The sequence below is a fragment of the Macaca nemestrina genome, chromosome 17 (assembly GCF_043159975.1).
Source record: "Macaca nemestrina isolate mMacNem1 chromosome 17, mMacNem.hap1, whole genome shotgun sequence".
Taxonomy (NCBI): domain Eukaryota; kingdom Metazoa; phylum Chordata; class Mammalia; order Primates; family Cercopithecidae; genus Macaca; species Macaca nemestrina.
In genome coordinates, this window is record NC_092141.1 from 24,505,140 (window position 1) to 24,793,497 (window position 288,358).

Sequence of the window (288,358 nt, forward strand, 5' to 3'; positions counted from 1 at the left end):
ACTGGCTTGAATGCGAACACTGACAACACTAAACGCTGGTGAAGAGATGGAGCGACAGGAACTCTCATCTATTGTTGCTGGGAAGGCAAAATGGTACAGCCACTGTGGAAGGCAGTTTTGCAAGTTCCTGCCAGACTGAACATACACTTACCATATGATCTGGCAAAAAAAATTTTAAAAATATATTTTATATACTTAAAATATATATATTTACATAAATATATATTATATATATTTAAAATAATTTATTTTTATTTTTTGTAGAGACAGTCTCCCCACGTTGCCCAGCCTGCAGAATCTATTAATTTTAAAAGCATTTTAAACTCTTGAACAAGAAATTATTTGAAGAGTAAAAGATAAAATGATAGAGAGTATTGATTGGTAAATTCCCAACATTGTATATTACATAATTTGGATTAATTTTAAATTCCAAAAAGTGAAACTTTAAACATTTTTAAAATTTCCTAATCTCAAGTCAATCCATGTTCAACACATTCAAGAGCCGATTTCAGAGGAGAAATAAGTGGTCAACAATTTATTAGGTTTTGACTTTGTTTGTGAATGGCGATTTTTTAGGCTTTGTTCCTTTCTTCTTAGGGTATTGACTAATATTTTATTAAGCCAGAGAGACAGTAAATTAGAATTATCTGTCCATTTTATCTGTTATAAAGATTTCCTCCAAATTCATTTATCTAATTTTTTTGGTTTATTTAGTCGGGTGCGGTGGCTCACACCTGTAATCTCAACACTTTGGGAGGCTGAGGTGGGGGATCACCTGAGGTCAGGCTTGGAGACCAGCCTGGCCAACATGGCAAAACCCCTTACCTACTAAATGTACAAAAATTTGTTGGGTGGCCGGGCGCGGTGGCTCACTCCTGTAATCCTAGTACTTTGGAAGGCCGACGTGGGCGGATCACCTCAGGTGGGTAATTGGAGACCAGCCTGACCAACATGGAGAAACCCCATCTCTACTAAAAACACAAAATTAGTCAGACGTGGTGGCACATGCCTGCATTGCCAGCTACTTGGGAGGCTGAGTTAAGAGAATCATTTCAACCGGGGAGGTGGAGATTGCGGTTAGCCAAGGTCTCGCCATTGCAGTCCAACCTGGGCAACAACAGCGAAACTTCATCTCAAAACATAACATCAACAACACACAGCCACAACAACAAAACAAAATTAGCCAGGCATGGTGGTGCACCTGTAGTCTCAGCTACTCGAGAGGCTGAGGCAGGATAATCGCTTGAGTCCAGGAGGCGGGGGTTGCAGTGAGCTGAGATTGTGCCACTGCACTCCAGTCTAGGATGAAAAAAAGTTTTTGTTTTTTTTTTTTAAACTCATTTTTTTAAACCATTTAGATATATAGGATGCTTATAGATAACTACCAAGATAAACAAATAATTACCATATCAAGGTTCTAAATTTTAAAAAATCTTTCTTCCCTTTGTTACTTTTAAGTAGCCTATTCCAGGCCGGGGGACGGTGGCTCAGGCCTGCATTCCTAGCACTTTGGGAGGCCCAGGAGGGCAGATGACGAGGCCAAGAGATGGAGACTATCCTGGCCAACATAGTGAAACCACGTCTCTACTAAAAATTAAAAAATTACCTGGGCGTGGTGGCGGGCGCCAGTATAGTCCCAGCTACTCTGGAGGCTGAGGCAAGAGAATGGCTTGAACCAGAAAGTCCCAGGTTGCAATGAGCCGAGATCGCGCCACTGCACTCCAGCCTGTTGACAGGGGGAGACTCCTTCTCAAAAAAAAAAAAAAAAAGAAAGAAAAAAAGAAAATAAGAAGCCTATTCCAGGCCGGGCACGCTGGTTAACGCCTGTATTCTCAACACTTTGGGAAGCCAAGGTGGGCGGATCACCTGAGGTCAACAGTTCGAGAGCAGCCTGGCCAACATGGTTAAACCCCATCTCTACTAAAAATACAAAAATTAGCCCTGCGTGGTGGCGGGCGCCTGTAATCCCAGCTACTCGGAAGGCTGAAGCACGAGAACCACTTGAACCCGGGAGGCGGGGGTTGCAGTGAGCCGAGATCGCGCCATTACATTCCAGCCTGGGGAACAGAGTGAGACACCGTCTCACACACACACACACAAAAGCCTATTCCAAAAGAAAAATAATGAAAATATTTATTTCTTCAGACGTTTCCCGGGTCGGATTCCACCCAGATTCACCTCCTGCTGGCCCTGAGAATGCACTGACTCCACCCTTGGCCTCAGGTCACGGGTGGAGCCTTTGGCCGATGCGCATGCGTACTCCGAGGTCAGGCGGCCGTTCCGGAAGCCTCGGCGGTGGGCTGCGGCGGTGGGCTGCGGTGGTGGGCTGCGTGCGCGGTCCTCGTGGTCACCCGCCTATTTCTTGTAGGCTTTTAGGACTCTGGACTTCACTTCTCAGAGGTGCCTGCGGTCCTGACTGTTCCGTCTTGGACTACATATTCCACCGGCGACGGAGAAATCTTGGACCTCTGGCTCCATCTCCCGGACGTCTGGCTCTGTCTTCCTGACCTCTGCGCTGCCCCTGACCTGGTCCCACCTGAGGAAGAAGGTGGCGCGGGTCTCTGCGGGAGCTTCTGCAGCCCCAGCCCGCAACCTGTGTGGGACCCTGCGTGGCGGTAAGAGTGGAGCTGCAGGAGACACTCAGAGAGTGGAGGCCTTGGGCGCAGGCTGAGCTTTTCTCCCGCCTCCTCAGGGCCCGGGGGTGTTAGAGCTGCGGAGGAGGGGGCTCATCTCTAGGGAGACAGGTGGGGAACGTCTCCTTTGTGACGTGGGGACTGAGAAGGGTGTGTGAGTTTCTTGTGTGACTGGGACATAGAGTGAGTGTCCTTTGCAAAGCCTGCTTTGCTGTAGCTCTGTGGTGTCAGTGACCCGTGGGTCCAGGGTCTCAGTTTCCCTGTCTCCTCTGAGCCTAGTATGACTGCCACAGAGAAATGATGGAAGCGGGAAATCAGATACTGAACCTTAGATGAAGGTTCCCAGTGAGAAGAAACATAGGATGGGAAGCTTAGAGCAGGAATTGCCCTAAAAACGATGTGATAGACTCTGTTAAAGAAAAAAGTATTCAGTCATACTTGTTAAAGCATGCAAAGGAAGACCTGATTCAGGATCATCGTAATAGGTATTGAAAGCACAGCAGTGAGATTTTGCAATGGGTACAAGAGATTGGGTTCAACTCCAAATTCAGCATGAAGGAGTGGGAACTTATAGTCAAGGAGCAGGTTAGGGATCACTGAAGGACGAAATACTGAGAGGAAATGTCTGGGATAAGTATGATTCTGGATAAATGCACCTGTTGGGATTCTTTTTGGAGAGAACTGGGTGATAAGACATCATCACCTGGGGGGATGGTGGGGGATGAAGATATGGGGGCAGAGGGTGCCTGCTAAACTGGCTTAGAAGGGGTCTTTGCTATTTTTGGATTTTACAGTGAAGTGGACAGATGGCCCCAGGAGAAGGTATAAGAGCCTGAGTAAAGTTTGGTCAGGCAGAGTTTGTGTAGGACTCCTTCCTAGAAGGCTTGTACACTCTGCCCCCATCTCCCAATTCTTGGAGTTTCATTTATGTGTTTTAAAAAACCGGCCTTCTACAATTCTGACCCCAAGAACCTGCAGTGAAGGATGATTGGAGATTCCATCCACCATACTTCCTTCTGGTTATGTGTATGAAATTATGCACCTGTAGCCTTGGAGGGGGAAACAAACACTATTTTAAGGTGTTTTTGATCATTCCGTTTTGGACTTCTTTAGATCAAAAGCAACAGGAATATGAAGTCAGTTATGATGTGTCCTTGCAAATGAAGGAAGTGAGCCAGAGTGTAAGTGTTTCTGAAATAGGAGTTCTTAGTCATTGGGTCCATTGACTGTTTTTATGGGCATACAGGGCACAACAATCCCCCTGAAGCTCTATATACATGTTTGTTCATTTGCATTTTTCCAAGGTTCTATCGTCCAAATAATTTAGACTTGAGCTTTAGATCTGGAATCAGAGGGTTATACCTTTGAATGGTTTTGCAGAAAACTAATGATCAAGATTATGAGAAAGGTTAAGAAAATCATACAACATCTGTGGGATTGGACATTATATTGATAATAAAATTTATGTTTATAAATAATTTGTGAATAGCTGTATATCATGTATCAGAAAAACAAAACATAATAAGAATTTGTCATTCACAGAAAAATGCCTATGATCTCACCTTCAACAGGATTCATAGTTGTAGGTTGCAGTTCTCAAAAACTATCTATGCAGCCCATGTTTTAAAAATGGAATTTCACAAAACCTTTTGCAAGGATTGTATCTAATATGACCATTTAACTTGGTTTTCAGAAAAGAATAGAAGGGGTGAGGCCACATTTATTGAACTTCTAATATATATGCAAAATCATGTGGTCTCTTTTCTGTATCTTTTCTCATTAAATGTGCAAAGGCCATTTCCCTGTTAATTAAGGGAAAAATCTTTATAGTGAAATGTTTCTAATTATGTAAAAGTGGCGTAGCTAAAGTTGATTCAAGAAAACACAATGTTACATGATTCTGTCACATTGATTTCTTTTTAATTCTAGGCCTAGTATTTAGGTTTCTTTTAATGACAAAAATGTACCCTAGTCCCATAATGATAGTTTTAAAAGTTTAATACTTTGAAATGTATTGATATTCTATTTGTAATGATGGAATTAAGGCAGGCTCATTGCAAAAATGTCATTACCTAAGGAAGTTACGAGGAAGACAGAATAACCCCAAATCCCCCCTGCCCACAGAAAATCACTTAAAAAATGTTGGTGTATGTGTTTCTGATTTTCATGTATCTGTGTAGTTCTGTCATTGCAGAAGAGAATTAATAGAGACACAAAGACTGCAACTGTTAGTTTGAAAATGGAATCTACCTTAATTGTTACTGTTAAACCAAAATTATGGTATGATATTGCTTTGGACTGAGCTTCTGCACTAGGCTTCAACAGACTAGACCAAACCAAAATGAAGTCACTCATACTAAATGCCACATTATCACACTGCAATTTTAAGTGGGCAGATAAATCTCAAAACAAACCTGTTTTTCCTGAAAACAGGAGATTCCAGTCTAAATAACTTGATGTTCAACAATCCTTATTTTTATTTTTATTTAAAAAAATTTTCTTAAGTGTTCCTCTCACCTCAGCCTCCCATGCAGCTGGGACTACAGACAAGTGTCACCAGGCCTCAGTTCTTTTTTCTCTAGTTCTGTTATTTGTTCGTATCTTATACAAAACCCACTGTATTGCAGAACGGCTCTCATTCTGTTTTATACAATGGAGGCTGCCTCATTTGTGAGTCCCAAATAAAAGCTCATGAGATCTATAAGTCAATTTATTGTAACTTTGTCTTTTGACATGGGTTTCCATATATCTGTGCATCTTAGGAGGAGAGGGAAATACCAGGGACCACCTGAGGTGAAAAACAGTCACATATTTACACCTTTTAGATATTGAAAACGTCATCTGACACTCAAGAGGGCACAAATTAGGAAGTAAGATATCCTCCCAGAGTTAATATTTTATGCTGGGCTCATGTCTGTAAAATCCCAGCACTTTGGGAGGCTGAGGTGAGTGGATAGCTTGAGCCCAGGAGTTTGAGATCAGCCTGGGAAACATGACAAAACCCCATCTCTATAAAAAATACAAAAATTAGCTGGGCGTGGGAGTGCTTGCCTATAGTCCCAGCAACTTGGGGAGCTGAGGTGGGCGGATCGCTTGAGCCCAGGGGGAGGCACAGGCTGCAGTAAACTGTATTTGCGCCACTGCACTCCAACTTCGGCCACAAAGTGAGACCCTGTCTCAAAAAAAAAAAAAAAAAAAAAAAGAATGAATAATTTAGAGATGCAAGATTACTTCAGAGAAAAAGAGCAGTAATGTATGATTTCCAGGTGTCTTGCAAGTATGAATAATATTTCCAAAGACAGCTTAAATACTGTAAAACATAGGTATTGTAATATTTACAAGTATTTACATAAATGCTCATTTCTGCAGAAAAATAAGGTTCACTATCATTAATTTAGCACTGTGTTGGATCCTGTTCATTGAACATGTGTATGAGGCTGTAGGGTGTTTGCCTTGTTTTCTGTAACATCCAGGGAGTAAGGAAAGGGGCATTTTCTCTTTACCTATCTGAAAATCTTTTTTGCTGTTGTTTTTAAAGCTAAAGTTTTTTTTTTTTTGGAAGATCAATATTTTCTCATAGGTGAGCCTTGAAATTTGTAAAATTGGAATTATAAGAAAGAGAAACCTACAAAGCACAAACTGTAAGAAAAACAGGAAACAACAGAATTAATTTCCTTTTATCATAGTAGATTAATGGACGGGTGGACATTCTTATCTTCAGTGATGAGACATTATTATGCTAGCTATCATGTACTTGTTTCTATGGATTATCTCGATTAATCTTCAGAACTGATGTGTAGTGAGATGGGGAAACAGAGGCACCAAGCTGTTAACATCTCACAATGCAGAGCTCAGTATCACTTCCTTAAAGGCCGACAAGACAGCCTGTTTCCTTAATTTTACCAGGATACCACTTCATTTATGCATAGATTTTTAAACCTTTTTTTTTTTTTTTTTAAAGAGACAAGGTCTTGCTCCGTTGCCTAGGCTGGAGCACAGTGGTGTGAACACTGCTTACTGCAGCCTCAACCCCCTGGGTTCAAGCAATCCTCCTGCCTCAGCCTTCCAAAGTGTTGGGATTAAAAACCTGAACCACCACACCTGGCCTAAGCCTGTCTTCTTTACTGAGTAATTCATCCTTGATAGTATTTTTCATCGATTATATATTTTAACATCAATCTTATTTGTAATGGCATAAGGTTGGGTGCGGTACCTCACACCTGTATTCCCAGCACTTTAGGAGGCCGAGGCAGGTGGATCACCTGAGGTCCAGAGTTCGAGATCAGCCTGACCAACATGGAGAAACCCCATCTCTACTAAAAATACAAAATTGGCCGGGTGTGGTGGCACATGTCTGTAATCCCAGCTACTCAGGAGACTGAGGCAGAGAATTGCTTGAACCTGGGAGATGGAGCTTGCAGTGAGCCGAGATTGTGTCACTGCACCCCACCATGGGGGTAAGAGCGAGACTCGTCTAAAAATAAAAAATAAAAAATGCCTAGAAGCAAGTTTAGTTTTGTGGGGCTGGGCATGGTGTCTCATGCCTGTAATCCTAGCACTCTGGGAGGCCTGTGTGGAAGGATCCCTTGAGCCCAGGAATTCAAGACTAACCTGTGTAACATAGTGAGACCCCATCTCTCAGAAAAAAAGAAAGAATCAGACTTCTATTAAGTGCTTCTGCTATGCCATACCTGCAAATTGTAGTATTGAGGGTGGGACGATCACCGAAAAGAAGAGTTGCTTCCTTTAAAATATTCATAATCTATCAAGGAAGGTCACATCTAAATAGGAGTGAGTTTAAGGCAGTGTGTGATAGAGCCTACTTCAAGAGATTTAGGTGACCTACCTGCTGATGTCACATAACACAGACAGTCTGACTATGGCGATAGTCAGGCTGTGGACAAATTTTACTGAGTCTATGGGATCTGCATGGTGATAAACAGGTTTTATCATCTATCTTTTATACCTTGTAGTTGTCACTCTAATGATATTGGATGGAAAACAAAATTAATTGCAGAGGGAAATTCAGCCGCTGTCTGGAGGAAATCCTGACCAACCTGTCAGGTTTAGAAACAAAATAAACCCTTCTGTCAAGATCTGAAATAAAACTGTACTGAGACCATCATCAATTCATAGAGGAGATGACTCAGGGCCAATTCCCTATACTGTTGGAGACACAGGTCCAGCACCCCTGAGAACAAGTGATAAAATGAGTTGAGGTTTTGGGATCCAAAGGATCCCACAGAATATAAGCCATGTAGTAAAATGAGTTTAAATTTAGAGTAAAAAAGAGGTTTTTTGAAATCCTCACCTTAAATTTTGAAAGAAACACCTGAAGTAACTTCAAACAAACATACATATTTCAAGTTGCTATGTCCATGGTTACAAAATTATGAAGGAAATGTTAATAAGGAAAAACCAACATCCAATTTAAAATCTAGGAAATGCTGATTATTAACCTCTGATTATGGAGAAGTTGCTAAGCAGAGGCTTATTTTACTTCTCCTTTAGCTTTACTTAGTTGTTTCATTTGTTTCATGTATTGACTGAAAACTGAATATACAGCAATTTATTTACTTATTTAAATTTTTTGAAATTTAGAGATGGGATGTCACTATGTTGCTCAGGATGGTCTCAAAATCCTTGATTCAAGCAATCCTCCTACTTTGGGCTCTCAAAGTGCTGGGATTACAGGTAGGAGCCACTGTGCCTGGCTGACAGTGATAGATGTATAATAAGCAAAATTAAAACCAAACAAAAACTGTAAACACTGTTACAACACGGTCATATAATTTCCAGGCTTTTTCTGTCTCCTGTTTGATGATTATCTGTTTGTCATTCTTCTCTCTGTATGAATGTATGTATAGTTATATATCTTACAAAAATAAATGTATCGGTCAGTCTGATTTTTTCCATTGACATTAGTTTAGAATATTGTCCATGTCCTTAAATACTTTTATGAACTTCACATTTAATGACTCCTTTGCATTCTAGGACACTGATAGTCTATTCTATATTTACCTAGGAATTTGCATGAGGAAATTCAGCAGCCATCTGGAAGATATCTTGACCAACCTGTCAGGTTTAGAAACAAAATAAACCCTTCTGTCAAGATCCAAAATAAAACTGTATTGGAAAAAAATAGGAATCTTTGCTAGGGTCACAATTCTGAGCACTTGCCATCCAACTCCTCTATCTTGACCAATTTTGCCCAGTCTCAAGACTAAAGAGAGATTCTGGTGTGGATCATGTGCTCTGTCTTTGGCCTTGAAGATGGGAAGGGAAGTAGGTGCATCTGCTCAGTGCAGGACAGAGCTCCCTCATCTTAGGTCCACATCTGCCTCACCAGAATAGTGCATTGGCCAGAACATTTCCTACTGAATTCTCTGGGTCTGGCTTCAGTGATGATATGTTTCTGTTCTGTGACTCTGTATAGGTGAGAAATCTGGGAATTTGGGGAAGAAATTAGCTATTCCAGAACTCTAAACTTCCCAAATTGTATGTGATGGAGGCGGTTTGGAACCTAGAATGGCAGCATAGGACAATACTGTTACCCCGAGTCCTTTGGGGGACACTGAAGTCCTGTGGGGAGCACTAAAGATCTCAAGATCTTCTCCTCTTTCAGGTCTGGGTTCTCCCAAATCTGCTTCTCTGGTAGAGAAACCCTGAGCACTGATTGACTCTTGCTTGTCTAAAACAATGGCCTGTGTAAGTCAATACTTCTTTCCATGTTGATGTGTATATGTTATTTTTTGGGCCGTGTAAGTCTTGTCATCATCTTCCCTAAAGATATTTACCATGAGAAAGTGCTCAGTTAACCAGTTCCTCAGTTCTTGCTCTTCCTGTCAAATGTATGCCATATCACCTGGCATCCTCCCTCTGTGGGCCGCTGTAAATTCACCAGCACTCCTGTCATTATTGACCAAATTACTCAATGTCCTCTAGGTGCCCATTTTTCTATTTTGGGCAGTGATATGTAGGAAAGCAGTCAAGTTCTTTGATGTACAGATATACACATTTCAGGTCAGTTTTGTCATTTGTTGAGGCCAAGGCAGTGGTTCCATTTGACCATTCATGAGAAGTCTTTGAAATTTTCCAGATACCTGAGTTTTTCAGCTAGGTAAAGTGGAAAATGGCATTGAAGGATCTAAATCTTCGTGTAGGGTAAAATCACATGCTTTGTGTGAATTAGTCTGTTGGATTGAAACTTATAAACACAGAGGTCATGGATTTGGATAGAAAACCCTGAAAAATAAATACCATAAAATAATGATGTTACGTGCCCAAGAATCCTTTTGTCAAAAGAAAAAAATGCTTATGGTAAGATTTGACATAATGAAGTACGCGATGCTTAAAGACATTATTAATTTTATGAATAGTTTTCTAAAATTGAGACTGTATACTATATTTTAGATAAAACGTCTAATGATTAAATTTTTATATTCCTTCTAAGTGAAAATATTCTCAATTAGCACACATTCATTGAGAATTTATGAGGCAGATACCTCTTGGTTATTATATATGTAATAAGGATTTAACAGAACTTTATTAATTTTGTCATTTTCAAAAGGGTCAGATATTTAAGAAGTGTCCCAAAGCAGGCAGAAAGTTTTTTCTGTGTTGTAATCTTCTTCAAAAATATGTAGACATTTTGCTGAATTCCCCTCCCCTGATAGCATAGATTTCTAGTCTATGCACTGGTTATATTGCCCTTCTGCTGCAATGCACTCTTTCATTTTCTAAGTCTTTTCTTTAATTTCCCCAGTAATATGTAGTAGGTTTGCTGTTTCAGGAATTCCTAACGTTCAGGGATGTGGCCCTAGACTCCTCCCATCAGGAGTGGGAATACCTTGACCTGTTTCAGAAGACCTTGTACCAGGAGGTGATGGTGAAGAACTATGGTAACTTGGTCTCACTGGATGTGTTTATCATCTGTAGGATGTGTGCTTTTTCCATTGTGATTTTCAGGGCTGCCTTTCAAGAAACTAGCCTGCCTGCCTGCCTGCCTGCCTGCCTGCCTTCCTGCCTTCCTCCCTCCCTCCCTCCCTCCCTCCCTCCCTCCCTCCCTCCCTCCCTCCCTCCCTCCCTCCCTCCTTCCTTCCTTCCTTCCTTCCTTCCTTCCTTCCTTCCTTCCTTCTTCGCTCTCTCTCTCTTCTTTCTTTCTTTTGTTTAGAGATAGGGGTCTCATTATGTTGCCTGGGTTGGTCTCAAAATTCCTGGGCTCAAGCAGTCCACCCACCTCAGCCTCCCAGAGTGCTGAGATTACAGGCGTGAGCCACTAGGCCTGGCTTAAATTTGTTTTCCTTGTGTTTATTGAAGTGATTTGAGCTTATTGAGTCAGGAATGGCAGCACCATTAAACACTTTCATTGGTCATAAAGTTCCTTTCTCAGTGAGGAGGCTTATGATATGGAGAAGAAATGGGTATTTCAGTGTGAGACAGCCAGTGAACTGTGTGTTACCTTCAGTACCTACTCACCATGTTATTTTTCTTCTATTTCCCTCCCAGTTGAGGGACACATACTGTCCTTCCAGGATGCCATCATTTTACATGGATTTCGGATTAAAATCCACATATTGCAATCCACAATTGCACATAGATTCATATATATGGCCCAATTCTCTAAAATACATTTGTTTGTATATATGGCAAATACTTGAATACTCTCTGCCTGGGGCCATGCTTGACATAATCAGTGTGGTAATACTGAGTAATGTTTCTGTCGTTATGAGATTTGAGTATGTTAAGGAAGACATAAAATTCACATGAAAACAAACAGATAAATCACATCAGGCATGAAATACAAAGGTCAGTAAACAAGAATAGGCACCTTCACACATGTAGGGTGTTCAGGGATTCTTTTCTCTGTAGATAACATTTGTCCAGAGACGTAGAGGCCTTAGGTCATTGGACTGTTTGAGGAAGGGCATTCCAACAAGAGTGACTAACACGTGCACGGGCCCTAAATGGGGAATAGGGTTTGTGTGTTTGAGGAGCAGCAGTTAGAGCAGAGCAGAGTTAGTGAGGGGTGATTTATAGGCTAAGAAGTCAATATGTTAGGAAGAATCAAGTCCTATATGATTTTTTTGTTTCATTGTTAAGAGTTAGGATTGTCTGTGAAATGTAATTAGTTGCCATTAACTGATGATGTAGAACTTTTATTAATTTTTAAAAGATATAAACCTTTTAATTAAAGTTTAGACATATGCAAAATCCAGATTAAACCAATAAAATGGATCAGTTATTGACTTTTGTGTCCTTTTGGCATATTTCTTTCCTTTTGTTTTTAAAAATACTCCTGAAGACTCATGGGTTGAATTCTTCTTCCTTTTGAGTTTGCTATTCTGAAATTAATGTTTTCATTTTCATTGTAGTCTTCGAGTCTAACACTTCAGTTTTTAGTTTTTGTAATTCTGCATTCTGTTCTATCACATCTCAAAGTATTATTTTGTAGCATATTTTTAAGTAGTGTGGTATACTTTTTTTCTGTATTGAGGCATTTGTTTTGTATTTAAATTGTCTATGTCTGTCATTCACTATTTTCTTTTTTCTTATACTCTCTTGGATGGGTTTGAACTTGCGTCTCTTTTTTGGACATTTATATCTCAGATTAGTTTTTCTCAATCTTGGGCAAGGTGTTGTAGTTCTGGGTATTATTTCTAAGTTTGTGATTTTAGTGTGCCCTATTATCTTGTTTTGTTGTATTTGAATTATCACGGTTGAGAGGTGAATGGACGTATAGAGCACACAGTTTTGTGTAGTGTTGTAATTGAATTGGTATTAATCCAGTTTAAAATTGTTACAAATTATGACGTTACTTAATTCCCAGGGAATTCAGTAAGAAAATAACTGAAAAAATATATATTGCGTAAAAAACCAACAAGGGAATTAAGCTATCCTGGAAAATATCTATTTAATAATAGCAAATTATGCAGTAATAGAAGAATAGAGAAATAAAGGAGATGTAAGACATATAGAAAATAGCAGAATGTCAGCCATACTGTACTATATGATTGCATGTATAGAGGTGGCTAGAGCAGTCAGATTCATAGACAGAAAGTACAATGGTGATTGCAAGTGGCTGGGTGTACAGGAGATGGGGAGACACTATTCAATGGGCACAAGGTTTCTTTAATCAAGATAAATAAGCTCTTGAGACCTGCTGTACCACATTTTACCAATAGTCAACAAATTAAGTGTTGTATACTTAAAAATGTAAGTGGCTAGATACCATCTTAAGTGTCCCTACTATAATTTAAAAAAACGAACTCACCAGAAAAATTTTGAATAAGTAGAAATATTAAAAGCTGTTGTTCATCCCAGGGATTACCTCATGTCTCTCAGTTTTCCCCTTGAATTTTCTGTAAATCACAATGTGTCTGAACTTCAAAAACTGTTCCTGTAAAATGTTCCATGAAATAAAAAAATAAAAGGGATTTTTTTTTTCATCCTCAAAAACAGTAACAGTGGCAGGGCATGGTGGCTCAGGCCTGTAATCCCAGCACTTTGGAAGGCTGAGCCTGGCAGATCACCTGAGGTCAGGAGTTTGAGACCAGCCTGGCGAACACGGTAAAACCCCGTCTCTACTAAAAATACAAAAAATTTAGCCAGGCATGGTGGCACATGCCTATAATCCCAGCTACTTGGGAGGCTGAGGTAGGAGAATCACTTGAACCTGGGAGGCGGAGGTTGCAGTGAGCTGAGATCATGCCATTGTACTCCAGCCTGGGCGAGAAGAATGGAACTCCATCTCAAAAAAAAAAAAAAAAAAAAGAAAAGAAAAAACAGTAATAGAGAGATATTTGGGAATTTTTTTAATAGGTGGAAAGTAAACAACACAAGTCTAAACATTCAAAGGGACAGAGAAGACATGAAAAGGAAAATTAGAGAATACTTTGTATAGGATAAACAAACAAAACATACTAAAATTTATGGCATATAGCTAAAACAGTGCTAAGACAGAATTTATAGCCACAAATGCCCACACTGAGAAAGAGTAAAGATCTCAAATCAGTAACCTAACTTTCTAAAACCCAACTTTCTTAAAAACAAGGAAAGAGCAAATTAAACCTAAAATAACTAGAACTAAGGAAATGGTAAACATTAGAACAGAGATAAATGACATAGAATATAAAAGGAGAGTATAAAAATGAAACAAGCCAAAATACAGAAAATTGATAAACTTTTAGATATACTAACCAAAATAAAAAGAAGATCCAAATTAGTAAAATCATGAATGAAAGAGGAACATATCTAATGAACTTATAGAAATAAAAAGAATTATAAAGAAAAGTTAAGAATAACTGAATGCTGACTAGTTAGAAAACTTAAATGAATGTTGAACTTCAAACAGAAATACAAACTACCAAATTTTACTTAAGAAGAAATAGAAAATCTGAAAAAGAAAAAAATCTTGGCCAGGTGCAGTGGCTCACGCCTGTAATCCCTGCACTTCGAGAGGCTGAGACAGGTGGATTACAAGGTCAGGAGTTTGAGACCAGCCTGACCAACATGATGAAACCCTGTGTCTACTAAAAATACAAAAATTAGCCAGGCATGATGGTGCGCGCCTGTAGTCCCAGCTAGTCAGGAGGCTGAGGAAGAGAATCACTTGAACCTGGGAGGTGGAGGTTTCAGTGAGCTGAAATTGCACCACTGCACTCTAGCCTGGGCAACAGAGCAATTCTCCATCCTGCAACACCTCCCCCCATAAAAATAAAAGAAAGAAAGAAAGAAAAAAAAATCTCTTCCTTTCTCTTTCTCTCTCTCTCTGTCTCCCCGCACTTACTCACCTCTCCTCTCTTTACTCATAAAGAGATAAAATCAATAACCCAAAAACTTCCTATAAAAATAGGTGGAGGCCAGGTGCAGTGGCTCTTGCCTGTAATCCCAGTGCTTTAGGAGACCAAGGCAGGAGGATTGCCTGAGATCAGGAGTTCAAGACCAGCCTGGGCAACATAGCAAGACCCTTCTCTACAAAAAATTTTTAGAAAATTTGCCAGGCATGGTATTGTGCAGTGAACTATGATCACATCACTGCTCTCTAGCCTGGGTGACAGGGAGAAACTGTTTCAAATAAAACAAAACAAAACAAAAAGGTTGGGCTTAGGTGGTTTCCATGGTTGAGTCTACCAAACATTTGTCTAAGAATTGACACCAGTGGTTCACAAAGTTTTCCAAAAGTAACCGACGAGGGAACATTTCTGAAGGTACTCTTCAAGAGCAGTATTTCAATGATAGCAAAATGAGACAAACTCAAAAACATATAGACGAATGTTTCTTGTGCACATAGGTGTGGAAACAACTAGAAAACCAAATGCAGCAACATATAAAAGGGAGTATACGTTGTAACCAAGTGGGATTTATCTCAAGAGTGCAAGGTTAGCTCAATAAAGGAAAATCAATTAAGGGAGCATATTCTGTTCCTATAATAAAGGACGACTACTTCATGATCATTCTAATAGATGCAGAACAGACATTTCCTGGAAATGCAACAGGATGAAAACAATAAAATAGGAATAGAAAGCAGTTTTCTTAACCTGCTACAAACCTTAAGCCCATCTACAAAAGCCCAGAATTAACATAGTTAATGGGAAAAGGCTTAAAGCTTTTCTCCAAAGATGAGAAACAAGATGTCCACTCTTTACATCTCTATTCAGCTTTGTAGTGGAGGTTGTTCCCCGGCAATTAAGCAAGAAAATGAAATAAAAGGCAGGAAGATTGGAAAGGAAGAACAAACAGTACCTCTGTTAGGCAATGATAGGATCTTGACTATAGAAAATACCCAGGGCCAAGCGTAGTGGTTCATGCTTTTAATCTTAGTAATTTGGGAAGCTGAAGTAGGATGACTTGAGCCTAGGAATTCAAGACCAGCCTGGGCAACATAGTGAGGCCCACTCTCTACCAAAAAAGAAAAAAAAGTAGCTGGGAGTGTTGGCATGAGTTTGTGGTCTCAGCTACTAATGAGGAGGTGAGAGGATGACTTGAGCCTGTGTAGTCAGGGCTGCAGTGAGCTGTGATTGCGCCACTGTGCTCCAGCCTGGGCAATGGCTTGAGACACTATCTCAGAAAAAAAAAAAAAGACTGGGCATTGTGGCTTATGCCTGTAATCCCAGCACTTTGAGAGGCTGAGGTGGGTGGATCACTTGAGGCCAGGAGTTGGAGACCGGCCTGAGCAACATGGCAAAACCTTGTCTCTACCAAAAACACAAAACTTAGCTGGGTATAGTGGCATGCACCTGTGGTCGCAGCTACCCAAGAGGCTGAGCACTTGGACCCAGGAGGTGGAAGTTGCAGTGAGCTGAGATTGCACCACTGCCAAGGAACACACACACACACACACAGTATTAGGGCTAGTAAATTTGTTTACCAATATAGAAGAATTAATGATTGTAAAAAAATTGTATTTATGTATGTATGCAATTATTCCAAAATCAAAGTTAAGAAAATCTGTTTATAATAGTATCAATAAAAATATATAGGAATGAGGCTGGGCACAGTGGATCACTCCTGTAATCCCTGCTCCCAGCACTTTGGGAGGCCAGTGTGGGCAGATCACCTGAGGTCGGGAGTTCGATACCACGCTGGCCAACATGGTGAAACCTTGTCTCTACTAAAAATTCAAAAATTGGGCTGGATGTGGTGGTGCATGCCTCCCAGCTACTCGGGAGGATGAGGCTGGAGAATTGCTTGAACCCAGAAGTCAGAGGTTGCAGTGAGCCAAGATTGTACCATTGCACTCCAGCCTGCATGACACAGTGAGACTCCATCTCAAAATATATATATATATACACACATATATATATGCACACACACATATATATATGAATGAATTTAACAAAAGTGTAACATTTGTACAGAGAAAACTGGAAAATATCATGAATGAAATTATATTTCATTTAAATAAATTGAAAGTGATCCCAGATTTATGGATCAGAACACTTAATATTGTCAAGGTAGTTGTATCTTTGGAATTGATGTAGAGTCATTGTGACCCTATCAGTTTCAGCTGGCTTTATGGCAGAAATTGACAGGTGGATCCTAAAATATATACAGATATGCAATGGAGTCAGAATTGCCAAAATAAGTAAACAAAAAAGAAAAAAAAAATTAGAAAGTTTGCTGGCTAATATCTCCTAGTTTTCCTAGACAGAGTTATTAGTCACGGGGTGTAAAGTTTTGGTTATACAAGATGATAAACTCCTAGAAATCTACTGTACAACAGAGTACCTATTGTTGTAATACCATAGTTAAAAGTTTCATAAGAGGGTGGAACTTATGTGCTGTCAAAATACACACACACAAAGATAGCAGGAGGACGCTTTTGCAGGTGATACATATGTTCATTGCCTGGACTGTGTTGATAGTTTTAGGGGTGTATCCAAAGTCATCAACTTGTATACATCCTATATATATGGGTTTTTGTATGTCAGTCATAGTACAAGAAAGTGGTTTATTTTTATTTTTATTTTTTTTTGAGATGGAGTCTCGCTCTGTCGCCCAGGCTGGAGTGCAGTGGCCGGATCTCAGCTCACTGCAAGCTCCGCCTCACGGGTTTGCGCCATTCTCCTGCCTCAGCCTCCCGAGTAGCTGGGACTACAGGCGCCCGCCACCTCGCCCGGCTAGTTTTTTGTATTTTTTTTTAGTAGAGACGGGGTTTCACCGCATTAGCCAGGATGGTCTCGATCTCCTGACCTCGTGATCCGCCCGTCTCGGCCTCCCAAAGTGCTGGGATTACAGGCTTGAGCCACCGCGCCCGGCGAGAAAGTGGTTTAAAAAAACGCTAGAAAATAGGATGGTTCATGTTTTCCAATTTCAAAACTTGCTAGGAAGCTGCAGTTATCAAGATTGTGATACTGACATAAGGATGGACCCACACTTATTCATGAAGTAGAATCAAGAGTCCAACATGTATGGTTTATTGTTTATTGACAAGGGAACCAACTCAGGTCAATGGAGGAAAGAATAGTCATTTCAAAAAATGATCCTGGAAGAAAAGGTTATCTCCATGCAAAAGAATGAAGTTAGGCCGGGCGCGGTGGCTCAAGCCTGTAATTCCAGCACTTTGGGAGGCCGAGACGGGCGGATCACGAGGTCAGGAGATCGAGACCATCCTGGCTAACCCGGTGAAACCCCGTCTCTACTAAAAAAAATACAAAAAACTAGCCGGGCGAGATGGTGGGCGCCTGTAGTCCCAGCTACTCGGGAGGCTGAGGCAGGAGAATGGCGTAAACCCGGAAGGCGGAGCTTGCAGTGAGCTGAGATCCGGCCACTGCACTCCAGCCCGGGCGACAGAGCGAGACTCCGTCTCAAAAAAAAAAAAAAAAAAAAAAATGAAGTTAGTCTTTTTCCTTACACCATATGTAAACATTGACTCAAAATGAGTTAAAGACCTAATTGTAAGAAGTAAAGATAAATAACTTTTACAAGGAAATAGAGGAATACATCTTCTCAAATGGTTTCACAGCACAAGCAGAGGTAAGGACAGACTATATGTTGGACCTCATCAAAATTAAAAACTGCATCAAAAGAAGCAAGGTTAACCATGCACAGAATGGGAGAAATTATGCACAAATCGCACATCTATGGGTCTATTATTCAGAATACATAATGAACTCTTACAACTCAGTGAAGACAATTCAGTGAAAAATTGACAAAGGATTTGAATAGACATTACTCCAAAGAAGATAGGCAATAGGCCAAAAGCACATGAAAACATGCTCAACATTTGTCATTAGGAAAATGCAATTCAAAACCAGGATTAGATACTACTTCCTACCCACCCAGATGGCTACAATAACAGAAGTAGAACAAAACGTTCTGAGTACTGGGAGTAATTGGAATACTCACATACTTCTAATGGGAATGTAAAATAGGCAAGTAAGAAAACCAGCCTGTCAGTTAAACATAGAGTTACAATGGGACCTGGCGGTACACGCTCCCTTCCTTACACTGCCTTCAGGTCTTTTCCAAAATGTGGCTCTTTTGCAGTGAGCCATTCCCCCTCATACTAGCCTTCCATAGGCTCCTTTCCAGCTGCATTTTCTCCTTTAGTCCTTTCTGTCCTCCGACATGCCATGTGGTTCACTTGTTGGTTTTGCCTTGTTGTTTTTGTATTTTTTGAGATGGAATCTTGTTCCGTCACCCAGGCTGGAGTGCAGTGGCATGATCTTGGTTCACTGCAACCTCTGCCCCACTGGGTTCAAGCAGTTCTCCTGATTCAGCCTCCCGAGTAGCTGGGATTACAGGCATATGCTGCCACATCCAGCTAATTTTTGTATTTTTAGTAGAGACAGAGTTTCAGCATGTTGGCCAGGCTGGTCTCAAACTCCTGACCTCAGGTGATCCACTTGAGGCCTCCCAAAGTGCTGGAATTATAGGCATGAATTTTTTTTTTTTTTTTTTTTGAGACGTAGTCTTGCTCTGTTGCCCAGGCTGGAGTGGAGTGGCATGATCTTGGCTGACTGCAACCTCCATCTCCTGGGCTGAAGCAATCCTCCTGCCTGAGACTCCCAAGTAGCTGGGACTACAGGCACACATGACCATACCCAGCTAATTTTTTGTGTTTTTGGTAGAGACAGGGTTTCACCCTATTTCCCAGGCTGATCTCAAACTCCTGACCTCAAGTGATCCACCTGCCTCGGCCTCCGAGAGTTCTGGGATTACAGATGTGAGCCACTGTGCCTGGCCCCTTTTGTAGATTTTTATAAATATGGAATTGTATAGTATGTACTCTGTTGTTTTTCTGCCAGTAGTCAGTGTAATGATTTTGAGATGCGTGTGTATTGTTGCAAGTATCAGTAGTTCATTTTGTTTTCACTAAGAAGTGTTCTGTTGTATGGGTATAGCACCATTCTTGTATCCATTTAACTACTGATGGCGTTCTGGGTTGTTTCTTTCTAGTTTAGGGCTATAATGAATGTAGCTGGTATGAAAATTTGCTTACATATTTTTAGGTGGACATAGATTTTGTGTTCCTAGGAGTGGAACTGAGAAGTAATAAGGGTGTGGTTAACTTTTTTGTAAACTTCCAGGGGTTTTCCAGAGTAGTTATTCCCTTTTACATTTCCACTACCAATATGCAAATTCACCTCCTCCCCCATATCTTCTCCAATACTTGTTATCGTCAGTCCTTTTAGTTTTAGTTATTATAATTCATAGCTGGTAGTAGCTTACTGTGAGATTTTCATTTGTTTGTTTGTTTGTTTTTGAGATGGAGTCTCGCTCTGTCACCAGGCTGGAGTGCAGCAGCATGATCTTGGCTCACTGCAACCTCCGCCTCTTGGGTTCAAGCAATTCTCATGCCTCGGCCTCCCAAATAGCTGGGATTATAGGCACGGGCCACCACACCCAGCTGATTTTTGTATTTTTAGTAGAGATGGGGTTTCACCATGTTGGCCAGGATGGTCTTGATATCCTGACATTGTGATCTGCCCATCTCAGGATCCCAAAGTGCTGGGATTGCAGGTGTGAGCCACTGCGCCTGGCTGCTTATTGTGGTTTTAATTTTCCTTTCCATAGTGACTAATGATCCCAAGCACTCACTGCAGTTACATGCACTTCCTGGGCATCTGCATGTTTTGGAGTATTTGTTAAAATCACATTAATATCATATATTTGAAATGTAAAAGTTCATTATTTTGGACACAAGTTCTTTTTTTTTTTTTTGGAGACAGAGTCTCACTCTGTCACCCAGGCTAGAGTACAGTGGAGGGATCTAAGCTCATTGCAACCTCCACCTCTGGGGTTCAAGAAATTTTCATGCCTCAGCCTCCCAAGCAGCTGGGACTACAGAGTCCCAGAGTGTAGCTTATTTATTCACTTGACTAACAATGTTTCACAAGGAGCAAACATTTTTAACTTGATACATTCCAGTTTATAAATTCCATTTTATGATTTGTAGGTTTTGTGTAAATTATAAGAAATCTGCCTATCCCAAAGTGGCAAAGATTTTTGCCTATGTTATCATGACATTGTGTAATTTTTGTTTTTCTGTTTAGTTCTATGTCCATTTTGAGTTAATTTTTAAGATGTGGGGTGAGTAGGTGTCAGGACTCATTTCTTCCTCTGTGGATATCCAGTTATTCTAGTACCATTTAAAACAGGTTTTTGGCCAGCACAGGGACTCCCGTCTGTAATCCTAGTAGAGTTTGTGACCATCCTGGGTGACATAGTGAGACCCTGTCTCTACATAAAACAAACAAACAAACCTCAAAATAAAACCAACTTCTTTTCCCTACTGGATTTGTTCAGCACATTTATCAAAAGCCATATTGATGTGTAAACTTGTGTCTATTTCTCGTCTCTGTTCTGGTTCAATGATCTAGTTATCTAACCTCATATCATCACCTGGAATCTTTTAGAAAAGCAGATTCTCTGCCTCCTCTTCAGACTTACTAATTGAGAGACTCTAGGGGCAGGGTGCAGCAGTTTGTGTTTGACAAGAACTCTAGGTGATTCTTATGGCACGTTAAAGCTCATCAGTGACTGCCTGTGCCAATACCACATTATCTAGCTAATGGCTAACTCCTAGGTTCTAAACCCAAGTTGTGTATGTCCTCTACAACTCTGTTCTTTTTATGTTTTGAGAGAGGGTCTCACTGTGTTTCATAGGCTGGAGTACAGTGGCATGATCACAGCTCACTGCAGCCTTGACCTGCTAAGCTTAAGTGATCCTTCCACCTCACCCATCTGAGTAGCTGGGACTACCGGCATGTACCACCCTGCCCTACTAGTTTTAAAATTTTTTTTGTAGAGGTGGGGGGTCTCATTATTTTATTCAGGCTGGTCTTGAACTGCTGAGCTCAGGTGATCCTCCTGCCTTGGCCTCCCAATTAGACTCTTCTTGTCTAGAAGGCTTTGGATATTCTTAAGTTTATGTTTCAAAGCCTGCTCTGACTATGCTTGGACAAATTTGGGAATAATTGAAATATAACAATGTTCAATCTTCAGATTCATAAATACGTTTTATCTTTTTTTTTTTTCTTTTTGAGACAGGGTCTGGTTCTATCACCCAGGCTGGAGTACAGCGGTGAGAGCTTTTCTCACTGCAGCTTCTGCCTCCCAGGCTCAAACCATCCTCCCACTTCAGCCTCCTGAATAGCTGGGAGTACAGGCGCTTGCCAGTACACCTGGCTAATTTTTTGTATCTTTAGTAGATAGGGGGTTTGGCCATGTTGCCCAGGCTAGTCTTGAACTCCTGGGTTCAACCCTCCATCCTCAGTCTTCCAGAGTGTTTGGATTATGGGTGTGAAACACTGTGCCCTGACTGTTTTATCTGTCTTCATATTTATGTAGGTCTTCTTTCAGTTATGTGCCTCAGTTGGCCATATACTGGTCTTGCACATCTGTTGTAAGATTTATTCCTAAATATTTTATGTTTTGAGGCTATTATATATGGAATTGCTTTTGTTTAAACTGTATTTTAAAATGTTTGTTGCTGATATAGGAAAATAGAATTTGTGTGTGTGTGTGTGTGTGTGTGTGTGTGTTTTGAGACAGAGTGTTACTCTTGTTGCCCAAGCTGGAGTGCAATGGCTTGATCTCGGCTCACCGCAACCTCCGCCTCCCAAGTTCAAGCGATTCTTTTGCCTCAGCCTCCCGAGTAGCTGGAAATACAGGCATACACACCACCAAGCCCAGCTAATGTTATATTTTTAGCAGAGATGGAGTTTCTCCATGTTGGTAAGGCTGGTCTCAGACTCCCGACCTCAGGTGATCTGCCCATGTTGGCCTCCCAAAGTGCTGGGATTACAGGCATGAGCCACCGTGCCTGACCAATTGTTCCTTATGTCTTAGCCTTCATCTTGTGACCTTGGTGGATTCACTCATTAGTTCTTGTGGCTGTATTGTATATGGCTTAGAATTACTGTGTAAAGAAGCCAGCCATGGTGGCTCACTCCTATAATCCCAGCACTTTCAGAGGCTGAGAAGGGAGAATCACTTGAGACCAGGAGTTCAAAACAAGCCTAGGCAACATAGTGAGACCCTTTCTCTACAAAAATAAAATTAGCCAGGCATGGTGGCACACACCTATAGTCGCAGCTACTTGGGAGGCTGAGGTGGGAGGGTTGCTTGAGCCCAGGAGTTTGAGGCTATCTTTTTAAAAGCAAGAACCTGTCTGTAAAAAAAAAAAAAAAAAAACACTTTGTAAAAAACAAGTAGAACCTTAGAAACTTTGCAAATAGAGATACTTTCAATGCTTCTTTTCTAATCTTTTTGTCAGTAGAACATTGAATAGACATAGGAAAAGCTAGTTTATTCCTGATTAATAATTCAATATAATACTTTAGGTTTTTAAAAAAATCTTATTTTTATTCCTCCACAAATGACTTTCCCTTCTCTTCCCTTCTTTACAAAGATTTGTAATTTCTTTTTTTTTTTTGAAACTGAGTCTTGCTCTTGTCACCCACACTGGAGTGCAATGGCGCTATCTCAGCTCACTGCAAACACCGCCTCCTGGGTTCAAGAAATTCTCCTGCCTCAGCCTCCCGAGTAGCTAGGATTACAAGTGTGTGCCACCACTCCTGGCTAATTTTTTATTTTTAGTAGAGATAGCGTTTCACTATGTTGGCCAGGCTAATCACAAACTCCTGACCTCAGCCTCCCAAAGTGCTGGGATTACAGGCGTGAGCCATCATACCCGGCCATGATTTGGTATTTCTGACTTATGTCATTTTCCTTCCCTCTGAAGACCTTCTTTTAACATTTCTTGAAATGTAGGTCTATTGGTGGTAAATTCAGTAAGTTTTTGTCTCTGAAAGTCTTTGTTTTTCCCTTCCTTTTGAAGGATAATTTCGCTGGATACAAAATTCTAGCTGTGTGGGGTTTTTGTTTTGTTTTTTGTTTTAACAACTTAAACATTTTACTCTTTGTTTGCATGATTGCTGAAGAGAAATATTGTACATTGTCATTATTCTCCTTGTTCCTTTTTAGGTGAGGTGGTTTCCTGCTCTGGCTTCTTTCAAGAATCTCTCTTTGTCTTTTGTTTTCTGCAGTTTGAATATAATATGCCTAGGGGTAGGTTTTTTTCATACTTATCTTCATTAGTGTTCTCTGAGCTTCTGGGACTTGTGGTTTGGGTCTGCCATTTATTTAGAAAATTTTTAAGTGATTAATTTTCAAATAGTTCTGTTGGTCATTTCTGTCTTCCTCTTCTGGTATTCTCTTTACATACATATTACACCTTGTAATAGTCTCAGAGTTCTTGGATATTTGGTTTCACTTTTTTCCCCTCTCTTTTCATTTCAAGTTGTGAAGTTTCTGTTGACTCAGCTTCAGGGTTACCGAGTCTTTCCTTGATTTTCCTAGTCTACCAGTGAGACCACTAAAGGCATTCTTTATGTCTAATACAGCATCTTTGATTTCTAGCATTTCTTTTTGATTCTTTCTTAGAATTTCCATATCTATGCTCATATCACCCATCTGGTGTTGCCAATTTTGTGGCAAGTTGTCCACTTTTTACATTAAACCCTTAGCACAGTCATCACAGTTATTTTAAATTCACAGCTTGATAATTCCAAAACCTCTGCCTTATCTGGGTCTGGTTTCAATGCTTGCTTTGTTTTTTTGGAAGATGTTTTGTTTTATTTTCAGCATGCCTTGTAATTTTTGTTAGAAAAAGCTGGACATGATGTATCCCATAATAGGAACTGAGGTGAATACACCTTCAGTGTAAAGTTTGAGGTTCGTCTGCCTAGGAGTTAGGCTGTGTTCATTGTGTGCTGTCGGTGTTGCAGCTTCAATTCTTCTAGACTTTATTCATGTCTTCTCTTTTGTGTTGGGGTTTCCTTAACAGTTCTTTCTTAAATGGAGACTATCTTTCAGCTCTGTCAGTGGGAATCCAATTTTTATACTGTAGCTCTGTTGAGATAGAGGTAAAGTATTGCAGAGGGGAAGTTCTCTGTAATCTTATGATTAACACCCTTCCCCTGACCCTACCATGCACCAGAGGGCTTAGGTTGTGACCTTCACAGGAATTTCCTAATTTCTTGACCTTTTTTTTTCTCTCCCATACTCTTTTTTTTTTTTCTGAGACGGAATCTCACTCTGTTGCCCAGACTGGAGTGCAGTGGCATGATCTCGACTTACTGCAATCTCCTTCTCCCAGGTTCAAGCGATTCTCCTGCCTCAGCCTCCCAAGTAGCTGGGACTACAGGTGCGTGCCACCACGCCTGGCTAATTTTTGTATTTTTAGTAGAGATGGGGATTCACCATCTTGGCCAGGCTGGCCATGATGCTCAGCTAATTTTTGTATTTTCAGTAGACACGGAATTTCACTATGTTGGCCAGGCTGATCTCAAATTCCAGGCCTCAAGTGACTGCCTGCCTTGACTTCCCAAAGTGTTGGGTACAGGCATGAGCCATGGCACCCAGCCAGTTTTATGCATTTTTAATGAAACAACTCCCCCAATTCAATTAAGATACCAATTGTATTTGTATCCTACCCTACTAGTCACTCAAGTGAATATCATCATCCAATAATGAAATACCTGTAAAACAACCAAAAGCTGGAGGGCGGGGGGTTAAAGGGAGGAGATACATAATTTTTACTATTTGCTTTTTTTTTTTTTTTTTTTTTTTTTGAGATGGTCATGCTCTGTCACCCAGGCTGCAGTGCAATGGTGCATTCATGACACTGCAGCTTTGACCTCCCTGGGCTCAGATGATCCTCCCTCCCCAGATTCTGAAGTGGATGGGATTACACACGCACATCACCATGCCTGGCTAATTTTTGTATTTCTTTGTAGAGACCGGGCTCTGCCATGTTGCCCAGGCTGGTTTCAAACTCCTGGGCTGAAGCGATCCACCCGTTCCAGGCTTGCGAGGCACTGGGGTTACAGGTGTGAGCCACCAGGCCTGGCCTGTTTTATTGTTTAGTACTTGAACATTCAAGGCTTTCAGTTGACAGCAGCAGTCCCAGCCTCTGCATAATTAAGCCAAAAAGGTAGGTAGCTCACAGAATGATTGGGAGGGATAGAAATCCAGGCTCACAGTTAGGCTTCTAGGAACTATGCCCAAAATTATGCCATGGGACAGGTATAGTGAGTAAGTCACCTTCCTGTCCTGCTGGCACAAGAACTATGGGAATTGCCACTGTTGACACACGCATGTGCTATCTGCACCTGATATATGTACATGAGCAACTACTCTTGCCTGTGAAAGCTGGAACCTCCATCTCCACCCTTGCTCACAAAACGAATTCCATTTGAAACCTTAAGTTGATCAATTTTGAAGTATCTTGATATGAGTTTCATTGGTGAAACTTAGACACAAGACTTAGTCACATGCCCTACTTCAAAAGAGCCCAAGGAACTGAAGAAATTTCCTAGATCTGGCAAAAGTGTTCAAAATGGACAGGGAGTATGGCTCATGCCTGTGATGCCAACATTTTGAGAGGATGAGGTGGGAGGATCGCTTGAGCCCAGGAGTCTGAGGCTGCAGTGAGCTGTGACAACACCACTGCACTCAAGCCTGGACAACAGAGTGAGCCCCTGTCTCAAAAAAATTTTGAAAATCTTCAAAAGGTACTGAGTGGCCAGAAAAATGAACAAATGCCTCCTATCTTCTGTCTTTTGACATCTCATCCATAACATACACCTTTCTTCCACAATCAAATTTAACATCTTTGCCTACAACAAAATGTTGCTGCCCCATATACTGCCACTAACATAAATACAGAGATCATCCAACTGTTATAACTTTCTGTCACCATTTTCTTTTCTTTTTTTCTGTTTTTTTTTTTTTTTTTTTTTTTGAGATGGAGTCTTACTGTGTCGTTCAGGCTGGAGTGCAGTGGCATGATCAGACTCATTGCAACCTCCGCCTCCCGGGTTCAGGCAATTCTCCTGCCTCAGCCTCCTGAGTAGCTGGGATTACAGGTGCATGCCACCACTCCTGGCTAATTATTTGTATTTTTGGTAGAGATGGGGTTTCACCGTGTTGAACAGGATGGCCTTGATCTCCTGACTTCGTGATCCGCCCACCTCAGCCTCCCAAAGTGCTGGGATTACAGGCATGAGCAAGCACACCCAGGGAACTGTGGCCATTTTCAAAGCCATGATTTATGGGAATAGCAGTCCTTTCTCTTTGTGTAAGTAAACAGAGGCCACCAAAATAAGAAGAAAGAAAGGCTTATGCATACAGAACCTGCTACATAGTAAGGGTTCTGTTTAAGCTCCATTTGTTTAAGTTGTCTATAGATTCTGGATATTAGGCCTTTGTTGGATACATCGTTTGTATCTTCTCCCATTCTATAGGTTGTCTGTTTGCTCTGTTGATAGTTTGTCTTGTTGTGTTTTAGCTTTTATTTTACTATTTATTTATTTATTTAGAGATGGAGTCTCGCTCTGTCACCCAGACTGGAGTGCAGTGGTGTGATCTGGGCTCACTGCAACCTCTGCCTCTTGGGTTCAAGTGATTCTCCTGCCTCAGCCTCCTGAGTAGCTGGGATTACAGGTGTGAGCCACCACGCCCAGCTAAGTTTTGTATTTTTATTAGAGATGGAGTTTCACCATGTTGGTCAGGCCAGTCTTGAATTCCTGACCTTGTGATCCGCCCGCCTCAGCCACCCAGCTTTTAGTTTAATTAGGTACCACTTGTCTGTTTTTGTTTTTGCTGCAATTGGTTTTTTGGAAACTTAGCCAAAAATTCCTTGCCAAGGCTGATGTTGAGAAGAGTATTTCCTAGGTTGTCTTCCAGGATTTTTATAGTTTGAGGTCTTATATTTAAATCTTTAATCCATGTTGAGTTAATTTTTGTATATGGTGAAAGACTCAATCTTCTGCATATGGCTAGCCAGTTATCCCGGAATCATTTATTGAATAGGGAGTCCTTTCCCCATTGCTCATTTTTGTTGGCTTTGTTGATGACCAGGTGGTTGTAGGTGTGTGACTTTATTTCTGTGTTCTCTAACCTGTTCCATTAGTCTGTGTGTCTGTTTTTGTAACACTACTATGCTATTTTGGTTACTGTAGCCTAGTAGTATAGTTTGAAGTTGCATATATGATGCCCATCAGCAGTGGACTGGATAAAGAAAATGTGGTACATATATACCATGGAATATTACATAGCCGTAGAAAAAAAACCATGTCCTTTCCAGCACCGTAGATGCAGCTGGAGGCCATTATCCTAAACGAATTAATGCAGCATCAGGAAACCAAATACCCCAGGTTCTCACTTATAAGTGGGAGCTAAACATTGAGTACACACGGACACCGAGATGGGAACAGTAGACACTGGGGCCTGCTTGAGTGGGGAGGGTGGCATGAGGCTATGGGTCAGAAAACTATTGGGTACTGCGGTCACCACCTGGGTGATGATCTCATTTGTACACCAAACCCCAGTGACATGCAATTTACCCATGTAACAATCCTGCAGATATATCCCTTAAACCTAAAAATAGAAAAATAAATAAATAAATAAATAAATAAATAAATAAATAAATAAATAAATGAGGTATATGTCTAATTGTTGAACATTTTGAAAGGTAACCAAAAGAGACATTGAAAATAGAGTGGCCGGGTATAGTGACTCATGGCTGTAATCCCAGCACTTTGGGAGGCTGAGGCGGGTGAATCATGAAATCAGGAGTTTGAGACCAGCCTGGCCAAGATGGCGAAATCCTGTTTCTACAAAAAATTAACAAAAATTAGCTGGGCGTGGTGGCACACATCTGTAATCTCAGCTACTTATGAGGCTGAGGCAGGAGAATCACTTGAACCTGGGAGGCGGAGGTTGTAGTGAATTGAGATGGCACCAGTGCACTCTAGCCTGGGTGACAGAGCAATACTCTGTCTCAAACAAAAGAAAAAAAGAAAATAGCGAGAGCACCATGTAAGGAAATTGGTCCAGGCACTGGGGTAAGGGGTGAGTGTCAGCCAAGTCATCAGCTATCGGAACAGGAAGCCATCTTCTGTTCTACAAGAAGAGCATGAATCAATTGACCTAAAGAAATGGCCAATCAGACTGATAGAAGCTAGCTCGGATGCTTTTTAATTCACATGACTTCAGTAATCTTTGGTAAGATTAACCTGATAAATTTAATCTTAAAATTCTCTTCAATAGTTTAAAATCTTCAAGCCAATGTGAAAGAAAAATTGCAGTTTTTTACACTGGGAATTCCTAAGAAATAGTCATATTTGGTGGGGAAATATCCCAGACATCATAAAGGCCAGTCCCTCAGGGCTTGCATGTGAAGCATATTAACTGTTTCATCTGGGGTGCTCCATTTGATATTTTGTAGGGAGAGTTGGGTAGTCCCCTTCTCAGAGTGAATAGACCTTACAGTGGTATTTATCCGGTCCACTAGATTGGTTGCAGGCATAACCTCCTGTGCACTTGGATCACATGTACTCATCAGTGATTGTTTAATAGTGACCTGCGGGTCCTGCATCAACCCAAACAAGTGCTCTTATTCTGCAGCATTTACAATTAAGGATTTTGTTCTTAAAGTAGTTATGTTTACAGTTCATTATAGTAAAGCTCAAGAATCTGATACTAACCTACAATATGGAACAATTTCTTTACATTATACCCTATGGTTTAATAGTTACTTGGTTTTGTCTTTACCCCACATTGAGGATCTTCTTGGTCACCACAGGTCTCAGGTGTACCCTGGTGTTTAATTTTTTTTCTTTTATCCATTTAGTTTTATATGTGTATATACATGTATCTATATTACATATAAATAATATATATTATTTTAAAGTGACTTTTAGTTTTATAACTAGGAAAAAGTGACATTTTCTTTAGCAGAATCCACATTTGTGTTTTATAAGCTTCACCAAAAACACATTTTACACTCCTGCTGTTTTAACTTTCAATAACCGAAATTCCCAGGGTAAAAAACTGAGATTTTCATTTAACATTAGCTTTAAGATTTTAAACCATTGAAGAAAATTTTAAGATTAAATTTGCCAGATTAATCTTACCAAAGGTTACTGAAGTCATGTGAATCAAAAAGCATCTGAGCTAGCTTCTATCAGTCTGATTGGCCCTTTCTTTAGGTTGATGGATTCATGCTCTTTCATGCAGTTTAATAGTGAAATATCACTTCGCAGTGACACATATAAACAAGTACATAAGACCCAAAAGATATTTCATTTTCCTGTTTTCAAAAATTATCTCATTTACTTTAGACTATTAATTAAAAAGCTACAGCAAATGCTAAAGAGGAGAGTTACCATCCAAGGCCTTCTTAAAAGAGGGAAGATGAAGCAGCTGGGTACAGCTTCTGAGATAACAATTTGAATAATGTCAAAAAGAAATAGATTATAGAATTTAAAAATTAAAAACTACTTGTATTGAGTAACAATATTTTTAAAGAAATTATGTTTTATCCAATTATTTAGTTTTGTATGAGTGTATTTTTATATCAATGTTCAATTTCTAGAAGAACTTTATTATATTTTATTTATTTATTTATTTATTTATTTATTTATTTTTATTTTTGAGATGGAGTCTCGCTCTGTCACCCAGGCTGGAGTGCAGTGGCACCATCTCCGCTCACTGCAAGCTCCACCTCCTGGGTTCACACCATTCTTCTGCCTCAGGCTCCCAATTAGCTGGGACTACAGGTGCCCGCCACCACGCCCAGCTAATTTTTTTGTATTTTTAGTAGAGACGGGGTTTCACTGTGTTAGCTAGGATGGTCTCAATCTCCTGACCTCATGATCTGCCCACATCGGCCTCCCAAAGTGCTGGGATTACAGGCATGAGCCATGCACCTGGCCTATTTTTTCTTAATTATAGTCAATTAATCACATATTTTAAAAAATTCTTTTTTTTTTTTTTCTGTTTTTTACTAACCTTGATATGATTTAAGCCATTCAGAAAATGCTAGGATTTTCTGGCTTCAAAAAGAAATATTTATCTTTCTTGAACAACCCAGTTATTTTATTTTAGGAAAAAAATTTATCATACAAGACTCTCATATAAATTTACCTTTGTTTAAGCTTTCTTACAAAAAAAATCCTTATTTTTTTAACTTTTTTTTTTTAACATTGCTCTCATTTCCTGGTTCCTTTTTAACCTTGATTTATACAAAACATTTAAAGAAGTTTTGAATTAGACCAAAATTTGTTACTAAGAACACATTAGTAACAAGAATGTTACTTTACATTAGTAAAACAAGAATGATTTACTAATACATGTACATTTAAATTAGAAAATACCTAGAAATTTCAGACATTTAATAAAATATTTAACATAAGTTTAGATCTTAAATTATGACAAATTTGTTTCTAAATATTTATTCCATTTCATTTACCTAGTGTATTAGTGCATTTTCACACTGCTGATAAAGACATACCCGAGACTGGGCAATTTACAAAAGAAAGAGGGTTATTAAACTTACAGTTCCACATGGCTTGGGAGGCTTCACAATCATGATAGAAGGCAAGAGCAGCAAGTCACGTGTTACATTGATGGCAACAGGCAAAAAGGGCTTGTGTAGGAAAATTGCCCCTTATAATAATCATCAGATCTCATGAGACTTACTCTCACGAGAACAGCAGGGGAAAGCCTTGCCTACATGATTCAGTTACATCCCAATTGTTCCCTCCCACAACACATGGAGATTCAAGATGAGATTTGGGTGGGGACACAACCAAACCATATCACATTGTTATTTTGATAGTTTACCTAGATTATTCATAAAAACTGTGGTAGTCACCATTTAAAGTTATTTTTCTCTCAACCATTTTTATAGCCTGTGAATTTCAGGTAATTACTTAAGTAAGAACCTTAAGATTAAATATAGGCCAGTTGTGGTGGCTCAATCCTGTAATCCCAGCACTTTGGGAGGCTGAGGCAGGTCAGTCACTTGAGGCCTGAAGTTTGAGACCAGCCTGGCCAACATGGTGAAACCCTGTCTCTACTAAACATACAAAAATTAGCCAGCTGTGGTGGCACACACCTGTAATCTCAGCTACTTGGGAGGCTGAAGAATGAGAATCACTTGAACCTGGGAGGCGGGGGTTGCAGTTAGTTGAGTTCATGCCACTGCACTCCAGCCTGGGCAACAGAGTGAGACTTGGTCTCAAAACAAACAAAAAAAAAAAAAGGAAAAAAGAAAAAGATTAAATATATGTTTACAAAATATTCAAGATTTGACTGTTTTCAGCAATAATGATATTAATGTCTTATGTATTTTAAAATTACACAAGCAAAGATCATTCTGATTTTGGCTAGGTTTACAGTTTTATAACCCTTATGCCAAATTTTGACATCTTATATAGTATTTCACAGGGATAAATATGAAATGGCTTAATCAATAAATACAAACAAAAATGTATGCTGCCAATTCTTGACATTTCTAATATTGATTTACCGATAATTTTAAAGCTAGTTTATTTATTAAAGGTTTTGCTTAAGTCTTGTGAACTTGAAAAGCATTTGGGCTTCTTATTACACTTATGTGTACTCTTTAAGTTCAAGCCAAATTTGGTACTTTGTGGCCAGAAATACAAAAAAAAAAAGTGCACATACACATAAACACACACATACACACTCATATAAAGATTAGTAGCCTATAGTTTTTACTTCAGAACTCTAGCAATGAGATATTAATACAAACTCACTGGTTAGCAAAAACAATAACAGAAAAAGTTGGATGAAAACAGTAGATTTTTATCTCAGTAGTTTCCTTTGATAGTAAACTCTAGTTTACTTTAGGTTATTAGTATTCTAAAGTAAAGTCTTAAAGCAGACTATTAATAGCCTAAAAGCAGATGTAAAGCAGACAGAAAAAAAGCAGAGGAGTAGAGAACTTAATAGTTGCAGGTTGACCTTTGAGCTCTGAATTGTCCTTGATGTAGTTTGCTTGTCAGTTTAAAACATGCATAAGATCACACCTGATGAGTAACAATCTGGAGTTTTAGAAAACCTGATGTGCCCTTCCATTTACACAACCACTTGTAAGTAGAGGCCCCATAAATCCTAACAGGGTGCCCAAGAGAGGTTGTTCTCCTTGTCTTTCTTTATTCTTAGATAATTTGTATTCCACATATTTTTCTTAAAAGGAGGAACTGGGCTGTGGCCTAGGATTTAGTAGAGTGGATCAAAATGTACTGATTGTGGATGGGACTCCACAGTGTGTCACCACTGAGTGATTTCTGCCCTCTTACATGCCTCAGCTTCTCTCTCTGAAGGTCTGTCACCTGCAAAAGAGCTCACAGTGTGGAGTGACCAGCTCCTGTATGTGTTTCCTGGATGAAACTTTTAAAATCAAATTGTCGAGAGTTCCCTTAGAGCCATGGCAGCATTGCAGGGCATCAACACCCTAGACACACCCAGTCAGCCCTCCATCACCCAAAGATACCATTCAGCGGAGAGAATCAATATGCCTTTTCTCTTCGGACCTGAGGAAACTCAGTCTCCCATTTATCTATACAATTAACAGTCCAGTTTCTCACCCAAATGGACAGACAAGCCAATTAGATTAATTTGAAGAGAAAAGGCAATGAAGAAGACTCTTTAGAATGCACCTCTGAACTAGAATTAGGATCCTAAACAAACAACTTCCAAGGGAAAAAAAAAAAAAAATATATATATATATATATATATATATATATATATATATATATATATATATATGTTCCTCCTTTTAAGAAAAACTGTGGAAAACAAATTAAGAAGAAAGAAAGACAAGGAGAACAACCTCTCTTGGGCACCCTGTTAGGATTTATGGGGCCTCACTTAGAAGTGGTTGTGTAAATGGAAGGGCACGCCAGGTTTTCTGATACTCCAGATTGTTACACATCAGGTATGATCTTATGCACATTTTAAACTGACAAGCAAATTACATCAAGGACAATTCAGAGCTCAAAGGTCAACCTGCAACTAATAAGTTCTCTAGTTCTCTGCTTTTTTTCTGCCTGCTTTAAGTCTGCTTTTAGACTATTAATAGTACACACACAGACACACACACATACACACACACAGCTAAGACCACTTCCTGTATACAGTCCTAAGTCACCCCTCACTTTTTAACTCTCATCTGCCATTACACTTGCTAAGGTCAAATCCTCTCACAATACAAGGTAATCTCTAGTACCCCCCAAAATAAAATGGTAAGATAATGGGATACCTGAAAACAGAGATTTAGATGTAAGAAGAATCTGCCCATGGCTCTTGAAACTCCACAAAGAAAACAGAGCATTTCAAAACGGGATGAGTGGCATCTTGAGGGGTTCAAGTCATTAGAAGCCTGCTATAGATATTTTTCTTGGTACCAAAGATTGCAAAGGAGAAGGAGGAATAGGGGAAAGAAAAGTAAGACAAGACGCAAACACAGAAACCAAGTGCAGGGTTTTTTCTTTCTTTCTTTTTGCAGCTGTGAGGAATTTTAGACAATTCAGAGGCCAGTAGAGTTGTTCGAATCAGCTGGGAGAAAGACTGGAATAATAACAACGAAAGCCCACAATGTGATCACGGAATGCTCTAATGGAAAGAGAAAATTAAGACCAGCTGGTTGTCAGTTGCACCCTTTAGTCATTAAGGAGAATTTACAAAACAAATGAAACCCAACTCAGGTATTTACCTAGGATTGAGGCCCTGGCTGAAGACTGCTCCCTGCCATTTTAGAAGCAAGAAGAAACTCAAACTCACCTTTTCTATCGGAGGTGAGCTGAAACTCCAGAAAGGAGTTACCTGCCTTTTATCAGTATGGAAGCAGGACAACTTGCCTTCACTGTCGGAAGCAAGCAAAACTCCATAAAAGAAGTTGTACAGGAAAATAAACTTGAGATGTCAACCAAATCTGGGGATATTAGGGATTCTCTTGAGGGAGGGGACCCCCAGGTCTCCGCAAATTGTCTCACTGGTTTGAGCCATAAGGATAGATAGATCGAGTTGGTATCAAGCACTGACAGGAGATTTGTCAAACATCAGGGGCACCTCCACTCAGAATCCCTGTGGTTACTAATTGTGAACCCAAAATATCAGAGACAGGGCTCAGTCAATTTAAAAAGTTTATTTTGCCAAGGTTAAAGCCACACCTGTCACACAGCCTCAGGGGAGTCCTGATGATATGTGCCCGAGGTGGTCGGGGCACAGCTTGTTTTTATGCATTTTTGGGAGACATCCTGCATCAGTCAATACATGTAAGATTTACATTGGTTTGATCTGAGTGGGCAAGACAACTGAAGTGAGGGCTTCCAGGTCATAGGGAGATTGAAACATCTTCTTTTTAATTAATTTATTTATTTTTGATATGGGGTCTCACTGTGTCACCCAGGCTGGAGTGCAGTGGTGTGGTCTTGGCTCACTGCAACCTCTGCCCACTGAGCTCAAGTGATCCTACCTCTTCAGTGTCCCAAGTAGCTAGGACCACAGATGCCTGCCACCATGTCTGCCCGGCTAAGTTTTTTTGTATTTTTTTTTTCGGTGGAGGCTGGGTTTCACCACATTGCCCAGACTGGTCTGGAACTCCTGAGCTCAAGGGATCCACCCTCCTTGGTATCCTAAAGTGCTGGCATTACAGGCGTGAGCAACCACACTTGCCAGATTTAAACATATTATGATTGGTAGTTGGTTAGAAGAGTTATCAGCAGTAGAAAGGAGTGGCTGAGTCAAGATGAAGGGTTGTGGAGACGAAGGTTTTATTGTGCAGAAGAAGCCTCCAGGTAGCAGGCTTCAGAGGAAATAGACTGTAAATGTTTCTTATCAGACTTAATGTTTGTGTTAATGTTAATGCTGGAGGTATATAATGAGGCATGTCTAATCCCCTCCCACAATACCAGAACTAGATTTTCTGATTAACTCTGAAATGTTCTTGGCTGAGAGGAGGAGTTCATTCAGATCGTTGGGGGGGGGGGGTCTTATAATTTCATATTTGGTTTACATTTGCCAAGTTTTTCACCAAAACTAAAAGTTGCTAAGAGTTAGCATTATTCCATGTAATTGAGACTACTTAAGAAACAGGTTTACATCCAAGGTGTTTTGGCAAAAGATAATATGGCAAATTTGGTGGGGGCAGGTTTGTTTAGAGGGTTACAGGATTGTTTTAAGCCAAAGGTTTGAGCAAGTTGTGCAAGGTTTGTAAAACATTTAATATTATAAAAGAAATTCTGTGTGTGTGCATATTGGCTAATGTTAAAAAAGTATTCAGATTTTTCATAAATTGAACATTAAAATAAAAGCACAGCATGGTTTTCTTGGAGTGTTGATCTGCTCTTTAACAGAAAATTGTAAAGAGTTATAGGAAAGTTTAATGAGACTCTTACCTCATGGTCAAACATTAAAATTGGGTAGATTTGTCTGTAAAGCTATATTAAGAATTGAGTTTGACATGAATAGTATCCTGATGCAAAGGTGAAATGTGGCTCTCTCTCTAGAACAAGATTTTCATGTGATATTAAGTAATGAGGAAAAGTTTCTGTTTGCCTTTTGAATAAGCTATAAGAAAAATAAGGAAAAGAAAAGAAACAGATTGTTTAGAAAGCTAAGTTTTCCCTCTATTAATGAGTATAGGTTTTTGCCTCTAAAATGTTTTGAGTTATCATTTTGGCTAAATGGATGACTTATGGTAACCTAGAATTCTATTTTATAATATAAAATGATTTAAACCTTTGATATTTGACAAACTTTCCATAATCATATTATAAATTGTCTCTTTTTCTTACCTGATTCAACTTTTAGATATTAGTTCTCCTAAAGTCCAAAAATGACATATTTAATTTATATAATATATAAATCATACAGGAAGCATTGTCAAATATGAAATGGTGTTAGAATTTTTGTGCTATATTTGTAAAAATATGTTATTACTATAAATTCCAAAGTTATGGGAAACTTAATGTAATATTTCTTAGTGTACATTATACATAATTATAATTGTTCTGTAAAATTCTTGTATGGAACCGAAGTAATAAAAATTTCTATTTAATTTTGGCTTATTAATAGTGGCTATCCTAAAACTTTTTGCTGTCCACAATTGTTGTGACTTAGTAATTATGCTTTTAGTTGACTCCTAACTCTCCCCATGGAACTCTGGCTGCCAGAGATTTTAGGGAACAAAAGGGACATTGGAGTGGCTGGCTGCACTCCTGGTTGTGGGTAGTGGTCTAGTTGTGGGGACTGGGGTGGTTTTCACGTTGCAGGAGGCTCTTGGGTCTTCTGGCAGGAGTCTTTGAATGTGGTTTGGACTCCAGCACAGGCCCTCTGGTTCTCTTAGGCGAGCAATGATTTTCCTTATCTTCCGTGGGTGGTCCACGGTGACCCTCACCAGCACTCCTGGACATGCTCTTCAGGCTTGCAGTCACCCCAGACGGCCTCTGAGACACTCTCTCATCTTCATTTGCTCTTGTGGGTTACCATTTCCACTTCAAAGACCCGGTACCAGATTGCCCTTGTTTTTGTCGCGGTCCCTGCCATTCCCAAAAAAGTTGTGCTGAGAAGCACGAGCGTCTGGGAGGCCCAGGATAAAGGGGAGGCAATGAGCTCAAGGGCCCGGCTATCTGTCAGTGACACCCGCCTAAGGGGTATCAGGGATGATTCCATCACCCAGAGACCCCTCATCAACTCACCAGACTGTATTCCCATCCCCGTGGGACCCAATTCCTGCGCACAGCCTCTTTCGGCGAGGGAATCCGAAGAGCGGTTTCCAGCGCCCACCTCACATTCTTGAAACTCCTCCCCCTTTAGCAGGACCCGGCCACGGAGATGGCTGGAAGAGGCCCTATGGTCAAGACTTTTAGGGTCCCGCAGTGGTTGTCGCAGGCAGCCTTTTCCCCGAGACCAGGCTGGCTCGGCCTGTCCCATTTTCCGCTGCTTAGGCAGGCTGACAGCCCTGACAGTTCAGCTCGCGAGGCTGCCTCGCGAATGCGCATGCGCCAGTCTCTGGGCCCCATGTGCGTGTAGTGAGGGAAGGCTCGCGTCACAGTGACTGCCACTGCTGCCTGGCGACAAGTATCCGTGGCTTGGCGGAGGAGACGTTTGTGCACGTGCGTCCGCGTTGGACTCTCTCTTGTCGTCTTTGAAGGATCCACGTGATAGTCCCACAATCCTAGCAGATGGCAGTGGCGAGTCAGCCTGAAGAAATCTCAAGCAGAGCTTCAGAAATAACAGCGCGAAATCCCTGAGGATCCTAAAGGACCTGCAGGAGGCATCGGACCTGCCTAGACCATGTGGGGGTGAGTCTTCTTGAGGGTTTCCCCCTGTCATTTCTAGGTACAGCCCACCTGTTTTCTGGGGCTGCTGTCCCTGGTAGGGCTTCGTGGCAAAGCAGTACCGCGCAGTCTCAGAAGCTGCTGGGCTGTGTGTTGCTATGGGAATGTTGCAAGTGATGTATGTTTCCGTGCGTATGTGGCCGTGTGTGTGTGTATGTGTGTGTGTGTGTCTGTGTGTGTGTCTGTGTGTAAGTGATGTCTCCTGAAAGCAATGTGGGTCTCATACTGCATCGCTTTCGTTTTCGACTCGCCCCACCTTCTGGATCGCCTGTCTCTGTGGCTCTGCTTGGGCTGCGTCGTGTCGTGTCCTTTGTTTTTCTGTGGTTCCTGAATCCGCCCTAATTGGGGGACTGCTTAAAAACGCTGAGACCAACTTCCCCGGTTATTATTATTATTTTTTAACAGTTATAGGATTGTTTTCTATTTAATCAATTTCTTATCTTTGTAACTTTCTTCTTACTTTGAGGTTTTCAAATTAACTTCTTGAGATAACTGCAGATAAGTGAGTTTCAGGCTTTCTTCTTTTCTTTATCACGCATTTGTAGTGTAAGTCCACTTCAAAAACGTCTGACTTCATATTACACACATTGGTATATTTTTATTGTCATTAAATTTAAAATATTTTTATTTCCAGTGTGCCTCTTTTCTTCGACATATATTTTATTTAAAAAAGTTTTCTTAATTCCCAAACTTGAAATATTTTTATTCTGGTTATCTATTTGTTTTAATTTTTAACTTAATTCTACATGATCAGAACACATTATCTTTATAAATTCAATCCTTGGAAGTGTTTGAAACTTGATAGATGACCCTACATTTTGTAAATGTTTTACAAACATTTACAAAACATTTACAAAACATTACAAAACATTACATTTTGTAAATGTTTTATGTTAATGATCCTGTCTTGCGATGTGCTTGTTTTTATATAAGGGCAAGCTGCAGGCCTGGACTTCTCTAGCTGTTTGCCACCCACTGTCCAACACAGGAGGGCAGGCAAGTGTCCAGTCCCATTTCCTGGCCAGCCCTCACTGCCAAAATACCAGAGGGAGCAGAGGCCTTAAATCGTAGGTCACAGATCAATTTTTTTTACATCATCTTAACTAATCCATTCAATCTTGGTTCCCAGGCCTCTATCAGAAACAGAAGCTGCCACTCCCTGGCACGCACACCACCTGGTGCTGCTCAGAGGCTGTGAGCAGTGCCCCTGACCAATGAAACCAGGTCTCTGGAACAGAGGCCAGGGGCCTGCACCCTTGTCACCCGCTCCTGACTCTGTGGGTGGGGGAACACCAGGCAGTGTCTTTTCTACTCAGAATGCCACTTTAATTTCCAAGGATGAGGGACCTGCAGCCAGGGGACCCGGGGTCCTGAGGCTGCAGCCTCACCCAGGAACTGAACCTTTCCCTGTTCCTCTGATTTCTCCCTGCTACTGGCCAAGGAAACAGATTACTTAAGTCATGCCATGGGGACCTAAGACAAGTGAGAATTCCCCTCACCAGGGCAGGGCCAGGGTTTGTGGGCCTTCATTGTGTACAATTTGAGGGCCCCCTTTAAGACAAAGAGTAGAAAACAGCTTAACTTTGAAAATATTACAAAAACATAGGGCGATGGGGCACCAGGTGCTTGGCGGACTCCACAAGACTATTTTAGGATGGTGGTCGTGGTTTTCACTTGTTTAACTTTATTTCACTTTGGTTGTTTGGGGGCCTTTTTGTTGTATGTGCAGGAAAATTCTTAATGAATTCAATTTTTAAAAAATTATAACACTGCAGGGAGGGGGATTTCTCTGTGGTTAGAGTCTTAGGATGGGGTGAGTGAGGGGCTCTGTCACTATTCCTTGGTCATGCTGGCCCCTCAGCAGCAGGACAGCCCGTGGTGAGCCTGACGCAGTGGGATGACTGGGTGAGGCCTGGAGCTGTGGCTTGCTGCCCACCATGCTGAGGTACAAGTGCTCAGGTTTGGATTCAGTCCACCCTCTCTGATTTGCAAAATAGACCTTTCCTGGGAAAATGAGCTCCAGCCCGCCAGCCACACAATGTGAATTCTGTGTCCCCTATCCTTCTAGTTGTCCCTTTCATGGTGACTATATGGTGGCCTGTCTGGGGCCATCCAGCCTCATCTATGAGGACTCTGGGGAGGGAGGAAAAGGGGGCCCACCCCATCCCAACCTGCAGTGAGGCTGGAGAGTGTGTGTCTGAAGATCTGAAAGTGTGACAGGGCAGGGCTGGGGATCAGGGGGCTGGGGCTGGTGACACAGTGGGGGTGAGTACCTAGGTGCTTCTTTCTGGGATACAGAAGGAGCCCTAGTGTGTGTGATGTGATGGACAGGGCTGAAATCTGCCCCCTCCATGCCCCATCAATGTGGTTTCTCCTCCTGGGTAATGTAGGAGCACTCAGCACACTAGGTACTCCCCTCCCTCTGGACAAAGACTCCCTAATGTGAGACCAGCTGCCCTTCATGGGGCTCCTTGGGGGTGAGTGGGTGGCTCCTACTAGGAAGCTTTGACCATGTGCGCCATGCCAGCGGGAGCACAGCACACAAGCAGCAGTCCTGCAAGAGCAGGATATGTGAGGAGCTGACTCAACAAGGCTCCTGGGGCCTCCCCACAGCCCAGGCCAGCCCTGACCCACTGCCTATAGGAGCTGAGAGCCCGTGACTAGAAGGCCATGGACGACCAATCCTATCTGTATGTTTACAGAAATGCATGAGCACATTTTACTAATAAAATACTTGCCAAATCTTAAGCAAAAAATTAAAAAGCCTTTTATGTGGCCATTACATTTTCGGTCGGGCCAGATTATGATTTCAGGCATCTTCTGGTGATGGCTTTTACTCATATTCCTTCTGACAGAAGCCACAGCAAGGAGCACTGGGCAGAGCTCCATAGCCAGTCTGTGCCAGGAGGGGTCCCACAGGAAATCCCAAATGCCACATGGACTGACACATGTGTGCAAACACGAACACACATACTGATGCATGCCCACACTAACACACACACAGAACCATGTGCACACACTAACATACACACAGTACCACATGCACACACTAACACACAGAACCGTGTGCACACACTAATATACACTGATGCATGCCCACACTAACACACACATAGAACTGTGTGCACTCACTAACATACACTGACATGCATGCCAATACTAAAACACACACAGACCTGCACACATAGTAATACACACAGATGCGCTCAGCCTGTGTTCAGCTGTCAGTCCCCCAGCTCTCTGAGCCCCTCAGCTGTTCTTGTTGCTGGGGACAGGGTATGCAGTCCTGGGTACTCTGACCTGGCCCTGCTCCCTAGGATGCCATCCAGGGCAGGCAGCCAGCCTGGGGCAGGACAGAGGGAAGCCTGTCCAGGAACAACCTGCATCCTGGGGTCTCTTCCAAGGGGTAGTGGAGGACAGGGCATCTGAGGGGGACTCCCTAGAAAGACCACCTGGGGGCCTCCTCTTCTGGTTGTGATGGAAATTCCCCTGGAGGCTGTCATACTAGTGAGCAAGGAGGTGGGCCTCAGGCACTGAAGCGGAGCCCCACAGCCCCACAGCACCCCTCAGCAGAGGGCCCCAGCAGCCAGATATCCTCTGAAGTCAGTAGGGAGGAGGGACCGTATCTCCTGAAAGACAGGAATGAAGAGGGAACTGGACAAGCTTGGTGGTGAATTTTTGGTGCCCCTGTGCTGGTAACAAATCCCATGCAGCTCACCTCTCTGTACAGGGGTCATTGGCAACCAAAGGGTACATATGCTTGACAAAGAACAGTGTCCTGATGTGTGGATTTATTCATAAAAAGGTGCATTGATTTTGTTAAGTAACAAGCAGTTATTTCTTTATTTAATGAGTCACTTTTATCTTTTAAAGTAAGATTGCAGGAACTCCAGACAGTGTGGGGAAGCCCAAGGTGCCTGTGTAATGGGTGGTCTCTGCCCAGAAGCCCAGCCGAGCCCAGCATCAGCCATGAGATGCTGCATAGCACCATGGGGGGTAGAAGGGCTAAAGAGGGTGTGGCAACCACCACAAGCCCTCAGGAAATACTGTTATTCTTGGAGCTTCCTGTAGACACTGTGCAGGGTATCACACACTTGCATGCACACATGATGTGTATTTTATTCTCAAGCCCTCCCCACATGATTAGATTTTTCCCTGAGGTTGGAATTGTGCCACCAAATTGAAATAAGTGGTTCCCATCACTGATGTCCTCAGGGTTGTGGAGGTGGACATCCTGGACAAAGTGAGGCCCTCGAAGACCACATCAAGGTCAGCGAGCTCCTGCTGGTGACAGACATTCACTGGTGATAGAGCTGCATACTGTTGGGGCTCCTCCTGCCAGGGCCTGGGTCACTCCCTCCTGCTGGCCCCTGGAGGCCAGTGGTCCCGAGAATGTGCCCAACAGGTCAACACACTCTGCTCCATGACCAACCCAGCACTTGTGAATGATCCAATTCTGAACTCCAGGTTCAATGGTCCCTCAGAGCCAGGGAGGCCAGGCTGGGCCAAGCCAGGAGGGCCAGTGCCCTTGCATGTTTTAATTGGCCACAGCCAGCATGAGTGCCTACATCTATGGGCTGTGATATGATTTGGCTCTATGTCCCCACCCAAATCTCATATTGAATTGTAATCCCCAGAACTCCATGTGTCAAGGGCAGGACCTGGTGGGATGTGATCAGATAATGGGTGTACTTTCCCCCATGCTGTTTTCATGATAGTGAGTGAGTTTTCTTGAGATCTGATGGTTTTATAAGTGTTTCACAGTTCCTCCTACACACACTCACTCTCTCCCACCTGCTGCCATGTAAGACACGCCTGCTTCCCCTTCTGCCATGAGTGTAAGTCTCCCGAGGCCTCCCCAGCCATGTAGAACTGTGACTCAATTAAAACTATTTTCCTTATCAATTTCCCAGTCTCCAGTAGTTCTTTACAGCACTGTGAAAATGGACTAATACAGATTATTTCAAAGATAATAAGGCAAGGGCTTTCAAGGATGGTGTCCTGCCAAGTTAGAGACAGGACCAAGCACATCAGAAGCCATGACAGCCTGTGTCCAGGATGGCTCTGGACTGGGTTATGGTGGGACTAAGGGGAGAAATATATTAGATTTGTCTCCAATTAAAATTTGTGGTCAGCTTGGGGATAGAAGCTCATAATGAAGGAATGTGGTGCAGGGGATGGGAATGTCAACACTTGGAGGGGCCACTGGTTACAGAGGTTCCGTTGGCCGGGAACATGGTCTCAAGTGCACCTAATCCAAGATGTGGAGGTGAGAGACACTTTGGGGTCAACAAGGCCAAGCTTCTGTTATGAGTGGGAAACTGAGGCCAGCTGGGAAGTTACCTATCCAAAGTCATTCAGCAGCCCTAGGACTAGCGCTTAGCCTCTGACCCTGTGTTTCACCTACATTAACATACGTGGGTATGTGATTCCAACAAAAGCACCCAGACAGAAGCATGCCCACGAGTAAGTCTCTGCCAAACACAGCTGCTCAGGAAGGGAGATGCATCACAGGGGGATGGCTAGGTGGCTGGGAAGTGGGGACCAGCCTGGGCTGCTGCTGCAGGAACAGGAACCTCCAGGTGGGCATTCTGTATGGGCCCAGCTGCTGGCAGTGACATGTGAGGACAGAGCCAAGCTGCCCCCCTCCAGAGCCTCTCTCTTTTGGGTTCTTGGTAATACCCAAATGCCTATTAAGAGACTACTTTAAAGGAGACCCATTTAAAATCATCATCATCATCTTCATCATCATTATTATGAATCAATTCCATTTAATCTCAAATAACTCTATTTCTGTCTATGAATCTCCTTTTATAGATGAGAAAACTGAGGCAAAAGCAGTTGAAATGATTTTCCAAAGGTCCTACACAGAGTGACTGGCAGAACTGGAATCCAACCCAGGAGCCCACACTCTCCCCAAATGCACTGCTCAGCCTCCTCTGAGAGATGGAAAATGGGATAAAATTGGAAGATGGATGCAGGAGTCCTGCAGCTGACCAAAAAGGGAGAGCAAAAAAAACTGAGAAAGAGTACAGACATACTCAGCCCAAGTAATGAGGATTAACCCACACCAGGACATAGCACCATAATGTGTCATAACACTGAGGAAAAGAGATGCATTCAGAAGCTTCCAGTGAGGAAAACAAAGCAGACCATATACACAGGACCAGGAATAAAAATGGCTTTACATGTAACAGCAACCAGAATATTGATGACAATGAACCAACACCTTCAAAATCCTGAGGATTAAGAATTTCCAATCTAGGCACCAGTGTTCAAACACACCATCAGTAGTGTTTGTTGCACACAGACAATTTCAAAGATAAAAATGTTTCAAAATTTAACTCCCATGAACCATTTCTCAGAAAGCTACAAGAGGATGTGCTCTAGGAAATAAAGGACATGGACAAAAGGAAAAACCAGGACAAGAAATGCAAACCCAAGCAAGGCCCAAGAATCCCCTGGTTGATGGCAAAAGCAAGTCCCAAGACAGCCGCTGACTGCCCTGTGGCCTACAGGTAGGTTGACAGTCCTGATTCCTGCCTGTTTCTCAGTGGAATGATTAATAGCTGTCCGTCTCACTCCCCAACGTGTTCTGGTTAGCATAAGAACTAGAGAGCAACCAGAACACAGTGAAGAAAACACAAAAATGCATCCAAGAGAAATAAGCCAATGAAAGAAACAGAACCCAGTAGCCCATTTTCAGAGAAATTTTGTCTCTTTACAATAGGTAGAACTTAATGAGTGGCAGCTGCCTAGAAATTGTTGCAAATAAAATAATAAAACATTTGTTAATGCAGGCAAAAAAAGGTTACTTAAGAGAAAATGAAACCACAGTTCTGCACGTGGCTGGGGTGTGAACATTATTTACGCATTCCATAACAGTAGAAACCCTGTTGTGAAGTAACTAGACTGCCAAGTGTGTGTGTTAAGAGGGTTACAACTCTATTTTCCAACAGCACAAATGCAATAGAAAAGCTTTAAACGTAAGGCACTACATATGTTTACATAAGATATAATTATGTACTTTTAAAATCTGAAGTTAAATACAGATAAAAATCTGCAACAACTGAAAATGGCTGATTGTGAGGCAGAAATCAGTGAGTTGGTGAGAAGTGAGAGGTTGCCTGTTGTCCTGTGTCTATAGCAAGCTTGCAGTTCAAATGTTGCTTCCAGAAATGCTGCAAGGAAGGGTCCTTGGAAAGGACATGAACCCAAGAATCTGTCAGAGAGGTGAGGGATGATTACAGACAAGTGCTGGAACGTGCCATCTAGCGGCTAGGACTGGGAAGAGGCAGAAAAGTTTGCAACCTTGAGAACTTGAAGATATTGGGGGAGAGAGACCAATGGTGGAGGTGGGGAGCAGGGGAGGGCCTCTCGGGGCTGATCAGCATGGGGAGCTACCTTGTGTTAGATGGCGTCATCTGAGTCAAGCTGAACAAGGTCACAGGAACAATCAGGTTGGGGGTGGTGATGAGTGCACTGGAACTGGAGGGTTTCAGTTGCCAGAGCCTTCCAAGCAGCTACATGCAGCTGGTTAAGTCCCGAGCCCAGGGAAGAAACCAGTGGACCCAGCCTGTAGGGTGCAGTGTTGGTTCAATGCCTGGAGTCAACCCTGTGATCTGGTCTTAGGGGTGTTTGAGAGGTAAGCAGGGCCTGACGGAGTGAGAGCTGGGGGCCTGGGAGGTGCCACACTTATACCATAACGGAGTTCTCAGGGACCTTAGGTTTCCAGAGCCAGGCAACCCAGGTTCAAATCCTAACTGGTCAATTTCCTGGCTGTGTGACCTTGGGCAAGTTGCTTAACCTCCCTGTGCCTACCTCCAGCATGGGGCTGCTATTTGATGAGGTAACATACATGGAGCAGAAAGAACTGTGCCCAGTTCAGATGCAGGACAAGTCAAAGGCATGGTTGCCCCCTCATCATCCTGCCTTACATGAGAACCTGAGACTTTGAGGCAGGATTCTATGGGTGAGCAATTGTGTCCTGGGGGACTTCTGAGCCCTGTGACATGGGCACACCATGATGTGGGGACTTGGCTGAGAATGACTGGTCAAGGGTTGCCAGTGGTTGTGGGCCTGGGCCTGGGAGGCAGCCATGTGCACAGGCCAGGTGGATCCCCAGTTAGTGGACTGATGGTCCTCATCCCCAGACACTGAGCATGGCTCCCCATGAGGGGTGGACATGGGCTGGGGGCACAACTTCCCCACTGGAAAGAAACTCTTAGCAGAGCCAAGACCAGGTAGGCAAAAGTCCTGAGACACCAAGCAGCTCTTCCTGCACCCATCAGCAGTGAACAACAGTAGAGGGCCCCTCCCTAAGCTTCTTTCACCCACAGGAAAGTCCAGCAACAACTGCTGGGCTACACCCAGCTCTAATGTGGGCTTTGCTGTGAGGTTCTCCCTCTCTTCTTTTGATACTTTTAGGCCACATTTTATATTTTAATGTTTGTTTTTAATGGATATCTTCATGGCCCACTGTAGCTCATAAGACAGTGAAAAATAATATAATCAATGTGGTATTACTTGCTCTAAAAATTATTTTCTGTGCACTTCTAAATTTCATAAAAATTATTTTTATAATCCCTGACCAGTTCATATAAAGAATACTTCATGAAGCAAAAATATTACAAGAAACAAAACAATTATGATTCTAGCATGAGTGGCAGGCAAATAAAGACAGAATTTGCATGGGGAGATTCTGAATCATGAGCCATAATATTTTACAAAAATAAGTTCAATACAAATCAGAGAATACAGATTTGTTTTCAGAATCTGTGAAGTTGCTAGTTGTACTAGTCCACTTTTACATTGCTATAAAATACTACCTGAGATTGAGTAATTTATAAAGAAAAGAGGTTTAATTGACTCATAGTTCCGCAGGCTGTACAGAACACATGGCTGGGGAGGCCTCAGGAAACTTACAATCATGGCAGATGGCAAACGGGAAGGAGGCACAACTTACATGGCCAGAGGAGGAAAAAGAGAAAGACAAGGTGAGAGTGCCACACTCTTTTTAAAAAGATCTCATGAGAACTCACTCACTATCATGAGAACAGCAAGGTGAATGTAGGTCCCCATGATTCAATCACCTCCCTCCAGGTCTCTCCTCCAACACTTGGGATTACAATTCGACATGAGGTTTCGGTGGGGACACATGGCCAAATCACACTATTAGTTTTCTAGTAAATTACCAACCCTACAAAAATTGTTTTCTTTCAATATTCTTTTCTTTTCAAAATAGGTACACACACACGCACACGAACCCAATTACTTGCCTCATAATTCCCTCACATCTAAAGATTATCTTTAGAGTAAGGGCTTTGTACATTTAACTCTATGTAAATCAAAACTAAAAATCTGTATATGTTATATGTAGGGAAAGAGGACACATGTTCAAATAAAAATACAGGACAAAATTTTGTTAATAGTCATTCAGGACTCAAAAATATATAGATTTTATTTGAACTCCTACAAGTTTTCATTGTGATCATAATAATCATGTAATCCTTAAAAATTTAGTTGTACATTTTAAAAATAAGAAGTATAATTAGATTATTTGTAACACAAAGGGTACATGCTTGAGATAATAGCTATCTCCTTTACTCTAATGAGATCACTACACATGTAATGACTGTATCAAAATATTCCATATATGCTCATAAACATATACATCTACATACTCACAAAAATTAAACATAACTTTAAATAACTTTAAATAAAAATAAAATACAATCTATGGGAGCAAAGTTCTTTAAGTTATGTGTAAAGTCACTGGGAACAGGGATTACTGGATATGTCATTTCACTATGTTACCAAATAATATATTGTTACCATATTTTATATCCTTGAGTAAGAGGACAATTTAATGTTGGTGGCAAGATAACACTTCATTACATGCATTATAGTCTTAATACATTAAACACAATTTGAATTTAAAACAAATTAGGCTCACACATAATCTCAAAAAAAAGTGTTACAACACTAACTTCATTTTATTACATAAAACTGCAATTGGTAAAACTGTTTACTACAAACATTTAAAATGTTTCCTTTTCATTAAAATGCAGATGAATATTACTCTAAACATCCACCTCATGCATCTCTTACCAGGCTTAACTCAACCAAAAATAACTTCTCCATTTATATTTTCATCAGAGATCTTGCATTTCACTGTCCTCACTCATCCATGGAATAATTTATGAATGATGCCCATCTAATACAAAAAAAAAAACCCTTATAGCTCTGATGCAGCAACAGTTGTTGACTCAGTGCTATTACATGAACAACAGGTATCAAGGAAAAGCATGAAGGTATTTAAAATTTGAATTGGATCAACATTTGCTTTTCAAAAAGTCTAAAATTCAATGGAGAATTCTACAGTTCGATGGAAAAAGGTACACTTTGAATGTAAATACACCTCTTCAACATTAATCTCCTTTTAAAATTACATAAAAACAATTTATGTAATAATTTTAGCTTTGTTTTCTTTTCTATATTCAACACTGATTCTGTCAAATGCCTAAATGCAGACATTTTGTCTGTCTGATTTCATCTAAGCTGTGGTTTTTAAACAAATGTGTTTCCACTAACGAACACTTTCTACCTCTGTTTCAGATTTTAGAAACACTTATTTTTAAACCAAATTTTAATTTTTGTGTCCAAAATAAGTTTTAAGGGCATCTGTTCTTTCATATGAAATAGGTTAGGCTGCCTATTTCTTACTCAGCTCACAGAATGGTTCTGCTTATGAAATTCTGCATGCTGCCTTTTAGTGAGTGAAGAGTTTGGGGTTGAACTTGTAAAGTCATCTTTCCCTCAAAGAAATGAAATAAAGCAAAGCAAAGTCAGTGAAAGACAGTCTATATAGTTTCAGGAGTAAATCTATATGTGGCTTTGTCCAGCACTTAGATGGATATAAATGCATCAACTTGTTTTTAAAAAATGCACAATTTGCTTCCCCAAAACGTTGTTATTTGCCTTTTCAAGTTATTGACAAACATACATTTGATATGCTCTTATATGTTATAGTTATGTAACATATGAACTCAAGACTTTTTATTCTTTGTAATTAAATTCTGTTTTAAAACATCACAAAACAGGAAACAGCATTCAAATTAGATTTACTATATAAAGATACGGTTCAAATAGGACTACTGAGTTCGTTGAACACTAAAACTATGAAACAATTACTTTTTATATTAAAAAGACCATGGATATAACTTATGAAAATTCAAATGCAGGATAGTAATTTTTCTTTACTTTTTTAACCTAGCTGAATTTATGAAAGACTATTGCAGGTGTTTAACAAGAAAGAAAAGCTGTTTTATCTAATACTGTAAGTAGTTGTCATATTCTGGAAAATTTAATAGTTTTAGAGTTAATATATCTCCACTCCTTGGTTAGGCAATAAAATAGCCTTTCACCATTGTGGAATGATGCCCTGGCTTAAAGTTTTCAAGTCTAAAGTTTAGCTCCACATCATGCTGCTTTTGAGAATTCTATGTGGAATTTGGTATTACAGAAACTGATTAGTTTGTCAGTTTCAGATAGATTTAGCACAGTACTCTGGATAGACTGAGATGTTCTTTCACAACAGATGATCTGTAATACTGTAAGATGCTGATCTTTAGAATTGTTTAATCAGTTTTATTTTTGTACAGTATTAGTGACCTAAGTTATTTTGCTGTCCCATTTTTATAAATCAAATGAAGTTATAAAAGAGGATTCTGACAGTAGGTATTTTGTACATATGTATATATGTTGTCCCAACAAAAATAATAAATGACAAAGAAAAAAATGTTCTTCCACATTCAATATATTTATAGTGTTTCTCTTGAATACAAATTTTCTGATGTTTAATAAAGTTTTCGAAGCGTCTTCGGGGTTTTCCTCTGGCATAAAATATGTGTACAAAAATATCTGTGATCAAAGTGAGGTGATTACACCGTCTTTACAGTTTTAATATTTATCTTCAGAATCAACACTTTTGTTCACTTTAAAGGCTTATGTTTTCTAAAAAGTCTTAATTACATGTATAATGCTTTAATTAAGTATGAAGTATGTAAAGTTGAGTAGAATTTATACAGAAATGTTTTGCCACATTCTTTGTGGTTTTACAATATTTCTGAACTATAATTGCTTTCATATAGTATAAGCTGTGAGCACCGACTAAATATAATACCCCTTTCTTTGTATTGGTAGGGGCACTCTCCAGTATCAAAGCACCTATGTACAGTGTACAGTAATATGTGACAAACATTTAAAGGCTTTGTAACATTCTTCACATTTTTAGGGTTTCTCTCCATTATGATTTATATTTAGAAGCGTTTGAGTTCTGGATAAAACTCTGTCACATTTTTCAGGTTTCTAGACTTTCTCTCAAGTATGAAGTATCTTATGATTAGAAAGGCTTGAACAAGATGTAAAGGCTTTGCCACATTCTTCACATTTGTAAGATATCCTTCCAGTATGAATTCTCTTATGCTTTAGAAGGCTGGAGGCCCAGTTAAAGATTTTGTCACATTCTTTACATTTGTAGGGTCTCTCTCCAGTATGAATTCTCTTATGATCAGTAACAGATGAGTGACACTTAAAGGCTTTCCCACATTCTTCACATTTGTAGGGTTTCTCTACAGTATGAATTTTCTTATGTTCATTGAGGTTTGAAGAGTATTTAAAGGCTTTGCCACATTCGTCACAAGTACAGGGTTTCTCTTCAGTGTGACTCCTCTTATGTCTAGTAAGGCATGACAACCACTTAAAGGCTTTGCCACACTCTTCACATTTGTGGGGTTTCTCTCCAGTATGAACTTTCTTATGTCCATTAAGGACTGAGGCCTGTTTAAAGGCTTTGCCACACCCTTTACAAATGTAAAGTTTCTCTCCAGTATGAATTCTCTTATGTCTAGTAAGGATTGAGAACCGTTTAAAGGCTTTGCCACAATCCTCACATTTGTAGGGTTTCTCTCCAGTATGAATTATCTTATGTTTTGTCAGGTCTGAGGTGGACTTAAATGCTTTGCTACATTCATCACATTTGTAGGGTTTCCCTCCACAATGAATTCTCTTATGTTTACTAAGGGTTGAGCGATACTTAAAGGCTTTCCCACATTCTCCACATTTGTAGGCTTTCTCTCCAGTATGAGTTTTCTTATGTGCATTAAGGTTTGAGGAGTATTTAAAGGCTTTGCCACATTCATCACAATTATAGGGTTTCTCTCCAGTATGAGTCCTCATATGTCTAGTAAGGCATGAGACCCACATAAAGGCTTTGCCACATTCTTCACATTTGTAGGGTTTCTCTCCAGTATGAATTTTCTTATGTCCACTAAGGTATGAGGCCTCTTTAAAGGCTTTGCCACATTCTTTACAAATGTAAGGTTTCTCTCCAGTATGAATTCTCTTATGGCTACTAAAAGTTGAGAACCATTTAAAGGCTTTGCCACAATCCTCACATTTGTAGGGCTTCTCTCCAGTATGAATTCTCTTATGTTTTGTCAGGACTGAGATGCACTTAAAGGCTTTGTCACACTCGTCACATTTGTAGGATGTCTCTCCAGTATGAATTCTCTTGTGTATAATAAGGTTTGCAGACTGTAAAAAGCCTTTGCCACATTCATCACATTTGTGGGGTTTCTCTCCAGTATGAATTCTCTCATGTTTAACAAGGTTTGAGGGCCAGTTAAAGGCTTTGCCATATTCTTCACATTTGTAGGGACTCTCTCTAGTGTGGATTCTCTGATGTTGAGTTAGGAGTGAGAACATGTGAAAAAATCTGCCACATGCTTTACATCTGAAAGGTTTCTCTCCAGTATGTCTTATCTTATGTCTATTTAAATCTGACAATTTACTAAAGACTTTCACACATTTATTACATTGAAATATTTTACTATGTGTAGTTGACAAAGATTGGTTAAGTCTGTTATAACATCCTTTCTGCACCTTACTTACACTTCTACAGCCTTTCCTACATTGTAAATTCCCATGTCCACATATTCTGTATCTTCTCAGTAGTGCTTCTCGCAATGAATATTTTGGGCCTTTCTCTGGCCAAAGCTCTTCGGTGTATTGAGAATACATAGCTGCAAAACATAAAAATAATAAATTACCCCAAAACTAGACTTTGATAAATATACTATATAACTCTAACATATAAAATTGTATCAAGTACGTTAGCAAGATGGCAAAACAAAATACCATAGGCCCTAATAGCTTCATAGACATATATATGTAACAACAACATACTGACTAAAATGCCTATTTGGGAACTCTATAAATGAGTTAAGTGTTTCCAGGCCCCCAGCTGAGGACAATGCAAAAAGCCACATAAAAGGGGAAGGAGTTTGTTACATTTACCCAAGGCACCCTTTCCTCCTTTGCAATACAGCATGGTGCCTTTAGGAGTAAACTGCCAACTCTTGGCCACTTCCTCAAAAGAGAAAGATGATTTTCACAAACGTATGCTTACTTCTGGCTTAGATGTTTCAAAAGATGGGTTTTGGTCTCCTGTGAAACAGGCTACTGAAAAGAATGGTGGGATAAACCTGAAAGACAGCTTGGGTATGCTGTGATCAGTGGTAAATGATTGTTACAGCAACAGAGAGACTGCACTACTACAGACGGTTCAAATGTGTAGGAAATGATTACAGCCTTTTAAGAAGAAACATGGAATTTAACTGAAAAATAATCACACCATTCCAGACATATCCTAACCACAGATTTGAGAGGCTCTCAGAATGTCTAGCACAGACAATAGGTTTCAGACTGTCAGGATGAAACCACATTATAAAGATTGTGACATGTAGCTTTTTTTTTATTGTTAAAAAAAAATCAACCAAAGAATACAATGTGTACAAAATATCAGGATAACGTGGTCCAATAAAAAAATTAAAAATTACAGAAAGCAACCATAAAACATGGAGATGTATAAAATAATTTTAAAAATTCAAAATAAACTGAATAATGCTCAAAAATCAGGGAAATGAGATTATCAACAAAAGTTAAAATAGCAAAGAAACAAATTGTGGAGGTGAAAATTACAAGAAGAAATAATGACTGGGAAATTCTCAAATTTAAGAAAAAGGGATGTAAAAAATCAAGCTCAACAAACTCCAACTAGAGTACACACAAAGAAATTCATAACAAGACACATATACAAGAGAAGATTTTAAAAGTCAGACAAGCTGAGACTATTGAGAGCAAGTGAAAAGTGATGTGTCATTTGTAAGTGTGCTCCTATGACCATTGAATTTATCCATGAAAACCCTGCAGACCAGAAGGGAATTGTGACATATGGTCAAACTGCTGACAAAAAAGCTTTCAAGCAATGCTAACATAACTTTCAAAACTTTTCTACCAAATGAAAAATATAATAACCTTCCTATAAAACCAAATGCTGCAAAGTATATCAGCACTATACTTGCCTCATAAGAACTAATGAAAGGAATCACTTTCATTTAAAAAAATGATGCTAGAAAACAACACATAATTACATAAAAACATATAATTATCTAGAAAATATGTGCACGTACACAAAAATAAAATTCTGTAGCATTAGCATAATGATGTTGTAAACCGTTTTAATTATTCTCTAAAATTTTAAAGATAAAAGCATAAAAATAATCATAAATATCTGTCAGTGTGTATTTAACATAAGATAAAATTGATATCTGTAACATAAAGTTGAGGACAAATATAATAAGGAAAAATTTTTGCACACAACTCAAGTTATGTTTTTACCAGATTAAAATATTCTGTTGTATCTTTGAGTTTTATATAATCACCAAGGGGTCCACAGAGAAAATGCCTATATAAATACACAAAAGAAAATAATAAAGCAGTGAAAGCATATCAACATGAATATCAAAAAGACAAAAAGGAAAACAGAAAGAGAGAAGAAAAAGCTAAAGAAACCAAAACAATAAAATGGCAATAGTAAGTACTTCCTTTTCATAAATCTGTTGAAATAGTAATTAAATAAAGTTCCAAATCAAAAGGCATACACCAAATGAAAAGGTTTATGAAAATTATTTAGAGGCCTGGCATGATGGCTCACACCTATAAACCCAGCACTTTGGGAAGCTGAGGCAGGCGGATCACGAGGTCAAGAGATTGATCCCATCCTGGCCAACATGGTGAAACCCCATCTCTATGAAAAATACAAAAATTAGCTGCGTGTGGTGGTGCGTGTCCTAGTCCCAGCTATTAGGGAGGCTGAGGCAGAAAAATTGCTTGAATCCGGAAGGCAGAACTTGCAGTGAGCCAACATCGTGCCACTGTACTCCAGCTTGGTGACAGAGTGAGACTCCATCTCAAAATAATAATAATAATAATAATAATAATAATAATAATAATAATAATAATTCAGAAGCCAAAACCAATTTTGTTTGTCTACAAGAGTCACTTTATATCTAATGGTGAAAAGTGACTAAAACTGGCAGGATGGAAGTAGTTATCCTCTGTAAATATTGACCAAATGAGATCAGGAGAGGTCAAGATTATATTACATGAAATATACCTTAAGTCAAAAATTATCATATTTTATAAAATATACTTTAGGTTAAAAGTCACAAGAGACAAAAAAGGACATTAAACAATAAGAAAGGGGTTCATTCACTGGGAACCTATGACAAATGTATGTATACATGTATTCATGTACAGGGGGTTGGGTGTGTGTCTGTCTCACATAGTTACATATAAAGCAAATATTAACAGAATTGAAGCAATAGATAGGTAAAAGAATATTTCAATATCTCACTTTCAGTAATGAATAATAAAATATGAATAAAAATTGATAGGAGGGCAGAGGACTCCAGAGCAGATGAAGAAAAGTATGCCTTACAGAGTATAGAAATCATACCTCAATGACATCAGGTTACATGCCCTTCTCAACAGCTCATAAAAATTATCTTGAACAGAGCACTTGTTAGGCCACAAAAGAAGTCAAAAGTTTTTTTTTAATTGAAATTTTACAGATGTATAACCAAAATGGACTGAAAGTGTAAGTCAATAACTGGAAGAAAAGTGAAAAATTCACAAATACACGGAAACACTCGCTTAAGCATTCTCTTCTTCAAAAGTTGGTATAATTAATATTGTGAAAATGCCCACACTGCCCAATGTGATCTACAGGTTCAATGCAATTCCTTCTAAAATTCTAATTTCATTTTTGCAGAAATAGAGACAGCAACCAAAAAGTCATATAGAATTTCAAGGCACAGTGAAGTGACCAACCATCTTTAAAAGCAGGAACTGTGTTGGTGGTATCACAGTTCTTGATTTCAAAAGACATTATAAAGCTATAGTAATTAAAACAGTTTAGTATGGGCATAAAGGTGAATGAATAACTAGACCAATAAAATATAATACAGCACAAATATAAACTGTCACACATACAGTCACATGAAGTGTTATTTATTAATGAATGCCAATAGATGAGAGCAACCCAAAGTTCCCTCAGCAAATGAATGGATAAATATAATATAGAATATAAAAATAATGGGATATTACTCAGTTTTCAAAAAGTAGAAAATATTCTAACAGCTATAACAAAGATACATCTTGACAGCATTATGCAAAAGGAAATAAGACCACCACAAATAGACAGAGACTGTATTAATCCATTTATATGAGGTATCTAAAGGACTTAAACACAGAGAAAGCAGTAGTATTTGTAGAGGACCAGGCAGTGGGGGAAATTGGTAGCACTTTAATGTGTATTGTGATTTAGTTTTGCAAGACGAAAACATTCTAGAGATATGTTGCATAACAATATGAATATACTTGGCATGATTAACTGAATGCTTAAAAATATTTCAGATTGTAAATTTCAAGTTATGTGTTTTTGATAATTAAAAATAAATAATAATACCTAAAGGAGATACAGAGCTATGATGCTTTTTAAAAATTATCTTCAAATCACAGGTGTTTCTCCCACACAAAAATAATGTAAGTTGACCAATAGATATTGAAATTAAGATAATTTCTATGATTACTCATCTGAGCAGCATAAAACAACCACTGAAAACCAAACAACAGAATATAAAAGTCATAGACACTACAGGGGGAATATTTACACAAGCAAATAAACACAGAGATAATTATATTGGGAACAGACATATGGCTGACTCATATTTGACTTTTGCCCCACACTGTCTTAAAAGTGTAGAGCTGAATATTGCCTTACAAAATGACAATATAAAATGGCCGGACACAATGGCTCATGCCTATAATCCCAGCACTTTGGGAGGCCTAGATGGGAGGATCCCCTGAGGTCAGAAGTTCAAGACCAGCCTGGCCAAAGTGGTGAAACGCCATCTCTACTAAAAATATAAAAATTGGCCAGGTGTCGTGACTCATGCCTGTAATCCTAGCACTTTGGGAGGCCAAGGCAGGCTGATCATCTGAAGTCATGTGTTCGAGACCAACCTGACCAACCCTGTCTCTACAAAAAATACAAAATTAGCCAGGTGTGGTGGCAGGTGCCTGTAATCCCAGCTACACAGGAGGCTGAGGCAGGAGAACCACTTAAATCCGGGAGGCGGAGGTTGTGGTGAGCTGAGATCACACCATTGCATGCTAGACGGGGCAACAAGAGTGAAACTCCTTCTCAAAAAGAAAAAAAAAAAATTAGCCGGGCACAGTGGTGCACACCTGAAATACCAGCTCCTTGGGAAAATGAGGCAGAAGAATCACTTGAACCCAGGAGGCAGATTTTGCAGTGAGCTGAGATCACATCAAAGCACTGCAGCCTGGGTGACAGAGAGAGACTCCATCTCAAAAAAAATTATAAAATAAAAACTAAAAGAATTACCTGATGTCAAGAAGCATACTGTAAAACACAAAACACAGAAATACAAAATTTCAAAACAAAATTAAAACATGAAATTTTAAACTTATCAGATACCAGCAAGTAGAAAAATACATTCATGAAAAAACTCCTAGAAGGGTAACATAGGAAAAAAAAAAATACAAAGGTTATTTGAAGAAGAAAGGGGCCAAGAGTTTCTCGTATTTGAATGTGATGAAAATAAAAACACTATCAACCAAGAATACTTGATCTAGAAAGTTACTTCAAAAATAAGGGAAAAATAAAGACTTTCCAAAATAAACAAAATGTAGGTGTTCATCACTGCTAGTACACTCCCACAAGAAATGCAAAACTGTGCCACAACTAGCAGCTCATGCCTATAATCCCAGAAATTTGGAAGGACAATATAGGAGGATTGCTTGAGGCCAGGAGTTCGTGACCAGTCTGGGCAACATAATGAGACCTTGCCTTTAAAAAATGCTAGAAAGAATCCACTATGTTGAAAATCAAAGTAATGCCACACAATATCATAAATCCATATTCAAAATATAAAGCTCTTCATTAAATGTAAATATATAAACAGATATAGAATTGTTTACTATCGTAATGATGGTGCATAAAACTAAAATTCTGCTATAGAGTTTGAAAAAATATATAAATTTGTATAAATCTGTTACTAGATATACAATAAAAAATAACTTGTGAATTTAATAACAAACTAAAGGATGTAAAGAGCTACAGTTTTCATATTTGATTGAAGCTGTTATGAGATCAAAATACATTGTTATAACATTAAGATGTTTTATGTAATCTCCATTATTCAAGGTGCTCGCAAAGAAAATATTCATAGAAAGTATGCAAAATAAAATGAGAAAATAATCAAAACATGTCACTAAAAAACAACAGAACAAAAATGAAGGCAGTCAAACAGGAGATGAGGGAAAACCTATCTACAAGAAAAAGAGAAAACAGTAAGAACCAAAATAGTAGTAGTACATTCTTTAAGAAATTGTTTCAATAAAAACAGTGTAAACTACTTAAAGAAATACAATGGCTAAACAAACAATATTATAAAATACACAATCTACAAGAGACTCACTTTAAACAGTCAAACAGGCTGGAAGCAGAATTTTAAAAATCCATGCAAATAGTAACCATGAATGGATCATGTGGTCATAATTATATTAGAGAAAACACACTTTAAGTCAAAAACCAGAATGAGAGGCAAAGACTGATATTATATAATGGTAAAATAAGTCTACTTACTAGGAATTTGTAACTGTTATAACTATCTATATGTATATGTAACTATAAAATCAGGCTCCCAAATATATGAAGCAAATATTGACAGATATGAAGAAATGTACAACAACATAGTAACTGCAGACACCAAGATCCCATTTTCAGTAATGAATAGAAAAACCAGAATAGAAAGTATAAAACTAAACACACTCTACAACATACTCTTGCTCAAGGGTCAAATAATTTAATTTTGTTAACATGTCAGTATAACCCACAGTGGTGAACAAATTCAAAATAATCTCTATCAAAATCCCAATGTTACATTGTTTTGTAGAAATTTATTTTAAAATTTATTTTAAAATTTGATCAGAAAATATAACTAAAGGAGAGAAATGCTGATCAGGTAGAAGATAAACAAAAGCATTCTCTTTTCAGTACATTTCTTCCATATTCCATTTCTTTGTCTGATAGGAAAGCCTATTTCTTTACCTCTCAAAATACCCTGTCTTTGTGTGTGAAAAGCCTATGTTTCAAGTAATGTCACCAAGGAGATAGTTTTATCAGGGAATAAAATAAACACCTTTTAGTGGTACTTCCCAAAACTTGACTTCTAATCTTGTATTGTCCACCCTGTATTCTTTATGACATAAATGTGTCTTCATTTTCTCTACTTTTCTGACTCTTCCTATAAGTGATTCTGAACATCAAAGGTATTTTTTAAGTTCCTTCTTAAATTCTTTGAAATTTTAAAATCCATTCATTATTTTCTTACGTTTGAGTATTTCAATGATTGTTTTGCTAACATAAATTACTATGTTTCTTAAGTTTTATTTGCCCTTGTTAAACATAATTTAAATCTATAAAAACAAAAAGGAAAAGTAATAGTCCTCACCAGTTCGTACTGCCTCACTCTTGGCCTAATTTTGTCATTTATATTAGCCACGTCTGAAAAGATTTGTGTTTGCAACACTTTATAGATTTAAGTCCCAGGTCTGCCACTTGTTTTCTGTGATGATAGTGCCCATCACATATGGTTGCCTTATACATTAAAGTGATAAAACATGGCAAGAACAGAGTAGGCATTTACTACAATAGACTACTCTACTGTGTGAGGTTACTCCAATCATAGACAATAGTTTTAATTGAAGAGTCTCAACTTGTAAGGTAAATAAATAAATGAGAAATAAAAAAAAAGAAGATAAACAAAAGAAAACCTGGATAACATTACAGATTCTATTAGTCCATTTTACATTACTATGAATGAATACCTGAGATGGAGTAATTTATAAAGAGGTTTATTTGACTCATGGTTCTGCAGTCTACAAAAGAAGCATGGTGACAGCATCTGCTTTTGGTGAGGGTCTCAGTAACCTTAGAATCATGACAGAAGGCAAAGGAGGACCAAACATTTCACATGGTGAAAGAGGGAGCATGTGCAAGGCAGATGTGCCGAATGCCCTTAAACAACTAGCTCTCGTGGGAACTAAAAGAGTGAGAACTCACTCATCACCAAGGGGATGGTGCCAGTTCATTCATGAGGGATTCTCTCCCATGACCCGAACACCTCACACCAGACCCCACCTCTAACACTGGGGATCACATTTCAACCAAGATATGGAGAGGACAAACATCCCAACCTTACCATAGACCAATTAGACGTAACAGACATGTACGGAACTCTCCAGTCAAAAACAACAGAATACACCATATTCTTCATTCTGGTAAGACACATAACAAGTCTTATTAAACTTAGGAAGACCAAAATCATACAATGTATGTCTTCTGACCAAAATGGAATGAAACTACAAGAATGAAGCTACAAGAAGAAAAGCAATGTGCTACTGAAACAAAGACAGATAAATGATGCTGAAAACTGAATATCTACACTGAAAAACTTAAGTTGGATTCTTTCCTTGTACCATATACAAAAGAAGTTTTTAACAAAATAGCTAAACTTCAAAATATATAAATAATATAACTCTTAGAAGAAAAAACAGGGGTAAGATATGACATTGGTCTTGGTACTGATTTCTTGGATATGACATCAAATTCATGAGCAACACAGAACAGAAAAATTGAATTACATTATACTTCAAAATTTCTGCACATCGAAGGAAACATTTGGTGGAGTAACAATGTCACTTAAGAAATGGGTGAAAATATTTGCAAACCACATGTGATGGGAGTTAATATGTAGCATAAATAATTCTTAAAAATCAACAAAAGTTGAATAACTTGATTTAAAAATAGACAAAAGACTGAACTGACATTTCTCCAAAAATACATAAAAATGGCAAAAAGCATTTGAAAGGACGCTTAAAATTACTAATTTGTAGATAAATGCAACAAAATCACCTCACAACCATTAGACTGGCCATTACAACTTTAAAAAGAAATATCAAGTTTGTTGAGGATGTGAAGAAATTAAAACCCATGTGAAAAAATGTAGCTAAAAAATATTATGAATACTCCTCAAAATATTAAAAAGGAAAGCATCCTATAATCCAGCAATCCCACTTCTGAATCTACATCCAAAATATTCAACACCTGACCTGGAAAACATTTGAATATCCATGTTTGTTGTATCATTATTCACAAAAACCAAAAGGCAGAAACAATCTTTATGTCCCTGGACAAACACATTTTTAAAAGTGCTGTATACACACAAGGGAATATTACTAAAGGATATCTTGTCACATTTCAAAATAAAGTTTGAAAATATTCTGTCAACTGAAATAAGCCAGTAACAGAGTCATTATACTATCTGATTTCACTTATATGAGATATCTTTAGTAGTCAAACTCAGAAACAGAAAGTGGAAGGGTGTTTGTCCAGGGCTGGAGAGAGGGTAAAATGGGCAGTTGTTACTTAACATGTATTGAGTTTTAGTTTTGAAAGATGTAAAAGTTCTAGAGGCCTTTTTCATAACAATATAGTTATCATGACTGAAATTTACACTTTTTAAAGACTGGGTCTCAATCTGTTGCCTGGGTTAGAGTGCAGTGATGTGACCACAGCTTACTGCCATCTCCAACTCTCAGGCTCAAGTGATCCTCCCACCTCAGCCTCCCAGGTATCTGAAATTAGAAGCACATGCCACCATACCCAGCTAAGTTTTCTAATTTGTTGTAGATATCGGGTCTCCATATGTTGCTCAGGCTGGTCTCACACTCGTGGGTTCAAGCAATGCTCCTTCCTCAGCCTCCCAAAGTGCTAGGATTACAGGCATGAGCCACCATACCTGGCCATAAAGTGTACACTTAAAAACAATTAAAATGGTAAATTTTATGTTTTGTATTTTCATGACAATTAAACTTTTTTCAAAGGATAACTAAAAAGTCATACAGAAATAAAACTTTCCAAAAATTACCTTCAAATCACAAAAGTGTTTCTCTTGTACAAAAAAAAATATTCATTAAACACATGGTGAAAATAAGTGAAAAATAATTTAAATGACTACCAGTCACCTGGACAGGATAAGTCAACCAAGAAAACAAATATAGTAGATAAGCCATAACAAAACTAGAGTCATATTTATAGGTAAAATCACATACATATAACTTAACTATGATAGACATATGGCTGATTCATCTTTTAATTAAACCCCATACTGACATAAAACGTACATTCGAAGTTGCACATTGTCTAAAATTGTAACACATAAATGAAACAAAAAAACAGTAAACTGATGTCAAAATTCTATACAAAAAATGAAATTTCAAAATTTAGTAAGATAAATATTTACCCATAAAATGTGAAATGCAACATTGATGTACCATTTAAAAAGTATTTGTCCAAATAACTAAAATTATCAACCATGTGCACTCATGGAAAGCAGGTATTTTAAATCATTGATATGGAGTGTATGGCAGTAAAATTTCATAGAAACTGCACTATACCATAAATAAAAGTTTCTAATAAAAATATTTTAATGAGTAAGCATTTAAAAGACATGAAAGGTAATTTTTAGTATGTTTTAATATATTGATGCTATTCTTACACAAAATAATACTGTTGTAATTTAACCTTTAGAAGCATATAATAGTGTTACATTTCTAAATAGAAAAAACTATATATGTTTTGTAAAATAAAGTGAGAGTCACTGATATATAAAATAAGTATTTGGAAATAAATCATATTATCATTTAGATGTAGACTGAAGAAAGTGGGTGGAAATCCTATGATTCCTTTTTGCCTGCAGTAAAAATTTTACAAGTGACTGGTAAATACGAGGTGCCTACTGATTATCTGATATGCTTCAGACATCACATGTAAATTCTGGCATATTGTTCTGAATGTCTGAATATAAAATTACAACTCTGAAATAGAAAATAGAAACAAAGCATACAAGAAACTTACATCAGTACATTGTTAGAATAGATGGTGCCTGGCTTCTGTATGATCCCATAGCCACAAAAAAAGTGTAGGTTATCCCTGATAAAAGTGTCTTTATGAGAGAGTGAGCATGGCTCACACCTGTAATCACAACTAAATGATACAGGAAGGTTGCTTCAGGCCAGAAGTTCCACATCAGCCTGGAAATATAGCAAGGTCCCATGTCAAAAAGCGTACCTTTAAGAAACATTTGGGATCCAGGGGGGAAGTTGTGAAACCCTGCTAAAGCTCGAGCTTGAGAAGCATCCATTGTAGAAGGCAGGCCCTCATTCAGGTGGCAAACTAGACGACTCCTGGTTTTGGCTACACAGCAAGAAATGGTCTACCCAACTCGATCCCACTGAGAATACTGAACAGACTCTATAACCATTTGAAACTCAGGCACAGTCTGGGAATCGTCCTGTCTGTCCAGAGACCTTGGAAGAGACACCCAAGGCCTGCAGACCTTGGCCTTTACTGTGGTCCCTGAAACAGTTCAGTGACTCAGTTCTAGCTTCCTTTGTCACAGCTCATGGCCAGTCCTGTCCATTTAGCAAGCCACACAGTGACCTGGGAAAACCCGCCCAGGTGCTCACTGGGAGCCACACACTCATCCACACCCTGATAATAAGACCCACCATATATAGACTTAACTATAGACATCTGTCCTTGTTTCTGCCCTATGGACCCAAGTTCTGAAGGAAATCCAGTCTGCCCAGGAATAAGACAGGGATCACAATCACCCAAGACCCTGGTAACAAGACAACCGAAGGCAGACCCAGCAGCCTTGTGACCCAGCTACAACCCCTATTCACTACAAACCCTGAGGGCATCCCATCCCCTGGGGGAACCAACAAGAGAAGATCTTTACCTCTTGGAACCAGATTATAAAAACTTGAAAAGGTGTTTACTTCTTCAGATTCACAGGCACCAATGCAAGGCCACATTGTACCCATCATCAATGCTTTTATTTTAACATAGCACTGAAAGTATGTGACAAAATTTGTCAAGGAAAATTATTTGAAAAGTTATTCAAGTTGAAGACAAGAAAAAATGTTGCTGTTTGTACGTGACATGATGCTATATACAGAAAACTATAAACAGTAAGCCAAAATCTGTCTAAGCTAATAAATGCACTCCATATATTAGTAAAATATAAAATTAACATACAAATATCAGTTATGGTTTCATGCACGAACATCAAACTACCTGATTTAAAAAAGCAGAAAACAATCTCATTTAAAATAACATTAAAGTGATAAATTTCTAAGGAACAAATCTAACCAAGGAGGTAAAAGATCTTTATTTTTTTTTTTTTTTTTTTTTTTTTTTTTGAGACGGAGTCTCGCTCTGTCGCCCAGGCTGGAGTGCAGTGGCCGGATCTCAGCTCACTGCAAGCTCCGTCTCCCGGGTTCACGCCATTCTCCTGCCTCAGCCTCCCGAGTAGCTGGGACTACAGGCGTCCGCCACATCGCCCGGCTAGTTTTTTGTATTTTTTTAGTAGAGACGGGGTTTCACCGTGTTAGGCAGGATGGTCTCGATCTCCTGACCTCGTGATCCACCCGTCTCGGCCTCCCAAAGTGCTGGGATTACAGGCTTGAGCCACCGTGCCCGGCCGTAAAAGATCTTTATACTGAAAGATATAGGTATTGATGAAAGAAACTGAAGAAGATACAAGAAATGTAAATTTATCCCACATTTATAGATTGGAAGAATAAATATTATTAAAGTACCATATTATCCAAAGTCATCTATAGATTCAGTGAAGTCCCTATCACAATTCCAGTGGCTTTTTGCACAGTAATACAAAATGCAATCCTAAAATGTATATGAAAGTACAATAGATCTGAATAGCCAGAGTAATCTTGAGGAAAAAATACAAAGCAAAGAGACATCATACTTTATGATTTCAAACTATATTTAAAGACTACACTAAGAAAAATGGGATGATAAGCATGGAAAAAAATGGACACAAAAACCAACAGAACAGAATAGAGAGCCCGGAAATAAACCCATGCATATAAGGTCAACCCTAAACAAGTGCACCAAAAACACACAGTGAAAAATGTATAGTGTCTTCAGTACTCAGATCTGGGGAAACTGGATACCCACAAGCAAAACATTAAAATTAGATTCTTTTTCTTACACCATATGAAAAATTACCTTGATTGAAGACTTAAATACAAGACATGAATCCTGAAAACTCCTAAAAAATAGGAAGAAATCTTGATAGTCCTAGCAATATATTCTTTTTGCCTCAACACCAAAAGTACAGCAGCAAAAGGAGATATAAACAAGCTGAATTGCATCAAACTATAAAGCTTTTGCACAGAAAATAGAATAAAATAAATTTATGAAATGGGAGAAAATACTTGCAAACTATACATGTAAGAGAATAATATATGAAAAATAAGGAACTAAGCAAATCCAAAGCCAAAACAATAATAAAAATAACCCAATTGAAAAATAGGCAAAAGACTGAATTCATATTTTAAAATGAAGACACAAATGGCCAACAAATATATGAAAAGTTACAAAACATCACCAATCATCAGGCAACTGCAAATCAAAACCATGATGAGCTATCACCTCACATCTGTTAGGATGGAATAGAGTTGTATAGATATATCCATCTCTATATGAGCTATATACATATACACACATACACACACATCTTTACATATATATGTAAATAAATGTAACGATTATTGATAAGAACGTGAAAAAAAATTCTATACACTCCTGGAGAGTTTTAAATTGGTAGAGTCAATATAAAAACCAATATGAATGTTATCTGAAAAACAGAAGTGTCAGGCAATCTAGCAATCCCACTTTTGGGTATATAATCAAAGGAAACAAAGCAAATATTTCCAAGAAACATTTGCACTCCCAAGTTCACTGTATTATTCACAATTTCAAATATATAAAAAACCCTACATGTTTGTGAATGCCAAATGGATAAAGTAATTATGGACCAAATAGACAACAGAATATTATTCAGCCATAAAACATAATGGAATCTTGCCATTTCAACAACATGGATGAACCTGAAAGACATTGTACTACATGAAATAAGAAATGCACATTAAGAGAAATACTGCTTGTTTTCACTTATACAAGAAATATGAAAAGGCTGAACTTATAAACTCAGAGTCCATGTTAGTTGCCAGGGACTGGAGGTGAGGAAAATGAAGGATACAAACTTTCAGTTATAAGATGAATAAGTTTTAAGGATATAATACATAGCTTCATGACTACTGTTAACAATGTTTTGTATGCTTAAAATTTGCTAAGGCAGTAAACAGGTGTTCTCACTACAAAAAAAGGTACTAAGAGTAGACATGTCTGTTAATGTGATCGTACTAATTATTTCACAGGGTATACACATAGCAAGTCATTACATTATACACAAAAAATATGTAGTTATACAAAAGTAATTTGTAAAAAATCCGCAATATATATGCACATACATATATACACAGGCACATGAATGACACAGTCCAGGTAAGCTTCATATTAAACAAGATAAAATTATAAAATAATAGTTATTAAAAATAAGGTCACAAATGGGACTTTAATATGTGCTCAGCAACGTTGTAAGCTCCCTAATGGCATAGTATATTTGAGCAATGTACAGAGTAGATAAATTAAACTATCTTACAGTTAAGGAATTAGGGCATGTAGACCTTAAATGACCAACTCAGTTCATACTAAAAAAAGTGAAGTAAAATCATATTAGATTTTTTTTTTAGTTTGGGCATATGCTTAGTATTCTGATGAAATTACCGAGTATGAATTTCTGTAGAAACACATTTGAAACCTCATAGGTGAAGAAAATTTTAAAGCAGAAAACTCATAACACCTGTCCCTGGTGTTCCTGGAATTTCTGAAACAAATCCCAATATCACCACTACTCTCACAAATTTCAGCCATGATTCAAAAGGGGAACTTAAAAATGGCTTGCCATGGTTTCTAAAAATATATATTTGTGTGTCCCTAAAGGCAACAGAAAAGCAGTCAGATCATGCAGTCCCTCATATGCCATGAAAAGGACTTTGCCTCTCAATGTAAACATGAAGGAGGATCACTAAAGGGAAAGTAGAATCCATAGAGCATTTAAGGGCATGAGACAGAAGATGCCCCTGTATGAGAGAAAGAGAAAGAAACCCAGGCTTCTCACAAACTATTTCCATTGAAAGGCAGGCCTCCCAAATCACATTTTAAGGTCTGGCTTCCTCATTGACCTTGGACCTCTCATCTGTCATCTGCTGTGCCATCTGCTTCATTCACTCTCACTTACCTGGGTGTTTTGCTACTGTCTCATGTCTCTTCACATTCCAAGGCTCTTTCCTTTCTTCCAGACAGGTGATCAGCTCTGGCTTAGAGACAGCAATACCTGTTTTATTTTAAAAAGTAATTGTTGCTGTGATTTTCCAATTATCAACCTAGTACTATCTTTAGTAGGGAAAAGAAGACATAATAGAAGTCTAGAAAATCCCCAAATACTGTTTCATGACAGAACCTCCAGAATATTTAGGACACATTTTAAATTTCTGGGTCTTTAGCTCCACTACCCAGTATTACTGAATCAAAAATTAGTGGGGGCAATAGGATTTTCAGGTGTGGGCAACAATATTTTAAGCCACCAAACTTCTGGAATTACCACTTATCTATAATTAAAAACACAGATCAGCTCAGGAAAGGGGAAAATTCAGGTAAAAATAGAACATCTTCAAGAATTTCTTTTCTACAACAACGAATCTCCAAGATGGTCTTGAAAGAAGGAATCTAAAATACATTCATGGAAAGCAGAAACTACAAAAAACATTCTACAAAGGATGGAAATGAAACCCTTGTGGTATATTAGGAAAAATTTATTGAAATTATCCTCACCCAGGGAGACCAGGTTTCTGTAGTTCTCTAACATCACATTCCTATACAAATCCTGCTGAGCAGTGTCCAGACATTGCCACTCCTCCACAGAGAATTCTATGGCCACATCCCTGAATGTCAACAGTCTCTGAAAAAAACAAACACAAAAAAATGTACACAAACACATATTTATCAAGTGGCCATAGGCATAATTCTTAATTTGACTCAAGATGAAAAGAGTGAAGAGGACTGATTGCGACTTGTATGATTGCCTAGAGTCACCTAATAAAATACTTTTCAACACAGAAATATTATCTCCTGGAGGAAAGAGGATGGAATAAGATCTCTAACACCAGTGTATCAGCGTATGCTTTTCTGTATAATAAAATATAACATTAAGAGCATGAACACAGACATACATTTTTGAGGACTATATTTACATCGTACAGAGTAAGTTGTATGTATTTTTCAGATGAAAAAGTCATGGCTAAATAGAGGGTACTGCTCAAATTTTAATATGCACAACAATAAACTGAAGATCTGATTATGCAGATTTTGTTTCAGGAGATCTGGGATAAAGCCTGAGTTTCTGAATTTCTAACAAGCTCACCAGTGATGCTAACGTTTCTGGCCTACAAAGAATGTTGTGTTAAACACCCAGTCAGTGGCAGAGCCTGGGCTTATCCCAGTTTTTCTGACAGGTAAACAATGAGATCCTTCATTTTTCAAAGAAAGATACTTGTAAAGAGAATCAAAGAAGACACAGGAGCTTCCAAATTAAATGTGATGGTTTATGCACATCAGCTGGTAAGTGCCCCAAGGTACTAAATAATAAAGGGAAAGGCAATTAATTCTATAGCAGAAAAATCTGTCAGAGATCTCTTTCTCCAAGTGAATGAAATTAACACCAACTATAACAGGACAAGTTTTTATTGTGTGCTGAGGCAGAGGACACATCACCACTGCTGTGATACTGACCCCCCCAAAAGGTAAGCTATAATCTCAATCTAATCATCAAAAGACGTCGAGTATATGAAAAGTCCAAGCAACAGATAGCTCCCGTGTTCTGTAATCTCTAATAGTGTATTTAAATAGTCTTTACTCAGCATCCTAGAGAGCAAGTATCTCCAACTTATTTTTCTGAGAACTTTCTGAATTAATCTGGGCAATAAATGCCATTCTGTTCAAATGTGTATTTTCTTAATCCTCTTCTGCACAGAGCTGATGAGAAACACAGATGGAACCTAAACAGTACATGTTCTCCTTCTTCACTAATATACAAGGACTCCAGCACTTCCCCAATAGGAATCTTGATTATCCACACCTTCTCATGTTCAACAGCCATAAAGGGAACATTTTAAATATTACAGGTCATAAATTCATGGTGAGAATTCTGCATGGCTTGTAAGAAGGCGAGATAAAGAGAATGTGGAGAAGGCTCTGGTATATAGCAAAGAAAATTTCCAGAAGCCCCTGACTATTAGAAGAAAAGAGAAAAAAAATAGATGAAACAAATTCATTAAGGAGGAACAGCACAAATAGAGGAGTAAAGGTTTGCTAGTTCTAAACACATGGAATTCCAGGAAGCAGAGTGGACGCAGCTCAATCTAAGACACATTCACCAGAGAACAAGCCATTTCTTCTTCTTCTTCCTCTGGGATTCCTTCACAGGTTTCTTCGGAAAACTCACACCTGAATCTTGAGACTATGACTTTAAAAGCATCAGCACAATCCACTCACCTGCTGTCACCACAACAGGCAGAAGGACCTAGATGTTCAGAAAAAGCCCACCCCTTCTGTCTTTTATAACACATGAGATTTGAGAACAATGAGGTCCTCCTCAAATATCAAAATGTCAGTTTCTCTTTTCTTGCCCTCAGGTGTCTTCACCTAGCACAGATGCCAGAAATTTCTGCTGCAGCAATGGGAATATGTGCTGCACTGACTTGACCCTACCAAACCCAAGGAGAGCAGGCCCTGTGACCTCTTTCTGGAGCAAAAGTTGAAATCAACTCTCATGATGTATCTTGAAACCCTTGTGCTTGACCCTGGCCTCACCTCACAATTACATGAGGCATTTAATTAAAACAACATGGATGCTTCCACCCAGACCAAAAGACAGCCTCTGAGGGAGGGCACAAGGCAAGAGGTTTCTTCAAACTGGCCGTGTGATCCTAATTAGAAGCTCGGGCTGAGAACCACTTTGCCAAGCATTGTCTTTCCAGCTTCACTGTGCATATAAATCATTTGGTAATCTTAGCCCCACCATATGTGATGTGATTCTGCAGGTTTTGAAAGGGTCTATGAACGGTCCCCTGTCAATGCTGATGTTGTTCCCCCTGGACCTATTAGCAACACTCAGCTGAAGAAAGTGTAGGCACAGCACAGAGACCTTTATACCCAGCACTGTTGTCACAAGTACATATGATCCAAATGAAGACAACAAATCTCCATCGTGAAAGATCACATTCTTTGATGGCATTTTAAGGTTCACAGATGGAGGCAAAAACAGCAATGTCTGAGCCAGTCTGATTTGGAAAATAACACGTACAGATTCACTAATGCAATGTTTATTAAGCAGATGATATGTGCTCAGAAGTATGTTAAGGAGCACTGTTCTGGGAATCTCACATTATGTGACTTAATCCTCATAATAGCTTGGGAGTTAGGTACTAAGTGTTCAATAATTCCCAGGATTTAGATGAAGGAACCAGCATTTTAATTTCTTCTTCTGTTTCTTCATCATTGATTTTGAAAGAAAATATATAGAATGAAAGATAAATATAGACCATAGGAATATAGAAAGGAAGGGTAAAGTGTAGTTCAGAGAGATTTCTCATTGTTATGTTTGTGTTTACTTTCTTGTGACTTGTGGAGCAATTACTGGATCTGCAGAAATAGAACATAGGTTGCTGGTAGGATGTCTCTACAAGCCCTGGCTTCAATGAAAAAGAAAGAAATTAAGGCTCCAAAATATACAGTAAATTGATTCCATTTATCTACTTTTGAGTTTCAGGAAACTTTGAGCACAAGTTCTGGAGAGGCAGCAGGAGCCACCACCCAAAAGGAGAGATTCCAGAACTAGATGAGGCCCAGAAGAGGGTGAATCTGGACAGGGCTGGGGCAAGGAGAGGGTCCTATGTAGAATTATGTTCTCAAAGCTCCTGGGGTATTTCCAGTTCTCTTTCCTAAGCCTAAGGGTTTGTGTAATTTTAATCTATTTTAGCTACCTCTTTGTCTATTTTATAACATATAATACCAAGAAATTTAACCAAAGCCCTTAGGGTTCTCTAGGACAATTTTATTAAAAGCTAAATATGTGTTCTTAGCAAGGTAAAAACACTAGAAATAGCAACAACAACCATCACAACTCTTCTGTGTATGAATAGCCCTTCAGGTGGTGACATCAGAAGTCACAACAGCATAAGGGATGTGGTGCCAATGAAGCCCAAGTCCCCTGCACACCTCCCTTCATTGTACTGACCACATGGTGCTGAATTCTACCATTTATCTGGTTGCTCCAGACTGAAAGTTCCTAGATGGTAGGGACCATAACTGCTTCACCTATTTTTCTCATGGCATATGAGGTGGAGGCAATTGGTTTATCAGTTTGAGTCTCCAGACCTCCTCCTTGTTTTTCACCCAAATACCAAGAAACTGGAGAAACTCTCCTCCGGATACCAACCAAGGAGCTTCCTTCCATGAGGAGAGAAACAAACACTGGGTGCCTCATTTATCTTACTCTGGGATGGAACCAGAATTAGACACTCTTGTCAGCCTGGTCCGAGTCTGCACAGAACATCCTCAAATGTCTCACAGACACACAGGTCATTGTGAGACGGTTCCTAGTGACCCTGGGATTACGGCCACATGGTGATTCAGACAAGAGAGACTTAACCTGACTCTAAATAGAAAATCGAATTGTCCTGGTGGAGCTCCAGAACTTGGATCCAGATGTGGTATCACCCATCCTAATTAGCTAGTTCTTAGGAAAGAGGAAGGACAAGAATACTGTACTCTAGTATCACATTTTACAGGTAGATGTAGTTGTGGTCATAGCTCTAATTATTATATGGCATTGACCTCTTACTGCTAAGATGTGATGGAAAAAAAGAGTCAAACTCTGGAAAACATTTGAATAGATTTACTCTGAGCAAAATTAGAGTGACCATGGCCCACGACACAGCCCTCAGGAGACCTGGAGAACATGTGCCCAAGGTTGTCTTGGTGAAGCTTGGTTTTGCATATTTTGGAGAGACATGAGACATTAATCAAATACATATAAGATATACATTGGGCCAGCCCATAAGCACAGGAGAACTCAAAACTGGAGCTTTCATGTTACAGGTAGATTTAACAGTTTTCTGATTGGCAATTGGTTGAAAGAGTTATTATCAATATAAAGGAATGTCTGGGTTGTGATAAGGGGTTGTGCAGACCACAGATTTATAATGCAGATGAAGCCTCCAGGTCACAGGCTTCAAAACTAATAGAGTATAAATGTTTCTTATCAGACTAAAGGTCTGTGTTGATGTTAACTTTGGTTGGCTTTTCCCAAATTCCAAAGGGAAGGGGTCATAACGAAGCATGTCTAACCCCCAATTCCTGTCATAGCCTGAGCTAATCTTTCACGTTCACTTTGGAATGCCCTGGCCAAGAGGAAGGGTCCATTCAGATGGTTGGGAAGGCCTCAGAATTTTAATTTTGGTTTAACGATGCTTGTTTATACTGACAGATTCTGCCATCAGATTCTATATACATGAGAAGCCCCTCGCTTATCTGCAGCAAGTCACTGGACAAGATCTGGAAAGCTCAAAGGGACACATTCTGAAAGGGGGACTTTAAGATGTCAATGTTGACCTCACTATGAAGAAAATGTCTCCTGTGGGTTTTCTGTACATTCTCAATCTTTAGTCTAGCCCTGTTTTGTAAATCCCAGATGGTGGCCAGTTCTTACGTGCAGGTTCTAGGTGGGATCCACCTGTCTCTGCATTCTTGGGTGTTACAGCAAGCAGAGTAAAACCAAAGGAGAGATCCACTCAAAGAGACTGCACCCTCTAAATAGTATGTTGACTGAAAAGGAAAAAAGCAGCCAGGCGCGGTGGCTCACACCTATAATCCTAGCACTTTGGGAGGCAGAGGCAGGCAGATCATGAGGTCAGGAGATCGAGACCATCCTGACTAACACGGTGAAACCCCATCTCTACTAAAAATACAAAAAATTAACCAGGCATGGTGGCACACGCCTGTAGTCCCAGCTACTCAGGAGGCTGAGGCAAGAGAATCACTTGAACCTGGGAGGCAGAGGTTGCAGTGAGCCAAGATCGTGCCACTGCACTCCAGCCTGGGCATCAGAGCAAAACTCCACCTCAAAAAGAAAAAAAAGGAGAGAGAGAGAGAGAGAGAGAGAGAGAGAGAGAGAGAGAGAAAGGAAGGAAGGAAGGAAGAAAGGAGGAAAGGAAAAAAGGAGGAAAGAAGAAAAGGAGGAAAGGAAGAAAGGAAGAAAGAAAAGAAGAAAAAACTGAGGCAACATTCATAGAAGTAGAGTTTTGGGTCAAGCTTGAGGATTGCAACCTGGGAGCATAGATTCAAGCTGCCCTCAATACACACTTCAATTAGCAGCAGTTACAAGTGGATTTGTAAAGGCAAAAGTAAAGGACAAGTAGTGGGCTGATACAGAGTTGTTTGTGAGGAATTCTTACTGATTTACAGAAATAACATTACTGATTGGCTACATATTGTTAAGCTATCGGGTGTGGGGTGTAGTGTCCAGTGTGGGATTATTAGGTTAATGTACAGCTAGGTATGGCAATAGCAACCAGTTTCAAGAGATGAATGCATAGCTCAAGGCAGTACGACATGATTGTGGCCTCATCTTAGCATCTCTCTGGGCCTAAAATTTGAATTCCTCAAATAAAAGTTTTTCTCTTTTCTCAAATCTCAAGGTCTGGAATCAGAATTCAGAGCATAGTTTTAGGTCTTGGGTAGAAAAGCAGCAGGTGTTATTTGCACATGTGTGGACATTTGGACAAGAAGAGGAAGGAGAAAGTTGAGATTTTTCTCATATCTACTCAATGCACATGGGTTATCCTGACTGTTTCTGGGCCCTGTGGTCTCTGGATCCGTTTCAGGTCTGATGATACTGGGGTCACTGAAAGAGGTGGAATGGTTGATCACTGCCCTGTGGAGTTTGTAGAAATATGGTCTAAAAACTCTCTAGAAGTGACTTTAGAGGACTATAGATCCCAAATAGGCAGAGACACCATTCTGCCTGCATACTGTGGGGGCAGCATGCACTTTGTAGCACAGTTGTGGATTGGCTGGAAGCCTGACAGGGAAAGGCCCCTCCAGTGAGAAGTATGGTGGGAACTTTATATGTTTATATCATGTCTGGCTATTCTGGACAGTGTTTGGAGAATATAATTAAAAGCAAAATTGGGGAAACCCCAGAAAAGCTCCACAATAATAGAACAGAAAAAAAGCTATTGTATCACACAGTTAAACCGGAATGTGACTGGCTTATTGACAGGCAATCTGCTTAGGAGAGTGCAAAAATAGAAACAAGGTCACCATCATTAGTCCACAAGTGGAGGACCTGACAGCACCATTTGTCATACATAGTTCACCCTAAATTTACCTGGTAATGGGGGGTGGGTATCTGTGTATGCTAGTTGGCCATATTCAAAAAATAATAAACTTCATCATTATGACAGGAAGTAGTTTTGCAACTTGGAGCCTGATGCCTGCAGAAGGTAGCCTCCCACTCTGCTACAGGTACTATTGAACAGTTTGCTATCTTCTTGGCTATTTACACATCAAAGCAATGGGTCCCTACTCTGTGAGCGCTGGCCTGCAGTACTCCTGCTTGCCCGCTCCTGGCAGCCTGTGTCGTCTCTTGACCTCTATTATCTGCCGCTGAGGCACAGCCCACAGCCCACAGCAGGCAGCCCATATCCCATGTGAACCCCAACTGTCACAGCTGCACCCCAGTGCTACATCATAGAGTGGGGTCCCTGAGCTGCAGGAGAAGAGGCTGAAGGGCTCCTGGGCAGAATTGTATTTTCTCAATAATGGAAACAGGAGAGTTTCAGCCTCGGTTTCTGTTTATATGGCTGACAAAGGAAAAAACTGCTGGATTCCCAGCATGAGTCTGGATAGAGCAGCTCCAAGGGTTGTCACTGTGACAGCCCACCTCTCAAAGGCACCAAGAGACACTAAGAGGTCTTCTGAAACAGATACCCAAAGGATTGGAGAGAAAAACAGCTCTCAGTCTGAGGAAGATTGTATTGAGAAAAGAAAGAAGTTGAAAGCATCTTAAAGAAAAACTTAGGTTAGGTATGAGATTAGTCACGTTGGCCAGAAAATATTCCCTGAAGCAGTTCCCCTTTAAACACTCCAAGTGCACAGCTGCTCTCAGCATGAGAAACTAGTGTTATGAACAAAGGGAAATTATTCTCAGCAGAATGTCTTAAAGTTTTTCTTCCATCTATGCTGATCTCTCATCTGCTGGCCATTGGATTGGGCATCTACATTGAAACACATCTGACAACCCCCACCAGCACTTTCTGATGAAGAACTGGAAGCCGACTTTGTTCATCTAGATGAGTAGATCTGAGCTTGCAACAATGCCAGCTGACGAGCTGTTATGATCCGTGGGTGGCTGCATCACCTGTGTCTATTTGTTCTGTAATAGCTGCATTCCTACTTTAGTAAAATAGAAGAATAGACTCCAAAATCTTGCTGACATATAATTATACCTATGGGATCAATTAAGCAGTATGTCAGACTAATATCTACTGTAACAATGAGGTAGTGAATTTTCTTTAGACAATAGATATAAATAACTATAAATATTTAACAGACTAGTCTTAATCTATGCTGTATTTTCTAAAATTATCTGTAACCTTAAGTTAAAATGCTTTATATTTCAAAACAATAAGCAATAATGATATTAAAATTACTATAATTTTAATATCAGGGGTTTGTCCAAAATAAATATTGTGACCTTATATTCACACTATTGTATGAAATACTATTTAATTTACATGGGTGCAGTTGTCTACTAAAGACTACACAAAACTGTGCAAACTGATCTTATGTAATAAACAGAAACAAAGGTATAGCTATGCATTCCACTGTTCGATTCATACACTAAACTCTTCTTGCTTTTGCAATGTAAGTACTACAGTCTACAAATACTAAGTCATCACCTTAGATGATCAGTTTTCTGTCAAAGGAAAGATACTCAGTGGCTTTTACTCTTCATCACTCTGTATTGCTGAATTTAATCCTATTCTTTGTGCTCAAGTTTTGTGTGCTTTTAAAATGAGTTTATCCTAAACAAATCCATGTCTACTTTAAAAGATAGAAAATAGAAAAATAAAAATAAAATGAGCTTTGCCAAATCAGAAATAGAACAAAGCCATGGTTCTCAGGTCCTAAAGAAAATCCTGAGTCAAAAAAGAATGACAAAAGGTTGATTTAGCTGTTAAAATAATTTTCATATATTTTAAAAAGCAGAAAAAATACATATAAATGCTTTAAGAAAAGGAAAAAGAACAAAATCTCTTCCCTTACTTTCAAAGATTAATCCTCTTATTTCTGACTCGCATTTTCACCTTCAGTGGCCAGGTCTAGGGACATGGCTCCTGGATATCTGAAATTTGGTAGGCACTGGATTCAGGTATATAAGGGGTGGTCCTGGGTACACAGTATACGCATGAAAGATGGTTTGTGAGAGGGGAAGCAGAAGAGAGAAAGATGCTATCAGAAATCCACAGGTTGGGGAGAGTGCAAGGTAGGTGGAAAGACTGGTTTGTGCTATACACACTGGCCCAGGTGGGACTATATTCTGATTTACTCCTGTGTCCATGTGGTGGATGAGATTATAATTGGGTTGTCCAGAACTCCAGTTTGGCAGAGCTAATCAGTTGCTGCTACAAATTTGGTGTCAGGGTGGAGATGTACCGGGAGTCCTCTAAGTACTTTTGTGGGTTTCTGGCAAGAAACTTAAGGAGCAAAAGTGCCATAGTACAATTCCTGAGGACGGGGCCTAGGCCTGGGAGAAGTGTGGCCACAGGAATGCGTAGTGGGTATGTTCCCTAGTGGGTGGGAATCATGCGACTGCAGCTGTGAGAGGAGAGGGCTTGTTATCAGCACTCCTTTCCTCTAAGTTCTCAGTCCCCTCTCTCCCTGGTAAGAGACCCACAAACACAGGATAATGTGCAGTGTGAAAGGCTGTGTGCAGGAGAGCAGAGATGACCTTCCCCGGACACCTGGAGTCTCAAACCCAGGCCCCTGTGATGCTCCTCTAACACCAAATCTATGGAGTTTGCTGAACACTAAGCAATTCCCCAACACCAGCTGGGTGCCAAAATTTCAATTCTGACAATATCTAGAGTCAGCACAGGCCCCACAAGTTCAGGGCTCAGTTCCACACCATCGCCCTTACTGTAGATGCCAGTCACAAGCCCCGGGGCCCTGTCTATACATCTGAGCTACTGCCTCTAAACTGACAACTCCCATAATCCCCTTTCAAGTTCAGTAATTTGACAGAACTTCTCACAGAACTCAGAAAAACACTGCCCTTAATATTTACCAGTTTATGTTAACAGATTCGACTCGGGAAGAGATAAATGGAAGAGATGTATAGGACAAAGAAAAGTGGTGGGGAAAGACTCGACTCCTAGGTAATCCTGGTTAATAACTATGATTAATGACATTCCCATCCTTTGTGTCCTCCAGGAACAGCTTAATAAAAAGAAACACAACACTCTTCCAGTTATGACTTAGATGATGCTCCCTTTTTGCCTATCATATAGCCACACACACGCACTCTGAAAATTTCCATCTTTCTCTCATGAAGAATAGGCTGAACAATTTTGTCTTCAGTGGTCAAAACAAAATACTTCTTCTTCTTTTTTTTTTTTTTTTTTGAGATGGAGTCTCACTCTGTCATCCAGCCTGAGTACAGTGGCACAATGTCAGCTCACTGCAACCTCCATCTCCAGGTTTCAAGCAATTCTCCTGCCTCAGCCTCCTGAATAGCTGGGATTAGAGGCATGTGCCACTCCACCTGGCTAATTTTTGTACTTTTAGTAGAGACGGGGTTTCACCATGTTGGCCATGCTGGTCTCAAACTCCTGACCTCAGGTGATCCATCCCTCAGACTCCGAAAGTGTTGGGATTATAGGCGTAACCATTGCACCTGGCCCAAAACAAAATACTTCTTATATAAACATTGCTTAAGTTCCTCTCCCTCTCCCAGGTCCCTGAACTTTGTCCTGTCCTTAGTCTGAGTCAACATACAACCTCGGTGTATGTACCTCCTAAGAACACCCTGACTTTAGGGTGAAACATTCTCTGATCTGGAATCTGTTTTGTCATCCTCCGTTCTGACCTCCTCCAATCTTCATTCTAATCTTGTCTGTTCCTCCCTATGAAAGAAAGCCCTTGTCTGCCTAACTTTTGGGATCTTCAAAGATCTTATACTTGGCACTTCCCCCTGTTGCAATACTCCTTTGAAACTAACTTCTTCCCTAAATCCGACTTTGTTTTGTTTGGCAAACTCTAGAAACAGCCCTAGGAAAACAACAATTCCATCCTCAGAACGACCCTTTCAATCCCCTTCCACTCTAAACCCAACTGCATCTGCCTGTGGATACCTAGTTTTCCAGAGCTCTGTAGCTTCTCTCAGTTTAAAACCTTCTTCCATGGTTGGAGTGACCAGACTGGGACACCTGCAGGGGCGACTCCCCAGGAGGAATTAACTGGGCCTCCAGTGAACTCCTTTTGCAGACTCAATATTGGCCTTAGCTTGGGATCACTGGGCTCAGGCTTCAACTTCCCAGTTAGGGTTATTCACTTAGTTTTAAATGACAAAACACCAGTCTTTGAAAAATTCAGCAATATTTCTCAAACACAGTGTTTATATGTAAGGGAAGGACATTTTAATGTGCTTACATTTCATACCTCAACAAGAAAAGCAGAAGCACTTATCCCTTTCAGACAATAAACACACAATTTTTCCACAACAACTCATTTAGTAAACAATTTGTTACACAAGAACACTTTTAGGGGGTGTCAAGTCCATCTCATAAAATTCAGCATTAAACTCAGAAATCAAGATAACAGACACGGGACAGAGCTATCTACTGTCACAAATTCACCCTGCAAAAAGAGGAACTGATGTTTTCATGAATCTATGCAATTCACCAATTAACCTACCACATTTTCTTATGGAAAGGTATTCAAGTCATACAGTCTTAGTGGAAGACATTTTCACTATTCTTTTCCTTGATACCGTTCCCACAGCTAAGCCCTGGGAATCTATTTGAAATCACCCCCTAAACAAGAACAGACTGAGAAACTTCCTACACTCTCTCTGGAAAAGAAAAAAGGTAAATGCAATATTTTTAACAATTGGAATTCCTGACTAGATATCTAATTTTTTCTCAAATCCACCTCTTTCATGCCCTTTGTAAATGTTGTCTTATCTTTCTAGTTCTACCGATAAAACAAATTTACAGTTTAAAAATTGAAGTTTAAATAAGTGAGCAAATTCTTTCAAGGTGGCAACACCAGGTAGTGGCAGTGTTGAGTGCAACACAGACATGTGTGACTCATATGAGGTCAAGCCATCCAGTAACAGAGATCCTCCCATCCTGCTCACTAAAGTGCTCAGTGACCACCCTCCCAGGACACGCGGCACTGTGCACCAGTGGGTGAATGACTCAGGTGCATTTTACTTTGCAGGTTCTTGCACCATCTCTTTCGGATGGGTTTTCCTTGTCCTTTGAGATACTTTTTTTTTTTCCTTTCAGAAATCTGAGAGAATCCAGAGGGCAGGAATCATTTTTCTCTTTTCTCCTCAAAATCAGCATCTGATTGGCTGACCAACAAAATATGTCTCAAGAAACGGAAGCTGGGTAAAGTGAAGACAAACTAAATGTCCCAAGGGGTTAGCTTTTTAGAGGCACCATATATATGCCAGGAGACTCCTCTCAGTTCCAGGGCCTCCACTTGCTCCCTGGAGAGACTGCACTCCATACCTCTCAGGTTGTTCTCTGTGAGGAAATAACCCCGGGGCTGATACGCACTACGCACTCCGGCAGACACAGCCATGATGAGTATCTTAGGCCATCTCCAGATAGTACTGAAGCCCAGAATCAGGAAAAGACAGGAGGTGGCTAAGGACACATCAACTTGTAAAGTTTCTAAAGAGAAACCTCAACCCAAAGACATTCTGAGAAGAAGTCTGTGCTTATGGAAAATAAAAGGAAGAGAGGCACAGAGATTTTTTCAGAGCAGTATCAGGGAATTGTTCTCTGCTTTCCTATGAAAAGTTTACAGAGAACAAATATCTTATAAAGTGCCATCCAATGCTTTGTGAAAAAATAATTACAATATTGTGTCTGAGATGTACAATAAAGGACAAATAGTTGATAATCTTATGAATTATGGAGGGAAAATTAGCATTTGGGCATGTCAGAAGGAACTGGAAATTTAGGTGTTTTTGGTTTTTTTTTTTCCTTTTTTTTTTTCTTTTTTTGAGACACAGTCTCACACTGTCGCCCTGGCTGGGTGCAGTGGCGTGATCTCAGGTCACTGCAACCTCCGCCTTCCAGGTTCAAGCGATTTTCCTGCCTCAGCCTCCCGAGTAGCTGGGATTACATGTGCCCGCCACCACACCCGGCTGTTTTTTTTTGTATTTGTAGTAGAGACGGGGGTTTCACTATGTTGGCCACGCTGGTATCCAATGCCTGACCTCGTGATCCACCCGCCTCAGCTTCCCAAAAGTGCTGGAAATACAGGTATGAGCCACTGCACCCGACCGGAAATTTAGTATTTTACTGCAATCCAGAGTTAGACTGGGGGAACAGGGGGTTGGACTTGATACCCTGCTTGAGACACATTTGGAAAATGCAAGGGAAAACCATTCCCCTGAGGAGCGTTATAATAATTAAACAGCAGGCAATTAGACTGAGATAGCTCTAGTGCCCTGTGTTCCTATGTTAAAAAAATAATCTAACTCTTCTTGTAAATTACTTCCTCAGAGGGAAACAAAATTCAGGCTTAACCCACCAAAAACTGCCAATTAACATCTGATCACATAACTAGAAAATTTCCACCTCGATTGTATAGATAAGACAACTACATAACTGTCCCCAATCATTTACTGAATTGGGTTTCCATCCTCATGCACCTTATTTAAAAGCTACTCCTTCAAGCCCCTCCTGTGGACCAGAAACCATGGCTTGGTGCTGGACAATTCTTGAACTGCTCTTTGCTCCAATAAATTATTTAACATTTTTGCAGTGATGCCCTTTAAGGTTTAACAGGAGAAAGAAGGGACAGGCGACCCCGGACGATAGCTCCCCTCGCACAAGCCCCACACCCCCAATTGGAGCTCTCCCAAGGACCCTCCTGCCCACCCTCACCATCCAGGCGACCGAGTGCTGCGGACAGGGCGAGGTCACCGTGCAAGGTTGGGACAGGATGCGGGTCCCAAGGTGGGCCCAGCCGCCATCTTGAGGCCTGAGGGAACCCAGGTCCTGCCACAGGCTGTTCCAGCCACTTCCAGACATCCCGCCGCTTCTCAGGATACCAGGCCCCGCACACTCACCATTTCTAGGCTTTCAGGAGGCCCTGGCGTCTTAAGCATGGATCTCTCAACACCTGCAGGTCACAGGGCCACCTAGGCTGGGCCTGAAGGAGCAGAGACACAGCAGTAAAGAACGGAACCTGGAGATTGCGGCACAGCGAGAGGCGAAGGCCCCAGCATGTGCCTGAAGCCGCTAGGTCCTCTCCCCCTGCGCGCCTGATTGGACAGCTCCCAACCCGGCGACAGTGATTGGATAAGGTCTTAGGCCATGCCCCTTTGGCCCCTGAGTGACAGAAGATGTGACCAGACACTGGGCTGAATAACGCAAGAGCGACAAAGATGGAGTCCATGTAGGGAGGGAGCCCAGGCAGGGCTGTGTCTGTCCCTTAAGGAATCGATTCCGCCTGCAGAGCATTGGTGATCACGGATACCTGGGGTCCCTCTGCCCCAGAGAGATGTCCACTTTCCCAGGAGCAAATGCAGCCCCTGGACCCTTCCAAATGGAGGGAAGAGGCAAACAAGAACTTTTAAAAAGTGGAAGAGTAGATAATTTAAGGAAGGACTCCTCATTCATGAGGCCACAAGAAGGCAGGGAGCAGGGCTATAGGGTGTGGGGATGGGGCAGAAAAGAAGTGGTCAGTAGAGTAGGCTGAGTTCTTTAGAACTCAGAGGTAGGGACCAAGACAGAGAGGAGAGGCCAGGATAGAGCAAGTGAATTTAGCTCAGATGGCGAGGGGCAGAGCACAGAGGAGTCGTTGCCCAGAGAATCCCATGAAACCTGCAGTGGATGATCCTTGCAGCAGATGGTCCCTGCATGGTACCGGGCAGATGCATAACAACCCTAGTACGACCCCAGCCATGCCCTGCCCCTCAGCATCTGAGCTAAATCTACTTTCTGTACATGACGTGGGGCAAGCTCATGGCCTACAGAAACCAGAGAGCCTGGGATACTCTTATTAAGCCATTTTCCAGCAGAGCAGCAAACACCACCAGAGCTTCAGCCCAACCTGATCAGACCTGTCCTGACATGCCAGCCCAGTTTCCTCCCACCTTGACCTGGCAGATTCCCTCTTGGTGCCCTGGATGACAGACTAGGACGCAGGGTTTCCTGACACCTTGTTCAGGACGGGAGCCCAGAACTTTCAGATCCCTTCACAGAAGATTGTTTTAGGAAGGATTCTGAACTTGGCAATCTCATCTGGGGAGCCAGGCAGTGCCAAGGCTCTGGACAGGTTGGACAAGGAGTGAAACCTGGGCTCTTGACTCCTTGCCCAAATTATGACGTGACAGTGCACCAATCAGCACTCTGTAAAAACGCACCAATCATACCTGTATCTGGTACAATGCTGGCACCTTCTCAGTGTCTCCTGCACTGTTCCAAGCATGCTGCCCCACAGGCAACTGTGCCAGCAGTCACTGTGAGCTCAGGAAGGGTCTAAGGTTGCTGCATCTTCACTCTGCAGCACACAGTAGGCACTTGTCCAGTGTATGTTGAGCACACTGATGAAAGGCATTGACTTGTCAATCACCCCTACTAGACCAAGGGCTCCCAAGGGCAAGGCCCTTATCAGTCCCTCTGATGGCCCCACAGGACTTGGCAAGCAATAGCTGTTCAGCCCCTAGATGCTGAGCTGATTCACCTATGGGACAGTAGTACAGTGGGGCTAGGAGACCTGGGTGAAACCCTGACTCTGCCAGTTACATGCTGTGTGACCTCGGGCAAGAACCTGTACCACACTGGGCCTCATTATCTGCAGGAGACTGAAAAACACCCCTGTCATGTAGAGAATCAGTGTGAAAATGATAACTGCGTGTTCTCATCAAGTTGGAGGAGAGGGAAGGGGTTGGGCTGGGAGAGGGGGCAGAAGCAAAAACAAAGACAGTTTTTAATGTTTGCATTTGAAGCACTAGGTCCAGGGTGAGGAGGAGGCCAGAAGTCCTAAACTATGCAGTCATCATTCTGCCCCTCCACCAAAGATGTGACTGACATCCAGGAGAGAGAAGTGCCACACCATCCTACAGGAGAGATCTTACTCTGGATAACTGCAGCTTCAAAGGAATTTCAGACCTTCAGTCATGCTTTTGTAAAATGACTCAGGCTCCACTGGATGACCCAGGGCCTTGTCCCTACAGGTTCCTATGGGCAGCAGATGCCTAGGCACAAGAATGGCTGGCAGGCAGAACCCTGGTTCTGGCCTCAGCTCCACCCTTAGCTGTCTGTGTGTTCTCTTCTGAACCTCAATCTTCTCATTTTTTGTATGAAGGTGGATGTACCTTTGGGGCATAGCCAGGCGTAAAGGGAATTCTCTACAGAAAGCCAGTAGTCACTATACATCGTACCTGAAAAGTGCTCAATGCATGTTTGGTGTCTCCTGATTTTTAGAAATGAGCACACTAAGGACAGTCCCCAGCATATATGTGGGTGCCCAGTCCTGTCAGGAAGTGCCATGTCCAGAGATGGTGGCTCACCTGGCCCAGCAGGTCACTCCTCATCATCACCAGGAAACCTGGAAGGGAGTCACGAAAGACATGCAGGGAAGCAGTCCCGGCGTGCAGCTCGGTCCTGCAGGTGGTGGGCATACACTCCACCCTCGGGTGGTGGGTCTGCTCCTTCAACACCGCCACACAGGCTCCAAGCAAGGAGGAACATGATGACATAAATAAAACCCAACAAACTCTACGCATACTTTTTCTCACCTTTATTTACAAATAAGAATTATAACAAAAGACACACAACACAATATAGTAGACTATGAAGAGAAGCTGCCAAATGCATACCAAAACAAACAAGCAAACAAACAAAAAACTACATGTAGGTGAACTATTAGCGTCAACATAGTTTATCCAGCACTTCCAAATCTGGCAGTCAGGCAAAACTTGAGCTGTGGGATTTACTAAACAACAGGCTCTCCTCTGCACCTGTACCTTGCTCCCAGTTGGCCCATCCCAGGCCTGGTCGCCCTTGGAGGCCTTGCCCAAAAAACACCCCTCCACCTCCCCTAATCAGATTAAGTCACTTCCTTCCCATTCTAGGCCCTCCATGGTCCCCCTCCAAAGGCAATGCAGAGCGGAAAGTTCACAGGCTTTGGAGCCAAAAAAATGTAGACTCGAATCCCAGCTTCAATATTTGCTGGCTGTGTAGTCATGAGTAAGTTACTGAACTCCTCCAAACCTCGAATATCTCCTCTGTATTGTAGGGACCATAATACCATGGAACAGGTATGCTGGGAAGGCTGAGAGAAGTGGTTGTGTAAAACTCCCACCTGGATGCTCTGAAATGCAGGCAGAGGGTGTGATTGAGTGAGCAATGGCAACACTTCTCAAACAGGAAGAGGAGTCAAGCCCACTTTGACTTGACCTTCTAAGGGACACAAATGTCTTAGTCCTTTTGCATTGCAATTAAAGAATACCCGAGGCTGGGAAATTTATGAAGAAAAGAGCTTTATTCAGCTCATGATTCTGCAGACCACACAGGAAGCATGGTGCCAATATCTGCTTCTAGCAAGGGCCACAAGCTGCTTCTGCTGAGAAGCTGCCCTGGCCTGTGGGGCTCCTGTCTGTATCTGACACTATGCAGGCACTTGCTCAGTGTCTCCCCCAGTGTGCTAAGCATGCTGCCCCCGACTAACTCAACCGTGCTGACCGTCACTGTGGACTCAGGTGAAAGGTCTGGGGCTGCCACAGCTTCACCTCACAGTAGGCACATGTTCAGTGGGTGTTGAGCAGACTGATGGAGGGCATAGAGTAATCAGCCTCCCCTTCTAGACCAAAGGCTCCCAAGGGTAGGGATCCTGTCAATCCCTGTCATGGTCCCACCGGACTTAACAAGCAGTAGCTTGTTCAGTAGCTTGAACAACCTTGGCAGAAGGCCAAGGAGAGGTGGTGTGTGCAGAGATCACTGGGCAGGAGGGAAAGCAAGAGAGAGGGGAGGGAAGTGCGAGGCTCTTTTTAACAACAGAGACATACTCTTGTTTCCAGTTCTCACAGGAAGCAGCAGAGTGAGAATTCATTCCTTAGTGCTAGGAGGGCACCAAGCCATTCATGAAGGATCCACCCCTATGGCCCTCAAACCTCCCATTAGGCCACACCACCAACAACGGGGATCACATTTCAACATGTGATTTGCAGGGGTAAACAAACCTAACTACAGCAGCCACTGTCTACAGCTGACTGGTTCAGTCCTGGCTCTTATCTGTTCCAACTGTTTTCAAGCAGACACACCTGCTCAAAAACTTCAGAGGCTCCCCACATCCTAACGGATCAAGTCCAGACTCCATGCTTCTCTGTGGCCCCACCTCCACTCACCTCTGCATCCTCCTTTCCCACATCTCTGCATGTGCATGCCTTGGACTCCCAGCAGAGCACAATAGGGTCTACACCCTTTACCCAAAACCTTAGGGCAAAGTCAGTTTTGAAACTGAAAACTGGTTTAGAGACTAGAAAGCTAGGAATGGGCAATCAGGGGGTCTTCTCAGAGGAGTCCGGGGATGCTCACTGTAATCCATGCAGCATAACATATGAACATCCATAGTCACATGCATGGAATCAACAAAGATCAGATATAACCTCATGGCAGTTCAGGTCAGGTGCAACCATCATGAAAATTGCAAAACCCTCTGGGTTTTCAGAGCATTTTGCATTTCAGAAGATAGATGAGGAATTGCAGACAGGTATTCCTTTCTCTCCACCTCTGGCTTCCCCAGCTCTGTACCTTTGTTCATGCTACCCTCTACTCCTACAGTAAAATTCCTGTGGCACCTTCATTTGCTGAACTCCCACCTATGCTTCAAACACCCATCTAAGATACCTCTACTCAAAGAAAACCTGGCGAATTGGGAGGGTACTCTCTGCAGTGCAATGAGAGTTTTGGGAGCCTATTTCTAATGTCCCAGAGGTGCAACTCCTCTCTCTGGCCCCCAGTTCCTCACAATTAAAATAGAAGGATTAGTTTAAAATCCTTTTCTGCTTGCCAAAAGTAATTTCATTCTAAGTTTGATTCTCACAATATATCCATTAAATTAATGAATAAACGCACTAAGGAGGTTTCTGTTCCAAACTTAAACCAGGGAAGAAGTAGTCCGAAGCCCTTGGTTCAGGTGATGGTGCAGTCTCTGCTTACTCACATCTCCAGATGGCACACATGCTACTTCCAGGACAGTTGTTTCAGGGCAGTGGTGATTCGACATGCCCCGTCTGATCCTGACCACAACCCCACAACATCCCTCTAGAAGGCGAAGGGCTCAGGAAACAAGGAACGGGGGTGCTCTGAGCTGAGTAAGGGCCTGACACCCTGCAGCCCCAGTGCACAGCAGCAGTAGGGCAGGTGGGCAGCTGTGAGCAGCAGGATTCTCCCCTCTGCCCCAGGAGCTGCCATTTGGAGCAAAGAGAGTGCCACCAGCAGGGCACACTGTAGGCGGCGACATAACTCCCTCCTGCCAGTGATCTCTTCCTGGGCTTATATAGTGAGATGACTCAGGTGGTCAACAAAACCCCTTTCCCTTCGTGCCCCCATGCACTGCCATGGAGTCTTCACAACAACATTTCAGGAAGATTCTTCCCTCTGTTTTAAAGCTAAAGAAATGGGGACTTGAGGTTAAGTGACTTGCCAGGCACCACACAGCTTAGTGAGGTAAAGCCAGGATTCACCCCAGGTCCCACTCCAAGCCCAGGCAAGGGAAACCTCAGCCAAGCCCTGGGCAGGTTAGAGTTGGAGGAAACCAGTGCCCACCTCCCTATCCCCAACCCCAGGCAGGAACTCCCGCCACCCCAGGGCCAGGAGCTTGTGAGTTACTTAGGAAACCCTAACCGGCACCCTCAGCAGCGCCAAGTGGGTTGTGGAGCCCGGCACAGCTTCTGGGGTTCTCGCTAACAGGCAGGCCATCCTCTGTTCTGGAGCAGCAAGCTCCCCAACCCGATGGAGCCCCAGAGGACACCACTGGGCCTGGAGAATAACTCGGCCCCTTCCCCATTAGTTCATTATTTTCTTCTACTCAGAAAGATGAAGCACTAGAGTGTGAATTCTGTGGTGTGAAGAAATGGCCTCCCGTCCCTGTCCTCTGCATCCCTCCCATCCCACCCGTCTCAGGTGGTGCCATCTCTCCAGGACCCCACCACACACCATCCACTGCCCAGATTTCCCCAACAAGTCATAAGGCACAGTAAGAGCCAACTTCTCTGCCTGGCGCCTGAGTGCGCTCCAGCTACTGATTTTCTCATCCATTGTGGTGGGGTGGCGCCAAGCGTCTGAAATAGGACCGGGCAATACCAGCGCGCTCTGCTCACCCAGCCTGTGCCTCCCAGTCTCCCACCGCCGCTAATCTTCCCACTGCACAGTGCAACCGCAAGCCCCAGGGCGACCCCCAAAGGAAGGTCGTCTCCGTTCTCCCCGAACCGTGGTGCAACGCTGGCAGACGGCGGTAGCCACATGCTAGGCCACATCAGCCTGGCCATCCTCCTTGGAAGTGAAAGAGAGAAACAGCTCCCTGGTGTTGCCGCCCTGGTCCTCCTGCGCGTGGGCCACCCAGGGATGGAGGAGCAGCAGCGCCGGCGTCGGGGCGAGAGGGCAGGTTGCAGTCCTGGCCAGAGACCCAGGGCGGTGCTGTCTGCTGAGTCGGTGCCTTGAGGTGTGGAGGAACCTACGTACACGGAAGATAAGGGCACAAAGCGGGGCCCGGGCTTCCAGCTGGAGGTTGTGCACTGCGGCAGCGTGTCCCTACTTGGGCTGTCTCACTATTTGTTCACTCCTCCAGGCTCAGACCCTGAGCTCAGCGGCGCAGTGTCCATCTGCAGCCCTGCGCACCTGAGCGCTGCGGAGGAAGCCTTCTAGAGGGTGGGCGCTTGATACCTGGGACCCAGAGATTACCCGAGCCGGATCAGACCTTCTCTGATTAAGCATCAAGGGAGCCCTCATTCCGGAGAATCAGGGTTTGGCCTCGCCCTCCGCAAACAGTGTCAGATTATGCTCAGAGGCAGGAAACAAGACTGCAGTCCTAACTGGGCTGGAATGCGGGCCTGGGCTCGAGGCGCTTCCTCCCCTCCTCTCACCCTGAGCCCAGAGAGTGATGCCAGACCCTGAGTTCTGCAGGGCCCACCTCGTCAATGTTTCCGTGTCTACCCCGCCGCCTGCTAGCCACCTTGTGTGCCTCCCACTGGAACTGCCTCTTCTGAGCCCTTCTTCTTTCCACCCCTGGTGACCCCGCCTGATCAATGTGACTGCAGACTCCTCCCTGCCCAGAGAATTCTTTCCAGCCCTTAACTTGACATGCTTTCCAATGCAGTCCCAACCCCTCCTGGCCTCTGCGCTTTATGCATCCTGCGAAAGTCTTACCAACTCGCCCATGCTTGAAGCTAGTGCTTGCTTTTGATTTGCAGCCTGCATGCATTTGAAGGGATTTACCCTAAAAAGATTCAGGTTTTAGGCCTCGAAAGACGTCATACAGATACATTCAGAATTCCATGGTAGCACAGGCTCAGTATTCCAAACGATTCCATTTGCAAAGATTTCTTTTACACACTGTATTTTACACACTTGTGGTATCAAGGTAACCTAGCCTGTGTGAATTCATGCACTGATCTCCATTTCTGGGAGGAGGTTCAGCACCAGCAGCACATACCACTGTGAGGGCAAGCGAAAAAATATCTCTTTCGGTGTAATCCTCCTGTAAAACTTCATTTGCAAGAAAGCGACTGTCGCCCTCTTCAACCTGTGGACTAGAGATCCTTCTTACATGTCCAAGATCGCCTGTGTTTACCATCATTTTGTTGGATCCCCGGTCATCTTCATCTTCTTCAGAGGCAGCATCTGGGATTGAGACTCCAGATATAAAAACACTACTAGATTTTGTATACCTGGGAACCAAAGACATTGAATGAATGTAGCTCAAGCCCAAGGTGCCTTGCAGAAGAAGACCCTTCAACTTTGCTTCTTTAAAGTTAACTCATGATTCTGCAGTTTTCACTTCAGCATCAGCTAAACTCCCAGCATGACAATATTCATCCTGTATAAGCATAGCACCGTCTTCTGCCCAGGCAGAGAAATACAGAACTGCGTGAGGAAGCCGTCCAGGTACTGCAGTAGAGCCTGTGCTCCTCTGAGCGCTTTGCGCACTGCAGAGTGGGCCTAAGGCTTTTCTGATCACCTAATGTATCCAACCTGCCTCTTCACACAGTAAACACAGAACCAAAGCCTCCAGAGCAATTTTCTGCAGCTCCTGAAACTGCTGTGCGCCGAAACCTCGCGTTGCTCTCAGTCACTGCAGTACTTTCAGCAGGCCACGTTTCGTCTCCCAGCTCCTGAGCATTGGCTTCCATGTCTTCACCACAAGAATCATCCCCATGTCCCCAACAGAATCCGGAGTGAAAGGATTCGAATTCACTCGGAGTCTGTTGCGCACCCAATTCCCCTTTTCCTGGTTTTTCCGTATCACGAAGAAGAACCGTCTCGGAGTTTAACAGAGCTGGGATCAATTCCTCCAGCTCTGGAAAGAAAACCCGGGAGTGCAAGTGGCGGGTGGCAGAGTCGAAGCTTGCAGGAGATCCACTTGGGCGCCTGAGATCCCTCAGCGACCAGCAGGGCCCTCCCCACCCCGGGTCCTGGCAGCTCCGCGACGCCTCCCCGCGGCGCCCCCAGCACTCGCCAGAATCAGTGGCCCAGGAAGCAGGTGCCACTGACCACCAGGAGCCCAAGCACCCTCCCCTCACGGGTCGCACTGGGACCCGCTGCCAGGCCGATCAGCGCTGGACAGGGTCCCAGCACCTCCTCAGGCTCCAGCTCCTGTGGCTTCTGAGCCTGGCGGGCAAGGTTCCGCTCACCCCTGCCCCGCGAAAAGGCGACGGAGACCCACAGAAATCTCAACCTGTCTGGTGCTGGAGCCTGGGCTGCCGGAATGCGGCTCCGTGTTGCGGCCAGCGGCAGCCTGGCGCGCCCCCTGGTGGCCGGGGCAGAAGCTGTCACACCCCACAGGCGGGGGCCCTTCAGCCCAGCAACGGGAGGGCTGGGGGTGCCACCCCCATTCATAGACCAGGAATCAAAACCCTCGGGTGGCACTGTCTGGTCAAGATCCTTCCCAACTGAGCGGAGACGGAGCCAAATTCAACCCCAGCCACAGTGTATGCAGTGTAGGCAGTCAGGACTTCAACCATTCCTGAGACACCCCCCCCTTACTTACCTCACCGGTACATGCCCGGCCCACATTTCCTTTCCTCTCCAGGACCCACACCCCGCGCCCTGAGTCGCTTATTTCTCTTGAACAAATACGGGTGATAGCGGGTAACACATCAGTAACAAGAAACTAGCAGGTGCTCAGTGAAATGGTCTACCCTGGCCTCTTCCATAGTTAAAGTGACCATTAACAGGAAAATGAGTCCACTACCCAGGAAGTGGACAAACGCCTGCAGCCCCTCAGCCTCCCTCTGGCTTTGCCTCTCCCAAGCCAACTGGCGCCCGGAAAGGGTGTGGGCAAAGACCCTGTCACCTCCCAGCAGAGGGCGCACTGCTCGCGGTTTTCGGGATCCTAGGCGTGGAGCCGTCCCCACAGGACCCTCAGAGGTGGGGAGGAGAAACAGCACACCCATTTGACAGGTGCAGAGACTGAGGTCCGTGGGGGCGGGGTGAGTGGCCTAAGGTGGCAGGACCTGTGAATAGCAGAGCTAGGGGTCCAGCAGGTCCCCAGCCAGTCACTGGGTGAGCCCCTGTCATGTGGGGATCACTGAGGTGCAGGCATTCTGATGAACACCGGGTTGAGGAACTCATGGCGCTCCATCCTGACTTCTGGGGCGCCTCCTGGGACACAATAAGGTAAAGGCTGTGCAACATGTATAAGGTCCAGCATGTGCACGAAGCAAAGAGGGATAGATAGGGGTGGGCGTACAGGGACAGAGTCACAGCTGGGACCCTTGAGAAGGCAGTTGGAGTTTTTCTGCCGGGGCAGGAGAAGCCTTCTGGGCCCCAAGGCTGGCATGTGCAAAGGCATAGAGGCAAGCTCCTCCTAACACAGGGCTGGAGGGGAAGCTCTAAGTGTTGCACACAGACTGTTCACATTGCATCCTTCTCCCTGGACTTGCTCTGCCCACAGCACCTCCATCCTTCCAGTTAGCTATCCAAGCTACCACCCTCACCCTCTCACACCCACATCCTGTGGACCCCACATTTAAGAAACAAGAATTCAGCTGCTTCTCACCCCCCATGGCTGCGCATCACCTGATCTGAATCCCCATCCTCTCTCTCCCCCTACCTGGTTCCATCCTTGACTCCTGACGTCTCATTGCAACTCAATACTAGGTCAGATCATGTCACACTTCTGCGCTGGTGCAAAAACTATGCGGTTGCTTCAGTTCAGTGTCCACCAGGATTTGATATTCCCAAGGCATGTCTCTCACTCCTTTGTTCTCATTTTACCTTCACACAGGAAAACACTTTTTCTTCTTGAAGTGTACTCTTATGTAGCTACTATTGGTAATCAAATCTCTGTTATTACTTTTGAAATTATTTGTATTGTATTTACCACCTAAAGATATTTAGCTATATATTCAATGCTAGCTTGAATAATAATTTTTCTAAGCATGCTTTTCGAATTTTTAAAATTTAAGATGACATTGGATGATTTTATTACATATACCATGATGTTTTGAACATTCCACATGTAGATTGTTGAATGGTTAAGCCTAAATCTAGCTAATAACAAACGCATTATCTAACATAGTTATCGTTTTTGTTGTGAGAACACTTATCCACTCTCGTTGCAATTTTCTAGAATGCAATGTATCATCAGTAACTATAGCCACCTTGCTAGACAATAGATTTCTTGAAATTTATCTTATCTATCTAATGGTAATTATGTGTTCTCTGACCAACATCTCCACATCCTGTTCCCCTCTCTAACAACACCAACCTCTGGTAACCGCCATTCTGCTCTCTACTTCTATGAGACCAATTTGTTTAGATCTCTCATATGAATAAGATAATGTAGTATTTTTCTTTCTGTGCCTGGCTTATCTCACTTAATATAATACCCTCCAGGATCATCCGTGTTGACAGTAATGACAGTATTTTATTCTGTTGTGTGACTAAATATTATTCCACTGTATGTGTTTATGTATGTATGTATCTACATACATGTATGTATACAAGCATATGTAGACACAACATTCTTCAAATATATTATTTTGCATTGATTTTTATTAAAATTGTATTTCTTCCTTATCTAAATACTGATAAAAATATGTCTTTTCAGTCTTTCCTCTTAATAAAAGCCAAAGTTAAAGGGCAGTTTCCCCATTTTTTAATAAGATTTCTTTTTCTTGCTGATTTTTTTGGGTTCCATGCAGAGTCTGCATATTACTGCTTAATCATAAATATAGTTTGGATTCTTTTCCCCATTCTGTATAATGTCTGTTTCCTTTGTGGTTTATTGTTTTTACTAGGTTTTTCTTCCGGAATTTTACAATTTCAGGTCTTAGATTTAGTCTCTAATCCACTGGGAGTTACTCTTTAGATATGGTGAGAGATACACAGTTTCATTCTTCTACATGTGGCCACCCAATTTTCCCAGCACCATTTGTTATACGTGTGTATGTTTTTGTCTGATTTGTCAAAGGTTGTTATTGTTCGGCTGTATTTCTAGATTCTCTATTCTGTTGGACTATGTGTTTGTTTTTATACCAGCAAAATGCTGTTTTGGTTACTGTATCCTTGCAGTATAAATTGAAGTCAAAGGAAAGATAAAGGAAAATTTTTGTCTTTCCTTTATTTTGAAGGAGAGTTTTAGCAAATATAAGTGTTCTTAAATAGCAGTTTTTCTTTCAATACTTTGAATATATTATCCCACTCTGCCCTGGCCTGAAAGCTTTCTTCTGAGAGTTGCGCTAATAGTTATGTGATGAGTTGATTTGCTGTTGCTGCTTTTAAAATTCACTGTTTTTCTTTGACTTTTGACCATGTTATTAGAATATATCTTGCTGTGAAGTTTTTCACGTTCAACCTACTTAAGGACTCTTGAACTTCATGAAACTGGATGTCCACCTCCCACCTCAAATTCAGCAAGTTCACAATCAGTATTTCTCAGTAGGCGTTCTAGTCCTGCCTCTGTTTTATCTCTTGTTTCCACATAATGCATATATTGCTTTATTTGATAATGTTTCATAAGCCTCACAGATTTTTTTTACTCTATCTTTTGCTATTTTTTTTTTTTGTTTTTTGCACCTCTGACTGGATACTTTCAAGATACCTATTTGCAACTTTGCTATTTCCTCATGACTGAATCTGCTGTTAAAACACTCTATTAAATTTTTCAGTTTAGTCATTATATTCTTCAGCATTAACATTTCTGTGTTTATTTTTATGGTTTCTATTTATTTGCATAACTTCTGATTTTATTTATGTATAGCTTTCCTAATTTTGTTCAGTTGTCTATGTGTGTTCTCATATAGTTCACTGAGCTTATTGTCTAAAATAATTACTTCCAATTTTTAAAGGCACTTTGTCAATTCCTATTTCTTTAGGGTCCATTACTGAAGCTTTATTGGTTTATTTAAATTGTGTCATGTTTTCCTGATTCTTCATGATTCTTGTGTCCTTGGGCTGGTATACATATTTTTGAGAAGGTGGTCACTTTTTCTAGTCTTTACAGTTGGCTTCAGCAGGTAAAGTCCTTCACCATTAAGTGTGGCCTGGTGTTCTTGTTCGGTCAGGTGGTTGAGCCTGTTGATGGATTTGGCCAACTGGCTGTGCTTCATGGTCAGAAACGTCTGCTGGTTTTACTCCCCTTGATTTGGTAGCTTTGCTGGGTGAGGTCACTTGAAGCATTGTGGGGCTCATTGAGATTTGCATGCATCAGTCACTGAGTGTTTCACCCCCTTTCTTTGGTCCCAGTTATCTTCAAGATTATCTCTAAGTATTAAAATTCTTCCAGTGTTCACTTTGAGGCAAAGCAGAAGTGTGCCCATCAGGAAGTACTCCCCAAGTAGATGCTGAGTATCCACTTTGATCTACTTTTCTCCCAGTGGAAAAATAATGGACTGAGGGTATCCTTCTCAGTACAGTATTGTCCTGGATATGGAAATGGTAAAGCAAACAAAGTAAAATCATTCCTCTTATCCTCTTTAACGAGTCTGTGTTTGCTTTTGAGCTCTTTTTGGGTGTTGCAATCTCACACTGGTATTTGGAGTTCTCACAAAAGCATTCTTCCCTGTGGGTAGTTGCCAAATAGATGTTTCTTTGAGGGAATCAGGGCTAGGAACCTACTATTCCACCATCTTACCAGACTCCCTCTACCCCCAACCCCTTCCATCTCTCAATCTCTCAATAATTTGTAAAATAGGAAAATCCAAACATGTCTAGAAATCGTTACTAAAACTAAATAGATGAGTTGAGTGAAGCCACAGCATATAAGCCAAATGTATGAAAAGTCAATGTGTATTTTTATAGACTGGCAATGAAAATTGAATGTTACCGTGAAAAACCTCAAGAAAGTACTGAGGAAAATTACAGAATACCCAAATATAGAGCCATCATGTTCACATATCAGAGTATTCAATATAATTAATATGTAAATTTGCCCCAATTAATATACAGCATCAACACAATTCAGTAAAATTTCAGCAAAGAGCTTTGTAAAACTTGATAAGCCAATTTTTAAAGTACTTTAAAAATATAAAGAATCTAAATTAGTGAAAACAATAATGAAAAACAGTCACATTTACAGACATATTATCTGAAATAAATACTATAAAGCTACAGTATTTACAACAGTGTGTTATTACCTAAGGAAATCATTATAAATAATTGTAATAATATAGAAAGCTCAGGCATATATATATATATACACATATACACATATATTAACACATACTTATGTGTGTATGTAGATAAATATATTTACATACGTATATAATTTTTTATCAAGGAATGTATGAAGACAATTCAAAGGGAAGAATGGATACTTACATAAATATTCTTGGAGAGATTGAACACCCATATGTAAATATATGAATACTAATTCATCAAAGTACATCTAAAAAGTTAACTTCAAATGAATTTGAGATCTAAGTGGAATAGACACAATTACATATTTTGTATGAAAAAAGCATAGGAGAAATTTATTGTGATTCTGAGATAGGAAATTGTTTCTTAGATAGGATACACATGCAGAAAACATAAAATAAAATGTATAAATCTAGTCTTCATAAGACACTGCTACAAATAAATTGACAGCCATAGCCTGAGAGAAATATTGAAATACATATATTTGATAAATGTTGGTATTCAGATTTGTATATACATAATTCCTACAACTCAGTAAAAAGAAGACAAATGACCTGACAAACACTAATGTGCAAGGTCCATTAGCTGCTGACGCATAAACACATTGTGGTGTGCCCTATGATGGACTATTTCTTGACAAATAACAAGTAAGAAATTACTGATATGTACAACTTAGATGATTCCAAAGGAATTATTATGAGTTAACACAATAAGACACAAAAGATCACATAAATGTTAACATCAAAATTAAGTAAAATTTTTCAAAAGGCAAATATAGTAACTGAAATAGAATAATTTTGTCACGTCACAGCATCATGTACAAGGAGAGAATTTCATGAAAAGGACCAGACTGAACTTTTCATGGTGATGGAAATGCTCTACTTCATTTTTGTGGCAGTGATTATACAGTCACATGTAACATATTTTGAAATAATAATGTGTAAAATGTTACAAATTATTCATTTACATTTGATGAATTTTTAATAATGTAAATTGAGCCTCAACAAAATTATTTCAAATTATGCTATGGAAGAATGTGTGGGGCAATTGGAGCATGCTCAAAACATAGTGAATGTCTGCATTCATTTAGAAAAAACTGTATTTAAGTATTTATTTAAGCCAAACAGATGCTCTCCCTGTGACTGAGCAATGTTCCTGTAAATATATATACCATATAAGTGTATCCTTATAACCACAGCAGCTTTATTTATAATGGCTAAAACAAGGAATGTATCCAAACATTTGTCAAAAGTAGAATGAATAAATTATAATATAGTTAGGAAGCTTTCTTTTGTCTAAATATACATAGCCACACAACTCGTTCCTGTATATCTTTTATATTTTTACTGAAAGTTTCCCCTCCCGGTGGAGCATTGTCTGTCCACATTATCTACAACCACCCCTGCCTACTGATACACTTTATCCATTACTATTTATAACAACTGTAAATGCTATACAGTCTTCTTTGTATCTGGACCATATTCACCATGAAGGACGTAGACAGACTCCATGAGTGCAGAAGTGTTTCTATGATACCACAGAATTATTATTCCTGGAGGCTAGAACAATGCCTGACACATAACACAACCTGAAAAGATCTGTTGAATAGATGAACCAATGAAAGAAAAGAACCTGACACCCCTCTGTCAGGTGTCAGGTTCAGATCACAAGGGTAATGGAATGAACCAAGGGATCTTAGCTAAACAGTCTCTCCAGTTGAAATGAATGGACACAGTCAAGGCATAAGCTGGCAACATCAACTAAAACTCTTCATTGTCTGGGAGCCATGTCACCTCTTACTCCAGAAAATGGCTCCAGAAAATGGCTCCCACCAAAGAGCAATGCTCAGAAAGCACACGTACGCTATCAAGAACAAAGGGATCTTCGAAACAAAGCTGGTGTATGTGTCCTTCACATTGTCCTTTGATCCACTCCAGAACAGGCGACAAGTTTCTAGGGTGGTGATGTCCTAAAAATGCTGGTGTCAACTGACACACTGGGTTTTGGGACATTATGATGAAAACCAGTAGCTTGAAAGTAGAACACCATGCCATTTTAGAAACATCGAACCACATGTCCCAAGTAAGGAGAGAAGGAGCAAGAACATCACAAAATGTTAGGAAGGGAAAAAAGCCCTCTGTGAACTAATATAAGACAACCAAGGATGTCTTGAACAAGAGGGACCATTTAGGCAGTCAGAAATGATGTTTCATCTACACTATCATTTGTGGTTGAGTCTTTTCTTTCTGTTTTTCATCACATGTGGAACACTATGTACCTCAACCTGAGGTAGACAAAGAAAATGTGGATAACCAGTAGAAAAGTTTTGTACACAACTGTTTCCACTGTGGTATTTCCCAAAAATGAAATTAGAAAAAACTTCCCTCTTCCTCACACTCCAAGACAGATCCTTCCCTGTCTTTCTAGGGGGCATAATGATGACAGTTCAGGAAGGGGATTAATTACATACTTTTCTAATAACCATGTCTGAACCAATGAGTAATCCATTGGCAGTTTCTTCACACACCACACTGGATCACCTAAAGATCATGTAGGTAAAGTCTCTGGTTTCTTAGATTTGGAAATACTCAAATTTTAAAAATCTCATAAAGACACAATGAAAGAATCACTTTTGGTCTAGATCTGGGATGCTGGGAAGTCCCTGATTTTAGCCACCCAATATATGCTCAGTCATACTTCTGTTGGCTTGTTATTGCTGAGAAATATTCCATCCTATGAGCATGCCACGATGTGTTTATCATCAGCAGCTGAGGGACCTGCCCTTATTGTCAGGTCATTTGTCTTCTTTTAACTGAGAAGTATTCATTTCAAAGATTATTATTATAGTTATAATAATAATAATTACAATAATTATTAATGTAATGATTGTTGAAAACATCAGTTAATCCCATAAGAGTCTACCTGCATATCTTTCTAAGAATGAAATCACATATAGATTCTTCTTTTTTACACTACAAGCTACAGGGTGGATCTATTAAAAACTGTATTATTGATGATATAACATTTAACTCTATTATCAAATTAGTCTTAATATTTACTGACATAAAAATGAGGAAATTGTTGCTTGTACTCTGAAGTAACTTACAGTGCCATTGTCCCTCTCTGTATTAGATATGTGTGGTTTTAAGTGATGGCAAAGGTATAATAAATGAAATACAGAATACTTGCAAAAGGCAAGACGTAGAATAATATGAGAAAACAAATAGTGAGGTTATAACATTTTTTGGCACAAGGTCAGATTTTCATTTATAATTTTAGCATTTATTCTAGACAGAACTTGTGTTACATATTGTAGAAGACAGGAGAGTAAATAAAATAAGCACCTCTTTTCACAGAATATTATAATGTATCAAAGGACACATAGAGGGGAATGTCAGAGACTGGGGCCTATCAGGGGGTGGAGGGTGGGAGGAAGGAGAAGATCAGGGAAAATAACTACTGGGTCCGAGGCTTAATTCCTGGGTGACAAAACAATCTGTACAACAAACCACCATGACACAGGTTTACCTATGTAACAAACCTGAACATGTACCCCCTGAACTTACAAGTTTAAACAAAACAAAACAAGTGGATTAATGTCCCAAGAAAAGCATGTTAATTTAATTTGACCCAGGGGCTTATATGCTGTTCAGTGTGCCTTCAACACGAGTGGTTAATTTATAAACTTATTTATTTCTCAAAATCAGCCCTTACACTCTTACGTGCCCACTCTTCTGTAATGGTGCCTGGGAACTGAGGAGCTGAAAAGTTTTAATTTCTGGCCCTGTGTCTCACGAATGCACTTTATTTTGGTTGGCATCTTCTACCAGGTCTGAAGGTGAGGACTTAACTACTGTCAGTATTTAATATTTAGCAGAATCTTGTGTTATTTTTAGGCCCATGAGTCAAAGCCCTGTAACTTAATGGCACAAGTACTTTGAAAGAACACGTAGAAAATTTCACAGATGTAATAACCTTAATTATTTAAAGATTTTTTTTTAAATGATGTACACAGCATTTCAAAAATCTTTGTAGCTATCTTATTTAAGAATTAAATGGGAGGCGGGTTAGCTTGACATAGTTCCCAGCTTGACTTTTCCCTTGGCTGTGACTTTAGTGTCCCAAGATTTATTTTCCTTTCACAGAATGAAGCACCGACACCCACTTCGATGGGGCTGGACCTTGAAAACATGATGTGGTGGGAGCAAAGCCAGGCTCAAAAGGCCACATAGAGTGTGATGCAATTGATGTCAAATGTCCTGAACTGGCAGATCCATAGAGAGTGTGGAGCCAGGGGCTGAGGGATGGGACACTCAGTGGTGACCAGGGGTGGATGGATGGGAGGGATGTGGGTGATAATGAAAGGATATAGGATTTTATTTTTTGAGATGATGAAAGTGTTCTAAAACTGTGATTATGGCTGCACGTATCTATGAATTTGCTAAAAAAAAATTGAATTTTAACTTTCAAGTGGGTTAGCTGTACTGTATGTGAATCATAGATCATTAAAGCTGTTTTTACGCTGAGCTCTGAGGGAAGACCCTGTGGGCAGCCCAGGCCTCCTGGCTGCTGCAGCCCCACAGAGTGAAACCCATCCTCAGCTCCTGCCCATCAGTCTCCTGTGCTGGTTCCCAGGCGCCTTCTTTTATTTTTTTCCACACACATTGTCTGCTAAGCTTACCAGATAAAATACAGGATGCCCATTTATTTCTGAATTTCACACCAACAGTGATTAAATTGTTAGGGTGTATATGTCCTAAATATTGCATGGGACATACTAAGACCCAAACCTTCTTTGTTCATCTGAATTCAAATTTAACTGGGCACCCTGGATTTTTAGATGCTCATTAGGGCCTCCTTGCCTGGACCCCAGGTGGCACGCTACCAAGGCCCCATCTCAGAGATTGCAGGACTTCAGAGGGAGGTGGGGGAAGGAACTGGGCTGGTGGCCATGCCCAAGACAGAGGTGGTGGCTGCAGGAGTGGACACACCACCAAGAGACTTTGGGTGCTGAAGCTTCCTGGGGCTCAGCTGGGCCCTCAGAGACCTGGGACAGGGCAGAAGGCCAGCAACCTCCAGGTGTAGAGCTGGCTGTTCTTCCACATGTTGTTCCAAGGCTCTGCAACTGAGAGCTCCAAATCAGCAAAGATGCAGCGGGGCGGTGTCATGCTGCTAATAAAGACATACCTGAAACTGGTTAATTTGTAAAGGAAAGAGGTTTAATTGACTCACAGTTCAGCATGGCTGAGGGAGCTTCAGGCAACTTACAATCCTGGTGGATGACACCTCTTTACAAAGTGGCAGGAGAGAGAATGTGTGCCAAGCAAAGGGTTATGCCCTTGATAAAACCATCAGATCTTGTGAGAATTGACTCACTATCTTGAAGATAGCATGGAGGAACCACCCTCCTAATCTAATTACCCCCCACGAGGTCCCTCCCACGAAACATGGAGATTATGGGAACTACAATTCAAGATGAGATGTGGTGAGAACACAGCCAAAACATGTCATTCTGCCACTGGTCCCTCCCAAATCTCATATCCTCACATTTCAAAATACAATCATACCTTCCCAACAGGTCCCCCAAAGCCTTAACTCATTCCAGAATTAACTCAAAAGTCCAAGTCCAAAGTCTCATCTGAGACAAGCCAAGTCCCTTCCACCTATGAGCCTGTAAAATCAAAAGCATGTTAGTTACTTCCTAAATCCAATAGGGGTACAGGCATTGGTTAAATACACCCACTTCAAATGGGAAAAATTGGCCCAAACAAAGGAGCCACAGGTCCCATGCAAGTCCAAAACCCAATAGGGCAATCACTAAATCTTAAAGTTCCAATATGATCTCCTTTGACTCCATGTCTCACATTCAGGTTATGCTGATGCAAGAAGTGGGCTCCCATGGCCTTAGGCAGCTCCATCCCTGTGGCTTTGCAGGGTATAGCCCCACTCCTGGCTGTTTTCACAGGCTGGCATTGAGTGCCTGTGGTTTTTTCAGGTGCATGATGCAAGATGTCATTGAATCGGCCATTCTGGGGTCTGGAGGATGGCGGCCCTCTTCTCACAGCTCCACTAGGCAGTGTCCCAGTGGGGACTCTGTGTGGGGGCTCCAACCCCACATTTCCCTTCCACACTGCCCTAGCAGAGGTTCTCCATGAGGGCTCCACCCCTGCCGCAGACACCTGCCTGAACATGCAGGCATTTTCATACATCCTCAGAAACCTAGATGGAGTTTCCCAAATCTGAATTGTCGTCTTCTGTGTGCCTGCAACACTAACAGCACGTGGAAGCTGCCAAGGCTTGGGGTTTGCACCCCCTGAAGCAATGGCCTGAGCTGTACCTTGGCCCCTTTTAGCCATGGCTAGAGCAGCTGGAACTCAGGGCACCAAGTCCGAAGGCTGCACACAGCAGGTTGGGCGGCAGCCCTGGACACAGCCCAGGAAACCATTTTTCCTTCGTAGATCTCTGGGCCTGCAAAGGGAGGGGCTGCTGTGAAGGTCTCTGACATAACCTAGAGATATTTCCCCCAATATCTTGGTGATTGACATTTGGCTTCTGGTTCCTTATGCAAAGTTCTGCAGCAGGCCTCAATTTCTCTCCCAGAAAATGGGTTTTCTTTCTCTATCAGATTACCAGGCTGCATATTTTCCAACTTTTCTGCTCTGCTTCTTCTTTAATGCTTTGCCACTCAGACATTTCTTTTGCTAAATACCTTAAATCATCTCTCTCAAGTTCAAACTTCCACAGATCTTTAGGGCAGGGGAAAAACCTGCCAGTCTCCTTGGATAGCAAGAATGACCTTTAATCCATTTCCCAACAAGTTCCTCATCTCCATCTGAGACCGCCTCAGCCTGGACTTCATCATCCATATCACTATCAGCATGTTGGTCAAAGGCATTCAACAAGTTTCTAGCATGTTCCAAACTTTCCCACATCTTCCTGTCTTCTGAGCCCTCCAAGTCTCTAGGAAGTTCCAAACTTTCCCACATTTTTCTGTCTTCTTCTGTGCCCCACAAACTGTTCCGACCTCTTCCTATTACCCAGTTCCATACTTTCGGGTATCTTTATAGCAGCACCCCACTGTCTATGGTACCAGTTTATTGTATTAGTCTGTTCTCACACAGCTAATAAAGACAATCCCAAGACTGCGTAACTTATAAAGGAAAGAGGTTTAATTGTCTCACAGTTCAGCATGGCAGTGGAGGCCTCAGGCAACTTATAATCCTGGTAGAAGGCACCTCTTCACAGCGTGGCATGGGAGAGAATGAGTGCCAAGTGAAGGGGGAAGCCCCTTATAAAACCATCCGATTTCATGAGAACTCACTCAGTATCATGAGAACAGCACGGAGCAACTTCCCCCATAATCTAATCACTTCCCATGAGTTCCCTCCCATGAAACATGGGGATTATGGGCACTACCATTCAAGATGAGATTTGGGTGAGGCCACCCTCAAAGCCCAGGGTATAGGTCTCTCAGCTGTGAAGGTTAAGGGACAAAAGTTGTCCACTAACACCCGGCACCTAGATAACTGGGTGGTGGTGGGACCTCCACTTTTCATTCTATTCTATTTCTACTTCTAAGGGATATTTAGTGTTTCACTCCAGGAAAGTTGTGGTGACATCCAGCATGTCTTGTGGGTATCCCCTGCCTCTGGCCATGCCTGTGGGTCTCCCCATCTCTGACCAAGACACAGCACTGGGCCAGCAGCATTTGATGCCAGACTCCACCTGCTCTCCCCTTGAGATCCAGCATGAACACCAATCTCAGCGCTTTGAGGCCCAAGATGAGCCCAGCAGTGGGTTAGGCCAGGGTGGGGGCTTCAGTGCTGTCCTCCAGCAGCTCCTCCCCAAAAATAAACGTGTGACCTGTGTCTACAGTGAGCTTGCTTTGCAGGTGCTGCTTCCGTAAAACCCTGCAGGGAAGGGTCCTGTGGAGAGGGCAAGAACACAAAGCAGAGACAGTGAGGGATGATCTTGCAGTCAGGGGTTGGGACCCTCCAGCCACAAACCAGGACTAGGAAGAGACAGGAAATTCTGCAACCTTGAGGACAAGAGGATAGTGGAAATGGGGAAGAGTGGCTCAAAGTGGAGGTGGGAACCAGGGGAGGACCTCTCAGGGCTGGTGGGCATGGGGGCTTCCCTTGGGTTAGACAGATTCCCCTGAATCAAACTGAGCAAGATCACAAGAACAAGCAGGTTTCGGGCTATCATGGGTACTCTGGACCTGGACGGTTTCAGTTTCTGGAGCCTCCTGAATAGCCAGATGGAGTTTCCAAAGTCCTGAGCCCTGGGCTGAGAAAACTGGACCCAGACTGGAGGGGGCATTGACAAAGGGTGGGTTCAGTCCTTGGAGTCAGTGCGAGCATCCAACCTTAGGGGTGGTTGAGAGGCCAGCAGAGCCTGATGGAGTGAGAGCTGGGTCCCAGGAGGTGCCACACCTATGCCGTAACAGAGTTCTCAGGGACCTTAGGTTTCCAGAACACGAAGGCTCAGTTTCAAATCCCAACTGCCTCACTTCCTGACTATATAACCTTGGGCAAGTTGCTTAACCTTTCTGTGCCTACCTCCACAGTGGGGCTGCCATTTGATGAGGTGACATATGTGGAGTACAGGGAACTTGCCCAGTTCAGAGGCAGGACAACAGTTCAAAGCCATTGTTGTCCTCTCACAGTTCTGCCTTACATGAGGACTTGAGGCTTTGAGGAAGGAGCCTGTGGGTGAATGTGTCCTGGGGGGCCTCTGAGCTGTGTGACATGGTCACACCATGATGTGGGCCCTTGGCTGGGAGTGACTGGGCTGGGGGTGCCAGTGGTTGGGGGCCTGGGTGGCAGTCATGTGCAGAGGCTGGACAGGACCCCAAGCATGTGGACTCTGGGTCCTCATCCTCAGACACTGAGCATGGCTCCCCATGAGGGTGGACATGGGGCTGGGAGCACAACCTCCCTGATGGACACAAACTCTTGGCAGAGCCAAGGCGAGGCAGGCAGGGGTCCTGAGACCCCCAGTAGCTTTCATTGCCCTCATCAGCAATGAGCAGAGGGGAGAGGGTGCCACCCACCTGGGAAGTCCCCGCTGCAGCTGTTGGTCTATGTCTGACCGTAATGTGGGGTTTGCTGCTGTTTGTTTCCCTCCCACTTTTGATATTTGGAGGCCCACTTTTATATTTTAATGTGTATTTCATGGAAACGTTCATGGTGCACATAGAGCACATAAAACAACATTGTAGAGGAATTTTGCCCCAATGCTGTGAAAATAAATGATGTTATTGTTATGATTTTACAGAGTTTGCAGTTGTTGACAAGGTGGTAAATAATTGAACAGTCACTGTATGAAAGCTCCTAGGTGGGTGAGTAACAGGAATCAGTGTTAAGAGAAATTCTACCTTTCCACAATTCTGGGGCAATAAAGCAGAGTAAATTGCACAGCTACACAGGCACCAGGTGACCCAGGTAATAGCAAAGGTTGCCCCAGGCAACAGGCATGACCTGGCCTACCTTAAGTCCAGATGGAAAAAATAGGAGTTAGATTAAGAAATTATTATTGATGACCTAACAGAGTGAGAATTACTATATGTAGAGCCTTTTGTATTCTCTCATTTACTTTTATAGTATTGAAAAGATACATAAAGTGGTGTCGAAAGCCCTTTTTAGGGAGATTTAACTGTGGACCATAATTTATTTTTTGCCCTTATTAAGCCTTCCCAAATTGTCATCAGGAATTTATTTCTTATTTGGCTCCTTTGCAATATTCTTTTTAATACCCTCCCAGCAGCCTGCCTTGAAGAGAAATAAGCTTTCCTTTCTGTAGGCAACTTGGTTACAAGAAGGCAAAAGGGTTTAGAGATTGAGAGCATGAATGTTCATGCAACATGATGCTACTTCAATCAGGAAAGGCTTTGCAATCAACAGCACTGATGTCACTCCTTCCCCCCTCCTCCTTGACAAATTTCTTCTTTCCTCTGTGCATTCAATATTAACAGACTTCTCCTTGCATTTAAATCTCTCACCACTCCTATTCACCATATTGTTGGAAGTTCTGGCTAGGGCAATCAGGCCAGAGAAAGAAATAAAGGGTATTCAGTTAGGAAAAGAAGAAGTCAAATTGTCCCTGTTTGCAGATGACATGATTGTATATTTAGAAAACCCCATTGTCTCAGCCCAAAATCTCCTTAAGCTGATAAGAAACTTCAGCAAAGTCTCAGGATACAAAATTAATGTGCAAAAATCACAAGCGTTCTTATACACCAGTAAAAGACAAACAGAGAGCCAAATCATGAATGAACTTCCATTCACAATAGCTTCAAAGAGAATAAAATACCTAGGAATCCAACTTACAAGGGATGTAAAGGACCTCTTCAAGGAGAACTACAAACTACTGCTCAGTGAAATAAAAGAGGACACAAACAAATGGAAGAACACACCATGCTCATGGATAGGAAGAATCAATATCGTGAAAATGGCCATACTGCCCAAGGTAATTTATAGATTCAATGCCATCCCCATCAAGCTACCAATGAGTTTCTTCACAGAATTGGAAAAAACTGCTTTAAAGTTCATATGGAACCAAAAAAGAGCCCGCATTGCCAAGACAATCCTAAGTCAAAAGAACAAAGCTGGGCGCATCACTCTACCTGACTTCAAACTATACTGCAAGGCTACGGTAACCAAACAGCATGGTACTGGTACCAAAACAGACATATAGACCAATGGAACAGAACAGAGCCCTCAGAAATAATACCACACATCTACAGCCATCTGATCTTTGACAAACCTGAGAGAAACAAGAAATGGGGAAAGGATTCCCTATTTAATAAATAGTGCTGGGAAAATTGGCTAGCCATAAGTAGAAAGCTGAAACTGGATCCTCTCCTTACTCCTTATATGAAAATTAATTCAAGATGGATTAGAGACTTAAATGTTAGACCTAATACCATAAAAATCCTAGAAGAAAACCTAGGTAATACCATTCAGGACATAGGCATGGGCAAGGACTTCATGTCTAAAACACCAAAAGCAATGGCAACAAAAGCCAAAATTGACAAATGGGATCGAATTAAACGAAAGAGCTTCTGCACAGCAAAAGAAACTACCATGAGAGTGAACAGGCAACCTACAGAATGGGAGAAAATTTTTGCAATCTACTCATCTGACAAAGGGCTAATATCCAGAACCTACAAAGAACTCAAACAAATTTACAAGAAAAAAGCAAACAACCCCATCAAAAAGTGGGCAAAGGATATGAACAGACATTTCTCAAAAGAAGACATTCATACAGCCAACAGACACATGAAAAAATGCTCATCATCACTGGCCATCAGAGAAATGCAAATCAAAACCACAATGAGATACCATCTCACACCAGTTAGAATGGCAATCATTAAAAAGTCAGGAAACAACAGGTGCTGGAGAGGATGTAGAGAAATAGGAACACTTTTACACTGTTGGTGGGATTGTGAACTAGTTCAACCATTATGGAAAACAGTATGGCAATTCCTCAAGGATCTAGAACTAGAAGTATCATATGACCCAGCCATCCTATTACTGGGTATATACCGAAAGGATTATAAATCATGCTGCTATAAAGACACATGCACACGTATGTTTATTGCGGCACTATTCACAATATCAAAGACTTGGAATCAACCCAAATATCCATCAGTGACAGACAGAATTAAGAAAATGTGGCACATGCCGGGCGCGGTGGCTCAAGCCTGTAATCCCAGCACTTTGGGAGGCCGAGACGGGCGGATCACTAGGTCAGGAGATCGAGACCATCCTGGCTAACACGGTGAAACCCCGTCTCTACTAAAAAATACAAAAAACTAGCCGGGTGAGGTGGCGGGCGCCTGTAGTCCCAGCTACTCGGGAGGCTGAGGCAGGAGAATGGCGTAAACCCGGGAGGTGGGGCTTGCGGTGAGCTGAGATCCGGCCACTGTACTCCAGCCTGGGCGACACAGCGAGACTCCGTCTCAAAAAAAAAAAAAAAAAAAAAAAAAAAGAAAATGTGGCACATATACACCATGGAATACTATGCAGCCACAAAAAAGGACGAGTTTGTGTCCTTTGTAGGGACATAGATGCAGCTGGAAACCATCATTCTCAGCAAACTATCACAAGAACAGAAAACCAAACACCACATGTTCTCACTCATAGGTGGGAACTGAACAATGAGATCCCTTGGACTTGGGAAGGGGAACATCACACACTGGGGCCTATCATGGGGAGGGGGGAGGGGGGAGGGATTGCACTGGGAGTTATACCTGATGTAAATGATGAGTTGATGGGTGCTGACGAGTTGATGGGTGCAGCACACCAACATGGCACAAGTATACATATGTAACAAACCTACACGTTATGCACATGTACCCTGGAACTTAAATTAAAAAAAAAAAAATCTTGGTGCGGCCCTGATTTTTAACTTCCTAAGCCAATTCAAATACACTTGCATGCAGCTAATTTTGAATTGAAAAATACATTTGATTTTCCTGCGTATGCCCATAGGACAGCCTATGTCAATTCCACTCCTAACATTTCTTGGCACATCTCACATGAGGATTAATATTTATCCTGATAAAATCTACATGCCGTTTTGAAGGTAATTTTTCTTTTCTACTCTTGTCTGCAAATGCATACTTTTTATGAACTTCATTATCAGCCACAACAGGAGATTGCCACTGGATCTACTTACAGCTAGTGTGCATATTACTTCCTTTTCCAAGTCATTCTTATTAAAAGAAATAGAACTATCACCCCAGTGAATATCATATAGTAAGAAGATAATAAATTTACAAGGAAAAATAAGCCACATTTTGCTTTTTGCATCTCTAACAGTTTTAGTCACTCCACGTACCTTGATTTGATCAGCATTCTTAGTTTATCTTCTGTCAGCCAAGCTTACAGATTCTATGAGGTGATGCTGTTCATTTTCAAGGCAATTTGAATTAAATCTTCAGTAAGATGACTTGAGGCAATGTACTAAAAATTTAGCAATTACTAAATTCATTACATCTATTGCATTTTATTTGTGTAATAACTGAAACTCTTGGCAACAAAATCAACATTAAAGAAATAATTTCAGCCCTTTTCTCCATATTTTCTTTATCTTTCAGGCATTCACAATAGACTTCCTTCCCTGTGTCTTTCTGATAATCTAAATCTCCATGATTTACATCACAATAATTTTTGTGATTGTATCCCAGATGTTTCAGATTATTTCTCTATTCCCTTAAGCTCCACGGCTCAAATCAACCTCTGCCCATTGCTGTATTTTGGGCCACATATTTATACATTACTTTTAAGACAAAAAACTGACACTGAAAACAATCTTGGTTATCAGAACTTGTGTTTCAATTCTTTCATACTCATAAATAATAGCACAAAGCATAGGAATCTGTGTGGACATACTTTGATGCAGAACAAAATATAACATATGTGACATATGATTTTAAATAGAAACTTTCCTTCCAAATGTCTTCTTTTTGCCTCCTTTCCAAAACTTTAACTCCGAGTCAGCTAGTGACTCTTTCTCTCTGGAGTCCATGTCACCAGCATACAGAGGCATGTCCCCTTTGTTCGATACAGTTTACAATTTTACACACCTTTAACCATTACTAATCTCCACAAAGCTGAAAAACATAGAAGTGAGATAACATTTATAGAGCCACACAATTCCAATGTAATATTTTCCCATATTTCCTTAAGTTTCTCTCATCTTATCCTGTGTTTCCATACTTCAGCACGGATTGAAATCGGCATTTTAATGTTTCTTTTTTTTCGGTCTTACATTTTTATTCTTTCCTTGAAGCAAAGAAAATGTGAACTTAACTGCTGGGATGCCTAATTTGAAGTGACTTCAAGTGGTAGATACTAAGATGCGTAAAAAGCCTGAAGCCAGAATAGTTTAAAACCTCTTCTTATTATACAGATTAAGTATCAGTTACACCTGAGAGCCTTCTTTATTGTTTCACAGAGGTTCTGTTTTCCTCCAAATTTTCATTTCTTTATGCTAAGCTTGATTTGTGCATTTGATATGTCACCATCTTTTCAATTTTTAATGTAAAATAACTTGCATGTATTTGTGTAAGTAGGTGTGTGGTATATTCATCCTAGTTTCACAAATAGCTTAGTAAGTATGATATCTCCTGAAAGAGTGACTCTACTGGTTTGGGGGAAAAATGGGATTTATTTTTAGCACCCATTTATGCTTCAATCTTACCTATACTTATAATTTTTATTCTCTAAAAAGCATCCCTGGTAGTAATTATTTACAATGCTTGGGAAAGGCAGAAAATCCTGTGCTTAACATTCCATGATTGGCCTCAGTCCAGATGCAGCCCCTCCGTGTCTCTCACTTAGTATTCTAGCATATGCATCTGGCTGCTGCTTGTCATTAGTTTAATTTGGTATTAGCTCAGGCCATCTTCTTTTTATCTGTACATATTACATTGCTATTCTTTATCTCAGCATCTGTGCCTTAAGCAGATAAGAATGTAAGGTATGGTGACAAGATCAGCACCCCAGGCCCTTGTTAATAAAATGGCTTTTTTTCCCCTAAAGATGATGCAATAATTATATCTCAAAAAATCCATGTTTGTAAAAATGTGAAGTTTCTGCCAAATTGCTCTTTATTAACTCAGAAAAGTTCAGTCTCTCTTTTGTTTGTTCTTAATCCCTCAGAATAATAGTTAAGTAGTTATACATGTTTTCTTGTGAGACTTCTTAAATATGTCTGTTTAGTAAATGTCTATTGTATACAAACTAGACAGAACAGTACTGTGAGCCTTGTGCACGCATTGCTGAGTCAACTCTTGCCAACCCTGCTTTGGCCATGTCTTTAGCCACTTCTCCTCCTCCACTCTTCATCTGCAGCAAGTCTCCGACGTTAAACTATTTCACCAATAACTCCTCAGTTTGCATTTCTATGATGAACGTATTTGCTTTAAAATAATCTAACAAAATATTATCTTTTTCAAAAAATTAACAAGAGGAATTTAATGTCAAATAGCCAATCTGTTCAAATTTTCAATTAACTTACAAATGTCCTTTGTTTAAAAATGTAGTATCGGAGGAGGTGGCGCCCAAGATGGCCGAATAGGAACAGCTCCAGCTTCCAGCTCCCAGCATGAGTGACACAGAAGACGGGTGATTTCTGCATTTTCAACTGAGATACCGGGTTCATCTCACTGGGGCTTGTTGGACAGTTGATGCTAGTCTGCGGGTGCAGCCCAACGAGTGGGAGCTGAAGCAGAGTGAGGCTTTGCCTCACCTGGGAAGCACAAGGGGGAAGGAAATTCCTTTTCCTAGCCAAGGGAAATTGAGACACACAACACCTGGAAAGTCAGGTAATTCCCACCCTAATACTGCACTTTACCAAGGGTCTTAGCAAACGGCACATGAGATTATATCCCACACCTGGCCTGGATGGTTTCACACCCATGGAGCCTCCCTCACTGCTAGCACAGCAGTTGGAGATCTAACTGCAAGGCGGCAGCGAGGCAGGGGGAGGGGAGCCCGCCATTGCTGAGGCTTAAGTATATAAACAAAGCCACCAGGAAGCTCAAATTGGGTGGAGCCCACCTCAGCTCAAGGAGGCCTGCTTGCCTGCCTCTGTAGATGCCACCTCTGGGGACAGGGCATAGCTAAACAAAAAGCAGCAGAAACCTCTGCAGATGTAAAAGTCCCTGTCTGACAGCTTTGAAGAGAGCAGTGGTTCTCCCAGCATGGAGGCTGAGATCTGAGAATGGACAGACTGCCTTGTCAAGTGGGTTCCTAACCCCTGAGTAGCCTAACTGGGAGACATCCCCCTCTAGGTGCAGACCGACACATCACACCTAACACAGTTGGATACACCCTGAGACAAAGCTTCCAGAGCAAGAATCAGACAGTAACACTTGCTGTTCAGCAATATTCTAACTTCTGCAGGCTCTGCTGCTGATACCCAGCAAACAGGGTCTGGAGTGGACCTCAAGCAAACTCCAACAGACCTACAGCTGAGGGTCCTGACTGTTAGAAGGAAAACTAACAAACAGAAAGGACACCCACACCAAAACCCCATCAGTACGTCACCATCATCAAAGACCAAAGGTAGATAAAACTACAAAGATGGGGAAAAAGCAGTGCAGAAAAGCTGGAAATTCAAAAAATCAGAGTGCATCTCCCCCTCCAAAGGAATGCAGCTCATTGCCAGCAATGGAACAAAGCTGGATGGAGAATGACTTTGATGAGTTGAGAGAACACTTCAGTCGATCAAACTTCTCAGAGCTAAAGGAGGAACTACATAACCAGTGCAAAGAAACTAAAAATCTTGAAAAAAGAATGGATGAATGGATAACTAGAATAATCAACGCAGAGAAGACCTTAAAAGAACTGATAGAGATGAAAACCATGACAAGAGAACTACATGACAAATGCACAAGCTTCAGTAACCAACTCGATCAACTAGAAGAAAGATTATCAGTGATTGAAGATCAAATGAATGAAATGAAGTGAGAAGAGAAATGTAGGGAAAAAAGAGTAAAAAGAAATGAACAAAGCCTCCGAGAAATATGGGATTATGTGAAAAGACCAAATCTACATCTGATTGGTGTGCCTGAAAGTGATGGGGAAAATGGAGACAAGTTGGAAAACACTCTGCAGAATATCATCCAGGAGAACTTCCCCAACCTAGTAAGGCAGGCCAACATTCAAATTCAGGAAATATAGAGAACGCCACAAAGATACTCCTCAAGAAGAGCAACTCCAAGACACATCATTGTCAGATTCACCAAAGTTGAAATGAAGGAAAAAATGCTAAGGGTAGCCACAGAGAAAGGTCGGGTTACCCACAAAGGGAAGCCCATCAGACTAACAGCAGATCTCTCGGCAGAAACTCTCCAAGCCAGAAGAGAGCAAGGGCCAATATTCAACATTCTTAAAGAAAAGAATTTTCAACCCAGAATTTCATATCCAGCCAAACTAAGTTTCATAAGTGAAGGAGAAATAAAATCCTTTACAGACAAGCAAATGCTTAAAGATTTTGTCACCACCAGGCCTGCCCTACAAGAGATCCTGAAGGAAGCACTAAACATGGAAAGGAACAACCGGTACCAGCCATTGCAAAAACATGCCAAAATGTAAAGTCCATCAATGCTAGGAAGAAACTGCATCAACTAACAAGCAAAATAACCAGCTAATATCATAATGACAGGATCAAGTTTACACATAACAATATTAACCTTAAATGTAAATGGACTAAGTTGTCCAATTGAAAGACACAGACTGGCAAATTGGATAAAGAGTCAAGACCCATCAGTTTGCTGTATTCAGGAAACCCATCTCACATGCAAAGACACACATAGGCTCAAAGTAAAGGGATGAAGGAAGATCTACCAAGCAAATGGAAAACAAAAAAAAAAAGCAGGGGTTGCAATCCTAGTCTCTGATTTTACAGACTTTAAACCAGCAAAGATCAAAAGAGACAAAGAAGGCCATTACATAATGGTAAAGGGATCAATTCATCAGGAAGAGCTAACTATCCTAAATATATATGCACCCAATATAGGAGCACCCAGATTCATAAAGCAAGTCCTTAGAGACTTACAAAGAGACTTAGACTCCCATACAATAATAACGGGAGACTTTAACACCCCACTGTCAACATTAGACAGATCAATGAGACAGAAAGTTAACAAGGATATCCAGGAATTGAACTCAACTCTGCACCAAGTGGACCTAATAGACATCTATAGAACTCTCCACCCCAAATCAACAGAATATACATTCTTCTCAGCACCACATTGCACTTATTCCAAAATTGACCACATAGTTGGAAGTAAAGCACTCCTCAGCAAATGTAAACAACAGAAATTGTAACAAACTGTCTCTCAGACCACAGTGCAATCAAACTAGAACTCAGGGCTAAGAAACTCAATCAAAATCGCTCAACTACATGGAAACTGAACAACCTGCTCCTGAATGACTACTGGGTACATAATGAAATGAAGGCAGAAATAAAGATGTTCTTTGAAACTAATGAGAACAAAGATACAACATACCAGAATCTCTCGGACACATTTAAAGCAGTGTGTAGAGGGAAATTTATAGCACTAAATGTCCACAAGAGAAAGCTGGAAAGATCTAAAATTGACACCCTAACATCACAATTAAAAGAACTAGAGAAGCAAGAGCAAAACATTCAAAAGCTACCAGAAGGCAAGAAATAACTAAGATCAGAGCAGAACTGAAGGAGACAGAGACACACAAATCCCTCCAAAAATCAATGAATCCAGAGCTGGTTTTTTAAACGATCAACAAAATCGATAGACCGCTAGCAAGACTAATAAAGAAGAAAAGAGAGAAGAATCAAATAGATGCAATAAAAAATGATAAAGGGGATATCACCACTGACCCCACAGAAATACAAACTACCATCAGAGAATACTATAAACACCTCTACGCAGATAAACTAGAAAACCTAGAAGAAATGGATAATTTCCTGGACACTTACACTCTCCCAAGACTAAACGAGGAAGAAGTTGAATCCCTGAATAGACCAGTAGCAGGCTCTGAAATTGAGGCAATAATTAATAGCCTACCAACCAAAAAAAGTCCAGGACCAGATGGATTCACAGCTGAATTCTACCAGAGGTACAAGGAGGAGCTGGTACCATTCCTTCTGAAACTATTCCAATCAATAGAAAAAGTGGGAATCCTCCCTAACTCATTTTATGAGGCCAACATCATCCTGATACCAAAGCCTGGCAGAGATACAACAAAAAAAGAGAATTTTAGACCAATATCCCTGATGAACATCGATACAAAAATCCTCAAGAAAATACTGGCAAACCAAATCCAGCAGCACATCAAAAAGCTTATCCACCATGATCAAGTGGGCTTCATCCCTGGGAGGTAAGGCTGGTTCAACATATGTAAATCAATAAATGTAATCCAGCATATAAACAAAACCAAAGACAAAAACCACAATTATCTCAATAGATGCAGAAAAGGCCTTTGACAAAATTCAACAGCCTTCATGATTAAAAAACTCTCAATAAATTTGGTATTGATGGAACATATCTCAAAATAATAAGAGCTATTTATGACAAACCCACAGCCAATATCATAATGAATGGGCAAAAACTCGAAGCATTCCCTTTCAAAACTGGCACAAGACAGGGATGCCCTCTCTCACCACTCCTATTCAACATAGTGTTGGAAGTTCTGGCTAGGGCAATCAGGCCAGAGAAAGAAATCAAGGGTATTCAGTTAGGAAAAGAAGAAGTCAAATTGTCCCTGTTTGCAGATGACATGATTGTATATTTAGAAAACCCCATTGTCTCAGCCCAAATCCTCCTTAAGCTGATAAGAAACTTCAGCAAAGTCTCAGGATACAAAATCAATGTGAAAAATCACAAGCATTCTTCTACACCAGTAACAGACAAACAGAGAGCCAAATCATGAATGAACTCCAATTCACAATAGCTAAAAAGAGAATAAAAATAACTAGGAATCCAACTTACAAGGGATGTAAAGGACCTCTTCAAGGAGAACTACAAACCGCTGCTTGGTGAAATAAAAGAGGACACAAACAAATGGAAGAACACACCATGTTCATGGATAGGAAGAATCAATATCGTGAAAATGGCCATACTGCCCAAGGTAATTTATAGATTCAATGCCATCCCCATTAAGCTAGCAATGACTTTCTTCACAAAATTGGAAAAAAAACTGCTTTAAAGTTCATATGGAACCAAAAAAGAGCCCGCATTGCCAAGACAATCTTAAGCCAAGAGAACAAAGCTGGAGGCATCACACTACCTGACTTCAAACTATACTACAAGGCTACAGTAACCAAAACAGCATGGTACTGGTACCAAAACAGAGATATAGACCAATGGAACAGAACAGAGCCCTCAGAAATAATACCATACATCTATAGCCATCTGATCTTTGACAAACCTGACAAAAACAAAAAATGAGGAAAGGATTCCCTATTTAATAAATGGTGTTGGGAAAATTGGCTAGCCATAAGTAGAAAGCAGAAACTGGATCCTTTCCTTACTCCTTATACGAAAATTAATTCAAGATAAATTAGAGACATAAATGTTAGACCTAAAACCATAAAAACCCTAGAAGAAAACCTGGGTAATACCATTCCGGACATAGGCATGGGCAAGGACTTCATGTCTAAAACACCAAAAGCAATGGCAACAAAAGCCAAAATTGACAAATGGGATCGAATTAAACTAAAGAGCTTCTGCACAGCAAAAGAAACTACCATGAGAGTGAACAGGCAACCTACAGAATGGGAGAAAATTTTTGCAATCTACTCATCTGACAAAGGGCTAATATCCAGAACCTACAAAGAACTCAAACAAATTTACAAGAAAAAAGCAAAAACCCCATCAAAAAGTGGGCAAAGGATATGAACAGACACTTCTCAAAAGAAGACATTCATACAGCCAACAGACACATGAAAAAATGCTCATCATCACTTGTCATAGGAGAAATGCAAATCAAAACCATAATGAGATACCATTTCACACCAGTTAGAATGGCAATCATTAAAAAATCAGGAAACAACAGGTGCTGGAGAGGATGTGTAGAAATAAGAACACTTTTACACTGTTGGTGGGACTGTAAACTAGTTCAGCCATGTAGAAAACAGTGTGGCGATTCCTCAAGGATCTAGAACTAGAAATACCATTTGACCCAGCCATCCTATTACTGGGCATATACCAAAAGGATTATAAATCATTCTGCTATAAAGACACATGCACACGTATGTTTATTGCATCACTATTCACAATAGCAAAGACTTGGAATCAACCCAAATATCCATCAGTGACAGACAGGATTAAGAAAATGTGGCACATAAACACCATGGAATACTATGCAGCCGTAAGAAAAGGATGAGTTCGTGTCCTTTGTAGGGACATAGATGCAGCTGGAAACCATCATTCTCACCTAACTATCGCAGGAACAGAAAACCAAACACCACATGTTCTCACTCATAGGTGGGAATTGAACAATGAGATCACTTGGACTTGGGAAGGGGAACATCACACATCAGGGCCTATCATGGGGAGGGGACGGGGGGAGGGATAGCATTAGGAGATATAGCTAATGTAAATGACAAGTTAATGGGTACAGCACACCAACATGGCACATGTATACATTTGTAACAAACCTGCATGTTGTGCACATGTACCCTATAACTTAAAGTATAATAATAAAAAAATTTAAAAATAAAAGAAAGAGGAGACAAGTAAAACATTAACAATATATTTAATTAAATATTCCAAAGTATTATCCTTTCCACAAATAATAAATCTATAATATTGTATGCATATGAAAAAAGTAATATCAATTAAACTCCTGGTATATTAATTGGTTGATATGTTTCTTAATTTTTTTCTTAAAAACACTTCAGAATAATGTTAGATTTATAGAAAAACTGCAATAATAATACTGACTGTTCCCATATTTCCCAGATCCAGTTTCCCCAACGATTAACATCTTATGGTCACATGGTACATTTGTCACAATAAATGAGCCCATATAAATACAATCTTAATATTATTAGCTAAAGACTACACTTTATTCAGATTTTTATAATTTTTTTTCTGTTCTAGGCTTCTATCCAGTAACAATCAACACTGCTATTATTACTTCAAATATTTTTTTCTACTCTATTTTTTCTTTCTTCTTCTTCTGATATTACAATTATATGTATCCTACACCTATTAAAATTGTTCCATAGTTCTTGGGTATTCTGTTCTCCTTGTTCATTCTTTTTTTTCCTTTTGTTCGTATTTCAGTTTGTGAAATTCCTGTCAATGTTTTTTTAAATTTTTTATTCATATATATATATTTATTATACTTTAAGTTCTAGGGTACATGTGCACAACCTGCAGGTTTGTTACATATGCATACCTGTGCCATGTTGGTGTGCTGCACCCATTAACTCATCACTTACATTAGGTATATCTCCCAGTGCTATCCCTCCCTCCTCCCCCTACCCAACGACAGGCCCCGATGTGTGATGTTCCCCTTCCTGTGTCCAAGTGTTCTCATTGTTCAATTTCCACTTTTGAGTGAGAACATGTGGTGTTTTTTTTTTTTTTTTTTTTTTTTTTTTGTCCTTGTGATAGTTTGCTTAGAATGATGGTTTCCAGCTTCATCCATGTCCCCACAAAGGACATGAACTCATCCTTTCCTATGGCTGCATAGTATTCCATGATGTATATGTGCCACATTTTCTTAATCCAGTCTATCATTGATGGACACTTGGGTTGGTTCCAAGTCTTTGCTATTGTGAATAGTGCCGCAATAATCATACGTGTGCATGTGTCTTTACAGCAGCATGATTTATAATCTTTTGATATATACCCAGTAATGGGATGGCTGGGTCAAATGGTATTTGTAGTTCTAGATCCTTGAGGAATCGTCACACTGTTTTCCACATGGTTGAACTAGTTTACAGTCCCACCAACAGTGTATAAGTGTTCCTGTTTCTCCACATCCTCTCCAGCACCTGTTGTTTCCTGACTTTTTAATGATTGCCATCTAAGTCAAAGGCTAGAGGATTCAGAGAGATGCTCTTCCCCAGGGTAGAAGAAGACTCTGGGGAAGTTTTTCCCCTGGAGGGTAAACCCAAATATGGAGAAGGCTTTGATTGTATTTCAAATGATTCGCCTTTTTCCACTGCAAAACCCATGACAGAATCTTTGTCAGATCTTCACTGTGAAAACCTGGAGACAAATCCTAAGAAAATGTTGGGCTCCCCTGAGGCAACAACCTCCCAGAGTTTTTCATTCGTACTACTCCATACTCAGCCTCCAGCAATTCATTAAAGTTACAATTTAACTAGAGTTTCATTTCAGGTAAGCATATTTGGGCTGTGTTGCTTAGGATGCATCTGTCTTCAAATTTTAGAGAGGTAGTTTGTTCTACCCTGTTGTATCTCTGGTAGTTTCATACAAAGTAATTGATTTTTATTATCTTCAGCTTTTTCTTATTGCAAGCATGTGAGTGATGACTTTAAAACTCTCTTCGCAGATGGTAATCAGAAGTCTCCTCTTAATTAGCTTCCAATCTCTAGGTTCCACTGTCTTTTATGTTTGTTTCTTTATCTTTAATATTTATGTGTTGAAGGAACTCACACATTTTTTTCCTGAAGAATTTTCCACACTGTGGATTTTGCTGATTACATCCCTGTGTTACCAGTTAACATGATCGTCTGTCCTCTATTTTTGTCTGTGAATTGTTAGGTGGATCTAGAATATTTTGGTAAGATTATTTCAGAGGTGAATTTGTGCTGTTCAGAAAGCCCATCATATCTGATTTGTGAAGTTAACTGCCATTGATGATTTATATCTAGATCCATTATTATGGGTTGCAAAGTGATGGTTATCTTCTTTCATTATAACTTTTTGATTTACTGGCTGCAATATTTCCGAAAGAGAAGCATTCCTCGTTTATCATTTGGTTACCTAGTTGTACATTCTTTAAAGGAAAGACTGGACACATGCCAGATTCTTTTCTTTGACATGTCAGTTTTCAAAATAAAAATTTAGTTTTCTAGAATCCTCCCAAATGGATATATTGTATACATTTGAACATATCTGATGAAGTTCCATCCCCGACAGGTTTAACCTCATTAATATTCAAATAGTTTCATCTTTAGATGCAAATTTAAATATGGAAACCTAATACTTAGGCTTATTCACATACCTCTTCTTGACAGCTTCATGGCTGTGTTGTAGTCTCTTGTTGTGTATTTCCTGCTTCAGATCTCATGTTGTGTATTTCCTGCTTCAGATCTAAAATAATTCATTTCACTCTACTGTCCCTTTTTTTTTTTTTTTTTTAGTGGAAACTGGTATTCCAAAACTGCCATCTGCGCACCTGCAGTGCTCATTGCTTCTGAGCTGGTTATTGCTTCTAGACTTTTCAGCAGATGGAAGTAAAAATTGATAAAAACAAAACAACAGAATAAAGATAAAACCAAGCAAACAACAGCAATACAGATTCTCCTCAACTCACAATGGGGTTACATCCTAATAAACCCATCATAAGTTGAAAATATCATAAGTCAAAAATGCTTTTAATGCATCAAATCTACCAAACATCATAGCTTTGCCTAGCCTACTTTAAATGTGCTCACAACAGCTATATTAGCCTATGGTTGAGTAAAATCATGTAAGACAAAGCATGTTATAGTAAAGTGGTCAATATCTCATGTAATTTATTGAATACTATATTGAAAATGAAAAATCAACAGTTGTATGGGTACTGAAAGTATGATTTCTACTGAATGCATGTTGCTTCCACATCATCAGAAAGTTTGAAAATGTGTTATGTGGAACCATTGTAAGCTGGGGACTTTCTATTATATGTGTATATATAGGTACGTATATGTGTACATGTATGTATATGTGTACATGTATGTGTATACATGTATATGTGTATACATGTGTATACACACATGTACATGTGTATACACACATGTACATACATAGACATATGTATAATATACGTAGCACGTATGTGTGTATATATATAGTTGTTTGCTTACATTTTTGCTTTGTTTTTATACTTGGAGAGAGAACACTTCATGAATTACTTTTCTACTTATCCAATAAATTAAAATTTTAAAATGAGTGAATTCATTTAACTTCTTACATCTGTATATTTTTTTCCACACTGAGAATATCAGCAACGATAGAGTTGGACTATCACTTGATTCTTCATTTGTTTTATCCCACATTATACCAATTAATTGTATCAAAACTACAACACTGACACAAGAACAGTGATACAATTACTGAAAATAGTTTACATGGTTGGTTTTAATTTCCTTGTGCTCTTAAGTCATATCTCATTAGGGAAGTGTACTCCATTTACTGTTTTTTTACAGTCATTTGAAATAATTGCTCTTGAAATGAATATGCTGCCAAAAGGATACACATTTGATTTTATTTTATTTTTAATTTTTAGTGATTTCTCTTTCCTTAATGTTGCTTCACAATCATATTAAACTTCGTAATTATACAATTACATATTTTCCTTCTTCCCTATTTCTGATAGGTTACCATACCTACATTGTCAGAGCATACAACTGCTTCCCGCTATAATCCATATCTTTCTTTTTTTTTTTTTTGAAATGGAATCTCACACTCTTGCCCAGGCTGGAGTGCAGTGGCGCTGTCTTGGGTCACTGCAAGCTCCGCCTCCTGGGTACACGCCATTCTCCTGCCTCAGCCTCCTGAGTAGCTGGGACTACAGGCGCCCACCACCCGGCCCAGCTAATTTTTTGTATTTTTAGTAGAGACGGGGTTTCACCGTGTTAGCCAGGATGGTCTCGATCTCCTAACCTTGTGATCTGCCCGCCTTGGCCTCTCAAAGTTTTGGGATTACAGGCGTGAACCATGGCACATGGCCTAATCCATGTCTTATAACCATGTTTATTCCTAATCCTATATATTAAATGCTCACCACCAATCCTCTAGTGGTTTCTCCATTCATTTTGGTTGTCCAGAGTACATTCTCTAGTAAATTCTTTATAAAGTGCTAACAGAAACAGAATTTTCCAAGTATTTGACTGTCATAAAGTTTATCTAAACACTTTATAGTTGAAATACAGTTTGCTTGGATCAAATCCTACGGTCATAGTACATTTTTTTTAGGTATTCTGTTACCCCTTCCTTAAGTATCCCTTACTTTCTGCTACAGAATACCATTATTGAAAAGTCTCATGATAGTCTAATTTTCTTTCTCTAGTAAGTATTTTTATATTTTTACTTAGATGTCCAATGGACTTTTTGTTTTAATTCTAGTAATTTTATTAGAATAAGCCTCATTATTGGTTACTCTGGGTCTATTTGTCTATATTTGTGTTGTACTCTTTTATTTGTACTTTTAAGTCTTTTTACTATGGTTTTAATTTTAGGAATTTTCTTGCATTATAACTTTTATTAATTTTTGTTCTTTGATTTAGATTTTTATTTCAGGGAACCATAACATGTATCTTGAACCATTTTTATCTGTCTCTTCCATCTGTTACTGTTTCTCATATTTTTATGTAGCATTTTTATTTTAAAATATTTCCTTCTCTTTACTTTTCTCCTTCTCAGTCATAATCTTTTATGCTTACATGTTCCTGTGTTTCTCCCAGTTTAGTCTTCAATCTAAATAATTTTTCTAAATATTTCTAGTTCTATAATCTCAGTTCTAAATTATTTCCACTCTGCCTTATGTTGTCATTCAAATAATTTAAAAAAATATTATTTCAGTTCATTTACAAAGATTAGATTACAGTGCTTTCTGATTTATCCATGTTTCTAACAGCCTATTCTACATCAATGGTAATGACCTAAAAGGGACCATGTTTACTGAGAGACTGTGACACAGCAGTTACTCAGCATATATCATTAAATACCGAATGAAACATTCCTGTCTACGTTAGTCCACACACTCCCTTCCTTCTAATTAATTCTATGAATGTTATTTATAAGGTCTTCATTCACTTTATAAAATTCTAGAGAACTTTGTTCCAACTTGGCTCTGCTGCTACTTTTAACAGGTAATTTCAAACAAATTACTTAATTTCTCTGAGTCTCAATCTTCCTCAATAAAATGTGGATCATATCTATTTATAAAATTATAAATATTAAATAAATGTAAATGCTTAACACAGTGCCTCACTCTATGAGTAGTTGTTACTTTGGTTATTACTTGATTAATCTTGGTGTAAATTATTAAATCTGCTGAGTAAAAGTGCTCAATCATCTCTTTACAGTAACGTGAAAATGACATTTTCTTCTAGCTCAGTAATTCCATATTTTTCATTGATAATTTAAATTCTTGCTCATGATATACTTTCATTTGTCACTGCTTTTCTAGCCCAACTTTATTTTCCCTATTTTGCTGGTTACTATAATTTTATTTGTATCATTACTCTGACTTGTTTTCCAATAAGACAAAATTCCTCACATGCCATAAAGTTTGTCAGTTCTGAATTACTGCCAAAAATTGGAGATAAACTTTACAATGCTTGCAGATAACACCTATGCCATACATGTGGACAAAATGAAGAGAAGGGGACATGGGTGATGGCTCAAATCCCTGTATGATAATTCTGCACCTACCATGATTCATTTCTCCACTCATAACTCGTATTTCCTCCTTGTTTTTATTTACTTTTTATTTTATAGCAGATTCTGATTTCAAACACATTTTTTCTCTTTGTTTTATTGGCCCTGAGTTGGAGACACAAGACGTTTAAATGAATGGGTGGAAAGGGAGAGAAGGGACTACTCTGTTCCCTAGAGTCCTATCTACATTCATACTTGCAGACTGTGTATGAACCAACTGAACTATGTAACCAGGTTCATTTACAGTGTTTTGAGACAAGTTGATTTGAGTTCAGAGTCCAGATAATGAGGTGGATTTTTGTTTTATTTCAATTTTGGTTTTTAAACATATGCATTGAGATGATGATTCATATCTCCAAGGCTGTTGCAGATCTATTTGCACACATTGTGGGTATAAGATAATGATTACTTGTCCTGGTTATGTACAAGGATATTTTTAGAAATATGAGCCCCACTCCCAGACAGTTTTATTCAGGAGGCTAAAAAACACAGGCATAGTCATTAATATCCAGATTTATTCTTTGCTATGAAATGTACTAGCTGAATAGGCTTGGACAAGTTACTCAATTTCTGTGAGAATTATTTGATTTTTAAAATGAAATGATGGTAATAAAATATGTGTAATAGTTTTGGAAAGCCCCTTACCATGGTACTTGGAGAGAGGATGTTTTAATAGCAAATATTGATTATCCCTAAAAATACATTCAAACTGTGAAAGTTAACTGAGCAAAAGTATTGCTTTGTGAGATCCAGAAATTCAAAGTCAACTTTAGAATAAGTACCTTTTGTGCTCCAGCTCATTTGTTTCATTTCCTGAATTTTAACTGAGACACAAAAATAATTTTGACAGTACTCAGTGGCATTTGAAGATAGTTTTCCATCTTTAATCCCTCCATAACTATTCAATAGTAGATCAAAGAAAGAAAGAAAAATCATAGATCTGACACTGATCCTAGCACATTCTCCAGAGAGGAAATGCTCCCAGTTCTTCCTGTGACTGGGTCGCCATCCCTGCACTTCGGATCTGACAGTAACCGCTGATCCTCAGCTGGAAAGAGTGGCCTCCTGGGCACCCTACTTTTAGGGTAGAAATGCTTATCGTTTATCTATGCAGCCTTTTGGAGTTCATGGACTTCACAGTTATTATCCACATGTCATTGTTAACTATTCTCACTGGGAAAGTATGTATTTTGTGTTTAAACCATTTTCTTTTATCTACTCCCTAATCAATTGTGGTAGCAAAAGAAGAAACATCTATTTAGAGGATATAAAATGATATAAAACAGACAAATTTCAAGATTTCTATCATTTTTGTAATATGTAGAGAAAGCAAATTTGAACAATTCATTATAAGCCAATTTGAGAAAAATATTCCAACAAGTACATCTGTTTAATTGTATGAACAATTTAGTATTGCCAGAAAGTAATTCCTTCAGCAGATATGTTGCTCACAAAAATCATCCTAACCTCATACACATCAATAAAACCCTTATTATTATACTTTCTGCCTAGTTATTGGTCCAGTTCTAATATTTAACTTACTTTATTTAAAACATTCTATACACATGTTCTATATTTTTCTTTCTAATTATGTCTAAGATAATGCAAAGTATACTCATTTCATTTCTTATTCACTATGAATCTTGCTAACATCCACTTACAAACTTTTCTGTTGCCCCACTCCTCTTCCTTCTTTTTAAATTTTACATATATCTCGGAACATAACATTTTTTGGCTTGCCATTCTATTAACCCTGACCTTTAACATATTACCTTTTTCATTTAAATGAACTTGAGCTTTTATTATGCTTTCTTTCCTTTCAAGAAACACATTTTTGACAGTTTTTGTTTTTGCTTAACTTCAATTTAATTTTTTTATTATTTTATTTTTTTGAGATGGAGTCTTGCTCTGTCGCCCAGGCTGGAGCGTAGGGGTGCAATCTTGGCTCACTGCAACCTCTGTCTCCCAGTTCGTGATTCTTCTGCCTCAGCCTTCCAAGTAGCAGGGATTACAGGCACGCACCATCATGCCCGGCTAATTTTTGTATTTTTAGTAGAGACGGGGTTTCGCCATGTTGGCCAGGCTGGTCTCGAACTCCTGACCTTAAGTGATCCACCCACCTCGGCCTCCCAAAGTGCTGGGATTACAGGCATGAACCACAGAACCTGGTCAACTTTTAAGTTCAGGGGTACATGTGCAGGTTTGTCATATAGGTAAAATTGTGTCATGGGAATTTGTTGTACAGATTACTTCATCAACCAGGTACTAAGCTTAGTGCCCACTAGTTATTATTCCTGATCCTCTCCCTCCTCCCACTCTCCACCCTGATAGGCCCAGTGTGTGTTGTTCCCTTCTATGTGTGCATGTGTTCTCATCATTTAACTCCCACTTGTAAGTGACAACATGCAGTATTTCTTTTTTGGTTCCTGTCTTAGTTTGCTGAGGATGATGGCCTCCAGCTCCATCCATGTTCCTTCACAGGACATAATCACATTTTTTTTTTCTGCATAGTATTCCATGGTGTTTATGTACTACATTTCCTTTATTCAGTCTACCATTGATGGGCATTTAGGTTGATTCCACGTTTTTGCTATCTGAATAGTGCTGTAATGAACACATACATGCATGTGTCTTTATAAGAGTACGATTTATATTCCTTTGGATATATACCCAGTAATGAGACTGTTGGGTCAACAATACTATAGGTCAAATTGTATTTCTTTCTTTAGGTCTCTAAGGAATTGCTGCACTATCTTCCACAATCGTTGAACTAATTTACATCCCCATCCACAGTGCATAAGTGTTTCTTTTTCTCTGCAACCTTGCCAGCATCTATTGTGTTTTGACTTTTTAATAGCCATTCTGACTGGTGAGAAATGGTATCTCCTTTGGTTTTGATTTCCATTCTCTAGTGATAAGTGATATTGACCTTTTTCTCATATGCTTGTTGGCCATATGCATGTTTTCTTTTTAAGAAGTATCTGCTCCTGTCCTTTGCTGACTTTTTAAGAGGTTGTTTGTTTAAGAGTTTATTTCCCTTTTGACATCATCATTTTTTTCTATGTCATTTCTGTTTGATTGCATTGTGCTTATCTGCTTACATTTATATATTTTATTCTCATGCAGTTTTCTATGTACTTTCTCTCTATATATACATATACACACACACACACACACACACACACACACACACACACACACACACATATATGGCTTATAACTTCCTAATTTGAATTCCAAAACCTTATATATCGCTACAGATTGGCTCTTTTATTTTTTATTTATTTTTGTTTTTCCAAGACAGAGTCTTGCTCTGTCACCCAGCCTGAAATGCAGGGGCATGATCTTGGTTCACTGCAACCTTTGCCTCCCAGGTTCAAGCAATTCTCCTGCTTCAGGCTCCTGAATAGCTGGGGTTACAGGTGCCCGCCACTATGCCTGGCTGATTTTTGTATTTTTAGTAGACACGGGGTTTCACCATGTTGGCCAGGCTGGTCTCAAACTCTTGACTTCCTGATCTGCCCACCTTGGTGTCCCAAAGTGCTGGGATTACAGACGTGAGGCACTGTGCCTGGCCTCTTGTATATTTTTTTCTGTGTGTGTGTGTGTGTGTGTGTGTAATTTATGAATCTGAGGCAGAGAAGATTGATGATAGGAGCATACGCAGGGCTTAGACTCTGCTTAACTGAGTTCTAACTAGCCTGGAACTATTGAGAAGACAAGCGGTAGTTTCAGAGAAGTACGTCTGAATATGGAATGCATCACTCACTAGGGGTTTGACCACTGACAAGGTAAACTTGCTTATTCTCAGTTTTCTCCTCTATAAAATGGAGGTAAAATACTTGGCTTGTATAATTGTTGCTTAATTCTATATGTAGACTGGCATATATTGGTCACCCAATACATTGTAAACATGATTGTTTTTGATGATTTTTAATAACTGTTAAAAATCTATACACTATACAAATTCAGCACTGAGATGTTAACAAGATGAGTTAACTGCTACATAGGTTCAGGTCTCAGATTTTGTTTCCCTAAAAGTTATGAATGACTCGAAGAGCTATTTTTATATGGGTTATATCTATCAAAAGTAGAAGTTAAAGAAATTGTCAACATATATATTTGTGAATTTATTAAAATAATAATAAATTCATTACCTGTTATACTTTTGCAAATATCTGTTCACTAGAAAACATCTAGTGCTCGTATCTGCATCTGTACTCCATCTGGTGTAGTATCACACATCACATAGCCTTTGGAGAACTTGATGTTTCCCCATGAGAGTATAAAGTAAAAAAGACAGTAAGTTCCATTACTATTGAAAAAATAGATTTGACTTTGTGGATTCCATGAATACATTTCAGAATCCTATGGGATCCTGAATCACACCATGAGAATCACTAATTTACAGAAATCATGATCCCTAAATTTTAGTCTTATATTAATGTCCACTTGACCTAAAGCCTATGGACTTTGGTTAGTAATTTTTTATTGACTTTTTTTGCTTATGTATTTGATTTTTAAAATATAAAAGGGGAAGTTTGGACTATATTTTCTCCAAGACTCCTTTCAACTCTTAAATTCAATTGTATAAAATTATTTTATTCATTTTTCAACTTATTATTGTCTTATTTTGGTACAATATTCAAATTTCAATTTTTCAATTTTTTTCAATGTTTCGTTTTTTTTTTTTCAAATTGGGGGCAAAAAAACTGTCTTTACTTGCCAGCATGGTAAGTGTTGAACGATATTGCTATATTTGGAAAAACTGCTATTTTATATGTCTCCACTAAAATGTCAAAGATGCTTAAGTAAAATTATTATGCATTTATGACTCATTTTTTTCCATTAAAAATAACAACTGAGATAATGATTTTCAAAACCTACTGTTGATTTTCTACAGATTGGTGATTTGATTGTGAGTAAAGGAATGGTGATTGATTTTAGCCTTTGGGGAGCTGAAGAGAGTTAGCTACAACTGCATGTTGTCATCCAGGAATCCCATAACTGAGAAAGACTAAAACTCAAAAAGGGTACATTTACTGTTGAGACATCATATGGCCTAAATTCACCTGAGTATATTGAAATACAAAGTGAAAATGCAAAGCATGTAAGTGCCTTCAGCTCCTGTTCATTCCCCTAAATGGAAAAGCTGCTATGATGAAGAAAATACCTGGCAGCAGATGCAGTGGCTTATATGTGGCAGGCAGAAATCAGCTGCTTACACACCCAGGTACTCCTCTACAAACCACGTAAGAAATGTGCATGGGTGAGTGGAAGTGAAATGATTAGCTATATAATGCAGAATTAAAATACAGCCTGCCTTCATTGTGAGATGCAATTTCTCTTTATTTTACATACATTTCCTCCAAGCTGTTTCTCTTTAATTTCTTGAACCCTCTTCCCACTTTGATGGAGTCAGTTAAACATTCACTAGCTCTGTTATCCCCACCTTTAAGTGAAATGAATATGGTTTAAATCTCAAAGGTGCTTGCTGCTACATGAATAAAGGTAGCAGACACTTGCCTCCGCAAAACAGCAGCAGCTGAAATGTGGTGAAATGCACACATTTATAGATGACACAGCAGTATTTATAATGTGAGGCTGGAGTCTCTACGATGGTCAGTTCAAGGCAGCTGACTGGCTTTCTATGTATGGCCTGGGGAAGAGCTGTTAAATTTTGATGAAAGCATCTAAAACAAGTCTTGGTCCTGTTAAGTCTAATAATTAGAACAAGAAAAAGCAGTACTGGGAGTAAAAGATGCCATAGTCTTTTTTTTTTTTTTTTTTTTTTTGACAGTTTTTCACTCTGTCGCCCAGGCTAGAGTGCAGTGGTGCGATCTCGGCTCACTGCAAGTTCCGCCTCCTAGGTTCATGCCATTCTCCTGCCTCAGCCTCCTGAGTAGGTGGGACTAGAGTTGTCCACTACCACGACCGGCTAACTTTTTGTATTTTTAGTAGAGATGGGGTTTCACTGTGTTAGGATGGTCTCCATCTCCTGACCTCGTGATCCGCCCTTATCGGCCTCCCAAAGTGCTGGGATTACAGGCGTGAGCCACCGCACCCGGCCAAGGTGCCAGAGTCTTCACATTAGGGAAACAGTCCCAAAAGAAATGATTTTGTGTCAGGTTGTAGTTATTAAAAAGAAAATACTTAATTTTTTGTAGTCTGAGTAACAAGTAGAACAAAAAAACAACACAAGAAAGTTTATAATTTTGATTATGTGACTCTCTTTGAGCAGTACAGTTTAGCAGAAAAGCAGATGGGCTCTAATCAGGCTTATAAAAATAGAGATGTATTGATAACACACAAAAAACTCCTTGAAGTGTTCCCTGCATGAGGTCAGTGCATCTTTTAAAAGAGTAAAAAGATGCAGCTTGTCTCTCGAGGCTCCAGCAAAGTTTGTGGAGCTGACAGCTCAATAAATTACAGAAACATGTTGACTTCTTTATGGACTATACGAATATCAAATGGGATTATGTTGAGCAGCGTTCCAAGAATGGACAGAACCCTATTTTGATTCCATTGTATGGATGTAAATTTTGTCATTGTTGAAGAGTCCAAAGGAGCAGGGGGACCTGTAGAATAGACACATTTGCAAGAACGAACTGGATTATTTAGCAAAGTTGTGAAGATTTTGGCTGCAACAAATTCTAGCCCATTTACCTCAACACCCTTCACTTTTGTTTATATAATGAATGAGATATGTTTTCCAAGGTTCTCATCCCTCTATAATTTTAGTTCCTCTGAATTATCCCTAACAACATTCTCCAAACCCAAACAAGAGAATGCTCCTGCTGCACATCATCCTGTCACTACAGAAACTTTGGAATCTTTGTAGAACATTTCTAATGGCTGGCACAAAACTTTCCTTTTCAGAAGTACACTTTGGGCTCAGTTCCTTTTCCCAGGGCAAATAAGGAGCTTTATCATTCCTCTTAGTAACCAAATACACACTTGTAAAAAATAACATTTCTACAAAACTCTTAGAAAATATAAAATATTATATCCTCAATAAAAATGAGAATCCCATGAAACCTGCACCACGGATGCTAAATTGTTATATGTAACATTTACCTATTTCTCAGGAAACTGTAAGTCAGATTTCTGTTTCTCAATTGATATCTCTGCACAAAAGCTCTTAGGGATGTGCTCAGTCTTGACACTGCCTATTTTGTGTAGCATATATTCCTGTGCATATTGAGAAGATTAGTGATAAAAATGAAGGGAAAACTTTTAGATTACAATTTGCCCAGGTAATTGAAGACTACATCTGACTAACACTCTCTTTCCATTGCAATGAAATGAATGTAGAGACCACTTTTGATTTTTGAGGTGCACATTAACCAACTTAAAAATATCTGTGGTTCAAGCACAAAAAGGAACTGGGCTTATCTGTGGTCAGGTAGGAGCCTTGTAGCAGTGGCTGTCTCTCCCTCTGATTGGAAGATTGATGGTGTTCAGCAGGGTAGAGGGGACAATAAGGGAACTGAGCAGGGACATGTAACATGGTCAACATATTGAGAACTTTTGTTATAGCCAACTAAAATTTATATTGCTCTATTTTTGATAATTTTTGTTTCATAATCCACTTACTCCAACAAAAACCAAAGCCAATTGTTTTCTGCTTTTATAAGAACCTCATGGAGTTAGTTGTGAAACAAGATTCTACTTAAAGAAATATCCTCAGTAATAGGAATAGTAGACAATACCATCTTTATTTCAGACTAGAAAAGTAAAGCTTCTAGTATAAGGAAATCCTGTTGTTATTTGTCAATAATTATATTGTAGATTTGCACTTTGAGGTGATGGACATATAAATAGATTATGGGAATGAGCAGCACCAGATATGAGTAATGGAGAACTTTTTTCAGAAAAATTAAATTATATCAAAGAACATTCTGAGGGAACTATGTCTACCCTGCTATTTAGAATCTGTATAGACCTGAATGCCAACGGGATCCCTGCCGTCACAAGTCCATAAATCCTAAATTCAGTAAATTCAAGCCAGCTGTTTCTTGATTATTCATTAGAAAACACTTAGCAGAAAATAAGCTAAGTTGAATGCTACAGGATGTAGTCTTTAAGGAGTTTATTTGCTTGGAAATTACTCTCATAGCATAATTCTAACAATGAGTAATGTATTTCAAATTACATATTCTTTAAAAAACTATTGACATTTTACAAAGGTAAATACCCTCTGCTCGTCACTATAATAACAATTTACTAATGACTCAAACCATATAAAAAGCAATTAATGTTTTTGGAAATAAATAAATTTAGGTCAAAGGGGTATTGAAGCCCAGAAAAAGAATAAAGATCTTTATATTCACATAGGCAAAATTTGATTTTCTGCTGTGCCTTGTGTCTCTCAAATTCAGGCATTAAGATTTTAAATGGTGGTGTGCTCACAAGAAGTAGGTTGTGTACAATGATCAAATCATCAAAAATGATCAGTGATCAAAAAATGATCCAAAAAGGAAAGAAGTTTCACTTTATATGATGCTATTGAAAGTAAACTGGTCTTTTCTCTTGCTAATGAGGGACTATGTACTACATATACATTTATTTTACACATAATTTAGAAAATCAATGAATTAAGGTAATTACTCAGAAAATTCAAAACAACAAACACCTTTATTGAATCAAAATGAGAATTTGAACAAAGTACGCTTTGCAGCTAGAATAATAGGTGAGTATCCCATGCTTTGAAATCAGAAGAGAGTTAGAAAATGAGTGTATAGATGTGCCTGCATTTTATGTGAATGGTCTGGATTTACTGTGCCAATAATCACACTAAAATAAAATGTGTTTTTTTATGTTTATATAGTTTCTTTTCTATAGTACCTGAGAATTTTCCCCTTTCTATAGTTTTCATATTTTTTTCAAAATAAATGCTAGAATAGCAGATTATGGTTTAGCACGTAATACTTAAACTAGGTATTTGATGACTTTTTATTTACACATGCATATGAATTCAAGATACTCTAGGAATTTATAATTCTTTGAAAAACAAATAAATCTGCAATGAAAAGGTAAACGTTCTGAAAGCACTTTATTCTTCAACTCAGTTCGGGAATCCTGACTCTCAGATACAAAGGACACGCCTGAAATAGTCTGTGCCCTCTGTAAGTTTGCTGATTTGTAAGAGTTTTGCTTTTTATTCTTCCATACCAGCAGAAGGTTCAAAAAGATTTTTATTTTTGTGATACTATTTATTTCAATTAGGTATGGTTCCAAAAAGATATTTACTTATCACATTTACTTCCCAAGGCAGATAACTGAAAGTTTATCCTAGAGGCAAAATACTTTCTATTTCTACCCTCAAGCATGTCCCTATAATTATCTATTCCTAGTCTTTTATCAGAACATGTTCTCCACATAAATAAAGCATGTTAGTGATCTCTACTCCTGAAGGTCATTGCTTCCCAAATCCATAAAATTGAATTTACTCCTAAATTTGCCGTCTTTATTTTATCACATTAGCGATAGAAGATCATTCACATAATCTCTAAAAATTTTCCACATTACTTTTTAAAAGTTAAAAAAATAGTAATTATTTGAAAATTAAGGTCTTAAGTATCTTTGACATGTTGAAAACCTTGTATCTTATGTATTTCTTCTGAAGCGTTCTGTCATTCAAAGCTAGCTTTGGGCTTAGGGATATTTATCCAGTGGCAACATGACTATTAACATGTTTCACTGCCCTCCTCGCCAACTCCCTATCCCTTTTATTGGTAAGACTCACGGTTTTGTTATAAATATTCATGTTTGGAGTTTCAGGCTGCTCCTGTCAAGTGGATGACAGTTGCCTGGAAAGAAGTTATGCATGTAAATTAATCAACCTTATTTATCTGCCCAAATACATCTTCTGTTTCTTAGGGATTGAAAAAAATATATAGCCATTTCCAAAGCACTGTGCAATGAATGTAGACTTGGGAGATTTTTGTAGATTTGACTGTTTTCTTCTCCAATATAGCTGGACAGTTGCCATTATTATCTTCTTGAACACTTTGCAAAGCCATTTAAGAATAAACAGAAGTGCTGCAATTGACCTTTCTCACAAACATTTTATGTGGGTTCATTCAGTTGCTCAGGACACAAAGACACACAGTGTACTTCACTGGTATCCCTTGCCTTGTACTCTGTTCTCAAACTGATCCTTAGAAAGGTTGTAGCAGAATAACCTTATGAATCAGAACTCTTGGAGTGAGGCCAAGGACACTATTTTGCACATGCATTTTCACTGAACAGCTTGGAGTCCAAATACCTTAACATCTTTACAATCTGGCTCGAACAGATATTCTACTGCTCCTGTTTGATATCTTTATCTTATAGGTACACTGAACCGTTTATGTATTTTGGCATGCATACTCTCCAGTTCCTCCATGTCCTTGTGGTTTTCTCTGCCTAGTCCACCATTGTTTAAAAAACTCTTGATCTTTTTTTATAAGAAGCATGCTTAGATTTACCTTTTATTTACATATGTATATTAAAGTTTTAGGCATATATAATAATGGTACTTTTTAAATGGAATACATGTGATAGTTTGATAATCATGCAATGCATGATGATCAAATAAGGGTAACTGATATATTCCTCACCTCAAACATTTATCTTTTTTCCAAATCCACTGTAGTTATTTTGAAATATACAATACAATGTTGCTAACTATACTCGTCCGATTTGGGTATAGAACACTAGATCATATTCCTTCTAATTGTGCATATCCATTCATCAACCTCTATTTATCCCCTTCTCCCCCAGTGCCCTTCCCACCCTCTGATAATCATCATCATATTCTCTACCTTCATCAGATCAGTATTTTGAGCTCCTGCATATGAGCAAGAATATGCAATATTTGTCTTTATGTACCTGACTTATTTCGCTTAACCTAATATCCTCCAGTTACCTCCATATTGCTGTAGAAGACAGAGTTCTATTCTTTTTGTTATGGCCAAATAATGTCCCGTTGTGTATATGTGCCACAGTTTATTTGTCTATTCATCTGGGTTCATGGAAGTTTGGCTGATTCCATATCTTAGCTATTGTGAATAGTGCAGCAATAAACATGGGAGTGCAGATATCTCTTTGATACACCAATTTCCTCTCTTTTGGATATATACTCAGCAATGAGATTGCTTGACTGAACAGCAGTTCTACTTTTAGTTTTTTGAGAAGTCTCCATACTCTTTTGCATAGTACTTATACTAATTTACAATTCCACCAACAGTGTCCAAGTGCTCCCCTTTCTCCACTTTCTTGCCAGCATTCATTATTATTTGTCCTTTTGGTAGAAGCCATTTTAATGGGTGGTATGATATCTCACTTTTGTTTTTATTTGCATTTCAGTAATGATTAGTGATATTGAGCATTTTTCATATAACTATTGGCCATTTCTATGTCTTTTTTGAGAAATGTCTATTCAGATTTTGGGCCCTTTTAAAATTAGATTATTATTATTATTTTGCTATTAAGTTATTTGAGTTATTTATTTGTCCTGGTTATTAATCTTTTGTCAGTTAAGTTGTTTGAAAATATTTTCTCCCATTCAATATGGGAGAAAAAATTTTCTCCCATATTTTCTCCCATTAGTTTCTTCCCTTTGTTGATTTTTTCCTTTGCTGTGCAGAAGCTTTTAAACTTTATATAATGCCATTTGTCCATTTTTCCTTTAGTTGTCTGTGCTTTTCAGGTCTTACTCAAGAAATTTTTGCCCAGACCAATGTCTTGAAGTATTTTCTCAATGTTGTATTCCAGTAGTTTCATAGATTCAGGTCTTAAATATATGTATTTTAATTTTTCTGTATAGTGAGAGACAGAGGTCTAATTTCATTCTTTGGCATATGGATAACAAGTTTTCCCAGCACCATTTGTTGAAGAGACTATCTTTTCCTCAGTGTATGTTATTGGCACCTTTGTGAGGTATCAGTTTTCTGTAAATGTGTGAATTCATTTATAGGTTGTGTGTGTGTGTGTGTTTTAATTCCATTAACATGTTGCTTTGGTTACTATAGCTTTGTAGTATAATTTGAAGTCAAATAATGTGATGCTTCCAGCTTTTGTTTTTTTTCCTCAGGATTTATTTGACTTTTCTTGGTCTTTTATGGTTTCCCATAAATTTTAGTATTGCTTTTTTATTTCTGTGAAGAATGTCACTGATACTTTCACAGAGACTGCATTGAATCTGTAGATCACATTGAGTGGTATGAACATTTTAACAATGATGACTCAATCCATGAACAAGAGATATAGATATTTTTCTGATTTTGTGTTCTAATTTATTTCATCAATGTTTAATCTTTCACTTTATTGGTTGTTTAATTCTAGGTATTTTATTTTAGCCACTGTAAATGGGATTGCTTTCTTGGTTTCGTTTTTAGATTGTTTGACGTTGGCATAGAAATGCTACTGATTTTTGAATGCTGATTTTGTAACCTACAAATTTACTTATCAGTTCTAATTTTTGTGTGTGGAGTCTTTAGGTTTTTCTCAATAAAAGATTATAGAAAAACAAGAAATGGGGAAAGGATTCCCTATTTAATAAATGGTGCTGGGAAAATTGGCTAGCCATAAGTAGAAAGCTGAAACTGGATCCTTTCCTTACTCCTTATACGAAAATTAATTCAAGATGGATTAGAGACTTAAATGTTAGACCTAACACCATAAAAACCCTAGAAGAAAACCTGGGTAATACCATTCAGGACATAGGCATGGGCAAGGACTTCATGTCTAAAACACCAAAAGCAACAGCAACAAAAGCCAAACTTGACAAATGGGATCGAATTAAACGAAAGAGCTTCTGCACAGCAAAAGAAACTACCATGAGAGTGAACAGGCAACCTACAGAATGGGAGAAAATTTTTGCAATGTACTCATCTGACAAAGGGCTAATATCCAGAACCTACAAAGAACTCAAACAAATTTACAAGAAAAAAGCAAACAACCCCATCAAAAAGTGGGCAAGGGATATGAACAGACATTTCTCAAAAGAAGACATGCATACAACCAACAGACACATGAAAAAATGCTCGTCATCACTGGCCATCAGAGAAATGCAAATCAAAACCACAATGAGATACCATCTCATACCAGTTGGAATGGCAATCATTAAAAAGTCAGGAAACAACAGGTGCTGGAGAGGATGTGGAGAAATGGGAACACTTTTACACTGTTGGTGGGATTGTAAACTAGTTCAACCATTATGGAAAACAGTATGGCGATTCCTCAAGGATCTAGAACTAGAAGTACCATATGACCCAACCATCCCATTACTGGGTATATACCCAAAGGATTATAAATCATGCTGCTATAAAGACACATGCACACATATGTTCATTGCGGCACTATTCACAATAGCAAAGACTTGGAATCAACCCAAATGTCCATCAGTGACAGACTGGATTAAGAAAATGTGGCACATATACACCATGGAATACTATGCAGCCATAAAAAAGGATGAATTTGTGTCCTTTGTAGGGACATGGGTGCAGCTGGAAACCATCATTCTCAGCAAACTATCACAAGAACAGAAAACCAAACACTGCATATTCTCACTCATAGGTGGGAACTGAACAATGAGATCACTTGGACTCGGGAAGGGGAACATCACACACCGGGGCCATTATGGGGAGGGGGGAGGGGGGAGGGGGGAGGGATTGCATTGGGAGTTATACCTGATGTAAAGGACGAGATGATGGGTGCTGACAAGTTGATGGGTGCAGCACACCAACATGGCACAAGTATACATATGTAACAAACCTGCACATTATGCACATGTACCCTAGAACTTAAAGTGTAATAATAAAACAAACAAACAAAAAAGATTATATAATCTGCAAAAAAAAAAAGCTTGACTTCTTTCTTTCCAATATGGATTTCCTTTCTTTATTTCTCTTGTCTGATTGCTCTAGCTAAGCATTTCAGTACTATGTTGAATAACAATGGTGAAAGGGGTGTCCTCCTCATGCTTCAGATCATAGAGAAAAAGTTTTCAGTTTCTCCACCATTCAGGATCATACTAGCTGTGGATCTGTCATGTATGGCCTTCATCATGTTGAGATATGTTCCTTCTGTACCCAACTTGTTGTGAGTTTTTATCATGAAGGGATGCTGAATTTTACCCAGTTCAAATAATATTTTTTCAAGCAGAGTTTGTAACTCTATTTTCTATGCACCTACAACTAGTTGTATCTTTCTGGCATTAAATATTTTTTCACTTTAGGATACAGTTAAGTATTTGCTAATCTAATATGCTCTTGGATTTTGAATTCTGAAGTACAAGAGTTATATCTTTCTTTTAAACCTTGCTATTACTGGATTGATTTTCACATGGTATTTATTCTATTTGCTACAATCTGACAAATTCAAATTTTGAAAATGATTTTTAAAATATAGAAATTGTGAATGCTTTCCACAATGTAAGTGTCCAGACTTCTTACACTGGTACTTACGGTGTAAAGTGACATTAGATACTATTTCCTATATATGTACACACAAAAACATACATATATGTATATGTTTTATGTGTGTGTGTGTGTGTGTGTGTGTGTGTGTGTATTTTAATTTGGAGAACATTTAAAGAGCTTCCCAAAATTTTATCTGTAGCAAACCATGAGTTCATAAATTTGAGCTTCATTCATTAAATGAGTTGACCAAAAAATATCTCTTTGTAGCCCTGAAATACTTGTCAGTCAATTGTTGTCATGAGGTTCAGTTTGCAAAAGTTATTTTGAAGAAATATATAGATATCTTCAAAATTTGTTTAAGTTGTTGTTTTCTATTAATGAACCTTAATAGTAGCCATAAGAGATCACTTTTCATTACCTTGTCTCTAGTTTGACCCAAATCATTTACCTTTTTATGAGTCTGTAGAGAAGAGCCTATCACCTGAACCATTTCAGTGATTAACAGTGCTCACTACCAAGACAGTTTTATTTGTTTCTAATCTAAGTTACTAAATGTAAGTCTGTTTCCCTTTGTTTTGTCTTCAGAAAAGATGGAAAACAGAGATCACCATCCTCTGCAGAGAAACCACTCATATATTTGAAGACCATCAATAAGACATCTTCCTCCAAGCTAAACAATCTCTGTCCCTTTAGCCTCTAAAATTGCTCCTTTAGTCCAACATGTTAATCACCTTTGTAGCTCTTCTCTGAACACTATCCTACTCCTGTAAATTGTGGACTGCATAATGCTTCTCTAGGTGAAGATTCAGTACATTTTGTGTTGACCGATTACACAAAAGAACATTTTTTCAATAGGCAATTTAGTAGAGTTTTAGAGTCACATATTTTTCAGAACATTCTCTACTGAAAACTCTTCTATGTGCTCCAAATATGGTTAATATAATGAATTAAAAGTGCAAGAGGGAATAGCCTATGACTACTTTTATTACAATTTAAGTATGTCAATTTAGCCACTTAATTATACATCAGAGTACTTTAAAAGGATCATTTTGTCTTAACTCCAGCAACTCAAAATAGAGCCTGGCTCCACTGACTTTAACTGCTATAATCAACTGGAATTTACAAATCCATAGAAATTTGGTATAATACATATAGTGGAGAAACATTACAAATTGACCCTGGATGGGTCATTATTTTAGAAATGATGTTGCGCTATTGTGGATCTAAACACATCAATCCCATTTTCTTTTTAGTTGCCCCTGGTGACCAGGCATCTCCAGTGCGTAGCTATGGCTCCCAGGTAATCTATGGCCAAGAAAAGATAATAACTACACACATGGAAGCTAATAGGGCCTCCATTTAGCACAGGAATTGTAACCATTAGAAATTCTTTAAAGAAACGTAACCATTCTGGTTTTAACATTTTCCTTTTACACTATTTATCAGTACTAGTAGTAGACCAGAAAACTTCGAATCAAACAAATACTGAAGAGAAGTTGAAATAATATTGAAAATTTTAGAAATTCTGGTGATTCCAAGGAGATGCTATTTGGATTTTTTTCTAGTCCTTCTCTATCCCTGATAGAACATGGGTAGTCTAGGCAGCAGATCCTTCTTTAGTGCTAATAGCATACTCCAAATTATATGGAAAATACAAGGTCTCATCTTTCCACTGCCCATACTTGTCCCCAAGTACAGTGATATCATGAGTAAAGGCCAAGGATATGTATCTGAGAGTGAAAATTTAGGTTAATAAGGAGATTTGGATTTGTATCTGTTGGATTGTATGTGCTGGTGTGTGTTCTTTGGTCCTTTATTAGGCCATTTTTTGTACTTATTTTCCCTGTTAGAATTATATTAGCTGGACTGCTAGAAGAAGCTAAGCCTGGGTATTTGTACTGCTAGGAAGAAAATGCATGCCATCAAATGTTTAATTAGGCCACTGGATGGAAAAGAGGAAAAGAATCATTTTTCAGACCTCTTAGAACTGTTTTGTTGAGGCAAAAAAGCAGTCAAATAGATATATTGATATACTAATAAAGATACAAATATATTTATCAATCCATCAATCAATCTATTTATCTATTATCTGAGCTATCACAAGGAATTGGTTTACATGATTGTGGGGAAGTAAGTTGAATCCACAGGGCAAGAAGGCAGGAAGTGAAGTTCACAAGCAAGACAGAAACTCTGAAGCTTCTTGATGAAGCTGTTGTCACAGGTAATGAGGAAAGGAAGGTTCCATAAAGGGAAAACAACCTGTGGACCAAAAAATGTCAGAATATGGCTAAGGGCAATGCCTAAGTCTTTTTAAAAAGGCTTCCACTGATTAAGTCAGGCTCATGAAGATAGACCCTGTACTTTATGCCAGTTGACTACAATTTTAATTACCTCAGAAAAATACCTTCACAGCCAGCACCTAAGTTAGCATTTGATTGAAAGACTGGAAGAAGATGTACGGAATGCTACAAAATGGCTACTATAGTCCCCTCTGCCCTCATATTTTATGTTGCCAATTTGACACATTACAAAAGTCATCATAGACAGGTCTGAATGTTTTTCCCAGATATTTTCCTCAGTGGGCATCTATCAGGGCTTGCTCTGATCATTACAGTTGTGAGAACAGAATTCAGAGGTCTGAATCGTGATCTTTTGCAGGCAAGTTTATGATTGAACTATTATACTTAGAGGCTAAATTAAAAACAAAACAAAAAACAAGCAAAAAATCCTTCAGAAATTGATGATGGCATAAAACTTGAGAATTGGAAGAAATTGTGCACATTACTGTGCTTATTTTCTCACTGTCACAGCGTCACATTGAATGGCCTAATCATTATCTCAATAACACTTAAGGACACTACTCCATGATAGTTACTTGTGGAAACCAAGGAAAAGGGAGGCTAAATAGCTTCCCCAAGTTACTGTTAATAAGGGAGGTAGGATTCAACATAGACGGCCTAATTTCCGAGGCTCTTTTTTGCTCTACTACATATCCCAGACTAGAATACACATATCACAACTGCTGGTCACATACTGTCTTTTTTTCTAGTAGTTTCTCATTTAGTATGGAAAAATCATCTCAAATTACTTTTATCATTTGGCAGGTTGGAAAATCCATCATCTAATGGCTTTTTTTCTTTAATTCTATTTCTTCCCTTTTTTAACTCCATTCTTTGTCTCCTAAGAAAAGTACCTAAAATATATTTCTGTGTTTTGACTTGTACCCATTTATTAGTTCCCATTTATTTTCTCTTCCTGTGACTTCAACAGATGAATTTTATCAAAAGGTTGTTCAGATATCCAAGGGTCCCCTTCTTATTTTCACTAGCTTTTTAAACCATAAGCTGAGCAAGATTTCAAGCTTATAATAGCGATTCTTTCTGAATATCTCAAGTCTAGAATTTTAGTTTAACATTTATTTTTCCTAAATCACACACATTTAAAGATCTTTAGATGTGGCATATACAAAAGACTGATCACAAGTCTAACGTGAATCTGGAAAACTGTTGTTTCCTAGGGCAATATGGAATCACAAACCTGTTATTCCTTATAGTGTTTTCTGTAGATATGATTCTGGTAGGATGTACTAACTGCAAATGACTTTCATCCAACAGCAGGTTTGGAATGACATATTTTCATCCGAAAATAAAACCATATTTAAAAAATCGAAAGCACTAAACAACAACAAAAAAGAATAATCAAAGAATCTAAAGATCATACACATGCCAAAAGAAAATAACACACTTCTCATGGCTATAGTGGAGCATAATTTACGTACCATAGGACTCACCGGTTTAAAGTGTACAACTCATTATTTTCTTAGAATATTTAGAGAGTAAATAATAAAACTTTCTTTGGAGAAACAGCTATTCAATCCTTTTCCATTTTTAAATTGTGTGATTTGCCTTTTTGTAATCTAGTTGTAAGCATTCTTTATGTATTCTTGTTACAAATCCCTTACCAAATATATGATTATAAATGTGTTCTACCATTCTATGGGTGATCTTTTTACTTCTTGATGTTCTTCAAAGCACAGGGGATGTATTTCATATTTTAAAAATCACCAATTTCTTTAAATAGTTGCATGAATCTAAACACTTAACTGGTTAATTGGAGGAAGAAGTATTCTCATTCCACTTCTAGTATCATATCATAAATTAGAGACAAGTAGATAACATGGTATTTAATGGCTGTACCTTGGTCAAGAATCATTGAAATGACTGGCTTAGTATTCTAAAATATTTGGAATGAGTGTTTATATCTGCTTTTATGCATTTTTTTCTTTTCAGTTAATACTCTTGGATAATGTATTTAAGAATGCTTAAAGTAAGCAAGTTGAATATTATCTGAGTCCTTTATGTAATAAGATTCTGCCGACTGAATTTTCTCTTTTTCTAAGGAGATTTGGTTAGCCCATTTTCTAACAAACTAGGACAAATTTATATAATTAGTATTATATTTATAAAAGACTATAGTAGACACGATTTAGCTTTTTGAATTTTGCATAAATGCTACCTTATTCACTATGTTGAGTATTTCCCTTACAAATTAATTTTTTATACTAGTGCATTCAAAAACAATGTCTTGAGACATTTCCTACACCTATTGAACTAAAGATGACAAACTGCTATTGAAATAAAATACAAGCATTTTCCAAATGCCAACATTTGTCTACATTTTACATAGGTTTCTAGAAAGAGTCTTATCACAAACTATCATAAATAAAGGTGGTGCAATCCAGTACATTGTTTTTTCCTGCCCTAGGTGACTTATTCATCTAAAAACACCCATAACTTTAAATCTATATATCACATTAATCATCTTGATATATAATTACTTTTATGATTAGTTTATGATTTTATTTGAGCCCTTTGTGTGAAGATAGTGAAAGCTTTATGTCTTACACTAATCTTATACCATTTTCAACTTTGTAAGAATCCTTTTAACCAGAAAGGCTAAGAAGTTAGTAAACACCATTTATTTGAGAATACAGTTTAAAAAAGGTACAAATATTATAGGTTTGCCATTCTTTTCCAGGTAATAAAAATTATGTGTGAGTTTTCATAATGTTAACAGTGGAGGTAACAGAAATAAATATGAATTGGGCAATCTTCTACTTGGAGGCAACCAAGGAAACATAAATAATCTTTAAGTCATTTAGTTATGTAATTTACTTATTGGTCTTTTGAATGACTCTATTCTCGTTCATTTAACTAGGTCGTATCATACATAATCATTCATTGTAAAAAAGTTATAAATTGTGCTTCTAAAAATACTGCGATATTCTCATCATGATTTGTTATTCTCCTAGCACCAATGTTAAAGTGATTGATGCATTCTAAAGAACTGCAAAACAGAAACAAAGTAAGATAAGAAAATTTGAAAGTGTAAGTTTTTATAAGTTCATAGCAGACACACCACAGATGAAGTTAGGGATGTTAATAAAATTCTTTGTAACCAGCAAGAGTGCTGATGAAATAAATCGGTTGCAGTTTCGTATAAAGCTCTTCTCCTTCTCAAGAGAAAGCAGCTTTTTTTACATGAAGTCTCTAATTTATTTGAATCCTCATCCATAAAGCATGTTGTGCTTTTCTTTTCATTGTCACAAGTCTGCTGTGAGAGATTGAAATGCTCTCCTTTATTTCAGTTGCAGCTGCCAAGACTCTGCCTCCCAGGCCTGCATTCGCTAAAACAATAATTCCCTTAGACACTAACTAAATCAGGGAAACCTCATTTGCACCTAAATATAGTCTATGTGCATGAATAATAATTGCTAATCGTTTGGGTGAAATTACGTAAACATACAGAGAAGCTACATACTTGGACATATTAATGGCAACTTGGCTAAGCATTTTCAAAAATCATTACATCAGGTTAATCACTCTTTTAAATTTTGCACAAGGAGGTCTGTTCACATTAACCAACGCCAAACTTTCCATCTCCCCATCTCCTGCTATTCCACATCTCCAACCAAACTGCCTTGCCCAGCCAATTTCATTGAACATAACCTTAATAGACAACATTTACCTTGTGTCTGACATGCATGAGGCTCTAAACTAAGGGTTTTACATGCGGGAAAAATATTATGTAAAATATTGGAGAGAATAGTCATGGCACAATCATTTAAAAGAGCCTGAGTTTTGTATTTAAATATACCTGAATTCAATTATTGGCTATGTTTCATGCTAACTTGGACTAACAGTTTCTGTTTCAGTTTCTGCATCTTGGAAGTAAGGAGGGTAATTTTCACTCAGAAATTTTTTAAGAGACTTCTCCCAGGACATGGAGGCAGTCACTTGAGGAATTAGCATAAAAACCCAGGACTCAAATTCATGTTCTTATCAATGTTTTACTGTCACCATTACTTTTTTGTACTTCTACTTTTAACAAGGGTGTTGAGACCCTTCAGGATTTTGAAAAATATTGTTCTATTTATGGCTTATCAGAGATAGGAAAAATATGACATTATTTTGTATTTCTGAAGAATTTAAATTCATACCTTGCATTTTAAATTTTGAAAATTACCCTACAGTATTTCCCACAGCTCATCCACTCCTGTCTTTCCAATTGCTTTTCTTAACCCAGCTCTGAGAAATAATTTTGCACAGTGTGCAGGGCTGTGCATGGGTACAGTGTGCAGGGCTGTGCAGGGGTACAGTGTGCAGGGCTGTGCATGGGTACGGTGTGCAGGGTTGTGCATGGGTACGGTGTGCAGGGCTGTGTATGGGTACGGTGTGCAGGGCTGTGCATGGGTACGGTGTGCAGGGCTGTGCATGGGTACGGTGTGCAGGGTTGTGCATGGGTACGGTGTGCAGGGTTGTGCATGGGTACGGTGTGCAGGGCTGTGCATGGGTACGGTGTGCAGGACTGTGCATGGTATGGTGTGCAGGGTTGTGCATGGGTACGGTGTGCAGGGTTGTGCATGGGTACGGTGTGCAGGGCTGTGCATGGGTACGGTGTGCAGGACTGTGCATGGTATGGTGTGCAGGGTTGTGCATGGGTACAGTGTGCAGGCTTGTGCATGGGTACAGTGTGCAGGCTTGTGCATGGGTACGGTGTGCAGGGTTGTGCATGGGTACAGTGTGCAGGCTTGTGCATGGGTACAGTGTGCAGGGTTGTGCATGGGTTCGGTGTGCAGGGTTGTGCATGGGTACGGTGTGCAGGCTTGTGCATGGGTACAGTGTGCAGGCTTGTGCATGGGTACGGTGTGCAGGGTTGTGCATGGGTACAGTGTGCAGGCTTGTGCATGGGTACGGTGTGCAGGGTTGTGCATGGGTATGGTGTGCAGGGCTGTGCATGGATACGGTGTGCAGGCTTGTGCATGGGTACAGTGTGCAGGGTTGTGCATGGGTGGCCGGGCAGGGAGTCATGGCATATGTGTGAGGAAGGAGTCACAGCACTGAACACAGGTAGCAGGTCTGAAGACACAAACAACTTGATTCTGTTTTCTAACTTCCAATTTTTTCACATTGTTCTGTGACTATGAAAGTGGTGTGTTTCTCAGAATTGATGACTATCACTCATAAACTGACATTTTGGCTCTAATTGTTTCTTTTAACACTAGTATAGAATATGGCAAGGAAATATTAAGGGAAGAGGGGAAGGAGAAAAGATATAGAGTGTTTTTGATGTTACTAAAATCTAAGTAATAACCATAAAGGGTTACATAAATGCACATAAATCTACAGGCCTTTAGAATGTTTTATTTTATGAAGAACTTGGGGTGAACCCTTGAGCTCTCATCATTATGTGTATTTCATCCCAAACTATCCTATGGGCTGGATTAGAGGAAACACAGTAAGATTTATACAATGTTGTTCTAACTTTCTTTATAGGCAGTTTGTGCACACACGCACAAATTTAACTTTACAGCTCCCCTGCACTGTCCATGATAACCTGAAGATGCTGAAACAGAAACTCAGAATCCACTGGATTAATACTTTATTTTTACCCAGTGGAGTGCCAGTCGAAGGCACTCTGTAAACTGAGTTTGTAACTCTAGGAAGCAATGTTCTGAACCAGAAAGCAGGAAAGAGTATTAATCAAAAGTGAAACGGTTCTGCTAAAAGCAGAACAGTCTTGGAAAATGATTTTAAAGATCACCTACTATGCATACAATTATTTCATAGTTGCAGTTCCTACCAAAATTTTAAAGAAAATTGACAGGAAATTTCATTATTCATTATTTGAGTATGCACTGTATATACAATGTAATCCCAGTCACTCACTGGGACAAGGCAAAAGTGAGATTAAGACACAATATTTTAAAAGTCTAATTGTTCCATACTGTACAAAGTGAGCTTTCATAGCAAATATTTCTATTATAAGGTCTACAGAGGCATAATATTGTTAAAATGAAAATAGTTTCTGAACCATATAGACTTTTATAGATATTTTAAAAGTACGTCTCTAAAGTGTTGAATAACTGGCAATGTTATTCCTTATTTTCATTTTTTAATATATTTTACCAGTTCAGGAATGATGTAATTCAATAAAAATTCCCACTACAGTCTGCAATTTCCTCTCCATTTTCGTAGTAGTAACCGGAGATGCTGCTTCAACCATGGTTAAGCCTGTTGAAGAGACAGTTTTTGTCACTTTTAAAAGATATTTCTTAAAGAAGGGATAAGATTGATAGACTCAAGATAGTAAGAGATTCTGTCTGATCGAAAAATAAAATCAACTCAAAGAGATATTTTTTTTTCTTTCCCTTATGTGCCAAAATAGTGGACTACTTTCTTGTTCCAGGGTTTTCTATATAAGCTCAAGAACATCCATCCCATAGTATCTGTTAAATCAGAGAAATGATTAAACTTTTATTACAAAGATAATAGAATTAAGTGGAAACATTTACTACATTGAATGGATTGATGTTTTGTTGAAATAAGTGGTTAAACTAAAATATTTTGTCCATTGTCTCATTTTTATTCTAATTCCAATCACAGATTTGCTTGTTTATCTGACAAAAGATAGTCCTATTGTGGAGAATTATGAAATAAGTATAAATCTTCATAGTATAGGTAAAATACACTTTCATAAAATGATCCTGTGGACGAAAGAGGCAGTGTCTTTTGAGACTCACCACCAGTTCCAGTCTTTGCACTTTGAACTTCACCTGTTCAACTTTCACGGGACTAACTCTGTATGATTCCAAAGCTCATTCTCTGAGGTAGAAGTTATAATGACAGTTCTGCAAAACTTTTAATTTTTCCTCACCCAGATTACCATTTCTTCTTAGGAGTTTAAGCAAACTATACAGTAAATACAAGATACCATGTAATAAAGTTAGTACATGCCTTCGATGAGTTTCACCTAAGTTGCATCACCTTTTTCGTGGTTACCTTACTGTTCCTCTGAAAAATTATCTTCATTTCTCCAGGTAATATATAGAAAATAACTTTACATTAATGCATACAGCATTAACGTATATTAAAATCTCAATGGAATTAGTGTCATTTTATCCTCTTTTCCTGAGCTATTTAATTGGTTGTCACTTCTGTTTCCTACAATGTATTCTTTGTTTTACTATTCTTTGTTTTTAATTCAGTCACCAAATATTTGTTAACTGCCAGTTATAACTATGGAAATATATTTTGTTCAACAAATGCTTACTGAATGCCTATTGTGTGAAAGGAATTATACTGTGAAATTCGGGTGTAAAAACATATGCTCTTGACGGTCTTATCCTCCAAGTGCTTATAAAGAGCTAATAAGCCAAATGCTATTCAAAATTGAAAGTCATTGTGTAATTCTAAGACCTTCAATACAGTCACTAAGGAAATATTATGAGAAAAACTCCAATAGCTCACTTCATGCACATTACTCATTTTAATAATTAAACTGATAGCACTTAGCATGAATTATGTTATACCTTCCTTTAAGTTGGATAAGTTAAAATATTTTTTTCTAATGCAACTGTACCTGATTTTGTGAAATATTTTAATTCCTAATGGCATTACAGTCATATCTCACTTTATTGTGCTTCAGTTTATTGTACCTTGCAGATTCTCTGTTTTTACAAATTGAAGGTTTGTAGCAATCTTGTATCCAGCGCGTCTGTTGGTGCCATTTTCCAACAGCAGGTGTCCTTTTTTGTCTCTGCATCACATGTGTTAATTGTTGCAATAGGTGAAACATTATTATTATATCTGTTCCAGTGATCTGTAATCCATGATCTTTTATGTTACTGTTATAATCGCTTCTGTATGCCATAAACTGCATGCATAGAAGATGATAAACTTAATCAATACATGTTTTATGTGTTCTGACTGCTCCACCATCTTGCTGTTTTCCTATCTTGCCCCTTCTCCTGGAAGGAGAGGCTCTTTACTTCCTGAAACATGGCAATATTGAAATTGGGCCAATTAATAACACCACAACAACCTCTAAGTCTTCAACTGAGAGAAAGTGTTGCACATCTTTAATTTTAATCAAAAGCTAGAAATTATCAAGCTTAGTGAGGAAGTCACATCGAAAGTTAGGGCAGGCTGAAAGCTGGGATTCTTGTGCCAGTTAGCCAAGTTGTAATGCAAAGGAAAAATTTGTGAAGTAAGTTAAAAATGCTACTCTAGTGAAAACATTAATCAAGAACGCAAAACAGCCTTATTGCTGACATGGAACAAAATTTGAGTAGTCTGGATAGAAGATCAAACCAGCCAAAAAATATCTTAAAGCCAAAGCCTAATCCAGAGCAACAGCCTAACTCTCTTGAATTCTGTGAAGGCTGAGAGACGTGATAAAGCTGCAGATGAAAAGTTTGCAGCTAGCAGAGGTTGGTTCATGAGGTTTAAGAAAAGAAGCCATCTCCATAACATAAAAGGGCAAAGTGAAGCAGCAGCTGCTGATACAGTAGCTACAAGTTATCCAGAAGATCTAGCTAAGATAATTGATGAAGGTGGCTACACTAAAAAACCGATTTTCAATGTAAATGAAACATTATTCTATTGGATGAAGATGCCATCTATGACTCTGATAGTGAGAGACGAGAAGTGAATGCGTGGCTTCAAAGCTTTAAAGGACAGGCTGACTCTTGTTAGGAACAAATGCAGCTGGTGACTTTTAAGTTGAAGCCAGTGGTCATTTACCATTCTGACAATGTTAGGGCTTCTAAGTATTAGGCTAAATCTACTCTGCCCGTGTTCTGTAAATGGAACACCAAAGCCTGAATCACAGCATATTTGTTTACAGCATGGTTTACTGAAATATTTGAAGCCCACTGTTGAGACCTACTACTCAGGAAAAAAAAAAGATTTCTTTTAAAATATTACTTTGTCAATATTACATTATCAATATTACTATTGACAATGCATATGATCACCCAAGAAGACTGATGGAGATGTACAAGGTAGTTAATGTTATTTTGATGCCTGCTAAGACAACCTCCATTCTGTAGTCCTCAGGTGAAGGAATTTCACTTTCAAGTCTTATTATTTAAGAAACATATTTTGTTACACTATAGGTGATGGATCTAGGCAAAGTAAATAAAAAACCTTCTCAAAAGGATTCACTCTTCTAGATACCACTAAGAACATTCATGATTCATGAGAAGAGGCCAAAATATCAACACAAATAGGAATTTGGAAGAAGTAGATTCAAAGTCTCCTAGATACATTTGTTGAATTCAAGACATCAGTGGAGGAAGTAACTGCATGTGGTGAAAATAGTGAGACAACTATAATTATAAGTAGAGCCTAAAGAAGCGACTGAATAGCTGCAATCTTATGGTAAAACTTGAATGGATGAGGAGTTGCTTCTTGAGTTGGAGTACACTCAGTGAATATGCTGTGAACATTGTTGGAATAAAGACAAAGGATTTAAAATATTATGCAAACTTAGTTGATACAGCAGTGGCAGTCCGATAGGACTGACTCCACTTTTGAAAAAATAACTCTGTGGGTAAAATGGCATAAACCCGTATTGCAACTTACAGAAAAATATTTCGTGAAAGGAAAAGTCAATTGATACAGCGAACTTCATTGTTGCCTTGTTTTCAGAAATTGCAACACCCAGTTCGACCTTCAGCAACCACCAAATTGATCAGTGGTCATCAACATTGAGACAAGACACTCCACCAGCAAAAAGATCCCAACTCAATGAAGTCTCAAAAGATTTTAGCTTTTTTTTTTTTTTTAGCAATAAAGCATTTTTAAATTAAACTATATACATAGTTGTTTTAGGCAATGTTTTTGCACATTCAGAATACAGTAAAGTGTAATCGTAACTTTTATATACACTGGAGAAACCAAAAAAATTCTGTGACTTACTATATTGCAATATTTGTTTTATTGTGCTGATCTGGAACTAAACATATCTGAGGTATGCTTGTACTGACGATTATTTTAGCACAAGGTATTTTAAAATTCATTAAAGAAATTTTTATTTAAACAGACCTCTAGCAGAAATTTATTGGTGACTAAAGGCTTATTTAGCAAAGAGAAATACTAAATTCTTAAGGTTTTACATGACTTTAAAAATTTCTATATTGAATTACAAATAATATGGAATTATAGGCATTTTTTGTTTTTTAAATCAAAGATTTAAATTTCTCTCAAACACATCTTCAGGGTTGAAGTCTGCTTATCATTAACATTTGATATCAGAAGTACTAATTCTTCGTGGTAGCCTTATTTCATCAAAAGCCGATCAACGATTTCTGTATGAGTCTCTCAGAGAGCTGCAAAAGTAATTAAAGGTCAAGATGGAGGCTACAGCTACATACAGTATCCCTGTGCCAAATCATGAGAGCTGAGAGTGATGACATGGGTAGTTCTGGGTGAAAAGTTTACTAGTAATAGAATATAATATGTGTTAATTTAAAAACAATTTACTATAATTCAAACTAAAATCATAAAATCATTAGAATAAACCATAGGGATAAATTTTAATGACCTTGGCAACAAAAGTAAAAAAAAAAATGGGCCTCACAAATATTAAAAACTTTAGTGCATCAAAGGACATTATCAAGAAATTGAAAGGCTCTCTGGAAGAACTGGATAAGATACTTGCAAAGTATATGTTTAGTGGGGAAACAGGATCCATAATATATAAAGAATTCCTACAACTCAGGAACAAAAAGACAAACAACCCGATTAAAAAGTTGGCAGAGGACTTGAATAGATATTTCTCTAGAAAAGATATACGAATAGCCAACAAGCACATGAAAACATATTTAAAATCATTAATCATAAGATCAAAACCACAATGAGATACCAGTTCAAACCTATTAATATAGTAATAATAATAGTAGGCTGGGTGCAGTGGCTCACACCTGTAATCACAGCACTTTGGGAAGCCAAGGCAGGTGAATCACCTGAGGTCAGGAGTTTGAGAGGAACCTGACCAACATGGTGAAACCTGTCTCTACCAAAAATACAAAAATTAGCTGAGCGTGGTGGTGGGCACCTGTAATCCCATCTACTCATAAGGTGAGGCAAGAGAATTGCTTGAACCTCAGAGGCAGAGGTTGGAGTGAGCCGAAATCACGCCATTATACTCCAGCCTGGGCAACACACGAGACTCCTTCTCAAAAAAAACCAAAATAATAACAATAGTAATTAGAAAAATAACAAATGTTGGTGAGGATGTGGAGAAATTGCTGATAGGAAGGTAAAATGGCACAGCCACTGGGACAAACAGTATGAGTTCTTCAAAAACCTTGTTATGGACTGGATATGTCCATCCACATCCACTGCCAAATTCACTCATTGTGATGGTATTTGGAGATAGGACCTTTTGGAGGTCTTTAGGCCAGGAGGGTAAAGCCCCCATTAATGGGATTAGTGCTTAGTGCCTTATCAAAGAGACCCCGGGGAAGCCCCTCACCACGTGAGGACGCAGTGCAAAGACAGCTACCTACAAATCAGGAAGTGGTGCCTCACTAGGTATTTAATCTACCAGAGCCTTGATCTTGGATTTCACAGACTCTAGAACTTTGAGAAATAAATGTTTGTTTCTTAGGCCATCCAGTTTGTGGTACTTTTGTTACAGCAGTCAGAATTAAGACAAAGTTAACAGCATTACCATGTGACCCAGCAATTCCACTACTTAGGTATATGCCCACTGTAATTGAAAACAGGAACTCAAACAGATACTTTTATACTAACGTTTATTGCAGAATTATTCACAATAGTCAAAAGGTGAAAATAGCCCAGTGTCTATCAACAGATTAATGCATAAACAAAATGTAGTAATGTATACGCACACAATGAAATATTATTCAACCATAAAAAGGATTGAAGTTCTGACACATGCTACAATATAGATGGATCTTGAAATCATTATGTTAAGTGAAATAAGCCAGGCACAACAGGAAAAATATTGTGTGATCCCTCTTAAATGAAATATCTAGAGTAAGTAGATCTAAAGACAGAAAGTAAGTTAGAGGTTACCAGGGTTAGGGAGGAGGTGGGAAACAAAGAATAACTGCTTAATGGTTACAGAGTTTCTGTTACAAGTGATGAAAACATTTTGGAAACAGGTAGTGGTGGTGGTTGAATAACACTGCAAATGTAATTAATACCAGTAAATTGTAGGCTTAAAAATTTGTAATGCATTTTACATTATATATAGCCACAATAAAACATATTTTTTAAAAAATTATACTTCACTTTAACTTACTTTGTATGTATTTCTTCATATATCGTACTTTATATCTACTTGAGTAAATATAATTCTACACGAAAATTGAAGAATATATTATTTACATTTTCCAGGAAATACTAAATATATCAAGAAATTTTAATTAGTGCTACAAGTTTCCAGGCACTGATTTAAGAACTTTACCATTCTTAACTATTTCCTACTCATAAGAACCCTATGAAAGAGGAATTATTATTACTTTAGCCATTTTACAGATGAGGAAACTGAGAGGTAGAGGGTTAAGTAACATGTTCCAGGTGCAGTAAGCAGCAGGTGGTCAAGCTGAGCAGCAATTCCAGTCTGTTTGCAGAGTTTCTGCTCCTAACCACTAAGTTTGGCCATTTTGATATTCTGCATTCAAATTACTTGAAATTTAATGATCACATTGAAGCCAGGGAATGCCGATGCACAAGTAGAAGAATTCTGTCAATTCTTTCAAGAAAAGTTTATTATGCTGTCTACAAGTTCCCCCTGAAACTGATTTAATTGTTCGTACTACTAGTTATTCTAAACTTGACAAGTGGTTACCAGTATTTGCGTTCAAACTATACATGTCATGTCTCGTTTTCAATCTGCCACTTGAAGACTGCTCTTTAGTCAGTTCAGTTCTCAGAGCTGTGATGCCAAAAAGTCTGTTAAAATGTGGAATGTATTAGGGAAAGAGCCTTTTCCCCTCCTTTATGAACCCTCTGTCACAGCAGTCTGTTATCTCTACAGTGACAGGCGAATGGATGAAATTTGTTGGAAATGAGATTCACACTGTATCTCATTCATCTCTGTGTCCCCAGCACAAGACGCAGTACTTAGCATGCAGTAAGGGCTAAGAACACTTTTGTTACATGAGTGAAGGAAGGAATGGCACAAACACAGCTGAGTAATTTTCTAAAGACCTTCTAAGATGTCCAAATTCATGGTGTAACATCACAGGAAGGCAAAGAACTGAGTCATCCTGCTCTTTACATGTGTGCCTGTGTCATGACTGGGTGTGAATTCTACCGCACTTCTGCAGTGTCCATGGCACCGCTATTGTGCTCTATGTTGTTTTATCTTTGGAGATTATGCATTTGAATTTGAATGTTTTGATAATCCAAAATACATCATTGGATGTGAAAAGGAATGGGAGGATAAACTCTTTCTGGCCAACATGGAGACAGTGCTCCTTTTTTTGTACTTTTTCTTGAATGTGCCTAAGCAGAGCTGGCACTCTGCCTAGGGGTAGGGGAATGAGACACCTAGAGTGCAGGGTTCAGACACTCACTCTGAGGTCTGTGCAAAGACTGAGTTAGCACAGACATGTTCCTGAGTAGAGGCTTCCTAATGTTTGCACCCTAGGCACCTTTTTTCCCTGAGCCTACAATATAAAAGGGCAGCACTGGAGCTAATAATCAATGAGTCTAGAGCACACTGTAAATGGAAGTGAAAAGCTGATGTGGAGACGGAAAGAGAGTATGGCAGTTTTGAAAGGCAGAGGCTTGCAGGTGCATATCTGCCTTCCGTGTGTTGTCACAGACCCTACTATGCACTGGTGCAAGCAGGCTTCTCAATAAATTTAACTGGTTGGTTAGCAGCTTGTTTGTCTCTGTGTTTAGGTATTCCACAGTTGTAGCTCAGGAAAGATCTTTGCTACCAAGGAAGAGAAGATGAGGGAGACAATGAAATCTGAAGGGCACAAATTCATATTGTCTTTTAAAGAGGCCTGAAATATGAAGATAGAGATTCCCACGGTGGGTGGTCTAAACTTTCAACTTTGAGTAACTAAGGACTATTTTGCTGTGGGAATTCTAGATTTGTTCTACAGAACGAAGAACTTTCATTATTTTTAAATATTTTTAAATAACTGTAAATAATTGTAAATGATTAGACATCATTTATAAGTCATTGCAAAATAATTTTAGTTTATTGATAGGAAGAGCTATAATGACTAACATATATTCATACTTGGTGACTGCCAGTGAAGTAAATAATGTCTATTTCATCCAGACACCTTTAGGTTCCTTTGTATTGTTATGGAGTAACCACCCACTCTCAACCATTCTATCTCCCCAGTTCATTATACTGTCTGTGTGCTTTGGTTTCCAGCAGCTAGTCCCTGCCTTTCTTTGCAGAGGGCTGACCGTGGATGCTACGTTTTGCCATGGCCTCCCATGCAGACAGCTCAGAGGACCTGAGAGTCCCTGCTTCTTCCCATCTCAAAGTCAGATGCCATTTCTTTAACATGCATTATACGGCCGCCATGACCTGCTTCTTGCGTGTCTTGTGAAAAACCCTGCTTCACTCTCCCCAATAACCCTTTCATTCCAGACTGTTCTCTTATAGCCCCTTTGTTTCTTTTGCTAGAAATAATCTTTCTCTTCTTTTAAAGCTCAGTCAACTAACTCTGACTGGTCTTTATGATCTCAGCTGAAAATTAATTTTCTTCTTCATCCCCTAAATTTGGAGTTAAAAGTGCATCTGGTGAAATGCTTTATACTTCCATGACAAACTTACTTAGTTATTAATGTACTATTTGTACATGTTTAATTTATTTTCCTACCAGGTAGCCTGTGAACTTTGGAGACCAGGGATAGAAGTTTTGGCTTCATTGTGGTAACTTGGGGGTATACACAGTGTCTGGCAAACACAAAATACATAATAAATACACATCCAATATAGGAATAATTCCATGAATTGATTTGATAAATTGGTCAACATATGGTTTATAAATATAAATCACTTCTGGTAACCTGAGAGTATACACAGTGCCTGGCATATACAAAACACATAATAAATGTGTATTGACTAGATGAGTAATTAGATGAATTGATTTGATTAATATATGTCTTATAAATATAAATCATTTGACATTGTGTCTTATTTTCTTGGTTCACATGCATATTTCCCAGATTCTACACAGTAACCTTATAAATGTTATTATGAGGGATATTAATATGTATATGTATGCTGTCTTCTCTAAAAAAGTGCAAAACCACTTTAAGAATCAACACTTAAATACATTTAAAAACTAAATATTTAAAGATCACTTTCTATTGATTTTCCAAGGAGTTAGGTGTCAACACGTAACCAAAAATTCATACTTATTCACAGAGAGTATTTTCTATCTTGGGGCAATCCCTGGCCACAAATGTACAATGTTTTCTTCTGCCCTTTCTCCCAGCTTAAGTGTATTCATTAAAATATTTAAAAATCAGAGTTGGCCTGTAACCCCAGCACTTTGGGAGGCAGAGGCGGGCAGAACACCTGAGGTTGGGAGTTTCAGACTAGCCTGACCAACATGGAGAAACCTCGTCTCTACTGAAAATACAAAAAATTAGCCAGGCATGGGGGCATGTGCCTGTAGTCCCAGTTACTCAGGAGGCTAAGGCAGGAGAATCGCTGGAACCCAGGAGGCAGAGGTTGTGGTGAGCCGTGATGGCGCCACTGCACTCCAGCCTGGGCAACAAGAGCAAAACTCCATCTACAAAAAAAAAAAAAATAATAATAAAAAATAAAATAAAATTCTGAGTTGGGTGGGATCTTCTACCATAAATATTCAGTATTACGTAAACATGAAATATCCCTCAGAAAAATTACAGGTCTTTTAATTTTTTTCCTAAAGCAGAATTTGCAGAATGGTAGAACCTTGGGAGGAATCTCTTCTGAAAGCAGGGCCCAAGAAAGGAAGGGTTTTTTTCCATTTCTTTACAGCAGTGAAGAACTCAGGAAAATTAAATTGGAAGGGAGAGAAAGCAAATATAAAGATGTGGTCTCAGCCTTTGTCCACCACTGTGGGAGACTGTACATGATCCATGTATGTGAGCTTTGAGATCATTCCACCAAAGACATAAAAAGGGGAGTGATTATGAACTAGCTTGGGTACCACAATGGTCAATGTGTGCCCCACTTGCATTTCCAACTACGCAGACTCTAAGACTGGGTAGCTGCTTAAGTGTAACATGCTGAGGGGTCAGAAAAGCCCTGGGATGGAAAAGTGATATTTACTCAGTGCTGCTGAACAAAAAAGTACACCAGGTTCCCCTCTGAGGGGCTGATTTCCTCAGCAACTTCCAGAATCACATTAAGTGTAGAAGATGTAAGTTGAAAAGCAAGAGTTATCCAATACACTGAGCCTAGTGGTGGAGGAATGAATACCTCTCACAGATGTGTTTTGTTTGGTTGTTGCAGGATTTTCTTTTTCAGTTAATCCCCAATATTTAAAAATCAGAATTCATATAACCTGAATGTTGTGCTTCACTTCCAAAAATGAGATTAATCTCTCACAGATGTGTTTTCTTTAACCATCATGACATCCAATTGTTTGGCCAATTCATTTTTAATCTCTAAAATTAAGGTGATGTCACATAGCTATCTGGATTATAGATCATTGCAAAACTCAAATTCCTGGGCTCTAGTGGTCCTTCCACCTCAGCCTCCCAAGTAGCTGATTTGCCTCACTTCCAAAACTGGATCTTCTAGCCTTGATGGATTCACATTACCTCAAGGCTGAAAGGAGGTTACACATGTGGTGTTCATGCCCTTCTAAATGTGCACATATTCAACAGTCCTCCATTCACTCATGTTGCTCCCTTTTTCTATTTGCATACTTGTCTGTCCCCTGCAGATATTTGCACATGAGACTACAATTCTAAAGACTGGGACTCTTTCCCAAGGTAGACGGTTAATGTGTTTGCCCAACCGGAAACATCCTTCGCCCATCTCTATTCTGCTCTTTGCCCTGAGCAGCTGATGTGCACAGATGGCATCTCTTGGGCTCCCTTTCCACTGTGGCTTCAGGTTGTTCTCACCAATGGAAGCCACTGGCAAGAAATCAAAGGACAGGTGGAAAAACAAGTTGGTGAATATTTTCTCCACTCCCTCTCAGTTTCAGCATCATAGCTATGAAAATGGCTGCATCCCTCTGTAATCACAGCTCCCTTGAGCTATCACTGGTCTCTAACAGCTTAATATTCTCTCCCTTCCCTTTTAGGCTGTTACTGAACTTTGGAAAACCCACATTAATCTTTGGGTTTTCAGAAATTTGCCCTCACTACTGTATGCTGTCCCTTCATTAAAATATCTTCAGCTAATTCACCTGATCGAGATTCTGTTTATTGGCAGGGTCCTGACTAATAATAATAGACCCACCTTTCTCTCAGCAGTCATTTGTCAAACACTCTTTTCACTTTAGGGAAACAAAACATCATTCTATTCTGAGCTGCTTTTACCTTCACTGTTGACCATGATCCAGTTCTGTTCTCCCACTTAGCTGACCATGTGCACTTCTGAGGCCTAATCTGTTGCCTTGCTGTGGTTTACACTGTCTGCTTCACCCTGACAGCAGATTGACTAGTGTGTTGAGACTCCTTGCTGGGCTCTCAGGTTACTCACTGCACTTGTCAAGGCTTGAAGTGATCGTAATGAGTTTCCCATGCACCAGTTGTAGCCCAATCTGTCTTGTTTGCAATAAGTAAGGTGAGTCAAGTCTCTTATCTTTCTTCCCTCCTCCAGAGCAGTGTTTGTGACTTTAGACTGTTTGCTTTCTTGATAAAAATCTGTGTAAAAAAAGCCTGTGGAGACCAAGTTTTGATCCTGGTATGGCAAGGCAAAGATTCCTGCAGAAGAGAAGGCACTGGAGGCTTTATCAAAGTTATGACTCTGACCATTGCACAGCTTTACATGACGAGTAAGCTTTGGATCACACCTTGGTGCGTCTTGCAAGATACCGAAGTGTCTAACTCCCCAGGCATGTGCAGACTGCTAATGATCTTCTCAGCTTCCACTGCAGCTCTAAGCAAGCTCTATTAGCCCAGTTTTGAATTCAATATTTCAACAGCTGTTCAAGCTCCTGTTCTTACCACCACATCAAAACACTACAATAAGACTTGTGTTTGAACACCTATTTTGCCAATATGAACAAGTTACTTAACTTCTCTGAATATATGTTTTAATCTTTAAAACTGGGATAATAATTCCACTCAGGGAGATGGAAATAGATAAATTATGTTAATTGCTATCCGAGTGTCTATTATGTAATAAACATTCAACAAATGTTAGTTTCTCTCGTGAAATGGAATCCAAATTCTTCATCCCTATTATCAAATGCTTGCTAAGCATTAGCCAATTTTGTTAAGTTCTCAACCACAACATAGAATCATGTGGTTAAGAGTATAATCTGTAAAATCAGAAAGATCTGGGCTGAACTCTGGCTATATACCTTTCCAACTGTATGATGCTATAAAAGTCAACTAATCTTTCTGCATCTGAATGTATTAACTCTGGAATCCTATTGCCTGGGTTCAAATTCTAGCTTTATCCCCTTATTACCCAAGCAAACTTAGACAATGTACTTCAGTTCTCTGTGCCTTTGCTTCCTCACCTGAATGTATTTTGACTGGAGATCATCTACCTTATTGCATCGTTGACATAATTAAACGACTTAATTCTTATCAAGTGCTTAAAACAATGTCTGTTCAACATAAGTTAACAAATACTCATTTCTTTATATGTAAGGCTGGTATGGTATTTACTCATAAAATTATTGTGAATATTAAATGAAATAATAAATTGTGCAGAACCAGATGAAAGTGCCAACATCTGGCCATATGACATTTTCTTAAGTAACACATGAAACTGTTAACATAATGGCTGACACATATTTAGTGCTCAATAAATGTTACCTGTCACCATTTTAATATCATGTTAAGGTAAAAATTCACAACTCACACAGACTTCTCTGTATATCTGTGGCCCAGACTCAGATATTGCTTTTGTAGGTTGAGAATATTGGCTCTATATGGTCTAATCCTCTGTAGACAGAAGAGATATGAGCTTGCTTTCACTCCCAACACATGTCTTGAATCCAACGTCTAACAGTGACCCTTAATAGAGCTTTCCAGGGACCTGGCCAACTTATTGTCTGAAAGATATAGTGGTATTCTCTCCTCCACCCCTCAAGGCTCTGTGAAGTTGTATGTACTGGCAATATGTGTCCAGATATTCCTTCTGGTTTGGGCCACTTCCAGATTGTGGCAAGCTATAATTCCATGAGCAGCTTCAAAGTTGCAGTAGAAACCTCTTCCATCTGTCCCTAGTCCCTAGTTGGCTCCTGACCAATCACCCCCTTGAAGCGATGGTTATGGAAATAAAAAATTCATGGCTTTTGGTGTAGAGTAAGAGAGCAAGTGGCAAAACTCTACTGTCTCTTTCATTGAGCTCAGCTAACCATGTGCCACTTCCGTCCTATATCAGAGAAATGGGATAGCACACTCCAGAAAACGAGGCAGCCTTTGCCAGCACCAAGGGGAGAAAGGTGGTGGGAGGGCAGAGGGGTGCTTGGGCAACAAGCTCCTCTTGTAATAGTCCATGAGAAAATGACCAAGAAATGTACTGAAGGGCTTCTGCTTAGACATTTTGTTCAAGAGTATTCATATAGATCCACACAAATGGATAAGTTTATAGAACCACTACATTGAAGAAAGCCCTCTATTCAGGCCTATCTCCCCGATTCTGAACAGGACTGAATGATCATCTCTGCAGAGGGTGTTTCGAAACTCATTTGAACAGAAGTGGCTAGATGAGGTAATGGCGAGTTAGGTAAAAATGTGTTGGGAGAGAACAAGGGAAAATTCTTGCCATAAAAATATTTCTATTAAATAATTGGAAAAATGGAATGAAACACCTGCAGTTTATAAATCAAAGTTACCATGTGGCATAGAATATTTGCTAATAGGTTGCCTGTTCACTCTGATGGTAGTTTCTTTTGCTGTGCAGAAGCTCTTTAGTTTAATTAGATCCCATTTGTCAATTTTGGCTTTTGCTGCCGTTGCTTTTGGTGTTTTAGACATGAAGTCTTTGCCCATGCCTATGTCCTGAATGGTACTACCTAGGTTTTCCTCTAAGGTTTTTATGGTTTTAGGTCTAACATTTAAGTCTCTAATCCATCTTGAATTAATTTTCATATAAGGAGTAAGGAAAGGACCCAGTTTCAGCTTTCTACTTATGGCTAGCCAATTTTCCCAGCACCATTTATGGGAGAAAATTTTTGCAATCTACTCATCTGACAAAGGGCTAATATCCAGAACCTACAAAGAACTCAAACAAATTTACAAGAAAAAAACAAACAGCCCCATCAAAAAGTGGGCAAAGGATATGAACAGACAGTTCTCAAAAGAAGACATTCATACAGCCAACAGACACATGAAAAAATGCTCATCATCACTGGCCATCAGAGAAATGCAAATCAAAACCACAATGAGATACCATCTCACACCAGTTAGAATGGCGATCATTAAAAAGTCAGGAAACAACAGGTGCTGGAGAGGATGTGGAGAAATAGGAACACTTTTACACTGTTGGTGGAATTGTAAACTAGTTCAACCATTATGGAAAACAGTATGGCGATTCCTCAAGGATCTAGAACTAGATGTACCATATGACCCAGCCATCCCATTACTGGGTATATACCCAAAGGATTATAAATCATGCTGCTATAAAGACACATGCACACATATGTTTATTGCGGCACTATTCACAATAGCAAAGACTTGGAGTCAACCCAAATGTCCATCAGTGACAGACTGGATTAAGAAAATGTGGCACATATACACCATGGAATACTATGCAGCCATCAAAAAGGATGAGTTTGTGTCCTTTGTAGGGACATGGATGCAGCTGGAAACCATCATTCTTAGCAAACTATCACAGGAACAGGAAACCAAACACCGCATGTTCTCACTCATAGGTGGGAACTGAACAATGAGATCACTTGGACTCGGGAAGGGGAACATCACACACCGGGGCCTATCATGGGGAGGGGGGAGGTGGGAGGGGGGAGGGATTGCATTGGGAGTTATACCTGATGTAAATGACGAGTTGATGGGTGCTGACGAGTTGATGGGTGCAGCACAGCAACATGGCACAAGTATACATATGTAACAAACCTGCACGTTATGCACATGTACTCTAGAACTTAAAGTATAATAATAATTAAAAAAAATAAAAAAATAAAAAAATTAAAAAAAGAATATTTGCTAATAAATTTTTATAGGCACAGCCCTAACATCAAGCCATTTAAAAGTTTTTGCTATGGTGCAGTATCTTTCATGTTAGTTTATTTCATCCTATGAGTTTTATTTCAAACTTTAAGTTAATAGATTATTAAATCGTACTTTGAAACTCATTTCAAACTCATACCAGTGATAAAAACCCACAGCAGAGCAAATTACTGAAGAATAAACGGCAGCAATGAATTAACAGTTGGGGTGTTAGACTAATCTTTGGATAGCTTTTACTCCATTTTTGTTGATGCTCAGTTTTATGTTGATGCTTTGGGGTGATGAAAGTAATAGTTTGTTAATGGTAAAGTGCTTGTAACAAGCATCTTTTCATTTTCAGATACTATATTGTGTGTACTTTTAATTGTCAAATATGCATTAGCATCAGCATTTTTTTCCAGACCTCCTTTCCTCTTTTGCAAAAGAAACAACAGTAACACAAAAACAGCATAATAATCACTTCCTAATATCCCATTTACTTTTAACATATAAAAGAACAATTTCATTTTTAAAGACAGATGGTACATCATTTGTTCTATATTATAAAATTCTTCCTGGACACATATTGTCATGGACTCAAGTATCAAATATTCCAGCCCCCATTTGCTTCCCAAGTATTTCATGCTGATTAATTCTTACACCTTAATGTAAATACAGGACATTAAAATGTAGAAATGGGTTCATTAAAAATGTATTATATGTACATACCTGAAATGTATTATATGTACGTAACTGAAAGAGTGTTGCAGAATCAAAACAATACCAGTGTCGAAATTTTCTGAATTGGTATTGAATTGCCTTTAGCATCTTGGCATATGCTTTTGAATACCCTTAATGATTCTAGCTCTTTGCCCTCTGATGGTAGATTTAATGCTTCCAATTGTCCAAAGAACTATGGGAGCCAAGTTTAGTGCAAAAGGAGCATGAACTGGCTTTAATAGAAATAATGGCACTTATAAAATATTAAGTCCACTCTTTCTTTGTTAGTAAATTCATAGTCATTTACTTTTAAACAACTCAGTGTAGTGCTACTATTTCAAGTTAAAAGAAAACTTTTACAGAGGTATTTGTCAAGTTTGGCATGTAAATGTGACTTGGTGAAAAAGGGTAAATTTAAGATTAGTGGAGTAGATGCTTCTAACATGCTGGATAGCCAGCAGGATTATAATTTTCTGTAAAAATCCTATTCTAGAGCAAATGTTTATAAAAATCCTGAGGAAAAATCAAAATATAATGGGTAAATGGTGATTTACATTGAATCAGAAAGATTATCATTGACATCTCAGCCAAAACTATTTGCTATGTTATAAAATCTCCCTCATTTTAAAAATCATAATTTGATGTCATTTGAAAGAAAGACACATGTCAACCCTGTAGTGAGCTACCAATTTAATGTGTATATATACATATTTGTATATCATATACATTGTATACATTTATATATTACATTAATATTTGTTAATATACATATATTTTCAATAATGTATAAATATTGACTATATTATTGAAAATATATGTATATTAACAAATATTAATGTAATATATTGAATACATTACATTAATGTATTATGGAATACATTATTGAAATTACTGAATAAAAATAATATATTATTTTCAATAATAAATTTCAATGCATAATACACTTAACTATTTTAATTAAAATAAATCAGAATTCTACTTGTACTATTTGCGACAATCTATTATAAAGTATTTTTAAATATTAAAACTGAAGTTCGCAAAAATAGTCTTTGGCCTTTCACGTTCTTATTTTGAATAAAATAACTTTTTAGTCTAAATCAATAGATATTATTGTATATACTTTAAGCAATTGTTCTCATTTTTTATTTCTCTTCTGAATCTTTTGCTATGAAGCAGGTTAAGTAGAAATTCACGAATTACATCATTAGAAATTTTGTTAGGAAGCAGATTAAGTACAAATTCATGAATTATGTAATTAGAAAATGTGTATTTGTTTTACATTAAGACAATAGTAATAAAAAACACTTATTTAATAAACATCTTTTTTCATGCAATTTCTCTAAAATTACTATAGCTATTATCTAACCACTTTAAAAATATGCATAAACCCAAAATTAAAAATTAAAAATTAGAGCTCTGAATGGCTATACAATATCATTGAAATTATATTTGGAGTCTCTGACTCCAATAAAATTGATTTTAGTAGATGTTAGCAGAATGGTACACTAATTTCAGCAGTGGTAGTTGTCACCATACAATTTTCTGTCTCAAGAAATCATGTAAAGACTTGGATAAATTACCTTCAATGTATACCCCAAAATACTCTGATTATCATTCACTCCCCTCCTTGAAAAGGAAAAAAAAGAAAATAAAAGAGAAAACCTCTATAGATTTAAACCTCAGAAAGGGAAACGGCAGAGTGATAAACTGTAATACTTCCTAAATACTGTGGTCTCCCATTTGCTTTCAATATATTTTAATTTCTTTTTAAAAATTGTGATAGAAACATATAAAAGTTTTGATTATATTTCTAAGAAGGAGAAAGGTTTGTATAAATTACAAATGAGCTGAGAAAAGAGAAAGATCAATTTCAAAGCAGCAGATGTGTAAATATTCCTTGCTTAAAACCAAATAAGGAACCACAGTTAATGATCACAAATTCTTAAACACAAAAGGGTAATGTCAATGCTTTTATCTCCACAGTGAAGATACTGTATGTGTAGAATTAACATGGCAAAACTGAGAAAAAATACTAAGTCAGTTATTAGAGAGACTGCCCGTTGATGAATTTTATAGGAATGGTCCTTAAGGAAAATAAAAGCGAACCTGATTCACTTTTCTCATGATGAAAGGAGGAGGTTGAGAAATTCTCACCATAGAAAATGACTACAAAGCTGTACAAAACTGTCAAAAACAGTCACTTAAATGTTTGGGAACTATAAAAGAGGTACATAACAAATCAAGGAGTGTTTATTCACAAAAAGGACTAAACTTTGAATAGTAACAGTGAGAGCATGTGGCATTTTTATTGACGATGTTCCTATCCACACCTCATCTTTTTTGGCAAAGGGGTTCAACCAGGAAGAGCAGACCTTGCAAATTAGCAGTCTAATTGCTATTGCTAGTGGGGACTCACTTAAAGCACTGTCAGTTAAAGTGATGATCTCAGTGACACATGAACATGCAGGGCCAGCAGTTGTATTAGCCTGAGATTGAAATCCTGTTTGACGCAAACAGCAAGGTGACAGCCAGGGAATTTCCAGGGAGTTCCAGGATGTAAGCTACTATAGTGGGCTTGATAAACTCTCTACATATCCTAGGTTGTCCCAAGCCTCAGCTGACGCACAACAGAGCCTGAAGGAGGGCCAAGCTCCCCAAGCCAGAAAAGCCTAGAACACGAAGCACTGAGTGGAAGTGTTAAAGCTTCACCTTGTCACGCTGGCCACTGGGAGGCAGGGACCAGTTTCAGTGAAGGCACTCAAACCTACCCTCCAAATCCCAGCTTTTGCTTCTAGCAAAAGGTCCAGCTGGCCAGGAATTGCTGGGCCCATCTGCACTGCACTCCTTGGGGAGCCCAAGTAGGAGAAACTCAGACGGAGCCAGCCCTCCCCACCCAAGTGCTGGTTCCCATTCCTGACGCCTCCACACACAGTGCCCTTTTCCCCCCTCTCCCTGTGGTGCCCACTATTCCCTGTGTGCTAGTTCCAGGTGGTCTCTGCAACACAGAACGTGAGTGTCCAGGCCAGGGAACCACAGTGGGTGTGGGGACCCTGCTGAACTCAAGAGTGCTCAAGCGTACTCGAACAGGAGGAGGAGATCACCCTCTAGAGCTTTAAGTCCGGGAAGAGCAGAACGATCCCTTCTTTGGAGTCCACCAGAAAGAAGGAGGCCACCAATGTCACTGCCTCCTCAGCCTGCCAACCCCGCTGGCAGTATAGCCCCCAATAGCACCCCTACCCTGCCCCCTGCTGCCAGCCCTGTAGCCCCTGGATAGCACACTCAACACACCCTACAGCTGCAGGCAATGTAACCCCCAATACCCTCCCCGCCCCCAGGCCCCGAGCCCGCAGGCAGTGTTAGCACCCGATAGTGCCCACAACCTGACCCACCCACGGGTGTTACTGCACTAGACAGCGCCCCAAACCTGCCCTCCCCCACCCCACCATGAGCAGCACAGCTCCTAATAGTGCACCCCCACTCACGGGCAGTGCAGCACCTGATGATGCCCCTGAACCACCCCTCACTGCCAGCACTGTAGCCCCAGATAGCTCCACCGAACCCGCCCCCTGCCACGAGCAGTGCACCAGAAGATGGTGCCCTTAACCCATCCACTGCCACCGTCAGTACACGTTAGTGTACACGACCTGCCTCCCGTGACCACCCCCACCACCGTAGCCCCCACTCCACCACCAGCAATGTAACCTCAGAGAGTGCCCCCAACCAGACCAATGCCACAGATAGTTAGCCTTGGGCAGTGAGCCCCAATAGGTCACCCAACCTTTGCCCAGGAGGACAGTGCAGCCCTGGATAACTCACCTATCCCGCCACATTTCTACCACTCTGGCCGAGTTGCAGTCTCCGATGTCACCACCCACTGCAGCAAGGCGACCCGCGGTGGCACAGGTTCCAGCCTCCAGCATGCAGTGGTGCTGCTTCTCGTCTTCCAGCTAGGCAAGAGAAACTCCCGCTGCTAGCTGCCCTCCTACCGCTCTGTCACCACCACCAACAACAGCGAAGCAGGGCCTCAGGCTCTGGGCTCCCGGCTCTGGGCTCCAGGCTCCCGCGGGCAGCAAGTGACGGCCCCTTCCAGTTCTCCAGTTCTCTAAGCTGGGACGTAACAGCTCAGCACGCTGACAAACAGGAGTCTGAAATGACCTCAGACCACGTCAACATGCTTTATATACTGAGGTCGCACACATGCGGATGCTGGAATATATGTTCTGATTGGATGAGAGAAAACCTCTACGCTTACTATGATTGGGCTTTATTTTCATGCTGTGATTGGTTGTCTTCAGACTTGCTCTCATCCAATCAGAACACGATAATAAAGTCCAATCCGAGTAAGCCTGGAGGTTTTTTCTCATCCAATCAGATCATGCAGTCAAAGAAGCTCCACCTCCATGACGTCAGTATATAAATGATGCTGAAAGCGCGGCAGGGTTTTTTAGTTTCCGTGTCTTCCTGTGAAGCTGGTCAGTTCCCGACTTAGAAGACGAGGAGAAGGGAGCAGCACGCCGCGTGCTGGAGGCTTGAGTCGCGACCCTACGGGGCTGCTCGCCTCGCTGCGGTTGATGGTGGCGGTGACGGAGAGGCTGGAGCGGTAGGAAGAGGAAAATAGTTTTGGGACAGATACATGGAGTGAGGCAAAGAAGGCGGTTAGTGAGAAAGGGAAAAAGGGATAGTGAGGAGGAGAAGACATTGCAAAAAGAGAGTGGGGAAAAAAGTTTTTGGGTAGATGGAGGCGGAAAAACAGGATGGGGAGCGGGAGGGAGGGAAGGTTTTGCAGAAAGACTGGGTAAAAAGTTTATGGGTAGATGGGAGAGGAAAAAGAGAGATGGTGATGGGTGGAAAACGGGGGCGAGCAGTAGTGAGAGAAGATTCTGAGAAAAGATGGTGGGGAGAAAAGTTTTTGGGTTGATAAAGAAGCAAAAGAAGGTAGCAAATGGGAGAAGGAAAAAGAGGGTAGCCAACTGGAGGAAGAGAAGGTTTAGTGAAGAAACAGTGGCAGAAAAGAAAGATGGTGAAGAAAGAAAAGACAAGACGGTGGGTAAAAAGTGTTCGGGTAGATGGAGGGGGGAAAGAGGGTGACGAGGAGGAGGAGAAAAAAGGGTGGCGAGAAGGAGCGAGAAAGAAGGTTGGGGAAAAGATGGGAAAATTATGGTTGGTAGAGGGCAAAAAGGGTGGCAAGCAGGATAGGGGAGAGAAGAGGACGAGTAAGAAGCGGGGAAGACTTCGTGAAAAGACATTGGGGGAAATTTTGGGGGTAGATGGAGGGGGAAAAGAGGGAGGTGAGAAGGAATGGGAAGAAGACTTTCAGAAAAGATTGGGGAAATGTTTTTGGGTGGTTGGAGAAGTGAGAGAGAATAGCAAGGAGGAGCCGAGGGAAGACGGTGAGGAAAAGTTTTTGGGTAGATGAAGGAGGAAAAGAGGGTAGTGAGCAGTAGGAGTGGGGAGAAGTTTTTGGGAAAAGACGGGGAAAAAGTGTTTGCTTAGATGAAGAAGCAAAAGGGGGTGATGAGAGCGGGAGGGGGAAAAAGGAGGGTGGCCAGGGAGAAGGGGAAAATACGGTGGGAAAAAACAGTGGTGAAAGTGTTGGGTAGATGGATGGGGAATAGCACGGTGAGCAGGAGACTAGAGAAAGCTTTGCGACGGTAGGGAAAAAATGATGGTGAAAAAGTTTGCGGGTGGTTGGGGGAAGAAAAAGGGTGGCGAGAGGGAGGGGGCCAAATGCGGTCGGGAAAAGAAAGTGGGGAAATAATGGTGGGGAACGAAAGTTTTGGGTAGATTTATAAAAATAAGATTATTTGTATTTTTGCTTTTGAGTAGTTTGAGTTATGTGTTTTGTGTATTAACCCCTTGCCTGAGGAATAGTTTGCAAATACTTCCATTCTCTGGTTCCTTCATTCCACTGATTGCTTCCTCTGCTTTGCAGAAACTTTTAATTTAATGTAATTACATTTCTGCTTTTGTTGCTTGTGCTTTTGATGTTTACTTGAAAATTCGTCGTCCTAACCAATTTCATGAAGCATTTATCCTATGTTTTCTTCTTTGGTAGTTTCATAGTTTCGGGTCCTACATTTAAATCTTCATTTTGAGTAGATTTTTGTATATGGTAAGATAACAGCCTAGATGTAGTTTTGTTCATGTGGGTGTTGGGCTTTCCTAGCACAGTTTATTGAAGCCATTATCCTTCCCCAATGTGTGTTCTTGGTGCCTTTGTTAAAAGTGAGTTGACCGTAAATGTGTGAGTTGATTTCCTATTTCTCTTCCGTTTCACTTGTCTGTATCTGTCATTTGTCTCTTTCTCACCCCAACCCCTTTTATTGATAGTACCATGCTTACTATAGATTTGTAGTATATTTTGAATCAGGTAGTGTGATGCCTCCAGCTTTTCTTTTTATTTCAGATACTTTTGTCTCTCTGAGGCATTTTGAATTTCCATGTGAATTTTAAGATTGTTTTTTCCTATTTCAATGAAGAAAGTGTTTTGTAATTGAACACAGATTGCTTTGATTCTGTAGATCACATTGGGTGATACAGATATTTTAACATTATTCCAGTGCATGGACATGGATATCTTTCCATTTACTTGTGTTGTCTACTTTAATCTCTTTCATCTATGTTTTATAGTTTTCATTTTGGGATTTCTTGCCTTTTTGGGTAACTTTATCCCTAGATATCTTTTTTTCTAATAAAATAGCTTTCTTGATTTTTTTCTTAGACATTTCACTACTGGTGCATGGGCGTGCTACTCATTTTTATATATTGATATTGTATCTTGGAACTTGACTAAATTTCTCATTTCTAGTAGGTTTTTTGTGGAATCTTTAGGGTTCTCTCTATATATGTTCATGTCACCTGGAAACAGACACAATTTGACTCCCCTTTTTTCCAATTTGGATGCCTTTTATTGCATTCTCCTAATTGCTCAAGCTAGGACTTCCAGTACTATGATGAATAAAAGTGGTGTAAAAGTAGCCACGCTTGTTCCAGAGCTTAGAGGAAGAGCTTTTAATTTTTCCCTATTGATTATGTTAGTTGTGGGTTTCTCATATATGGCTTATATTGTGCTGAGATATGTTCCTTCTGTTACTCATGTTGTTTTTATCATGAAGGAATGTTGATTTTTATTTTTTTCAGCATCTACTGAAATGATTATATGGTTTTCGTTCTTGATTTACTGAATGTGATGTCGCACATTTATTTGTGTTTAGTGAATCGTCCTCATATTCCTGGGATGAAACCCACTTGATCATGGCAGGTTATCTGTTTATTGTGTTGTCAAATGCAATTTCCAACTATGTTTATCAGGGATATTTGCCTGTGGTTTTCTTTTTGTGTTGTGTCCCGGTCTGGTTTTTGTACCAGGCACGCTGTCCTCATAGAACAAGTTTCGAAGCCATCCTTCCTCTTTATTTTAGGGGGAATATTTTGAGTCAAATTGGTATTATCTCTTTTTAAAATGTTTGGTAATTTAGCAGAGAAACCATGATTCTAGCGTTTTTCTTTGCCGGGAGGCTTTTTATGACCGCTTTAATTGCATTACTCATTATTGGTCTATTCAGATTTTTTTATTTTTATTTTTTTTATCATTCTATTTTGGGAATTCGTTGTGTCTAGAAATTTATTCACTTCTAAATCTCACAGTCCTTCATACTTTTGCGTTATCAATTGCAATGTCTCCTTTTTTATCTACGATTTTGTTTTCTTCTTTATATGTTTAGTCTAGTCAAAGCTTGTCAATTTTGAATTTATTTTTTCTAAAACACTCCAGCTCTTTGTTCCATTGACTTTTTGTATTTTTTGTTTCTATTTTTAAAATTTTTTCTCTAATCTTTATGGTATTTTTTCCACTAATTCTAGCATTTGACTGTTCTTGTTTTTTTCATTACTGGAGGTGTACTGTCAGGATGGCTCTTTGTGATCCTTCTGTTTTTCCGATGTGGGCATTTATAGCTATGCACTTTTCCTCTTAGAATTGCCTTTGCTGCATCCCACAGGATTTATTGTGTTTCTATTGTTATGTTTCAATAAATACTTAATTTCCTTTTTTTTTTTATTTATTGGCTCATGAGCCTGTATTTCAATTTCCATGTATTTGTACAGTTTTTGAAGTTTCTTCCTGTTACTGATTTCTAATACGATTCCACTGAGGTCAGAAAAGATACTTGATATGAATTCAGTTTTTAAAAATGTGTTGGGACTTGTTTTTTGGCTTGACACATAATCTGTCCTGTGGAATACTCCACGTGCTACTCAGTAGAATGTGCTTTGTGCAGTTGTGGAGTGGAAAACTGTGAAAATGTCTGTTAGGTCCATTCTGTATAGAGTACAGTTTAGCTGATGACGTTTTGTTGTCTGGATGATCTGTCCATTGACGGTAGTGGGGTGCTGATGATAGTGGAGTGTTGAGGTACTCTATTGTATTGCAGTCCATCTGTCCTTTAAGGCCTGTTAATATTTGCATCTGTATTTAGGTGCTTGAGTGTTGGTTGCACATGCACTTATAATTGTTAGGCAGCTGTTTACTTCTTTCTCATTATATAATTTTTATTTTCTATTTTTTGACTTAAAGTTTATTTTATCTAAGTATAGCTACTCCTGCTTTTTTTGTTTCCATTTGTATGGGGTATCTTTTATCATCCCTTCATTTTCAGTCTGTGTATGTCTTTAAAGGTGAACTGAGTTTCTCGTAGGCAGTATAAAACTGGGTCTTTTAATCCATTCAGCCACTGTGTCTTAATTTAATTCATTCATATTCAGGATTATCACAGGTAAAAACAGACTACTGCCATTTTTTACTTGTTTTATGGTGGTTTTGCTACTCTTTTTTCTTTTATTTCTCCCTTCCCTGTTTCCCTTCTTTCTGATCTCTTTTTCTTCCTTTCTTTTCTTTCCTCCTTGCCTTCCTTCCTGTCTTTATTTGTAGTGAAGTAGTATTTTTCTGGTAGTGTGTGTTTTAATTCCTTACTTTTTATGTTTAGGGTGTTTATTGATTTTTGTTTTCTGGTTACCATGAAGCTAAACAACATAAGTATAACAAGTTACTTTAAACCGAGGAAAACTTAATTTTGGTCTCAGCTACTCAGGAGGCTCAGGTGGGAGGATTGTTTGAGCCTGGGAGGCTGAGGTTGCAGTGAGCTGAGAGCGCAGCTGCACTCTCTATCCTGGCTGACAGAGTAAGACAACGTATCCTTAAATAAAGAGATAAATACATAAATAAAAATACAATAGCTTATAATGAATTCTGATTGTAAATTTTGAGATGATATATTAAGGGTGTAAAGAAGAAAGTCAAAATCATTCATAATCTCATTACCCACATATTTCTAATGTTTTGGTACATATGCTTCCTAATTCATAACCCCCTCTCTCACACACACAGATGTACACATAAAATCTATACACTTTACACACAGATATAGTTTTATTGTAACATTTTTGGAAACATGGTTTTGTAATTTTTTGTTTAAAACTATTGCAATAACTTGAGATGAATATATAAAATACTAATTTTAAGATTTTGTTTTCTGCCCTTTGGGGTGGCAGGTTCACTTCTTGCTGAATTGAATGGTCTAAGTGTCTTTGATTTTTCTTCTCTCCTCCAAGCTGTTGCTTTTGGAAGGGGCGTCTGGATCTCCCTCCTGTTTACTTGGGGGAAAACACATAGTATTGTGGGGTTATGAAGACATGTTGCCTGCACAAGATAGCAACACTGGCTATAGTTCTGAAAGTAAAGGTAATGTAAGAGTTTTCATCCTGTGATTAATACTAGGATGTAACTGAAGTGGTTTTAGATCATAGTTACAAAAGATTTAGATGTAACTGTGTTTTAGATCATTGTAGCCAATGATTTAGATATAACTATGGTGTACCTTTCAATTAAGAGCTCAAGATTTCTATGCAGTATGTTGATTGCTTTATCTGTAGATGCATAAAACCTGATACTGGGTAAGGTGAGAAAATAGGTGGGTTTTACTATCACAAAGAAAAGGTATTATCCATACACTCTTGCCAAGGAGGCATGGATTACTTAAATTGGCTTCTGGATATTTGAGTTCGGGTATGATAGCCTTAAGTTGAATTTTTTGGTTACTGTTGATAATATTTATTTTAGTAATTGATTGTGTTTAGTAACTGATTGTGTTACTGAGCTCTACTGTCCTAAAAGCAAAAATGAAGAGGTTCAAGGGAGCACAAATTGCTTAACATCTCCTTTAAAGAAATAGGCTAGTTTAAAATTTTTTTACAGAGCTTTACAGTATTACAAGTGAGTTTTATTACAGTGTTACATGTCAACAACAATGGTAGAAGCTCTCTTAACTGACTTGCCAGATGGATTAGATCTCTCCATTCACTCAATAAAATGTCCAGGCCAGTGCCATGGCCCACTGAACCCACGGGGCTGGTCGGCTCTGCTTGATACATCTGTGCACTGCTGCTCTCACCAGGAGTCAGCCTTGCTCCCAAACCGGTTTGTTAATTATAACTGGTACTTACCATTGTGATAATACCATTAAATCTTCCATAACTGATGAAATAGGAATTAAAAAAAAACAAGAAATAGTGCCATTAAGAAGTTGAATGTTTTAGAAACAGTCAATGAAGTGAGTGTCTAAGAAACTGGTGTTCATCAGTGTGGGATTGAGAGTCTGCTCCTCCCACCCCTTCCTTTCCCAACTTCAATGGGGGAGCCTTCTGAGCACTGTACTGCCTCCCATGGGTGACCTTGGGGGTTACATTGTTATGTATGTGTCAGTGCATAGAGCAATTCCTGGCATGGAGTAAATGCCATGTGTGTGTGACCTGTTAGTTTTTGAGAAACAGCACAGCATAGCTTAATGATTAGGAACACGGACTCTGGAACTGCATTGTCTGAACTCAACCCCCAACACTGTTCCTCCATTGGTAACTTGTGTGGCCTTGGACAAGTTACTTAACATCTCTGTGGTCATCGTAAGTGAAGAGGAAAATAGTCTACCTTGCAGGGTTATTGTTTAGATCAAATAAGATAATATTTCTAAAGCACTTAAGGCACTTCCTTTTTTGGAGGGGGGTTTTTATTTTTTAACTTTTGGGTTCAGGGGTACATGTGCAGGTTTGTTAATATAGGTAAACTGCATGTTATGAGGGTTTGGCATACAGACTATTTTGTCACCCAGATAATAAGGATAGTACCCGATTGGTGGTTTTTTAATCCTCTCCTTCCTCCCATCCTCCACCCTCAAGTAGGCCCCAGTGTCTGTTGCTGCCTTCTTTGTGACCATGTGTTCTCAGTGTTTAACTCTCACTAATAAGTGAGAATGTACAGTATTTGATTTTCTGTTCCTATGACTGTTCGCTTAGGATAATGGCCTCCAGATTTATCCATGTTGCTGCAAAGGACAGGATCTTGTTCTTTTTTTATGGCTGCATTGGTGTATGTGTACCACTTTTTGTTTATCCAGTCTACTGTCGATGGGCATTTCGGTTGATTCCATGTCTTTGCCAATGTGAATAGTGCTGTGATTAACACACATATATATGTATCTAAATCATGCATTAATCATGTAGAAAGATTTATTTTCCTTTGGGTATACAGCCAAAAATGGGATTTCTGGGTCAAATGGTACTTCTTTTGTAAGATCTTTGAGAAATTCCTACACTGTTTTCCACAGTGACTGAACAAATTCACATCTTTAGCACTGTGTAAGTATTCCATCTTCTCCACGACCTTTCCAGAATCTGTTATTTTTTCTGCTTAATTATAGCCATTCTGATCGGTGTGAGATGGTATCTATTAATAGCTTGTCCATTAATAGCTTTCTGCTCTTTCCCTCTTCATCAGTGGCAGAAGGTGGGAAATTGTGGGCTGAATTACTATTGCTGAAAGTGCTTAACTAGTTTAAGGAGATGTAGTTTAAGAGAATTTGTCAGATAAAGATGACATTAGTTGCTTCTCATGTGGTGGTTGGGCATTGCTTAGGCTGAGTGTTTTTCTTGAACTTTCTGTAGGTTAAAAGGCTTGGAAGAAGTTACTAAGGCTACTATGCTCGGTCACCTTCTTCCAGTTTTGCTGACCTCCGTGACGCATTGAAAGTTGCAGACTCAGATCATGGTCGATACCTTGATGCCTCAGTTAATGCAGCTGGGACTGTATACCAGCCAGGTACAATCCTTGGTGTGCCAAAGTGAACTGCTTTTTTGCCAACCCGCTTCACAGGGCAACTGTTTGCTTTCACTGAAGTAAACTGGATTTGCAGACTAACTGCAGTCGTTTAGCAGGGGTTCTTTTTCAATCAGCTGTAAAAATGCTGATACGTAATGCTACTAAAAACCTACCATTTTAGTTTGTCTCCTCAATCCTTGCCAGCTAATAGTAACTAATATAAATGGTGTATTCCATTCCAGCATGAAGTAAAATAATGTTGAGTCTTAAGTAGCATTTTTTAGTGAAGGAGGGCAGACTAGGATTATAAAAAGATGATTTCAGAGAGAATTTTAAGTTTGGCTCTCATACCATTCAGATAATACCATTCAGATAATTGACAGTACCATTCAATTATCATACCATTCACATAATTGAAGGCATGATGATGGTTTCGTGTTTCAGCTTGTGGCTTGAAATCCAGTGTCCATTTTCTGCTGAGGTGGGCTATTCCCCATGTGGTGCACCAGACCGGAAGTGCAGGCTGTTCGCTGATGAGAGGCAATGGATGCTGCTTCCTTTCAGGAACCCTCTTGTTGTTTTCTTCTGGTGAGAGCCTAGTACTCCTTTTTTTTTTTTTTAATACTTTAAGTTCTAGGGTACGTGTGCACAACATGCAGGTTTGTTACATATGTATACATGAGCCATGTTGGTGTGCTGCACCCATTAACTCATCATTTATGTTGATATATCTCCTAATGCTATCCCTCCCCCTTCCCCATCCCCACAGTAGGACCCGGTGTGTGATGTTCCCCTTCCTGTGTCCAAGTGATCTCATTGTTCAGTCCTCACCTATGAGTGAGAACATGCGGTATTTGGTTTTCTTTCTTGCGACAGTTTGCTGAGAATGATGGTTTCCAGCTGCATCCATGTCCCTACAAAGGACACGAACTCATCCTTTTTTATGGCTGCATAGTATTCCATGGTGTATAGGTGCCACATTTTCTTAATCTAGTCTGTCACTGATGGACGTTCGGGTCGATCCAAGTCTTTGCTGTTGTGAATAGTGCCGCCATAAACATACGTGTGCATGTGTCTTTATAGCAGCATGACTTACAATCCTTTGGGTATATCCCCAGTAATAGGATGGCTGGGTCGAATGGTATTTCTAGTTCTAGATCCTTGAGGAATCGCCACACTGTTTTCCTAGTACTCCTTTTATGACAATGATTTTTGGCGAGAATTATGTAACTGTGAAAAGAGAAAGACTTGGGAGTCAAAATTTTAGATAGCTGTAGAATTGCTTTGTAGATTTATAGGAACTGGTTAGAGTAAATTTCCCCATGGGTCAAGAGCTCAGTTCAAAATTGGTCTGAAATTCTCATACGCTGATAGTTGGGATGTGAAATACTATGACATTGGCAGACAGTTTGGTTGTTTTTTAAAAAGTTAAACGTAGACCTCTACTATATGATCCAACTATTTCAGTTTTAGGTATTTGCACAAGAGAAAAGAAAGCATAGCTCTTAGGCTTTTATATTAATGTTCATAACAGTTTGGGTTAGAAGAGCCCCAAACTGGAAACAAACTAAATCTTCATCAATAAGAGAATGGATAAACAAATTGTGATATAGTCAAAGGAAAGACTCTAATCAGCAATGAAAAGGAATGAACTATTGTTACATAGAGCAGTGTGTATATAATCTCAAAATACTTAATGCTGAGTGAAAGAAGCCGCTTCTCCTTAGGTCACATACTATGTTATTTTGTTTATATAAAACTAATCTCTAGTGGCAGGCAGCAAATAAATGATCACCTGGGGAAGAAACTGAGAGATTACAAAGAAGAAGAAAAAGGAAACTTAATGAGTGTACACAAATGTCCAAATTTATCAAGTTGTATGCTTTAAATATGTGTAATTTATCATATCAATAATGTTGCACTAAAGCTGTCTTTTTAAAAAATCGGTCAAAAAGGGAAGATTTCCTGGGTTTCTCTAGAGCAGTGTGCTGTGGAATTGAACTTTTTGCAGTGAGGAGAAAACTGTGCTGCCTAGTGCCAGAGCCACAGGTTGTTTTTGAGCACCTGCCATGTATATAGCTAATGTGATTGAGAAGGCATTTTAAATTTTACTTCGTTTAAATTCAATCTGATTGAAATGGCCACATGTGACTAGTAGCTACTGTATTGGATAGTGGGGCTGTGAAAGCATAAAAGAATTCCACGGCAGCTAGATTTAAGTCTTAAAAGAGTTTGTGTTCCACAGTCTCAAGCTCCATGAGAGTTCAATTATAGCAGTTAGAGAACCTTTAAAGGCACCTTTGTTTAGTAAAAATTACAGGAAAAGTAGATATGTCGAATCCTGGAGTTTTCACGTACATATCAACAAAAGCAAATTTTTACAGGATACTTATCCTGTGGGATTTGGGAAGTGGCCAGTCTTAAAGTCCCTTCATGGTATCTTTTTTTTTTTTTTGAGACAGAGTCTCTCTGTCATGCCCAGGGTGGAGTGCAATGGCATGCTCTCAGCTTGCTGCAACCTCCGCCTCCCGGGTTCAAGTGATTCTCCTGCCTCAGTCTCCGAAGTAGTTGGGGTTACAGGTATGTGCCATCATGCCCAGCTAATTTTTGTGTTTTTAGTAGAGATGAGGTTTCACCATGTTGGCCAGGCTGGTCTCAAACTCCTGACCTTGGGTGATCTGCCTGCCTTGACCTCTCAAAGTGCTGGGATTACAGGCACAAGCCACTGTTTTGCGTAACTTTAAATGAGAATTGGTCAGGTCTTTTCCTGAATATCAGTTGGGCTTCTCCCTTGAAAAAATAGGGAAAAATGAAAATATATCTCTGCTTCATGTCCAAGAAAAAGGCGAAAACGAAACAAAAGCAAATATATCTAACAACAAAGAAGAAAAAACCCTTAAATAGAGGAATTTTAAAATGTTTGTGATCACCACTGATACGAAGCATTTAGAAGCCCCAGTAGTGTTACCATACTGCAAGCAAGCTGTAGAAAATTAAAGGGCCGGCCGGGCGCGGTGGCTCAAGCCTGTAATCCCAGCACTTTGGGAGGCCGAGACGGGTGGATCACGAGGTCAGGAGATTGAGACCATCCTGGCTAACACGGTGAAACCCCGTCTCTACTAAAAAATACAAAAAACTAGCCGGGCGCGGTGGCGGGCGCCTGTAGTCCCAGCTACTCGGGAGGCTGGGGCAGGAGAATGGCGTGAACTCGGAAGGCGGAGCTTGCAGTGAGCTGAGATCCGGCCACTGCACTCCAGCCTGGGCGGCAGAGCGAGACTCCGTCTCAAAAAAAAAGAAAGAAAATTAAAGGGCCTAGAACTAGAAGTACCATATGACCCAGCCATCCCATTACTGGGGATATACCCAAAGGATTATAAATCATGCTGCTATAAAGACACATGCACACGTATGTTTATTGCGGCACTATTCACAATAGTTATCGGATCCGAAGCGGAGTCCTGAGTCCCCAGCAGGGGCCCTGAAGCTCCCCCTCCCCCGCTGGAAATCGGGGCAAACCCAAGCAGGTTTGCAGAGAGAAACAATCATGACAGGGATCTCCAGGACGTGTCTCCCTGATGGACTGGGAAGTGATCCTTCTGGAAGACATCCAGCCAGACCAGGAAGCACGTAAGCCCCGGAGAAACAGGGGATACACAGCCAGAGGGAGGACGGAGCAGAGGCCAGAGCCCAGGCCAGGTACAGCACCGTGCCACTGCCACGGGCTGAAGGAGAGGGGTGCCAAACGGGTGGCTTGTCCAGTGAGGCCAGCGTTCCAGTGACTGGGATTGTGGCCATCTCCCATTCCTGGCTTCCTCTTTCAGCCTGTGTCGTGGTGTGGCTTCTTTTCTCACAGAGGAGCCCTGAAAAGATACAAGCCTCTTCTGTGATGGGGGCCTCCTGCTCTCCTGCAGGAGGATGAGCTCCCTGCGGCTTTTGTCCGCGGCTGCAGTGTGTTTGTCTTGATCAATGAAAAGAGGCCGCACCGGATGGGGATGAGATTTCAACTGCTCCGGGAGTCACGCATCTCCTCACGTGGTCCAGGCCTTCACAAACCCAAAGTGGAACCGCCGCGAAAACGCTTGACAAGCGGACACATGACCCAGGCACAGACGCGGAGGGAAGCTCACCAAAGACAGGCGACAGGCAAGAAATCGCTTTTGGGCGCACAGGGCACTTTCCTCCAAACACACAATCTCACAAACACACACACACACACACACACAGACACACACACACGAGCCGACAGAGAGAGGGCAAGAAACTCACAGAGCGTGAGAGACAGGCAGAGAAGCGAAAATGGGAGACACACAAACACATACACACACAGAGAGAGCCCTACAGCAGTGGCGCGGAAACAAACACCCCCAGGCAGCCGCTGACGCTAGGGGGTTCGGCTCTCGACCAGAATGACCTTCGGTTGAGAGAGCAGCCCACGGGCCTGCAGGCCGACCTGTCCTCGAGATCACGGGGGCACGACTTCTGGGGAGACTCACCCGAACAGCGTCCGGGCGGGCCTGAGGCTGGGATGCGGCGCTGCTTCCCCCGGACCCCGCCTGTGCTTTCAACGTCCTGGTCAGCCCTTTGCCACGACTCCTGGCATCCGGAGAACGTCCTGTCCACCCCGTGGAGAGGTCAGGCTGGAGCCCCGGTGCCCCGCCAGCCAAGCACTGCCACGGAGGGCTCCTGTTTGCCAGGCCTCAGGGAGCGGTTTCTCTGACAACCGTGGGAACCACTGTGACGCGGGCACCCGCTCGCCACTCGCGCATGCGCATTGGCTGGGCCGCCCCGCGCTCTGCTGCCGGCAATCAGGCTGCGTCCCCTTTAAAGGACGGTGACCGCTGGGCTCCAGGGGCTCTCCTGCTGCCGCCTTGCCAGCGGCTGCATCCGGGGTTCAGTAGGGGGCCGCGTGGGAGAGGCGGCCGCGGGCGGCCTCCCAGGATCAAACCCCCAGGGGTCCCGTCTTCAGGACCTCCTTGAGCCGATTTCCACCGGGGGAGCGGCAGCTTCAGGGCGCCTGCTGGGGTCATCTCTTGACCCCCCATCAGATCCCATTCTGGACCCCTCCGAGTGAGAATGCATGGGCTGAGCACATGGACTGAGGTAGGCAGGGCCTGGCTGCAGCCCACAATCATCCCATGGGCCTCAAGGCGTGGAGTCAGCTGCAAGTTCACTGACCCGTGAGCCCTCTGACTCCCTCCTTTCAAAGAGCGGTGACCTGCCGTGATTCTCAAGGGCCTGGGGCTCCTTCAGGCTGATCCCGCTTCCCAGGACACGTGTCAACAGGTCCAGGGGCCAATCCCAGGTGGAGCCAATGCGTGGCACCGGCGTAGCCTAGAGCAGATGGTGTGAACGTGTGTCACTGAGGGCCCACGGGGCGATGCCGAAGGAGACAATGGTGTCCAGGCATGTGCCCGGTGGAAGGGGGGCACAGGTGACCTTTCCATGAATGCCAGGGAAAATCAAAGAACGCCTGGGATCTAGCAGCGGGCCAAAAGTTTCAGGGGGCCAGTCCACCCAGGAGCAGAGGGGAGTCTCCTTCTCAGGAATGGGACTGGGTGTGCAGAGGAAATGCGACAGCACCTGTCCCAGAAGACAAGGACCTGTCTTTCAAAGTAGGAGGGAGGTAGAGGGCTCACATGCGGCCGTGAACTTTCAGTGGACAGCAGACCTTGAGGCCTGTGGGATGATTTTGGGCTGCAGCGAGACCCTGCCTGCCTCAGGAGATGTGCTCAGCCCATGCTTTCTCACCCGGAGTGTCCATTATCGGATCCGAAGCGGAGTCCTGAGTCCCCAGCAGGGGCCCTGAAGCTCCCCCTCCCCTGCTGGAAATCGGGGCAAACGAAGCAGGTTTGCAGAGAGAAACAATCATGACAGGGATTTCCAGGACGTGTCTCCCTGATGGACTGGGAAGTGATCCTTCTGGAAGACATCCAGCCAGACCAGGAAGCACGTAAGCCCCGGAGAAACAGGGGATACACAGCCAGAGGGAGGACGGAGCAGAGGCCAGAGCCCAGGCCGGGTACAGCACCGTGCCACTGCCACGGGCTGAAGGAGAGGGTTGCCAAACAGGTGGCTTGTCCAGTGAGGCCAGCGATCCAGTGATTGGGATTGTGGCGATCTCCCATTCCTGGCTTCCTCTTTCAGCCTGTGTCGTGGTGTGGCTTCTTTTCTCACAGAGGAGCCCTGAAAAGATACAAGATACACCTGTTCACCACTCGTGCATGCCCATTGGTTGCCCCCCCCCCCCCACCGCGCTCTGCTGCAGGCAATCTGACTGCAACTCCTGTAATCGACCTTGAGCCCTGGTCGCAAGGGGCTGTCCTGCTGTCGCCTTGCCAGCGGCTGCATCCGGGGTTCAGTAGGGGGCCGGGTGGAGAGTTGGCTGCGGGCGGCCTCCGAGGATCAAACCCCCAGGGGTCCTGTGTTCAGGATGTCCTTGAGCCGATTTTCACCGTGGGAGCTGTAGCTTCAACGCGCCTGCTGTGGTCATCTCATGACACCCCATCAGATCCGATTCTGGAACCCTCCGAGTGAGAATGGATGGGCTCAGCACATCTACTGAGGCAGTCTTGGCCTTGTTGCAGCCTAGAATAATCACATGAGTTCCAAGGGTTGGTGTCAGCTGAAAGTTCACTGACCTTTGAGCCCTCTGGCTCCCTCCTTTGAAAGAGCAGTGGGCTGTCGCGATTATAGAGGGCCTGGGGCTCCTGTAAACTCTTCCAGCTTTCCACACATGTGTAAAGAGGTCCAGGGGCGATTCCGAAGTGGCGCCAATGTGACCACATGTGACACTGGCTTCCCCTGGAGCAGATGGAAACCATTGAAGAACTCCTGGAAACATTGCCTCAGGCATAAGTGGAGGGGTGCAAATCAGGTGCCTTGTCCTGAGAGGCTTGTGTGCCTTTGACAGGCACCTTTTCGATTCCCGTTCTCAGCTTTTTCTTCAAGATTGTTTCATGGTGTGTCTTCATTTCTCTGAGAAGGGACTCCAGGGGATAGAACCATCTCCTTTCACCTGGGTCTCCTCCCCTCCTGCAGGACAATGTGCTCTTTGAGGCTTTTCTTTTTTTGGCTGGTGTGTAGTCATCTTCATCATGGAAAAGAGGCTGCTCAGGATCGGGATGAAATTTCAATTTCCCTGAGACGGACGCATCTGCTCACATTATCGAGGCCTTCACAAAGCCAGAGTGGAACTGCCACGGAAATGATTGACAACCGGCACATGACCCAGCCTGGGACACAGAAAGAGGCTCACCAAAGACCGGCCTTCCTGCAAGAAGTTGCTTTGTAGCGCACTGCACACATTCATCCCAACACACAGGCACACACACACAGAGACAAAGAAAGCGAGAGAAACAGACAGTGAGAGGCAGAGAGAGAGGAGAGGAGACACACGCACACAGACATACAGCAGTGGCAGAGAAACACTCACCCCCAGACAATCCCTGAGGTTGAGGGTTCTGCTCTTGGGGAGCACGACCCTTAGGTGAGAGAGCAGCCCACGGGCACACAGGCAGACCTGTCTCGAGATCACAGGGGCACGGCTTTTGGGGGGCTCACCTGAACACCGTCCGGGAGGCCTGAGGCTGGGATTCCGCTCTGCTTTCCCTGTACTCTGCCTGCTGTTTCGGCATCCTGGTCAGCCCTCGGTGTAGCGTGGTGTCCTGAAACTGTTTTTTCGACCCCCTGGATTGGTCAGGCTGGTGCCTCGACACTGAGGCACTGCCTCGGAGGGGTCCTGCTTTGTTAAGGCTCACGGAGTTGTCCTCAGGCAACCGCTGGAGTCACTGTGACAGGAGAACAGGGTAGCGCCACGCGCATGCGCATTGCCCAGGCCGACTCCTTTGCTCTTCCAGTTCCCGCTGCGGCCCCTTTAAACAGGTTCATTGACGCCTGGGCAAGGGCTTCTGTGGCAGTCCTGTTGGCGGCTGGAGCGCGGATATGGTAGGGGTTGTTGTGAGAGTGGGGGCTTCGGGGCCTCCAGGAGCAGACCCCCGGGACTCTTGTTCTCAGGACCTACTTGAGCCGACATCTACCAGTGGAGGGGGAGTTTCGGGGCACCAGCTGGGGTCTCCTGACTCACAGGCTGGTGTGCATTGTGATCATAGCTCACTGCAGCCTCAATCTCCCAGGCTTAAGCGATTTTCTTGCCTCAGCCTCCCAGGTACCTGGAAGTACAGGCATGTGCCCCCACTCTCAACTACTTTTCTTCAAAAACATTTTTGTGCGAATGGGGACTTACTATGTTGCCTGGGTCATGTCAAACTCCTGGGCTCAAGCCGTCCTCTCCCGTTGGCCTCCCCAAGTGCTGAGATTACAGGTGTGAGCTTGCACATGCAGGTAAATTCTTACATCTTAAATCCCTACCTCCTGCAATAAGCTGATGTTAGGCCCACTTATTTTATAACCTTTTGCTATTGATGTCCCTTTTTTTCCCTGGACACAGGGATTAGCAACCTACTCTCCACCAAATTTCAAATCATTAGGAGCATTATGCTGTGTCCCAGGAGAGGCTGAGGCTTCAAGGACATGCTGCTGTAACCTAGGCCTGCTGAGGAGTACAATTCATCTTGTTTTTCTGTGTCCTTTAACAACCTTCCTGAGCTCCTCAAAGTCAGTCCATCCTGCCACAACTGGGAAGAATCAAGAAACTCTCCAAGAAAATGTTTATCAACCTGCCTGCTGTCAAGTAGAAGACAGGTCTACTGACTATATCTGGCATCGCCGCTCATGACAGTGAGCGCCCCCACCGTGTTTGCTCTTCCCTGCCTGTTCCACCTGAACTTTCCCAACTGCTCAGTGAGTTTTTATTGTTTATTTTATTTTTATTTTTTTTGAGACAGAGTCTCACTCTGTCACCCAGGATGGAGTGCAGTGGTGCAATCTCACCTCACTGCAATCTCCGCCTCCCGGGTTCACGCCATTCTCCTGCCTCAGCCTCCTGAGTAGCTGGGACTAGAGGCACCCACCACCATGCCCGGCTAATGTTTTGTATTTTTAGTAGAGACCGGGTTTCACCTTGTTACCCAGGATGGTCTTGATCTCCTGACCTCGTGATCCGCCTACCTTGGCCTCCCAAAGTGCTGGGATTACAGGTATGAGCCACAGCGCCTGGCCTGCTCAGTGAGTCTTGACAGTGGGGTAAAGGGGACTCACTCTCAAAGGCCAAGGCTGACCCTCTTTGAATACAATGCCATGACCTAGTTATTGTCACTGTGGTTTTGTCTTCAGGGACTAAAAGACACAATAAGAATTTGTTCCTTTAATTTTCCTATTGATGCACAAAATACTTAAATGCTTCTACATAGATCTGCTCTTGTGCGCCACAGAGCACTAAGGGAAAGTCCCCATAATAAAAGTGCCTTTCAGCTGAGCTACTACGCGTAACAGTTAAGCAGCTAATTAAGCAGCTATTAACCTGGGTGTGATACCTGGTCCAACTTCACAGTCTGTACCTTCCCCTTGTAACAGTATGGATAAATACAGATATAACTGGCAACCGACACAGTTGTGTGCCAAGCAATCAATGAATCTGCATGGTTAAAAACCAGCATTGAACCACACCCTGGGTACCTTAAAAATCAACCCTGCACTCATAGACTGTAATTCCACTTTGCTTCTGGATGGCAGTTACAATTGGATAGGAAATACCTAGTTTGCAGGAGGCATTAATACTTACGTTGTTGCAGAAACTAAACCCTTAAAATAATGTATCCTGGACTTTCTGACCTGGATACTAACAAATAGTGAAAAACATGTATCTAAGAATACACTTGGAACAGAAATGTGAAAAACCAAAAGTAAGAGATATTATGAAGCATCAAATATAAAGTGACCCAGTGTAAAGAGACAACAAAGAAAATTGTAGAAGAAAATGACAAGAGGCATTATGCCTTAATGAGTTTGTGTTATTATATAAGAAAATACAAAAGGCTGGGTAATTTCTGAAGAACAAAAATGTATTTCTCACAGTTCCATAGGCTGGAAGTCCAACATCAAGGTACCAGAAGGATTGGTATCTGGTGAGGGCCTGGTCTCTACATCCAAGATGGCACCTTGTGCACTGTATCTTCAGGAGGGGATGCAATGTGCCCTCACATGGCAGAAGGCAGAAGGCCAAAACAGAGGAAGCCCACTTCCTTCAGTCCTTGTGTAAGGACCCTAAACCCATTTATGGAGACTCTTCCTTCATGCCTGAATCACTACCTAAAGGCCCTATTCCTAATCCTGTGACATTGGTGATTAATTTTAGGGGGACACATTCAGAACATAGCACCCTATATTCAATTTCTTAAAAATTATTTTGCTGTTTTGCTTTTCTGTTTTTCAAATGGCTTAAAGTGCATAAAATTTGATTAATCACAATCCTTGGCTCATAGCATAGCTTGGCTCCTATTTAATCCTTGTCTGTGCCTAGACATTTATGTAAATGTATTTGAATATATTTGAATTATATGGTAATCACTTGTGAACTCACAACACAACCAAGAACTAAGGTCCTGATCCTAACATCTGTTCCTCCTCTGTCCTTTTTCCTGATTTACACCCTTCAGCCCCAGGGTAACTACAACCCTGAATTTATGTTTAAGATTCCCTTCCTTTAAAAAACCATTGTTTTATTGCATATATATGATTGCCCTAAATGACATATTATTTAGTTTTTTAAGAGTATAATTTATTTACTCATTTTCCCATTAATTTATCCATTTTCTTATTAATGAGCATTTGGCTTATTTCCAGATTGTTGCTATTATGGATGGTATTACATGAGCATTTCTTTTCTTTTCTTTTCTTTTCTTTTTTTTTTACTACTTCTGTTACATGTGCAGGAGAGTTTCTCCAGGGCCTATGGTAGAAGAATTACTTTGCCATAACATATGAGTGTGCTCATCTTTATAAGATAATCTAAATTGTTTTCCAAGGTGGTTGTTCTAATTTAAACTCTCACCTTCTGTATAAGTTCGAGACGATCTTGTTGATCCACAGTGTCTCCATATTTGGTGATATGGTTTGGCTGTGTCCCCACCCAAATCTCAGCTTGAATTCTATCTCCCAGAATTCCCACATGTTGTGGGAGGAACCCACGGTGAGGTAATTGAATCACGGAGGCCAGTCTTTCCTGTAGTATTCTTGTGATAGTGAGTAAGTCTTATGAGGTCTGATGGGTTTATCAGGGGTTTCTACTTTGGCTTCCTCCTCATTTTCTCTTGCTGCTGCCATGTAAGAAGTGCCTTTCACATCCTGCCATGACCGAGGCCTCCCCCACCATGCAGGACTGTAAATCCAATTACAGTTATTTTTCTTAACACCTCTTTTTGTTCTCAGACTGAGGTATGTCTTTATCAGCAGTGTGAAAGCAGACTAATACAGTAAATTGGTACCAGTGGAGTGGAGTGCTGCTGAAAAGTTGCCCCAAAATGTGGAAGCAACTTTGAAACTTGGTAACAGGCAGAGGTTGGAACAGTTTGGAGGGCTCAGAAGAAGACTGGAAAATGTGGGAAAATTTGGAATCTCCTAGAGACTTGTTGAATGGCTTTGACAAAATTACTGATAGTGTTATGAACAATAAGGTCCAGGTTAAGGTGGTCTCAGATGGAGATGAGGAACTTCTTGGGAACTGGAGCAAAGGTGACTCTTGTTATGTTTTAGCAAAGAGAGTGGCAGCACTTTGCCCCTGCCCTAGAGATTTCTGAAACTTTGAACTTAAGAGAGATGGTTTACAGTATCTGCTGGAAGAAATTTCTAAGCAGTAAAGCATTCAAGAGGTGACTAGGGTGATGTTAAAGGCCTTCAGTTTTATAAAGGAAGCAGAGCATACAGGTTTGGAAAATTTGCAGCCTGACAATGTGATAGAGAAGAAAATCCCATTTTCTGAGGATAAATTCAAGCTGTCTGCAGAAATTTGCATGAGTAACGAGAAGCTGAATGTTAATCCCCAAGACAATGGGGAAAATGTCTATAGGACATTTCACAGGTCGTCATAGCAGTCCCGCCCATCATGAGTCTGGAGGCCTAGGAGGAAAAAATTGTTATCTGGGCTGGGCCCAAGTTGATTCTGCTGTATGTAGCCTAGGGCCTTAGTGCGGTGCATTTCAGCCTCTCCAGGCCTGGCTGAAAGGGGCCAACATAGAACTCAGGCCATGGCTTTGAGAGTACAAGCACCAAGTCTTGGCAGCTTCCACATGGTGTTGAGCCTGCATGTGCACAGAAGTCAAGAATTGATGTTTGGAAACTGCCACCTAGATTTCAGAGGATGTATGAAAACTCCTGGATGTCCAAGGAGAAGTTTGCTGCAGGGGTGCGGCTGTGATGGAGAACCTCTGTTAGGGCTGTGCAGAAGGGAAATGCGGGGTCGGAGCCCCTACACAGAGTCCCTACTGGGGCACTTCCTAGTGGAGCTCTCAGAAGAGGACCACTGTCCTTCAGACCCCAGAATGGTAGATTCACTGACAGCTTGCACCGTGAGACTGGAGAAGCTGCAGACACTCACCATCAGCCCATAAAAACAGCCAGGAGGTGGGATATACCCTGCCAAGCCACAGGGGCAGAACAACCCAAGACCGTGGGAGCCCACCTCTTTCATCAGCATGACCTTGATGTGAAACATAGAGTGAAAGGAGATCATTTTGGATCTTTAAAATTTGACTACCTTGCTGGATTTCTGACTTGCATGGGGCTTGTAACCCCTTTGTTTTGGCCAATTACTCCCATTTGGAACAGCTGTATGTACTCAATTACCTGTACCCTCATTGTATCCAGGAAGTAACTAGCTTGCTTTGGATTTTACAGGCTCACAGGCAGAAGAGATTGCCTTGTCTCAGATGAGACTTTGGACAGCAGACATTTGGGTTAATGCTGAAATGAGTTAAGACTTTGGGGCACTGTTGGGAAGGCATGATAGGTTTTGAAATATGAGGACATGAGATTTGGAGGGGCCAGGAGCAGAATAATATAGTTTGCCCATGTCCCTACCCACATCTCAACTTGAGTTGTATCACTCAGAATTCCCACGTGTTGGAGGAGGGACCCAGGGGAAGGTAGTTGAATCCCTGGGGCCAGAGATTCCCATGCTATTCTTGTGATAGTGAATAAGTCTCACAAGGTCTGATGGGTTTTTCAAGGGTTCTGTCTTTTGCTTCTTTTGCTTCCTTCTCATATTCTCTTGCCACTGCCATGTAAGAAGTGCTGTTCATCCACCACCATAACTCTGAGACCTCCTCAGCCACATGGAACCCGTAATCCAATTAAGCCTCTTTTTCTTCCCCATCTCAGGTATGTCTTTATCAGCAGTGTGAATGGGGACTAGTACATTTGGTATTTTCAAACTTCTTAATATTGTTGGAGACAATAGATATGTAGTATCTTGTGCATTTTCCTGATTACTAATGAGGGTGAGAAAATTTTTATGTTTTGGGGACTTTCTCTTTTGTGAAATCCCTATTAATTTTCTCAATTTTCTGTTGGGTTGCTATTTTCAAAATTAATTCATAGGAGCTCCTTATACTTCATCAATATGATATTTATCTTTCATAGGTTTTAGGTACTGCAAATATCTTTCTCTAGTTTATAGTTTATCTTTTCAATTTTTAACTTTAATTTTTTAATTTTTTTTGAGACAGTCTCGTTCTGTCATTCAGGCTGGAGTGCAGTGGCTCACTGCAACCTAGACCTCCCAGATTCGGATGATTCTCATGCCTCAGCTTCCCAAGTAGCTGGGATTACAGGTGTCTGCCACCAATGTCCCGCTAATTTCTTGTATTTTTAGTAGAGACTGGGTTTCACCATGTTGGCCAGCCTGGTCTCAAACTCCTGACCTCAAGTGTTTGGGATTACAGGCTTGAGATACCATGTCCAGCCCATCTTTCCACTTTTTGATGTGAAAAGTTCTTAATTTTGTGATAGTCAAAATGTCTATTCTTTTTTAATGGTTAAGTGGCTTTTTGTGTCTCATTCACTTACATTTTCTACTAGAAGTTTTAAAGTTTTGTTTCTGACTTGTAAGTCTGGTCCATCTGGAATTTAATGTTTGTATATAGAGCAAAGTAGAAATATAATTTCATTTTGTTTCCTATATCAATAACCCTATTTTTCTATTCTATTTATTGAAAAGTCCTTTCTTTTCTTGCTGATCTGCCATGTGATCTACATCACATATCAAAGATAAAATTTGTGGAGATTTATTTGGGAGCGCTCTATTCTCTTTCATTAGTCAGTTAATCAGTGAAGACCACATTGTCTTAATTGCTGTAGCTTTATAAAAGTTCTGATATTTGGCAGGACAGATATTTCTTTTTCTTCAATAATGTCTTTGATAATTTGGCCCCTTCCCTTTTCCATGGTATATATATGTGTATTTTATATATTTATGTAATATATATTTATATATTTATTTATAAATATATATTTCTTTATCTATATATTTATTTATAAATATGTTTATTTATTTATAAACATATATTTGTTTATAAATATATGTTTATTTATAAATATATATTTGTTTATAAATATATGTTTATTTATTTATAAATATGTGTTTAATAAATATTAATAAATATATATTTATATGTATTTATCAGTAAATATAAAATTAATAAATTTATAATAAAATTAATAAATATATATTTATATGTATTTATCAGTAAATATTTATGTGTATTTATTTATAAATATATATTTACTTATATATTTATTTATAAATATATATTTACTTACATATTTATTTATAAATATATATATTTATTTATATATTTATTTATAAATATATATATATATATTTATTTATATACTTACATATATATGGAGAGAGACAGGGTCTCACTTTGTTGCCCAGGCTTGAGGACAGTGGTGCAATCGTAGCTCACTGCAGACTTGAACTCCTGGCCTCAAGAGCTCCTCCTACCTCAGTCTCCCAAGAAACTAGGACTCTAAGGCATGCACCGCTACATCCAGCTAATTTTAAAAATATATATTATTTTTTTGTAACGATGGGGATCTTGCTATGCTGCCCAGGCTGGTCTCAAAACTTTTTTTTTTTTTTTTTGAGACAGAGTCTTGCTCTGTCGCCCAGGCTGGGGTGCAGTGGCCGGATCTCAGCTCACTGCAAGCTCCGCCTCCCGGGTTTAGACCATTCTCCTGCCTCAGCCTCCCGAGTAGCTGGGACTACAGGCGCCCGCCACCTCGCCCGGCTAGTTTTTTGTATTTTTTAGTAGAGACGGGGTTTCACCGTGTTAGCCAGGATGGTCTCGATCTCCTGACCTCGTGATCCGCCCGTCTCGGCCTCCCAAAGTGCTGGGATTACAGGCTTGAGCCACCGCGCCCGGCCCAAAACTTTTGACCTCAAACAATCCTCCCACCTCAGGCTCCCAAATTGCTGGGATCACAAGAGTGAGCCACCACACCTGGCTCCATTTTGCATATTTTAAGACCATTTTTAAAAAGCTGCTCAAGCCTGCTTTTTTCTCTTGGTGCTACTTGCAACTCCCTTACTTAGCCTTGGAAATACTGTTAGTGAAGAAAATCCAAAGAGTTGAAATATAAAATATTCTTTCTTTTCTTCTAATTGCAAAAGAACAGATACCCTCCTGAATCATAAAGCTACTTTTGATAAATTGGTGAACTGAGAGCATACACCGTATTCTTAATTCTATTCTAATTTCAGAGACCCTAGGGATTCAACTACCTCTCCCTGGGTCCCTCCCCTAACACGTGGGAATTCTGAGCTATACAATTCAAGTTGAGATGTGGGTACGGACATAGCCAAACCATATTATTCTGCTCCTGGCCCCTTCAAATCTCACGTCCTCACATTTCAAAACCTATCATGCCTTCCCAACAGTCCCCCAAAGTCTTAACTCATTTCAGCATTAACCCAAATGTCCGCTGTCCAAAGTCTCATCTGAGACAAGGCAAGTCTCTTCTGTCTAGGAGCCTCTTCTGATTTCTGCTTCACTGTAGAGTCTCTTCACATAGTCTTAAAAGATTATTGCTATGAAATTTTCTTATACATGTAACCCATAACCTCTACAACTCTGCAGTTTTAATTGGTTGTCTTACCAATAATGAGTTGCTTTGCTTCAAAATATTTAAAATTTCCAGAAGTCATAAATATGTATAGTATAGTTTTTTAGTTAAGCCAGAAGAAAGTTGACTTTATTTACTAACATAACTTATATGTAAAGGTTTAATAAATTTCCCTTCTTTTCTTTTGCATCATAACAACCACTGAATATAATATTTCTATAGCAGTGGGAATAAATGGACAAAGACTTTTGTGGCTACAGGTGAATTGCCGAGGGTTTCCAGCACTCCAGGTCCCACTGAGCCTGCCACACAGCTGAGGGCATCGGTATTTCCACACACCTATAGTGCACAGTGCCCCAGAACAGAGATGAGATGTTCTCCTTTATTCAAATGGGGAGTTGCGAGTATTGTCATTGTAATTAAATTAATAAATACATATTTATACACTGTTAAAATCTGGTTGGATTTGTGTCTCTTCACAAAACAAATTGCTTAAATGAAACCATAGAGGTAACATAATTGAGTACATCTGCTTCTATGAGAGTCTCTTTTAAATTGAATTATAATCTAATTTGAAATGTCAGTAAAAAGTTTAAATATTCAACTCAATTATATTAAATTTTGTTTTGTTTTGTTTTGAGACCGAGTTTAGCTGTTGTTACCCAGGCTGGAGTACAATGGCATGATTTCAGCTCACTGCAAGCACCTTGTCCTGGGTTCAAGTGATTCTCCTGCCTCAACCTCCCAAGTAGCTGGGATTACAGGAGCCTGCCACCACGCCCGGCTGATGTTTGTATTTTTAGTAGAGATGGGGTTTCGCCATGTTTGCCAGGCTGGTCTCAAACTCCTGACCTCAGGTAATCCACCCATCTCGGCCTCCCAACGTGCTGGGATTACAGACGTGAGCCACCGTGCCTGGCCTTTTTAGATTATTTTACTTTATTTTAGTTACTTATTTTTATGACTTTATTGTTATAAAAATGCTAGTTTTAAAAAAAAATCAATCAATATAACAAAGAACAAAGAAGATGATCCACAAGCATTCCCACCTCCAAAAACTAGAAATAAGTGTCATCATTCCAAAAGTTGATACATGGTGGATTCCTTCACACCAGTTTGCAGTACAAAGTAACCCCTTGCTTGTAGAAAACATTATTATTATCATTATTATTTTTGAGACAGAATTTGACTCTTGTGGCCCAAGCTGGAGTGCAATGGCACAATCTCGGCTCACTGTAACCTCTGCCTCATGGGTTCAAATGATTCTCCTGCCTCAACCTCCCAAAACGCTGGGATTACAGGCATGAGCCACCACACCCAGACTAGAAAACATTATGAAGTAGCAAACAGTAGCAGTATGCTTGGGGGTTTTAGGATTGATTATTTTCAAATCTCTAGAAAAGCTCAATACATTATCTTAGGCTATGATCTCAAGGCAGAGTCTCATCTGATAACTGGGGGCAGGTCTAAGGGTCCTTTCAGCTCTCAGATTAATGGTTTTCCAGTTTGATCTGCTACCTGCCACCCACCCATCCTCGGTTTTGTTTGTGTGCTTCTACAGAGACAAGGTCTCACTATGTTGACCAGGGTGGTCTTGAACTCCTGGCCTCAAGCGATCCTCGTGCCTTGGCCTCCCAAAGTGCTGGAGTTACAGATGTGAGCCTCTGTGCTCAGCCCATCCTTAGCTGTTCAAGTGTGGAGGTAAATAGTAAATGCCAAGTTTACATCCAGGTCAGAAGTGGCAGATGCCCCAGGGCAGAATCATAACCCTAATCAGGCCTCCCACTGCAAGAAGACCTTATTTTCTAAAGCTTAAACCTAGACAAGGGTGGCCAGGCATGGTGGCTCATGCCTGTAATCCCAGCACTTTGGGAGGCCAAGGTGGGTGGATCATGAAGTCAGGAGATCGAAACCATCCTGGCTAACTTTGTGAAACCCCGTCTCTACTAAAAATACAAAAAATTAGCCGGGCATAGGCCGGGCGCGGTGGCTCAAGCCTGTAATCCCAGCACTTTGGGAGGCCGAGACAGGCGGATCACGAGTTCAGGAGATCGAGACCATCCTGGCTAACACAGTGAAACCCCGTCTCTACTAAAATACAAAAAAAAATTAGCCGGGCGAGGTGGCGGGTGCCTGTACTCCCAGCTACTCGGGAGGCTGAGGCAGGAGAATGGCGTGAACCCGGGAGGCGGGGCTTGCAGTGAGCTGAGATCCGGCCATTGCACTCCAGCCTGGGCAACACAGCTAGACTCTGTCTCAAAAAAAAAAAAAAAAAAAATTAGCCGGGCATGGTGGCGGGCACCTGTAGTCCCAGCATTTCAGGAGGCTGATTCAGCAGAATGGTGTGAACCCAGGAGGCGGAGCTTGCAGTGAGCCGAGATTGTGTTATTGCACACCAGCTTGGGCAGCAGAGTGATAATCTGTCTAAAAAAAAACAAACAAGAAAACAAACAAACAAACAAAAAAACACCTGGACAAAGATCTAACCGGTAGCACTGTGTTCATGAATTGATCAGGTCAAAAATTTAAAATTGGGACTATCCAGAAGAACCTGGTAGATGCAGGTGCCGTCCACAGTTCCATGGTCAGCTACAAAAACAGGCTATTTGTACTGTCCTTTTTCATGGAGCCTTTGATGTAAAAATTGATGACACTTTCTTGCTTCTGGTGTGGTTCCCTTTCTTCATTTTCCACAAGTAGCTTCCTCCCTCCTGCCTCCCAACAGGCCACAGTCAATTCAGGATATTTTAGCCATGAAGATGAGTCTCCATAACATGAATTTAGAGGTCAGGCACGGTGGCTGACGTCTGTATTCCCAGCACTTCAGGAGGCCGAGGTGGGCAGATCACCTGAAATCAGGAGTTAAAGACCAGCCTGAGAAACATGGTGAAACCCTGTCTCTACTAAAAATACAAATTAGCCGGGCATGGTAGGAGGCACCTGTAGTCCCGCTACTCAGGAGGCTGAGGCAGCAGAATCACTTGAACCTGGGAGGTGGAGGTTGCAGTGAGCCGAGATCATGCCTGGGCAACAAGAGCAAAACTCCATCTCAAAAAAAAAAAAAAAAAAAAAAAAAAAAAGAAGGAATTTAAAAATTAAAATAGAGGAAAGAACAAAGGGGCCAGCCCCTTAAAAATATCCTAAAACTCTTTAACAGGAGTTTGGGTTATAATATAAATGTGTGGAGGATACTTTTTGCCTTTGTTGATGAAGGACTCCAGCAAGATTGTGCTGATGATGTTGCTGTACTGGGGATGGACTGGCCCTTCCATTTCCCAGATTTGTCCCTTTATTCTTTTGAGTGCAGGCATAACTCATGTAATTACACCTGCTGATATTGTGTTTTTCACAAATTGAAGGTTTGGCAACCATGCGTGGAGTGTCTATCTGTGCCACGTTTCTATCATTATGTGCTCACTTTGTGACTCTGTCACATTTTGGTAATTCTTACAATACATTAAACTTTTCCGTTACTATTATCTCTGTTACAATGATCTGTGATAGGTGATCTTTGATGTAACTGTTGTAAGTATGTTGAACCAAGCCAGGCCCTTATATGATGGCAAAATTAATTGATAAACATTGTGTGTGTTCTGACTGCTCCCCTGACCAGCTGTTTCTCCATCTCTCTCTCTCCTTGGCCCTCCCTATTTCTTGAGACTCAGCAATATTAAAATTATGCCAATGAATAATCCTCCAATGGCCTCTCAGGGTTCAAATAAAAGGAAGATACATGTCTTTCACTTTCAGTCCAAACCAAGAAATGATCAGGTTTAATAGGCCATGTTGAAATCTGAGACAGGCCGAAAACTATATTTCTTGTGTCAGAGTGAACCAAGTTGTAAATGCAAAGAAAAAGTTCTCGAAGGAAATTAGAAATGTTACTCCAGTGAAAACATACATGATAAGAACACAAATCGCTAATCACTATGGCTAGTGCCTAGGGGAGTACTCCATGCCCTCTGGGCATACAATAGATATTATCTAATGAATTGGAGAAGAGCAAACCAGAAGCATCTTTATTCTCCCCCTTGGACTCCTTTGGACTAATTTTTAAGTCTTGGTTGGAAATCACTGAGTACATTCATAATGTGCATGACAGAAATCAGTCTTATAGTAGTTTATCTTCATTTAGCTCTGGAAGTTTACTTTTGCCTTAGTGTTGGAAGTAAATCTTAGTTTGTAGTTCTCAAGTTCTCATTTGCATTGAACACGTTAAAGACTAGATTTAAAAATTGCCTTCAAGATTGTTCTTACCTATAAGACTTACTCCTACTTCTATATGCTGAAAATTGACCCTGGAGGCCAGGTGCGGTGGCTCACACCTGTAATCCCAGTACTTTAGGATGCCAAGGTGGCTGGATCATGAGGTCAGGAGTTCAAGACCAGCCTGGCCAAGATGGTGAAACCCCATCTCTACTACAAATGCAAAAATTAGCCGGGTGTGTTGGCAGCTGCCTGTAGTCCAAGGTACTCCATAGGCTGGGGCAGAGAATTGCATGAACTGGAGGGCGGAGTTGCAGTGAGCCAAGATCGTGCCACTGTGCTCCAGCCCGGGTGATGGAGGGAGACTCCATCTCAAAAAAGAAAAAATAAATAAAGAGGGAAAGAAAATTGACTCTGGAGAGAATACTATAAGATCGTGAGTTAGTGGAAAAGTGATCAGATTAATAAATGTATATTGGTAGTTGAATTTCACAAAGAAATAGAGATAATCATGATTATACCTTTATTTTTACAAGAAGAGATGATGTAACTAGAGTATGTGTCTACAGGAGTAATAATGGTTTCCAAAGAGTATTTTTTTAAAGGAAAAAAATGTAAGCATGCATTACCTCTTAAATATAAGCTCTAAAGTAACATTTGGTTGTGAGTCTAAATGGTACCATCTAGCACCTTTATGTTTTAAGGGTCTTCCAATGTTTCCAGAAAAAGCCCTTGTTTTCAACGGTTTTTTATAGACATAAAATCTCTTTTCCTGGCAAAAGCTACTCTGACAAGCCTCAACTTGGGAAGTTAAATTTTTCCCTGAATTATAAAATCTACACATTTTGGCCTTTTATTTTGGAGGAGTGCAAAAGTTGGAAGTAAGAAGTTTTATTTTAAGTACTTTCAGTGCTAAAACAATGCAGTCACTATGTTATATAAAATAGTTCATAGATTGATCACTCATAATAATTGACTCTAAGGCTTTTATTCAGAAAACAGCAGAAAGATTACATCTGGAATTAAGTCTTATTGGGGAAATGGCTACTGTGCAGATGGAGTTTTAGAGTAATAATGAAATTCTACCTGGAATGCAAAATTGTGTAAATGAATTATATAGCGTGTTGTTGGGATTTTTTCATTTTGCGACACAGTCTCACGCTGTCGTCCAGGCTGGAGTGCAGTGGCATGATCTCATCTCACTGCAACCTCCACCTCCTGGGTTCAAGTGATTCTCCTGCCTCAGAAGAATCCTCAAGTAGCTGGGATTACAGGCCTGAGCCACTATGCCTAGCTAATTTTTCTATTTTTAGTAGAGACAGGGTTTTCCATGTTGGCCAGGCTGGTCTCGAACTCCTGACCTCAGGTGACCCTCCTGCTTCAGCCTCACAAAGTGCTGGGAGGTATTAGCCATCTCCCACAGCTGGGATTTTTTTTTTTTTTTAATGTGCAGAAGATCAAAGCTGCTTGGAAGGAGTGCCTATAATTTTCCAGTAAGCCAAAAATTAAGATGGCATCTTATATACCGGCAGAGTAGCTCTAGCTTCCAGGGGGAGGGTGGGAAGATTGAGGGGCTGTGAGGATTTAGGGGGATCTTGATAGAGAACTTTATAAGCTTCTTTCTCTTTAATAAACACTTGTCTCACATCTTGCTGTCATTAAAGGCAGCTGTTCCTGAAATTTCAAACACTTAAGTACACCCACAAAACAAGAATATGGAGATCTTCTTTTCCCTTCAACTGTAATTTGCCCAGTTATACCTCAGTGTTGTGACAGTACTGTGACACCTGGCACAGTGCTTTGATCTTGTGATAACCTCTATATTGACCTGTAGGAGACCTAAGAGTCCTTTCTCTTTTTAGGTTTGAATCATAGGCTTGATGTAGTCTCTTGTTTTATGTACTTGTTCCTAATGTGAAAGTGCTTAACTGCTTCTTGGTTGTATTGGGTAGCATTGGGATAAGGTTTTAACTGGATATTCTTGAATCACCTTTATAACAAACCAATTCTATAATATTTAAATAAGGAAAACAAAGCCTTATTGCTTGGTATGGAGAAAGTTGAAGTGGCCTGGATAGAAGATCAAGCCAACCACAACTTTCCCTTAAGCCAAAGCCTAACCCTTAGCAAGGCCTTAATTCTCTTCAATTTTATGAAGGCCGAGAGAGACGAGGAAGCTGCAGAAGAAAAGTCTGAAGTCAGCATAAGTTGGTTCATGAGGTTTAAGGAAGGAAGCCATCTCTATGATATAATAGTGCAAGATGAAGCTGCAAGTTCTGATGTAGAAGCTGCAGTAAGTTATCCAGAAGATCTGGCTAAGATCATTGATGAAGGTGGCTGTCACACGCATCCGTGTGAAGAGACCACCAAACAGGCTTTGTGTGAGCAACATGGCTGTTTATTTCACCTGGGTGCAGGCGGGCTGAGTCCGAAAAGAGAGTTAGCGAAGGGACATAAGGGTGGGGCTGTTTTATAGGATTTGGGTAGGTAAAGGAAAATTACAGTCAAAGGGGGGGTTGTTCTCTGGCGGGCAGGAGTGGGGGTTACAAGGTGCTCAGTGGGGGAGCTTTTTGAGCCAGTATGAGCCAGGAAAAGGAATTTCACAAGATAATATCATCGCTTAAGGCAATGACCGGCCATTTTCACTTCCTTTGTGGTGGAATGTCATCGGTTAAGGTGAGGCAGGACATTTGCACTTCTTTTGTGATTCTTCAGTTACTTCAGGCCATCTGGGCATATACCTGCAAGTCACAGTGGATGCGATGGCTTGGCTTGGGCTCAGAGGCCTGACATTCCTGCCTTCTTATATTAATAAGAAAAATAAAATAAAATAGTGTGAAGTGTTGGGGCGGCGAAAATTTTTGGGGGGTGGTATGGAGAGAGAATGGGCGATGTTTCTCAGGGCTGCTTCAAGCGGGATTAGGGGCAGCGTGGGAAGCTAGAGTGGGAGAGATTAAACTGAAGGAAGATTTTGTGGTAAGGGGTGATATTGTGGGGTCGTTAGAAGAAACTTTGGTCGTATTGAATGATTGGTGATGGCCTGGATGCGGTTTTGAATGAATTAAAAACTAAACTGAAGACACAAGGTAAGAGAAGGAGAAAAAACAGGTACTGAAGGACTAAGAATTGGGAGGACCTAGAACATCTAATTAGAGAGTGCTTAAGGCGGCTCAGCATAGCCTTGCCAGCAAAGACTATTTATTTACTTTAAGAGGGAGTTTAGAGTGGTGGTTTGGGACAGCACTAGGAGATATCAGCTGTGATGGCTTGGAGAAAGGGTATAAACTGGCAGTGTAAACACAAGCAGGGCATTTATGAGTAGTTGAGAATGGTGAATAGGAGTATGCCTAGACAGAAGACAGAAGGGATGAAAGATTTTTGGGGTGCAGTCCAAGTTGGTCTGGTGTCTGGAATGAGACTGGGACCTAATAAAAAGGAGTGTCCACACAGGAGCTCAAATGGGCTGTAACCTGTAGCATTCCGAGGACAGGCCTGAATTCTGAGAAAGGAAAAGTGGTAAAAGTATTGTCTAGTCCTTTTTAAGTTGGTGACTGAGCTTGGTGAGGTGTGTTTTTAAAAGACTATTAGTCTGTTCTACCTTTTCTGAAGATTGAGGACGGTAAAGGATATAAAGGTTTCACTGAATACCAGGAGCCTGAGAAACTGCTTGGGTGATTTGACTATTAAAAGCTGGTCCGTTATCAGACTGTAGAGATATAGGAAGGCCAAACCAAGGAATTATGTCTGATAGAAGGGAGGAAATGACTGTGGTGGCCTTCTCAGACCCTGTGGGAAAGGCCTCTACCCAGCCAGTGAAAGTGTCTACCCAGACTAAGAGATATTTTAGTTTTCTGACATGTGAGTAAAGTTAATTTGCCAGTCCTGGCCAGGGGCAAATCCCCGAGCTTGATGTGTAGGAAAGGGAGGGGGCCTGAACAATCCCTGAGGGGTAGTAGAGTAGCAGATGGAACACTGAGAAGTGATCTCCTTGAGGATAGATTTCCATGATGGAAAGGAAATGAGAGGTTCTAAGAGACAGGCTAGCGCCTTGTAACCTACATGGAAGAGGTTATGAAATGATGACAGAATAGAATGGGCCTGTGAGGCTGGAAGGAGATAATTTTCCTTGGTCTAAGAACCATTTGCCTTGTGTGTGAAGAGATTGATAGGTGGAAGTTTCAGAGGGGGAGTAGGTGGGAGTGGCCGATGTGAAGGAGGAAAACTGCCCTCAGGGACAGAAGTTGGAAGCTAGCTCCTTTTTAATCTAACTTATCAGCATAAGCATTGTCCTGAGCGATGGGATCTGATGCTTTTTGATGGCTGCTTTTTTAGCTACCTTCTCAGCATAAGCATTGTCTTGAGCAAAGGTTGGGGGAAGAAAATAGATTTTGGAAGTTATGGGAACTGTAGAGAGTTGAACATAGTTTGTGATTTTTGGGGCCTCTAACAGTATTAAAGCGGTGGCAGCCGCTGCATGCAGACATGAAGGCTAGGCTAAAACAGTAAGGTCGTTTGGACAGAAAGGCTACAGGATGCGGTCCCGGCTCTTGGGTAAGAATTCTGTCTGCACTAACCACGCCTAGGAAGGAAAGGAGTTGTTATTTTGTAGAAGGGGGGTTTGGGACATTAGCCAGACAGGATCAGCAGGGAGAGTAAGTGTATTTATGATAATTATGTCGAGATAGATAACAGATGAGAAAGAAATTTGGGCTTGACTGAAGTAATGGGGGCTGTCCATGAGGCCTTGCAGCAGTACAGACTAGGTAATTTGCTGAGCCTGATGGGTGTCAGGGTCAGCCCAAGTGAAAGTGAAGAAAGGCTGGGATGAAGGGTGTAAAGGAATAGTAAAGAAAGTATGTTTGAGATCCAGAACAGAATAATGGGTTGTGGAGGGAGGTATTGAGGATAGAAGAGTATATGGGTTTGGCACCACGGGGTGGATAAGCAAGACAATTTGGTTGATAAGGCGCAGATCTTGAACTAATCTGTAAGACTTGTCCGGTTTTTGGACAGGTAAAATGGGGAAACTCTAAGGAGAGTTTATACGTTTTAAAAGCCCATGCTGTAGCAGGCGAGTGATAACAGGTTTTAATCCTTTTAAAGTGTGCCGTGGTATGGGATATTGGCGTTGAGTGGGGTAAGGGTGATTAGGTTTTAATGAGATGGTAAGGGGTGTATGATCAGTTGCCAAGGAGGGAGTAGAGGTATCTTATACTTGTGGGTTAAGGTGGGGGGATACGAGGGGAGGATGTGAAGGAGGCTTTGAACTGGGGGAAAAGGCAGCAATGAGGTGTGGCTGTAGCCTAGGAATAGTCAAGGAAGCAGATAATTTAGTTAAAATGTCTCAGCCTAATAGGGAACTGGGCAGGTGGGGATAACTAAAAAGGAGTGCATAAAAGAATGTTGTCCAAGTTGGCACTGGAGTTGGGGAGTTTTAAGAGGTTTAGAAGCCTGGCCGTCAATACCCACAACATTTATGGAGGCAAGGGAAACAGGCCCTTGAAAAGAAGGTAATGTGGAGTGCGTAGTCTCCGTATTGATTAAGAAGGGGACGGACTTAACCCTCCACTGTAAGAGTTATCCAAAGCATCTGTGATGGTCCAGGAGGCTTCTGAGGTGATGGAGCAGTGTCGATCTTCAGCCACTAAGCCGAGAATATCTGGGAAGGAGTCAGAGAGCCCTGGGCCAGAGCTCCAGGGGCTCTGGGAGTGGCTGCTGGGTGAGTAGGACAGTCCAATTTCCAGTGGGGTCCCATACAGATGGGACACGGCTTAGGAGGAATCCCAGGCTGTGGGCATTCCTTGGCCCAATGGCCAGATTTCTGGCACTTGTAGCAAGCTCCTTGGGGAGGAGGTTCTGGAGGAACCCCTGGCAGCTGTGGTTCAGGCATTTGGACTTGTGTGCTGGAGACGTGGCTGGGGTTTGTCTCACAGTAGAGGCAAAGAATTGCAACTCAGAAATAAGTTGTTACTTGGTTGCCTCTACTCTATTATTGTACACTTTGAAGGTGAGGTTCATTAAGTCCTGTTGTGAGGTTTGATGGCCGGAATTTAATTTTTGGGGTTTTATTTAACATCAGGAGCAGATTGGGTAATAAAATGAAATGCATATTGAGAATAAGACGGCCTTCTGACTTTTCAGGGTCTAGGGCTGAAAAGTGTCTCAGGGTTGCTGCTAAATGGGCCATGAATTGGGCTGGCTTTTTCATATTTGATGAAAAAGAGCCTAAATGCTAACTGATTTGGAAGAGGTCAGATAAAGAAAAAGGAACATTAACCTTGACTATGCCTTTAGCTCTAGCCACTTTTTTTTTTTTTTTTTTTTTTTGAGACGGAGTCTCGCTCTGTCGCCCAGGCTGGAGTGCAGTGGCCGGATCTCAGCTCACTGCAAGCTCTGCCTCCCGGGTTTTTACGCCATTCTCCTGCCTCAGCCTCCCGAGTAGCCGGGACTACAGGCGCCCGCCACCTCGCCTGGCTAGTTTTTTGTATTTTTTAGTAGAGACGGGCTTTCACCGTGTTAGCCAGGATGGTCTCGAACTCCTGACCTCGTGATCCGCCCGTCTCGGCCTCCCAAAGTGCTGGGATTACAGGCTTGAGCCACCGCGCCCGGCCTCTAGCCACTTTTTTAAGAGAAAATTTCTGGGCAGGTGGGAGAAGGCTAGTCTCCGAAGGAAACTGTAAGCCAGAAACTGTAAGCCAGACCAGGTGTGAGGAGGGGAGGTGATAAAAGGATTACAGGGTAGTGGAGCGAAGGTAACTTGGCCTGGCGAGGAGGGAAGAGGTCAGATCGGTCTGTAGAAAAGGAAGATTAGAAAGACTCAGCAACGCTTGGGGTTGGGACTGAGGGGACAGGTGGGAGGGAAAGAAGGAAGATTTGGGAGGAGTTGCATTGGGAACAGAGACTAGGGAGGGACTGGATGTGTAAAAGAATGCCTGGATGTCAGGCACCTCAGACTATTTGCCCATTTTATGACGTGAATTATTTAGATCTTGTAGGATGGAAAAATCTAAAGTGCTATTTTCTGGCTATTTGGAGCTATTGTCAAGTTTGTATTGGGGCCAAGCGGTGTTGCAGAAGAAGATAAGACGTTTCGGTTTTAGGTCAGGTGTGAGTTGAAGAGGTTTTAAGTTCTTGAGAACACAGGCTAAGGGAGAAGAAGGAGGAATGGAGGAGGGTGGAAGATTGCCCATAGTGAAGGAGGCAAGCCCAGAGAAAAGAGAGAGTAGAGATACGGAGAGAAGGAGTTTGGGGATTCTCGTCCTCCAGAAAAGCGGGAAAGGGGTTGGGGAGCAGAAATAAAGTATTAGGTGCAAAAATAAGAGATCGGAGCGCAAAAATAAGAGCGGGCACAAAAATAAGAGGTCGGGGTTCTTGCCCCTCCCCCAGAAAAGCAGAGAAGGGGTAGAGACAGAGAAGGGATCGGGGTGTTTGCCCCTCCCCCAGAAAAGCGGGACTTGCCGCTTAGGGTGAAGGATCAAGGCAGGCGTCTCCACAGCATGGTCGGACACACCTGAAACGTGGGTGAGTAATCAGAGAGGCGTCCTTGCAATGATTAAACACCAAGGGAAGGCTGCCTTCCCCAGTCCGTGACCAGCGCAGGCTTTTTGGGTTCCACGGATAAAACGTGTCTCCTTTGTCTCTACCAGAAAATGAAAGGAATTGAAATTAAGAGAAGGGAGAGATTGAAGGGTGGTGCCAAGATTGAAAGGAGAAAGAGGTTGAGGGATAGTGAGAGAGGTTGCAGAAGAGAGCAAAAAGAGGCCGCTTACCCGATTTAAAATTGGTGAGATGTTCCTTGGGCTGGTTGGTCTGAGGACTAGGGGTCATAGGTGGATCTTTCTCAGGGAGCAAGGAGCAGGAGGACAGGGGACTGTTTGAGACCAGCCTGGCCAACATGGCGAAACCCTGTCTCTACTAAAAATACAAAAGATTAACTGGGCATAGTGGCATGCACCTGTAGTCCCAGCTACTCTAGAGGCTGAGGCAGGAGAATTGCTTGAACCTGGGAGAGGGAGGTTGAAATGAGCCGAGATCGTGCCACTGCACTTCAGCCTGGGTGACAGAGCAAGACTTTGTCTCTAAATAAAATAAATAAATAAATAAACATTGAAAACTGAATTTTGAGCTCCTGACCATGTCCGTAGATTGTACTCATATATATTTTGATGTCTACTAAGATTTATTCTTAGCGATTTTAAGTTAAAGTATTTTAAGTTAAAGTATTTATTGATCATCTACTGTATATCAGGTGCTGAGATAGGCACCAGCAATGCAGGGAGCATATGGCACAGTCTCTCCTCTCAAGTAACTTTCACTCTCATGTATTAGGAAACCAATACATATGTGAATATAAGCTAGTATGATAGACATTGCAACAAGTAATTATTTACAGAAAACCTATTTTATAGGATTTTAAACTTAAAGTACTTTCCATCCTATTTCCATAAAAACCTATTGCATAACCTTAAAGAGATTCTCAGTTTGAAATCATGTAAACTGCAGTAGCATCTGCTGGTGAAATACTGCTTTGCATCTATTAGAATAGTCCAAACAACAGGGATAGAACTGCATTATTAGAGCTGTAAAAGGTACAATTCAGAAATCTCAGAAAAGAAGAGGAAGTTTTACGGTAGATGAATAAGATGGCATCTAAACTGTTCTCTTAAAGCTATTGAAGGTCTATGGATATCTCACAGCACAAAGTTCAAATATATGCCCACAATTCCTCATGCCACAAGATGTGACACTTTTCCAACCTCTTTTGGAAAAAGTTTCCAATTCTGTCTCTTGTAAGAGTACTTTTTAGGCCAGGCACGGTGGCTCATGCCTGTAATCCCAGCACTTTGGGAGGCCAAGGTGGGCGGATCATGAGGTCAGAAGATCAAGACCATCCTGGCTAACACAGTGAAACCCTGTCTCTAATAAAAAATGGAGCCTGAGGCAGAAGAATGGCATGAACCTGGGAGGAGGAGTTTGCAGTGAGCCAAGATCGCGCCACTGCACTCCAAGAGAGTGAGACTCCATCTCAAACAAGAGAGCGAGACTGGGCAAGAGAGCAAGACTCCATCTCAAACAAATGAACAAACAAAACAGTACTTTTTATACCCACATATTCCCAATTTTGTAGTGCAAGCAAAGACAAGATGGGAAAGGGGCTTGCATTTGTTGATGCCAGCTTCTCTATGAATCAGGCCCTGCCCATTCATCCATGTTGGTTCTCTTTTGTCCCCACATCAGCCATAACACGTAGGCGTTAACCTCCATTGTACAAATGAGGAAACTGAAACTCTAAGAGAATATACAGTCTACCCAGAGACATGCAGCTTGTGTGTGTAAGACTTGGAATGAAAATCCAGGCTTTATGAGTCCCAAGTCCCCTTCTACCATATGGTTTCCATTTCATTTTTCAATCATCTTGGCTGGGATATGTCTGCCCTAAAAGATAGTAAGTAGGAATACTTGTCTCTATACCTTAACCTAACATCCATGGGCTTGCTCTTTGTATTTGGAGGTGTCAAAACATTACAATAGTTTGATTTTATTTGAACAGTGAATATTATACTACTCAGTCTAGAGATTTGTGACATCCCAGTCTAAACTAAATGATAGCAATGAAGCTTCTTCAAGGCGACCACTATCATTAATAAAGTAGAAATAAGTTGAATTTCTATGGAGCTGCTACTTCTGAATTTAAAGCTAGTTGATATTAAGTAGGTATTTTTAAAGATCGCTAAAATCTTTACTTGAATAATACCAACATTTTTAATTTTTTACATATTTATTTATGAAACATAGATGCAAATTTAAAACAGAATTTTTGCAAATTGTATTAAAATATATTAAACACATAATACATATGATCCAATAGAGTTTTTCACAGTAACTCAGTGTTAGTTTAAAATGTGAAATTCAATCAATGTAATTGACCATATAATACAGTATGTATGTTAGTATCATGTATATCAAAATTGGAAAGAAATAAATTTACCTTTGTTTTGTAACAAAATGAAATTAACATTTTAATTAATTTCAACTTTTAGTTTTGATTCAGGAGGATACCTGTGCAGGTTTATTACATGGGTGTATTGTGTGATGCTGAGATTTGGGGTATGAATGATCCCATTGCCCAGGTGGTGAGCAGAGCACCCAATAGCTAGTTAAGGCCTGGCCCTCTTACCCTCCCTCCCCCCTCTAGTAGTCCCTGGTGTCTATTATTGCTAATTGTATGTCCATGTGTACCCCCTCATGACTGAGAGCATGCAGTATTTGGTTTTCTGTTCCTGTGTAAGTTTGCTTATGGTGTCCTCTAGCTGCACCCATGTTGCTACAAAGGACATGATTCTGTTCTTTTTACAGCTGCATAGCATTCCATGCTGTATGTGTACCATATTTTCTTTTCCTAGTCCATTGTTGATGGGCACTTAGGTTGATTTCATGTCTTTGCTATTGTGAATAGTGCTTCAATGAACATACCAGCGCATGTGTCTTTTTGGTAGAATAGTTTAGTTTCCTTTGGATATATGTGCAGTAATGGGATTGCTGAGTCAAATGGGAGTTCAGTTTTGAGTTCTTTGTGAAGTCTGAAAAAAGCTTTCCACAGTGGCTAAACTAATTTCCCATTCCCACCAACAGTGTATAAACATTCCCCTTTCTCCTCAGCCTCACCAGCCTCTGTTATTTTTTGACTTTTTAATAGTAGCCACTGTGACTATTGTGAGATGGTATCTCATTGTAGCTGTGATTTGCATATCTCTGATGGCTACTGATAGTTATGTTCATTGGCTTCTTTTTTTTGAGCTGAAGTCTCACTCTTGCCCAGGCTGGAGTGCAATGGCATGATCTCAGCTCACCACAACCTCCGTCTGCCTGGTTCAAATGATTCTCCTGCCTCAGTCACTTGAGTAACTGGGATTACAGGCACCCACCACCATGCCTGGCTAATTTTTGTATTTTTAGTAGAGGCGGTGTTTCACCATGTTGGCCAGGCTGGTCTCTAACTCCTAACCTTGTGATCTGCCTGCCTCGGCCTCCCAAAGTTCTGGGATTACAGGCATGAGCCACTGCGCCTGGCCTTGTTGCCTTCTTCTATGTCTTCTTTTGAGAAGTGTCTCTACATGTCTTTTACCTACTTTTTAATGTGGTTGTTTTATGCTTGCTGAATTTATTTCCTTATAGATTTGGATAGTAGACTTTCATCAGATGCATAGTTTGTGAATATTTTCTCCCATTCTGTAGGTTGTCTGTTTACTCTGTTGATAGTTTATCTTGCTGTGCAGAAGCTCTTTAGTTAGGTCCTGGCCTGGCATGGTGGCTCATGCCTCTAATCCCAGCATTTTGGAAGACAGAGGTAAGATGATCGCTTGGTCCCAGGAGTCTGAGACCAGCCTAGGCAACATGGTGAAAACTCATCTCTAAAAAACAAACAAAAAAAAAAAAAAAAGGAAAAATAATAAGCCAGGCATGGTGGTGTGCACCTCTGGGGGGTGAATCACTTGAGCCCAGAAGGAGGAGGTTGCAGTGAGCCGAGATTGTGCCACTGCACTTCAGCCTGGGAGACAGCATGGCACACTACCCTGCCACAGAAAGTTTTAGTTAGGTCCCCATTATCAATTTTTGTTTTTGTTGCAATTGCTTTTGAGGACTTAGTCATAAATTCTTTCACAAGGTGGATGTCCAGAATGGCATTTCCCAGACTTTCTTGAATTCTTATAGTTTGAGGTTGACATTTAAATCTTTAATCCGTTTTAATTTTCTAATATAGTGAAAGGAAAGGTTCCTGTTTCATTCCACCTATGGCTGGCCAGTTTTCCCAGCACCATTTACTGATTAGGGAGTCCTTTCTTCAATGCTTATTTTTGTTGACTTTGTCAAAGATCAGATGGCTGTAGGTGTGTGGATTTATTTCTGAGCTCTTTATTCTGTTCCATTGGTCTCTGCTAATATCAGTGTCATGCTGTTTTGGGTACTGTAGGCTTATAGTATAGTTTGAAGTCAAGTAATGTAATGCTTCCAGCTTGGTTCTTTTTGCTTAGGATTGCTTTGGCTATTTGGGCTCTTTTTTGATTCCATGCAAATTTTAGAATAGTTTCTGCTGTGAAAAATGATGGTAGTAATTTGATAGGAATAGCATTGAATCATAGATTGCTTTGGGCAGTATGGCCATTTTAACGATATCGATCCTTCCATTCCATGAGCGTGGCATGCTTTTTCATTTAGCAAACCTTTTTTAGATCAAATGATGTATTATATAAATGTTTACAGATGGCAAATAAAACCCTCACTAAAATGATAAGGTCATTATCTCTGCTATTTCTTTTTTTTTTTTTTTTTTTTTGAGACAGAGTCTCGCTCTGTCGCCCGGGCTGGAGTGCAGTGGCGCGATCTTGGCTCACTGCAAGCTCCGCCTCCCGGGTTTACGCCATTCTCCTGCCTCAGCCTCCCGAGTACCTGGGACTACAGGCGCCCGCCACCTCGCCCGGCTAGTTTTTTGTATTTTTTAGTAGAGACGGGGTTTCACCGTGTTAGCCAGGATGGTCTCGATCTCCTGACCTCGTGATCCGCCTGTCTCAGCCTTCCAAAGTGCTGGGATTACAGGCTTAAGCCACCGCGCCCGGCCTCTGCTATTTCTTTGGAAAAAAAAAAAGAAAGAAGGATATTGAATGGCAACTGTAGGTATTAGGCAACCAGTATCATGTTTCAGGGACACCAACTGACTTAAAGAAGTAGATGACATTTTCAAAGATCAATGAATCATTAACGTGCCTATAGCACAGATTAGCAATTAGTGTATTCAGACTCCAGCTGCATCTACTTCTGAGACAGGGTCTCACTCTGTTGCCCAGGCAGGAGTGCAGTGGCATGATCATGGCTCACAAAACCTCAACCTCCCAGGCTCTAGTGATCGTCTGGCCTCAGCCTCCTAAGTAGCTGGGACTACAGGTCCAGAGACCAAAATGTCTGACGGCCTAAAATGAGGCTGCAATATCACTTACGGCTCATGTCTTAATTCAAGGAAATTTCAGAAAGGGGTCAAACCTTAAAGATAAATGTAAGCTGGGTGTGGAGGCACATGTCCGTAGTCCCAGCCACTCAGGAGGCTGAGGCAGGAGGATCCCTTGAGCTCAGGAGTTTAAGACCAGCCTGGCCACCAACAGGCCTGGCTAATTAAAAAAATATATATTTGTAGAGATGGAGTCTTAAGTTGCCCAGACTGGTGCATTTCCATTTTGACATAAAGACTGAGGACTTTATAAAAGGAATAGCATTTTTAAGGGAATCTGATCTGGAAGTCAGAAGACTCAAGTTCCATGAACAGTTTGTTTATTCTCCCCATTCTTTCCAAAGATATCTAATATTATGCTGCTCAATTTGTTTCTAACAGTGTGACTTTGGGAAAAAATTTATACATCTTAGGTTTTCTATCTGTAAAATAAAAATCATAGTTACTTGTTTTCTTCCTAAAAATATTATAAATTCAACAAAAATTCCTGGTAGACTCACTTGCATGCAATGTGATTAGTTTTTGTGTTTTGTTTGCTTTTTGTTGTAACCATACAGCCAACCTTCATGCTCTTCTCCCTTCTTATGCTTTATTATTGCCCTCTCCACAAGGCTTGACTCTGATTTAAGAAAAACAGACACCTGTTGAATTTTTATGGAATAGAGGAGCTGTGGGAAAGAAATGGGTGGAAGAGTCATGGGGTTAAAATGAGGGTCAGGAGAAGACAGGTCAGAGGATGGGATTTTGACCCTTTATAAAGGCTTGTGTGGCTAATTTATGGAAATTTATGGAAACACTCAACTAGAAACTTGTATCATTTACTAGGCTGGCACCATCTCTCTCAGTTCCCATCATGCTGGCTACAAGGAATTTTTGCTAGAAAGAAAAAGCAAAAAGCAAATTACGAAATTACAAATCACAGATGATCTACAACAGATTGATTTTAGTGAATTTCATGGCTTCAAGGTGTCATCACTTAAATACCATGATGAATGCTTTATATAATAATAATCTCACTCTCCCTGCCACTCAGTATCCCTGTCACTACCACATCTGCTCAGGAGGCTGCATTCCACTTCCTGGCCCATCATAGAGTCTGGCGCCCTCCACTGGTAAAGCCACCTCTTCCCTGGCCTGGGCTTTGGAGTGGAAGACTTGTGTACCTGTCATGAGCACTCAAGCCATAAGCAGCAGGTCTGAGCAGAAGGCAGATGGCCCTTCTCCACCAGGTGGGAGATTTATCTTGCAATAAGTTCATGTCAGGCAGTGCATCCTATCCTCAGTGGAAATATTTCTCATCTCTCCAGGAGACTGACCAGGTAATAAAGCCCTGGGAGGCAATGATCAAATTATCTAGAGACCCTCAGAGTGGAACAGTAATCACTGCTGATTTTCCTCCCATCTCCTATCCCAGATGAAACTGTGTGATTGTGAAACAGCACAAAGTCTAGGCGCCTTGGGAGCAGGCTTCGCTTCTCCAAGGTCAGCACAGGGTCAGCAGAAATGACCAGGAGATATGCAGTGAAGGGACCAGATGGTAGGGGACACATGTCTTGGATGAATGTCTACCCAGCATCAGTGTCTTCATATACGGAGGGCATAGGCCTGGGAAGAAATTCAGTGATTCAGCCCCAGGTGGATGCCTTTCTCTGTCCTAGGTCCCCAGAGGGCCAGATTTGTCCTGTTGAGTCTCCAGAGGAGTTGGTAGGAAAGTGTGAATCCCTGTCTTGAACTTGCACCCACAGCAACCTCCCCTGATCAGCAGAGGGTGAACTAACTTGAATTACACTTGAATTTCTTAGGAGAGCAGGTCACAAATGGCAAATGGTGGTCCAGAGACTGGAGTATCCGACGGTCTAAAATGAGCCTGCCATATTACTTAGGGTACATGCCTTAACACAAATTTCAAAAAGGGTCAAACCCTTGTTTAAAGATAAATGTCAGCTTGGTGTGGAGGCACATGTCTATAGTCCCAGCTACTCAGGAGGCTGAAGTGGCAGGATCCCTTGAGCTCAGGAGTTCAAGACCAGCCTGCGCAACATAGGAAGATCCTATCTCAATTTTTAAAAAGAAAAAAATAGATAAACTTAAGCATATTAAAATTTTAAAGAGGGCATTTGAACAAACAGAGTTTCCTGGATCAGGCAGCTCCAAACTGGAAGTGATTGGAGGATATACTAAAGGTGTTTGTAGGGAACGTTTTATAGGGTGAATGTAGAAGCAAACTAGAGAAATTATTTGATCGGCAAAAATTTGTGCAATTGCATTATTTGAACTATCCCGGTGGAAGGTCTCTCATCACAAAGCTAATACTCAGCTGGCCACTTGTGACGGGTGAAGCTTGGTTCATTTTGTCTATGTAGGAACCCAGGCCATGGGAGCTATCTCAGCCTAATGCTCTCCCATGAAGTTATTTTACACCTTCTCTCTGTGTCAGTGTAAGTGGGGGTCTTCCCCACGAGGGTTCTTACCACCCTATTTCCCTCAGCAAAGTGAAACTGTCCCTTTTGCCTCTGTAGGCAATCTTCTGAACAAGGTTTTCCTAATAATCTTAATTCATATTATTTTATCTTATCCTCTTCTCTGTACCTTGTTTACATGTTTCTGGAACACTTGTGTGTCTTGCACGCATTCCCTGCATTATTTAGGCAATCCTAAAACAAGACTTCTAGGATGGATTGGTAAAGAACTGCTGACATATTGAACCCTCTCTCTTTGTACCTGGAACTTTCATAATTATCTTAGTTCTCCAGGCCAATTTTGCAATTATCTTTGTTCTCCGCTTCAAAATACATTTACCTCTGACAGAAGTTGAGCACATAAAAGGGACATTGTCCAGTGGTACATATGAGGCAGGAGACATGATATACTTAAAATTATAAACTAAAAGTTTTCTGACACCAAAAGCATGGGCAACACTTGAATTTCGTAGGAGAGCAGATCACAAAATGGCAAATGGTGGTCCAGAGATCAAATTGTCCGACGGTCTAAAATGAGCCTGCCATATCACTTAGAGTACATGCCTTAACACAAATAAATTTCAAAAAGGGGTCAAACCCTTGTTTAAAGATAAATGTAAGCTGGTGTGGAGGCACATATGTGCAGTCCCAGCTACTCAGGAGGCTTGAAAGTAAAGCCCATCCTCTGACCTGTCTTCTCCTGACCCTGGTTTTAACCCCATGACTCTTCCACCTGTTTCTTTCCCACAGTTCCTCTATTCCATAAAAATTCAACTGGTGTCTGTTTTTCTTTACTCAGAGTCAAGCCCTCTGGAGACGGCAATAATAAAGCATGGGAAGGGAGAAGAGCATGAAGGTTGGCTGTATGGTTACAACAAAAAGCAAACAAACAACAATTTACTTGAAAGTAAATTGGATTTCATCAAAATTTAAAACTTGTGTAATCAAAGGCAACTTGCAGAATGGAAAAAAAATTTCAAATGATATCTTTGATAAGGCATCAATATCCAGAATATATAAAACATTCCTACAGCTCAGCAATAAATAAACAACCCAACTAAAAAATAGGCAAAGGACTTACATAGACATTTTCCCAAAGAAGATACACAAATGGCCATGAAACACATGAAAGATGCTCAACATCACTGATTAAGGAAATGCAAATCAACACCACAATAAGATACCACTTCATACTCATTCAGATGGCAATCATCAAAAATCCAGGAAATAGTAAGTGTTGGTGAGGATGTAGCCAATCAGAACTCTTGTGCATTGCTAGTGGACTCTACATTGCTATAGTCATAATGGAAAAGAGTACAGTGGTTCCTAAATTTTTTTTAAAAAATAAGGAACCTAGGCTGGGTGCGGTGGCTCATGCCTGTAATCCCAGCACTTTGGGAGGCTGACGTGGGGAGATCACAAGGTCAGGAGTTCGAGACCAGCCTTACCAACAAAGTGAAATCCCGTCTTTACTCAAAATATAAAAATTAGCCACGCGTTGAGGTGTGTGCCTGTAATCCTAGCTACTCAGGAGGCTGAGGTAGCAGAATCACTTGAACCTGGGAGGCGCAGGTCTCAGTGAGCTGAGATCATGCCACTTCACTCTAGCCTGGGCAACAGAGAGATTCCATCTCAAAAATAAATTAAAAATGGAACCTAGAATTACCGTATGAGTCAGCAAGTCAACTTCTGGGTTTAAACCCACAAAACTTGAAAGCAGGGACTTCAACAGATATTTGCAAAGTTATGTGCATAACAACATTATTCATGATAGCCAAAAGGTGGAAGCAGTCATTGACAGGGAAATAGATGAACAAAATGTGGTACAGACATACAGTGGGATATTACTTAGCCTTAAAAAGGGACATTCTGACACATGCTACAACATGGATGAACCTTGACATAATGCTAAGTGAAAGAAACTGGATACAAAAAACTAATACTGCATGACTCCACTTATATGAGGTATCTAGAGTGTCATATTCATAGAAACCAAAAGTAGAATGATGGTTCCCAGGTACTTGGAGGAGAGAGTAATGATGGGATATTGTTTAATGGGTACAGAGTTTCAGTTTCAGAAATTAAAAAGGAAAAAGCTCTAGAGATGATGGATGGTGGTGATGATTGTACAATCAGGTGACTGTATTTAGTGACATTGAACTATGCACTTAAAAATGGTTAAAATGGCAAATTTTATGTTACGTATATTTTGCCACAATAAAAATTAAAACCTTTTTTAAAATTAAAAGCTTTACAATAATTAATTAAAATAAACGTAATTAAATCTATTTTAAAATTAAAGCTAAAATGAATTCTCCCTCAATCCCAATAACTATGTGCCAAAGGTGCTATTTCTGCTCTGATCTTTCCACCTACTGTCAATATCCATGTGTGACTGTTTGGTTAGTTCATAAAATAAACTTGAATGAACATTAAATTTTTCTAATTCTGTTACTCTATCCACCAGCTACATTCTACATCTTACAACTTGCAGACCACACCTGATACAGATGAATCACTTTTCTGCTCCCTCTCTCAATTTTCTCTAGTATCTGTGACTTATATACCACCTCCTGCTGCTCTAGGTCCAATCTCTGTGCAGTTGGCTGTCTTGGTATTGGTAACTCTTGACCTGGGTAAGCAAGAAACCCAGTGAAATTGATATTTTCTCTTTGAAGGTGACCCTGGAATAGGATAATCTTTGGGTGGTCCAGCCATGTCCATTCGTTCCTATTAACAATTTTAAATATTTTCTGGCTTAGGACTTTAAAAAAGGAGAATTTTATTTAATTTTTTATTTTTATTTTATTTATTTATTTGAGATGGAGTCTTGCTCTGTCACCCAGGCTGCAGTGCAGTTGTGCAATCTTGGCTCACTGCAACCTCCTCCTCCCTGGTTCAAGCAATTCTCCTGTTTCAGCCTCCAAAGTATCTGGGATTACAGGTGCGTGCCACCACGCCTGGCTAATTTTTTGCTTTTTTAGTAGAGACGGGATTTCACCGTGTTAGCCAGGATGGTCTCGACCTCCTGACCTCATGATCCGCTTGCCTCGGCCTCCCAAAGTGCTGGGATTACAGGTGTGAGCCACCACACCCGGCCTAAAGAAAGAGAATTTTATTAATTTATCAGCTGAATCAGCATTTACAGGGGCTTATGAAGCATTTGCCATTGTTTGGGGTTGCAGTGAGGAAAATGTGAAACACTTGATGAAAATCTTTCATGAAACCTGGTCTCTGTCCAACAGCTTGGCTATGTGAGAATAGCTTTTATAACACGACAACTCTAAAAATAAAACCATTTTCAAGTTAAAGCTGTCCTTCCAGTTGCTGTTTCAAACCTTATCCCAAGAACTGAGGTGTCATTCAGTAAAAGACAACTATAGGCTTCTCAACAATAAGGCTAAGTACTTGTTTTATGTTTTCTGATGATGAATTTATTTCTTGTCTTTGAGTTTACAATGACAGCTATAAAAGTGGTTGTCAATAATATTGCTATAATTTAATTTCTAATAGAATGAGTGTTCTGTGTATATGTTAGAGCTATGATATTTTTAATAATACCAGAATGTATTTTGTACTCTATGATGATGATATTAGTGAACTGTATTCTCAGCAGTATTTTGCAATGCTTCAGACTATTAATACACCTCTCTGTGTTTTTGGCTGGATGCTGTGGCTCACGCCTGTAATCCCAGCACTTTCAGAGGCTGAGACAAGTGGATCACTCAAGCTCAGGAGGAGTTCGAGACCAGTACGGGCAATATTGCGAAGGCCTCTCTCTACTAAAAATACAAAAATTAGCTGGGCGTGGTGGCGGGCACCTGTAATCCCAGCTACTTGGGAGGCTGAGGCAGGAGAATCGTTTGAACCTAGGAGGCAGAGGTTGCAGTGATGGAGATAACACCATTGCAGCCTGGGCAACAAGAGGGAAATTCTATCTCAAAGGAAAAAAAAAAAAAGAAAAAAAAGTAAATCGTAAGATCAGGCACAGTGGCTCATGCCTGTAATCCTAGCACTTAGGGAGGCTGAGGTGAGAGGATCACCTGAGGTCGGGAGGTGGAGACCAGCCTGACCAACATGGAGAAACCCCATCTCTACTAAAAATACAAAATTAGCCGGGTGTGGTGATGCATGTCTGTAATTCCAGCTACTCAGGAGACTGAGGTAGGAGAATCTCAAACCAGGGAGATGGAGGTTGTGGTGAGCTGAGATTGTGCCTTTGCACTCCAGCCTGGGAAACAAGAGCGAAACTATGTATCAAAATAAAAATAAAAATAAAAATAAAAGAGTGAATAGTATTCTCGTGTGTGTGTGTGTGTGTGTGTGTGTGTGTGTGTGTATCACATTTTCTTTATCCATTCACCCAATGCTGGCCTCCTAGGTTGCTTCCATACCTTAGCTATTATGAAGAATGCTGCAGTGAATATGGTAGTGCAGTTATCTCTTCTGTATGCTGATTTCAATTCCTTTAGCTATATACCCACAGGTAGGATTGCTGGAACATACAGTAGTTCTATTCTGTTTCTCTGATGAATCTCCATATTATTTTCCATAATGCCTACATTAATTTACAATAGGAAATGTTACTTTTGATGCTGTTGGGAATTAACTGATTTATTCAATAAATTGTGTAAGGTACATTGACTAATAGTGTGTAGGAGTGAAGTTATATTTACTGAATTCTGTTTTGACATATAGTCAAAACAGACTGAATAATTAAATCTAAAAATGATCTGGAGAAAACCTTGGTTTTTGTTTTGGTTTTTGCTTTTGTTTATTGAGATGGCATCTCACTCATTGCCCAGGCTTGAGTGCAGTGGCACGGTCTCGACTCACTGCAACCTCTGTCTCCCGGGTTCAAATGACTCTCCTGCCTCAACCTCCCAAGTAGCTGGGATTACAGGTGCATGCCACCACACCTGACTAATGGTATATATTTTAAAATATTAACTTAGGAATAGATTTTTCTAAGCTAAACTGAAGAGAAATGCTAAGGAAATAGTGAGATTTGACTTGATAATTATGTGTCTCAATGAATCAGCCAAATAAAAAAATGGAAACAGGCCAGGGGCAGTAGTGCATGCCTGTCATTTCAGCACTTTGTGAGACCAAGATGGGCAGATCGCTTGAGTCCAGGAGTTTGAGACCAGCCTGAAGAACACATCAAAACCCCATCTCTAAAAAAAAAATACAAAAATTAGCCAGGCATGGTGGCTCTAACCTGTAGTCCCCGCTACTTGGGAGGCTGAGGCAGGAGGATCACCTGAGCCTGGAGATGTCGAGGCTGCAGTGACATGTGATCATGCCACTGCACTTCCAGCCTAGATGACAGAGTGAGACCCTGGCCCAAAGAAACTAAACTAAAATGAAATGAAAACAAATACAAGATAAAAATTGTTTGACTTATTTTAACACATAGTATGATGAACACACATAGTTTGTCAATCAAACTCATGGTCATTAGTCTAAAGGAAATAGAAATGACTATAAATTCAAAACCATTTACATTAGAAATACAAATCATCATCAGTTTATCAGACTCACAATTACTTGACCTTTTAAGAATTCATCCTGCTCTCCATAATGAATAAGAAAATATTGATAACTCTTTTTCCCTTAACTTAGCCCTTTGTGCTCCTGAATCTCTGAATTTGTGTTCACATCTTAATTTTTTGTAATTATATTCTGTAGCATTTTCTCTTCAGTTGAAACATCTCCTATATTCTCTTTACACTTTTGCACAAATGACCCAATTTTTTGTAAGCATCATTGATGAGTTCCATCTGTGTAATGATAGTTTAATGATAAATTATCAATGTGGTTTCCCTCCTGTCTTGATCATTATCCAAGTGACTCTTCTTGGTTTAGCAACAGGCCAGGAGGTATCTATGACATTTTGTTCAGGTTAAACAGTAAGAAGAAAACAAAATCTGCATTCTTTTTTTCATATTTTAAACACAAGTCAACAAATAATTTGAAAGGACCCATGATTAGACAGTGAGGATTTTATGCTCCCTCAAGAGTAATTGAGATTGTTTAATTATATGGAAGAATGAGCATATCTCAAAGGGAAGCAAGAAAACATAATATTTAGATGACAGAATCATTAAGAAATGGCTTTGCACCCTGGCTACACCACTGTACACAGGAAATATCAGGGTGCAGTGGTGCATGCCTGTAATCCCAGCACTTCGGGAGGCTGAGGCGGGTGGATCACCAGGTCAGGAGTTCAAGACCAGTCTGATGAACATGGTGAAACCCCATCTCTACTAAATACAAAAAATTAGCCAGGTGTGGTGGTGCATGCCTGCAATCCCAGCTACTTGTAAGGCTGCGGCAGGAGAATCACTTGAACCCATGAGGCAAATGTTGCAGTGAGATGAGGTCATGCCGTTGTACTTCAGCCCGGGCAACAAGAGCAAAACTCTGTCTAAAAAAAAAAAAAAAAAAAAAAAAAGTTACTGCCCCACAAACCTTTTACATAGGATGACGAAGGATTCCAGAGCCCATGCAACCTCTAGGGGCTCCTACCCCTGCCACACCACACATATATCTTGCCTGTTACAGAGAAGAAAATGCCCAGTAAATATCACAATCATTGGCACATACCCACCAAAAGACTCAAATTAAAATTTTGACAAAATTAAGTGTCAACAAGAATGTGAAGATTTGGGAATTATCAGACCTTGGAAGACTGTCGCTTGGTGTGTTAACACTGGGATAAAACCAATAATACCAAGTAAAACTGAAGGTATGTTTATCCTGTGACCTATGGTTTCATCTATTGCTTTATAGTGTACATAAATACACACTAATGGTAGCCAAATAGAAATACAAAAGTGTTCGCAACAGCATCACTTGTAACTGACAAAAATGAATACGACCCACATGTCCATCAACAATGAAGGGATACACACTAGTGTACTGTATTTTTTAATATATATTTTTTGAGACAGAGTCTCGCTTAGTCTCCCAGGTTGGAGTGCAGTGGCGTGATCTCAGCTGACTGCAATCTCTGCCTCCCGAGTTCAAGTATTTCTCCTATCTTAGCCTCCTGAGTAGCTGGGATTACAGGTGCACGCTGCCACTTCTGGCAAAGTTTTGTATTTTTAGTGGAGACATGGTTTCACCATGTTGGTGAGGCTGGTCTGAAACTCCTGACCTCAGGTGATCCACCTGCCTTGGCCTCCCAAAGTACTGGGATTACAGGTGTGAGCCACTTCGCCTAGCTTTTTTTTTTTTTTTTGAGACTGAGTCTCACTCTGTTGCCCAGGCTGGAGTAGAGGGCACAATCTGGGTTCACTACAACTTCCACCTCCCAGGTTCAAGTGATAATCCTGCCTCAGTCTCCCAAGTACCTGGGATTACAGGTACACATCACCACACCTAATTTTTTTTTTTTTTAAGACAGAGTCTTGCTTTGTCACCCATGTTGGAGTGCAGTGGCCTAATCTCAGCTCATTGCAACCTCCACCTCGCAGGTTCAAGGGATTCTCCTGCCTCAGCCTCCTGAGTAGCTGGGACTACAGGTGCATGCTGCCACGCCTGGCTAATTTTTGTATTTTTAGTAGAGGTGGGGTTTCTCCATGTTGGCTAGGCTGGCCTGGAACTCCTGATATCAAGTGATCTGCTTGCCTCGGCCTCCCAAAGTGCTGGGATTATAGGTGTCAGCCACCGTGCCTGGCTGGTGGTATACTGTTCTAATAGAATGCAGACACAATGCTAAGTGTGAATCTTAAAAACTTAATATTGAGTAAAAGAAGGCAGCTGCAGCAGGATACAGACTATTACTCCAATTATGTAAAAGAACCACCAGGCAAAATCAGACTTTAGACATATTAAAAATATGTAATAAGGACACTGAGGTCAGGAGTTCAACACCAGCCTGGCCAACATGCAAAACCCCGTCTCTACTAAAAATACAACAATTATCCAGGAGTGGTGGCAGGTAGCCCGTGCCTGTAATCCCAGCTACACAGGAGACTGAGGCTGCAGTGAGCCAAGATCACATCATTGCACTCCAGCCTGGGTGAAACAGCGAGGCTCCATCTCAAAAAAAAAGAGAGAGCGAGACAAAAGAAAAGAAAGAAAATACATAATAAAATTACAAAGAGAAGCAAGGAGAAGATGGCAGATATCCACCGCTGGAAGTGGTGGGTCAGGCCTGTAATTTCAGCACTTCGGGAGGCCAAGACGGGAGGATCATGAGGTCAGGAGTTCAAATTCAGCCTGGCTAGCACGGTGAAACCCCAAGTCTAAAAACAAAAAGAAAAGAAAACACTTTGGCCAGGAGTGGGGGCTCACACCTCTACTTCCAGCACTTTGGAAGGCGGAGGCAGGAGGATTGCTTGAGCCCAGGAGTCCAAGGACAGCCTACAGTCTGAGTGACATAGTGAGACACTATCTCCATAAAAAAAGAAAAGGCCAGGAGGTGGACGTGGCAGTGAGCTGAGATCTCGCCATTGCACTCCAGCCTGGGCAACAGGCTGAGACTCCATCTCCAAAAAAAAAAAAAAAAAAAAAAGATAAAGAAAATAATTTATGAAAGTAGGCACAACATTTAAAGTGAGCTACTGAATGGGGCGTGAGAGAGAAAAGGTTACTTACCATTTTTATACCTATTGAATTGTATAACCTATGTAAGCATTACAAATTTAAATGTGCAATAATGCAGATAACTGAAATGTGGGTATGCTTTGATGAGGACTTTGCATTTCCCATTTGCTCAAATTCCTCATGATTCTAGATGCAAATGAATAGAAATGCAAAATGTAAGGAGACACAGGACTTCTGATAGCCCTTTCTTCTTTCCACGTTTTGTGTCTCTGCCTGTAGTTTACCTTATGAGTCCATATGGCTAATGAGCAAAATATTTTTCTGATGGATACCTGTGAACAAGCATTACCAAGTTAAAGATATTTCTGAATCTTGCACATCTTATTCACAGGGAAGCCTACTCATGCATAATAAAGCAGAGATGAATGCAAAAGGTTGCCACATAGATAATCAATTTCTAGTGAGCAATAATTAGAGGTAATGTAAAATGAGACAATTACTGCTTTTCATCATATCTTGAAAGAACTCCTACAGTCAATGATTTTGAAAAAAAAAATCTAAGTTCACTCTTTTATTTTCTATAATGAGAAGATATTATCCAGTAAAAGTTCAAGAGTCAAATCTGAAGGCAGCTTATCTGACCTGGCCACATGGTCTTACCACTTATTAAACATAGCTTTCTACACACTAACCTCTCCAGACCTCGGATCTTCAACTCTCTACAATGGAAGCCTAGTAGTATTTACCTCTAGAACTGCAGCTGAGCATTTTAGGAAAGGAACAAATACACACATGATATAGTCAGATTGTGAACCCAGCATAGCCCAGAATACAAAAATTTCTCAGTAAGAGAGATCCTCAAGAGAAAAATGAGATGTAGCCTATCTCAGTGGTCTTTCATGTGGCAAATGAAAAGTGAAAGTCCATAATCAGAAAGACATGGGCAGCCAGGGACACCATCCATTCAATGTAGATTCTGCAGACTAGCCTGGTTTGGGTGGGGATGTGGCTGTGAGGCAGAAGGCGGTGCGGGGCCCTGGCTGGCCACTGCAGGTGTCACAAGCTCTCTGGCGTTGGAGGCCCTGTGCTTGGCCTTGGTTTGAAGAGCTAGAGTCATCAGACCTCTGCAGTGGTCACGTTCACCCCCGCTCTGCAGGCTTTGGCACTTCGGAAGATACAGAGGCCTGGGACCTCTGGGTGGTGTGGTTTCTGCCTTTTTCAGAAGTATCTGTCACCCAGCCTGGAGGTGCTGTGACCCACAGCCTGCATGTGAGGCAGTGGGGTGGGAAGAACCTGGGGCTTGACCCTATAGCCCACAGAGGCTGTCAGTACTTAGCCCAGCTGGGGCACGCCAGCCTTCACCTGGGGAGCCCTGGCCATTCATACACACCTCCAGGGGCAAATGAGAGTACGTGGTAACCTCACAGGACTGGGACTGCATAGGCAGAAATGACAAGTGCATTGATGGATCTGAGGTCAGTGAAGCGGAGTTCAGACCTGTAGGGGACTTCAGGGATGGCAGAATTAACCAGTCTGTGAGAGCTGGAGATAAGCTGTGCTCGCAGCCCCGCGTCTATCCCGTTCACCTGGGAAGGAGCACACCAGTGAATGAGAATTTGAGCACAAGATGAGAAAACGTGTTGGCCCCCAAGTGCCGGCGGGCTGGGATGGTGGCCACAGCACACAGGGACACCCCCATTATGCAGGAACCACTGCAAAGGGAAGGACCTGAGGGTTTGGGCCAGGGAGAGAGAGGAGTGTCTAGGAAGCTGGTGGCAAACCCCATGGCGGGAAGGGTGACCAGCAAGGCCCAGGCAGGTTTGCTGAGGTGCTGTGAGGCTCAGCCCAGTGGGAAATGGTGGGGCTTTGGGGACACATCCTTAAGAACCAACCAAGTGTGACTGTGGCCAGGGACTCCATGGGGAACATGGCCCAGGACAGATGCAGAGCTGAGGGAGTTTAGCTCTGCAAACCTGTAAGAAAATAGCCTGAGAGAGTTCCACCTGATTGCCAGGGGCAGAGGCAGGCTCAGGGGCAGACAGTGAGCCCGCCAGACCCTTTGGAAGGACCAGGTGAGGTAAGGCAAGTGCGCCAGCAAGGTAAGGCAAGTTTCTAGTTCCCACGTGGAGGCTGTCCCCTCCCCTGAGCTGCAGGGACAATGTCGAGATTCAGGATCCCAGTCCAGGATCAGAGGGAGGGCCAGGGCTGAAACTGGAGAAGGACCCCGGTCTAACTTCCTACCCAGCTGGTGCCCTTGTAGTCGGGCGGTATAGGTACAGCTATTATATTCCATGTTTTTCTCCTTTTTATTATTCTTTTTCCTTTTAGAGGGGTCTCCCTCTGTCGCCCAGGCTAGAGTGCAGTGACACATCTTGGCTTATTGCAACCTCCACCTCCTGGGTTCAAGCAGTTCTCCCACTTCAACCTCTTGAGTATCTGAGAGTACATGCGCATGCCACCACACCAGGCTAATTTTTGTATTTTTAGTAGAGACAGGTTTTCAACCTTTTTTGGCCAGGCTGGTCTCAAACTCCTGACCTCAAGTGATCTGCCTGCCTCAGCCTCCCAAAGTGCTGGGGGTTACCGGCGTGAACCACCGTGCCCAGCTCTTCCTTCCAAAACAACGTAAATTTGTTGCCCAAAGACTTGAAGATACAGATAACTAGAAGTAAACAGTCTGGCACGTGGCTCATGCCTGTAATTCCAGTGCTTTGGGAGGCTGACGCAGGCAGATTGCTTGAGCTCAGGAGTTTGAGGCCAGTCTGGGCAACAACGGCAAGACCTGTCTCTACAAAAAAAAAAATACAAAAATTATCCGGGTGTGGTGGTGTGTGCCTGTGTTCCCAGCTACTCCAGAGGCTGAAGTGCAAGGATCCCTTGAGACCAGGAGGCAGAGGCTATGATGAGCCAAGATCACACCACTGCCCTCCAGCCTGGGTGACAGACCTTGTCTCAAAAAGGAAAATGCCTCCCACCCCATAGCTCCATCCTCAGACTCAGCCACTGATCTGTGGGGCGCCACCTGGACCCGTGGGGACGTTTTCCTGACAGGGAGACTTGAGTGGATGGTGATGTGGGCAGTGTCCCTTGCGGGGTCTGCATCATCCCAGGATACACCCAGAAGCCGCTCCCTGCACCAGCCTCAGCAGCACAGATGTGTTGAGGCCCAAAGGGCTGGGGGACAAACGTGGAGAGGTGAGCATGTCCACTCAGACTCACAATCCTGCCCTTAGTACCCCATTCCCCTGCTCTCATCCACTGGATGCTCCCACCTGCCCTTACAATACTGAGCAACCAGAAGTCCATGGCCAGCAAAAAGGCTTTCCTCTCAGCCTCGCTCTCCAGGACCCTGCTTATAGGTTGCAAATCAAAAGTTTGGCCTACATGCTTGACTGTGCTCCTCTGAGCGTTTTCCTGACCACAAATCCATCGGCAACGGAGTGATGCCCAGGGCTGGACTGAGCCTTTGTCTGGCTGTGTCCAGGAAGAGTAGGAGGTGGAAAGAATTTGGGAGATAAGCGAAGCCACTGGGTTATTTTTGAACAAGGTCTTCCTATGTCGCCCAGGCTGGAGTGCAGTGGCACGATCCTGGCTCACTGCAGTTGTGAACTCCTGGGTTCAAGTGATCCTCTCACCCTAGCCTCCTGAGTCACTAGGACTACAGGTGTGCACCACCACACCCAGCTCACTTTTAACAATTTGTTGTAGAGACAAGGTATCCCTGTATTACCCAGGCTAATTTCAAACTGCGGGCCTTGGTGATCTTCCTGCCTTTGCCTCCCAAAGTGCTGGAATTACACGTCTGAGGCACCGTGCCTGGGTTCCTTGTGCTTTCTGTACACATTCAGGAAGCCGGTGGGAGACCCTGGATCCAGAGATTGAGGATGATGCTGGCCTTCTCCTACCCTGGGGATCAAGCAGTGCCCAAGAGCACAGCCTGGAGAGTTGTGGCCTGTGTCACCCACTGCGGGTGCACAGCGGTGTAGAAGCAGGGCTAGGAGATCCCCTGCAGATGTGTGTCTTAGTGAGCCCCCTGCAGGGTGGGCTGTGTGGGTGTTGGGCCAAGTACTTCCGTATCACAAGCTGGTCATAGTTCAGACCAAGCAGTGCAAGGCACGTCCACTGAGTGCCAGGCACAGTGGTACCCCAGAGGGTGCTCCCACTCTTGGCCTGGCTCGTGCCTCCCGTGGGGAGGCAAAGCCACCAGCCCGGGGCGGGATGTGGTCAGACCTGGAGGCTGAATGCTGTGGGTCAGCAGCCCTTCCCAACCCTGACCCTTCCTCCTCCACCTAGCAGTGGTTCAGGCCCACTGAGGAGCACTGCTGGTGTGCCTGCTGCTGAAGCACCTGCGTGCTTTCAGAAACAGCCTGAAGCCAGAGCACACCTCACCCACTTCCATGCCACCAGGTCCCTGGAGGAGTTCAAAGGGTGGGTGACCCTTGTGGCTTCCCGCCACTTTTGTCTCCCCTGCCTTCCCCTCCTCAGCTATTGCCCACAAGGATCTCACCCCAGGGCATAGCGAACAGGGTAAGTCCTCTCCTGCTCACAGAGCACTTGAGGCCTCTGGAGGGCTAGGCATGTGCCTCATCACCCCGACCAGTGGGCTCCCAGAGCCTCTCTCTGGCCAGACTGGCCAGAGGCCTCATCATGCTGCCATCTCTAGCTCCTCCCTACTCCTATCAGAAGAGCTGGTGTGGTCCTGACTCCAGGCCCACCAAAGTGGGCTGTCTGTGTAGGACTGAGATGAGGAGCATGTGGGAGCTGCGCTGGCTCAGGCGCCTATGTGCTGTGTCTCCTTGGGATGTTCACTGGCCTCTCTGAACTTTGATTTCTTCCTCTGAGAAACGGGGGCTGAAGCCAACTCTGACCTCCTGGAGATCCCCAGTGCTCTCCCCTGGCAGAGCTGACCCTCCTTGATGGGAGCCCTGGGATCATCTGTGAGCAGGGCCTCCTTACCGGGCAAGCAGCAGGTGACCCTATTTCCTGCAAGGCCCTGTCCCAACGTTTGTCCAGCAAAAACTTGACCTTTTCATGCAGCATTGCTTTGGCTACTGGCCTCTGGACACATCGTTCAAAACTTTTGAGTATTGCCGTGTTACATACATGTCTGTGTTCTCTATGTATCCTAATGAGAGTGGTCCTGTGTGGCAAATGAGAACAAGTATAGAGGTGGAGGAGAAGAGGGGGCTGTTGGAGGGCCACATGGTTCTTTTAGTTTCCAAAGCAAACCCTCAGGTACCGGAAAGCCCTGCCCTGTCCCAGCTTTCTGGTGCCAGGCAGGTTCCTACCCTTACCTGTCCAGGGAGCACTGAGCCCCTTGGGCTGGGAAAAGCCCACCCATGGCCCTGGCTTCTAAACGGCCACCAACAGAGCCAAACATCACAGGGCTGTGCACATCTCTCCTGCACCCTCTGGGGGATGGAGGAAGAGCCAGCCCCATCCAGCTGCTAGCTGGGACAGGGACTCTAAGCCACCAGAGGATTTGGCCCCCAGCCACTGGGCCCTCAGCTCACGCCCCCTCCCACAGGTCCTGGAGATGTGGCTGACCTACCTGCAGCCATGGCAGCATACTCCAACAAGCAGGCTCCCGGCAGTGACAGTTCCATTGACTCCCGGTGCGTTGGAAAAATAAGCCTCAGCCTCTCTCCTCACAGTTATGCCACTGGCTCCTGGGGATGGATGTTGCTCCTGTGGGCCAGTAAACCAAGCCAGCTGCCTATCTTGGGGTCAGCCTGGCCCTGACCCCAGTGGTCTCCTGTGGTCTTCTCCCAGGCCTTCCCTAGTGAAGCACAGACCAGCCCTTCCTAGACTCAACTTTGCTGGGTCCTGAAACTGCTTTCTCATGGAAGCAGTGCACCAGTGACCCATCCTGCCCTGTCCCCTCCCACTTCTGGTCCAGATAAACATTCAGCAACACCCAAACTATCCCTTGACCCTCACCCGCACAGAGGAGAGTACAGCAGTGGCCGTCTTGCCCTCATCCCCTGCTTGATCCTCATGGCAGACCTCCAGGCTAACGTGGCACCTGGGGTGCCCACTAACCTCTTCTCTTCTTGCCCAAGCCCTTCCCCTTTGGATCCTCTGGGGGATCGTCCATTGGCCCCCACAGGCTGAGCCAGCCTCTGCCATGGTGGCCTCATTCCTCTTGGAAACGGGCCTCAGCCTTGCCAAAAATACAGTGTCCTCAGAGGGCCTGGGTGTCACCTGCCCAGATCTGGCCTGCTCTCCGTGCCCACCCACAGCCCTCTTAAGCTATCATCTATGACATGTTATCACCTTGGCCAGAGAGTCTGGAAGTCCAGGGACAAGCAGCGGTCTTATGGGCACGGAGTGGTGCAGCCCCTGCCCCCATCGAGAGGGCTGATCCCAAATTGCCACCTCAGTCCCCAGGGCACTCTCTGTCCAGGAGAATCTGCTGATGTACACAAAGCCGTTTGTGGTCTTCCTGAACCGCGAGCTCTGCACAGACTTGGTCAGCCCCAAACATGCACTCATGATGTTCCCAGTGGTCAAAGTCTTTGCCCAGCCCAACAGTGACCGAGATAATCCAGGTAAGTCCTCAGTCTGGACCCATCTGGCAGACCCCGACCCAGCCAGACCAGGCCAGGACCTTAGCTGGTGGGTGGCAGGTCTGCAGAAGGGAACCACGTGCTCAGAGTGGGCCCCAGCAAAGGGTGCTGTGGAGCCTCCTGGGACACATCTGCACCCTGAAGTGTGAGACTGGCTGCACCCCCGCCTGCCCTGCAACCACCAGGCACTGAGCGAGGGACTGCAGGTGTGCCCATAGTGGGGAGCTGCACAGTCCAAGCTGTGGCCCCACTTTCTTGCTGGTGACTTGTGGCAGCTGCCTCAGGTGGTGAGCCAGGTCTCTGCTGTGTGTTCATCCTGACTGGGTTGGGCATTGGCTTCTGTCACTCCTCCTGGTGTTTGCCACCTGTAAACACTGCTGGGGGCTCGGTGAGCCACCAGCTACCCCACCCGCCCTCCCTATGTCAGCCACCTACTGCATGGGAGACGCTACAACCCAGGGCCTCAGGATGACACCCCTGAGTCATGGCTCCCCAGACACCTCAGGGACCACCCAAAGTTTTGCAGGCAGCAGCTGGGTACTTGGTGCCCCTGGGTGGGCACCAGGTTCGTCTCCTGCCTTCCAGGTGAGCAGCTGTTCCTGGAGCCAGAGCTTGTCATCCCTCCACTACCAGCACTGACTCTTCACAGCCCTGTCACTGTGGCTGCCAGCAATCACTGATGCGTCCTTCGAGGTGAAGAGCCACGTTTACAGCCTGGAGGTCCAGGACTGTCAGTACACTCTGATATTTGTGCCAGAGGGCCACATCCTGGTGAGTGATCACCAGCGCCCATCCTCAGGGACCCTGGAGCCATGGGACTTAACAGTCCCACAGAGTGCTGTGTTCTGGTGGGAAGGGTCAAGGCTGGGCTTAGGGTTAAGGCTGTATCTCCTTCCCCCTTTTCAGTAAAGTCTGGTTTTTCCTGATAACAAAGGCAGTGTTGTTCGGAATATTTAACATTTAGAAGATCATCCTTTAGTCTTTAAAAGTTCCCTGGCAGAAGCTGCTCCTCCTGGCACTCAGCGGTCTGGCTGCGGATTGGTCTTGCGGCCCCCGGCCGGCCTACCTGGGTGGCAGCACAGGCCAGTCTGTCAGTGACCTGCCTGCACCTCCCACATAGGCCCTGCGCCTTGCTCAGCTCATTATGCAGACCAAGCACACAGTCAAGTCCATCTTGGACCAGTGTGGAGAGCGCCCTACAGCTGCTCCTTCCTGTCCTGACTGGGCTTTGGCCCCATGAACCCCAACAGCTCTTACCCAGCCAATGACCTGGACAATATGGGGCAGGATGGTGTCCAGCAAACAGAGTACCACCTGGAAGTGGCCCTGGAGTACCTGCGCCAGATATTTCAGGTACAAACTATGGCTGTTTTCCGGTACAAACAGCCATCAGGGTCCCCTTCCTCAAAGTATTCGTTCCCCCTCAGCCTGTGATCAGCCAAGTGCCAGACCCAGGCCCCACTCAGATGGAGCCAGTATTGTGGGAGGCAGGGCCACACCCCCATCGCCTTGTTGGCACTGTTAGAGGCCTGTGGGGTGAAGACCACTCCCCTCCCTTCACCTTGATGCTGAGGGCAGAGGCGCTTCTCTCTGGCAACTCAGTAAGTTCAGCCCACACACTTCACGCTCGCCTGGGGCACCACCCAGAATGAGAATGAAAATAAGCAGCTCCTCGAGGGCATCACGGGTGAGGATGAACTCATTCTCCCAGACCTGGGTCAGTACCAGCTTAGAGGTCCCTGTCCCAGAGGTGCATGGGTTGGGCCCTGACCTGTCCCCAGCTCCCTCCTCCCCTGTGAGCAGAGGCAGCTCCGCTCCTCTGAGTTGTGTGTGAGCTGTGTTTTCTGACTTGTCCCTGCAGCCTGGGTTTCTAAATCATCAACGTGCTGTCAAGGTTTGAAATTTTAGTACCAGGGGAACCCAGAGCTGCAGTCCATCTTAGACTACGAGATTGCCAGCTTGGTCTGTGCACTCTTCTGGTGGTCGTCTGCCATCGACTGCAATGACTGGGCAGAACGAACCTGGCTTCTTCAGAGGATTCTGGATGCTCCTGTCCAGGGTGCAGTCCCAGGGTGGCCTGTGGGGGTGGGGCACTGTTGTCCTGTGATGCCACCATCCCAGGCCTCCCTGCCTTGATGCATCAGTTTGCAGGCCAGATGGTGGGTGACTCTGCATTCCTGGGACGACTTCCTCAGCAGTTTCTCTCTCTACCATCTCACGAGCTTGCGCTGGCCAGCAGGCACCTGGTAAGCCCCATGGGTAGAGACTGGCCACCAGCCACTCCCATGACCCCAGGTTCAGCCTGCACCTCCTGGGTAGCTACCAGATGATGCTCTGGCTGCTGCTGGCCACCTTTGAGGCCTCCCTGTTCTGAGTTCGGCCCTCCCTGGCACTGCTCCTTGCCCTGGGCTATGTCCTTTATGCCTCAGCCATGAGGCTGCTGACTGAATGGGGAAGCTGCAGCAGCCCTGATGGTACTGGCCGCTGTGTTCAGAGCAGGCTGGGGGTACTTGCCACACAGCCCAACCCTTGGGCTTGGGAGGTGATGGGAGCACACCCTCCAGTGACACTGCAGCCGCACCTATGAAAGCCCACCACACTTCAGCAGTGTGAAGTTCTCATCTGCCAGCTGTGGAATGTCAACATCCAGCAGGCCCAAGAGGTGAGGCCCTGGGTGGTGGGGGTGGCTGTGCTGATGTCCCCGTCTTTCAGCGGCAGTACCTCAAGTCCGAGTAATATTAGTACCAGGGGACCCAAAGCTGCAGCCCAAGGGAAAAGAGCCAGAGGCCCCAGGCGGCCCCAAAGGAGGCTGGATCTAGTTCTTCCAGGTGAGTGTCCAGTCACCCGTGCCTCATCCCTGGGGCCTGTTTGGGGCTCATTGCTGACTCTTCCTTCATCCAGGGACCAAAAAGCCATTCAGTTCCCCAAGGTCTCCACCAAGAGCCTCTCCAAGAAACGATAAGTCCCATGGATGTGGGAACAGCGGGGCAACCCTGCCACCTGGGCCGCAGACAGGGAGTGGTGGAGGGGTGGCAGCGCAGAAGCAGAGGCGGCCGTGGCCTCACTGGGTCCCAGTGAGGGCCATACAGACCCTACTCCCAGCACGCTCCACTCCTGGGGACACTGAAGGTGACAGTCTCTCTATCCACCCCCAGCCTGCTTCTGAGCCCCAAGCCTGTGGCAGCATGTGCCATTCTGCCCACGCTGAAGCAGACCCTGAAGAACAACTTTGCCAAGTGGCAGAAGAGGCTGCAGGTTCTGCAGAACTGGCATTTGTAATGCTTGGTGCTTTGAGACGCCTGCATCTGTGCCCGCAGCTGGTGAGTGCCAGGCACACCTACCTGCAACTGGAGACTGGCTCTCTCTAGAATTTCCTGATAATTCCACTACTTTTAAACCCAGCTAAATTCCAAGACAGGTAACACTCAAGAAGAAAAAAGGACTTGATCTCTAAACTGACAAAACTGTTTACATTCTAATATTTTGCTATTTGCTATTCACACAAAAGCATATGATGAAGTATCACTCTACCTGTTGAAAACTGAAAATAAAGCTTGTTTCTTTCCAAGTCACATGTGTGCACCTTGTTCCTCACCGGCTATCAGGCATTTCTTCCCAGTCCCTGGCCCCTAGCCCAGCCTCTGCTGCTTCAGGGACCTTCCTGGGCAGCCAAGGACTCTTGCTCATCCTGGGACCTGGCAACTGCCCTGAAAGAGAGGCATTGGCAGAGCCGCACACACCTCCCTGGCGGCGGGAGAGCCTCCTGGTCCCCTGGCTGGGCTGGAGTTGCCTTCGAAACACAAGATCACTCTGGGTCTCCTGCCCAGACTGCATGCTCCTGGGGGCAAGACACTGTCCTCTTGCCCTGACATAGCAGCCTTGACAGGGGTCCGGCCAGGCTCACCTTTCTCCTCAGAGAGCAATCTTTAGAGTGCCAGGGCCACACCCACACCAACCCTCCCACCACAACACAGCTGTGTCTCGGAGTAGCCAGGTCAGTTCTACCCTCACCCGACAGCACAGTCCTCCCAGGCCCGTGGCCCCACTTCCTTGGCATTAATCTCAGCCTCTTCCTGCTTCAGGGAGCAGGAACTTTGCCAGGAAGCTGAAGGATGAACCAGGACAGTATGTGAGACAAGGATAACTGAGGTCTGGGCTGACCAGGGCCAGACTGGACAGTGCCAGCTCCAAGGCTGACAGCATTCAGACGACAGCAGGCCCAGGTTCATGGAGAAGTATACACAGTGACAACTACCGACAGAAACAATTATAATAATCACAGATGATGGGGTAGTGCACAGAAAGGGGGGACCTCTTATCACCAGAAGGCTGCAGTACCTCAAGTACCTCCCATGCCCAGAGTGGCGGGCAGCACAGGGAGGCACTCACTGCCTGGCCCTGCCAGCCACCAGGCCCACTCTTGATGGGTGGTGCAGTGCAAGGTATTTTGAGGACACATGTCCTGAGGACCTTGCTCTTCATCCTTCACAGCGGGGACATGGGCCCCATGTGAGCAGCACAGGTATGCCTGCAGCAGGATCCCTGATGCCACGGCCCCCTGGGTGCCCTGCAGTGCTCAACAGGAATGCCACGAGGGCTGAGGCCCAGCTGGTGGTGGGAAGCCAGCAGTGCCCACAAGCCAGCCCTTCCTCTGAGGGGCAGCCTTTGTGTTATGGACTTGGGCTTCCCGGGGCGGGGGTGCCCCGCTTATCCAAAGCAGCTCTGCCTGGACTCAGAACTGTGATGAGAAAATCACATGCATGTTTCAAGGGTTTCCTATGCCCTGTGTTCTCCTACATTTGAGTAGGGGCGTGTTGACCACACACAAGATGCTCTAACACCAACAAGTGCACCCTCACAGAGCTGAGATGAACCTGGACCGTGGACAGGCCGAGTGGCCCAAGGATCTGGCTCCCTGAAGGAAGTTACATGGAGAGCCTTCTCTAAGAACATGGCCAATGCCTCCCAGACAGCCTGCTCCACTGCCTCTGTTCCAGTTCTGTCCAAGTGTGGGATTTCGTTAAGCAGGAACTGGGCAGCCCCAGCAGTGCCCTCTACCCAAGAAAATCATGCTGTCCTGACCTGGTCATCAAGCAGACAGACCTGTCATCCATCACCTTTACTGGTTCCATTAACATATATATTAATAAGTCTGCTAATACACAATTCACCAACTTAATGCATGCCATACATTGGTTTTTTGGTATTACATTCAGAATTGTGCAGCACTATCAAAATCAATTTTAGAACATTTTCTTTTTTTTTTTCTTTTTCCTTTTTTTTTTTTTTTGAGATGGAGTCTCACTGTGTAGCCAGGCTGGAGTGCAGTGGCATGATGTCAGCTCACTGCAACTTCCACCTCCCAGGTTCAAGCGATTCTCCTACCTCAGCCTCCTGAGTAGCTGGGACTACAGATGTGCACCACAGCTCCTAATTTTTGAATTTTTAGTAGAGGCAGGGTTTCACTATATTGGCCAGGCTGCTCTCAAACTCCTGACCTCAAGGGATCCACCCGCCCAGGCCTCCCAAAGTGCCAGGATTACAGATGTGAGCCACTATGTACAGTCCCATTTTAGAATATTTTCATCACGCCAAACGAAAACTCCATTTCCCCCACAGCATCTCTGGCCCTTGACAATCACTCATCAACTTTCTACCTGAAGTAGGCTAAATAACGGTACTTAGAGAGATCAGGTCCTATTCCTTGAAACCTGTAAATGTTACCTCATTTGGGAAAAGGGTCTTTGCAGGTGTGGTGAAGTTAAAGATCTTGAGACAGAGTGTTATAGAGGTGGACACTAAGTGCAATTGCCACATAAGAGGGAGGCAGAAATTCACACACACACAGAAGACGATGTGAAGATGGAATATAGAAAGAATCTACTCAGTGACGCTGGCCTTGAAAGACTGGAGTGATACAGCCACAAGGCAAGGAGTACCAGCAGTGACCAGAAGCTGAGAGATGTGAGAAACAGGTTCCTCTACTATAGCCTTCCTGCTGCCACTGTGATTTTTGCCCATGGTACTGACTTTGAGAACTTCTGGTCTTCAGAATTGTGAGAGATTAAATTTCTGTTCTTTTAAGCCATCAAGTTTGTAGGAACTTGTTAGAGCAGTCACAGGAAACATATGCATTTTTTTCCTACCAGGAGTGGGGTACCTAAAATGTGGCAGTGGCTTTGAAATTGGATAATAAAGTGGTGATGGTAGAATTGTGAGAAACCATGATAGAAAAGGCCTAGGTGGCCTTGAAGAGGCTGTTGGTAGATACGTGGATGTTAAAGACTCTGTCACCCACACTCTGCCTTAAACGAATTGAGGAACTTAATAGAAAGCCTGTGTTATTTTCAAGAATACATATACTGTCACAAACAGAATGTTGGTAAACACATGAACATTAAAGGTGATTCTAAGGGCACAGAGGAAACAAGGAACATGTTACAGGAAACTAGAGCAAAGATGTTCTTTGCTATAGAATAGCAAAAATTTAGTTGGATTGTGTCCTACAGCTGTGTGGAAGGCAGAATCACAAGCAATGAGCTTGCACATTTAGCTGAGCAGACTTGCAATCAAAGCACTCAAGACTCAAGCTTTGTTTCTTTTTCCCACTTATAGTAAATGTAAGAGGCAAGAGATAAATTGAGGTACTGTAAAGAATAAAAGTACAACAAAATAGATAAACTGAGGGAAGAACTGTTATGCCAAAAAGAACCTAGACTTGATGATTTGGGAAATTCTCAGGCTATTCACATTGGAAAAAACCAGAATACTAAAACTAGGAGATCCAGTTAGGAAAGCGTGTTCTGTAGAAAATGCCAACGGTGTGACATGCCTTGCAAATTTTCCTAGTGCCAAAGATATTAAACATGTGACTCATGAATCCCCTCAATCATCTCACAGAAGTGAGGCAAAGAAACTAAATTATCTAGGAAAGATCTGTGGAGAAACCTCATCTAACGCCATGAATTCCATCATATACGCAGAAATTCCACAAGGATTTTAGAATGTTCTATGAGAAGAAACACTGCCATCTTGGACTAGAAAGTTTAGAGACTAGAAAAAATCATAGAAAGTTTAGAGACTAGACAAAATCAAAGAACTCCCAAAATTCAGAGGCAGAAAATAGGCTGATAAAACTACTCAGTCTCAAACACGTGCTACTCTTTAAGAAAAGGAAAGATGACCATGAGAGCAGTCATGGGGCTCAGAGGCCAAAGCCATGGACCAAGAGATAGAAGCCTCCAACTTTATGGTATCTTGTTATGGCAGCCATGGGAAACAAACATGCTATTATAGATAGTATCCATCTTTGGCATTTTTTTTTTTAATGGAGTCTTGCTCTAAGCCCAGGCTGGAGTACAGTGGTGCAATCTTGGCTCACTGCAACCTCCACCTTCTGAGTTCCAGTGGTTCTTTTGCCTGAACCTCCTGAGTAGCTGGGATGACAACTGTGCACCACCATGCCCGGCTAATTTTTGTATTTTCAGTACAGATGGGGTTTTACCATATTGGCCAGTCTGGTCTCGAACTCCTGACCTCATCATCTGCCTGCCTTGGCCTCCCAAAGTGCTGGGATTACAGGTGTGAGCCACTGTGCCTGGCCTCTTTGGAAATTTTATAAAAACGCAACGTGGTCTTTTGTGACTGCTTCATTTACGTAATGCTTTAAAGCTTCATCCATGTTGTAGCATCTATCAGTCATACATTCCTTTGTGTGGCCATATGATTTTCCATTGTGTGGAAATTCCACACACTGTTCATCCATTCAACAGCTAGTAGACATTTGGATTGTTTCCACTTTGTGCTATTAGGAATGATGTTATGATGCTACAACAGTCTGTGTTATGTTTTTGTGTGGACTTGGTTTCTTTTCTCTTGAGTATATACCTAAGAGTAGAAAACGTCTGGGTCATACGGTAACTCTACATTTAATTTCTTGAAGAATTGTCATACTGTCTTCCACAGCAGCTGTACCATTTCACATTCTCTCCAGCAATGTATGAGAACTCCAGTTTCTCTGCTAGGTGTGGTGGTTCACACCTGTACTCCCAACACTTTGGGAGGCCGAGATGGGTGGATCACCCGAGGTCAAGAGTTCGAGATCAGCCTGGCAAACACGAAGAGGCCCCCCTCTCCCTGTCTCTAGGAAAAATACAAAATTAGCTAGGTGGTGTGTGCCTGTAGTCCTAGCTACTCGGGAGGCTGAGGCAGGAGACTCACTTGAAGCTGGGAGGTGGAAGCTGCAGTAAGCCAAGATTATGTCACTGCACTCCAGCCTGGGTGACAGAGAGGGGCTCCATCACGAGAAAAAAGAGAATTCCAATTTCTCTACATCTTTGTCAATACTTATTATTGTCTATCTTTTTTTAAATCACAGCCATTATAACGGGTACAAAGCGGCATCTCATTGTGGTTATTTGCAATCCCCTAATGATGCTGAGCGTCTTTTCATGTACTTCTTGGCCATTTTAATCTCATCTTTTTGGAGATACTTATTCAAATATGTTGCCCATTTTTCAGCTGCATTTTTTTTTTGGCGTTGAGTTGGAGAAGTTCTTTATGTATTCTGGATATTAAACCCTTACCTAATATATGAGTTGCCAATATATTCTTGTTTTCCTTATTTTGACAATGTCTTATGACGTACAAATTTTTAACTTTGATGAAGTCAAATTTATCTACGTTTTTTGTTGCATGTGCTTTTTTGGCATCACATCTAAGAAACTGCTGTTGCCTAATCCAAGGTCATGAAGATGTATGCCTTTGCTATCCTCTAACATATAGTTTTAGCTTGTAAATTTACATTTTTGACCCATTTTGAGTTAATTTTATGAAAAAAAGTTGAAAATAATTAGCCAGGCATTGTGGTGCACACCTATAGTCCCAGCTACTCAGGAGGCTGGGGTGGAAAGATCACTTGAATCCAGTAATTTGAGGCTGTAGTGAGCTATGATCACACCACTGTACTCCAGCCTGGGCAACAGAGCAACACCCTGACAAAAAAAATAAATAGATAAATAAAAAGCTGAAGGTAGAAAAATATCTCCATTCATCAGAGGCATGTGAGCATCTCTGTCCTCTCTTGCTCTCCTGGGGAACAGTTGGGCCTTTTTGTCCCTTGATTCTAGCTGGTTGGTGGCTCAGCCCAGGCCTTCCTCTCTGATAAATTCCAAAGTGGCTGCCCCGTTCTGATGCCGCCTCAGCCTCCCTAGTCCCTGAGTTTCACCTTTGTTCTCTAATCAGGGTTCAATTCTGTACAAATAGTTTCCAAACTGTAAACCAGAAACACATACTACTTTTCCATAATGCTATGTTAAGTGCAAAATAGATAGGTATTTAATTTTAAATGGCCAAGTAAGCAAATGTCCAGAAATACATCCAGTTCCAGTAAATATATCTCCACACTGTCCCTCTAGGTGCTGACACAGAGGTGTCATTCAATAGGTACCAAATCTTCTTGAACCTTCCCTTCAGGAAGTTGGCTGGAAAGTTTGGAGATGCCGTTATCAGTATCGCCTATCACCCCCAGGCATAGCTATTTTTGTATCCCTGAGTCTCCCTTAGACAGAGAGTAGTCCCACCCATAGAAATTAAGGTGTTTAGAAATTAAGGTGAGTGTTGGGTATCTTTTGCTTTCAAAGATTCAGGAGTCAGTAAGAGATGTGACTAAGAGCGTGGGCTCTGACATCATCAGCAAAGTGACATCCTGAGCAAAACAATTAGTATCTTCATGCCTGAGTTTTCTTGCCTGTAAACTGGAATGAATGGTATTGCAGCTGAGTAGGGATCAAATGAGTTCACACGCATGAGGCATGCAGAACAGGGCCTTGCAGGCAGACATCACTGTAGAGTGCACAAATGGGGTCCAGCTGTGAGAACTGGAGCCAGGCAATGAGAGGATAAGGAGGGCTTTAACTTGGGGTGCTAACACCCACACTGAAGGCATGAGCTCACTCCAGACAATTTGGTTAATTCCTTTAAGACAGGTACACGCAAAGCTTTCCTTGCTTTGAGGTATACACTAGACAGCCTGAGGTGCCCATTAGCGGCCTGGTTTCTTTTGTGATGGGCACCTCTGGACTCGGAAGCCTGCCAGGATTGCAATGGAGGGTCATCCTCCTCCTCCATGACCCACAACCTCCCAGAGTTTCTTGGGATCTGGAAACACAGAGAAATTACTCCTTCCTATCCTCTTCCCTGCTCACGGTTTCACGTTTTACATTCATTCACAGTTGTTACAACAGGGTCTCAGGGAGCAGGGGCACGTAACAAGTGTTCCCAGGCTGCATCTGACCCAGAGCGTGTCCTACCACAGTCCACCTGCTGAGCTGACCCTCACAGCACTAGCTGGCATTCCCTCCACGTGGAGCTTGAGCAGTAAGTATAAAGATGGCCACCAGACAACAATATCCCAGTAAGATGTCTGCCTCTGCAAAAATGATGTAGAACATTTCCAACACAGCTCTTATAAATATTTGTCTTCCAATTAGACAGAGCTTCTTCCTGGAGTTAGGAATTTAGAACCAGCTTGATAAAAATGGACTAAAATCATTAAGGCACAGTGTGTGGGCTGCAGTAATTTGGGGGCCAAGGCAGAGCAAGCTGTCATGGAGAGGGGCAGGAGTTCTGCTGGACGCCTCCTTTGGGAGAGAAAGCTTAATCCTCAGGTGGTGGGAAGGTCTCTGTGGTAGCTAGTCTCCATGATGCTCCCAAGATGATCAACGGTCTGCCTGTACCTACAGGCTGCTGCTCTTATCAAAATGTGGAGGTGAGTTACCCTCCCCTGAATCTGCACTGGCCTTTGAACTTACTGTTTCCAAGTGTTGTTCTAGGAGCTGTGAGGACTGGCAGCTGCCATTTCTTCCTCCTCCTGGAAGCCAGCTGCCATGTTGTAGGAAAGTCCAGCTATGCTGCTAAAGATACCACGTGGAGGCCGTGTCAGGAAAGTTGACGTGCAGCCACTTGAGTGAAGGCTATATGGCCTTCCCGCCTGGCTGGAGGGAAAACAGCCACATGGGAAGTCACAAGTGAGACCGGGGGAACGGCCCAGCCATGTAATCCCAGCTGCCCCAACTCCTGACCCACAGATGCAGGAAAAATAGTAACTCACTGCTTTAAGCCCCTAAGTTGTGGGGTAGTTTGTTATGAAGTAAGTAACAATGCTCAATGAGTAAGTGTGCCTTTCAAAAATCTGAGATAGTTTAATAAGTCCTTATAAAAGTTCATTTAATTGTAAGAAAATACCAACTAACAAAAACAATTTAAAATGTTATTTTTTAAAAAAACAGAGACAAAAAGACCAGAGTCAGTGTTTGCCAGGCATAGTGGTTCAAGCCTGTAATCCCAGCACTTTGGGAGGTCAAGGCAGGTGGATCAATTGAGGTCAGGAGTTCTCTACTAAAAATACAAAAATTAGACTGGCATGGTGGCGGGCACCTGTAATCTCAGATACTTGGGAGGCTGAGGCAGGACAATCACTTGAACCCAGGAGGCGGAGGGTGCAGTGAGCTGAGGTCTCACCACTGCCCTCCAGCCTGGGCAACAGAGCAAGACTCCGTCTCAAAAAAAGAAAAGTCAAGAGTGAAAGTCTCACTGTGTTGCCCAGGTTGGTCTTGAACTCATAGGCTCAAGCAATCCACCAGTCTTGGTCTCCTAAAGTTCTGGGATTACAGGAGTCAACCACTGCGCCTGGCCAAAAATTGTTAAATTTTTAAATTAAAAAATCCCTCAAAATAGGCCAGGCACAGTGGCTCACACCTGTAATCCCAGCACTTGGGGAGGTTGAAGAGGGTGGGTTCTTTGAGGCCAGGTCAACACCAGCCTGGCCAACATGGAAAAACCTCATCTCTACTAAAAATACAAAAATTAGCCAGGTGTGGTGCTGCAGTCCTGTAATCCCACCCATTCGGGAGGCTGAGGCAGGAGAATCGCTTGAACCTGGGAGACAGAGGTTGCAGTAAACTGAGATCACACCACTAAACTCCAGCCTGAGAAACAGAGCAATTCTGCCTAAATTTAAAGAAAAATTCCCTCAAATAATTGCAAATTATATATCTAATAAGAGACTTACATCCAAATGCATAAAGAACTATTACAACCCAACAATGAAAAGAGTAACAACCCAATTTAAAAATGGACAAAGGATCTGAATAGACACACTTCCAAGAAAATATACAAATGACCAAAAAGCACATGAAAAGATGCTCAACATCATTAGTCACTAGTCAAATACAAATCAAAGCAATGAGACACCAATTCAATGGCTACAGATAAATGGTAACAAATACTGCAGAGGATGAGGGGAAACTGGAACCTCATTTAAGCTGCTGGTGAGAATTCAGAATAGTGCAGTTGCTTTGGGAAACACGTAGCAATTCCTCAAAAGGTTAAACACAGAGGTACCATATGACCCGGCAACACTACCCCAGGTATATACCCAAGAGAAGTGAGAAAACAGCCCCCACAAACACTTACACATCAACTGTTATTCTGCTTATTCATAATAAGCAAAAAGTAGAGACAATCCATATATCCACCAACTAATGAATGGCTATAATAAATGTGATATACACATCCATACATGGAATCTTTGACAATAAAAAGGAATAAAGTACATACCAAACATGCTTCACGGACCTTGAACCTTGAAAATATTATGTTAAGTGAAATAAGCCAGCTGTAAAATAAAAACATGGACTGTACAATTGTATTTACATGGAAAATTCAGAATAGGAAAATCCATGCCAGTGAAAAGTGTAAGTGGTGGCTGAGAGTTGAAGGAAAGGGGAGTGTGTGACTGCTAACAGTTACAAAGTTCCTTTAAAAAATGCAGACTGGGCCAGACGCAGTGGCTCTCATCTGTAATCCCAGCACTTTGGGAGGCCGAGGCAGTCAGATCACCTGAGGTCAGGAGTTTGAAACCAGTCTGCCCAACATGGTGAAACCCCATCTCTACTAAAAATACAAAAATTAGCCGGGCATGGTGGCATGTGCCTGTAATCTCAGCTAACCAGGAGGCTGAGGCAGAAGAAATGCTTGAACTTTGGAGGCAGAGGCTGCAGTGAGCCAAGATGGCGCCACTGCACTCCAGCCTGGGTGATAGAGCAAAACTTAGTCTCAAAAAAAAAAAAAAAAAAATGCTGACTGGTCATGGTGGCTCACACTTGTAATCTCAGTACTTTGGGAGGCAGGAGGATAGATAAAACCTGGCAACATAGTGGGACTCTGTATCTACAAAAAAAAAAAAAAAATTAGCCCGGTGTGGGGGTACATGTTGGTAGACCCAGGCCTGGGATCATGCCACTGCACTCCAGCCTGGGTTACAGGGACACTGTCACCAAAAAAAAAAAAAAAAAAAAAAAAAAAAAAAAAAAAAGTTGTAAACTTAGGCTGTGTGGCTCACACCTGTGACCCCAGCACTTTGGGATGCCTAGGCAAAAGGTCTGCCATGAGGCCAGCAGTTTGAGAACAGCCTGGGCAACACAGTGAAGCTGCACTTCTATTTATTTATTTATTAATGAATATTCCAAAATTAGATTTTGATGACAGATGCAGAACTCTGTGAATATCCTAAAGACCACAGACACGTAAAACCTTGAAGTGTGAATTACATAATGCTCTTAAAGAAAAAGCTTATCACATGCATGCATAGACAGAGCCCACTCCACCCACCTCAGCCCCTGTGCTCTTGCAGCTCTATCTTGCACACACACGGGCACACAACTGCTTGTATGTTTCATTCATTTCTGGTAAAACGGTTCTGTTCCAGGGAGCACACACAGATGAAGGGAAGTGGTCACATCAGGCCCTCAGTGTGGTGCTGGCCCAGGGAGAGAGCCTATGTGGTAGAAAACCCTTATCCTCTACTCCACCCGGGATGAATCCTTCTAGATAACTTAGCAAAAAGGGACAAGGATGCTTCTGGCTCATGCCTCAGGGCACTGTGGGGCTTCGGTAAGGACCCCTCGGAGGGGCTGAGAACAAACGAGATTCTTGCTCACGACACTGATCCCTTCCACAGGAGCAACTGGGGGTCTAAGTGAGCTCTCTGTAGGATTCACAGGGGCTCACCACAGATGGAAAGTGCTGGCTGTGAGGTCTGGGGCCAGAGGCTGGGCCTGCATCCCAAGTGTCCTCCCTGTACCATGGACACACAGGAGCACCCAGAGTGCTGCAGGCAAAGCCAGCTGTGCCTGTGATCAATGAGCAACCACCCCACTCCGACTCCTGGTGATCAACCAATGTGCAACGCCCCCACCCCGACTTCCTGTGATCAATCAATGAGCAACCACACCACCCACACTCCCTAGGACCCCCCAGAGAAGGATTCCAGAGTCTGTGACACTCTCCTTTCCAAGCCTCTCTGGCAGAGGGGCTCCACCCGCTAAGGTCTTACTTGGGGCTTGGCCTTCAGGAACATGGCTCTCCATATCGTTGCTGGATTTACTGTGCGCCACGCTAGCTTTCCTCATGGCATTCTCGCTGAAGCACAAACAGAGAAGAGAGGTTTGGTTACACCAGCGAGTCCAATGCTGCGGGGCCCTGGCCAACAGGTCCTGCAGAGCAGCTGCTCCTGGTAACAAGGTGCTGTCCTCAGCACACCAGTCTGGCTGAGGTCCAAAAGAGACATGAAGAAAGGGGCACTCAACAAAGAGCAATGACAGGCCGCTGAGCCAGGGAGAGTGACCAGGATGATGAAACAGAAGGGACTGGAAAAGTGGTCACCATGGAGCAAAGAGGGAACCATGGCACGAAGGGGTGGCGGGCTAGTCCCTACATGAAGGAGGAGGTATGCATTAGACTACGGCGGCAGCTGGTCTCTAGTTCCTAGTTCCTGTTCTCTTGAGTGGCCTGGATCCCCACCAACTCTGCCAGCATGGTAGGACCCAGATTTCTCCTCTGTAAAATAAAGGGGCCACAAGAAGTCATCATTCAGTCCCTCCCAAAGCAAGGGTTTGACCCTGTGTGGGACAACGCAGGTCCTATATGTGGGATCAGAGAGAAGCCCCAACTTCAACACCTTCTAGCTGGGAACAAGAGGAGAAAGAAGACAGAAACATGAAACGTTATCTTTAATAACATTTACCAACAATTCTGTACTGAGAGATGGAATCCTATGAAAGGTTTTTCATCACACTTCTGCTCCGCAGAGACAAAGAGCCATGTGCATCAGTTAAGCTGGAGCCAGCTTGAATGCAGCCCACATTGCCCCTGACATTCACAGGGCAAGACGGGAACAGGAGTGCATCTGTTAGGAAGGCCTGGCCTGTGGCTCCCAGGGACTGGCTGCCCTGGTCTGCTCATGGCCTGCCTTCTTCCCAGGAGGAGAGGTCTCTTCCCTGCCTGGTCTCCGTGCAACAGCTTTGAGGTGGTGGGATGACCAGGTTGAAGAAATGTACTTGGTGAGCTGAAGGCAAGGCGGCACCAGACACCAGTGGATTTGCTGGTGGACAAGCGCTGTCCTCTCCTGGGTAACATCACAGATGACATGCACACTGTGGGCACCAACTGTCAGCAACACTGGGCTTACTGATAAACAAACAAGCGAGTGTGCCAGGGCTCGGGGGCCTTGTCTCGGAGTGAACTGAATAGGCCCAGTCCAGCTGGTGCTAGAAATAATTCTGATCACTCCAAACAGTAATCAACCAACCCCAGGAAACAGAAGGACTGTGCACACGGGGCTGCAGCAACACAACTGTGATTCCTCAAGACATCACAGAAAGGAGACTCAATGCTGAGACGCGCACACATCTGTCTTCATGTGAAAAGAAAAACAAAGTGACACTGTCCTACCCCTGCTCAATTCAAAAAGCATGCTTGCAGCTCCCACCTCCCTGGGTGCTTTCTGAAGCCTCAACTGAGGCAACAAGGCAGCAAGAGGTTCCTGCTCACCAGGCATCCATGGGTGAAACAGAAAAATAAGGGGAAAGGTCACTAGGGCCACAAGAGATGAGAGTTATTAGTTCAGGAGGATGAGAACCAGCTCACACACAGAGTGCAGGGTCAGAGTCCTGGTGAAGCCAGGCAGGGTAGGCTGGGAGGACCCTGTGCACATGGTCTGGGGCTGGCAAGGGGCAGGCTCTCCAAACCCAGAGGCTGAGAAGGGAGCTGCTAGGCCCCAGGAGTCACTGAGCATTTCTGATAGAAGTGGCTGCACAGGCCTCTTTTCTGAAGGATGCCTCACCTGTGCCCCTCCCACCTCAAGAGCATACCTGTCTTTCTTCCCACCTTCCTTTTCTCTTTTGTTTTTTGAGACAAGGTCTCACTCTATCACAGGTACAGCACAATGGCACAAACAGCTCACTGTAGTTGTGAACTCCTGGGCTCAAGTATCCTTCCACCTCAGCCTCCCAAATAGTTGGGACTACAAGCATGCACTACCACGCCTGGCTAAGTTTTTTGGTTTATACTTTTTATTATTTATTATTATTATTTTGGTAAAGACAGGGTCTTGTTTTATTTTCCAGCCTGATCTTGAACTCCTGGCCTTCAGTGATCCTCCCAACTTGGCCTCCCAAACCACTGGGACCAATAGCAAGACTCAGGAGAGAGCAGCAGAAACAGCAGCAAAGCGGGACAATATAAAGGTTGGCTGTGTGAGGAGTGGGGAGGCCGTGGGGCACATGTGGCCAGGAGTCAGAGAGGGAGAGGGGTGCACAGGAGTCTGAGGGTGACATCCAGTTACACAGATTGGCTCTATGACCTACAGCAACAATCACGGAAGGCAAAGCCAGGCCTGATACAAAAGCAGTCTTTTCAAGCTGCTACTGGCTATTTTTGAGTGTGTCCGCACACTAGCAGTCCCCAGTCTTGGTGCAGCAGAGACGCCTGGCACAGTCACAGAGACAAGATCCAGAAACACGGCTTAGTGCAATAGCTTTGGGGTGGTGGAATGACCAGGTTGAAGAAACGTGTTTGGTGAGCTGAAGACAAGCTGGCATCAGACACCAGGGGATGTGCTGGTGGATGAGCCCTGTCCGGTCCTGGGTAACGTCATAGATGACGTGGACACTGGGCACTAACTGTCAGCAAGTGAAAGCCTGAGGAGCATGGAACAAACTGGAGGCCAGAAACAGGCATGTCTTGACAGGCCAACACCAGGAAAACCCAGCTTATGTCAACGTCCAGTCCTGGCTGAGCTTCAGCGGGTTGGAGTGGGGCTGAGAAGCAATAGGTGATCATCCTGCAAGGCTGCGGCTCTAAACAGCAGCACCGTGCCTTGTCACTCGCATGTCCTCTATGCAGCATTCACCCAAGGAGGCCCTGCAGGTTTGGTGGCTGGTAAACAGACACCCTGCACCATTTTCAATTCTGTGAATAATATTTTTGAAAATGTCTTTGCTCTTGTTTCTACTTTGAAGATCGTGTGCCACAAAACAGACACAGTGAAAAAAAAGCACCCAGATACCCTGCAGTGAAACCCCCACACTTCCCCGTGGATGCTGCCCTCTCCTCTTCAGCTAGCCCAGCGCTTTCCAGAGGCATCCCTTGCCTGGACACTGACTCCACCAGGGCACTCATTTCACATTCCTGCTGAGATCCACTCCCCCACCTCCTTCCTTCCTCAGACCTAACATGCCTGCTGCAGGGGCCAACTTTCAGAACAGCACCAACTGCTCCCAAAGCCCCCTTCTGATCTCAATGAGCTGGGCTCTGCTGCCAACCCCAGAATGCCTTCCTGAACAGTCAGACCCGACTGGCCACTCCTCAGCCTCGGTCTTGTGAAGACAAATTCCCTTTGATTCACTGTCATGAAATGAAGGAAAACGATTGTACGAGACAGCTCCAAACACGGAGCAAGGAGTATAGCTTCAGACAAAGAACAGAGAACCAACCTGTCATAGTGAGCTTTACCTCCACCCAAGCAAGCTTGGAAAACGAGGGTCTGCCCAGCCAGGGGCGGGCAGCGAGCAGACTGGTGTCAAGCTCAATGGCTGTCCTGCCATAGTCCCATCCAACATAAGCAACAGGCTCGCAAACAGGAGCCTATAAGGCAGCCACCAAGGAACCCCAGGATGCCTGGATAGTGCTCACACTAGCTGAGGAAGGGGGCCGGGGGGTCACTCCCTGCTTGCGACCAACCAGACCTCTGGACACAAGGACTGTCACCTGCTCAGAGCACACAACCACTTGCCGTGACCTGGGCTCCAGTGCTCTGCCTAGGGCCATGCTCTAGCTGGCTGCCATGGGCATGTCTGTGCACCCAATCAGGGTTCAACTCGTATCTGGTTTAAAGCGAAGCCTCTCCAGGGACCTTACTGTCCAGAACTGTCCCCAGAACATGGTATGTCTCAAAGGCATTGCCTGACCCTTTCTGAGCAGCCTGCAGGGACACACTAAGAAAAGCTGTTGGTATTTTCATCGCCCAGCACCAAGTGCCTATGCCAGAAATCTGCGAACCCCCTTTACTTTCTAACTGCCACCTCCAGTTCCCCAAGTTCACATCTCTGCCACAACTCCCACTGCATCTGTGGCAATTCCTCCCACTGGGCCTGTCTCCAGTTCCCCTTCCTACCCCCACACCCTTCCCAGCACCCCAAGTCACAGGACTGCCAGTGAGCGTGGGAAGCAAACTGGGCCATATCCCTGCCTGCCTCGAGGTCCTTGATCCTCACCTCTCACCAGGAGGGCAGGCAGCCTGTCCTGGACCCCACCAAGGCTGCTCCTATGCCTGCCTGCACACTGTCCCCAGGACCCTGGGGATGGTGACCTGCTGCCTCGCACACTGCCTGACCATCCCATCAGGACTGCATAGAAACCCTGTAGCCACCTCACCCATGTCTGTGGCACCTCCTGGAGAGATCACTGGTTCTTGTGTACCAGTCCCACTATACTCTGAACACCCTGTGAGTAGAGACAATGGCTGTTCACCTTTGTGGGCAGCAGACAGGCATCACTGCCAGACAAAACTACTGGCTCTCTTTAGCACAAGGAGTGGAACCGCCATGCATTTTGATGAGACATGATGTGCAGAATGAAAAATCAGCATGGCAGCCATAGGAGCAAACCAGGCCTAAAACAGGCATCTCCTGGCAGTGAAGACCAGGGTGCCCAGGGAAGGTGTGTGCTGGGGCAGGCAGCTGGGCCTGGCAGGAAGCAGAGAAGGGAAGAAGGGCCTGGGCTTAAATTCCAAAGTGGCCACTCACCAACTCTGGGTCCTGGGAGAGGCACTCCCTCCCCCAAAGCATGGCCCCTTCATAAAGGAGGACTCTGAGGGGCTGTGGCCGGGATGAAGGTTCACAGAGAGGACCAGGCAGTGAGGACAGAGCCGGCGTTGGCTGGGTCTACAGGGCTACTGTCCAGCAGGGGCTTGTGGTTCCTCACCTCCTTCCTGTACCCAAATTGGGAAACTCTATCAACAGAAGTCCACTCTCAGTCTTTACAATCTGAATGAGACTAGGATAAACCAAAAACCTGGCAAACTGAGTACCCTAGGGAAGGAACACAGGGCATCAAATGCAAAGCCTGCTAAGGGCAGCGAGGCCCAAGGCAAGCTGCCCCGTCTGCCCTCACCCAACTGGCAGTGCCTCCCCGTCCTCCCTTTGCACACAGGGTGGGGACAGTGCTGACCTCACGCAGGGCTCTGAGGTTAATTATCACTTAATATTATAAGGCACTGGACACACAGGAAGTGCGAGGGATGCATTAAAGAAATAAGTCAGGTAACAGCCTGCTGAACTGTGCAGTAGGACAGCATCCCAAAACACCTCTGCCACGCATTGAGGTTACTGTCACCCCCTCCACAGCAGATGATGGAGTGGTGAGCACCAGCAGCTTCCTGAGGCAGAGCCACCCTTCCACTGGAGCTCTGAGTCCCCTGCAGTGTACCGAGGCCAGCTCTACAGCCCGCAGGAAGGACGTTCACACAAACGTGGAGGAGGCCTGAGCTGGCCTCCCCGCTCCCACTCCTGCTCCATGCCCTGACTCTTCCTTCCACAAACACCCTGGTTCCCACTGAGGACCCTCTCTCCTCTCAATGAGGCCTCTCCCCGGCCCCACCCTCTTCACCACTGTACCCCCGCCACACTGCCAGGCCCCTTCCCTGGTCTAACTGCTTTCCCTTTGCTGAATGAAGGCATGAATTCCCAGGACAGCCAACTCCTCCGTCCTCCTGTGGTGTCCTAAAGAAGGGGAGCTGCTTTCCTCCCTGGGTCACAGACTCACCCTCCTGACCTCAGGGGGACAGGATGATACCTCCCAGCTATTTGTGGGACAGATTTATGTTCTGCTCAAAGGAAACTTCTGTGGGTTTCTTCTAATTTTGAGAGGCACAACACCCACTAATCAAGTGAACTCTCATGGGGCAGAAGGAATTTTTGGCAGCTCCACTTTGCCCCACCCAAGAAGCCTCTTGGTAAATTGCTGCCTGTGTGTGCAGACAGTCTGTTTGCCCACCTGGGACAGGAGTCCACAGCTTGTAAGTGGGGCCCTTTACCCTGTGTGTTCACAAACCTAAATCATAGAGGACCAGAAGACAATAGAAGGAGAGTTACACAGTCTCAGGATGAAAAATATTTCCTAAGCATGTCACCAGAAACAGACACCATAAAAGAAAGATTTTCCCATACTGAAGATATGAGTGGGGCGCAGTGGCTCACACCTATAATCCCAGCCCTCTGGGAGGCCAAGGCAGGTGGATCTCTTCAAGTCAGGAGTTCGAGACCAGCCTGGGCAACATGGCAAGACCCCGTCTCTACTAAAAATACAAAAATTAGCCGTGCATGGAGTCTCGCTCTGTCGCCCAGGCTGGAGTGCAGCGGTGCGATCTTGACTCACTGCAACCTCCACCTCCTGGGTTCAAGCGATTCTCCTTCTTCAGCCTCTTGAGAATCTGGGATTACAGGCATGTGCCACCACACCGGGCTAATTTTTTTATTTTTAGTAGAGACGGAGTTTCACCATGTTTGCCAGGCTGGTCCCGAACACGTGACCTCAGTTGATTCACCCGCCTCGGCCTCCCAAAGTAATAGGATTACAGGCATGAGCCACTGCGCCCAGCCTGGATTCTTTATGGAAATTGATAAGCTGTTTCTAAAATTCATACGGAATTCAAAGAACCAACAATAGACAAAACAATCTTGAAGAAGAACAAGTTTGAGAACTTACATTTTCTGATTTCAAAGCTCGCTACAATACAAAGCTATACTAATCAAAACAGCATTTACTGGCAAGATGATAGACATATAGATCCATAAAATAGAACTCAGAGTCCATACATTTATGGCCCATTGATGCTAAGACAAGGGTCAAAACATTTTAATGGGAAGGAGTAGCCTTTTCAACAAATGGTATGGGTGCATTTGTGTCCTCACACACACACAAATGAAGTTGTATACTTAAACCACAACATATACAAGAGATAAAATTGATTTTAAAAACCCAAATGTAAGAATTTAAAACTGTAAAATTCTCAGAGGAATAAATCTTTGTAACCTTGATTTAGGCAGTGATTTCTTAAGCTCTACCAAAGCATAAGCAGTAGGAAAAAAAAAAGGTGAAGTTTCATTTCATCAAAATTAAAACCTTTTGTAAATCAAAAGACACTAACAAAAAATTGACAATCCATAAAATTGGAAACAAAAATTGCAAATTACTTATTTGAAAAAGGATTTGTATCTAGAATATAAAAACTATTACAACTGAATAATAAAATCACAAACTCATTTAAAAATATGCAAAGGGCCAGGCGTGGTGGCTTACACCTGTAATCCCAGCACTGTGGCAGGCCAACCCAGATAAGACTGTTTGAGCCCAGGATTTCCAGACCAGCCTGGGCAACATGGTGAAACCCTTTCTACAAAAAAATGAGCCAGGAATGGTGGCGTGTCCTTTTAGTCCCAGCTATTCAGGAGGCTTAGGTGGGAGAATCAATTGAGTTCTGGAGTTCGTGGCTGCAGTAAGCTGTGATTGTGCTACTGCCCTCCAGCCTGAGCTACAGAACGACCATCTCAAAAAAAAAAAAAATATATATATATATATAGACATATATATATCGACATACTTACATAGTGTATTTAGATACACACTAAAGAAATTTATAAAATCTTAAGAATGAGCAAAGAATCTGAATAGGCATTTCTCCAAAGAAAATACATAAATGATCAGTAAGTACAAGAAAAGATGCTAAAAATCAACAGCTACCATGGAAATGCAAATCAATACTACAATGAAATACCACTTCACATCTCCGGGATGGCCAGAACCAAACCAAACCAAACCAAAACAAAACAGATCAGATAGCAAGTGTTAGGAAAGAGGTGGAGAGAATGGAACCATCACATACTGCTGATGGGAATGTGAAATGGTGCTGTTACTTTGGAAAAGTATGGAAGTTCTTCCAGTGGTTAAACAGAGTTACCATATGATCTAGCATTCCCACTTTTAAGTACATACACCCAAGAGAAATGAAAACTATGTCCACACAAAACCTTTTACAAGAACACTTACTCATAATCACCAAAAAGTGAAAATAACCAAAATTTCTATCAACTGATAAATGAATAAAATGTCATATCTATACAAAGGAATAGTATTTACAAGTAAAATGCTATAAGACAGCTGAACACTGAAAACATTATGCTAAGTGAAAGAAGCCAGGCTGGGCACTGTGGCTCATGCCTGTAATCCCAGCAGTATGGGAGGCCGAGGCAGGTGGATCACTTAATGTCAGGCGTTTGAGACCAGCCTGGCCAACATGGTTAAGCCTCATCTCTACTAAAAATACAAAAATTAGCTGGGTGTAGTGGCAGGTGCCTGTAATCCCAGCTACTCAGGAGGCCGAGGCAAGAGAATTGCTTGAACCCAGGAGGCGGAGGTTGCAATGAGCTGAGATTGCACCACTGCACTCCAGCGCGGGCGACAGAGCGAGACTCCCTCTCAAAATAAATAAATACAAAAAAAATTAAAAAAAAAAAAAAGAAAAAAAAGAAAAGAAAAGAAAAGAAAAGAAAGAGACAGGGCTGAGAGTGAAGTCCTGAAAGGATATACACAAACATACACCCTCCTCCCCCTGCCTGCATATTGGTATCATTCCATTAAATCAGCAGTCTTTGACTAAGGTTGTAACTCTAATTGTAATATTATCTAGCCTAAATTTTCTTTTTTTTTTTTTTTTTTTTTTTTTTTTTTTTTGAGACGGAGTCTCACGCTGTTGCCCAGGCTGGAGTGCAGTGGCGCGATCTCGGCTCACTGCAAGCTCCGCCTCCTGGGTTCACGCCATTCTCCTGCCTCAGCCTCCTGAGTAGCTAGGACTACAGGCGCCCGCCACCGCGCCCAGCTAATTTTTTGTATTTTTTTTTAGTAGAGACGGGGTTTCACTGTGGTCTCGATCTCCTGACCTTGTGATCCGCCCGCCTCGGCCTCCCAAAGTGCTGGGATTACAGGCTTGAGCCACCGCGCCCGGCCTCTAGCCTAAATTTTCTATCTTTTCTAGAAGGATTTTCTGAGAGCTTCCACGTCTATGAAGCTTTTCCTTACACGGCACCACCTCTACCCAGGCAGCACTGAACTGATCACTCCCCCATCTTTCTCACAACTGAAGCTTTTCACATTTTGCCACATTGTATTACAGTGATTTGTTTACAAGTCTGTCTCTGCTACAAGCCCAAGCTCTCTCTGAGGACAGAAACTTAAATTAACTGGAATCCCAGACCCTAGCAAAATGCCCAAAATTTAGTTGTTACTTAAAAAAAAAACTACTAAACACGTCTTACAGTTCAGACACATTAAATGTACAGCAGTTCCTATTTCTGCCATCACAGTATTATTACACAAAATCTAAACATTCTTTAAATACCCTTACCTGTAGCAAAACGGAAACAGCATAACTCAAGAAGGAAGGATGAATGACTACATTTAAACTTTTTATATTCGGCCACTCCAGTTTTTTTCTAGGATTTTAGGGTCAATACATATTCCTTTCCTAAAGGGTTTGGATGTCCACAGGCAACCAACCATGGATATTAAATAGTGATTAAATTCTTGATAAGTCTTGCTGCTGAAATCAAAACCTGATTTTGTCTAATGGGAAAGAAATAAAAAAATTGTCACTATCATCTATTTTCCCTTTCCTCCTCCTTCCCATCAGGTCACGTAAATCTAGACTTAATTTTTGAGTAACTGATTTAACAGAGCTTTCTCATTCATACCTTTTGTACCAAACATTTTTCTTTGCGGCAGTCAGATTTTTACGATACCTAACAGAAAAAAACAAACAGAATGAAACATTTAACATACCTTTGAATACAATGCCTTTGACATAATAAAATACAAAAATACACTATAAATGTAAATATATGCAAATATGTACATACACAAATATCCAGTTGTCTAGTTAAGGATTTTATCCTTTTGTGGTACATTCTCAAGTGAAAATAAATAGAGGCTCAATAAGTTGTACACTTAAGATGCTTACTTCACTAAATAAAAAATAAACAATAAAAAATGCTTTCAATGTTTCACTATTAAAAAATTAATAAAGTTCTGGCTGGGTGCGGTGGCTCACGCTTGTAATTGCAGCACTTTGGGAGGCCAAGCTGGGTGAATCACCAGGTCAGGAGTTTGAGACCAGCCTGAGAAACATGGTGAAATCCCGTCTCTACTAAAAATACAAAAATTAGCTGGACGTGGTGGCGTGGGTGCCTGTAATCCCAGATACTCGAGAGGCTGAGGAAGGAGAATCGCTTGAACCTGGGAGGCAGAGGTTGCAGTGAGCCAAGATCGCAACACTGCACTCTAGCCTGGGCAACAAGACCTAGATTGCATCTCAAAAAAATAAAAATTAATAGAGTTCTCATTCATAAGTAGGGGTTGAATGATGAGAACACATGGACACAGAGAGGAGAACATCATACACTGGGGCCTGTCGGGGGTGAGGGGAAAGGGGAGGGAGGGCATTAGGACAAATACCTAATGCATATGGGGCTTAAAACCTAGATGACAGGTTGATAGGTGCAGCAAACCACCCCATGCCACATGCATAACCATGTAACAAACGTGCACCTTCTGCATATTTATCCCAAAACTTAAAAGTAAAATGAAAAAAATAGAGGCTCAAAAATGGTCACTGATGTAAAACGTACTTTCTTAATGGAAAGAAAATGATGCAGCAGAAAGCACAAAAGGGAAACCTACAAATATGTTTTTCTTGTCTGAGAACTATTAACTAATTAGTTTTTAAACATTTTAAACTTGACATAGTCCTACAAGTTACACCAACAAGGTCTGCACTTAGCCAGGCATGGTGACTCATGCCTGTAATCCCAGCAATTTGGGAGGCCGAGGTGGGCGGATCACCTGAGGTCAGGAGTACGACACCAGCCTGGCCAAAATGGTGAAACCCCGTCTCTATGAAAAAACACAAAAAATTAGCCTGGCGTGGTGGCAGGCACCTTTAATCCCAGCTACTCCGGAGACTGAAGCAGGAGAATCGCTTTAACCCGGGAGGCAGAAGGCGCAGTGAGCCGAGAAGGTGCTGTTGCACTCCAGGTTGACAAGAGCAAAACTCTGTCTCCAAAAAAAAAAAAAAAAAAAGTTTACATTTATGGACTGAGAAAAGTAATTTCAGTCCACAAGTTACAGAATTAGAGGAGACCAGAAATAATACTTACAGTTCCACACAATTGGCAACAGCTCCCCTTATCTCCCAGAAAATATTTTTATCAGAGAAGGTACAAATACTTAAAGCAATTGTCAGCAAATGACTTATTTTTCCTGAAGACACAGCAATTAGAATGAACAACGCTGAGTGCAATAGTACCACTGCACAACAGGTCCTTAACTATGATTTTTTTTTATTCTGTAGCCACACCAGTGGAGGATTTAAAAACACCACAGCTGTCATGGCCCCATATTGGAATCTCATGTCCAATAGCAAGCCTGATTTCCAGAGGCCCTGGCCAAAGACAAGTAGGAATATTTTTTGTATTACAGCTGAAAGATGAAGAGAAAATTATAATATACCATTTCATAAAATGGTAAAAAGGCTTTGTACCTGCTCATAATAAAACACCTCTGGTTCAGGATGTTGGCATCCAGGCTGCAGAGTACAGAATATAAGATCCCAGGAAGAGACACCACCACTAATGGAAGGTTATAATGTATATATGTGTCACACACCTTTGAGAAGGAAAGATAACATCAGTATATAGACTATTCCCCAGAACTTCTCAACCAAGTTCACCCAAAGAATCATCAGTATAAGATAATAATGTAACATTAGCTTTGGACATGCCTGACTCCTAAACAAACAGATAACTATAAGCTTGCTTAACACAGACTTCACCAAATATCAGTCATACTACAGAGGATAATTTCTAAAAGACCATTACTTGAATCTTTCATTTCTTCTAGGGAAAGGTCTTACAGTTAGGGGGACAGGGTAAAGGAAGGAAGGAGTTCTTTCCCCTTAAGTCCCAAAATACTTATTTATCATATGAGTTAGCTGTCAACCTAGAAAACAAAGGAGCGTGCTTCTAAGCAAATGCGTAACACAAGACAAATAGGTATTAGCAGAGGAAGCTGGGAAAAGTGAGACTATCATGGACACTTCATGGATATTAAGTTGCTGCAAAAGTAATTGCAGTTTTTGCTATTGAAAACAATAGCAAAAACCACAATTACTTTTGCATCACCCTATAGTTCTGCCCAGGTTATATACTGTAACACAATAAAAGGGTACTAGGTACCAAGAGAAGTAAGGCAGTTGAAAAGTAGACATGGAGATCTGAAGAAACAACAAGAAATTTTTGGTTTCCACCAGGAGTCACGAATGGAAGGAACAAAAAATAATGCTAACAACAGACTTCTGTCTAGGACCAGTGTTAACACAGGGTAATGCTGTGGTGCCTGGACCTTAGGAAAAAAAAAAAAGCATTTGCTTTTCCACGTGGTTTATGAAAGTCAATTGTTCTGGAGAGAAAATAATCATGAACTTCAAAATGTAAGGTTACTTTAATGATGCTAATGAGATCACAGCCTACCTTAATATTTGTGCATAAAATTTAAATACTATGCCAATAAAGTGAATAGCCTTCACAAAAATCCCAATGGGGAAACTGAAACATGTTTTACCTTCTCATAGAAATCCAAAATAAAGTGCAGCAAGAAAGTTCTGTTGCTCTCCACGTGCACTGCAGTAGTGGACAGCCACCCTACATAGTGGAGCAGTTTAGACACAGAGCTCATGGATCCGCCCAGTTCTCTCTCTGCAATAAGAAACCATAACATTCAGATAGAGTAGCAAAAGTGGTCACAATTTCCAAGCTAAAGGTGAATAATATAAAGGAAAAAGGTGGTGAAGGTTTTAAAACTATCAGTGCTCCAATGTATAATTTACTTTTTAAAAAATCAGTGGTTAATCATAAAACTACACACAGCCTTCCAGGGAATCATTAAGACGAAATCACATAGAACATTCTAAACAACCAGACTCTACTAGTAAATAACAGATAAATACAGTATTAAGCTCCAAGCAGTTATGAAAATTCTCAAGTGAGAGATATAAAAACCACTAGAAATATAGGTATTTCATTAACAGTTAAGGGGAGAAAAAGGCTCACATAAAAGTGACATGAAAAATTCATGGCCAAGCACAGTGGCTCACATCTGTAATTCCAGTACTTAGGGAGGCCAAGGCAGGCAGAGTTCTTGAATCCAGGAATTTGAGACCAGCCTGGGCAACGTGGCAAAAGCTCTTTACAAAAAATACAAAAATTAGCTGGGGTGGCAGCACACACTTCTAGTTCCAGCTACTCAAGAGGCTGAGGTGGGAGGATTGCTTGACACCCAGAGGCAAAGGTTGCAGTGAGTGAGACTGCACCACCGCACTCTAGCCTAAGTGACAGAGCAAGACTGTTCAAAAAAAAAAAAAAAAAAAAATCAGGCCATGTGCAGTGGCTTATGCCTGTAATCCCAGCACTCTGGGAGGCTGAGGTGGGCAGATCACTTGAGGTCGAGTCTGAGACCACCGTAGCCAACATGGTGAAACCCTGTCTCTACTAAAAATAAAAAAATTAGCAAGGCGTGATGGTGGGTCCCTGTAATCCCAGCTACTTGGGAGGCTGAGGCAGGAGAATACCTTGAACCCAGGAGGTGGAGTTTGCAGTGAGCCAAGATCATGACACTGCACTCCAGCCTGGGCAATATAACAAGACCCTGTTTCAAAAAAAAAAAAAAAAATCAGGATGAAATGTGAAAATGGACAAAATGATACAGTAAACTAGAAAACAGTGACAACTAATTTATTCGAACCAAATCAAATGTGGTTTAAAGGAATAAACATTAAAATGACTTTAGGAATCGTTTCCTATACTGTCAGTAACATTGTAACACAGATGCACAGAAACCTACCCTACACAAATCAAAACTCTGTTTTGCCTGAATTCCTGAGCTTTATAAAACGCTGTTAAACATATTTTCACTTGAATTTGGTGTGGCACAGTGACTCATGCCTGTAATCCCAGCACTTTGGGATGCTAAGGCAGGCGGATCACCTGAGGTTGGGAGTTTAAGACCAGCCTGGTCAACATGGTGAAACCCCACCTCTATTAAAAATAAAAAATTAGCCAGGTATGGTGGTGCAAGCCTGTAATCCCAGCTACTGGGGAGGCTGAGGCAAAAGAATCCCTTGAACCCAGGAGGTGGAGTTGGCAGTTAGCCAAGATCATACCACTGTTAAACGGATTAGGAAAAGACTTACAAATGTGAATTCACAGCTTTACTCTCCTATCTAGGCAGTCAACAATGGTTATGCACAAGGAAAAGAACATGTATAATCTTAGAATTTCAGAGATGATGACGACTCTACTACTGCCCACCACCATGATAGTTCAGTGTCAGGACAATCAATGATCAGGAGACCATTCAAATATGCAAGCATCCACACATAGCCAGTTGGCTACTTGCAAAACTAAGTAGTTTTTTGTTTTTTTTTTTTTTTTTTTCCGAGATGGAGTCTTGCTCTGTCACCCAGGCTGGAGTACACAGGTGCGATCTCAAATCACTGCAACCTCCTTCTCTGGGGTCAACCAGTTTTCGTGCCTCAGGTTCCTGAGTAGCTGGGATTACAGGCGTGTGCCACCACATCCAACTAACTGTTATATTTTTATTAGAGACAAGGTTTCACCATGTTGGCCAGGCTCGTATGAAACTCTAGACCCTCAAGTGATCTGCTGGTCTCAGTCTCCCAATGTGCCGGAATTACAGGCGTAACCGTATCTTAACTATGATTTTGGGTAGCACTTGGCAACTGTGTCAATTTGAAACAATGACGATTGCTTCAAACAGTCTCTTTTGAAGTATTTTTCCACACCACACTATTGGCATTTTGGATCAAACAATTCACTGTTCAGGACTGGCTCTTACTACCCACGCAGCCCCTGAAGCACACTGAGCATCCCCACCTCCCACATATTAAATGACAGTCGCAACCTCTTCCCGGTCACCATGACACCAGAAATGCCCCCTCCCTTCAAGAACCACTGCTGAGAAGTTTTCTACCCTTCTCTTCTTATGATAGATAACTACAATTTACTCCCTTTTTGACAATGATATGGCATATGGTCACATGCCAGAAATATGGCATTACACCTATATTTACTCAATTATTGAAAACTTGAGCTATACTATATAATGCCAAATATTGTTATGACAAGCAAAATTATCCACATGTCCATTAAATTTTAGAAAGCAGAATTCCTTTTTAAATTGTCTCCCTTATGATACTAATAAAAGGAAAGATAATACAGAAACTGTAAGGCAACTATTTCAAGGGTACCGGAGACTTACACTGCAACTTGGCCAAATATTGTAGATGCAAACATACTGTTTTGTTCAATCTTTTGCTCATCTGGGGAATAGAGAATGAATAAACATGGGTCCAGGCACAGCAGCTCGAAGAGGGGAATGCAGGTTAGGGATAACCACAAGTAAGAGAGAAGAATTTCAGGCTGGATGTGGTGGCTCATGCCTGTGATCCCAATACTTTGGGAGGCCAATGCAGGAGGATAGTTTGAGCCTAGGAGTTCAAGACCAACCCAGACAACACAGTGAGACCTTGTCTCTACAACAAAAATCAGCCTGGCATGTTATATTGGTGCACACTCTTGGTCACAGCTACTTGGGGGCTGAGGTGGATCGCTTGAGCCTGGGTGGTTGAGGCTGCAGTGAGCTGAGACTGCGTCACTGCACTCCTGGGAGACAGAGAAAGACCCTGTCTCACACAAAAGCAGAGAGGGGTAATTTCAAAGGTACAGTTCTTGATGTAATTTAGGTAGAAGAGGTTAAACATTTAAGTGGAGTTTCTTTTAAATAGTGGTTCTCAAACTTCAGCATGCACCAGAATTATAGTAGTGTTTAATTACAGAGCCCTAACTCCAGAGTTTAATTCAGTAGGTCTAGGCCAAGACCTAAGATTTGCATCTCTAACAAGTTTCCAGGTTATGCTGATGATCCAAGGACGGTATTTTGAGAAGCATAGCTTTACAAGATGTTTACTACCCACTAATGCTCCATTTCCTTCTAAAAGTGATCAGGTGTATCTGGAAACAATTTAATAACGAATATGAAGAATTAAAAACAATTTTCCAGGCCTAAGTAGCTTCTACTCTCTATTCTATCAAAGTAAGAAACCACTATAGGGATAAGAACATACAGAAAAATGAGTCTGGGCTCATCTGTTAACCAAGCTAACCACTAGCTATTTACAACTGAAGCTAAGGGGAATTTGAACATTGGTTAGATATTTAAAGATACTAAGAACTATTGGCTTGGCACGGTGGCTCACGCCTGTAATCCCAGCACTTTGGGAGGCCAAGGTGGGTGCATAATTTGAGGTCACAAGTTCAAGACCAGCCCTGGCCAACTCTGTGAAACCCTCTCTCTACTAAAAACACAAAAATTAGCTGGGTGTGGTGGCACATGCCTGTAGTCCCAGCTACTCGAAGGCTGAAATACGAGAATTATGTGAATCCAGGAGATGGAAGTTGCAGGGAACTTTCATCAACCCACTGCACTCCAGCCTGGGCAAGGGTGAGACTGTCTTTAAAAAAAAAAAAAAAAAAGCTTCTAATTTTTTAGGTGTCATAATAGTACCATATTTTACAGTTGAAACGGGAGCTGAGTTTTGCTTTAAAGTAATGGAAAGGAAAGGTGAAATGTATTATAGATGAAAAAAGGTTAACCAAGAGTTGCTAACTGCTGAAGATGGGTAATGGGCACAGACGCGGAATACTGCAGTATTTTCTCTACTTTTGATTGTATTCGTAATTTTCTATAATATAGTTTTTCAAATGCCAAAAAATTACGTGGCTGATAATAGAATTTACGAGAAGCAGCCAGGCACAGTGGCTCACACTGGTAATTCCAGCACTTTGGGAGGCCAAGGCGAACAGATCACCTGAGGTCAGGAGGTTGACACCAGCCTGGCAAAAATGGCAAAGCTCCATCTACAAAACAAAACAAAAACGTAGCTGGGTGTGGTGGCACATGCCTGTAATCCCAGCTACTTGGGAAGCTGAGGCAGGAGAATCATTTGAAGCTGGGAGGTGGAGGCTGTGGTGAGCCAACATTGTACCACTGCACTTCAGCCTGGGCAACACAGCGAGACTCAGTCTTAAGACAAAAAAAAAAAAAAAAAGTGTAAGAGAAGGCAAAAAACTTTAGGTAGAAAGAGTCAAAACAATCTGACTATGCAGTTCCTTGAAATTTAGTCTTTTACTTTGAAGGTAAAGCACACATATAACAAAAATTTAGGGTTCTCATTTTAAACTCCAAAGTTAAGATAAATTAATGCATATAACCAAAATACAGGATACGAACATACTGTCCAGCTACCCTACCCTCTGTTTTTTTTTATCTTCTGATATCTCTGCTGTCTATCACTTGGAAGCTCATCCAGATTCACTGAGGAGCTTAGAACTCTGTATCATGTCCTGCCATCAACATCTCAGTTACACCAGTGTCCATGCAAATGATCCCAACATTTCAGTTTCAGTTTCTTGACTTTGAATCAAATAACCTTCACCTTCACTCCACCTTAGTTACCCAGTCCCACAGATACACACTAGATTCTGTCATAACCTGAACTGAACCACACTGGGCAATAACTGAAGGCTCCTTGATGGCGCTGATACCTAAGCTGCAGCTTAAAATACAACTCAGGGTTACCCAGACCAGAGTGTCCACTGGCTGGAATTTATTTGATGCTCAAAAAATGTTTGTTGATTAAAAGAATATAAAAGTAGTGACCTTATGAAATTTACATTACTAATTCAATTACCTGAATACATTTAATTATATCTTCAGTTTGTCCTCCTAAACTACAGGTTTTTCCCTTTTATTTGCGTAATGTAACATATTCTTTCTTCAAATCCAACAGTGTAAAGATAAAAGTCCAACTCAGCTCTCTTTATAAAGAGTTTCAAATTGAACAAATTGAACAAATATTATTTACAAATGATGTCAGGTACTTAAAAAACGTTTTTGTTGTTGTTTTTGAGACAGGATCTCACTTTGTCACCCAGGCTGCAGTGCAGTGGCACATCTACAGGTCACGGCACCCTCGACCTCCTGAGCTCAAATGATCCTTCTACGGCATCCTCCTGAGTAGCTGGGACAACAGATGCACGCCACCATGCCTGGCAAAGTTTTGTATTCTTTGTAGACATGGGGTTTTGCCATGTTGCCCAACCCGCCTCAGCCTCCAAACTGAAACTGCGGAGATTACAGGTGTGAACTACCACACTCGGCCAAGAAAAAGACTGTCAATGGATATCTAAATAAATTTTAGTAAAGAGTGGTGGAGTGTGGAAGAAGCAAGTGAAATCTTACTTGTAAGAAGGACTCTGCCCTCACAAAGTATCCAGGAAGTTGGTAAATTCTTTTCCATGTTTGTAATTATTCACCTTGTACCAAATACATTCTAGAGCAGGAACACTAAATATAAGCATCTAGCTGTACCACAATAAAAAAGTGCACAAAACAAAATTATCACCAAAGTTACAAATAAGTGACAAAGTAAAAAAGCCACTAGTCTCATACATCCTGACTAACTCATAATGTAGACGAGAACAGACAGATGGAGGTGACAGTGAGATGTTCCTCAACAACTTGGTAATCTAGGGAAAAGCTTAGAGTGAAAAAACAAGTGGAGAGAATTCACATATAATGAATAAGATAAACTTTGTATCACAGTCATCCAAGCAAGTTATAAACATCTGAATTGAAAGTTTTAGAACACTCTAGACTTCAATTAGGGTAGGCTGGGTATAACGTAAAAAAGATTGAAATTTAGTAAGTGGAAATCTAATAAACTGTATCATATTCCATTTAAAAGATTCAGAGTAGAAGAAGAATTGGCCTGGAACCAATCAAAAGCAACTTTAACCACCAGAAGAATCGGAAGTTGCTTATCCAGTAAAGAAACACTTAATTTGGTCAAAAGAAATGCTATCTTCCCACTGCCCCCCACCACTGGGGGAATGAAATGCCCAGGCTTTACTATGGCCTGGATGAAAGACTTCTCACTGCCATTTCCTCTAATTCTATAATTAAGAAACCTTCTACTGACAAATCTTGTTCCCATATATGCAGATAGCACAGAGGGGATATTCTAGTTGGCAGATATGAGCATTACGCTTACCAGAAATCATTCATTTTATATTAAAACTGATATCCTGGCTTATACATTCATCTCCTCTGAGTTTCATTACCATTAACGGGATGACTCTGGGGGCCTAACAGCAAGTTTCTGGACATATAAAGATGAAAAATCCTTGGATTGTGATAGTCATCAACGTAGAGCCACCCAGTGAGTTTTGGTGGCCATCCAGTAGTGTTTCCTTAACATAATCCCTCTCCCTTCTTACTACCTTAAAATTACAACAGAAACATTCATGCTCTAAATATATGATTACCACAGACATAATTACAGCATACGAAGGCTCCTCTTATCTTGAATTTGGCACTCCCTTGTAAAAGAAATTCATTTGTAAACTATCTTGTCCCATCCTCCCTCAATTCTTACCTTCTTGTAATATTTGACTCAACCCGTAGTAAGACCTCAGCGAGACCGACTCATCTATGACACAGTCAATATACTGAAGCAGCAGAGAGTTGTTTAGCACTGAGCCCATCTGAGAACGCAGCTGCAGTAACAGAACCACCGATCAACTTCTGAAACTAAAGAAAATATGTAACAAAAAATAGGCTAGGCATGGTGGCTCATGCCTATAATTGCAACACTGTGGGATGCTGAAGCAGGAGGATCACTTGAGCCCAGGAGTTTGAGATCAACCCGGGCAACATATTTTTAAATTTTTTTTTTTTTTTTTGAGACAGTCTCACTCTGTCAACCAGGCTGGAGAACAGTGGCGGGATCTTGGCTCACTCCAACTTCTTCTCCCAGGTTCAAGCAATTCTCATGCCTCAGCCTCCTGAGTAGCTGGAAGTACAGGTGTGCACCACCATGCTCAGCTAATTTCTGCATTTTTTGGTAGAGATAGGATTTCACCATGTTGGCCAGGCTGGTGGTCGTGGTCTTGAACTCCTGAAACCTCAAGTGATCTGCCCGCCTTGGCTTCCCAAAGTGTAGGGATTACCAGTGTAAGCCACCGAGGCTGGCCTGATGTAATTTTTTTGAAAAATTAGCCAGGCGTGGTGATTCACATCTATAGTCCCAGGTACTTGGAAGGCTGAGGTGGAAGGATTACGTAAGCCCAGGAGTTCAAGGCAGCAGTGAATCATGACTGTGTTACTGCCTGGGTGACAGAGTAAGACCGTCTCAAAAAAACAAAAACAAAGGCCATACAGTTCAAACAGAAAATGCGAAGCAGCACATGGTCCAGTCACACACCTCTAAGCAATGGATATTCTGTAAAAGTTGGGGAAAGCTTTGAAGCTGTTCTAGTGGAAATGATCCACTTCTATTCAGACAATCAGAAAGACTCACCTCTTTTTTTCCATATTCTTTAGTGTAGCTACTGGAATTGAGCACTGGTATAACTGAGAGAGAATTCAATTTCTAAAGAAAGATAATAAAACAATCTATCAATGGACAAAACAAACTACAAAACACAAATATAAAAGCAGCTGTTAATGTGTTTCAATTAAATGGGAATATGGTTTACACAGAATCCTGGGTAACTGACATGTATTTAAATATCTATAATCTCCTCTAAGATCTGAATGGTTATTATTTGGATTTAACAAAAGAAAGCCATGCAACTTGTTTGAGCTTTAGATACTATTTTTAGAGGACGAACACTAGCTGGACCTAACATCAACTTCCGAGGTTCTGGAGAAAGTCCCTGGTTTCTTCACTTCATGGCAAGCAGAGCCATCTTCCATATATTCTCTGAATTCTTAAAATAGATCTATAAATTTGGATATAAAGTACAAGAGAGTAGGTACCCACAAATTGGAGTGATGTAAAGTCTAAAACTGCTCATTAATTGAATATATATTATGAATTCCTTTACATACAAATGCATTTATTTTTCTGATCAGCAATCTATTAAATGCACCAAACGGGATCAACACGAAGTGCCAATCCCTAAAAAAAACTTCCCCAGAGCAGTACCACAATACTAGATAGTAAAACAGTAGGCTGTAAGCATTTTAGTTGAAATCTGTAAGTTAACTTTAACAAAAATAACATATTTCAGTCTCAATATGATTTCTCTCTCCTTAACCCCTTACCTTTTTCCTAACAGGCAAAGATACAGAAATCAGAGCAGAAGCAAAGAACCTATACAGCGACAACAAAGCCTGAAGATGAAGCTGCATTCCCTGAAATAAAATAAGTTTTCCATTTTCAATTCTGTGGCTACTAAGAAACTGAGAAAACAAATACCAGTAAGAAGAAAGAAAGTATATTCAGACCATAATTTCACCATGAGATATAGCTATAGGAAGATGCTATCAAAAATCAAGGAAGGAGTAACCAGACATTTAAGTCAACCACCATAAAACAATCCGCTCCAAACTGTGATCTTCTCTCTTACTACCATTACTGACTTTAGTTCTTTCTCGTATTTTCTCTCCTCTTCCTGTACCTTAGGCTTAACAGTCATACTTACTAGCACTGCATAGCTTATTCTCACTGGTAGCATACTCAGGACTCAAAGTTTATTCATCCTTGATTTACACATCAAGGAGATACGACCAAAAGAGAAGCTAATACCTGATTATTAGAGTTCTTGCAAAAGTATCTAGGAAACTACAATTGGCATGCCATTATCAGGCAGCTTTGACATAACTAAAATCTTAACAAAGCACTAATTTCACAATGAAAGAAGTCATTACTGCTAGACACCTGCATCTGACTATGCACAGAAAGCACACCACTAAAACGAATTCCGAGGAAGTAACCAAATTGTTTTGTAATACTAAAATTTTATTATATCAAATACTGTACAAAGGCAGGCAGTAAATGAGGCTTAGAAATAATTATTTTTTGAGATGGAGCTTTGCTCTTTTTGCCCAGGCTAGAGTCAATGGCATGATCTCTGCTCACTGCAACCTCCCCTTCCCGGGTTCAAGCGATTCTCCTGCCTCAGCCTCTCCCAAGTAGCTGGGATTAAAAGCACACACCACCACACCCAGATAATTTTGTATTTTTAGTAGAGACATGGTTTCACCATGTTGGCTGGGCTGGTCTTGGACTCCTGACCTCCAGTAATACACCCGCCTTGGCTCAGAGAAGATGTCTATGACCTAGAATCAGGTACACGCTGGAAAGAATCTCAGAGCATGTGCCTATTACCTGGAATCAGGGCATAGGCTGGAAAAAAGCTGAGATGCAAAGGCAGGTGCTGCCTCTGGGGAGAACGGACAGAGTAGGAACCACTGTAGTTTCTTGCCTTTACAGTTGTGTACATATACTACTTTGATAAAATTTATATTAAAAAATTAAAAATTAAATGAGGTCGAATGTGATGACTCATGCTTAAGCCCAGGAATGCAGGACCAACCTGGGCAATATATTGAAACTCCATCTTTATAAAAAATACAAAAAATTAGCCACTCATAGTGGCATATGCCTGTAGTCCCAGCAACTTGTGAAGAGCATCTGCTATCAAATCTAATATACAGGCAGTGAGCTCCTGGGATATGAACCATTTTCTTTAAATTTACAGTTGTCTCTGTGTAGCTGGACTGTTTCCAGACTTTCCAGCAGTCCATGAGGCAGGAATCTTTAAACCCATGAGAAAGCCTTGCTCTTCCCTCCTCTTCTAACATTCCTTTTTTTTTTTTTTTTTTTTTAAGACTAAGTCTCATTTTTGTCACCAAATCTGGCTGCAATGGTGCAATCTCGGCTCACTGCAACCTCCGCCTCTCAGGCTCAAGCGATTCTCCTGCCTTAGCCTCCCAAGTAGCTGGGATTACAGGAACCCACCACCATGCTCAGTTAATCTTTGTATTTTTAGTGGAGACAGGATTTTACCATGATGGGAAGGCTAGCCTCGAACTCCTGACTTCAGGTAATCCCTGCCACCCTGGCCTCCCCAAAGTGCTGGCATTATAGGCGTGAGCCACTGCACCTGGCCTCTTCTAACATTCTAAAGAGAAAAAGAGAAAGCGATTTAGCTTAGCAGCCAAGGAAAGAAAAAACAACGTATACATTAAATTGCCCTTTAATTTTTTTCTTTTTTTTTAAAATTATACTTTAAGTTCTAGGGTACATGCGCATAACGTGCAGGTTACATATGTATACTTGTGCCATGTTGGTGTGCTGCACCCATCAACTCGTCAGCACCCATCAACTCGTCATTTACATCAGGTATAACTCCCAATGCTATCCCTCCCCCCTCCCCCCTCCCCCCTCCCCATGATAGGCCCTGGTGTGTGATGTTCCCCTTCCCGAGTCCAAGTGATCTCATTGTTCAGTTTTCACCTATGAGTGAGAACATGCGGTGTTTGGTTTTCTGTTCTTGTGATAGTTTGCTGAGAATAATGGTTTCCAGCTGCATCCATGTCCCTACAAAGGACACAAACTCATCCTTTTTGATGGCTGCATAGTATTCCATGGTGTATAGGTGCCACATTTTCTTAATCCAGTCTGTCTCTGATGGACATTTGGGTTGATTCTAAGTCTTTGCTATTGTGAATAGTGCCGCAATAAACATACGTGTGCATGTGTCTTTATATCAGCATGATTTATAATCCTTTGGGTATATCCCCAGTAATGGGATGGCTGGGTCATATGGTACTTCTAGTTCTAGGCCCTTTAATTTTCTTTCTTTTTTTTTTTTTTTTGAGATGGAGTCTCGCTCTGCCGCCCAGGCTGGAGTGCAGTGGCCGGATCTCAGCTCAATGCAAGCTCCGCCTCCCGGGTTCACGCCATTCTCCTGCCCCAGCCTCCCAAGTAGCTGGGACTACAGGCGCCCGCCACTGCGCCCGGCTAGTTTTTTGTATTTTTTAGTAGAGACGGGGTTTCACCGTGTTAGCCAGGATGGTCTCGATCTCCTGACCTCGTGATCCGCCCGTCTCGGCCTCCCAAAGTGCTGGGATTACAGGCTTGAGCCCCCGCGCCCGGCCGGCCCTTTAATTTTCTACAGCTTGCTTGCAGTATGGTAACACTACTGGGGCTTTTAAATGCTTCATATCAGTGGTGATCACAAACATTTTAAAATTCCTCTATTTAAGGGTTTTTTCTTCTTTGTTGTTAGATATATTTGCTTTTGTTTCGTTTTCGCCTTTTTCTTGGACATGAAGCAGAGATATATTTTCATTTCTCCCTATTTTTTCAAGGGAGAAGCCCAACTGATATTCAGGAAAAGACCTGACCAATTCTCATTTAAAGTTACGCAAAACAGTGGCTTGTGCCTGTAATCCCAGCACTTTGAGAGGTCAAGGCAGGCAGATCACCCAAGGTCAGGAGTTTGAGACCAGCCTGGCCAACATGGTGAAACCTCATCTCTACTAAAAACACAAAAATTAGCTGGGCATGATGGCACATACCTGTAACCCCAACTACTTCGGAGACTGAGGCAGGAGAATCACTTGAACCCGGGAGGCGGAGGTTGCAGCAAGCTGAGAGCATGCCATTGCACTCCACCCTGGGCATGACAGAGAGACTCTGTCTCAAAAAAAAAAAAAAAAAAAAAAAAGATACCATGAAGGGACTTTAAGACTGGCCACTTCCCAAATCCCACAGGATAAGTATCCTGTAAAAATTTGCTTTTGTTGATAGGTACATGAAAACTCCAGGATTCGACATATCTACTTTTCCTGTAATTTTTACTAAACAAAGGTGCCTTTAAAGGTTCTCTAACCTGCTATAATTGAACTCTCATGGAGCTTGAGACTGTGGAACACAAACTCTTTTAAGACTTAAATCTAGCTGCCATGGAATTCTTTTATGCTTTCACAGCCCCACTATCCAATACAGTAGCTACTAGTCACATGTGGCCATTTCAATCAAATTGAATTTGAACGAAGTAAAATTTAAAATGCCTTCTCAATCACATTAGCTATATACATGGCAGGTGCTCAAAAACAACCTGTGGCTCTGGCACTAGGCAGCACAGTTTTCTCCTCACTGCAAAAAGTTCAATTCCACAGCACACTGCTCTAGAGAAACCCAGGAAATCTTCCCTTTTTGACCGATTTTTTAAAAAGACAGCTTTAGTGCAACATTATTGATATGATAAATTACACATATTTAAAGCATACAACTTGATAAATTTGGACATTTGTGTACACTCATTAAGTTTCCTTTTTCTTCTTCTTTGTAATCTCTCAGTTTCTTCCCCAGGTGATCATTTATGTGCTGCCTGCCACTAGAGATTAGTTTTATATAAACAAAATAACATAGTATGTGACCTAAGGGGAAGCGGCTTCTTTCACTCAGCATTAAGTATTTTGAGATTATATACATGCTGCTCTATGTAACAATAGTTCATTCCTTTTCATTGCTGATTAGTCTCTTTCCTTTGACTATATCACAATTTGTTTATCCATTCTCTTGTTGATGAAGATTTAGTTTGTTTCCAGTTTGGGGCTCTTCTAACCCAAACTGTTATGAACATTAATATAAAAGCCTTTCTAAGAGCTATGCTTTCTTTTCTCTTGTGCAAATACCTAAAACTGAAATAGCTGGATCATATAGTAGGTCTACATTTAACTTTTTAAAAAACAACCAAACTGTCTGCCAATGTCATAGTATTTCACATCCCAACTATCAGCGTATGAGAATTTCAGACCAATTTTGAACTGAGCTCTTGACCCATGGGGAAATTTAACCAGTTCCTATAAATCTACAAAGCAATTCTACAGCTATCTAAAATTTTGACTCCCAAGTCTTTCTCTTTTCACAGTTACATAATTCTCGCCAAAAATCATTGTCATAAAAGGAGTACTAGGAAAACAGTGTGGCAATTCCTCAAGGATCTAGAACTAGAAATACCATTCGACCCAGCCATCCTATTACTGGGGATATACCCAAAGGATTGTAAGTCATGCTGCTATAAAGACACATGCACACGTATGTTTATGGCGGCACTATTCACAACAGCAAAGACTTGGATCGACCCGAACGTCCATCAGTGACAGACTAGATTAAGAAAATGTGGCACCTATACACCATGGAATACTATGCAGCCATCAAAAAGGATGAGTTCGTGTCCTTTGTAGGGACATGGATGCAGCTGGAAACCATCATTCTCAGCAAACTGTCGCAAGAAAGAAAACCAAATACCGCATGTTCTCACTCATAGGTGAGAACTGAACAATGAGATCACTTGGACACAGGAAGGGGAACATCACACACCGGGTCCTACTGTGGGGATGGGGGAGGGGGAGGGATAGCATTAGGAGATATATCAACATAAATGATGAGTTAATGGGTGCAGCACACCAACATGGCTCATGTATACATATGTAACAAACCTGCATGTTGTGCACACGTACCCTAGAACTTAAAGTATTTAAAAAAAAAAAAAAAAAAAAAGGAGTACTAGGTTCTCACCAGAAGAAAACAAGAAGAGGGTTCCTGAAAGGAAGCAGCATCCATTGCCTCTCATCAGGGAACAGCCTGCACTTCCGGTCTGGTGCACCACATGGGGAATAGCCCACCTCAGCAGAAAATGGACACTGGATTTCAAGCCACAAGCTGTCTGAAACACGAAACCATCATCATGCCTTCAATTATCTGAATGGTATGATAATTGAATGGTACTGTCAATTATCTGAATGGTATGAGAGCCAAACTTAAAATTCTCTCTGAAATCATCTTTTTATAATCCTAGTCTGCCCTCCTTCACTAAAAAATGCTATGCTACTTAAGACGCAACATTATTTTACTTCATGCTGGAATGGAATACACCATTTATATTAGTTACTATTAGCTGGCAAGGATTGAGGAGACAAACTAAAATGGTAGGTTTTAGTAGCATTATGTATCAGCATTTTTACAGCTGATTGAAAATGAACCCCTGCTAAACGACTGCAGTTAGTCTGCAAATCCAGTTTACTTCAGTGAAAGCAAACAGTTGCCCTGTGAAGCGGGTTGGCAAAAAAGCAGTTCACTTTGGCACACCAAGGATTGTACCTGGCTGGTATACAGTCCCAGCTGCATTAACTGAGGCATCAGGGTATCGACCATGATCTGAGTCTGCAACTTTCAATGCGTCATGGAGGTCAGCAAAACTGGAAGAAGGTGACCGAGCATAGTAGCCTTAGTAACTTCTTCCAAGCCTTTTAACCTACAGAAAGTTCAAGAAAAACACTCAGCCTAAGCAATGCCCAACCACCACATGAGAAGCAACTAATGTCATCTTTATCTGACAAATTCTCTTAAACTACATCTCCTTAAACTAGTTAAGCACTTTCAGCAATAGGAATTCAGCCCACAATTTCCCACCTTCTGCCACTGATGAAGAGGGAAAGAGCAGAAAGCTATTAATGGACAAGCTATTAATAGATACCATCTCACACCTATCAGAATGGCTATAATTAAGCAGAAAAAATAACAGATTCTGGAAAGGTCGTGGAGAAGATGGAATACTTACACAGCGCTAAAGATGTGAATTTGTTCAGTCAGTGTGGAAAACAGTGTAGGAATTTCTCAAAGATCTTACAAAAGAAGTACCATTTGACCCAGAAATCCCATTTTTGGCTGTATACCCAAAGGAAAATAAATCTTTCTACATGATTAATGCATGATTCAGATACATATATATGTGTGTTAATCACAGCACTATTCACATTGGCAAAGACATGGAATCAACCGAAATGCCCATCGACAGTAGACTGGATAAACAAAAAGTGGTACACATACACCAATGCAGCCATAAAAAAAGAACAAGATCCTGTACTTTGCAGCAACATGGATAAATCTGGAGGCCATTATCCTAAGCGAACAGTCATAGGAACAGAAAATCAAATACTGTACATTCTCACTTATTAGTGAGAGTTAAACACTGAGAACACATGGTCACAAAGAAGGCAGCAACAGACACTGGGGCCTACTTGAGGGTGGAGGATGGGAGGAAGGAGAGGATTAAAAAACCACCAATTGGGTACTATCCTTATTATCTGGGTGACAAAATAGTCTGTATGCCAAACCCTCATAACATGCAGTTTACCTATATTAACAAACCTGCACATGTACCCCTGAACCCAAAAGTTAAAAAATAAAAACCCCCCTCCAAAAAAGGAAGTGCCTTAAGTGCTTTAGAAATATTATCTTATTTGATCTAAACAATAACCCTGCAAGGTAGACTATTTTCCTCTTCACTTATGATGACCACAGAGATGTTAAGTAACTTGTCCAAGGCCACACAAGTTACCAATGGAGGAACAGTGTTGGGGGTTGAGTTCAGACAATGCAGTTCCAGATTCCGTGTTCCTAATCATTAAGCTATGCTGTGCTGTTTCTCAAAAACTGTAACAGGTCACACACACATGGCATTTACTCCATGCCAGGAATTGCTCTATGCACTGACACATACATAACAATGTAACCCCCAAGGTCACCCATGGGAGGCAGTACAGTGCTCAGGAAGGCTCCCCCATTGAAGTTGGGAAAGGAAGGGGTGGGAGGAGCAGACTCTCAATCCCACACTGATGAACACCAGTTTCTTAGACACTCACTTCATTGACTGTTTCTAAAACATTCAACTTCTTAATGGCACTATTTCTTGTTTTTTTTTTAATTCCTATTTCATCAGTTATGGAAGATTTAATGGTATTATCACAATGGTAAGTACCAGTTATAATTAACAAACCGGTTTGGGAGCAAGGCTGACTCCTGGTGAGCCTGCAGCTCTCCCCTGGTGAGAGCAGCAGTGCACAGATGTATCAAGCAGAGCCGACCAGCCCCGTGGGTTCAGTGGGCCATGGCACTGGCCTGGACATTTTATTGAGTGAATGGAGAGATCTAATCCATCTGGCAAGTCAGTTAAGAGAGCTTCTACCATTTTTGTTGACATGTAACACTGTAATAAAACTCACTTGTAATACTGTAAGCTCTGTAAAAAAATTTTAAACTAGCCTATTTCTTTAAAGGAGATGTTAAGCAATTTGTGCTCCCTTGAACCTCTTCATTTTTGCTTTTAGGACAGTAGAGCTCAGTAACACAATCAGTTACTAAACACAATCAATTACTAAAATAAATATTATCAACAGTAACCAAAAAATTCAACTTAAGGCTATCATACCCGAACTCAAATATCCAGAAGCCAATTTAAGTAATCCATGCCTCCTTGGCAAGAGTGTATGGATAATACCTTTTCTTTGTGATAGTAAAACCTACCTATTTTCTCACCTTACCCAGTATCAGGTTTTATGCATCTACAGATAAAGCAATCAACATACTGCATAGAAATCTTGAGCTCTTAATTGAAAGGTACACCAGAGTTATATCTAAATCATTGGCTACAATGATCTAAAACACAGTTACATCTAAATCTTTTGTAACTATGATCTAAAACCACTTCAGTTACATCCTAGTATTAATCACAAGATGAAAACTCTTACATTACCTTTACTTTCAGAACTATAGCCAGTGTTGCTATCTTGTGCAGGCAACATGTCTTCATAACCCCACAATACTATGTGTTTTCCAAGTAAACAGGAGGGAGATCCAGACGCCCCTTCCAAAAGCAACAGCTTGGAGGAGAGAAGAAAAATCAAAGACACTTAGAGCATTCAATTCAGCAAGAAGTGAACCTGCCACCCCAAAGGGCAGAAAACAAAATCTTAAAATTAGTATTTTATATATTCATCTCAAGTTATTGCAATATTTTTAAACAAAAAATTACAAAACCATGTTTCCAAAAATGTTACAATAAAACTATATCTGTGTGTAAAGTGTATAGATTTTATGTGTACATCTGTGTGTGTGAGAGAGGGGGTTATGAATTAGGAAGCATATGTACCAAAACATTAGAAATATTTGGGTAATGAGATTATGAATGATTTTGACTTTCTTCTTTACACCCTTAATATATCATCATCTCAAAATTTACAATCAGAATTCATTATAAGCTATTGTATTTTTATTTACGTATCTATCTCTTTATTTAAGGATACGCTGTCTTACTCTGTCAGCCAGGATAGAGAGTGCAGCTGCGCTCTCAGCTCACTGCAACCTCAGCCTCCCAGGCTCAAACAATCCTCCCACCTGAGCCTCCTGAGTAGCTGAGACCAAAGTTAAGTTTTCCTCGGTTTAAAGTAACTTGTTATACTTATGTTGTTTAGCCTCATGGTAACCAGAAAACAAAAATCAATAAACACCCTAAACATAAAAAGTAAGGAATTAAAACACACACTACCAGAAAAATACTACTTCACTACAAATAAAGACAGGAAGGAAGGCAAGGAGGAAAGAAAAGAAAGGAAGAAAAAGAGATCAGAAAGAAGGGAAACAGGGAAGGGAGAAATAAAAGAAAAAAGAGTAGCAAAACCACCATAAAACAAGTAAAAAATGGCAGTAGTCTGTTTTTACCTGTGATAATCCTGAATATGAATGAATTAAATTAAGACACAGTGGCTGAATGGATTAAAAGACCCAGTTTTATACTGCCTACGAGAAACTCAGTTCACCTTTAAAGACATACACAGACTGAAAGTGAAGGGATGATAAAAGATACCCCATACAAATGGAAACAAAAAAAGCAGGAGTAGCTATACTTAGATAAAATAAACTTTAAGTCAAAAAATAGAAAATAAAAATTATATAATGAGAAAGAAGTAAACAGCTGCCTAACAATTATAAGTGCATGTGCAACCAACACTCAAGCACCTAAATACAGATGCAAATATTAACAGGCCTTAAAGGACAGATGGACTGCAATACAATAGAGTACCTCAACACTCCACTATCATCAGCACCCCACTACCGTCAATGGACAGATCATCCAGACAACAAAACGTCATCAGCTAAACTGTACTCTATACAGAATGGACCTAACAGACATTTTCACAGTTTTCCACTCCACAACTGCACAAAGCACATTCTACTGAGTAGCACGTGGAGTATTCCACAGGACAGATTATGTGTCAGGCCAAAAAACAAGTCCCAACACATTTTTAAAAACTGAATTCATATCAAGTATCTTTTCTGACCTGAGTGGAATCGTATTAGAAATCAGTAACAGGAAGAAACTTTAAAAACTGTACAAATACATGGAAATTGAAATACATGCTCATGAGCCAATAAATTTAAAAAAAGGAAATTAAGTATTTATTGAAACATAACAATAGAAACACAATACATCCTGTGGGATGCAGCAAAGGCAATTCTAAGAGGAAAAGTGCATAGCTATAAACGCCCACATCAGAAAAATAGAAGGATCACAAATAGCCATCCTGACAGTACACCTCCAGTAATGAAAAAAACAAGAACAGTCAAATGCTAGAATTAGTGGGAAAAATACCATAAAGATTAGAGAAAAAATTTTAAAAATAGAAACAAAAAATACAAAAAGTCAATGGAACAAAGAGCTGGAGTGTTTTAGAAAAAATAAATTCAAAATTGACAAGCTTTGACTAGACTAAAGATATAAAGAAGAAAACAAAATCGTAGATAAAAAAGACATTGCAATTGATAACGCAAAAGTATGAAGGACTGTGAGATTTAGAAGTGAATAAATTTCTAGACACAACGAATTCCCAAGATAGAATGATAAAAAAATAAAAATAAAAAAATCTGAATAGACCAATAATGAGTAATGCAATTAAAGCGGTCATAAAAAGCCTCCCGGCAAAGAAAAACGCTAGAATCATGGTTTCTCTGCTAAATTACCAAACATTTTAAAAAGAGATAATACCAATTTGACTCAAAATATTCCCCCTAAAATAAAGAGGAAGGATGGCTTCGAAACTTGTTCTATGAGGACAGCGTGACCCTGGTACAAAAAACAGACCGGGACACAACACAAAAAGAAAACCACAGGCAAATATCCCTGATAAACATAGGTGCAAGAAATTCTCAACAAAATAGTTGGAAATTGCATTTGACAACACAATAAACAGATAACCTGCCATGATCAAGTGGGTTTCATCCCAGGAATATGAGGACGATTCACTAAACACAAATAAATGTGCGACATCACATTCAGTAAATCAAGAACGAAAACCATATAATCATTTCAGTAGATGCTGAAAAAAATAAAAATCAACATTCCTTCACGATAAAAACAACATGAGTAATGGAACATATCTCAGCACCATATAAGCCATATATGAGAAACCCACAACTAACATAATCAATAGGGAAAAATTAAAAGCTCTTCCTCTAAGCTCTGGAACAAGCGTGGCTACTTTTACACCACTTTTATTCATCATAGTACTGGAAGTCCTAGCTAGAGCAATTAGGAGAATGCAATAAAAGGCATCCAAATTGGAAAAAAGGGGAGTCAAATTGTGTCTGTTTCCAGGTGACACGAACATATATAGAGAGGACCCTAAAGATTCCACAAAAAACCTACTAGAAATGAGAAATTTAGTCAAGTTCCAAGATACAATATCAATATATAAAAATGAGTAGCACGCCCATGCACCAGTAGTGAAATATCTAAGAAAAAAATCAAGAAAGCTATTTTATTAGAAAAAAAGATATCTAGGGATAAAGTTACCCAAAAAGGCAAGAAATCCCAAAATGAAAACTATAAAACATAGATGAAAGAGATTAAAGCAGACAACACAAGTAAATGGAAAGATATCCATGTCCATGCACTGGAATAATGTTAAAATATCTGTATCACCCAATGTGATCTACAGAATCAATGCAATCTGTGTTCAACTACAAAACACTTTCTTCATTGAAATAGGAAAAAACAATCTTAAAATTCACATGGAAATTCAAAATGCCTCAGATAGACAAAAGTATCTGAAATAAAAAGAAAAGCTGGAGGCATCACACTACCTGATTCAAAATATACTACAAATCTATAGTAAGCATGGTACTATCAATAAAAGGGGTTGGGGTGAGACAGAGACAAATGACAGATACAGACAAGTGAAACGGAATAGAGAAATCGGAAATCAACTCACACATTTACAGTCAACTCACTTTTAACAAAGGCACCAAGAACACACATTGGGGAAGGATAATGGCTTCAATAAACTGTGCTAGGAAAGCCCAACACCCACATGAACAAAAATACATCTAGGCTGTTATCTTACCATATACAAAAATCTACTCAAAATGAAGATTTAAATGTAGGACCCGAAACTATGAAACTACCAAAGAAGAAAACATAGGATAAATGCTTCATGAAATTGGTTAGGACGACGAATTTTCAAGTAAACATCAAAAGCACAAGCAACAAAAGCAGAAATGTAATTACATTAAATTAAAAATTTCTGCAAAGCAGAGGAAGCAATCAGTGGAATGAAGGAACCAGAGAATGGAAGTATTTGCAAACTATTCCTCAGGCAAGGGGTTAATACACAAAACACATAACTCAAACTACTCAACAGCAAAAATACAAATAATCTTATTTTTATAAATCTACCCAAAACTTTCGTTCCCCACCATTATTTCCCCACCTTCTTTTCCCGACCGCATTTGGCCCCCTCCCTCTCGCCACCCTTTTTCTTCCCCCAACCACCCGCAAACTTTTTCACCATCATTTTTTCCCTACCGTCGCAAAGCTTTCTCTAGTCTCCTGCTCACCGTGCTATTCCCCATCCATCTACCCAACACTTTCACCACTGTTTTTTCCCACCGTATTTTCCCCTTCTCCCTGGCCACCCTCTTTTTCCCCCTCCCGCTCTCATCACCCCCTTTTGCTTCTTCATCTAAGCAAACACTTTTTCCCCGTCTTTTCCCAAAAACTTCTCCCCACTCCTACTGCTCACTACCCTCTTTTCCTCCATCTACCCAAAAACTTTTCCTCATCATCTTCCCTCGGCTCCTCCTTGCTATTCTCTTTCACTTCTCCAACCACCCAAAAACATTTCCCCAATCTTTTCTGAAAGTCTTCTTCCCATTCCTTCTCACCTCCCTCTTTTCCCCCTCCATCTACCCCCAAAATTTCCCCCAATGTCTTTTCACGAAGTCTTCCCCGCTTCTTACTCGTCCTCTTCTCTCCCCTATCCTGCTTGCCACCCTTTTTGCCCTCTACCAACCATAATTTTCCCATCTTTTCCCCAACCTTCTTTCTCGCTCCTTCTCGCCACCCTTTTTTCTCCTCCTCCTCGTCACCCTCTTTCCCCCCTCCATCTACCCGAACACTTTTTACCCAACGTCTTGTCTTTTCTTTCTTCACCATCTTTCTTTTCTGCCACTGTTTCTTCACTAAACCTTCTCTTCCTCCAGTTGGCTACCCTCTTTTTCCTTCTCCCATTTGCTACCTTCTTTTGCTTCTTTATCAACCCAAAAACTTTTCTCCCCACCATCTTTTCTCAGAATCTTCTCTCACTACTGCTCGCCCCCGTTTTCCACCCATCACCATCTTTTTCCTCTCCCATCTACCCATAAACTTTTTACCCAGTCTTTCTGCAAAACCTTCCCTCCCTCCCGCTCCCCATCCTGTTTTTCCGCCTCCATCTACCCAAAAACTTTTTTCCCCACTCTCTTTTTGCAATGTCTTCTCCTCACTATCCCTTTTTCCCTTTCTCACTAACCGCCCTCTTTGCCTCACTCCATGTATCTATCCCAAACCTTTTTTCCTCTTCCTACCGCTCCAGCCTCTCCGTCACCGCCACCATCAACCGCAGTGAAGCGAGCAGCCCCGTAGGGTCGCGACTCAAGCCTCCAGCACGCGGCGTGCTGCTCCCTTCTCCTCGTCTTCTAAGTCGGGAACTGACCAGCTTCACAGGAAGACACGGAAACTAAAAAAGCCTGCCACCCTTTCAGCATCATTTATATACTGACGTCATGGAGGTGGAGCTTCTTTGACTGCATGTTCTGATTGGATGAGAAAAAACCTCCAGGCTTACTCGGATTGGACTTTATTATCGTGTTCTGATTGGATGAGAGCAAGTCTGAAGACAACCAATCACAGCATGAAAATAAAGCCCAATCATAGTAAGCGTAGAGGTTTTCTCTCATCCAATCAGAACATGTATTCCAGCATCCGCATGTGCGCGACCTCAGTATATAAAGCATGTTGACGTGGTCTGAGGTCATTTCAGACTCCTGTTTGTCAGCGTGCTGAGCTGTTACGTCCCAGCTTGGAGAACTGGAGAACTGGAAGGGGCCGTCACTTGCTGCCCGTGGGAGCCGGGAGCCCAGAGCCTGAGGCCCTGCTTCGCTGCTGTTGGTGGTGGTGACAGAGCGGTAGGAGGGCAGCTAGCAGCGGGAGTTTCTCTTGCCTAGCTGGAAGACGAGAAGCAGCACCACTGCATGCTGGAGGCTGGAACCTGTGCCACCGCGGGTCGCCTCGCTGCAGTGGGTGGTGACATCAGAGACTGCAACTCGGCCAGAGTGGTAGAAATGTGGCGGGATAGGTGAGTTATCCAGGGCTGCACTGTCCTCCTGGGCAAAGGTTGGGTGACCTATTGGGGCTCACTGCCCAAGGCTAACTATCTGTGGCATTGGTCTGGTTGGGGGCACTCTCTGAGGTTACATTGCTGGTGGTGGAGTGGGGGCTACGGTGGTGGGGGTGGTCACGGGAGGCAGGTCGTGTACACTAACGTGTACTAACGGTGGCAGTGGATGGGTTAAGGGCACCATCTTCTGGTGCACTGCTCGTGGCAGGGGGCGGGTTCGGTGGAGCTATCTGGGGCTACAGTGCTGGCAGTGAGGGGTGGTTCAGGGGCATCATCAGGTGCTGCACTGCCCGTGAGTGGGGGTGCACTATTAGGAGCTGTGCTGCTCATGGTGGGGTGGGGGAGGGCAGGTTTGGGGCGCTGTCTAGTGCAGTAACACCCGTGGGTGGGTCAGGTTGTGGGCACTATCGGGTGCTAACACTGCCTGCGGGCTCGGGGCCTGGGGGCAGGGAGGGTATTGGGGGTTACATTGCCTGCAGCTGTAGGGTGTGTTGAGTGTGCTATCCAGGGGCTACAGGGCTGGCAGCAGGGGGCAGGGTAGGGGTGCTATTGGGGGCTATACTGCCAGCGGGGTTGGCAGGCTGAGGAGGCAGTGACATTGGTGGCCTCCTTCTTTCTGGTGGACTCCAAAGAAGGGATCGTTCTGCTCTTCCCGGACTTAAAGCTCTAGAGGGTGATCTCCTCCTCCTGTTCGAGTACGCTTGAGCACTCTTGAGTTCAGCAGGGTCCCCACACCCACTGTGGTTCCCTGGCCTGGACACTCACGTTCTGTGTTGCAGAGACCACCTGGGACTAGCACACAGGGAATAGTGGGCACCACAGGGAGAGGGGGGAAAAAGGGCACTGTGTGTGGAGGCGTCAGGAATGGGAACCAGCACTTGGGTGGGGAGGGCTGGCTCCGTCTGAGTTTCTCCTACTTGGGCTCCCCAAGGAGTGCAGTGCAGATGGGCCCAGCAATTCCTGGCCAGCTGGACCTTTTGCTAGAAGCAAAAGCTGGGATTTGGAGGGTAGGTTTGAGTGCCTTCACTGAAACTGGTCCCTGCCTCCCAGTGGCCAGCGTGACAAGGTGAAGCTTTAACACTTCCACTCAGTGCTTCGTGTTCTCGGCTTTTCTGGCTTGGGGAGCTTGGCCCTCCTTCAGGCTCTGTTGTGCGTCAGCTGAGGCTTGGGACAACCTAGGATATGTAGAGAGTTTATCAAGCCCACTATAGTAGCTTACATCCTGGAACTCCCTGGAAATTCCCTGGCTGTCACCTTGCTGTTTGCGTCAAACAGGATTTCAATCTCAGGCTAATACAACTGCTGGCCCTGCATGTTCATGTGTCACTGAGATCATCACTTTAACTGACAGTGCTTTAAGTGAGTCCCCACTAGCAATAGCAATTAGACTGCTAATTTGCAAGGTCTGCTCTTCCTGGTTGAACCCCTTTGCCAAAAAAGATGAGGTGTGGATAGGAACATCGTCAATAAAAATGCCACATGCTCTCACTGTTACTATTCAAAGTTTAGTCATTTTTGTGAATAAACACTCCTTGATTTGTTATGTACCTCTTTTATAGTTCCCAAACATTTAAGTGACTGTTTTTGACAGTTTTGTACAGCTTTCTAGTCATTTTCTATGGTGAGAATTTCTCAACCTCCTCCTTTCATCATGAGAAAAGTGAATCAGGTTCGCTTTTATTTTCCTTAAGGACCATTCCTATAAAATTCATCAACGGGCAGTCTCTCTAATAACTGACTTAGTATTTTTTCTCAGTTTTGCCATGTTAATTCTACACATACAGTATCTTCACTGTGGAGATAAAAGCATTGACATTACCCTTTTGTGTTTAAGAATTTTTGATCATTAACTGTGGTTCCTTATTTGGTTTTAAGCAAGGAATATTTACACATATGCTGCTTTGAAATTGATCTTTCTCTTTTCTCAGCTCATTTGTAATTTATACAAACCTTTCTCCTTCTTAGAAATATAATCAAAACTTTTATATGTTTCTATCACAATTTTTAAAAAGAAATTAAAATATATTGAAAGCAAATGGGAGACCACAGTATTTAGGAAGTATTACAGTTTATCACTCTGCCGTTTCCCTTTCTGAGGTTTAAATCTATAGAGGTTTTCTCTTTTATTTTCTTTTTTTTCCTTTTCAAGGAGGGGAGTGAATGATAATCAGAGTATTTTGGGGTATACATTGAAGGTAATTTATCCAAGTCTTTACATGATTTCTTGAGACAGAAAATTGTATGGTGACAACTACCACTGCTGAAATTAGTGTACCATTCTGCTAACATCTACTAAAATCAATTTTATTGGAGTCAGAGACTCCAAATATAATTTCAATGATATTGTATAGCCATTCAGAGCTCTAATTTTTAATTTTTAATTTTGGGTTTATGCATATTTTTAAAGTGGTTAGATAATAGCTATAGTAATTTTAGAGAAATTGCATGAAAAAAGATCTGTTTATTAAATAAGTGTTTTTTATTACTATTGTCTTAATGTAAAACAAATACACATTTTCTAATTACATAATTCATGAATTTGTACTTAATCTGCTTCCTAACAAAATTTCCAATGATGTAATTCGTGAATTTCTACTTAACCTGCTTCATAGCAAAAGATTCAGAAGAGAAATAAAAAATGAGAAAAATTGCTTAAAGTATATACAATAATATCTATTGATTTAGACTAAAAAGTTATTTTATTCAAAATAAGAACGTGAAAGGCCAAAGACTATTTTTGCGAACTTCAGTTTTAATATTTAAAAATACTTTAGAATAGATTGTCGCAAATAGTACAAGTAGAATTCTGATTTATTTTAATTAAAATAGTTAAGTGTATTATGCATTGAAATTTATTATTGAAAATAATATATTATTTTTATTCAGTAATTTCAATAATGTATTCAATAATACATTAATGTAATGTATTCAATATATTACATTAATATTTGTTAATATACATGTATTTTCAATAATATATTCAATATTTATACATTATTGAAATATATGTATATTAACAAATATTAATGTAATATATAAATGTATACAATGTATATGATATACAAATATGTATATATACACATTAAATTGGTAGCTCACTACAGGGTTGACATGTGTCTTTCTTTCAAATGACATCAAATTATGATTTTTAAAATGAGGGAGATTTTATAACATAGCAAATAGTTTTGGCTGAGATGTCAATGATAATCTTTCTGATTCAATGTAAATCACCATTTACCCATTATATTTTGATTTTTCCTCAGGATTTTTATAAACATTTGCTCTAGAATAGGATTTTTACAGAAAATTATAATCCTGCTGGCTATCCAGCATGTTAGAAGCATCTACTCCACTAATCTTAAATTTACCCTTTTTCACCAAGTCACATTTACATGCCAAACTTGACAAATACCTCTGTAAAAGTTTTCTTTTAACTTGAAATAGTAGCACTACACTGAGTTGTTTAAAAGTAAATGACTATGAATTTACTAACAAAGAAAGAGTGGACTTAATATTTTGTAAGTGCCATTATTTCTATTAAAGCCAGTTCATGCTCCTTTTGCACTAAACTTGGCTCCCATAGTTCTTTGGACAATTGGAAGCATTAAATCTACCATCAGAGGGCAAAGAGCTAGAATCATTAAGGATATTCAAAAGCATATGCCAAGACGCTAAAGGCAATTCAATACCAATTCAGAAAATTTCGACACTGGTATTGTTTTGATTCTGCAACACTCTTTCAGTTACGTACATATAATACATTTCAGGTATGTACATATAATACATTTTTAATGAACCCATTTCTACATTTTAATGTCCTGTATTTACATTAAGGTGTAAGAATTAATCAGCATGAAATACTTGGGAAGCAAATGGGGGCTGGAATATTTGATACTTGAGTCCATGACAATATGTGTCCAGGAAGAATTTTATAATATAGAACAAATGATGTACCATCTGTCTTTAAAAATGAAATTGTTCTTTTACATGTTAAAAGTAAATGGGATATTAGGAAGTGATTATTATGCTGTTTTTGTGTTACTGTTGTTTCTTTTCCAAAAGAGGAAAGGAGGTCTGGAAAAAAATGCTGATGCTAATGCATATTTGACAATTAAAAGTACACACAATATAGTATCTGAAAATGAAAAGATGCTTGTTACAAGCACTTTACCATTAACAAACTATTACTTTCATCACCCCAAAGCATCAACATAAAACTGAGCATCAACAAAAATGGAGTAAAAGCTATCCAAAGATTAGTCTAACACCCCAACTGTTAATTCATTGCTGCCATTTATTCTTCAGTAATTTGCTCTGCTGTGGGTTTTTATCACTGGTATGAGTTTGAAATGAGTTTCAAAGTACGATTTAATAATCTATTAACTTAAAGTTTGAAATAAAACTCATAGGATGAAATAAACTAACATAAAAGATACTGCACCATAGCAAAAACTTTTAAATGGCTTGATGTTAGGGCTGTGCCTATAAAAATTTATTAGCAAATATTCTTTTTTAAATTTTTTTTTTATTTTTTAAAATTATTATTATACTTTAAGTTCTAGGGTACATGTGCATAACGTGCAGGTTTGTTACATATGTATACTTGTGCCATGTTGCTGTGCTGCACCCATCAACTCGTCAGCACCCATCAACTCGTCATTTACATCAGGTATAACTCCCAATGCTATCCCTCCCCCCTCCCCCCTCCCCCCTCCCCATGATAGGCCCCGGTGTGTGATGTTCCCCTTCCCGAGTCCAAGTGATCTCATTGTTCAGTTCCCACCTATGAGTGAGAACATGCGGTGTTTGGTTTTCTGTTCTTGTGATAGTTTGCTAAGAATGATGGTTTCCAGCTGCATCCATGTCCCTACAAAGGACACAAACTCATCCTTTTTTATGGCTGCATAGTATTCCATGGTGTATATGTGCCACATTTTCTTAATCCAGTCTGTCACTGATGGACATTTGGGTTGATTCCAAGTCTTTCCTATTGTGAATAGTGCCGCAATAAACATACGTGTGCATGTGTCTTTATAGCAGCATGATTTATAATCCTTTGGGTCTATACCCAGTAATGGGATGGCTGGGTCATATGGTACATCTAGTTCTAGATCCTTGAGGAATCGCCATACTGTTTTCCATAATGGTTGAACTAGTTTACAATCCCACCAACAGTGTAAAAGTGTTCCTATTTCTCCACATCCTCTCCAGCACCTGTTGTTTCCTGACTTTTTAATGATCGCCATTCTAACTGGTGTGAGATGGTATCTCATTGTGGTTTTGATTTGCATTTCTCTGATGGCCAGTGATGATGAGCATTTTTTCATGTGTCTGTTGGCTGTATGAATGTCTTCTTTTGAGAAATGTCTGTTCATATCCTTTGCCCACTTTTTGATGGGGTTGTTTGTTTTTTTCTTGTAAATTTGTTTGAGTTCTTTGTAGGTTCTGGATATTAGCCCTTTGTCAGATGAGTAGATTGCAAAAATTTTCTCCCATAAATGGTGCTGGGAACATTGGCTAGCCATAAGTAGAAAGCTGAAACTGGGTCCTTTCCTTACTCCTTATACGAAAATTAATTCAAGATGGATTAGAGACTTAAATGTTAGACCTAAAACCATAAAAACCTTAGAGGAAAACCTAGGTAGTACCATTCAGGACATAGGCATGGGCAAAGACTTCATGTCTAAAACACCAAAAGCAACGGCAGCAAAAGCCAAAATTGACAAATGGGATCTAATTAAACTAAAGAGCTTCTGCACAGCAAAAGAAACTACCATCAGAGTGAACAGGCAACCTATTAGCAAATATTCTATGCCACATGGTAACTTTGATTTATAAACTGCAGGTGTTTCATTCCATTTTTCCAATTATTTAATAGAAATATTTTTATGGCAAGAATTTTCCCTTGTTCTCTCCCAACACATTTTTACCTAACTCGCCATTACCTCATCTAGCCACTTCTGTTCAAATGAGTTTCGAAACACCCTCTGCAGAGATAGATGATCATTCAGTCCTGTTCAGAATCGGGGAGATAGGCCTGAATAGAGGGCTTTCTTCAATGTAGTGGTTCTATAAACTTATCCATTTGTGTGGATCTATATGAATACTCTTGAACAAAATGTCTAAGCAGCAGCCCTTCAGTACATTTCTTGGTCATTTTCTCATGGACTATTACAAGAGGAGCTTGTTGCCCAAGCACCCCTCTGCCCTCCCACCACCTTTCTCCCCTTGGTGCTGGCAAAGGCTGCCTCGTTTTCTGGAGTGTGCTATCCCATTTCTCTGATATAGGACGGAAGTGGCACATGGTTAGCTGAGCTCAATGAAAGAGACAGTAGAGTTTTGCCACTTGCTCTCTTACTCTACACCAAAAGCCATGAATTTTTTATTTCCATAACCATCGCTTCAAGGGGGTGATTGGTCAGGAGCCAACTAGGGACTAGGGACAGATGGAAGAGGTTTCTACTGCAACTTTGAAGCTGCTCATGGAATTATAGCTTGCCACAATCTGGAAGTGGCCCAAACCAGAAGGAATATCTGGACACATATTGCCAGTACATACAACTTCACAGAGCCTTGAGGGGTGGAGGAGAGAATACCACTATATCTTTCAGACAATAAGTTGGCCAGGTCCCTGGAAAGCTCTATTAAGGGTCACTGTTAGACGTTGGATTCAAGACATGTGTTGGGAGTGAAAGCAAGCTCATATCTCTTCTGTCTACAGAGGATTAGACCATATAGAGCCAATATTCTCAACCTACAAAAGCAATATCTGAGTCTGGGCCACAGATATACAGAGAAGTCTGTGTGAGTTGTGAATTTTTACCTTAACATGATATTAAAATGGTGACAGGTAACATTTATTGAGCACTAAATATGTGTCAGCCATTATGTTAACAGTTTCATGTGTTACTTAAGAAAATGTCATATGGCCAGATGTTGGCACTTTCATCTGGTTCTGCACAATTTATTATTTCATTTAATATTCACAATAATTTTATGAGTAAATACCATACCAGCCTTACATATAAAGAAATGAGTATTTGTTAACTTATGTTGAACAGACATTGTTTTAAGCACTTGATAAGAATTAAGTCGTTTAATTATGTCAACGACGCAATAAGGTAGATGATCTCCAGTCAAAATACATTCAGGTGAGGAAGCAAAGGCACAGAGAACTGAAGTACATTGTCTAAGTTTGCTTGGGTAATAAGGGGATAAAGCTAGAATTTGAACCCAGGCAATAGGATTCCAGAGTTAATACATTCAGATGCAGAAAGATTAGTTGAATTTTATAGCATCATACAGTTGGAAAGGTATATAGCCAGAGTTCAGCCCAGATCTTTCTGATTTTACAGATTATACTCTTAACCACATGATTCTATGTTGTGGTTGAGAACTTAACAAAATTGGCTAATGCTTAGCAAGCATTTGATAATAGGGATGAAGAATTTGGATTCCATTTCACGAGAGAAACTAACATTTGTTGAATGTTTATTACATAATAGACACTCGGATAGCAATTAACATAATTTATCTATTTCCATCTTCCTGAGTGAAATTATTATCCCAGTTTTAAAGATTAAAACATATATTCAGAGAAGTTAAGTAACTTGTTCTTATTGGCAAAATAGGTGTTCAAACACAAGTCTTATTGTAGTGTTTTGATGTGGTGGTAAGAACAGGAGCTTGAACAGCTGTTGAAATATTGAATTCAAAACTGGGCTAATAGAGCTTGCTTAGAGCTGCAGTGGAAGCTGAGAAGATCATTAGCAGTCTGCACATGCCTGGGGAGTTAGACACTTCGGTATCTTGCAAGACGGACCAAGGAGTGATCCAAAGCTTACTCGTCATGTAAAGCTGTGCAATGGTCAGAGTCATAACTTTGATAAAGCCTCCAGTGCCTTCTCTTCTGCAGGAATCTTTGCCTTGCCATACCAGGATCAAAACTTGGTCTCCACAGACTTTTTTTACACAGATTTTTATCAAGAAAGCAAACAGTCTAAAGTCACAAACACTGCTCTGGAGGAGGGAAGAAAGATAAGAGACTTGACTCACCTTACTTATTGCAAACAAGACAGATTGGGCTACAACTGGTGCATGGGAAACTCATTATGATCCCTTCAAGCCTTGACAAGTGCAGTGAGTAACCTGAGAGCCCAGCAAGGAGTCTCAACACACTAGTCAATCTGCTGTCAGGGTGAAGCAGACAGTGTAAACTACAGCAAGGCAACAGATTAGGCCTCAGAAGTGCACATGGTCAGCTAAGTGGGAGAACAGAACTGGATCATGGTCAACAGTGAAGGTAAAAGCAGCTCAGAATAGAATGATGTTTTGTTTCCCTAAGGTGAAAAGAGTGTTTGACAAATGACTGCTGAGAGAAGGGTGGGTCTATTATTATTAGTCAGGACCCTGCCAATAAACAGAATCTCGATCAGGTGAATTAGCTGAAGATATTTTAATGAAGGGACAGCATACAGTAGTGAGGGCAAATTTCTGAAAACCCAAAGATTAATGTGGGTTTTCCAAAGTTCAGTAACAGCCTAAAAGGGAAGGGAGAGAATATTAAGCTGTTAGAGACCAGTGATAGCTCAAGGGAGCTGTGATTACAGAGGGATGCAGCCGTTTTCATAGCTATGATGCTGAAACTGGGAGGGAGTGGAGAAAATATTCACCAACTTGTTTTTCCACCTGTCCTTTGATTTCTTGCCAGTGGCTTCCATTGGTGAGAACAACCTGAAGCCACAGTGGAAAGGGAGCCCAAGAGATGCCATCTGTGCACATCAGCTGCTCAGGGCAAAGAGCAGAATAGAGATGGGTGAAGGATGTTTCCGGTTGGGCAAACACATTAACCGTCTACCTTGGGAAAGAGTCCCAGTCTTTAGAATTGTAGTCTCATGTGCAAATATCTGCAGGGGACAGACAAGTATGCAAATAGAAAAAGGGAGCAACATGAGTGAATGGAGGACTGTTGAATATGTGCGCATTTAGAAGGGCATGAACACCACATGTGTAACCTCCTTTCAGCCTTGAGGTAATGTGAATCCATCAAGGCTAGAAGATCCAGTTTTGGAAGTGAGGCAAATCAGCTACTTGGGAGGCTGAGGTGGAAGGATCACTAGAGCCCAGGAATTTGAGTTTTGCAATGATCTATAATCCAGATAGCTATGTGACATCACCTTAATTTTAGAGATTAAAAATGAATTGGCCAAACAATTGGATGTCATGATGGTTAAAGAAAACACATCTGTGAGAGATTAATCTCATTTTTGGAAGTGAAGCACAACATTCAGGTTATATGAATTCTGATTTTTAAATATTGGGGATTAACTGAAAAAGAAAATCCTGCAACAACCAAACAAAACACATCTGTGAGAGGTATTCATTCCTCCACCACTAGGCTCAGTGTATTGGATAACTCTTGCTTTTCAACTTACATCTTCTACACTTAATGTGATTCTGGAAGTTGCTGAGGAAATCAGCCCCTCAGAGGGGAACCTGGTGTACTTTTTTGTTCAGCAGCACTGAGTAAATATCACTTTTCCATCCCAGGGCTTTTCTGAGCCCTCAGCATGTTACACTTAAGCAGCTACCCAGTCTTAGAGTCTGGGTAGTTGGAAATGCAAGTGGGGCACACATTGACCATTGTGGTACCCAAGCTAGTTCATAATCACTCCCCTTTTTATGTCTTTGGTGGAATGATCTCAAAGCTCACATACATGGATCATGTACAGTCTCCCACAGTGGTGGACAAAGGCTGAGACCACATCTTTATATTTGCTTTCTCTCCCTTCCAATTTAATTTTCCTGAGCTCTCCACTGCTGTAAAGAAATGGAAAAAAACCCTTCCTTTCTTGGGCTCTGCTTTCAGAAGAGATTCCTCCCAAGGTTCTACCATTCTGCAAATTCTGCTTTAGGAAAAAAATTAAAAGACCTGTAATTTTTCTGAGGGATATTTCATGTTCATGTAATACTGAATATTTATGGTAGACGATCCCACCCAACTCAGAATTTTTTTTTTTTTTTTTTTTTTTTTTTTTTTGTAGATGGAGTTTTGCTCTTGCTGCCCAGGCTGGAGTGCAGTGGCGCCATCACGGCTCACCACAACCTCTGCCTCCTGGGTTCCAGCGATTCTCCTGCCTTAGCCTCCTGAGTAACTGGGACTACAGGCACGTGGCCCCATGCCTGGCTAATTTTTTGTATTTTCAGTAGAGACGAGGTTTCTCCATGTTGGTCAGGCTAGTCTGAAACTCCCAACCTCAGGTGTTCTGCCCGCCTCTGCCTCCCAAAGTGCTGGGGTTACAGGCCAACTCTGATTTTTAAATATTTTAATGAATACACTTAAGCTGGGAGAAAGGGCAGAAGAAAACATTGTACATTTGTGGCCAGGGATTGCCCCAAGATAGAAAATACTCTCTGTGAATAAGTATGAATTTTTGGTTACGTGTTGACACCTAACTCCTTGGAAAATCAATAGAAAGTGATCTTTAAATATTTAGTTTTTAAATGTATTTAAGTGTTGATTCTTAAAGTGGTTTTGCACTTTTTTAGAGAAGACAGCATACATATACATATTAATATCCCTCATAATAACATTTATAAGGTTACTGTGTAGAATCTGGGAAATATGCATGTGAACCAAGAAAATAAGACACAATGTCAAATGATTTATATTTATAAGACATATATTAATCAAATCAATTCATCTAATTACTCATCTAGTCAATACACATTTATTATGTGTTTTGTATATGCCAGGCACTGTGTATACTCTCAGGTTACCAGAAGTGATTTATATTTATAAACCATATGTTGACCAATTTATCAAATCAATTCATGGAATTATTCCTATATTTGATGTGTATTTATTATGTATTTTGTGTTTGCCAGACACTGTGTATACCCCCAAGTTACCACAATGAAGCCAAAACTTCTATCCCTGGTCTCCAAAGTTCACAGGCTACCTGGTAGGAAAATAAATTAAACATGTACAAATAGTACATTAATAACTAAGTAAGTTTGTCATGGAAGTATAAAGCATTTCACCAGATGCACTTTTAACTCCAAATTTAGGGGATGAAGAAGAAAATTAATTTTCAGCTGAGATCATAAAGACCAGTCAGAGTTAGTTGACTGAGCTTTAAAAGAAGAGAAAGATTATTTCTAGCAAAAGAAACAAAGGGGCTATAAGAGAACAGTCTGGAATGAAAGGGTTATTGGGGAGAGTGAAGCAGGGTTTTTCACAAGACACGCAAGAAGCAGGTCATGGCGGCCGTATAATGCATGTTAAAGAAATGGCATCTGACTTTGAGATGGGAAGAAGCAGGGACTCTCAGGTCCTCTGAGCTGTCTGCATGGGAGGCCATGGCAAAACGTAGCATCCACGGTCAGCCCTCTGCAAAGAGAGGCAGGGACTAGCTGCTGGAAACCAAAGCACACAGACAGTATAATGAACTGGGGAGATAGAATGGTTGAGAGTGGGTGGTTACTCCATAACAATACAAAGGAACCTAAAGGTGTCTGGATGAAATAGACATTATTTACTTCACTGGCAGTCACCAAGTATGAATATATGTTAGTCATTATAGCTCTTCCTATCAATAAACTAAAATTATTTTGCAATGACTTATAAATGATGTCTAATCATTTACAATTATTTATAGTTATTTAAAAATATTTAAAAATAATGAAAGTTCTTCGTTCTGTAGAACAAATCTAGAATTCCCACAGCAAAATAGTCCTTAGTTACTCAAAGTTGAAAGTTTAGACCACCCACCGTGGGAATCTCTATCTTCATATTTCAGGCCTCTTTAAAAGACAATATGAATTTGTCCCCTCCAGATTTCATTGTCTCCCTCATCTTCTCTTCCTTGGTAGCAAAGATCTTTCCTGAGCTACAACTGTGGAATACCTAAACACAGAGACAAACAAGCTGCTAACCAACCAGTTAAATTTATTGAGAAGCCTGCTTGCACCAGTGCATAGTAGGGTCTGTGACAACACACGGAAGGCAGATATGCACCTGCAAGCCTCTGCCTTTCAAAACTGCCATACTCTCTTTCCGTCTCCACATCAGCTTTTCACTTCCATTTACAGTGTGCTCTAGACTCATTGATTATTAGCTCCAGTGCTGCCCTTTTATATTGTAGGCTCAGGGAAAAAAGGTGCCTAGGGTGCAAACATTAGGAAGCCTCTACTCAGGAACATGTCTGTGCTAACTCAGTCTTTGCACAGACCTCAGAGTGAGTGTCTGAACCCTGCACTCTAGGTGTCTCATTCCCCTACCCCTAGGCAGAGTGCCAGCTCTGCTTAGGCACATTCAAGAAAAAGTACAAAAAAAGGAGCACTGTCTCCATGTTGGCCAGAAAGAGTTTATCCTCCCATTCCTTTTCACATCCAATGATGTATTTTGGATTATCAAAACATTCAAATTCAAATGCATAATCTCCAAAGATAAAACAACATAGAGCACAATAGCGGTGCCATGGACACTGCAGAAGTGCGGTAGAATTCACACCCAGTCATGACACAGGCACACATGTAAAGAGCAGGATGACTCAGTTCTTTGCCTTCCTGTGATGTTACACCATGAATTTGGACATCTTAGAAGGTCTTTAGAAAATTACTCAGCTGTGTTTGTGCCATTCCTTCCTTCACTCATGTAACAAAAGTGTTCTTAGCCCTTACTGCATGCTAAGTACTGCGTCTTGTGCTGGGGACACAGAGATGAATGAGATACAGTGTGAATCTCATTTCCAACAAATTTCATCCATTCGCCTGTCACTGTAGAGATAACAGACTGCTGTGACAGAGGGTTCATAAAGGAGGGGAAAAGGCTCTTTCCCTAATACATTCCACATTTTAACAAACTTTTTGGCATCACAGCTCTGAGAACTGAACTGACTAAAGAGCAGTCTTCAAGTGGCAGATTGAAAACGAGACATGACATGTATAGTTTGAACGCAAATACTGGTAACCACTTGTCAAGTTTAGAATAACTAGTAGTACGAACAATTAAATCAGTTTCAGGGGGAACTTGTAGACAGCATAATAAACTTTTCTTGAAAGAATTGACAGAATTCTTCTACTTGTGCATCGGCATTCCCTGGCTTCAATGTGATCATTAAATTTCAAGTAATTTGAATGCAGAATATCAAAATGGCCAAACTTAGTGGTTAGGAGCAGAAACTCTGCAAACAGACTGGAATTGCTGCTCAGCTTGACCACCTGCTGCTTACTGCACCTGGAACATGTTACTTAACCCTCTACCTCTCAGTTTCCTCATCTGTAAAATGGCTAAAGTAATAATAATTCCTCTTTCATAGGGTTCTTATGAGTAGGAAATAGTTAAGAATGGTAAAGTTCTTAAATCAGTGCCTGGAAACTTGTAGCACTAATTAAAATTTCTTGATATATTTAGTACTTCCTGGAAAATGTAAATAATATATTCTTCAATTTTCGTGTAGAATTATATTTACTCAAGTAGATATAAAGTACGATATATGAAGAAATACATACAAAGTAAGTTAAAGTGAAGTATAATTTTTTAAAAAATATGTTTTATTGTGGCTATATATAATGTAAAATGCATTACAAATTTTTAAGCCTACAATTTACTGGTATTAATTACATTTGCAGTGTTATTCAACCACCACCACTACCTGTTTCCAAAATGTTTTCATCACTTGTAACAGAAACTCTGTAACCATTAAGCAGTTATTCTTTGTTTCCCACCTCCTCCCTAACCCTGGTAACCTCTAACTTACTTTCTGTCTTTAGATCTACTTACTCTAGATATTTCATTTAAGAGGGATCACACAATATTTTTCCTGTTGTGCCTGGCTTATTTCACTTAACATAATGATTTCAAGATCCATCTATATTGTAGCATGTGTCAGAACTTCAATCCTTTTTATGGTTGAATAATATTTCATTGTGTGCGTATACATTACTACATTTTGTTTATGCATTAATCTGTTGATAGACACTGGGCTATTTTCACCTTTTGACTATTGTGAATAATTCTGCAATAAACGTTAGTATAAAAGTATCTGTTTGAGTTCCTGTTTTCAATTACAGTGGGCATATACCTAAGTAGTGGAATTGCTGGGTCACATGGTAATGCTGTTAACTTTGTCTTAATTCTGACTGCTGTAACAAAAGTACCACAAACTGGATGGCCTAAGAAACAAACATTTATTTCTCAAAGTTCTAGAGTCTGTGAAATCCAAGATCAAGGCTCTGGTAGATTAAATACCTAGTGAGGCACCACTTCCTGATTTGTAGGTAGCTGTCTTTGTACTGCATCCTCACGTGGTGAGGGGCTTCCCCGGGGTCTCTTTGATAAGGCACTAATCCCATTAATGGGGGCTTTATCCTCCTGGCCTAAAGACCTCCAAAAGGTCCTATCTCCAAATACCATCACAATGAGTGAATTTGGCAGTGGATGTGGATGGACATATCCAGTCCATAACAAGGTTTTTGAAGAACTCATACTGTTTGTCCCAGTGGCTGTGCCATTTTACCTTCCTATCAGCAATTTCTCCACATCCTCACCAACATTTGTTATTTTTCTAATTACTATTATTATTATTTTGGTTTTTTTTGAGAAGGAGTCTCGTGTGTTGCCCAGGCTGGAGTATAATGGCGTGATTTCGGCTCACTCCAACCTCTGCCTCTGAGGTTCAAGCAATTCTCTTGCCTCACCTTATGAGTAGATGGGATTACAGGTGCCCACCACCACGCTCAGCTAATTTTTGTATTTTTGGTAGAGACAGGTTTCACCATGTTGGTCAGGTTCCTCTCAAACTCCTGACCTCAGGTGATTCACCTGCCTTGGCTTCCCAAAGTGCTGTGATTACAGGTGTGAGCCACTGCACCCAGCCTACTATTATTATTACTATATTAATAGGTTTGAACTGGTATCTCATTGTGGTTTTGATCTTATGATTAATGATTTTAAATATGTTTTCATGTGCTTGTTGGCTATTCGTATATCTTTTCTAGAGAAATATCTATTCAAGTCCTCTGCCAACTTTTTAATCGGGTTGTTTGTCTTTTTGTTCCTGAGTTGTAGGAATTCTTTATATATTATGGA

At 41.2% G+C, this 288,358-nt stretch overlaps 3 protein-coding genes, 2 long non-coding RNA genes and 2 pseudogenes across 16 annotated transcripts; 3 read left to right on the plus strand and 4 right to left on the minus strand.

Annotated features, from left to right (window-relative positions):
• Positions 1-50,067: 50,067 nt before the first annotated feature.
• LOC139359499 (zinc finger protein 595-like) lies at positions 50,068-178,565 on the minus strand. The gene is made up of 2 exons (XM_071082533.1): positions 177,007-178,565; positions 50,068-51,885 (listed from the first exon to the last, which is right to left on the minus strand). The coding sequence occupies exon 2, from the start codon at positions 51,881-51,883 to the stop codon at positions 50,183-50,185; it is 1,701 nt and encodes a 566-aa protein (XP_070938634.1). The 5' UTR covers positions 51,884-51,885; positions 177,007-178,565; the 3' UTR covers positions 50,068-50,182.
• LOC139359500 (zinc finger protein 722-like) lies at positions 66,521-81,404 on the minus strand. Its single transcript, XM_071082534.1, has 3 exons — positions 80,725-81,404; positions 67,122-67,248; positions 66,521-66,624 (listed from the first exon to the last, which is right to left on the minus strand). Exons 1-3 carry the CDS (start codon positions 80,761-80,763, stop codon positions 66,521-66,523), a joined length of 270 nt encoding a protein of 89 aa, XP_070938635.1. The 5' UTR covers positions 80,764-81,404.
• Positions 67,809-75,090, plus strand: LOC139359388 (BCL2/adenovirus E1B 19 kDa protein-interacting protein 3-like; annotated as a pseudogene).
• Positions 75,659-79,225, plus strand: LOC139359348 (uncharacterized). Its single transcript, XR_011615267.1, has 3 exons — positions 75,659-76,789; positions 78,414-78,499; positions 78,923-79,225. It is a non-coding gene; the product is annotated as an uncharacterized lncRNA (long non-coding RNA).
• LOC139359279 (wee1-like protein kinase pseudogene) lies at positions 88,143-89,039 on the minus strand (annotated as a pseudogene).
• LOC139359349 (uncharacterized) lies at positions 164,812-172,484 on the plus strand. The gene is made up of 3 exons (XR_011615268.1): positions 164,812-164,965; positions 169,975-170,104; positions 172,360-172,484. It is a non-coding gene; the product is annotated as an uncharacterized lncRNA (long non-coding RNA).
• A 34,583-nt stretch (positions 178,566-213,148) lies between the features above and the next one.
• On the minus strand, positions 213,149-272,549 carry LOC139359501 (centromere protein I-like). Of its 12 annotated transcripts, none has more exons than XM_071082537.1 (11): positions 272,435-272,549; positions 267,306-267,432; positions 264,872-265,025; positions 264,290-264,437; positions 258,269-258,340; positions 257,345-257,465; positions 250,393-250,526; positions 249,314-249,438; positions 247,470-247,517; positions 237,719-237,804; positions 213,149-214,628 (listed from the first exon to the last, which is right to left on the minus strand). In XM_071082537.1, the coding sequence occupies exons 4-11, from the start codon at positions 264,332-264,334 to the stop codon at positions 214,468-214,470; spliced, it is 792 nt and encodes a 263-aa protein (XP_070938638.1). In that variant the 5' UTR covers positions 264,335-264,437; positions 264,872-265,025; positions 267,306-267,432; positions 272,435-272,549; the 3' UTR covers positions 213,149-214,467. The 12 variants fall into 12 exon arrangements, 10 of the variants coding, with proteins under 10 accessions (XP_070938638.1, XP_070938639.1, XP_070938636.1 ...); XM_071082538.1 differs by having other exon boundaries at positions 272,453-272,468; XR_011615540.1 differs by lacking the exons at positions 264,872-265,025; positions 267,306-267,432; positions 272,435-272,549 and adding exons at positions 222,306-222,442; positions 259,018-259,107; positions 260,765-260,879 and having other exon boundaries at positions 214,496-214,628; positions 264,290-264,434.
• Between the last annotated feature and the right edge of the window lie 15,809 nt (positions 272,550-288,358).

Coding starts and splice junctions, on each gene's coding strand:
- LOC139359499 (XM_071082533.1), bottom strand. CDS start 51,883: ATGTATTCTCAATACACCGAAGAGCTTTGGCCAGAGAAAGGCCCAAAA.
- LOC139359500 (XM_071082534.1), bottom strand. CDS start 80,763: ATGCTTAAGACGCCAGGGCCTCCTGAAAGCCTAGAAATG. Junction 67,249..80,724: donor CTCCTGAAAGCCTAGAAATG/GTGAGTGTGCGG, acceptor TGTTTTTTTCAG/AGACTGTTGACATTCAGGGA. Junction 66,625..67,121: donor CAGAAACCTGGTCTCCCTGG/GTGAGGATAATT, acceptor AAAATAAAACAG/GTATTGCTGTCTCTAAGCCA.
- LOC139359501 (XM_071082535.1), bottom strand. Junction 249,439..250,392: donor TTTTGGATTTCTATGAGAAG/GTAAAACATGTT, acceptor TCCTTCTCAAAG/GTGTGTGACACATATATACA. Junction 237,805..247,469: donor AAAAATGTTTGGTACAAAAG/GTATGAATGAGA, acceptor TTTGTGCTTCAG/CGAGAATGCCATGAGGAAAG.